The sequence below is a fragment of the Heterocephalus glaber genome, unplaced genomic scaffold (genome assembly GCF_053883595.1).
Source record: "Heterocephalus glaber isolate CG9 unplaced genomic scaffold, H.glaber_assembly_v1.0 deba00001452, whole genome shotgun sequence".
In the NCBI taxonomy this organism is placed as follows: domain Eukaryota; kingdom Metazoa; phylum Chordata; class Mammalia; order Rodentia; family Bathyergidae; genus Heterocephalus; species Heterocephalus glaber.
The window spans coordinates 15,960,206-16,239,430 of NW_028258302.1; the positions used below are offsets into that span (position 1 = coordinate 15,960,206).

At 47.0% G+C, this 279,225-nt stretch overlaps 13 protein-coding genes, 1 long non-coding RNA gene and 1 pseudogene across 51 annotated transcripts in view; 7 read left to right on the plus strand and 8 right to left on the minus strand.

The window, feature by feature from the left end:
* The first annotated feature begins 4,361 nt into the window (after positions 1 to 4,361).
* Positions 4,362 to 33,791, plus strand: Ubxn11 (UBX domain protein 11). Of its 20 annotated transcripts, none has more exons than XM_087215522.1 (15): positions 4,362 to 4,947; positions 8,076 to 8,180; positions 9,043 to 9,071; positions 9,680 to 9,823; positions 12,591 to 12,691; positions 13,134 to 13,188; positions 13,577 to 13,653; positions 16,983 to 17,109; positions 23,351 to 23,565; positions 23,772 to 23,849; positions 24,808 to 24,928; positions 25,053 to 25,150; positions 26,241 to 26,314; positions 26,390 to 26,530; positions 26,661 to 26,816. In XM_087215522.1, the coding sequence occupies exons 2-15, from the start codon at positions 8,110 to 8,112 to the stop codon at positions 26,671 to 26,673; spliced, it is 1,344 nt and encodes a 447-aa protein (XP_087071648.1). In that variant the 5' UTR covers positions 4,362 to 4,947; positions 8,076 to 8,109; the 3' UTR covers positions 26,674 to 26,816. The 20 variants fall into 20 exon arrangements, 18 of the variants coding, with proteins under 18 accessions (XP_087071648.1, XP_087071650.1, XP_087071651.1 ...); XM_087215510.1 differs by having other exon boundaries at positions 4,380 to 4,947; positions 16,986 to 17,109; positions 26,611 to 26,816; XM_013074428.3 differs by having other exon boundaries at positions 4,384 to 4,947; positions 26,611 to 26,816.
* On the minus strand, positions 27,499 to 29,016 carry Sh3bgrl3 (SH3 domain binding glutamate rich protein like 3). The gene is made up of 3 exons (XM_004850643.4): positions 28,835 to 29,016; positions 28,082 to 28,249; positions 27,499 to 27,968 (listed from the first exon to the last, which is right to left on the minus strand). The coding sequence occupies exons 1-3, from the start codon at positions 28,880 to 28,882 to the stop codon at positions 27,903 to 27,905; spliced, it is 282 nt and encodes a 93-aa protein (XP_004850700.1). The 5' UTR covers positions 28,883 to 29,016; the 3' UTR covers positions 27,499 to 27,902.
* Positions 30,065 to 62,863, minus strand: Cep85 (centrosomal protein 85). 4 transcript variants are annotated; one of them, XM_004850641.3, is made up of 14 exons: positions 62,712 to 62,863; positions 54,486 to 54,557; positions 53,469 to 53,621; positions 48,534 to 49,231; positions 46,861 to 46,994; positions 46,024 to 46,141; positions 44,519 to 44,704; positions 40,396 to 40,548; positions 40,019 to 40,173; positions 38,765 to 38,858; positions 37,206 to 37,256; positions 33,791 to 33,898; positions 32,160 to 32,385; positions 30,065 to 31,769 (listed from the first exon to the last, which is right to left on the minus strand). In XM_004850641.3, the coding sequence occupies exons 2-14, from the start codon at positions 54,538 to 54,540 to the stop codon at positions 31,606 to 31,608; spliced, it is 2,295 nt and encodes a 764-aa protein (XP_004850698.1). In that variant the 5' UTR covers positions 54,541 to 54,557; positions 62,712 to 62,863; the 3' UTR covers positions 30,065 to 31,605. The 4 variants fall into 4 exon arrangements, with proteins under 4 accessions (XP_004850698.1, XP_087071633.1, XP_087071635.1 ...); XM_087215507.1 differs by lacking the exon at positions 44,519 to 44,704; XM_087215509.1 differs by lacking the exon at positions 32,160 to 32,385.
* Positions 62,864 to 87,828: 24,965 nt separating this feature from the next.
* On the minus strand, positions 87,829 to 99,194 carry Cnksr1 (connector enhancer of kinase suppressor of Ras 1). 5 transcript variants are annotated; one of them, XM_087215528.1, is made up of 21 exons: positions 99,018 to 99,166; positions 96,272 to 96,429; positions 95,979 to 96,160; positions 95,147 to 95,231; positions 94,693 to 94,734; positions 94,497 to 94,601; positions 93,252 to 93,311; positions 93,110 to 93,151; positions 92,622 to 92,723; positions 92,482 to 92,543; positions 92,335 to 92,408; positions 92,097 to 92,188; positions 91,988 to 92,018; positions 91,473 to 91,645; positions 89,872 to 89,945; positions 89,654 to 89,725; positions 89,292 to 89,365; positions 89,145 to 89,206; positions 88,954 to 89,053; positions 88,691 to 88,872; positions 87,829 to 88,405 (listed from the first exon to the last, which is right to left on the minus strand). In XM_087215528.1, exons 1-21 carry the CDS (start codon positions 99,067 to 99,069, stop codon positions 88,142 to 88,144), a joined length of 2,088 nt encoding a protein of 695 aa, XP_087071654.1. In that variant the 5' UTR covers positions 99,070 to 99,166; the 3' UTR covers positions 87,829 to 88,141. The 5 variants fall into 5 exon arrangements, 4 of the variants coding, with proteins under 4 accessions (XP_087071654.1, XP_087071653.1, XP_087071652.1 ...); XM_087215527.1 differs by having other exon boundaries at positions 93,083 to 93,151; XM_087215526.1 differs by having other exon boundaries at positions 93,083 to 93,151; positions 95,147 to 95,227; positions 95,975 to 96,160.
* An 8,678-nt stretch (positions 99,195 to 107,872) lies between these two features.
* On the plus strand, positions 107,873 to 108,340 carry Znf593os (ZNF593 opposite strand). The gene is made up of 2 exons (XM_087215763.1): positions 107,873 to 107,917; positions 108,194 to 108,340. The coding sequence occupies exons 1-2, from the start codon at positions 107,873 to 107,875 to the stop codon at positions 108,338 to 108,340; spliced, it is 192 nt and encodes a 63-aa protein (XP_087071889.1).
* Positions 108,341 to 108,650: 310 nt separating this feature from the next.
* Znf593 (zinc finger protein 593) lies at positions 108,651 to 109,589 on the minus strand. Its single transcript, XM_004850639.3, has 3 exons — positions 109,296 to 109,589; positions 109,035 to 109,097; positions 108,651 to 108,946 (listed from the first exon to the last, which is right to left on the minus strand). The coding sequence occupies exons 1-3, from the start codon at positions 109,493 to 109,495 to the stop codon at positions 108,805 to 108,807; spliced, it is 405 nt and encodes a 134-aa protein (XP_004850696.1). The 5' UTR covers positions 109,496 to 109,589; the 3' UTR covers positions 108,651 to 108,804.
* Positions 109,590 to 110,929: 1,340 nt separating this feature from the next.
* Positions 110,930 to 114,995, plus strand: CUNH1orf232 (chromosome unknown C1orf232 homolog). Its single transcript, XM_087215531.1, has 4 exons — positions 110,930 to 111,050; positions 112,748 to 112,831; positions 112,946 to 113,043; positions 114,637 to 114,995. Exons 1-4 carry the CDS (start codon positions 110,967 to 110,969, stop codon positions 114,929 to 114,931), a joined length of 561 nt encoding a protein of 186 aa, XP_087071657.1. The 5' UTR covers positions 110,930 to 110,966; the 3' UTR covers positions 114,932 to 114,995.
* Positions 114,996 to 115,811: 816 nt separating this feature from the next.
* Positions 115,812 to 150,431, minus strand: Fam110d (family with sequence similarity 110 member D). Of its 2 annotated transcripts, none has more exons than XM_021263103.2 (2): positions 150,257 to 150,431; positions 115,812 to 117,244 (listed from the first exon to the last, which is right to left on the minus strand). In XM_021263103.2, the coding sequence occupies exon 2, from the start codon at positions 117,162 to 117,164 to the stop codon at positions 116,364 to 116,366; it is 801 nt and encodes a 266-aa protein (XP_021118762.1). In that variant the 5' UTR covers positions 117,165 to 117,244; positions 150,257 to 150,431; the 3' UTR covers positions 115,812 to 116,363. The 2 variants fall into 2 exon arrangements, with proteins under 2 accessions (XP_021118762.1, XP_004850694.1); XM_004850637.3 differs by lacking the exon at positions 150,257 to 150,431 and adding an exon at positions 118,991 to 119,114.
* On the minus strand, positions 140,953 to 153,859 carry Pdik1l (PDLIM1 interacting kinase 1 like). 5 transcript variants are annotated; one of them, XM_004850636.4, is made up of 3 exons: positions 153,417 to 153,859; positions 150,257 to 150,558; positions 140,953 to 145,083 (listed from the first exon to the last, which is right to left on the minus strand). In XM_004850636.4, exons 1-3 carry the CDS (start codon positions 153,490 to 153,492, stop codon positions 144,343 to 144,345), a joined length of 1,119 nt encoding a protein of 372 aa, XP_004850693.1. In that variant the 5' UTR covers positions 153,493 to 153,859; the 3' UTR covers positions 140,953 to 144,342. The 5 variants fall into 5 exon arrangements, with proteins under 5 accessions (XP_004850693.1, XP_004850692.2, XP_004850691.1 ...); XM_004850635.4 differs by having other exon boundaries at positions 153,249 to 153,859; XM_004850634.4 differs by lacking the exon at positions 153,417 to 153,859 and adding an exon at positions 152,778 to 152,941.
* On the plus strand, positions 151,728 to 175,656 carry LOC110350375 (uncharacterized). Of its 2 annotated transcripts, XR_015452776.1 has the most exons (4): positions 151,728 to 151,877; positions 152,152 to 152,314; positions 170,003 to 170,230; positions 170,444 to 175,656. It is a non-coding gene; the product is annotated as an uncharacterized LOC110350375 (long non-coding RNA). The 2 variants fall into 2 exon arrangements; XR_015452775.1 differs by having other exon boundaries at positions 170,003 to 175,656.
* LOC101706029 (WW domain-containing adapter protein with coiled-coil-like) lies at positions 165,496 to 167,288 on the minus strand (annotated as a pseudogene).
* A 15,496-nt stretch (positions 175,657 to 191,152) lies between the features above and the next one.
* On the plus strand, positions 191,153 to 204,639 carry Trim63 (tripartite motif containing 63). The gene is made up of 9 exons (XM_004850632.4): positions 191,153 to 191,455; positions 192,288 to 192,460; positions 195,693 to 195,861; positions 196,641 to 196,736; positions 197,818 to 198,051; positions 198,764 to 198,786; positions 199,080 to 199,204; positions 202,070 to 202,144; positions 204,085 to 204,639. The coding sequence occupies exons 1-9, from the start codon at positions 191,297 to 191,299 to the stop codon at positions 204,093 to 204,095; spliced, it is 1,065 nt and encodes a 354-aa protein (XP_004850689.1). The 5' UTR covers positions 191,153 to 191,296; the 3' UTR covers positions 204,096 to 204,639.
* A 6,347-nt stretch (positions 204,640 to 210,986) lies between these two features.
* Positions 210,987 to 219,033, plus strand: Slc30a2 (solute carrier family 30 member 2). 2 transcript variants are annotated; one of them, XM_087215534.1, is made up of 8 exons: positions 210,987 to 211,124; positions 212,282 to 212,475; positions 213,371 to 213,517; positions 214,224 to 214,377; positions 214,934 to 215,111; positions 215,816 to 215,921; positions 217,011 to 217,145; positions 217,777 to 219,033. In XM_087215534.1, the coding sequence occupies exons 2-8, from the start codon at positions 212,457 to 212,459 to the stop codon at positions 217,920 to 217,922; spliced, it is 885 nt and encodes a 294-aa protein (XP_087071660.1). In that variant the 5' UTR covers positions 210,987 to 211,124; positions 212,282 to 212,456; the 3' UTR covers positions 217,923 to 219,033. The 2 variants fall into 2 exon arrangements, with proteins under 2 accessions (XP_087071660.1, XP_004850684.1); XM_004850627.3 differs by lacking the exon at positions 210,987 to 211,124 and adding an exon at positions 211,433 to 211,621.
* Positions 219,034 to 219,487: 454 nt separating this feature from the next.
* Positions 219,488 to 234,904, minus strand: Extl1 (exostosin like glycosyltransferase 1). 4 transcript variants are annotated; one of them, XM_021263095.2, is made up of 11 exons: positions 233,019 to 234,884; positions 227,202 to 227,315; positions 226,795 to 226,876; positions 226,370 to 226,489; positions 225,663 to 225,795; positions 225,362 to 225,468; positions 224,707 to 224,796; positions 223,977 to 224,063; positions 223,245 to 223,405; positions 222,200 to 222,368; positions 219,488 to 222,046 (listed from the first exon to the last, which is right to left on the minus strand). In XM_021263095.2, exons 1-11 carry the CDS (start codon positions 233,792 to 233,794, stop codon positions 221,864 to 221,866), a joined length of 2,022 nt encoding a protein of 673 aa, XP_021118754.1. In that variant the 5' UTR covers positions 233,795 to 234,884; the 3' UTR covers positions 219,488 to 221,863. The 4 variants fall into 4 exon arrangements, with proteins under 4 accessions (XP_021118754.1, XP_004850688.1, XP_087071659.1 ...); XM_004850631.4 differs by having other exon boundaries at positions 226,795 to 226,902; positions 227,202 to 227,292; positions 233,019 to 234,880; XM_087215533.1 differs by lacking the exons at positions 225,362 to 225,468; positions 225,663 to 225,795 and having other exon boundaries at positions 226,795 to 226,902; positions 227,202 to 227,292; positions 233,019 to 234,886.
* A 19,155-nt stretch (positions 234,905 to 254,059) lies between these two features.
* Positions 254,060 to 279,225, plus strand: part of Pafah2 (platelet activating factor acetylhydrolase 2) — a 31,388-nt gene continuing 6,222 nt past the window's right edge. The window contains exons 1-10 of one of the 2 annotated variants that reach the window (XM_004850624.4): positions 254,060 to 254,120; positions 261,824 to 261,961; positions 262,855 to 263,008; positions 263,968 to 264,064; positions 266,242 to 266,310; positions 266,899 to 267,040; positions 268,109 to 268,222; positions 273,473 to 273,564; positions 275,229 to 275,399; positions 277,474 to 277,628. In XM_004850624.4, coding sequence (XP_004850681.1) covers positions 261,872 to 261,961; positions 262,855 to 263,008; positions 263,968 to 264,064; positions 266,242 to 266,310; positions 266,899 to 267,040; positions 268,109 to 268,222; positions 273,473 to 273,564; positions 275,229 to 275,399; positions 277,474 to 277,628 — 1,084 coding nt within the window. In that variant the 5' untranslated portion in view covers positions 254,060 to 254,120; positions 261,824 to 261,871. Of the gene's footprint in view, positions 254,121 to 261,549; positions 261,659 to 261,823; positions 261,962 to 262,854; positions 263,009 to 263,967; positions 264,065 to 266,241; positions 266,311 to 266,898; positions 267,041 to 268,108; positions 268,223 to 273,472; positions 273,565 to 275,228; positions 275,400 to 277,473; positions 277,629 to 279,225 lie in introns of those variants that run through there. The other variant, XM_087215536.1, reaches the window with a different exon arrangement.

Genomic DNA, 279,225 nt, shown 5'->3' on the forward strand with positions numbered 1-279,225 from the left:
ACTCAAGTCTTAGATGAGCCTCAGAAAGCTTTGCAGACCCCTCAGGTGAGGGATAGAGAAATGTGTACAGGTTGGAAAATAACTATTAGATGAGCTTAGACCCTTGCGTTCCTACTTTTTTTTTTTGGTACCAGGGATCGAACTTGGGACTTGCACTTGTGAGTTAGGCGGCAGAACCACTGAGCTAAATCCCTGGCCCCGCTTTCCTATTTTTTTTTCCTAAATTCTTTTATTGGTACATTTTAGGTATACAATACGTTTACATTTATCACTGGGTGCTTGTACCTGTACATGATGTATCTTGGTTCTTATTTTTTCCCCATTACCTGCGCGCTCTTCACCCCTCCACCCTTCCCTATTTACATAGACTTCATTTCCATTTTTTTTTTCTTTTCTCATAATTTTTCCTTTCCATTCTTTCCTTTCCCATCTCCTCCCACCACCCCTACCCCTTTGGACCTTTTCCTATTTCAAAGTATCAATTTTTAGTTATTAATCCTTTTAATCCTTATTTATACTCTCAGTTTCTCACACTAGAGAAACTATTTGGTATTTACACACGTGTGTCCTATTTATTTCACTTAAGAGGATGGCCTCAATATGCATCCATTTAGCTATAAATAACTCTAGTTTCTCGTTCTTTATGGCTGAGTAGTACTCCATTTTATAAAAAAACCACATCTTCTTTATCCAGTTTCCAGTTGATGGCCAATTGGGCTGTTTCCAAGTTTTCTGCTTTCCTATTTTTGAGAAACCTTTAAAAAATAACCAATAATGTGGCAATATTATGGAAAACTTAAGGTGCAGAATAATCCTATGAGGTAGGTTCTATTTGTATCTGTTTTATATATATATATATATATATATATATATATATATATATATATATATATAAAGTTAGCCAGGCATGGTCGCACACATGTAATCCCAGCACTTGGGAGGCTGAGGCAGGAGGATCACCACAAGTTCAACTCCAGCCTGGGCGACATAGCTCAAGGCCAGCCTCAACTATATAGTGAGACCCTGTCTCAAAAAACACAAATGAAAAAAAGAAACTCTGGTTAGAGAAGTGAAGTAGTTGAGTAGCAACAGCCAGCTAGCAAGTGACAGGGCCCAACCAGCCTCATGGAGTTGTTAAATTATGCTGGTCCACAGTACAATACACCCTCAATAAATGCTGGCTATTAGTACTTTCCAAGTTTCTCTAGTGAGAATGTATATTTTTATTGTCTGTATGTGATACTGGGTATTGAACCCAGGGCCTTAGCACTGAGCTATATCCCCAGTCCTTTTATTATTTTGTATTTTGAGAGGGTCTTGCTAAGTTGCCCAGGCTAGGTTCCACCACACTTGGTTGAGAATGCATACTTTTATAAGTTTCTGCCTTCCCTCCACTGAATACTACTTTTTAAAAACTCAAACTGGCCTGCCATGTTGGTGGGCTCTGATTTCTCTTCCAGGAACTACCTGCAGATGTTCTCTGAGCGTCTGGCTACTGCAGGCCCTGAGTGCAAGGGCGGCAGAGGTGAATTCTGATGCCTGGGCAAACACTCCTCATGTTTCCCAGTCTTCCTGAGGCTCTAGTGTCCCATGGTCTCCCTGACCAAGGCTCCTCCACAGCTCCAAAAAGCACTCTATCCCAGCATGACCTCCAAATTCCTTATCCTGCTATACCCAAAGCCTCAGAAAACTGGGCGTGGTGGTACATGCCTGTAATTCCAGCTACTCAGGAGGCTGAGGCAGGAGGACTCTGCCTCAAAATAAAAACTAAAAAGGGCCAAAGGTGTAGCTCAGTGATACAATCTCTGCCTACATGCACAAGGATGTGGGCTCAATCCTCAGTACCACCAAAAAAGAAAAACAAAACAAACTGTTACTGGCTGGTGGGTTCTTCTCTCAACCCAGAATTACAAGGTAGAGCCAAAAAAGGACTGAGCAAAAGTATTTATTGCAGAGCGAAAGCAGAAAGAAGAATTTATTGTAATGTGGAAGCAAAAAGCTCCTGGGCAAATGAACCTGGGAAGGAGTCTGAGAAGGGTCACCAAGGAGACTCTCTTGTCTAGGGATTTTTTATACACAAAATGACTATATCTCAGCTAAGTTGAGATTATCCTATCTTGTAGGGTTACAATTAGTAAAGTCTGATGCAGAAATGGGCCTATAGGAGCTCAGGGTATGTAGCAGACATACTCTTTTAATCCCTGCCCCAGGCATATTCTTGCAAGTACCATTAATTGTAATTTTTTTTTAAAGCAAAAACCTTTATTGGTAAATTTTAGATATACATAATAACATTTATCATAGGGAATTCGTACCTGTACATGATACATCTTGGTTCTTTTTTTCCCGTTCCCCCCCTCCCTTAGACCCCTTAATTGTGACTTTAAGCAGCCAATCAACCCTAATGAGGCCTTTGTTTACTGAACCTCCAGGTGACTTGGCCTTGGTCACCAAGTCTTTCTGACTCTCTCTTTGGCTCGGCCTCCTCCAGGTGCCCCAGCTGCCTGTCCCATCTGCTGACCTCCCTCCCTTTGCCAGAGCACCTCCCACACTCCCCTCCCTTCATGGGCCAGTGTCACTCTGAGAAATATCATCTCCCACTGGGCCCTGTCCTCAACAATTACTGTTGGGAGCCTCAAGTTAGGAAAATGACACCCAAACCTTAGAAAATTGCACCTAAGCCCAACTACACCAGCAGAGAGTGCTTGTGGTTCCTGCTCTTCAAGTCTCTTATCTCCCTGCTACGAAACAAACAACAACCAAAAAGGAGAGAGAGAGAGAGATAGAAGAAGAGCCAGAGAGAGAGAAAGAAGGGTAAGCTTCCGGGGAGCACCTATGCATACTTCTCCTCTGGTCACATTTTCCAAACCCCTCCTTTGGCAGTGGGCCTGGACCATCAACATGCTTGACTTATCCTTGACTTCTGTTGTAGCACAGTGGGAGTTTCTATAAAGACCATGGATTCTAGAGGCAGATGGTTCTGTATCTGAAGCTTTTATTGCTTCCTACCTGTATAGTCTTTTTGTGTTTTGTTTTGTTTTTTGAGGCAGGGTCTTCCTTTGTAGTTCAGGCTGGCCCTGAACTCACTCTGTAGCCCAGACTGGCCTCGAATTCTCAGTAATCCTCCTGCTTCAACCTCCCGAGTGCTGGGATCACAGGCGTGCGCCACCACACCAGGCTCTACCTGTATAGTCTTGAGCAGGTCACTTCTTTTCTCTGCACTTCCTTTCTCTGATCTGGTGTTTTCTTGTTCGTAAACCTCACAATGTTGGCCTGTGGCACTTGGAAGGGATGCAGTAATTGGCAGTGGCCTTCAGCTTCCTATTGGTTCCTAGAGAATTCGAGAGTAATGCCCCATTCCCACACAGTGCGTCAGACAGTTGAAAGAGTGGAGAGCTGTAGCTCAGTGGTAGAGCACCTGCTCAGCATGCCAGAGGCTCTGGGTTCCACCTCCAACACACCCACCAAAAAGAAAAACAAGTCCAGCGGAAAATAATTTACTAAAGAGGGCGGTCTGAGGCGTTTGGAGTTTGGTGATTGAACCTGGGCAAAAGGACGTGAGTGTCTGAGATTAAAAGTGAGATCACGGGGCTGCGGATATAGCTCAGTGGCAACTCGCCTGCCTGGCAAGTATAAGGTCTTAAATTCAATCCCCAGTATGGTGGTGGTGGTGGTGGTGGTGGGAGGAGTGAGATCATTACAGCTGGAAGTCTTGAGATGATGGTTAATAGGAAATTTTTTGAAAATATAGTTTACACAGGTGTTTTAAGTGGTACTTTGCATTGTCTCACCTAATCCTCACAGCAGTCCTGTGAGTCCCATGTGTGTTTTTTGTTTTTTGTTTTTTGGTACTGGGGATCGAACTCGGGAATTTGTGCTTGTGAGGCAGGCACCAGAACCATGAGCTAAATCCCCAGCCCAGTCCCATGTGTGTTGAGGGACACATAGACTCCTGACCCCGAAGTTCGTGCTCTTAACTGTCTCTTGTTGCTCTGTTGACTAGTCTAGTCCAACATCTTCGTTTTACAGAAGGGACTCAGGGAGGGGAAATTTTATATCAAGGTTTGTAGCGGGGTACCTTATCCAAGTCTTCCACAAAGCAACTAGAATTTGATCTTCGTTCAGGGCATTATCTGGTCAAGAAGTTAGCAGAAAGCTGGGTGTGGTGATGCACACCTTAATCCCAGCACTCTGGAAGGCTAAGGTAGGAGAATCCCAAATCTGGGCCCAACCTGGGCAATTTAGCAATTTAGCAAGACCCTGCCTAAAGATTTTAAAAAGTTTAAAAGGCTGAGGGCCGGCCATCGTGGAGCATGCCTATAATCCCAGCACTCAGGAGGCTGAGGTCATGTGTTCTAGGCTGGCCTGTGTTACCCAGTGAGTTCAAGGCCAGACTGGAATACGTAGCAAGACCCTTTCTCAAAAAAATAGATCGATGGATCATAGATAGATAGATAGATAAAATAAAAAGGCTGGGAATGTGTGAAGGCCTTGGTTCAATCTCCAGTACCGAAAAAAGAAGCAGAGAAATTCAGAAATATTTATCAAGTACCGGCATCATTTCAGTTAATCACAAAACTATCCCCACGAAGTAGTTTTCCCCAAGATCAATTTAGCACAGTAGTGGCAATGTCAGAGTCACACGTTCATGTGCAAGTGCTTCCAGCAATTTCACCAACCTAATTCCAGAGTGTCCTCGGAGCTTCTGGACAGTAGTGTGAGGAAGACCTCCCAACCCTCCCACCTGGAGTCAGCTCAGAGCAGTGGATTCTGGGATTTGCAGTATCCCAAAATGAGCCTGGACCCCGCCGGCCAGTACCCGCCTCTGCCGCCTGTTGGTTGCTCGGGTCCTCGAATTAGCCAATGAGAAGTACACAGGTCCTGGTCGCCTGGGAAACCGCGTGACAACAAGATGGCGGTGCCGGGACAGCTAGCTGTCCCTGTGTGGTGAGTCCCTGGCCCAAGGCCTTTCAATGCTCCCCTCAGGGAGAGCTCTCGCCCCGGGGGTCCCCAGGGTCCCCAGGGCCTGCGACTTCCTGGGCCAGGCTGCCCTAATGGCGATTTGAGTCCCAAGAGCGTGTTCGGTCTCCGCTCATCATGACGACATACGGAGGCGGAGGGGGCGACTTGGCTTGGGGTGGTCAGGTCGTGATCAGGTCGTGATCAGGTCGTGGTAGTTGTCCAGGTGGGAATTAGGGAGACAAGGCATGCAACACGCAGCCCTGTTGGCTATGGGGCCTGGAGTTAGGAATAGGCTGAGGAGTTGTGTTGAAGGATGTTGTAGTCAAGCACATGTGGTACTGTTTGGTCCCAAAGAGCAGAAGCATAAGACTCAGAGCCCTGGTCTGGAGAGAGATAGCCCTACCTTTAGGAGTTTTCGACCTGAAGGGGAAGACTCTATCCTTCCCTGGAAGCTCCCTGTAGTGAAGAGGGTATATTAGAGTCTGTCCTCAGAGTCCGCCAGGGTGAGGAAGGAGGAGACACAATCCTGCCCTCTCCAGACTGATGGGGAGACAGTCTTTGTCTGGAGGGGTCTCCTAAAATCCACGGGAAAACAGATCTGGAGACATCATGTCGAAGTGGACGAGAATGAGACTGGAAGCAGGGCAGTTAGTGAGGGACCACTGTGACAGCCCCATAGAAAGTCCAGCGAGTGTCACATCAGAGGGGTCAACAGTGAGCACTGAAAGGAGACATCACAGTTTTACCTACAGGGTTTGGTAACTGATGTATTAAGAGGGAAGCAGAGGAAATTTTTGCGGTTGGATAATGGGGTTCCATTAAGAAGGGGGAAGAAGATGTTGGGTTTGGTTTGGGAGCCAGCTTTAATTTTTTACCTTTATTGATACATAATTCACCTAATACTGCAGCACTTTAAAGGGTAAATTTCAATCAGCATTAGTAAACACTCCCTGTATATGAAATGTCCATAATGGGCAAATCTGTAGAGACAGAAAGTAGATTAGTGACTGCTTCAGGCTGGCTAGGGAAAGGGCAGTAAATGCGGTATGGGTGACTGCTAAAAGATACTGGTCTTTTAGGCTGATGAACATGTTCTCAAATTGTAGTGATGGTTTACACATCTCTGAATATATTGAAAACTTAACTGTGTGCTTTAAAAGGGTGAAGCATATTAATAAAATGACAATAATGTATTTCTAAAAAAGATTATATACTATATGATTCCATTTATATAATGTTCCTAAAGTAAGAAAATTATAGAGATGGAAAAAAAAGAGTAATGATTACCAGGGATTAGGGCCGAGGAGGAAGGAGAATGGGTGTGGCTATAAGAAGCAGCAGGAGGAAGACCTCTGTGGGGGCAGAATAGGTCTGCATTTTTTTTTTTTGTATCGGGGATTGAACTCGGGTCCTTGCGCTTAGGTCTGCATTTTGATTGCTGTGGTGGTTAATCTGCATGTACCCACGTGAACAGGTGGCACAGGCCTGTACACACAGACTGTACAAAAATAGTCAATTTCCTGTTCTTGATATTGCACTGTAGTTCGATCAAATGTAAGAGCTGGGGATTTAGCTCAGTGGTGCCGCCGCCTGCCTCGATCAAGTGTAATAATTGAGGGATATTAGGTGAAGAATACCAGGGCCTCTCTCCTTAATTTCCTGTGAATCTATAATAATTTTAAAATAAAAAAGCTAAATTGTGACTAAACCTAGCCAAGGGAAGGGTGTGGATAAGATCTGGGAGACCATTCTGAAAGCTTTCCTGGCAGATGGAGCCGCATATGCGTTTGAGGCATTGCCAGCAGCTCACTGGCCCAAGTGTAGGGGATGGATGAGGAGAAGATGAAATGAGGAGACATAGAAAAGGACCAGATCACCTATATTAAGGACTTTGGAATTTTTTTGTGTGTGAATAAGAAGGAGCCATGGAGGGGGGGGGCATTGTACAGGAGCCTGACATGTGAGTTTGGTGTTTTGAGATCTCTGGCAGAGAGTAGAGACTGATGGAGGATCCACAAGGGGCTCTCATGCTTAGCCACTTAAACCATGAGGGTGTCCAGATCACACAGGGCAGGACAAAGACAGGGTCAGGGTGGCAGACTGGATGTGGGGGTAAGGACACTGGCCTGGTCCTGGGGGAGAGCTCCTCCTGAGGAAGGGGCAGGGCATGAGTCTCATACCTAGAATGGAGGCCTGGGACTGCTCTTACTGGGCAGCTTCAGGGTTAGGTGGGAGACCAATAACACACATTTCCAAGATGGAAATTCTTGGGTTTATACTAAAAAGACTTGGTTCAGACCCTTCCTGATGAAGGCTCTAGGATTTCTAGGTATTAGCCATTTAACATGCACTGAATAGAATAGGGGCCTTTAATTATGTCCCAAATGTGCATTCCTCCCTCCAGAAGGAAGAGGGAAGGGAGGGAAACCAGCATTTATGAGTGCCTAGTTCTGCATGGCAGTAAAATGACCCACACGGCCACATACATGTTTGTAAGTGCTTCCTTTGAGCATGGCATTGGACTAAATGCTTGCCGCTATCTCTAAATTCCTCAGTAAACTGCCTGGCCAGTATTGTTACTGTCTTACATCAGAGGAACGGAGGCGCCAGGTGCACTATGGGCAGCAAAACCAGCTCCTAATCTCCACATCACATGGCCTGTGTCTTCCTCAGGTCCTGCCTGAGGTCTTCCCCCTCTGATGTTGGAGATGGGGGTGGCACCTGGATTCTGGTAGAGAAGGAAGATACACCTGGGCTTTATGTCAACCAGCACACTGATGGATAAACAAAAGCCCAGGCCTCACGGGTAGTCTTGGGTCCAGGTTCTAGGTTTGAGGAAGCCCCAGGCCTCTGACCCATCTCTGCACTTTGCCCCCTTGCATAGCCCTTTCCCAGGTACCAGCAGGCCTCTGTTAGAGCAGAGCCTGGTACCCAGAGGACCAGGTGGATGTCGAAACCTCTGCCAGGCACTGGAGAAGTGAGGGCTGCTGCTCCCTGAGCAGTGCACCTTCTTAGGAAAAGGACACAGGGAGAAAACGCTTCAGGCCACTCCCTGGACCTGAACTCCTAAGTTCCCTCTGTTCTCAAGGGCTGACTTCTCTCTTTCCTCTCAGGGTGTTCCTGATAGGTAGCATCTAGACTAGAACTATGAGCTCACCTCTGGCCTCCCTTAGCAAGACCCGGAAAGTGCCCCTGCAGTCGGAGCCTGTGAACCCTGGGTAAGGAGCTGGCCTCGAGGGGTCCTTGTCCCCCAGCCTGTCTCCTCCTTGACCCTCCCATGGACATAGAAGAATGTCTTTTACTGCAGTCATTAGGGAATACAAAGAAGAGTCACATAACTTCCCTTGATCTCGCTCTCTGTCTCTCTATCTCTCTGTCTCTGTGTCTTTCTCTCTGTCCCTGTCTCTGTCTGTTTGTCCGTTTTTCTCTCCCCAGTACTGGTGATTGAACCCACGGCCTTCGCATTGAGCTGTATTTTCCATGCCCCCTGGTTTATATTTTGAGACAGGATCCCATTAAGTTTACCTAGGATCTCATTAAGTTATTCAGTTGCCTCAACCTCCCTCAGTGCTGGGATCACAGTGTGTGGCACCATGCCCAGCGCTAGCCCTTTTTAAATTTTTTAAAATTGTTATTTAGGGTTCCAGGCGGTGGAACCACTGAGCTAAATCCCGGCCCAACACTTTCATCTTTGCAAAGGATCTTTTGCCTCTTGTTTCCTTCTCGCTTTTTTGAACACTGCTTGGAGTCATTCTAGGGCCAATGCCATCCAGAGAGGTTAAGCAACAGGCCTAGGGTCCCACAGCCGATGCTGAGCAGAGTAAGGGCCCTGCTGTGGTCTTTGCCATCCGGGCCTGTGCTTCAGTGCATCCCTGTTCTCTCTGCTGGGAGGAGCTGGGCCTTGGGAAGCAGGCGCCTTGACTCACAGGGCTGGGGCTGGACGTGGGAGAAGTCCTCGGGTGGAGCCCTGCCTCCATCTCTTCTTCCCTTGGCCTGCGCCTGGGGCTGGGGTCTTCCCCCGGTGGCACCCAGGGGTCTTAACTTGTGTTTCTTCCTTCTCCTTCCTGCCTGGATTCCCAGGAGGCGAGGGATAAGAATCTATGGAGATGGTAAGTGCAGCTCGACCCTCACCTCCCACCTGCCTGGACCTCCTTACAGCAGGGTGGATGGGGAAGGAAAGCAGAGGAAGGGTCCTTCAGCAGAAACCGCTGGCCAGCTGCCAGTCCCTCTCCACGCGGCCCTGATCCCCCTGACCCACTGTGGGACTTGCCGTGGGTGAGGTGTGGGCCCCAGCCTCCTTCCCCACAGCCCCGAAGGTCCCTGTCCTCACAATCCTTCCTTGGCTCCTGTGGGCTCAGCTTTTGAATCCCAGCACCACTTTTTTTTTTTGGTATTTGGGATCGAACTCCGGACCTTGTGCTTTTGAGGCAGGTGGTGGCACCACTGAGGTAAATCCCTGGCCCCCCAGTGCCACTTCTGCCCTACCACAGTACTGCCATTGGGCATTCAGTTCCCCTGGAGCTGGGGAGCTGGGCGGGAAGAACTCTTGGAAGAGGCCCATTTTGGATGGACCCCTTCTCCTCCTGCCTCTGGAGTTTTCTGTCCTCATAGTCATGGGGCACAGTGTGCAGGCTGCTTCACCCTGGCTGGGGCCCAGGACCTGAGCTCCCTCTGGGCCTTGGCCCCAGAGTGGTGACCTGGGCATCCCTGTCTGCAGAAGATGAGGTGGACATGTTGAATGATGGACATGGCTCTGAAGAAAGGATCGCTGTCCCTTCCTGCTATGGTGGTGTAGCTGCCTCTGTGAGGAGCCAAGGTGAGAGCAGCCTGGATCTCAGCTACAGGAGGGCCCCAGAGAAGGGTGAGTCCCTGACAGCCACAGCTTCTCTGTGCACCTGCTGGGTCTGAGGCAGCTGCTCCTACTCCTGGCTGACCACTGCCCCGGACCTTGTTTGGCATGAAGCCACTCCCCTGCCCAGCTTAGTCCAGCCAAGCTAGGCTGTAGGAGAGGGTCTGGAGGCCCCGTCAAGTGTGATGTCAGTGGGTCCAGAATTCAGGGTCAGAGAGGCCAAAGGGCCTGAGCAGGAAGCTCAGCCTCTGGCCACTTGCTTCTTGTGTCTTAGGGTCCAGACAGGCCTGGAGTTCCACCTGGCCCATGGCATCTGCGAACATGGGATAGGGATGATCAGGCAGCTTCCCAGAGGAGGGAGGGAGGGTGGAGCAGGTCTTGGGAAATGGGACCCTGGGCAGTTGTGGATGGGCTGCGTGGAGCAATGGGTGGAATCACAGTCTGAGCTGGGAGTCAGGCAGCTGGGGATGGGGTCAGAACTGTCCACCAGCTGTGCTATCTCCACTGAGAACTTGACCTCTCCCCATGTGAAGTGGGAGTGGGAGCACCTAGGCCAGAGTGTTGGCCAGGACTTGATGAGGTGCCACTTGACAGGGCCCCGAGTCAGTGGTGGCCGCACAGGGTGCTCAGTATGGTGGCTGAGTATAAGGAGGTCAGCAATAGGAAGGGGCTTGGCGATCCTTGACCAAACCCCTGCATGTGACAGAGAGACAGGACAAGCCTCGCCCAAATCCCACAGCCATTTAATCACAAAGCCAGGGTCTCCTACACCCAGCAGGGATGGCTTTAACAGCAGCCACAGCAACCAGCTCCTCCTCTTGAAGATGTCCTCCGCTTCTCCTGTCATTCACTCTTTTCCTCATTCCCAGCCAGTGTCTGTCCCTACCAAGGTCTTAAATAGGAACTGCCGTCCTATTGCACTTCTCTGCTGAGCAGCATCCAACCCATCCCTGTTCTCTCCTTAGAGCACCCTTGACTCTGGCTGCCATGTTGCAGCCTCCGCTTGTCTGCTGCTGCCCCCATCTTCCCTCCTAACTCTCTTTGCCAGCTCCTCCTTTTCCCTGCAACTTTTCAGTATGGATGTTCCTGCCTGGACTCTTCGATCTCTCCACGCTGCCTCAGTGAGCTCATCCACATTCTGTGTGCTGACAGCTCCCAAAAGCTGTCTCTCAGGATGCTCTCTTTTTTTTTTTTTCCTGGTTCTGGGGATCAAACTCAGGACCTTGTGCTTCCGAGGCAGGCACAACGATGCTGAGCTAAATCCCCCGCCCTGGATGCTTTTTTTTTTTTCTGGATGCTTTTAACTACAAGTCAAGGAGGACCCTCACTCAACTGGCATGAGCAGCAGGGAGATTTGTTATCCTGAGTGCTGAGAAGCCCTGATGGGGCAGCTCCAGGGCTGCTACCTCAGTGACTCAAAGACGTCACCCAGAGTTCCACTCCTCTGTCTTTCCCTGAACCCACCTCCAGTCCTGCATAGTCATACAACAATGGCTGTGGTGCCTGCTTCTCACCTGATGACAATGTCTAGGACAATGATAATGACAAGAATGGCTGTTTATTCCCATCTCTCTCTCTCTCTTTTTTTTTTTTTTTGATACAGGGTCTCACTATATAGTCCAGGCTGTCCTTGAACTCTCACTATGGAGTCCAGGCTGTCCTTGAACTTGTACTCCTATTGCCTCAGCCTCCTGATTACAGGCGTGCACCACCATGTCCAGCTCTGCCAAACTTTTTATTTTGGAAAATGTCCAGTATATAGAAAAGCTGAAATAACAGCACAGTGAATATTGATGTGTCTCCCACTTTGGTAACAACTGATGGCATGTCACCACACTCTCTTCTCTCCATCACACATATATATGAATGTAAATTTTTTTTTTTTGGTACCAGGGATTGAACTCGGGGGGACCTTGCACTTGTGAGGAAGGCGCTGGAACAACTGAGCTAAACCCCTGGCCCTCTGTAAATGTATTTTTTGATAAACAGTTTAGGAGTAAATTGCAGAGGTTGTGACATTTCATCTCTACTTTGATATGCATTTCCTAAGAATAAGGGGAAAATAACCACAATATTATCACACCTAATAGTGTGAATATTCATATCATGCTAAACTTTCTCTTCCACATTTAAGTCTCCTTAGTGTTTTAAAATACCTCTTAGAACAAATTTCCTTCCCCATCTAGTACCTGAGAGTCATGACGCCCACTTATACCTCTTTAGAACAATCTCCTGCCTTTTATTTTTTAGGTACTGGAGATCGAACTTGGACCTTGCGCTTTTGAGGCAGGCAGTGGAACCACTGAGCTAAATCCCCGGCCCTCTCCTGCCTTTTAAAACAATGATTCCCAGGCACTCATCCTGCAGAATGCCCCGTACTGGGGCCTTGTCTGCCAGTTTGCGCATGGTGGTGTATGCCTGGCTCCCTTATCCACTGCACTGCCTGCAAACTGGAGATTAGATCTTGAGGTTAGATTGGATTAGGATAACCTTTCTGACAAGACTTCAAGGTGATACGGTGCATGATTTGTACCTCTCACTTATACACATTGGACAGATTACTTAATGCAACCCAGTTTGCCAAAATGGCTCATTTGCCTCATGAGCACGTTGCACGAATGATATGAGGTGATCTATGTAGTTTCAAGCAGTCCCTATCATGTGAGTTAGCTGCTGTTAGTATATTCATTTCTGCTTTGGGGACCCTCTCCCTCTCCCTGGGACTCCCCACCTCAGCCTCCGCTCCAGGCCTGGGCCCTAGAGACTATCTGCTCTGCAGGCCCTGCCTTCCCGGACCCGGAGCTGTTGGTCTCCATGAGGAGGAAGCTGCAGGAGCTGGAGCAGCAGGTGCAGGCCCAGACTGATGAGATGCTGTCCAAGGTAGGACCCCAGTGGAAGGCCCTGGGAGGTGAGTGCTGGACCTGGCCAGGTGAGTTCTAGGGCCATCTCACCTACCTAGCTGCCTGGTTTGCTGGCTTGGGTGGGCTGGGATTGATCTGGGTCCCTGTGACCTCGGCAGAGAGGCTGAGGTCTTCAGCGCAGCTGAGCAGGGGCCAGTAGGCCTGGAGCCAGGTGGAGTAGCAGGCTGCTGAGCCAAGCTGGTACCCACAGCCATTGGGCCCCCTTGAGTGGGCTGCACCTTTCCCTGCCTCTGAGGGACCACAAGGGTCATCTCAGGCTCAGTAGCAGTGGCAGGGCCAAAGATGAGCAGGGGCTCTATGCTCCCTAGTTGCCCCATGTAGGCAAAAATTCTGAATCTTGGCACTGGAAGGCTGAAGGGACCCACCAAGCTTCGTGTTCACCCTGTGCCTCACTGCTGCAGGACCAGAAGATCCTGGCCCTGGAAGAGTTGGTAAAGACCCTCCAGCAGCACCAGGGTAAGAAACCCCCCGGGCTCAGGCACCTCCCCTGGGCCTGTGGGTTCTGGAAGCTAGGACAGTGACTCTGGGCATTGTAACTCAGGAGCATCAAGCCAACTCCTTGGTGGGATCTGGACAGCTTGGCCTGCAGAGGGGCAGTGACAGCTCCAGGATAGTGCTGCAGCCACCCAGTGCCCACCTATGTGGGACAGTCCCCTGCAACAGGGCACCTCATCCAAAACATAAGAGATGCACTCCAAGGGGATTGGTGGCCCCCTGAGAGTCAGGGTGCTGCCCAGGATGAGAGAAGGGGATGAGGGGACAACAGTTCTCAGGGACATCTTATGGCAGAGCACTTGGCAGGCTCCGGTTTGGGGCAGCTGAACTACCCCCATCTTCCTTGAAGGTGAAGAGACCATGAAGCGGCAGGAGGAGCTGGAGACCTTGTGCGTGCAGCTGCAGCGGCAGGTCGGGGAGATGGAGGTGAGCGGACCCTGGTGGTGGTGACCAGCCGGCTTTCTGAGCCTGGCTGTCTGCCCCTCAGGAACAGCGTCAGAGCCTCCTTCCCTGCACCTTTCCTCACCAAGCATCCTGCCCAGGCCCCTGCCCCATTTCCCTCTCCAGGGCTGACCTAAGTTTGAAGAGCAGGGTAGAAAACCAGGTGTGGTGTTGTATGCCTATAATCCTAGCACTTGGGAGGCTGAGGCAGGAAGACTGTGAGTTCAAGGCCAGCCTGAGCTACATAGCAAGACCTTGTCTCAAAAAAGTGAAGTGTAGTCCCAGGAGACCCCTCCTGTCAGGCTAATCACACGCTGAACATGCCCCTCCCCTGCATGATAGACCTCACAGCTCCCAGTTGGGCTCAGTTCCAAGGTCCTTGCTGTGCCTCTAGGACAGTCCCTGCCTGATGTTCTACTCTGATTTTTTTTTTTTTTGAGATGGGGTCTTGCTGTGTAGCCCAGGCTGGCCTCAAACTCATGGTGATCCTCCTGCCTCAGCCTCCCGAGTGCTGGGACTACAGGTGTGTGCCACCACGCCTGGCTTCCACTCTCATCTCAAGCCATGCTCCCTTCCAGCCCCAGGGCCTGTTATCTGGTTTTTTGACCAGTAGAGCTCTTTCCCACCACCCAACCCTGGCCCATGCTATTGTTCTCTCTGCCTGAAATGTTTTTCCCACCTTCCTCAGTCATTTTCACTCATCCTTAGTCATTTTCTCAGGGACCCTCCTGGCCTCTGACTTCCCTGTCCTCTGCTGTCTTTTTTGTACTAGTGATAGAACCCAGGGCCTTCACACTGAGCACTTCCCCATCCCCCTTTCTTTCTTCTTTCATTCATTCATTAATTTTTTGATTTTTTGAGACAGGATCTCACTATGTAGTTCAGGCTGACCTTGAACTCACTGTGTAGCTCAGGCTGGCCTCAAATTGCAGCAGTCCTCCTGCCTCAGCCTCCCGAGTGCTGGGATTACAATTGTGCACCACCAATCCCCACTATGTGCTCCATTTTCTCAGTGCCTCATCTCTCTTCCTCATGGGTTATGAATTCCACTAGGGAGGGACCACCCAGGACCTAGTGCTGGGTCATCTGCCTCTCGATGTGACCTGTCACTCACCCAATGACTTGGTGACCTCAGGTGCTTTCTTGCTCCTACTGCACACCTAGTCAAGCAGCAGGGCTGGAACTGGAGGGCACTGGATGTAAGGAAGGGTGCCACGTGCCAGCCTCAGTAGCCTGCCCCTCCGCTCGCCCTGTCCTGAGTCCCTCCTGGGATCCGGCCTCTCCCTCTACAGAGTGGGGTTCTAAAGCTTCGACCTCATTTAAGGCCACAGAAGCACCACCCCAGCTGTGGCCTAGAGCCATGTGTACTGTGGACCTGTTCATACCTGGGGCCAGGGTGACACAGCTGTCCCTGAGCTGCCTGCTGGGAATGAAGGGCCATGGGGCCTCTCTGAGCAGCTGCCCTTGGGCAAGAGCACTGTGCCCCAGAGCTGCAGAGGGAACCACTGGCTCACACATGAATCCTGTGTGTGTTTATTGCTTCGTTAATTTAACAGGCTCAAAGTATCTACCGTGTGTCAGGCATGCTGCCAGGCACTGGGTACAGAGAGTCACAGTCCCCAGTCCCCAGCAGGAGGGAAAGATAATCAAGTATATAGAGAGGACACAGAGGGTGGGGAGTAATTAAGTCGGTAACACCATAGAGACAAGTTGGGGACGGGCCACTATGGAGGGGACATCTGGCATGAGATCTGGTGCATGAGGAGAGGATGGGGGAGACGATCCAGACTGAAGAGGTGAAAGGTCCGACCTCCGGCCATGCAAAGGTGGCTGTGGTCAGTGGCCATGGCAGCCAGAGGAACATGAGAGATAGGCCAAAGGGGCCACAGCCTGGGGCTTAGCCCAGGATTCTAGTGGGATGGAATGGAACCAACTGGGAGGGTTCAGTAGAGGAGAGTAGGACAGAAGGACACTGTGCTGTGTGTGTGTGTGTGTGTATGGGGGGGTAGCGGGAGGCAGTGGAAGTGGCCCTGTGTCCAGGAGAGCAGCCCCGCAGCTCGGGCAAGGGAGCAGCAGTGACATGGACAGTTCAAGCTGCTTTAGAGGTGGCACCTGCGGACCTTGAAGCTTGTCACAGTCCTATGGCAGAGAGCAGAATGGGTCATGGATGATGCCTAGGTGAGGGGTGCTGCTTTTTGAGATGGAGGAACCAGAGGGAAGAGGTCTGGGAGGTGGATGCAGGGAGTCAGGACAGTGGGAGTTTGCTGGGACTTGAGCTCAGAGGCGGGATCTGCACTGAGTATGAATTTGGGTTCTCCGTATATATTTGGAAGTGGACAAGAACCGTAGAGGAGAGTAAAGATGGGGCTGGGCCCTGGGGACTCTCATAGGCCAATGTGGTAGAAATGGGGAACCAAGCTGGGTATAGTGACACACACCTGTGATCTCAGCTACTTGGGAGGCTGAGGCAGGGGGACCCTAAGTTCAAAGCCAACCTGGGTAATTTGGCAAAACCCTGTCTCAAAATAAAAAGTAAAAAGGCTTGGAGATGTAACTCAGTAGGAGGCTCTGGATCCAATCCTCAGCACCACCGAAAACAAAGAGGGAACCAGCAAAGGAAAGGGTGGAGGGGCAGCCCATGAGGTAGACCCAGCAGGTGTGGAAAGAGATGAAGATGGAAGTGCACCCACTGGGTCTGGCCACGGGCAGGTTGTTGGTGTCTGCACCACGTGCAGGTCAGCGAGTTGTGGAGCTGGAGCTGGTGGAGGAGAGAAGGGGAGATAAGGAAGCAGCAGCAGGAAGTGTGGACCATTTGGAAGTTTTCCTGTGGCAGAGGGGATGAGGCCCTGAGCTGCTGGCCTGGCGGTGGTCACATCCTCTTGGTCCTGTGGACCAGGGTGTCCCTTCACCTCATGTCAGATGAGACCTACATGGCTACCCACAGCCATGGTGGGCAATTTTTTTTTTTTTGGTACCGGGGATTGAACTAGGGTCCTTGCACTTGTGAGGCAGGCGGCAGAACCACTGAGCTAAATCCCCGGCCATGGTGGGCAATTTTAATGAGTTCTTCCTTGTGCCAGGCCCTGTGCTGTGTCCTCCCCACAAGCTTATGGGGCAGGGGCTGTCACCTCCATCTTATAGAAGAGGAGCTTGCGGTTCTAGGAGGTCACAGCTGGGAAGTGTCCAGGGTCCCCTGTCCCATCCCCTTTGCTGGCTCTGGGCTGAAGACTGAGCCTGGAATTTGAGCCAATGCTGCTTTTCCCTGGGAAGGGGCTGAGCTAATGGTGCCCTGGGGCTCCCCCTTCTCCCCACAGCAGTTCCTCAGTGACTATGGCCTGCAGTGGGTAGGAGAGCCCATGGACCAGGAGAACTCGGAGGACAAGACAGTCTCAGAGGATGATGCGAGGGACTGGATGACAGCCAAGAAGTTCTGGAAGCCAGGTAGAATAGAGGGAGCACCTGAGCCTTCCGAGGGCTCTCCAGTAGTGTCCTGTTGGCCTGCCGCTCTCTAGAGGCCCCTCGTTCATGCCTGGCCTCCCAGCAGCCGGGGCCCAGAGGGAACCCAGGCTTTGCTCCAGACCCAGGAAAGAGAAGGCCAAGGCCTCCGGCACTACCTGCCCACCCTGCTGGCCATTGTCTTCCCTGGTCTTGCCTCAGTCTCTGCTTGCTCACCCGTCAAAAGCTCCAGAGGGGGTAAAAAAAAGCTCCAGAGACCCAGGGATGCCAGATGTAACAAGACACACTTGCCTCACGCTCCATAGTTTACAAAATGTCACCCCTCCAAAAGCTGTTGCTTACCAAAACAATCTGTCAGTCAGGTGTGGTGGTCCAAGCCTATAATCCCAGGATTCTGGGGTCTGAGGCAGGAAGACCCCAGCCTGGGCAACTTAGCAAGACCCTGTCTCAAAAGGAAAAGGATTGGGAATGTAGCTTAGTGTGAAGGCTATGGGTTCAATCCCCAGTGCCACAAACATAAGTAAAATAAAATAGGTCTAGAGATGTTGCTCAGTGGTAGAATGCTTGACTTTTGTATTCCAGACCTTGGGTTCAATCCTCAGTGCTGAAAGGGGGATGTGGATTGGTGAATAGGGCCAGAGCAAAGAGACTGAGGAGTGGGTCATGCCTCGGTGATTGTGCACAGAGAGGAGAGGAGGATTCAGGGCTGGCCAGCAAGCATGGCTGTGGGAAGATGACTCCTCCATGTGGGACAGAGCAAGCTGGGGAGCTGTGTACCCCAAGAGGTGCCAGGGGCAGAGTTAGTCAGGGACCTTGGGGTCCCTGGTTGATGGCTATATGTGCTTTAAGAATATCCTGGGTCTAGGACCATGTGCTCCTCCCATTTGTTGGAAAGCCTCCTTCTTCCAGGCCACCGGAGACTTCCAGGCTCCTTTGGGGGTGGGGGGCAGCTCAAGTGGATGGCTGATTTCTGGTTCTGCCTTGCTGAATTATTCGTCTTCCCCCAAAAAGAGCAGCCTCCACCCTGCTTTTCTTTGTTGTCGGGGCTTTGAGCAAGGCTGGCTCTGAAGCCAAGAGCTTCCCATCTAAAACAATCTGTAGAAACCACCTCTAGTCCACCTTGGAGCTCCCCGGCTGCAGGGACTTCTGCATCCTCACCCTTCTTTTCTTTTTCTTTTGAAACAGAGTCTGGCTATGTAGCCCGAGCTGGCCTCAAACTTGAGGCAGTTCTCCTGCCTTAGCCTCCTGAGTGCTGGGATTGTGGGAGTGTGCTACAATGCTTAACTTGCTTTTCAACATAAGAAGGGCCTTGATTTAGCTCGCCTGCTAGATAAAGATGTGTTTTCCATTTCCAGCAGCTTCGTCTTTTGGGGCCTCCTGCCAGCCTCCTCCTGCCCCGAGGGCCCTCTGTTCCCAGCCCTGGCCTTTGCTGGCCTGAGGCTCTAGCTGGTTCCTGGTTCCCCTCTATTGGATACCACTCTCCATGCATTCTGGGGCAGTGGGTGATGAATGTGCATCATGTTTGCTGGAAGAAGTGATTAGAATGTGCTAGAGCCTGAGGTTCTTGCCCCGGGAAAAAAAGTCAGTGCCACTTAGGAAAGGGCACTGCAGAGAGGAAGTCTGGTCCCTCCTCAGCTTCCAGGATGCTGAGCATCATGTAGGTTGCTATGGCAGGTGCTTCAGGGTATGTGGAGACACGAAAGGGACAGTCCTGCTCTGGGAACAGCACCGTGGGCCAGTGTCAGGCTAGAGCTCCCAGTAGCCCTGAGAGAGCCACTCATCTGTCCTTCCTGTGCTCCTGTCCCCCTCCACTTCTCCCACCTCTCCTGCCAGCTGCCCTGTGCACCTCGAGCCTTCCTCCCAGGTCCCACCCTGAGTGAGCGGTACCTGCTTCAAACCTCTAGCTGGGGAGGTCAAACTGACCTTGGGGATGGCGGCCCTCTCTCCCACTCTTGGAAGCTCAGCCCAAATCTGGCCTCCTCCATCAAGTCTGTGCTGCATGCTGCCTACACTGCGCCACGCCCTGGCTGCTATGTAGCTGTGCCAGAACCTCATGGGAAGGGGACCAGGCTGGGGGCCTGGCCCCAGAGGGACCCCGAGCCTCCTCTGGGAGGGAGAATAGTGTTGATTGGCCCCTAGGGCTGCTGAGCACTTGGAATGAGAGAGTGCCCACCTGTGGGGTGCTTATGGCAGATGTGCTAATGACTGTGACCATCAATCAGCCCAGGTTACTTAGCTCTTCTTATGCCCCAGTGCACCGGGTACAGAGCTTGCTTGGCACATAGGCCAGGGCATGTGTGCCTGTGTGAGATTGGCTGTGGTGCCCAGTATGCCCAGGTCTGAACTATCAGAGCACAGTGTGGACAACCCACAGGATGAAGTGGGGACAAGGGTAGCGCAGGTGGGATCCTGCAGACCTGAGGTCAAACTCTGCTGTGGCACAGGCTGGCTTTTTCCTCTGTGGGTCTCTCAGATCCTCTTCTCTGCACTGGCTCCTCCAAGGAGCAGTGTGAAAAGTTCCCAGAGTGGGTGTGGCTTGCAGGTGTGGCTTGCAGGTGTGGCTTGCAGGTGTGTGGTAATAGCGGGTCCATTTCCTGTTGCAGGTCTTTGTAGGAGGTGGTAGGGCTGGAGGGGCAGAGCACCTGAGAGAGGCAGGAGCACCTTGGCACTACAGCAGCAGGGGTCCTCTCAGAGAACTGGCGGGGCCTCCACCCACCCGACAGTCGCAGGGTCTGGCCCTGTTCTGGGCTTCACAGTACCCACAGTGACACTCACACCACATGCTACTGTCACTGTTTGCCACCCTGTCTCCTTCACAGAGTATGAGCCTGAGGAGAGGAGGACTCTGGGTATGGGTGCTGCCGTGATTTGCAGGCCCAGCTGACCATGGGTGTTCCCAACATAATGGACTTATGAACTGACAGATGGACAGAGGGATCAGCATGTGTCTCTAAGCACTCACTGCCGACCAGGGCACAGCCCTCTAGCCTGTGTTTAAGGAGCGTCCAGTGTGGTTGAAAGCAAAGAAACAAGCACAAAGTAACAACAGCACGGGACAGGACCAAGGGTGTGGGGCCCTCGGAAACCCAGCCCCAAGGAGGAGGGGCACAGCCAAGCTTTCAGAGGAGGTGAGGGTGGGTGAGCTGGCCTGAGCCAGTGATAAGAGGTGTTAGTGACAACAGCCACCATCTGCCGGGCACTTCCAGCCTCACAGCAGCCCTGTAAGCCAAGGACTGTTATTATCCTTATTTTGCAGAAGACGAAGCTGAGGCTCAGAGAGGCCTATCTACCCAAGGTCACAGAGCCTGGCAGTGTGGGGGTCGAGGAAGCTCTCTGAGGGAGGCTGGGCCGAGGGCCTTTCTACACTGTGATAAGTAGTCATGGGCGCTCAAAGTTACATAAGGCTTGGAGATGTAACCCTCCCTAAAAAGGAACCCCCAGTGGGCGGTTGTCCTAAGGGCCAATGCTGAGCAGCAGCCTGCAGGGTCACTGAGCGCAGAGGCTGAGTCACTTGGGCCCTGTAAGCTGCATGACCCAGGGCATGACCCATGTCGAGGCCTCATGTCCTTATCTGGAGAGGGAACCGTAATGCCTACCACTGGGTGGCTGGCACAGAATCATCATTTCCAGGCAGGTTATTGCGTGGATCTTGTGACAGGACAGGGCTCCCATCCACCCATATCACAGAGGAAATGCTGCCTCACCACAGGCCTACCACCTCGCAGGCAGAGCTGGAACTTCCTGTGTGCGTCCCACTGTACCTCTCTCGTGGCGCTAGAGCTCTGCTGCACACCCTTGGTATCGGGGCTCACTGGCTTCATGACTGCATGTGATTTTCCTTCCCTCCTTTTTCTAGAAAGGTCTCTACCACTGACTATACCCCCAGCTCCCAGGACCCTTTTTGGCATCCTCCCCAGGGCTTTTGCCTGACCCCTTCCCCTGCAGACCACCCCATGTCCATTGGCTCCCTGAAGCCCTGGCCCCAGGAGGGCACTTGGGGTGATGGCAGGAGCACTGGGTTAGGAGTCAGTGTGTCTGGGTGCTACTCCTGGCTCTGCTCTGTTGACTGGACCAAGCCCCTGAGTTTTCTAGGCCTCACTTTCCCTGGCTGTAGGAAAAGTGGGACTGGCCTAACATGAATGACATTTTAAAGAAAGTTTTATCAATTTATTTTCTCTCTCTCTCTTTTTTCTCTTTTTCCTTCCTTCCTTCCTTCCTTCCTTCCTTCCTTCCTTCTTTTTCTTTCCTTTCTGGTACTGGGATTGAACCCCGGACATTCCCAATGAACTACATCTCCAGTCTTTGGCAAATTGCCCAGGCTGGGCTGGAACTTGAAATACTCCTGACTCAGCTTTCCTGAGTGGTGGAGTACAGGTATGGGCCACCATGTCCAGCTTCCTGCTAATTTCTTCTTAAAGTAGTTAATTGTTAAAGGAAAATGATGTTTTGTTTGTTTGTTTTTGGTACTGGGGATCGAACTCGGGACCTTGCGTTTTCAAGGCAGGTGGCAGAACTACTGAGCTAAATCCCCAGCCCCGGAAAATGGTGTTTTGATATCATTTGGAATCATACAAGGGGTGACTAGGACATTCTGTTATTCCTGGAATCGCAGGGACTCTGGGGGACTCCAGGAAGAAGGGGCCAGGTGTAGCCTCTCCAATAATAGCAGATTCTGGGAGAGGAGAAGTCTGGCTCAGTCTGGCATTTTGGCAGCACAAAGGCAATGGGAAACACAGCCACCTGCATCTGTACTCCCTGGTACAGCCGCTGCCGAACCACTGTGGGGAAAGGAATTGGGTTCCCAGGGCCCTGACCACATCCTGTTGCAGCCTGGCTGTCCTGGTGATCAACAGCTTCCAAGAAGGGCCGGGGATTTAGCTCAGTGGTTTCACTGCCTGGTGCGCAAGCACAAGGACCGGAGTTCTATCCCAGGTACCAAAAAAACCCCCTAAAACAAAAAACAACAGCTTCCAAGAAGGTCCATAGAGTCATTTATGCAGGGGAAGGTTACACCCTAAAGACTGCGGAACAGGCAGGCCCTGGCCTGTCCCCAGCCAGTATGTCTCCTGCCAGGCATCCTTTCTTTCTTGCTTGCTTGCTTTTTTTTTTTGCCAGGCACCCTTTCTGCTCTGACATCTGTCCCAGCAGTCCCTACCATCCCATCTGCACACCCTAAAGCTTATGCCCAGCTGTACGGGTACCAGTTTTTAGGAGACTGGAGTTTCGGCAGCTGCAGAAAGGGATTTGTTGCGCAGAAATACTTGCATTCTGCCCCACATCTGTTCTGTCCAGCAGCTGCCCCAACACCCCTAAACTGCTATCTGTCTACCTTTGACCTCCCTCTCCTGATGGTGCACATGGGTGGGAAAACCAGACTCTAACTCAAGTCCCAAGTTGTCCTCTGACCTGCCAAATGGGCTGGGGGAAGTCAATTTTCATCTCTTTCCCTGGGTCCTCATTAATAAAATCAAGATAAGTAGCCCCTGCCTCATAGCCTTGGGGTTGCCTAGGGACCATTTGTGCCAGGCAGAGCTGGTAGCAATCTAATGAGGACAGAGTGGCCCTTATACAGTCATCTTCCTGGAGCCTTCCAGCCACCCTGGGGGGAAGACACTATTGTCATTCCATTCTAGAAGAGAATGTTCTATTCTCTGGAAATCTAGAAATGACCTCCCTAAAGTCACATGGGTAGAAGTGGAGGAAGGAGCTGGGACTTGAACCCTGAAAGCACTCATCCAGAGGTGGGAGCTCTGCCCTTTGTTTTTCAGTGCCAACCTAGTGCCTGACACACATTAGGGATCAAATCTTTTTTTTTTTTTGGTACTGAGGATCGAACTCGGGTCCTTGGGCCTGCACAGAAGGCGGCGAAATCACTGAGTTAAATCCCCGGCCCTAGGGATCAAATCTTGCTTCTGGCACTTATTGCTGTGCATTGTTAGGCAAACCATTTAATTCCTTCTAAACTTCAGTTTCCCTATCTGAAAAATGGATTAGAATCCTTCCGGTATAGAGTTGTTAGGAGGGATGGATGGTATTAAATCCCTGGCACAAAGAAAGTGCTCAGTGACAGAAAGACAGCTGTTACTTTCTAGTGTTAGTTACCCTTCCTTTTCCTTCGGTGGCCACTTTAAGGACACAGGCCAGTGCTCAGCTCCAGGGAAGGCTGCAGAAGCTGCTAGGGGACATGGCAACCATGAAGCTCATGGGTGTCTATTCTCTTTGCCAGGGGATTCGTTAGTGCCTCCTGAAGTGGACTTTGACAGGCTGCTGGCCAGCCTGAAGGATCTCAGTGAGCTGGTGGTAGAGGGTGACACACAGGTGATACCAGTTCCTGGAGGGGCACGGCTCCATGCCCTTGAGCCCATCCCGCTAAAGCTCTACCGGAATGGCATCATGATGTTCGATGGGCCCTTCCGGCCCTTCCACAACCCTGCCACACAGGTAGGAGCTGGGGGTGGAGCTCTTGGGCCCCTGCTGCCCACCATTAATTGGAGATGGTGGAGCCAGCTCATGCCAGACCCAGCTTGCCCTCCAGCCTGGGTGCCCCAACCAAGTCCCAAGGCTCTGAATACTTCCAGAGTGTGAGGTCCTAGGCTGGGGGCATTGCCCAGGTCCAGCTGGCATTGCCCTTCCATTCCCTGCTGCAGTGCTGCCTCCGGGACATACTGGATGGCTTCTTCCCTTCAGAACTCCAGCGACTGTACCCCAGTGGAGTCCCCTTTAAGGTGATGGGCTGCTCCTTAACCTGACCCTTCCCCAAGTGGAGTTTTGGAGATAATGGGGATAAATGGGCATCATTCCCTTCCTTGGGCATCAGCCATTCTGAAGGGAGCCACTGCCCCAGCTCAGGGGACCCCAGGGGGGTGATGAAGTCCAGGAGGAGGGTGAGCCTAAAGAGGGCTGGGAAGGGAGAGGTGGCCATGGCCACAGCACTGAAATTCCCCAGGCTGAGCAGCAGGCAGCGCCCTCTGCTGACACACTGAAGGCACACCCTTGGCCTGGAGACCACTGCCCTCCTACTCCCCAGCATGCAGGACACCTTTACAGCCTGGGGCTTCTGAGGGGTCTATGAGCAACTGCCCGGCTTCCTCCAGAGGCTCCCGAAACCATCTGGTTGGGGTGGCAGTGCTGTGAGCCACAAATGCTGAGCAGGGGGGGCAAGTGCTGGGCCTTGAGGCCATAACAGTAGCCAGTCTCTGGCCGGTGGTGTGAGACTAATGTGTTGCCATGGGGTCCATGAGGCAGAAGGTTGTAAGGGAGGTGGCTTTATGTGCACAGCAAGGGCTTGTGAGGGAGTGTATGCCACAGCTCAGAAAACAGTGAATCACAACTGGGGGTGTCTGAAGGGTCCTGCCAAAATGGGGCCTCAGAGCTGTGCCTTGATGACACAACTGAGGTGATATATGCTGTGACAGGGTCTGTGCTGCAGGGCCTTTGCCTTCTGCTGACAGATCCAAGGAGGGGCCTCTGTGGAGAGAGTCAGTACTGTGGCTTCAGCTGGCATGGGTGAGGGCGTGCTTGAAGCATGAACTTCAGCTCTCCTGTTCTCTCCCAGGGCCTCAGTTTCTTTATCTGTAAAAATGGGGATTAGGCTTGTTCTTGGGGCCTCTGGGCAGGTAGGATGGGGGTGGGAACCACAGCTGAAGGCCAGGGCTTGTTGCTGTCACCCTTCCTTCCTGACAGGTAAGCGACCTGCGCGATCAGGCCTACCCAGAGGATGGGCTGGGCCCATTCCCAGGCGAAGGCTGTGTGGTGGGCTGGCAAAGGATGCTCAAGGCCTCGGACAGGGTGCCGGAGCACCCAGGTAAGCTGGGTCCCAAGGCTGGGGTGGGTGGCCAGGAGGCTGTGCACAAAAGCTCAAGATGGCCTCCTCCAACATCCCTCACAGTCCCTGCCTGGGCCAAGGTTCCCAAATGCCCTTCCTGCAGGGATGACTGCTGAGAAATTTCTGAACAGACTCCCTAAATTTGTGATCCGACAAGGCGAGGTGATTGACATCCGGGGCCCCATCAGGGATGCCTTGCAGGTGAGGCCAGCTCTAATTCCCCAGTCCTCTTGGGGGCTTTCCCACCGACCCTGGCCCAGGGTGGCAGAGCAGTATCTTGTGTGGAGGCTGAGGTTTCTGGGCCGCAGTGAGGAGGAAATGGAAAGCTGGAGAGCTGGTGAGGGTGCTGTGGCAGCCCCAGAGGGCACCTGGGTTGGCTCTAAGTGGGGTAAAATCAGAGTCCATGCTGAGGTGTCAGCCCAGGCCCAAGCCATGTTCAATGACAGTGCAGTCCTGAGTGCCCTGCAGGCCCTCACTACCTATCCTGCTGATCTTCCCAGGTCATCACCTGAGAAAGGTGCCAAACCTCAGTTTCTCAGGATTCCTCTGCCACCTTCAGCCCCATGTTGCTAAGTCCTGCCTGTCCTGGCTCTCCCCAGAACTGCTCCCAAGCCCATCTCTTCTCTCATTCCCACCACCCACCACCTAATCTAGGCTCCAGTGTGTCTCCCAGGCAACCTCTTTGTGCCAGCCTCCCTTCTCCACTCCTGCCCCTGCCAGCCATCTTCCGACAGCCCCCTTTATTCTTGGATAAAATCCATGTCCTTATCCTGGAATGCAAGGCCTATCCTGCATCCCTGGGCCCTTATGACCTCTCTAACCTTTCCTTTCTTCCATTCCAAGCCGAGTTGCAGCTTCAGCTGTGAACTGCTGGCAGTTTCCCAAATATATCACTTCCTCCAGGACACTTTCCCTGACCTCAGGATATGATGTTCCCTGCTGTTGGGACTATCTTTGTCCACATCCCACTTTTAAGGGCTCTTACCTATCCTTCAGTCTCAGCTCCAGTGTCATTTCCCCAGGGAAGCTCTCTGGGTAGGCATCTAGCGAGGTCATCATCTGTGTGGGCTCCTGTCTCTGGCACGAGATGGGGGAGGATTCTTGGGGAAATGATGGGGCTGCTTCCGAGGGCATCCTTCCATTTCCTCTCCTTGGGCCTCAGTTTACACAGAACATACCACCCCCTTGGTTTACTGGTCTCCATCTGTTCCTGCTCAAGGATGAGTCAAGGGTTGGGGGGCTACTCAGGTGGGGTCCAGGGCTCTGTCCACGCTCCATGGATGCCTTCCAGAACTACTGCCCATTGCCTATCCCGATCCAGGAGATCATAGTGGAGACACCTGCCTTGGCTGCTGAGCAACAGAGGTATGGGCAGGCAGAGAAGTGAGGGCCTGGGGTGGGGGTTGGCCACTGGGACACTGAAGGCCTCTAGGCCTACAGGAGCCAGGAATCACCCAACACACCAGCACCCCCACTCTGCATGCTGCGCGTCAAGTCTGAGAATGGGGAGCAGGCCTTCCTTCTGATGATGCGGCCTGAGGACACTGTTGGCACCGTGCGTGCCCTGCTAGCACAGGCCAGGTAGGGACAGGGCAGGGCTGGGGGCTGTAGGGAGGCTCTGGCCCTGTAGCCCAGCATGATCTACTCTGCTGGGCCCCCAGGGCTGTGGATGCTCCCACCTTTGAGATCTTCAGCACATTCCCACCCACAGTCTACCAGGATGATGCACTCACGCTCCAGGACACAGGCCTGATGCCCAGTGCAATGCTGCTAATGCGGGCATGCAGGGCCCAGCTGCCCAACCCTGGCTTTGGCCCGAGCTTGGGCTCTGGCCCCAGCCCTGAATAAAGTGCTGCCCCTGACACAATCAGTTCTACAAGGCTCTCTTGGCAGGGCTCTCTCCAGGGGAAGGGGTAGGCCCAGTTGGGCCAAGGAAGGGTCGGTGCTGACCCTCCCCTTAGTAACTTGAGCCCCAGCTGGTTGGCTTGGTGCTGGGTCTTTGTACTCAAGCTTCCTCTTTCTCCCAGGCAGGGCTAAGGGGAGCCTGTGAAGGGAGGGATCCTGAGAAGGGAGTGGCCAGGCCTTGCTGGGTTTACATTCTCAGACTCAGCTGGAGGCAGGAGAGCCTCATTGTACATGTGTGCATCGATGCACACAGATCCACAAGCTTGCAGGGACACTTCCTCAGCACTGCATAAAGCCACTGCCACTACACCCATGGCCTTAAACTTACAGAACTGCAGCTGTGCACCCACATCCACAACATACCCACACTTAGCAATCTACTCCAACACAGGCAGGCAGCCACTCACTGACAGGCATACTGAGGGACACCAGCACATGCATATGAACTGGAGGTGGCCCATCCACTGTCTCCAGAAACTACTGGTCCATACAAGCACGTATGTACCAGACAGAGATCCAAACACACACACTGACACAACACACACAAAAGTGAAAGACACATGAGCACAGCTTCAACACAATCACAACTACCAACTTTACCAGGACAGGGACTCAGGATGCCTAGGCCACAACCAAACAGACAGTGCCAATGGAATGGGCATTTAATTGTCTCTAAGGTATTCCCAGGAGGGGGACTGCGGGGCCTTTGGCAGAGCTCTGGCTAATGGAACTAATAGAAGTGCCCAACAGCCAGCTCCAGGCAGGTTGGCAGCCCCAAGGCCTGGCTGAGGACAGCCAGCATTGGGGCTGTTTTAAGACAATTTCTGAGACAAGTAGATAAGGAATGTTGCCTTTGAATGGAGAAAAGGGAACTACAGAGAGGGAGGAAAAGGGGTATAGGTTAGGGTGAGGGACTCCAAGGTAAGAAAGTTAGGAACAACAAGGAGTTGGTCACAACAAGGAGTTGGTCACAGGGTCCTTCACGGCTGGGTGAGATCTGTGGGAGATTGTGGTGCTGAGTCCAGTGGGAACAGTGGGCTGGCTCGGTTCAGGCCAGCTTCAGGAATTCCTGCAGTGTGTTCTGTTCCACAGCCTCCACGAAGAGCTCATAGTCCTGGGGGAGAAGGATGGGGTGGTCAGCTGAGTGTTGGAGGCCCAAGTGCTTTGGTATGACCCTGACTGGAGTCCACTTACAACACTCCCCCAGCCCCATCCCCAGGGCCATACCCCACAGTACTGGTCCCCATTGACAATCTGGGGTGGGGTGGCCTTGGGGTTGCCTGCCAAGGCTCGCATCTCATCCCGCAGGGCGTTGTCCTGGGAGATGTCCACCAGCTGGTACTGGATGCGCTTCCCGTCCAGGATGCGGGTCACCTCACTCTGCTGGGACTTGATCTGGGGGCAGAGGGTGGATAGGGTGAGTGAGCAGGGTGGATTTATGGGGCAGACTCTGGGCAGATGTGACTAGGAGTTTTTGTCCCCTTGTCTCTTGCCCACTCTAGAGGAGGCTGTGGCCACTGGGAGTTGGGAGAGTCAGGCTCCAGGTGGCACAGAATGAAGGACCACTACCACGGGGTGGGGATCAGAAAGTAGTGGAGTCGGATGAAGTTCAAGACAGGGAAAAGAGGAACTGAGCGGGGTAAGGCAGGGCAGGCCTGGCTGGTGGCTTACCCACTCCGCCTTCGCATGGTGGGGGAGATGGGTAGGATAAGGACGCGCTAGGGAGTGCAGAGAATGGGGGGGGGGTGTCCCAGGGATGGGGGATGGGCGTGGGCAGTTCATGCCAGGGCTGCCGAGGACCCAGGATACCCAGTGAAGGGCTCAGGATGGGGTCGCGGTCCCCAGACCCAGGAGACCGGGTCAGCACCTCAAGGCTCCCCACCCTGCTCTGGCTCCGTGGTGGGGGCAGCTCCGGGGCGCCTGGGTCGGGAGCCCTGGGAAAGGCCGAGCTCTTCTCAGGGCCAGCCGGCGCGCACTTACTTCTCGGGAGCCGGTGACCGACGTGCTGTAAACGCGCAGACCGCTCATGCTGCAGGCGGACGAAGGTATGGACAAACGGAGGAACGGTGATAGTGGCAGCTGCACTGCTGGGAGACGACGCTGCCGTGCTTGGGAGCGGTTTCCTTCCTGCTCCGCCCGCAAGTCACTGTTCTTGGGACCAATGGGTGACGCAGGCAGGCAGGGCGGGGCATGCGAGACACCGCCCCATGCGGGGGAGATACCCTCCCTTCCCCCAGGGTTGGCCTGCCCGCTGGCAGTCTTCGTGAGGACCCAGTCCTCTGCAGCTGCGCTGTCCACACCACACCGTCAGCCCTTCCCAGACCTGAGGCGCAGAGTGAGGCTGCGGAGGGACCAGATGGCAAAAAGGCCCGCAAGGTGGGGCCGAGGGCTTAGCAAAGTTCTCCCAGATTCTGGTATACCCAGCTACCCACCCTCCAGTACCAAGCGTGGTCTCCATCATAGTATAGCTCTGCTTGGAACTTTGAGAGGCTTGTGTTGTTTCCAAACCTAAAGTTACTGGAGGAGGTAAACCAAAACAGGGCGGCTCCTGCCACATTTTCCCTACAGCTCCTAAATCCAGACAGGTTTAGACAAGGACTGTGGCCTGAAGCAGGGACCACACCCTCCAGGAACCAGGAGACCTAGAGGCTAATAGCGCTGGCAAAGGTTAATGCCTGGGGTCCCCAGTCTTGGCTCAGGCTGGCCCCCAACTCCACCTTGCAGTGGTACTGCACGGCCATTACTATTTCCAACAATAATTCAGAGTTCCGAGGCAGCACACCAGAAGCAACTAGCCCCGATTTGGAGACTAGTCTATCTGTGTGACTGGACATAAAGACCCTTAGGGTTCAGACAGGCCACAGCCCCTGAAGACAGCCCTACCTCTCTGAGGCACACAGTGCCTGCTTTGCTGAGAAACCACTTCCTCGCAGAAACCCAGAGGTCACTGACTTCCTGAGAAGCCTGCTGAAACTTTCCAATGTCAGCCAGCTCTATGACTCAGGGGAGCTATGCCAAACAAAAAGTAGTGTGGGCAGAATGACAAAGAACCAGAAGTGGTAAAGATATGGACATAAAGCTGGACCTATCAAAAGTCCCTCCTTGCTTCTGCCTGGGGAACTCCAATACCCAGCTTTTGGCTTTGAAAAACCAAAGTGAGGGGTGAGGCAGGAGGATACTAGGTGGTGATGGAACACTAGAAAACCAAGCATCTGTTAAATATTTTATTCTGTAATCAAAATAGGCAATACAAACCAGTTGGCATAACAAATATTCATATAAATAACTGCTTATAAACTTTACAAAGAAAAATACCCCTGAGCGTGGTGGCTGGGCTCCCAACACAGGGTGGAGACCAACCAGGCAGCTCTGCTTTAAGAGGCAGGAGCCCAGAGGCTGAGGGGGTAGCCAACCAGGCGGAGCTGCTCTGAATGGAAGGGATAAGTCACTCCACAAATAAAACACAAACTTGTAAAAACACTTAAGGAGGAGGCTCATTCAGGCCTGAGTGAGGTCCGGGATGCTGCCAACAGCCCAAAGTCTTTTGGCTGTCTCTAGGCCCCAGAACTGCTTTGCTCCTCATATCCACACATGGCCCCGGCTTGGCCTGGCTCCAGAGTTAGAGGAGATCTGGGGCTGGCCCAACAACCAAATGCTAACAACTGTGAAGATGCTCCCTAAACCAGAAAGCAGAGGGTCCAAAGCCTCCAGAATAAACAAAAATACTTTCAGGAAACACTGAAAGCGGTATCTTAAAAGGTGACCCACACTGGGTACTCTGAACTCTTCATAGAGACGAGAGGAAATGAGGGAAAGAGCTCCCCCAAACAGGCACAAATCAAGGGGGACCTGGCCTGGGGGAAGGGGTGAGCAGCTTGACAGTTACTCTGTGGTCTTTGGGGGGAAAATCCTACCCAAGCCTAGAACTACAGAGAATTTGCACTCAAAGCCCAAGAAAGGGGTACCTGGAAGGCCTGAAACAAAGAATGAGGACGCTATGCTGACCACATGGCCAGGACTCCAAGGAGATAGGGCAGCTGAGGAGGTGATCTCCAGTAAAGATGCCACAGCATAAAAAAAAAAAAAAGGATGGCATGGCAGATTAAGGAGCCCGAACTGTAACCTAGTCTAGGCACCTAATCCTAGTGGCTTCTTTGCTAACAAGCAGATCACCCTGAGGCTTCTGTGAGGACAACAGCCCTGAGGAAGAAACAGTGGGCCTCGGATAAAAAAAATCCAAAAAGCCAGCCCAGTTCCCAGAAAGGGTGGCACATGAGGCCTGAGAAGTCTCAAATGGTCATTGCTACTTATCTCAGCCTTTCCAGGCCTCTCTAATGAGTTTTAGGATCAGCAAGACCAAGATATGGAGTAGGAATGGATGTGGACCCATCCTGGAGGATGGAGAAGGGACCTAAGCAGCTTCTCTGCCTTCAATGTCACCCCAGAGCTGGGAACAGTGAAGACTTATCAGGTGAACCTGCAAAAGTTAATAACTCACCCTCAAAAGGTAAATTAGGATAAGAGGACAAACAGCCAAATAAGGCAAAGCCAGTGTAGGGCAGGGCAGGTACACTTCCTCTCAACAGTCCTTGGTCCCCAGATGCAGGCTCTTCCCCCTCCACCCCTCAATCTCCTCTCTGGGAATAGCAGCAGACAGGCTGCAAGACTGGCAAGGCTGCAACTTGCTGGCCAGGCTACTAGCAGCTCAGGTCCTCCTAAGGGAAATACAGCCTGTCCACTCCCAGCACTCTTCACTGTGTGGCACAGTTTTCTCCCATGTCCTGGGCATATCTGTCTGACATGGTGGTTCTTAAGTCCTCAATGTCCTGACGCAGCTGTTGAACCTCTTCTAGTTTCCTCCTGATCACATCTGGCTTCTGCAAATCTGGCTGAGTCCCTCCTGGGTGCTGTGGGGCTGAAGAGGAGAGCATTTCATGTCAGTCATCTGGTAGACACTTTCTTGAATGTGGTGCTGAGGCTGCAACCCAGGGCTTCAACTAATGCATGCTAGGTCAAGTGCTCTACTGCTGAGCTATATCCCCAGCCCTAGGGCCATTTTCTTTTAAAAAAAAACACTGGGGATAACTTGCTACTGAAGACCCATTTTGGGTTTGTACTTCGTGCAAATACCCTTATAAGGATGCCTGTTTGCAAAACACTGAAGGCCTACTTTGTAAAACATAAATTTTCAGAGGGCAGTGACTAGGCATATGTACCTGTTTACTCACATTACCATTAGGAAAGTTAAATGCCTTGAGAATAAAAGCCCCTCTCTCAAGGGTCCCAGACTGGCCTGAGGACTCACAGTGAATGCCCAGGAGCAGGGACAGATTGGGGTCATGGCCCTGGGCTCTCTGGGTCACAATGCTGCAGACGGCCTGCAGATCTTGAAGGCAATTGGCCAACTCCTGATGCAGCTCAAATGTCAGCTGGGTTGTGTCTGATGAAGATGGGGACCTTTGTTGAGCCAGGCGCAGGTGTTCCTGCAGTGTCAGATTCTTCTCAATCAGGTCCTGGTTCTGCACTGAGAGCTGAGCAGATAAAGGGGTAAGCATACTAACCCAGGCCCAGGGAGCAGTATCTGTATATGTGTATTGTTGGGGGTGGGTTGCAAAATGTGTATGGAGAGGGGGTGTGAATCACACGCAATGCCCTCCCTCCCCAACAGGCTTAGCACCCCGGCCTCCCCACCACTAGGCCTGCTTCCTCCTGAAGATAGGATGGGACCACAGGGATCCAGCAGTGAAGAGGAAGCTGCTCTTCACCAGGCTCTGAGTATCTGCCTCCAGGTTTCTGTCCAGGAACCAGAGATGTCCCCGCCCGTAGGAACTCTATCTGAAGCCAGTCCCTCAGCCAACTGTTAGCCAGGCTATTAGAGATGGCCTAATGTGAACAGTGAAATCTGAGGAGACACTGGTTTCAATCTCTCCCTGCCACCCTGATCAAAGTGGCCACCAGCCAGCCTGATCACAGGCTGTCAGAAGAATAAAGGGGTCAAGAAAGACAATGATAGTGGCTGCTGGGTATGGGGCTAGGGAAGGTGGAGACCTGGAGGACACAGGGCCTAAACATGTCCTGCTTTTTCAAACCTTCATCTAAATGGAGTTAGGGTTTTTGTATGTCTGTGTCACTTTCCCTTTTCCTGACAGCTCAATCAACTCTCCTTTCCTCTATTCTGTTTTTTTCTTTTGGTAGTACTGGGGATTGAACCTAGAAAGTACTGAGCCAGTGTCCCTCCATCTCACTAAATTGCTCAGAGTGGGCTCAAACTTGTGATCCTCTTGGCTCAGCATTGTTCGAGTAGCTAGGATCACAGGGATGCACCACTACACTGGGCTTCCATTCTGTTGTTTGTTTTTTGGGTTTTTTTTGAGACAGGCTCTCACTATGTAGCCCAGGCTGGCCTTGGACTCACAGCAATCCTGCCTCAGCCTCGCAAGTGCCGAGTGTGGGGATTACAGGCGTGCGCCACCACACCTGGCCCATTCTGTTTTAAGAACTCTCAGAGTTCCTCCTTCAGTCTCAGCCCTCCACCCAGACTGGGCCATGTGGCAATTCTAGCTCTGGAGACTTCTTCCTAGGCACTCACCAGTGAACCTGGTGGCACCCTGCTGACAGTTCTGTTTACTACCTGAAGATAACTATATTCTCAGTCTTCTTGAACCCTTCTGCCCAAACCCTATAAAACTGTGGTTACACTGAGACAAAAGGAAGAGAATAACTTCCCACATCTAGAAAGCACTGCTTGGTAATTATGGTCACTCTAAAGGGGCCTCTAACATAAAGGATGATGCCATGTTATCTTTCCTCTCATCTGTTCAAAAAGCTCAGCAGGGACCTCTGCCACACTGGGGCTCTTAGGGAAGGGAGGAGAGAGGGCACACAAAAATCAGGTTTGTGGAGTCTGTACTAAGAGGCCTGGCCAATGTTGCTCACCTCCTTCACAGCTGTACGAAGCTGCTGCAGAGCCATCTCCCTCCGCTGGGCCTCTTCTCTCAGAGCCTGGCTTGTTCCTTCTTCTTGAGCCATTTCCTGCTCTAGGCTCTGAATTCCACAGCAAGATGTTGTGGAGAACACATCAACAGTAATAAGTCTGGTTCAGACCATATCGCTTCTGGCCTAGACTATACAGTATACTGAAGCCCAACCCACACACCACTGCTGAGAAATTATTTTAGAACAGTTGTGTTGACTTATGGCATGTGTGCTGCAGCCAGCTGGCTGTTATCACTGAAAGCTCTAAAAGATTTGCCATCACTATTTTAGAAGATCCCTGATCTATATATGACTTCTCATTTAAACTCTTTGATAGCCTCTGGCCACATACCAAATTGAGGCCAGCTTCTCAACAGGGGATTGGGAGCCATTCAACTCCTGTTTACCTTCCTATCCCTATCTCTTTTCACCTTCCAAACAGCCTCTGCCCCAGCCACACTGAATCACTGGTCTTCATCCCCCAAAGCTTCAGCTCCGAAGTCTTTGCTTGCTCTTCTTTCCCTTTGTTCAGATAGCTCTTGTGCTCTGCCTCTTCTGCTCTGACTCTAGGAAGGTCCAAGGCCCACCTGACCCTTCTTCAATCTGCAAGTCAGATCCAGGTAATCCTAATCCCATCTGTCATTCACACTCTACCTCAGCTCATGAGTCTATGTGCTTAATATTTGGTGGGCTATACACAGGCCTTTCTTCTCCATTTAAACACAACTTTCTTGAAAGCAGAGAATGAGCCATTCAGCTGAGTTCAATATTTTGTTAGCACCTCCTATGATAGGTACTGTAGATAGTGAAAAGAACACCAAATAGTCCCTGTCTGTCAGGAGCTAAGAGCCTGATAGATACTGTGTATGAAATTTTTTTTTTGGTATTGGTGATCAAACTTGGGACCTTGTGCTTTCGAGGCAGGTGGTGGAACCACTGAGCTAAATCCCTGGCCTTGAAATGTTTTTTTGGGGGGTACTGGGGACTGAACTCAGGATCTTGCGCTTGCGAGGCAGGCACCAGAACCACGGAGCTAGATCCCCAGCCATGAAATGTTTTGATAGATGGAAAGGAGAAGGGCACACTCACAGGCATCTCATCGTGTGTGTGTGTGTGTGTGTGTGTGTGTGTGTGTGTGTGTGTGTGTTTGTGTGTGTTGGTCAAAGTCACAGGGAGGGAAATACTTTAAAGTTTTTTATCTTACCTCTCTTTCTATTATTCCAACACTCTCCCAATTATAAAACTTATTTGAACAAATAATGTATAAAATTTTTTACAGTTTCCCATTCTATGTTAATAAAAAATGTAACTGTCAGGGCTGGGGATTTAGCTCAGTGGTTCTGCCGCCTGCTTCAAAAGAGCAAGGTCCCAAGTTCGATCCCCAGTACCAAAAAAACCCAAAAACAAAAACAAAAAAACCCCCCAAAAAACCAAAACAAAACAAAAATGTAACTGTCAAGGAAAATACCTCATGACCATGAAATACCCAAGGTGACCATGATCAATCCACCTTACTCTCAGAAATTCATGTGACATTTTAAATTGCCTGAATAGTCTCATCATGGGTAAGTGTAAAATTTAAAATGTTAGGCTTAGGACTAAAGATGTATAGTAGTTGACCATGTGCTTGGCATGTGAGTCTCTGGGTTCAATCTCCCACACCAAAAAATAATAAAATAATAAAGGGTGGGCTTTTCCAACTTTCATCAAACTTTAGGGTTCCTGGAAATTTACTTTGAGATCCATTAAAAACTCTACTAAAGACCTGACGTTAAAATTATCTATCTATCCATCCACCCATCTACCTATTTATTTTTGCAGTACTGGGAATCAAACTCAGGGCTTTTATACTGAGCTACATCCCCGGGCCTTTTAAAAAAAATTTAATTTTGAGACGGATCTCATTAAATTGCCCAGGCTGGGCTCAAATGTGGCCCCCTCCTTCCTCAAGCTCCCAGAGTGCTGGGATCACAGGTGTGTGCTGCCACACTCCGCTTTTATTTTGAGACCAAGTCTCACTGTGTAGTCCAGGATGGCCTAGGGTTCACTATGTAGCCCAGGCTGGTCTTGAACTTGCAATCTTCCTCCCTCGGTCTCCCCCAAAACCTGACATCTTAAATTAATACATAATTTGATACTGGGCTTGACTATCTCCTTACAGGACTTGAAAGAAGTGAACTAAAGAAAACAGAGCCTAATCCATACAATGGCCAAGGCAGGACTACAGCTGCCAGTTCTCCCTCAGAGTGAGTGCATTTCATGTATTTTAGCACCCAAAGAGAACTTGAGTGAACCAGCTTCACTCAAAATTTCTTGAAGAACCCAATTAAAGATATGGCCCCTCTGACCTAAAATAGAAGCCAGGAGCAGTCTTTGGTTCTTCTCTATTCTTCAACTCCTTACATCCTATCAGTCTCCAATTCCTCCTAAAAGTCACTACTTCAATCTGTCTCTTCACATCTTCTTCCTGCAACACTCTGTTCCCTCATCACCTCATTCTGAATTCTGTAAGACTTTTACACTTGATCTTAGCCAAAAGGCCGAGAAGCGATGAACTCTGTAAGACTTTTGGTGGTGCCTCTCTCCAGGTTGCTGCCACTCTGCCACACTCAAGCTTGAGTTGCAAACTTGACCATATCGTGCCCCAACTAAATGCTCTAAGAGATCTCATCACATACCTGAAGATTAAACACCAACACAGTCAGATAGAAAATAGAAGGCCCCTTTCCATAGGTCAGATCCCCCAGCTCTCCACTGATTGCCTTAAACAATAGCCATGCACTGCATAATGCTGTTTTGATCCATGGACTACATATGTGAATGTGGTCTCATAAGATACTGTCCAGTGATGCTTAGTCTACGAAAGTACATTCTATAATATTTGTACAATGATGGAATCAACTAACATCATTTTTCAAAAAAAAAAAAAAAAAAGAAAGGGATCCTGGTCATTAAGTGGTAGATGACACTATTTCAACAATATCAACCTCTTTCAAGTCCACGTTCAAACCATGCTGTTTCATGCCTCCATGTTCTTCCTATTGGAATTCCAGTGCCATCCTTCCCAGCTCCTCTTTTTTGCCTGGCTAACTCCTCACCCTTCAAGGCTCAGGAACTCCAGAACCCTTTCCTTGCTGGCCTTCCCTCACTGATTCTTCTGTGCTCACCCCCAGGGTGAGGTGAGCACTGCTCTCAAAGCACCATGGTGAAGTTCCCCTCATATCTGTCCTACCCACAAGACTGCAGACTCTAAAGGACTGAGCGAGTTACATTCTTCTTGAATCCCTAATGCCAAGCAAGCTGCACAGCAGAGAACAGAATGAAGGGTTTCCATCATTATGTCCTACCCTCCAAAGCCCAATGACTCATAGCTCACCTGAACTTGTAAGCGCAACTGATCCATCTTCTGCTGCTGCTTCTCCAAAATCTGAAAGGCAAAATTATCAAAGAAGGCTCCACATACAAGGCTGATGTTGTGGTCAGAGAACAAGGGTTACACCAAGATCTGTGGTTTGGGCATCAGGTCTTCTAGCTACAGCCCATTAATTGGGAGAACAAGACTAGTTAGCTCTGCCTAGAGAAATTTTACTCAGATACCTGATCTTGACTATCCAGCTTCACACTTGTATGACTCCTATGCTCCAGTCACCCAGAGGTTTACACAAGAATGCAGTGTCGACCCATGACCACTACTAGAAGTAGGAGGAACCCTCACCCTAATGACTGCAAGCCTCCAGGTTGGTTAGAACTATGGTCACACTGACCATCCAAGGAGAGACCCTGAATAGCCCCCACTTCCATAGGTGTTCTCTGAACCATTTTTGGGTCTTCTTTGATGATCTACACAGTCTCACCAGCAAGCCACAGACTGGCCCTTCTCTGATAACTGAGAAATCAGGCCACTTTGCTGATTAGAACTCTGCCTAATGCAAGTATGGACCTGAGCCCTGACTGAAGTGTACCAAGCTTTGGTATACCACTTTGGGTCTTCTAGTCTCGATGTTGAGAGGTATGTTCTCCTAAATTGTTTTGGTGGTGGTACATTAAGTAGTACATTAAGTCCCCAACTTATGAACGAATTCCAGGAGAATTGTTTGTAATCAAATTCATTTGTAAGCCAACAAAGTGAGTCTTATACAGTACATCTGTGAAAGTTTACAACTTGAATGTTTGTAAGTTGGGGGCTTACTGTACTGAATTGAACCCATGGCCTTTGACTGAGCTACATCCCAAGCCATTTTTTAATTTTTATTTTGAGACAACGTCTCACTAAATCACTAAGTTGCCCAGGCAAGGCTTCAAATTGCAATCCTCCTGCCTCAGCCTCTTGTGCTAGGCTTTCAAGGATACACCAACATGATCAGCTCCTTCCTAACTTTGGCCTAAATTTCTGATAAGTACAGTTTGCCTATCATAGGTTGAATATCTAAAGTGCAAGCTTAGGGCCAGAGATTTAACTCAGTGGCACCGCGCCTGCCTTACAAGCACAAGATCCTGAGTTTGATCCCCAGTACTGGGAAAAAAAATAAATAAATAAAATAAAATAAAATAAAACAAAACACAAGGCAGGGGGAAATTTAGAAAACAGAGAAAGGCTATTGTTAGCAGATCCTTGGTAGCCTAAGGCCAAGAATTCATGGTTCCTTTTAAGTACCAAATTCTCTCATTCATTCATTCAGTACTAGAGATTGAACCTGGAGCCTTGTGCATGCTAGACAAGCACTTTGCTATTAAGCTACACTCCCAGACCCTTTAAAATTTTATTTTGAGACAGTCTCACCAAGTTGCCCAGGCTGTCCTTGAACTTGTAATCTTTCTGGCTCAGCCTTCCAAGTTACTGGGATTACTGATGTGTGTCACCAATGCCCATATCTGGCTCCACAATCTTCTCTTTCCTCTCAGACTAAACCTCATAGTTTAGACACCCTTAGTCACCTTTCGGAGGGAACCACATTCCTTCTGCAGGGACTCCATTTCCACTTTGGGATCTTCTCCACCAGCTTCTCCCACAGACTGCTTATCTTGCAGGCTGAAAGACAATAGCCTGTTCAAGAACTCTGAAGTCAAAAATAACATGGCTTTGAGTCCTGGTTCTACTATTTATTGCATGTCTGAGATAAGACACTTACTTAGGCCCCTCTAGGTTGTAGATGAGGATGATGTCTTAAGTCTTTTTTTTTTTTTTGGTACCGGAACCACTGAGCTAAATCCCCGGCCCTAAGTCTTTTGTACTGTAGGGTGGGCTGTAAGAAGATACTCAGCATGTTGGTTGTCTGTCCTATGAGAAGAATCTACCAATGTGGCATCAATTCTCTACTTGCCAAAGGCTGTTTTGTTTTGATATATAAAAAATAATCATTCATCACATATATCTAGACTATAAAAGTCATACATGTACATTGTAGGAATTTTGGAAAATACAAAAGAATTCTTTTTCTTAGCATGTATAGTCTAGGTCAGAGCCAACCTTGTCCCCTAACTCTGCTTCTGATTCCAATCAATGGCCTCCTCCATTGGGTTCCTCACAATCACTTCCATCATGGCTTATATGCTAAGATAAACAACAGGGTCACTGTGGTTGAATATGGGATGGGAAATCCATCCATCCATTAGGAACTACATTTAGTCCAAGAGGCTGTTGAAACACAGCCATCATTTTCAGAAGCTGCTATTAATATGAAGGAACTCCCAAGACACTCTGAGAGCACATTATAGCATGTTGTTTTTTTTCTCAGAAACTGTCCTGAAATTGACAGCAATTCTGGGGCTGAGAACAAACAGATGCTACTGACAGCCTATAGCATAAAAGGTTTGAAATGTGGATAACCCCAGACTTCAGTACCAGGATCTATTTTTGAAAATATACAGATACCCTGTTTCCTAGTTTATGAAGTGTTTTCATTCATCCAATATATAGTACTCAAGGATTATTATATGCCAGGCACTGAGTTGGATCCTCCCAAAAGACACTGGTAAGCACCCACTAAACCACCACACATACATTCTACTCTATCCCATAGTTCTTGCCCATCATTAGCTTTTTTATCATTCACAATCCAAAGAAAATGAAGCTCAGAGATGTAAGCAAATGCGTACAACCACTTAAAGTCATACAGGTAAGTAAGTGGGGGTAGTGAGGACCAGAACTGAGCTCTCCCCTCCTTCCCTCAATCCCACAGGAGTATTTACTTATGTCTAGTGGAGGAGAATTCTGCTTCTCTCTGTCTTAGGCTTTCCAGCTGAATCTCCTTCTCTCTGCAGGTTGCCCGGGTCTCCTCCAGCAAACTCTCCAACTCAGTCACTCTCTCTTGGAGCTCTGTGGTCTTCAACTCAGAATCCTTAAGCTAAGAGAGAAGATCTCATGCTTAGATCAATAAGAAACAGAAGACTGAATGGATACCTCAAAACATTTTCAGTCCAGTTTTGCAGATGTGAATCTAGACGTGACTCTTTCAAGATTTTCCTTTAGGAAGTAGCCTTTTAGGATGTGCACAGAAAATAACGAGAAAGTCCTTCTGCCCAGCCACTCCTGCTCTGCCCCACGTATGCCCAGACATTGCTACTACCTGCTGGCTCTGCTTCTGATGGTCTTCTAGTGTAGGCAGGTCAGCCAGGTAACGCTCCAAGGTCTCAATATGCTGCTGCTTCTCACGGTTCTGCTCTGATTCCTTCTGACATTTCTTTTTCAAATTATTGATATGCTTATCACGACCTTTGACCTAGGGAAAGAAATGTTAAAGAGTCTGTCTCTATTCACTCCTCTAGGACCCTGAACATCAATTTTTTTCAAAGTGACCATTGTCTCTGTCCTCAAGACAATTTGTTGTGCTGCAATGAAGGCAGGAAGTTCCAACAAATTCTGCCATTTGAGATTAAGGCATAAACTGCAGAGTTAACACACCTAAGTTTTCCTGTCAAGGGCAGGGATGAAGGGCTCCAAAGGCAGTTCTAAAAATTGGTAGTACTGGGCCGGGGATTTAGCTCAGTGGTTCCGCTGCCTGCCCCACAAGCGCAAGGACCCGAGTTTGATCCCCAGTACCCGCTCCCCACAAAATTTGGTAGTACTGGGCTGGGAATTTATCTGAGTGGCACTGTGCCTGCCTCTCAAGCACAAAGTCCTAAGTTCAATCCTCGCTCCGTACCAAGAAAAAAAAACCAAACTGGTAGTACTTCTGTTTTATAATAAATAATCTGTTCTGTAGGTTCTAGAGGTGACCTCTAAGCCATTGGAATTTTCTGAATAGGACAGTGTCTTTGTTATGCATAAAGGACCAGAGTCTATCACTGAGTGAATTTATCCTAATGGAGCACTCAAGAATGGGGTTGGTCATCAGTAAAGATAAACTTGTATGAGTAAATCTCTTGCAGGAACAGGAGAAGCAGGACAGGGCCTAAATAATGAAACTCCAATAAAAACTCTAGACACTTAAGCTTGGTGGGCTTCCTAGAGAATAAACATATGGATATGCTGGGAGGGTCCACACATCCTCATTCCCCATGAAGATGGAGCTGCTTTTAGGAGCCTCCCAGACCTCAGCCTGTATCTCTCTTGATCTGGGCATTCCTGAACTGTATCCTTTATACTAAGACTGTAAACAGACTGGGTAGCTGAGTGGGGAGTATTACTTGAGTGGAGGGGTTTGATTCTAGCCTAGGAAACAATCTCAGATCCCCAGCTCAAAAACAACAAATAAGCAAATTATAATCGTAAGTATAGTGTTTTCTGGAGTTCTGAAAATTGGTCTAGAGAATTATTGAAAGGGTCACAGGAATCCCTGGATTTGTAAGTTGGTCAGTACAGGTGGCCTGGGGACCTCAGAACTTGCAGTTGTCATCTGAAGTAAGTGTATCTTGTTGGAGACAGTGCCCTTAAACTTGTGTGGAGTCCAGTGTTAATCCAGGTGGTCTGCCTCAGAATTGAATTTCAGTAGTATACACAACTTCCCTACAGACATACAGGAAAGTTCAGGTGCGTTAACTCTGGATGTTCTGTTGAGAAAGGTAATAAACTCTTGCCTACAAACCACACATAATATAAAGCTGAGCAATCATGTGAAAGGGCTTATGAGACTATAAACTCTGACAGGAAGGGCTAGATCCATTTTGCTAAATATCATAAAACATAGTATGATGCTTAGCAAAGAGCAGGCACTCAATTCAAGCTCAGCCTGGGCAACTTAGCAAGACTGTCTCAAAATAAAAAAATAAGAGGGCCGGGGCTTTAGCTCAGTGATTCTGCTACCTGCCTCAAAAGCGCAAGGACCTGAGTTTGATCCCCGGTACCAAAAAAAGAAAAAAAATTAAAAATTAAAAAAAAATAAAAAGGGCTAGAGATGTAATTCAGTGCACAGGCTCTGGGTTTAATCGCAGGTAACACACACACATATGCACACATGTACACAAACACAAAGAGTTGGAGATTTCTTTCACTTATGAACAGGAAAGTTGGAGGAGCAAAAGAAAACAAAAAAAAATGAGGCTGATAACTGATATCGAAGAGTACAGGCTTACTCCCATACAAAGACATGCAGTATTAAAAATGATCTTTGAAATTCAGCCCAAAAGCTTTATCCCATTTCTTTTTTGGTTTTTTTTTTTGGTACTGGGGATCGAATTCAGGACCTTGCACTTGCGAGGCAGGCGGTGGAACCACTGAGCTAAATCCCCGGCCCTAGTTTTATCCCATTTCTAATCTGTACCCTTCAAGCTCCAAACCTGTGATTCTGACATTCAATATGTATCAGAATCACCTGGGAAGGTTACTGAAAATGCTGAAAACCCATTTTTGATTTAAAAAAAGTAAAACTGACCACCACAGATGTTTCTCTTCAAAAATGTATCTACCAAATGACAGGAAGGAAATAAAATATTAATCTAAAAAAAAAAAAGCAGAAGAGACAAAAGTGTGTAAGACATTTTTTTTTTTTGGAGACAGGTCTCACTATGTAGTTCAGGCTAGCCTTGAACTCACTATGTAGCTCAAGCTCAAACTCATGATCCTCCTGCCTCAGTACCCTGAGTCCCAGGATTACAGGCATGTGCCATCATACCTGGCTTGAGTTTTTAACATGTTTTCAAAAGATGAAAAGTATTGGGTACTTCTGAACTTTAATCCTGAGTTTTCATTAAACGAAAATTTGCTTTCATTGTTTTCTTTCTTAATTCAGCCTCCCTAGTAGCTGGGATTACAGGCATGTGCCACTGCATCTGGCCCAAATGATACTTCTCCTCACCCTACCACTCTGGATACTTGGGGACCGAACCCAGGCCTTTTTATTTTGAAACAGGGTCTTGCTAAGGTACTAAACTGCCCAAGTTAGATTCGAACTTGTAATCCTCCTATCTCAGTCTCCTGAGGAGCTGGAATTACAAGTATATGGCACCATGCCTAACCCAAGTAATTCTTTTTTTTTTTTTTTTGGTACTAGGGATTGAACTCGGGTCCTTGCGCTTGTGCAGCAGTCGGCGAAACCACTGAGCTAAATCCCTGGCCCAAAAGAAATTTTTTTTTTGGTACCGGGGATCAAACTCAGGTCCTTGCACTTGCAAGGCAGACAATGGAACCACTGAACTAAATCCCTGGCCAAGTAATTCTTTTTTTTGGTGCTGGGGATTGAATGCAGGACCTTGTGCTTGGGAGGTAGCCGTGCACCACTAAGCTAAATTCCCTGCCCTAACCCAAGTAATTCTTTTTTTTTTTTTTTTTTTTTTGGTGCCGGGGATCAAACTCAGGACCTTGGGCTTGTGAAGCAGGTGCTGGAACCACTGAGCTAAATCCCCAGGCCCCAAGTAATTCTTAAACACACTGAAGTGTGAGAAGTCAGGCTGTGTGGCACATATCTGTAGTCTCAGCTATTCCAAAGATTGAGGCATGAAGATCGCTAAGGCCAAGAGTCTGAGACTAGCCTAAGAAACATGGCAAGACTATGTCTTTTAAAAAAAAAAAATTGGGCTGGGGATTTAGCTCAGTGGTTCTGGAGCCTGCCTCGTAAGCACGAGGTCCAGAGTTCGATCCCCAGTACCAAAAAAACCCAACAACAACAAAAAATTGAGAAACACTATTCTAGTTGATTTTGATACAAATGTTCCAGAGTTAAACACTGCTAAAGCCCAAGAAGATGGGCTTTAGAGGAAGCTCTATGGAAATTCTTTTTTTTTTGGTACTGGAGATTGAACTTGGGACCTTGTGCTTTTGAGGCAGGCGGCAGAACCACTGAGCTAAATCCCTGGCCCTGGAAATTCTAACATTGGGAGAAATAAACTTCCAAAGTAGCATGCATATGGAATTTTTAGATAGGGTGAGATCCTTTAGATACTTTTTTAGATAGAATGAGATGAAAGCAGACTGGGTGGAATAAATTTACCATAGGTATTCAAACATCTTCCAACAGTGACACCTGGTATGATAGCACAGGCTGGTTTTCCACCTAGGACAGCTGGCAGCACCTTACAACCTGGGACAGTGAGGGATTATACAACTTTCCCTGACTAGGGTATTTTTGTGAAGATGAGGAAGAAATGAGGGGTTTCATTTCCAGTAAATAGGTCCTGCATGAAGCCAATGAAGGGTCTCACCTAACTGGCTTCCCCTGGTTCCAAGAGTGGGGCAGAAACGGCTTAGGCTGTTGGCAGAGAGGGCTGACTGCCAACACCCTTGTAGATTAGAGAGCCATCAACTCCTCAGCTCACCCTTTCTTCCTGTTTCTTCTCTTCCTCTGAATGCTTATGCAGTGTAACTTTAAGAGACTCTCTGATGAGCTGGACTTCAACTTCTGAAGCAGAAAGTTTCTTTTCAAGCTCAATCTTTTCTTTGCTCAAGGTGTCTGTCTTCTGTGCAAATTGTGCACGTAAGAAAGTGTTCTCTCGCTGCAATTCCTGCCAGAAAGATACTTAAGATGTTAACTGTTTCCTACCCTTACAACCCCGTATACTGTACTTTACTTATTCTCAGCACACTTCATGGTCAAGTATCATCTTTCTCCAAGCAATGCTTCTCAAAATATGGTACAAGGACAAATAGTATCACCTGATGCTAGAATTTGTTTAGAAAAGCAAATTTTAGATCTTTAGTCATAGGCCCCCTGAATCAGAAACTCTGGGGATGGATCATTATAATCTGTGTTGTAGTAAATTCTCCAGATGATTTTGATGCACACTGCTGTTTGAGAACCACTGCTTTAAAGCAACATCTGAGGAACTGTAGTAGATAGTGGAAGGAATGCAGGACAAGACATCAGAAGACCTGGGTTTGGGGCCTGACACTTCCTTCATTTATTTTCTATCTGATCTTATTAGGCAAGTACTTCCTCCTTCCTGGACTTCAATATTTGTCATCAGTAAATCAGAGGTCTAAACCAGATTTCTGCCTAAAGGCCCTTCCCACTCTAACATCCTGATTCTGTAAGATGGAATATTGCCTTAACAGGCCCACTATGTGGCAAAGATAGTACTAGAGCCTATCTAATACTCTCACTCAAAAGCCCAAGGTATGAAAACTCAGTCAATAAGCAGGCCTTACCAGGTGTGGTGGTGCACGCCTGTAATCCCAGTACTCTGGAGGTTGAGGCAGGAGGACTGCCTTGAGTTCGAGGCCAGCCTGGACTACACATTGAGACTGTCTCAAAACAACCAAACACACACATACACACGCTTCTTTTCAAGAACTCAAACCCCATACACATTGACCTCCATAAGAATATGCTTGCTGGGTCGGGGATTTAGCTCAGTGGTTTTGCTGCCTGCTGCGCAAGCGCAAGGACCCGAGTTCAATACCCGGTACCAAAAAAAAAAGAAAAAAGAATATGGTTGTTTTCAATTGCTTCTTCTAGCATGGAAGAATAAAAATGAAAATCACTCTAAATCTCCCTGGCCTCTGTCTCTCCCTCTGTTTGGGCCAGGGCTCACAGATTAAGACTTCTCATAATATCACCCAATACTAGGAAATTACCATCTATCTCGTTCTGCTTTCCTTTCCTTCCAAGTATGTCCTGACACCAAGGCATCCAGACTTTCGCCTGATCCTCCCTTCAGGCCTTTTCCAACCTCACAAGGGCACAACAAAGGGTGCTTTATAATATGTTTACTCTTTGATCCCTTTTGCATCTCTTATCTAAGAGATCTAAGAGATGGTGCCAAGCACAGGGAAAACACAAAGTTGTGACAAGCAAAATGCCACCCTGGCTGCTAATGCTTACCTGCAGCCTCAGCAAGCAGACATCCCCAAAGGGGGCAGGGTGACCCAAAAGAGCACTGTGGACTTGTAGTTCGCTCTCTCGAACTTTCTGCTCCAGCTGAGAGATGTGTTTCCTCTGCCTGCAAAAGCCAGTAGAGGGCCAGGGGTTTAGCTCAGTGGCACAGTGCGTGCCTCACAAGCGCAAGGTCCTGAGTTTGATCCTCGGTACAAAAAAAAAAAAAAGCCAGTACAAACATCTTTGGATACTAATACTAAGCCCCTTATAATACAAGTCCCTACTTTCCTCAGATAGACGACTAATGATCCCTACTATATAAGCAAAAACTTTGATTTTGAACATTAAACTCTGCTGAAGAAAAACAAATGAGAAATACGACTACCTAAGTACAGAGGCACATTCCCATAATCTCAGCACTTTGGGAAGCTGAAGCAGGAGGATCATAAGTTCAAGTCTTACCTAGGTAACTTAGTGAGATCTTGTCTCAAAATAAAATAAATTAATTATTTTTAAAAGGTGGGTTGGGATATAGCTCAGTGGCAGAGCAGCCTCCAGTACCACCAGTACCACCCCTCCTATGGACACACACACAAAGGAGAAAAATGACTGAGGGAAAATGAGAAAAGATCAGCGGCAAGAAATCAGCTAACCCCTGGAGAAATACACAACTTGTGTTTCACAGATACACGAACAGGCAATTTATCAACCTACCTCTACTGTAAGGCAAGGTGTGGGCGTGAACACGAAGGAGTGTACTGCCCTTGGGAGGACCTCATTAGGTGTCCTCAGAGGGACCTGGGAGAGCAGAGGCTGGCCTTGCAGCACCCCTTGCCATCTTACTTGTCAATGAGAAGTTCCTTTTCCTTCAGAAGGTGTTCATTACTGTTCAAAATGCTGATCCACTGTGCTGGTTCTAGGGTGGGAAGTAAAGGAGCAAAAGCAGCAGGATGATGGCAGATGGCTCCATTCTGAAGCTGGAAGACAAACAGGACAGAGGGGCTTGATTTTGACTATAAGCACCTAAAAACACCTGAATAGTACTAGCTGGGTCTGGAGTCAAGGCCCAGTTTGGCTCAGCCTGGTAAGGCCAATGTTTACGAAATAATTTTAGCTCTGATGTATGACTGGAAAGAACCTGCCAGAGAGGTTTCTGCCAACTAAACACTCCTTGTTCAGAGTCTAGTTTCTAAGGTCAGTTATCTTTTATTATCTGGCAATAGAGGCAAACTAGGAGCTAAGATATCCTCACCAACCAGGGAAGGTAAATATGTCCTGCTTCCTTCCTTTCCACTCTGTAGCTGCTTGAGGACATGAAAAGAAATACAAAAGGGGTATAATGAAAAGAACACATGGGATCAAAGGGGATTTTTTTTTTTTGGTACTGGGGATCGAACTCGGGATCTTGTGCTTGTGAGGTAGTTGCCAGAACCTCTGAGCTAAATTCCCAGCCCTCAAAGGTGATTTTTAAAACTTAGCTCTGCTACTTATCAGCTTTGTCACCCTGGACAGATTATTCTAAGGACCTGGTAAATTCCTACCTTTACCTCATTAGAGCTAGGAGAACTAAACCAAATTCTCTACATGAAGTACCGAGTCTAGTGACTGTTATATATATACAGTCATATCTTGGTAAGTGATTGCACTGAAAATTGTTGGATTTGGTATTCAGTACATTCTAGCATGAAAATTTAGTCCTGGTCTTGTTGTTTGGTCTTGACATGCAAGCTGGAACTAGTGTTGACTGCCTCATGACTTGCTACCCTTTTCAGCTAAAACAATCTATTTGGTACTTGTTTTTGTTACTCTAAGCCTCCTGGAACCAAGTAACAACGAGTACCAAGGTACCACTGTAGGTAAATATGCAATTAATGTTCGTCTCCTACCTTTTTGGGTTTTCCCTTGTAATTTTACTTTGATGAGCCTATCTGGTGTTTGATTAGACCATCAACAGATTCAATGGCCCAGAGCTTACAAGCTTTCATTTCCTATCTACCAATATCTTATTTCTTAATAGTCGTTCTCTTTAGAGTTAAAATTTATAGGGTAGAGATGGATGTGGCGGTACATGCCTGTAACCCCAGAACTCTGGAGGTTGAGGCAGGAGGACTGCCATGAGTTTGAGGCCAGCCCTGGCTACATAGTAAGTTCAAGGCCAGCCTGAACTACATATAGATACCCTGTCTCAAAAAATAAACAAACAGGGTCAGGGATTTAGTTCAGTGGTGCAGTGCCTGCCTCATAAGCGCAAGGTCCTGAGTTTGATCCCCGGTACTAATAAATAAACAAATAAATGAAACAAAAAATTTATAGGGTAAGCTGGGTGTGGTGGTGCTCACCTATAATCCTAGCACTTTGGCAGGCTAAGGCAGAAGGACTGCAAGTTTGACGTTACCTGGGCAATTTAGTGAGAACCTTTCTCAAAATTAAAAAAAAAAAAGCCTTATAGGGTAAAGGTTATACAGCTCTAATAACCATGTACAATCTACAAATTCCAAGGAAAGAAAGGTTTCTACCTGCATTTGCTCCATCTGTAAACGGATTAACTCCAGCTGCTGTCGACAAGTACTGAGTTCACAAGATTGCTCTCGGGGATGCCAAGGGTCAGGACTTGGTTGCCACATTTGAGAGGACAGAGGCTTGGAAAGCCCAGGAGCAGGCTGGAGTCCCAAAGGGAGCACTCCACTGCTGCTAGAGTGTGGTCCATTCCTCTCAAATACTGCCCCACTGCCTGGTGCCTTCTTGGCCTCAGGTAATACTTTATACAACTCCTTGTTTGGATCAGTTCTTGGATTGTGGAAGTGGACCCGGTAGTGGGGATCTGAATAAAGTGTATCCATAATGACGGATTGATTGACGGTAGGTTCCATACTAGGAACATCGAACTTCCTCATCTCTTCCTCTCTTTCATGGCCCACTGCTGGAAACCAGTGAGACTGCTCAATCCCATTTTCCCGTGTAGCACCACAGAGATACATGAGATCTCTAGACAGGCCTGGAGAACGTTTCACTGCACCAAATTCTCCATTTCTTGTCATCTCCACACTTTCAGCCAACCCTGACAAAGGGAGTTTGGAGGAAGAAGATCCAGCAGGTGTAGAATTTGGCTTGGCAGGAGAGGTCCCCAAAGTAGAAGGCATCACATGGGCTGTTGGAATGGTTATGTGACTTTTAATAGGCTGGAAAGAAGGGCTGCCACTTGAGCTGCAAAAATCTGTGGAGAGAATAGTCTTCTGTAAGTCAAAATTGAAGCAGCAAATTTTCTTGAGTTTGGCTGTTATGCCAGATGTTCTCTGCCTGTCCTTCCACTGGGCAGAAAGGGTACTAATATTAGAAGTACAAGGCAGAAAGACACAGCAGCCTACCTGGTAGATGTGTGTTCTAGGATTTCAAATGCAATACACAAGTTAAATCAACAAAAGGTAACAATAGCTTCATTTTTAAATTTATACTCTTTTATACTTGATTTTAAAATCTTGCAGTCAATAAGCAAAGCTGGAAAGTGAACTTAAAAAAAAAATCACTTACTTTAAGTGAAATGAATTAGGTCCTGCTCTTCTGAAAGCTGGAAAACTCCAGAAACTACAATCCAATCTAAAAATATCCTTTCCAAGGGGGTACCAGAATCAGCTGTAGCTTTCAAAAGCTTCAGATTGAAAGTGAGCAATGAAACTGGATTATTCAAAGAATAAGGTGAACCAGACAGTCCTGCTTAGTATCCAAGCAGGGAGCACAGCATCTGAGTCAGGATTCTGTTCTCTCTCCCATACCCCAGACCTGACTGCCCGGATATGGAAGTTATTCTTAGCAACGCTCAGGTTTCACTCTAGCACAGTGAACATTCTCAAGTGAGTACACACTGAAATCCTCTATTTTATAGTTTGTCTTTTACTTCCCCCTTGTTTGTTTTAAGTTTTTCCTTCAGACTACATTTGTAATTCCTATGGCTTCTGTCTGGTCTTGGGAAACAACTCTGACCAGCCTGGCTGCAGAAGGTTCACATTTCTACCTATCTCCAACTTTCAAGTATACTTTGAGGAAGATTACAAGGTCACAAAATGGATGTACTAGGCCAGTGGGTTACAGATAAGATGAGACTGTAAGGTCACATATCTGCTATTAGGTTTTTTTTTAGTACCCGGTATTGAACTCGGGTCCCTGTGCTTGTGAGGCAGGCGGCAGAACCACTGAGCTAAATCCCCAGCCCGTATCTGCTATTACTTTTTTTTTTGGTTCCGGGGATCAAACTCGGGTCCTTGCGAGCCAGGCGGTGGTGGAACCACTGAGCTAAATCCCCAGCCCTGCTATTACTTTTAACAGGTAGAAAACTGAATAAAGGGGCTGGGGATTTAGCTCAGTGGTTTCACCGCTTGCTGCACAAGTACAAAGACCCGAGTTCGATTCCCAGTACCAAAAAAAGAAAAAAAAAAGAAAACTGAATAAAGAATCTGGGGTGGTGGCACATACCTGTAATCCCAAAACTTGGGAGACTGAGGCAGGAGGATTGCCACAAGTTCAAGACCAGCCTGGACTACAGAGTGAGCTCAAACCCAGCCAGAACTGCATAGTGAGATCCTGGCTCAAAAACAAAACACACACACACACACACACACACACACAATCTGTTTAACAATGTGAATTAAATATAGCCAATCAATTTACCGGGGGAAACATCCAGACCAATGTTTGATTTTTTGTTTGTTTGTCTGTTTGATTTTTTAAAATACCTATTGGTCAAAATGAAAAGGTCCCATGACTGCACATGTAGAGAAAAATCTTAAGTCAAAATTAAACAAATACAGTTGGGTGTGGTGGCACACACCAATAATCCCAGCATTCAAGAGGCTGAGGCAGGAGGACTGCTGAGAATTTGAGGTCAGCCTAGACCACATGGTGAGACCCTATCTCAAAAAACAAAACAAAACAAAACAAGTAACAACATCCTTAATTATAGAACTGATAGAAGGAATATTACAGTCAAGGCTAGCAGTGTAGCTCAGTGGTAAAGCACCTGCCTCCTCAGTACAAGAAAAACAAAAACCTTACGGTCATGAGATCAGAATCTAATAACCAGCTGAGGGACCTTAAGCAAGCTGTTTAACCCCTAAGGGAATTTCTGTTATTCACTAGCAACAAGGAGTTAGAATGATTTAAAATCCTGTCTACTTCAAAATCTGTAACTCAATTTTACACAACATTTGCTAAGCACAGTTCACATATACACTCAGTTATCAAACTATTAAAATTAGTGATAGGTGTCTAGGAGTTAGTATTAGATGTAGGGTTTTTTCCCTCTTTCCCTTTTCATTCCTTTATCTTTTCCAAACATTTCTATTCTTTTTTATTTTGTTTTGTTTTTCCGTTTTTTGAGACAGGGTCTCACTATATAGTTCACTCTGGCCTTGAACTCACTATGTAGCCCGGGCTGGCCTCAAACTTGTGGCAATCCTCCTGCCTCAGCTGCCCCAGTGCTAGGATTACAAGTATGCACCACCACACCCAGCTATTCTTTTTCTGCCATGCTAGAGATCAAACACATGCTAGGCAAGCACTCTACCACTGAGCTATACCCCCAGCCCCACTCTTTTCTTAAATAACTTTGAGATGTAACTCATACACTGTAAACTCACCCACCTAAAGTACATAATTCAACAGTTTTTAGCATATTTATAGAGCTGTGTAACTATCACTATGATAAGCTTTTATATTTTAATAACTCCAGGGCCAGGGATTTAGCTCAGTGGTGTCCCCACCTGTCTCAAAAGCACAAGGTTCTGAGTTCAATCTCCGGTACCAAAAAAACCCCAAATAAATATATTTTCATAACTCCAGAAAGAAACCTCTTACTCTTTAACAGTAGATGCTCCATTTCCCCTAAATTTCCCAGGGCATTCACCTATTTGTGGACATTTCATCTAAATGACCATGCAATATGTGGCCTTGTGTTCCTGGCTTTTTAAATAATTAGCATAATGGGCTGGAGGTTTAGCTCAGTGCGCCAGCACCTGCCTGGCAAGTGCAAGGTCCTGAGTTCGATCCTCAGTTGCACAAAAAAAAAAAAAAAAAAAAATTAGCATAATGTTAAAGTCTGTCCAACTGGCACCATCCGAGTACTTCATCTGTTTTTATTACCAAATAATATTCTATTGTATTGTAGGGATATACTACTCATCTGTTCATCAGTTGTGAACATGTAGGTTGTTTCTATGTTTTAATTGTTATGATAAGGCTACTATGAGCATCTGTGTATAAGTTTTTGTGTGGATTTATGTTTTCATTTGTGTGGATTTATGTCATTCATTGCAAGGCAGGCACGGTGCCACTGAGTTAAATCCCCGGCCCCACATTAAAAGTATTAAAATGACCAGCTTTGTGGTTGTAACCAACTCATTCAGTCATTTGAAATTCAGCTTTTTCATCTGTAAAATGGAAAAAGTACGCCACCTGCCTCCCAAGTGCAAGGACCCGAGTTTGATCCCCGGTGCCAAAAAAAAAAAAAGGAAACAGTAAAATATTTCATAAAGTTCTTAAGAGTATTAATGAGCAAATGTAGAAAAATTTAGCATAGTACTTATCACAAAGTATGTAACAGTGATTACTATTAGATCTTCTGCCCTCTAGGAACTCAGCATCTAAATAGAAATGCCCTTGTAAAGTACTGTCTGGCAGTTTGTACTTAATTTAAATAAAAAAATACAGCCAAGCATGGTGACATAGGCCTGTCATCCCAGCATTTTGGGAGGCTGAGGCAGGGCATATTCTAGTCCAGTCCGGGCAATTTAGTGACTTAGTGAGACCCTGTCTCAAATTCTTAAAAATTTTTTCAAGTGCAAGAACCCAAGTTCGATCCCCGGTACAAAAAAAAAAAAAAAAAAAATTTTTTTTCAAAGGGCTGGCGATGTAGTTCTATATGAAGGTCCTGTATTTATTCCCAAGTACCAAAGGGGGAAAAAAATGGCAGAGATAATAGATCTAAGAACGTAAAAAGGAAGATCAGCTAGGCATGGTGGCACATGCCTACAATCCCTGCACTCTGGGAGGCTGAAGCAGAAAGACAGCAAGTTCAAGGCCAGCCTAGACAATCCAGCAACTTAGTGGGAGCCTGTCTCAAAGTAAAAAATAAAAAGGGCTGGGGATGTACCTCAGTGCAAAGGGCCTGAGGTTCAATCCCTAGCACTGTTTAAAAAAAAAAAGTTATTTCAGGGGCTAGGGATGTAGCTCAGTGATACAGTGCTTGCCACTATTCTTGAGGCCCTTGGTTTGATCCCAGCACATCAAGAAAAACCACAGAAGAGGTGTGAGAAGTATCAGTTAAGAAGATTCAAGCAGCCAAGCATGGTGGTTACAGGCAGGAGGATTACTGCAAGTTCAAGGCCAGTCCAGGCTACATAGTCAGTTCAAGGCCAGCCTGAACTGTATAGTGAGACCCTGTATCAAAAAACTAACCTTACCTTCTGCAATGTCTGAGCATGATGTGCCAATGGCCGTGTCCCCACTGTCAGCTACACTTGAACAGCGGCTGAAGCGGCTCCGAAAGGCCTCTGAGAGAACTGGGGTCTGCCATTCAGTCCCCAGGGAACTTCCTTTTTGAATCACATTGGAACCTGAAACAAGAGGCATTTTCCACCTTTTGTGTGAACTAGCTGAGATCATTTTTAAAAAATCAAGTAAAGCTATGAGAAAATAGCCACACCCCACCCTTTTCTCTCTTCTGTGCCTACTGCACAGATATTAAGTGAAAATATTAAGTGAAAATAGCATGAGATGTGAGAATAATCAAAGACAGAAATAAGACCTATCAAGGGGGTCGGGGATTTAGCTCAGCGGTTTCGCACCTGCTGCATAAGCGCAAGGACCTGAGTTCGATCCCCAGTACCAAAAAAAACCCCCAATAAAAACCAAAAAAATTTTATTAGTACATGTTTGCAATATATAATAATTATATTCACTGTGGGAAGTTGGTATTTATAACATATCTTAATTCTTTCTACTTCCCCTTCTCTCTTCTCTCCATTTTTTGTTTCCCTTCCTCAAAATATTCTTAATCTATGCTAGAGATAAATTCTCCAGTCTCCTATGCCAGCACAAGAACTGCTGGCACCCAAGAATTCCAATGTTGTGTGGGCTAGCAGATGACTGAACAACCCAGAGGACTACAAAGACAACACAGAAGACAGTAATTTATACTGTGTTTTTCTAATTTGAAATGGAACTATGTTACAAAGTTATTCTGTTTCAATTCTTTATGTGTTCTCCCCTCCCAACAATCACATGGTCTTGTTGGAAGCTATGTAGGACCAGAGATAAATAATCATTCTTTCAGAGAGACCCATTTTTATATTCAATGAGCCTCATGTTATCTGTATTGAGTGCCAGCATTTCAATGAATACTTATGTCCTCAGTACCCTTAAGGAACATGAAATATAAGAAAAGTTAGAAATTAATCCAGAAAACTTTGATTACTCACCTGGTGAAGTAGCATGAGACGTCCTCTCATTTGGGTATTTCTCTTGCATGGCCATGTAAAATTAAGGAATAACTGTAAAATTAAAGAATAACCCATTAGATCTCTCTAGTACTTTAATTTCCTGTAACTCAGTTCCCATTCAGCTGAAACTGTCAAACTCATTCTGAGGCTATATGAATTAACAAACTCAGTTTGTTCATACTACAGCTTACTAGTTCTTACAACATGCTTCTAACACTAGACTGGGGGTGGGGGATGTTTCCCTCACACATCACACAAGCAATTTTGCAGAGGACACGAGCCGTTATCTTTTTCTTTTTTCTTTTTAATAACAAAACACTTATTGGTACACTGTAGGTATACTTAATGACATCATTCATCATAGGGAATTTGCATCTGTAATGATACATCCCACCTCTTTTTCCCATTCATGCCCCTATCCTCAAGCCCCCTCCCCTATATACAAAAGCTTTGTTTCTATTTTTTCCTTCTATTTCCTCTCTCTTTTTTTCTCTTGTCTCTTGCTTCCTTTCTTCCCAGCTGGTTATCTTCTAAATTCACTCAATTATGACACTATCTATCTGGAGATAGTGTCAGATCCAACAGTCTGGGGATTCAGTCCCACAAGACCATCCCACCTCAAATACCAACTGTGGGGCCGGGCATTTAGCTTAGTGGTTTTGCTGCCTGCTGTGAAAGCACAAGGACCGGAGTTCAATCCCCAGTACCAAAAAACACCCAAACAAACAAATACCAACTGTGATCCCCCTCCCAGTTGTTTTACCTGTGCTTCTGGCCAACTAGTTATAAATCAAGGTTCCTAGCCAAGCATATGCCTGTAAGTCAGCACTTTGGGAGACTGAGGCAGTAGATAACAAATATGAGCCCAGCCTGGGCAACTTAATGAGATTTTGTCTCAAAAAGGCGGGTGGGGGATTAGGGTGCAGCTTAGTGTGAAGGCCCTGCGTTTAATCTCCAGTACTGCAAAAACGAAAAACTTCCCATGACCCCCTCCCTCTCTGGATTCCACTGATTTGCTAGAGCAGCTCAGGGAACTCAAGGAAACACTTTAAATGTACTGGTTTATTGTAAAGGATATTATAAAGGACACAGATAGATACACAGGGCAAGGCATGTAGGAGATGGTATAGAGCTTCCATACCCTCTTGGCTATGCCATCCTCTAAGAAGCTCCACATGTTTAATTTTTCAGAAGCTCTCCCAAGCCTGTCCTCTTGGATTTTTAGGGGGGCTTCTGACCAACTAGCTATATTATTACTTGGGCAATTCTGATTAAATCACTATGCAACTTAACCTTTGGCCACTACTGTCCCCAGAAGTTGGGGCTGCAAGCCTCAACCTTCTCATTCTGTCTTGGTCTTTCTAGTGACCAGCCCCTATCCTGAAGCTACGCAAAAGAGGTCAGCCAACAGTCAACTTATTAGCATATAACGATTTTATGTGTATGCCAGGAAAAAAGGCGAAGAACAATCACAACCATATAGAATATTCAAGTATACTTCCACTTTTACTCCTCAGAGTATTTTAAAAAGGAAACAGCAAGGCATGCTGGCACACACCTGTAATCCCAGCCTTTGGGAGGCTGAGGTAGGAGGATCACTGGAAGTTCGAGGCCAGCCTGAACAGCATGGCAAGATGGTCTCAGAGGAGCAGGGGGAGAGGGGAGAGGGGAGAGGGGAGAGGGGAGAGGGGAGAGGGGAGGGTAAACTAAGAGCTGGCTTGTATCCTACTTCTCTTCCTAAAGCAAGCAGTGGAAACCTAGAACCAGATTCCCAATATGGATCCCAGAACCCTTCCAATTGTTACAACATCACAAAATAGTATTACTTTTTTTTTTGGTACCAGGGATCGAACTCAGGTCCTTGTGCTTGCACAACAGGTGGTGAAACTACTGAGCTAAATCCCTGGCCCAATAGTATTACTTTTAACTAATCTTTGCCATGGAACTTCTTAGCCATGGGGTACCTGATGGGAGGGGTAGGAAGCAAAAGGAACTAAAGAAACAAACCAACAGTAAAATATTATACCCACAATTAATTATATTATGATTAATATAAAACAAACTCCCAGGTTCGTGTTACACATATATCTTGATCATAAACACAACTCCAATGCTTAGCTGGGAACACATGGTTTTCTTCCCATTTCCCCATCTCAAAATATTTAAGTTTAAGGGTAGAGGCTGATAAATCAGCAGAGACTAATTACTATATGTGTAAATAAAAGCTTTACTTATAACTTGCAATGACAAACAGTATATCTGCATACTTCAGAGGCTACACGGTGAAGTTCAGAGCCCTGACTCAGATCTGACTGATTTGAAGCTGGAACAAATAAGCCTGAGCACACTAAACTTCCAGTTAGCAATTTATTAGCTGTGTAACCTTGTGTAAAGTTTTTAATATATCTGTGCCTCAGCTTCTTCATATGAAAATGATGAGTAGCTGGGATCACAGGATTATAGGTTGTACACCACCATGCTGAGCTAAAAGATATGAATTTAGAAACTTTGAATTAATAAGCACTCCAAAAGAATTTGGGACAATCCACAGAACAATTTTTAGAGGGGAAATTCAACTTTGAAAAAAATTTTTAGAAAGAGTAAATAGTACTAATTCTCTAATGTACTTTACTGACCTCTACAGTTGTATCTTAGTAACAACAACCCTAGTGGTCACTAATTCACTGCTTCTGTAACAGATTTCTATACATACATACCAGGTGAAACAAACTTTGCTCAGTAGTCAAAACTTCAACTTATGGCTAGTATCATTTATGGCTAGACAATTTATAGCTAAGCTAATGATAACACAAGATGATTACCTATCTACTAGTGATTACTTTCCTGATACCAAAATCCTTTCCTTGCTAGGCTTGATGAAGTAAGCCTCAAATCCCAGCTACTTGGGAAGCTGAGACAGGAGGATCTCCAGTTGGAAGCCAGCAACTAAGTGAGATCCTGTTTTAAAAAAAGAGTGGTGTACTCATGTAATGGTACAAGATCCCAATGATGAATGTAACTGTATTTTATACCTAAAATGTACCAATAAAGTTAATGGGGAAAAAAAAAAAGATGATGACTGAAAACTTTTGATGTGTCCAAAACACAGAGTACTTCATTAAACTCTATACTTAAAAAAAAAAAAAAAGAGTGGTGGGGTGGGATTTGGTGGTATCCACTTGTAATCCCAGCACTCTGGGAAGCTGAGGCAGAAGACTGCAAGTCCAGCCTGGATGACTTAGCAAGATTCTATCTCAAAAAGGGGGAGGGGTAGCTGGTGCTGGAGCTCACTGTGAAGGTCCTGGGATCAATCCCCAGTACCACAAAACAACAAAACAAAAAACTGGGAGGGTGAGGCAGGAGGATCACAAGTTCAAACTCATCCTGGGAACTTAAAAGATGCAGGGAGACTGTCTCAAAGACAAAAAAAAAAAAAAAAGAAAAATAACCTGGAGACATAGCTCATTGCAAAGGTCCTGGGTTCAATCCCCAGTACTACAAAACAAACAAACACAATTTCTTTACCTCTTTCTTTAAAGGTTAACAAAACAGCTGGGGATGTAGCTCAGTGGCCCTGCACCTGCCTACCAAGTGCAAGATCCTGAGTTCAATTCCTGGTACCAAAAAAAAAAGGTAGGCCCAACAGATTCAGACTTTTCCAAATTCAGATGAGTTAGGAATAAGGTGACAAAAGAACTCCTAGTTAAGCAGTTACCCTACGACTCACTAATTCTATTCTTAGGTACACCATGATCCATCTGTATCCAGAGGATTGGCTCTAGGAACTCTCACAGATACCAAAATCCATAGATGCTCAAGATGCCTGACACAAAATGGCACAATTGCATATAATACCTATTTACCTTTTAAGTCATCTCTAGAGGCTAGGTAACGTGCTGCAGGCATGTAAGTCCCAGCTACTTGGGAGGCCAAGGCAGGAAGATCACTTGAGCAAAGAGGCTGAGGACAGCCTGGGCAATACAGTGAAAGACCCAGCCTCATCTCAAACAACAACACATTATAATATCTACATTACTTATAATACCTAATACAATATAAATGCTATGTAAATACTGCTTTACTATACTGTTTAGGGAATGATGAAAAAAAGTATGTACATGTTCAGTACATATGCAATCCCTCCCGAGTATATTTTCAATCCACAGGCGGTTCAATCTACAGATGTAGAACTCAGATACAGATATAGAGACATAACTGTGTATTCATGAGAAATGAACAGTATGTTCACACAAAAACATGTAGGTGAATGTGAATAGCAGCGTTTACAATAGACAAAAAGTAGAAGCTGGGCATGGTTGCACAGGCCTGTAATCCCAGCATTCTGGGAGGCCGAGGCAGAAGGGCACAAGTTCAAGCCCAGCCTGGGCAATTTAGGAAGATCCTGACTCAATATTTTAAAGAAGGGCTTGGGAGCTGGGCATGATGGTGCACACCTGTAAGGAATTGGGAGGCTGAGGCAGGTGAATCGCCATGAATTTGAGGCCAGCCTAGGCTACACAGTGAGTTCAAGGGCAGTGTGGAATACAAAGTGAGATCCTGTCTCATAAAACCAAAAAAACCCTGGGTAGGTTTTTTAAAACCCCTGGTAGCTCAGTGGTCTTGCCGCCTGCTGTGCAAGCGCAAGGACCCAAGTTCAATCCCCAGTACCAAAAAAAAAAAAAAAATCTGGGGAACTGGGGGTGAAGTTCAGTGCAAATGTCCTGCGTTCAATCCTCAGTACAAAAAAAAGAAAGGGCCGGGGATTTAGCTCAGTGGTACCGCCCCACCTGCATCACAAGTGCAAGGTCCTGAGTTCAATCCCCGGTTAAAAAAAAAAAAAAAAAAAGAAACAACCAAAATGTACATAAACTGATAAAAGGATAAATAAAACGTGGTATATACTCATATAATGGAATATTACTTGCTAATAAAAGGAGTGAAGTACTGATATATGCTACAACATGGATAAACATTAAAAACATGCCAAATAAAAAAAAAACATGCTTGGGCTGGGGATTTAGCTCAGTGGTTTTGCTGCCTGCTGTGCAAGCGCAAGGACCTGAGTTCGATTCCTGGTACCAAAAACAAAATTTTTTTTAAACCATGCTAAATGAAATAAGTCAAACACTGAAGGCCATATACTCTATGATCCTATTTATATAAAACGTCTAGAAAAGCTAAATCTACAGAGACAGCAGATTACTGCTCACCAAGAAATGAGAGGAAGGGGGTGAGGGAAACAGAGACTGGTGGTTTCTTTTCAGGGTGATCAAAATATTTTGGAATTAGATGGTGGTAATAGTTGAACAACTTGGAGAATATACTAAAAACTACTAAATTATACACATATAAAATGGAATTTTATGGTATATGAATTATATGTTATTTTAAAAAGTACTCCCAAAATAATATAGACTAAGTCATTCTTGACTTTTTCCTACTAAGTTCAGAATTAAATGAGCAACTAGCAGAGATTTTTAGGACCTACTAAAGGACACAGAGATGTCCTAGGGTAAAACTGAGAGAAATGAATGGAAGCAGACAAGGAAAAAAAAAGTACCCAACATGTTTTATTTCTATATTCAAAGCCCTTTATACTACCAAAATATCCATTTATTCAAAAAAGTTAACAATTTATGATTGATCAAGCACAATGTTACATGCTTTACAGGTATTGTAGCTCACATTTAATACAACAATCTACAAGGCAGTTACTATATATTTTTGTTGTTATTGCTGTTTGTTTTTGGTTTTGTTTTTTGAGACAGGGTCTCACTACATAATTCAGGCTGGCCTTGAACACACAATAATCCTCCAGCCTCAGCCTCCCCAGAGCTGGGATTACAGGTGTACACCATACCTAGAAAGGCAATTACTAGGATGGCCTCATTTTATGGATAAGAAAATAAAGGTTTAGACAGGTGAAGACCATACAATTAGGAAGAGGCTTCAAAGCCAGAACTGTGATATAATGCTTTAAGTGTTTAGCCAGTATTCTTTCTGTGTATGACAAAACAAAAAGAGAAATGAAGGAAGTTACTAAGGCACCACTGAGTCAGAGTTTCTGCCTCAGACAGCCAGAGTTGCAAACCTCAAAGTTAGGAGCAGGGACAGTCATATAATTCTCATTTCACCCCTGTTCATCACCCAGGCTCTATTTCCTAAATTGCTAACCAACAGTTGGATTTTGCCTGTTAGAAATATTTCTCCTCTTGAAGAATTACAATCTTAGGGTTGCATGTCACACATAGCAGCTGTTGAGAGAACCACATCAAGTCAGGAGCGGATTTGAAAAGATACACAGGCAGCTGACAGATACATTAAGAATCTCACACCAAGCTGGGCGTGGTGCCGCACACTTGTAATCCCAGCACTGAGGGAAGAGACTGGGGAGAAGAACTGCCAAATTCAAGCTCATCCTGGGCATGTAGCAAGCCCTGGTCTCAAAACAAAAAAAAATTTAAAAAGGGGTAGGGGGCCGGGGATTTAGCTCAGTGGTTCTACCGCCTGCCTCACAAGCACAAGGTCCTGAGTTTGATCCCAGGTACCAAAAAAAGGGGGGGGGGCCTAGGGACACAGCTCAGTGGAACAGAGCCCCTGAGTTCAATCCCTAGTACTGAGAAAAATCTCATACCATCACATTATATTCATGGCCTTCATTGCTCATTAAACAGACTTAGTGTAAAAGAACATAATTCCTTGCCAAGAAGCTGTCTTTACAAAGAATAAGACTGCGATTTTTTTTTTTTTGATACCGGGGATCGAACTTGGGACCTTGCACTTGTGAGGCAGGTAGCGAAACCACTGAGCTAAATCCCTGGCCCTAGACTGGGATTTTCTGCTTCAGCCTTCTTAGTGCTGGGGTTATGGGGTCACAGGAATGCGCCACCACACCAGGCTCAAGGTCAAGGTACAGTTACCCTAATCATCCTTAACCTAGCACACTGTATTCAATTCATTAACCAAAATTTACTGAGTACCTATTTGCCTGGCCATTTATGCCACAAGCAGGAAATGTACCTGTGTAAAAGAAAGACATGGTCCTGCTCCTCCTGGTTTACTGGGGTGAAGTGCAGAATATGCTGTTAGACAATATACCTGAACACATTAAACTTCCAGTTCATCCAAAGCACAAGCTCCTTTTTGCTATGGCAATGCTCCTCAACTTCAGCACTACTGACACTTTGGCTCCGCTAATTCCTGGAAGGAGAGAGGCTGTCCTGCACACTGCCAGATGCTTAGCAGCATCCTGGCTCCTTCCTACTAGGTATCAGCAGCCATCTCCGACTTGTGACGATTAAAGATGTCTCCAAACACTGTCAGGTATTCCAAGAAGCAAAATCATCCTGGCTCATAAGCACCGATCTAGGGCCTTCCCAAATACTGCCTGTGGCCCAGTCTTTTATTTTTTTCCTTTGTGGTACCAAAGATTCAACACAGGGTACACTGAGCTACATCCTCGGCCCTTTTAATTTTATGTTGACGTTGTAGTCTCAAATTGCCCAGGCTGGCCTCGAACCTGCTATGCTCCTACCTCGGACTACGGAGTGGAGTAGATGAGATAATAGGAGTGGACTGCCGGTCCCCCAACCAATCTACTCTACACATCCTTCCAATCTCAGTTCATACTCCCAAGGCCCCAGGGGACGGCTCCTAAACCGCCCTGGCATGAGCCTAGGGACTTCCCAAGTATTGCCTGTCCCCCAATCTTTTTTTCCCCCTGTATTGACCTCTCTGACGAGAACAGTCCTCCGCCCCGTACTGGGGATCGAACCCAGGGCCTCATGTACGCTAGGCAAGCAATCTACCATCCCCAGCCCCTTAGATCCGTGCTTTGTTTTGTGTTCTTTATAAAATCTCTCTACCCTGCACTTATTGAGTGCTACCTGAGTAACATTCGCTTAACGTATTGCTCTTGGGACTGTGTGTTCCCACGGCGCAAGGAAGGCGCTATTCAAAGGCTGTGGAGGGAATGACAAGGACAAAGCAAGATAACGGAGGAGAAGAGACCGGGCTACTAGGGGTCGAGGGGAGGGCAGTACTTTAGGAGGCTGAGGCTGAGAGACCAGACCGGGGATGGGGGTGGGGGTGGAGTGGCGGGTTACAGCTTAGTCACTCTGCGCATGCGCGCTCCGCTGTCCCGCGTCCCCCACGGAGGCCGGTCGCTCCGCCTGAGCTACTCCGATGGGGGTCCTGAGAACTTACCCGGGCCTGAAAACTGGCTGCAAAATCTCTCACTCAGGGATACTGTCTGCGGCCACCACGTCTGCCTCGGGCGGCGGTTGCGTTCCTCAGCTTGACTAACGGCCGTTACACGCGCGCCAGGTCGCACAACAAGAGCGCGCGCCCCCCCCAGCCCCGCCTCTTTCTGCCTACCTCTGACCAATCAGAAGTCAAGCCGCGTGAATCTCCCGCCCCTTTTTGCCCACCTCGGACAAATCCAGAGTGCAGCCCTGCCGGTGTCCCGCCTCTGCACGTTGTCCTCGGCGCCTGCCAGCCAGATCGCTCTGCGCATGACCCCGCCGCCCCAGAGCGGTCTACTCCGCCCTGTGGAGTCCTCCCGGGAGGCGGAGGCGGGCTCTTGGAGTTGCGGAAGGGCCTGCTAGGACGGGGAAAGGCGCGAAGCTGGCAGCCAGGGCACTTGGGAGTCCCACCTTCTTCCCTCCTACTGTCACCTATCTGTCCGCCCTCCTGAAGCGAGGGCTCAGGTTGTGACCAGGATTTAGGATGGAGCCTGGGTCACTGGGCTTAGTCTGGGCCCGGGCTACCACCGTGGATGGATAATGAACCCGGCTGTGACAGAATGAATGAATTTAGGGGATAGTCTCTGAAATGAGGGCCTGTTGCCAGGCGTGGTGTCGCATGCCTGTGATCCCAGCACTCGGGAGGCTGAGACAGGAGGATCGCCGTGAGTTCCAGGCCAGCCTGGACTCCATAGTGAGTTCAAAGCCAGCCTGAACTATGTGGCGAGAACCTGTCTTGAAAAGAAAAAACTTGTTAATAACTGCTAAGCTTAGCTGTTTGAAGGATTTTACTAGCCACTTTCAGACCCTTGTAAATTCTTATGTCTCTTGCTCCCCCCCCACACACACACCGAGGAAGTGGCTGAAAGTTGAGTGTCCCTAGTTGATGGCTTCTATTTCTTTTGTGAGGCCGTAGGAAACAGAGACATGTGGAAGACTTAAGAAAAATGGGGAAGATTTAAAGAGATGCAGAGACAAAAACCTGACTGGAGACAGTGGAAAAGTTGATTTAAATTTACAAATGGCTGCCAAGAGTCGTTATGTACTCCTGTGATCGAAATTTAATGGGGTGGCTGAGGCAGAAGGCTCCAAAGTTCTTCAGAGCCAGCCTAGGCAACTTAGTGAGCCCTTGCCTCAAAATAAATAAATAAATAACTCTGGGGATGTAAATCGGTGGTAGAGCACTCCCCTCCAGGCCCTGAGTTAAATCCCCAGTTAAAAAAAAAAGTACATTTGTGTAGTTTTCTTCAGTGGTTATCTGTAGTATAAAAGTAACTCCGTTATCTACTACTAATTTTCAAATATGAATGAATCCTCCTCCTCATATTTTAATAGACTTTTGGCTCTAATTTTAGAGAATATTCACAATCAATTTTTAGGTATTCTTAAATCTTCAGTTATTTTTGAAGGACTTGCTGCATATTTAATAAAATATATCAGTAAAACTATACCACCGACATGACTGAAAGAAAAGGACTGGATTTGGTCAGATATGTCTACCCTGATTTAAATTAAGTGCAAATTAATTATGATTAGACCTACTGCTTTCATAAGCAACATGTTGCCTGATAGATTTTTTTTTTTGAGTACTGGGGATCAAACTCAGGACCTTGCACTTTCAAGGCAGGTGCAGAACCGCTGAGCTAAATCCCCACCCCACCTGATAGATTATTGTATGGTTGCAAGATTTAAGAGACAGGATGGGCCAAGGATTTAGCTCTGTGGTGTTGCCGCCGGCCTCAAAAGTGCAAGAACCTGAGTTCGATTCACAGTACCAAAAAAAAAAAAAAAAGATTTAAGAGACAGGACAGACCATTGGGAAACAGAAGAATTTTATTCTAGGTTTAGGTGAACACTGGCCCAACAGACTAATGTCCAAAGGAAGAGCCTTGAACAAAGAAAAGTTCCAGTTTTCATACATTTGGTCAAAGTGGGGTGGTCTTCCTAGCAAACGAGTTTACATGAAACAAGACAAGGGCAGACATTTTTTAATTTAGCCTTGAAAGAAGACAGAGCCTTGTGAATCTTGTGAGAACAACATGACATAAACTTTGTTTATAAGTCATAGTTACCAATTTTATCTGTATCAGAACAAGGAGTTACAGCTACAGGCAGTGTGTGTGGGGGTAACCTAAGGAGTGGAGGGACTACCCAAAGAAGGAAAAACTTGTTTTTAAGTCCTGCTTCAGTATAAGCATCTGTTATTACACAATACCAAGTCTTCTTGAGCATGGTCAACTAAGTTTAAGCTTAGTAGCTTCCTTGTTCACTTAATTTTTATTTTATTTTTTTGTTTCTTTGAGACAGAGTTTCACTCTGTAGGCTAGGCTGGCTTTAAATTCACTATGTAGCCCAGGCTGGCTTCAGACTTAAAGTGATTTTTCCTGCCTCAGCCTCCTGAGTGCTGGAATTACAGGCATGCATCACAACACCTGGCTCAATTTCATTTTATTCTATTTTCTTTTTTAGATATTAAAGCATAGTATAATCAACATTTTGCCCTTATCCTTCAGGATGTCTTTTTTTTTTTTTTTGGTACTGGGGATCGAACTCAGGACCTTGTGCTTTTGAGGCAGGCGCCGGGACCACTAAGCTAAATCCCTGGGCCCTTCAGGGTGTCTTCTAAATTTAAAATAAAGGCAAGGATTAAGGTCTTCACTAGAAGGGCTTTTTGTTCTTTTCCCTAAGATGGTGTAAGATACCCAACACCCACAATTTAAAGGAAGGAGAGGTTTAATTTGATTCATAGTTTTGTAGGATTCAGTCCAGGGCTGGCTGGCTCCAAGGCAGAAAGAGCATGGTGGAAGGGCATGACAAAAGAAAGCTATCAACCTATGGCAGCCAGAAAGCAGAGAGAGAAGAGAGGAGCCAGGGACAAGACCTACACCCTATCAAATAAGGTCCCCAGTGGCCAGCCCCCTCCTATGAGGCCTAATTCCAAGTACATGAGATTTATAGGGAACATTTTAGATATAAACTATAACATTAAAGCATTAAATAACAAAATGCTCCTTCACATGAAATGGTAAGATTGTTAAATTTGCAGATTGGTGGTGTATTTCAGGGATAAAGCTCTTCCCCAGCATGTTTCAAGGCCCTGGGTTCAATCATGAGCCCCGAAAAAAAAAAAAAAACTATTAAATTTAACTTTCATCATGTTGCTGGTACCAACATTTTTCCACTGAAAAATTTATTTTAACATAATCATGTAGGCCAGGCACTGTGATGCACACCTATAATCCCAAAACTTGGGAGCCTGAGGCAGGAGGATCACTGTGAGTTCGAGGCCAGCCTGGGCTACATAGTGAGTTCAGGGCCAGCCTGAACTACGAAGCAATACCCTGTCTCACAAAAACAAAAACAAAACCCATAATCATGTATATCAAAAATGGTATTTTAAAAATTAAACAACAAAAAAGAAAGAAAAACAAAAAGCAAAGGGCCTTCCTGTGATTTTGTGAAATTGTACCTCATGGGTAGGTCTCAATTCTGCCAACTTATAAAGTCTGTCCTGATTTCTGGCCCACAGTACCTCTTCTCTATAAGGTCAAACCCTGGGTCTTGTGTACTTTTGGGTCCCTAGGGCCTAAAATAGGAACAGCTATGTAATAGATTCTATTTTTGAATGAATTAATGATAGTAGCACAACACTGGTGCCTATATCCATCCTCTCCTATGAAGGGGGAACTAATAAGATCAGAAATAATGAAGGGGTCAGAGGAAGAGATCTGGGCAATACCACAGGAAATGTTTAACCCTCATTCTGGAATTGCATAGTTCTTCCCCGTTTGCAGAAGAAAGGGAACTTAGAGCCAGCTGGACATGGACCAGGAACTTCCCCTGGAATAAGACAAAGTTCCCATGGTGAAGCAGAGATCACCTGGTCAAAAAACTTTCATTTTAAGTACAGGGAAACTGAAGACTTGTAGAGAATAAAGTGATTTCTCCCCCTGCCCCCAAGTTTTATGGTCAGATTAGACCATAGTCATGGAATTCCTTGCTGCTTAATGGCCATACCTTCCCCACCTGCCCTGATTATGGGGAGCAACATAATCCCCCCCCCCATAAAGAATTCCAGAGATGGAAAGAAGAGGCAGGGTGAGGAAGGACACTCCAATACTCAACAGGCCTATTCCTTACCAGATAGTTATTGGGTCCCACACCAGTCCAGTCTCCAACCTCTGGTCACTACAAGAGGACAGGCTACTTGCCTCTCTACCCTTGCTTCAGGCAAGTGAAGTAGAACCCAAGGGAGAGTGTTGGAGGTGTCTGGGCATGAATTTTATCAGAACTTCCTTCATTGTAGTGATTCCTTTGGACCAACTTGCTGCCCTCTAGCGACTGGAGGCTTTGAACTCTGAATCCATGTAAAAGCAAAGATTGAATTTAAGGCGTCACCCTCAAAGGCCAAGGCCAGCACTCTACCATGATTTCATCAGGATTGAGCACAGACTGATGCTTTTTGGAAGCTGGGATTCTGAAGGGCGGGATGAGGTGTCCAGTAAGAATAGATTTACTATGATGGCCTTTCCCCAGACGGTTGAAGCTTTGGAGGACTGTTACAGAGTAGAAAGAAATGTTCCAGGCTAGCGAAATTGACCCAAGAAAAGGCTGGTGTGAGAGACATCCTGGGAGAAGAGTGACCTGCTCTCCCATTGTGCAGACAATGGGAGAGAGAGGAAAACATGGCTCAGACCTGAGGTGCAAAGAGTGAGAACAGGACCCAGTGCCTCTCTGGGACAGAGGGAGAGGCAGGGCAGATGGAGGCCTGGGGAGGAGACTGGGTTTGGAGAGAAGTATGAAGGCGTGAAGATGGGAAGGAGTCAATGAAAGGTCGGTCTCAGCTGCACTACATTGTCCCCTCTGTAAGGTTGAAGACCGGCTGGGCGGGAAGCTCCAGAAGGTGAGTTGGGGAGGGCCCACAGCTGCACCTTCCAGCTGCCACCCTGCCCCCAGGCCTCACTGCTAGGATCTGACCAGGTTGGGACTTCACTGGAGACCCCTAGATACCCCCCCTTCCAAGTGGGGTCACCTGTCTTCAAGGTCTGGGTCTTCAAACTACGCCCTTTAGAGGCTGGGGGTTTAGCTCAGTGGTTCTGCCACCTGCCTCTCAAGCAAAAGGTCTCGACTTCGATCTCCGGTACCAAAAGAAAAAAAAAAGAATTTTCAAACTACACCCTTTAAACCTTTCTACCAACCCAAGCCTTCCCCCTGAAGGACAGGGCAATCCTGAGCATCACAACCCTCCAGGCCCTGCCTCGTCCCCGCCCCCACAGTGTGAGCCTTAGTAGGAGTCCTGTGGTCAGCTCTCCTTTTTCCCCTGTTTGGGGCACCAGCTCAGTGGCAGAGCTCTTTCCTAGCAGGCTTGAAGCCTTGGGTTTATTCCCAGCAAGGTGGGCACAGGAAGAGGTGGGGAATTAGGTTGAATTCAGCAATGGACTCTTTCAGGACCTGAACTGGAGCATAAGCAGTCCTTAGTGAAGCTCCTTGAGCCCTGTAGTTCTCCCATCTGTAAAGTGGGGAAAACAATATTTCATGTGGTTGTTTTTGTTGTTTTTTGGTTTTCGGTACCGGGGATCGAACTTAGGACCTTGTGCTTGGAAGGCAGGCACAGTGCCACTGAGGTAAATCCTCGGCTTGTTTTTGTTTTTTGAGAAAGGGTCCTGCTATGTAGTCCAAGCTGGCTTTGAACTCACAGCAATCCTCCTTACTCAGTCTCCAAAGCACTGGGATTACAGGCATGTACCACCATGTGCAATCCATCCATATGGTTGTTTGGAAGAATAAATGCTACAACAAACGATTCATTGTGCACTGTAAAATCTTAGCTTTTTAAAAAATTTATTTTTACTATTACATGTATGTAGTACACAATGATTATGTTCATCGTGGGGAGTTGTTATATGTGTATAACACATCTTAATTCTTATTTCCCCTTCCCCTGCCCTCTCTCCCCGTCTTGGTCCCTTTCCTATTTGCTCCCTCTTTGCTATTATCTTTTATTTTGTTCTTTAATTTATTTATACTTTGGGTTTTTTATGTATACAACATGCAGTATTTAAGCTTGTGTGTCTAATTTATTTCACTTAACATGGTTTCAAGGTGCATCCATTTTCCTATGACTCAGATTTATCCTTCTTCTTTTTTTTTTTTTTTTTGGTACCGGGGATCGAACTTGAGTCCTTGCGCTTGCTCAGCAGGCGGTGAAACCACTGAGCTAAATCCCCAGCCCAATATTTTATTTTTCTTTTATTTTATTTTTTTGGTACCGGGGATTGAACTTGGGACCTTTCGCTTTCGAGGCAGGCGGCCGAACCCCTGAGGTAAATCCCCGGCCCTAGATTTATCCTTCTTTATAGCAGAATAAGTAGTAAGTACTCCATTGTACCACATTTTCTTTACCCATTCATCTGTTGATGGGCATCTAGGCTGCTTCCAAGATTTAGCTGTTATGAGTTGGTGTCTTGCTGCTTGAACATGGTGTCTTTAACTCTTTCAGGAACATACCCGGAAGGAGAATAGCTGGGTGAATGGAATTTCTAGTTTTAGTTTTTTGAGGATTCTCCATACTGATTTCCATTGTGTTTGTACTAGTTTACACTCTCACTGACAATATAGAAGGGTTCCTTTTTCCTCGACTTGCCAGTATTTATTATTATTTGATTTCTTTGTTATGGCCATTCTTTCTGGGGTAAGATGGAATCTCAGTGAGGTTTTTTTATCAGCTTTTTTTCCCTTTTATCAGCTCAATGTTGCTTTAATTTGCATTTCTCTAATGGCCAGAGATATTGAACATTTTTTGATGTATTTATTGGCCATTTGTACTTCTTGTTCTGAGAAATGTCTGTTCATTTCAGTTCCCCATTTTTTGATTGGGTTTTTTATTTTGAGAAGTCTAGTTCTTTTGAGTTCTTTATATATTCTAGATATTTTGCTCCTCTTTGATGAGTAGCTGGCAAACACTTTTTCCCCATTCTGTAGATTCTCTCTTCTCTCTGTTGGTTGTTTCCTTTGGTATGCAGAAGCTTTTTAATTTGATGTGATCCCATTTGCTGAACTCTTTCTGTTATTTCTTGTGCCATTGAGGTTCTGTTCAGAAAGTCCATGCCTATGTGTATGTCTTCAAGAGTTTTGCCTATTTATCTTCCACCGGATTATTTATTTTAATATTTAGATCTTTGATCCACTTGGATTTTACTTTAGTACATGGTGAGAGATATGAGTCTAGATTCAATCTTATGCTTCCATATATTCCATTTTCCCAGCAGATTTATGTTAATATTAATCAAAAGTAGCCTAGGAATCAGGAGACCTAGCTTTTTTCCTAGACTGTTGAGTGTAAGAACTTGGCCTTCTGCATTCCCAACACTTAACAAAGTCTACCATTTATCACTTGTGTGAATTGAGCCTTAATTTCTCCATGTATAACTGGGAATGAAAATATAACTATCCTGTAAGAATGTGTTATGAGGCTTGAATGAATTATATATGCACAATGATTTAAACTGGATGGTATGGGGCAAATACCAGTATTAGTTATCATTACTATTAAATCCAGTGCCTGTCCAATATATAACATGGTATATAACACTCTGAAATGTTAGTGTTATTTTTCTTATCTTTTTTTTTGTACCAGGGATTGAACTTGGGACGTTGTGCTTGCAAGGCAGGCACTGGAACCACTGAGCTAAATCCCCAGCCCTATTTTTCTTATCTTGTCATTGGAAGTCCTCAATAATTAATTGAGGGAAGAAAAAAGAAATGTCATTTATTGGCTGTGAAATCTTGAGGTTTTAATCTCTCTGAGCCTTCATTTACTCATCTGCAAAATGGGAATGATAATGACACAGATGAGAAGCATCTGACTTTCTCCTTTTCCTGTCTGGCTAGAGGGGGGATAAGGTTTGGCTAAGAGCTGTCATGCTCCTCTCCCTTCTCACATCTCTTCAGTCCCCCTTGCTCCTCTCCCACAAAGTACTGGGACAACTTGCTTCAGCGTCCTCCCTGGTTATTTGGCAATACTCTCCTCCAGAGCTCTGACAGAATGCAGCTGGGCTCTAAGCCAGGATGCCACCCTCTCTTTGAAGAAGTGGGGAAGGAAACCACCCTGACATAGCTAAGATCAAGGGCAGAGGGATCCAGGCCCATTACTAACACCCCAATCTCCCCAAACCCCAGTTAGCTGTGATGAACGTAGCAGAGCTGCACTTTACCAATTTATGGTTTCTATCAGAATTGAGCAAAAGAACCCTCAGCTGCTTGGCAACAATAATACATTCATTCAACAATCATTCATTCACCCAGTACTTTTTTCTCCCTGAGATACAGAGAAAAGTGACAATATTTGTGCTCCTGGGTACAAAAACACCCAGAACAAGCCACAGCCTGAAGCTGGTCTGGTACTGGCAGATTATTGGGGTCTGATACATTACTTACCTCTCATTCACAGAATGGTGAGTGTAGAATTCTTGAAGACATGGGCATAGGAAAAGACTTTATGAACAAAACCTCAATTGTATGGGAAGTAGCAAAGAGAAGCAAAAACTGAGATATCATCTTATTAAAAAGATTCTGCACAGCAAGAGAAACCACCAACAGGGTGAAAAGACAACCCACAATGTGGGAAAAAATTTTTACCAGCTGTTCCTTAGACAAAGGTCTACTATCTGGAATATATAAAGAACTTTAAAAAATCAGACCCCCAAATTTAAAGATCCAATCCAAAAATGGACATCTGAAATGAACAGACATTTCTCAGATGAAGAAGTAGAAGCAGCAAATAAACATTTGAAAAAATGTTCAACATCACAGGTCATTTGAGAGATGCAAGTGAAAACAACATTGAGATTCCACCTCATTCCAGAAAGAATGGCTGCTATTAAGAAACCAACCAAAGGGCCGAGGATTTAGCTCAGTGGTGCTGCCACCTGCCTCTCAAGCTGAAGGTGTCGAGTTTGATCCATGGTACCAAAAAAAAAAAAATACATTAAACAAAAAGTATTAAAAAAAAAAAAAAAAGAAATCAACCAGCTGGGGATTTTGCTCAGTGGCACTGTGCCTGCCTCGCAAGTGCAAGGTCCTGAGTTCGATCCCCAGTACCAAAAAAAGAGAAGAAAATCAACCAATAACACACACTGGCGGGGCTGTGGGGAGAAAGGAACCCTTCTCCACTGTTGGTGGGAATGTGGACTAGTGCAACTACTGTGGAAATCTGTGTAGAGATTCCTCAAAAAACTAGGTTCCATATGACTAGAAAAAAACTAGAAGTTCCATTTGACTAGAAAAAACTAGAAGTTCCATTTGACCCAGCTATTCCCCTGCTGGGTATCTTCCCAAAAGAATTAGAAGCATCATCCCACAGTGATATATGCACAACCAAGTTTATAGCACCACAGTTTGTAATAGCTAAATCTTGGAAACAGCCCAAATGCCCATCAACTGGTGACTGAATAAAGATGTGGTTTGGGGGGGGGCTGGGGGGGGCTGTTGTTTGTTTTTTGTTTTGTTTTATTTTTTTTTGGTTCTTTTGTTTTGTTTCATTTTGTTTACAAAATGGAGTACTACTCAGCCACAAATAATGATAAACTAGAGACATTATAGCTAAATGGATGCACCTTGAGGCCATACTTTTAAGTGAAATAAATAGGACACACATGTAAATGCCAAATTGTTCCTCTGGTGTGAGAATGAATGTGTAAATGAGGACCAAAATATGTGAAATAGAAACCAAAGGTTCAGAGGGGAAGGGGAACTAGGAGGGGTAGTTGGCGGGGGGAGGAAAGAAGGGAAAGAAAAATATGCGAAAAGAAGGAAACAACAGAAACAAAGCTTTTGTAAATAGAGAGAGGTGGAGGGGTGAAAGGAGGGAAGGGGAATGAGAAAAAACAAGAACCAAGATATAACATGTACAGGTACAAATTCCTAATGATGAATGTGATCATAATGTATACCTAAAATATACCAATAAACTTAATGAATAATAATAAAAAAAGAATGGTGAGTGGTCTTAACAGATGTTGGTACTGGTAAAGAACTCACGGACCACTGGAACGAATTGATTGGAATCATTGCTTGTGGCCTTGAAGATCACACAGAGTGGCATGCTAAGGGGGGCTTTTCTGTTCTTGAGTGGAGTTGAGAGCTGAGGATCTGTGAAAATGTTCAGCAATGATGATGGTGTTCCCAGTCCTTGGAATGTGGATGGTGCTGTATCCAGAGAGGGGCAAGAATGAGACCCTCACTGTGAAACTTCAAAGGGAAGGACACCCACTCACCTGCCTCTCATCCAAAGTCATTGAGTACTGGTAGCCATGGAGAATAAGGGAAGGGGAGCACCACCTAACAGTGAGGTATCACCTTATAGATCCCTAGATCCATGGTCCTTGAAGCCATCACCCTGCAGAATTTACATAAGCAACCTATAATGCATTGCTACGAAGAAGCATCTTCTCCCTCTAAAGCTTTGAGTTTCCATCCAAGAGATGCCTATCTATGCCTGATGAATGGGCGTAACAGGCCAATGTTTTGAGAGTGTTGACTCTTTTGCCTGGATTAGAGGTACAAGTGTGAACTTAGAAGTCTCCCAGAGCCCAGCCAGACCGGAGGCTGACAGGGCAACACTCCGGGAGAGTCTACCTGGTAGGGGAGTGCCTAGCTGATGTTTACCACCAGTGGGTACTGCAGCTGAAGTTGAGCATTTGTTATTGTTGGAGCCAGGGAGGACCTGCATAAGCTGCACCTCCAGAGTATAGGCTTGGTTTAGAAAAGACAGGGGCTGGGTGTGGTGGCTCATGCCTGTAATCCCAGCATTTGTAAGGCTGAGGCAGGAGGATTACCGAGAGTTTGAAGCCAGTCTGGGCTACATAACAAGTTCAAAACCAGCCTGAAATACATAGCAAGACCCTGTCTCAAAAAAAAAAAAGACAGGGAAGTAACCATTTCCCTTTAATCTCTATCCTCATTGGCTGCAAGTGTTTATTTAAATAAATGTGATGAAGATCGCTTTTTTTTTTTTGGTACTGGGGATCAAACTCGGGACCTTGCACTTTCGAGGCAGGAGTCAGAACCACTGAGCTAAATCCCAGGCCCTTAAATAAATGTAATAGCTAAAGTTCACTGACTTTGTTTTGTTGCTAGAAATAAAGCAGTTTATTAAAAAGGACACAAAAAGAGGGTTCTAGGGACATAACTGTGGATTTTGCTGTTTCATGTTGAAACTGTCAACTGTATTTATAACCTAAGCAAGAGACCCCACAAATTCCTAGGTGGCAAAACTAGAGATAGTAGCAGACAAGTAGGAGGAATAAAATTTCTCTCTCTCTCTCTCTCTCTCTCTCTCTCTCTCTCTCTCTCTCTCTCTCTCTCTCTCTCTCTCTCGTGGTGCTAGGGATTAAACCTAGGGCTTTACACATACTAGACATGCACTCTACCACTGAGTTATATCTTTGACCCTTTTCATTTTTATTTTGAGATAGGGTCTTGCTAAATTGCCCAAGCTGATGTAAAACTTGCTGTCCTCTTGCCTCAGCCCCAGTAGCTGGAATTACGGGCAAGTACCATCATCTCTGGCTTTGCTGTGATCTCTTTAGGACAAAAATGTTTTCAACTGAGCCCAGAGAACCTCACAGTTTCCTTGTAGGGGTATGAAAGGCACTATTTGTTGGGAGAAAGCGACCAAGCAGGGTATTCCTCTTCCCACAGACAGACTGGCTCTGTTTGTTCCTTTGTTCACTCGTTTGCTCACTCATTTGCTCTTTGGTTTTGCTATGTAGTCCAAGTTGATCTTGAACTCATTATGTAGCTCAGCCTAGCCTTGAACTCATGATTTTCTTGCCTCAGCCTCACAAGTGCTGTGATGACAGGCATGTGCCACCACACCTGGCTCCCTATTAGCTATACTCTTATTCGTGTTTTTCTTTTCTTATTTCAAAAAATAATTCAGGCCCATTATAGAATGATTGGAAGAAAAATACAGGCAAAAAAAAAAATCACACCTGCTGAGGTACCCACTATTATTGCCTTGTAAATTTCTCGTAAAATATTTTCTCAAAATATGATAACCCCAGGATCCCAATGATGAATGTAACTGTATTTTATACCGAAAATGTACCAGTAAAGTTAATGGGGAAAAAAAATATGATACCCCCCCCCACCCCAGGTCAGTTGAAAACATTTTTTGCCCTAAAGAGATGACAGCATATATTCCATTTATACTTCTAGTATAGAGCACTCTGTACCTAGCTCTATCCTAGGAAATTCATGTAGATTTTTCTCTCCTAATCTCACAACAATCCATTGCATAGCTGATATATTGTAATCCCCAATTTACTGATGAGGAAACTGAATCTCAGAAGAGCAATGAAGCAGCCTACCTAAGATCACATGACTAGTGTGGTGGAGCAAGGATTCCACAGGACGGAGCAATTTTCTACAGAGTCTGTGATTCTTTTACATCCTAATGGATCATGCCAGGCAGGAGGGGGCCTGGTAGCCTGGGGCACTCACTGGAAGTTGCTGTAGATGTCCAGTCATCCATCCTTTGTGATGCAGATGAAGAGGGTGTTCAAGGTGACACCTTGAAATGTTTGAGGATGAATGTACCAAAGAGTGTGAGCCCAAACACCAAAAACACCTGCCAGAGAGACCAATGGCCTGCCCTAACTTCACCCAGAGGCTTTGGAGACAGGATATACACATGAACGAAAATGGATGCAAATAAATGCTACCAAAGGAACTACAGGGATTTAGACCCATAAGCCTCTCTTGTCTGCACTCCTCTCTCCCTCAGAGACCCAGGGCCCTGTTCAGGGAAGGGGAATGGCTAGGGTGGGGAGAGGCATTGACAGTATGAAAAAGAATGAACGCCCTGATATTGCCCTGTCTAGCACAGGATGATACTGTTGATCCTGTCCAGGAGTTCTACCCCTATGCACATAACAACCAGCCCTGTGGCAGAGACTCTCAGGGGTGCCCCTTGACCTTGCCCAGGCCCCTCCTTCCTCACTGCCCCCCACAAAGTACCCAGAGATGCAGATCCGAGCCTCAGCTGGTAACAACTCCCTTCTCATTCCTGGCCTCCAGACAGGTTGCTCTCTTTTCTCCAGACCTCCCAGCTCACCCAAGAGTGTAGGTAATACAGATGATACTGACTTCTTTTTTTTTTTTTTTTGGTACTAGGGATAGAACTCAGGTCCTTGCACTTGTGGGGCAGGCGGTGGAACCACTGAGCTAAATCCGCGGCCCGATACTGACTTCTTTAATGAAGAACACCAAAAGCAACCCCCAAAATTGAGAATGTTCCATCTGTCCTGGGAGGAAGGTTGGGCCAGTCCCAGGGGGTCTGTCAGGCCCAGCCCATGGGAGCATTTTGTGTTCACCTCCTCACACCCCAAGATTAGGGGGTCAGTGTCCTTTTCAGAGCAGGGCTCGTCAGCCATCACCACAGCTGTCACCCTATCATCCCCAAATGTTCCACAAAACACGTGTGCGCTCATGGTCCCATACATGTGTCAACAGCCAACTGCAATCTCAGAGACTCACAGTGAAGGTCCTCCTTTATATACACAGTTAGTACACCTTGGCTAGTGGACTGCAGAAAATTTCCTTGTAGGCCAGGTATGGTGGCACACACTAGTAATCCCAGCACTTGGGAGACTGAGGCAGAAGGATTGCCATGAGTTCAAAGCCAACCTGTACTACATGTTGAGACCCTGTCTGAAAGAAAGAAAGGAAAGAAAGAAGAAAGAAAGAAAGAAAGAAAGAAAGAAAGAAAGAAAGAAAGAAAGAAAGAAAGAGAAAAAGAAAGAAAGAAAAGACAGGAGCTAGTAAGTTACAGAAGCAAAAGGAAAGTGCAGAATAGCATTTATAGTATGCTACTGTCAGGAAAGGGAGGACTAAAAATATATATCTGTTTGCAAAAATAGCTACCAGGAGGATAAACAAGTGACTATAAATATAAGATTATCTAGAGAAGGCAAGCAGGGGGAAAGAGGGTGAGGGGATTGGAATGAAAGCAAGAATTCCATGTTAACCTTTCAATATAGTTTTTTTTTTTTCATGATTATGATCATATTTCTTTGTTTTGTTTTTTCTCTTAAATTCTTTTATTGGTACATTTTAGGTATACAATACATTTACATTTATCATTGGGAAATTGTACCTTTACATGATGTATCTTGGTTCTTATTTTTTTCCCATTCCCCTACCCTCCCTTCAACCCCTCCCGCCTCTTTCAATATAGTTTTGAGCAACAGGTATCTGTATGAAATATTCCAAAAGAAAACATTATATATAGGGTTGTTTGGTTTTTTTTACTGGGGATCGAACTCAGGACTTTGTGCTTATAAGGCAGGAGGCAGCACCACTGAGCTACATCCCTGGCCCAAGAAAACTATATTTTAATGGAAAAAATGTTCTTAAATTTTGGGGGCAGCTCAATAAATACAAGTCATCCTGGCCTCTTACACTCAGTCTGAGCCTATTCATACACAAAGAAGCACCAGTCTGGCTGTCTGCAGATCCATCCCTGTTATCCATTCAGTATTAAGCTCCTACTGTATGCTGTACCTGGAACCATTTCCTGAGGATGTGAGGGATCGGCACTGCCATGCTCATAGACTATGTTGAGAGGGATGGAGAGACAGTACATTTTAACCCAGTATCTAAGTACACAGTATCGCAGAGCAATACCTCGCCTGGCCTGGGAAAGATGGGAAGAGACCTCCTGGAAAGAAGACATCCAATGATCTGCAGGTAGGGGTAAAGTAAGGGGAGAGCGCTTTATGAAATATGAAAATTATAGGAAATTCAAAGTTCAGTGCTCATGCAGAAAGTTTTACTGGACTAAAGTATGTCACACAGAAAAGTTAGGTTTTCTTAAAATTGGAAAGCAGAGGAAGGTGCCTGTAATCTTTAACAATGCATTGTAATGGAGGTAATAGCCAGTACAGTTAAGAAAAAGCAGTTGGATACATGAAGGAAAAATCAAGTGTATCAACCAAAAGTACAATAAATAAAACTTTGGGAATTGATTTTTTTTTTGGTACCAGGGATCGAACTCTGGACCTTGGTGCTTGCAAGGCAGGCGGCGGCACCAATGAGCTAAATCCCCAGCCCAAGAATTAATAAAACTTTGGTAACATGGGCTGGGGATTTAGCTCAGTGGTTTCGCTGCCTGCTGCGCAAGTGCAAGGACCCAAGTTCGATCCCCGGTACAAAAAAAAAAACAAAACCTTTGGTAACAAAAAGCAGCCTGTATCTAAGATAGCTTTTAGTAAATATTGAAACACATTATAATGCCTCTAATTATGGTGTTGGCAGATGAATTAAAAGGCCAGAATAGACAATGCACATGGAGGTTTTAGAGTATGATAAATGACTCTTCGAAAACAGTAGAGGGGGGCCAGGGATTTAGCTCAGTGGTGCCGTCACCTACCTCGGAAGCACAAGGTCCTGAGTTCGATCCCTGGTACCCCCCAAAAAAAAAAAAAAAGTAGAGGAAAGATAAGGGTTTTTTTTTGGTTTTGGTACCAGGTATCGAACTCTGGAACTTGTGCTTGCGAGGCAGGCGCCAGAACCACTGTGCTAAATCCCCAGCCCCAAGGAAAGATAAGTTTTAATGAGACTGACATAATTAAAAATAGCCACATAAGCGCAAGGACCCAAGTTCGATCCCCGGTACAAAAAAAAAAAAAAAAATAGCCACGTAGATACATTTTGTAAGCATCAAAATGTCTAAATGTAAAAATGAAAGCATCCAAGTACTAAAAAAAAATGGAATTTCACTGCAACCAAAGATTGGGGGAAATTAGACTTTGTGACTTGAAATCTAAAAGGAATAAAACTAAATCTTCATTAAGAAAGAAAGAAAGATTCAGTGGTTTCGCTGCCTGCTGCGCAAGCGCAAGGACCCGAGTTCGATCCCACCGCCCCCCCCACCCCGTCCAAAAAAAAAAAGGTAAGCAAGTTTTACTGGACTAAAGCCAGACACAGTGGTGCGTCCCAGCTACTCTGCAGACTAAGGCAGGAGAATCACTTAGGCCCCGATGTTCAGGGCCAGCCTGGGCAACACAGTGAAATGTCATCTTGAAAAGTCCCCACTCTCCTCTGGAAAAAGCTGCACGGGAGTGTAGGCACGTTCGATCATGTGTGTGCTGTGTGGCTGTTTTTGTGCTCCCTGGAGAGGTGAGTAGTTGCATCAGAGACTGTAGAGCCTGTGAAGCTTAAAATATTTGCTATCTGGGGCCAATGTGCACAGAAAAAGCTTTCTGACTGTTGCTCCTGAACCCTATAAATCTCATTTCTCAAATGCAGACATCAAGCTTAGCCTGACTGCAGAGCTTGGGAGGCTGGAACAGGAACTGGAATTAGAATTGAAACCCAAGGAGGCCACACTTCCAGTACAAGTTATGTTTTGCCACATCACAGATATCTCACAGTCACTCTCTCCATCTCTGTCTGTTTCTCCCTGTCTCTTTCTACACACACACACACACACACACACACACACATACAAATGAAAAGCTCTTTTCCCCTAGCCATTCCTTTATGCCTTTATCTCCACTCCTTGCCAACTGCAAACAATAGATCCGCCTCGAATTAATCAAAAAGCCTCAAATTGTCCTGCTGCCAGGCCCAGGATTTAGCTCAGTGGTTCCAGCGCCTAACTCGAAAGCGCAAGGTCCCAAGTTTGATCCCAGGTACCAAAAAAAAAATTGTCCTGCTGCCTTACCAAATCACAAGCATCCATACCTAAATCAGAGTTGCCCTCCCTCCCCACAAGCCTCCTATGGCTTCCACAGCCTGCAGGACAAAGTTCAAAAGCAATCCTGGTATTCACAGGTCTTCAGGATCTGACCTTCATCAACAAATATCTTATACCAGGATTTCAGCATTTCTGACTGGGGCCCATAAGAAAAAATATATTTTATATCATAACTCTTCCTCCTTCTCTCCTTATCATTCTCTCCTTTTTTATCCCCCAACTCTACTTTTTTCTATACCAAAATCCTGGGGCATCCAGGCATGGTGGTATATACCTGTGATCCTAGCACTTGGGAGGCTGAGACAGGAGGATCCCAAGTTTGAGGACAGTCTGAACTATGCAGTGAAACCCTGTCTCAACAAAATAAAACAAAATGCTGGCATGTGCACTCTGAATTGACTTCACGATCCATTAATGGCCTGTGATCTGTGCTCCTCTCTCCTCACTCTGCAATTCTGCTTCCATCACATAAAGCAGACTCCAGTTGCAGGTCAGGAGAATGAACTCAGGGGATGTTTCCTAGTCCTTGTGCCAATCTCACCACCTCTGGCCCGGTTGCCTGACCTCTTAGTATCTCCTGGGATGTCTCAACATCACTGGCCACACTTCCTCGGTCTCCTTTTTCACTTTCGCTTTCATTCTTGTCTTTTATTTGGAGACTTTCCTTGGTATCTGCCTTGGCCTTCTCCTCCTCATCAACACCCGGAGGCTATGGTGTCTGCTCCTCAGCCTTGGCGCCCTCTCTGCCAGCTCTGAGGCTGACAACTCTCGTGTGTCCCTCTCCAGCCCAGCACCTCCGGCAGCCTTTCAGATGTGGCTTTCAGCTCCTCTCAAAACAACTCTGTGTGGACACTGCAAGGGCACCTCAGGCACCGCAGATGTCCCACTGACCTCTACGTCCTCTGCAAAACTGCTTTGCTCCATGTCCCCACATCCCAACACAAAATGCCAGCCCCCATGCGGTTGCTCAAGCCAGAAACTTAACTTCCTGCTACTCCTTTGTTTACGTGCATGAGATGACGACATGTTTCAACACAAGGTAGCACAGTACGTGCTCACTAAATGTGAGCTATCCTGTGATGGATCAGGAAGGCTACTGATTCAACTCCTGGAAACCTCCAAGTGCATCTACCCTTTTCTCACCCACTGCCACTGTCCTGGCCCGAGTCCCAGCATCTTTCACCCACACCTCTGCAACGGGGACCTCCTGGCCCATCTCCCCCGAATCTTGGCCTCCTCCCTTCAATGGTCCACACTGTGGCAACCGCTGCAAATTTTCTAAAACATCTGGCTGGTCATTTCACTTTAGTGTTTTAAATCCTCTCTGGCTTTCCACTGACAAAAGGTAAAGCCATCTTCCTTGACATAACATAAAGACCTGTGTGATCCGGCCACTGACCACCTCTCTGAACTCACCTGCCACCCCTGCACTGGACATATTTCATTTTGTGAATCAAAGATGGAGCCTTGTGCATGCAGGCAAGGACTCTTTTACTGAGCTACATCCCCAGCCTGACACACTGTTAAATAACACAATACATATATGTGTATCCTTTGTAAGAAATTAAAACATTAGTGAGACTAAAGTATGTTGGACTTTGGACAAACAAAACTGTCTCACATGCTCTTTCTTTTGTCCTGTTCCGCATTTCTCTTTGCCTAGCCAACTCCTACTTTTTTTTCTTTTTTTTTTGAGGCAAGGTCTTACTATGTAGCCCAGGCTGCTGGAATTTATGATCCTTTTGCCTCCGCCTCCTGAATGCTGGAATTACAAGCATATGCCATCACACCTGAATTCCTCATTCTTTTTTTTTTTTTTTGGTACCGGGAATTGAACTTGGGACCTTGCACTTTCGAGGCAGGCGGTGGAACTACTGAGCTAAATCCCCTGGATTCCTCATTATTTACTCTGACCTTAAATGTCACCTTCCCCAGGAAGCCTTCCCTGACCTCCCAGCTGAGGTTTAATTGCTGTGTTTGAGCTCCCATGTGCTCTGATACTCAGGCCCTTTTTTTTTTTTTTTTTTTGGTGGTATCGAGGATTGAATCCAGAGCTGTTGCACTAAGCTACATCTCTAGTCCTTAAAAAACTTTTTTAAAATTTTGAGACAGGGTTTTGCTAAGTCATTGAGTTTTGTAGGCTGGGCTCAAACTTGTAATCTTCCTTCCTCAACCTCTTACAGTGCAAGGTTTACAGGTGTGTACCACTATGCCCAGCTATACTCAGGCAATTTTTTAAAGAAAGGGTCTCACTGTGCAGTTTAGGCCGGCCTTGAACTTGCAGCAGTCCCCCTGCCTTAGCCTCCTCAGTGCTGGGATTACAGGCATGTGCTACCACATCCAGCTTACTCAGGCATTTATAATGGTGTGCTTGTGTCTGTCTGAGGTAGGAACAGGATTTGTTGTACTTATACCTGGAATCTTGGCACTGAACAGAGTGATTCTCTCTTAGGGACTGTTATTAAGATGGTGGAGGGCCGGGGATTTAGCTCAGTGGTCCCACTGGCTGCCTCACAAGTGCAAGGTCCTGAGTTCAATCCCTGGTACCAAAAAAAAAGATTGGTACCACTCTCCAGGAGCTGCCCATTGCTCACACCATTCTGCCCTTCTACAAATCCAGTGCATTCTTTGTGCTCGCTTCAGCAACACAAATACAAATCCAGTACATTCATCAAAGCTGGGCTCCAAAGCTCCCTCCACCATGAAGTCTTCCTTGATCTTCTGATTCCTGGAAGTTCAGACCTGAGAGATTCTTGGAGTGCATCCAACCAACCATACAGACAGACAGGAGCCAAGAGAGAAGTGTCTTGCCTCAGATCCCCATCAGACCCAGTGGGGCAGAGGTCAGGCTGGCATCCCATGTGCTTAGGGAAGGTGTTGGAGCGCAATGGTGATGGCACTGGTCGCCAGCATCCAGGCCAGTGTCACCTGGAAGGCTGGATGCTACAGCAGCATCTTTTTTTTTTAATTGGAAATTTGCACCTTTACATAATCTCTCTTGGTTCTTATTTTTTCCCCATTCCCCTGCCCTCTCTTCAACCCCTCCATTCCTCCCTATTTACAAAGACTGTTTCCATTTTTACCTTTTCTTATATTGATTCCATTCCCTTCTTTCCTTTCCCCTACCCCTCTTACTTCCCCTTCCCCTTTGGCCCTTTTCTTCCTATTTCACATTATCTATCATACCTTTTAGTCCTTAATTACACTTTCAATTTCTCACACTAGAGAAACCATTTAGTATTACATGTGTGCATCCTGTTTATTTCACTTAAGAGTATCACCTCAATGTGCATCCATTTAACAATAAATGTTTCTAATTTCTCATTTTTTATGTCTGAGTAGTACTCCATTTTATATTTTAAAAACCCCACATTTTCTTTATCCAGTCTCCAGTTGATGGACAATTGGGCTGCTTCCAAGTTTTAGCTATTACAAACTGTGCTGCTATGAACATGGGTGCACATATATCACTGTGGTATGATTCTTTTAATTCTTTGGGGAAGATCCCCAGCAGGGGAATAGCAGGGTCAAATGGGACTTCCAGTCCTAGTTCTTTGAGGTATCTCCATACTGATTTCCACAGTGGTTGCACCAGTCTACACTCCCACCAGCAGTGGAGCAGTGTTCCTCTTTCCCCATAGCCCTGCCAGCATTTGTCATTCGTTGATTTCATGATAGCAGACATTCTTTCTGGGGTGAGGTGGAATCTCAGCATTGTTTTCATTTGCATCTCTTGAATGACCATATTGAACATTTTTTCATATGTTTATTTGTTATTTCTACTTCTGTGTTTGAGAAATGTCTGTTCGTTTCAGATGCCCATTTTTGGATTGGGTCTTTAAATGTGGGAGGTCTGATTTTTTTTAAAGTTCTTTATAGATTTTAGATAGTAGACCTTTGTCTGAGGAACAGCTGGTGAAATTTTTTTCCCACATTGTGGGTTGTCTCTTCAAACTGTTCGTGGTCTCTCTTGCTGTGCAGAAGCTTTTTAATAGGAAGAGATCCCACTTGATTGTTTATGCTAGTTCATGGGCAACTGAGGTTTCATTCATAAAATCTTTTCCTACACCAGTGTTTTCAAGGGTTCTACCTAAACTCTGTTCCAGCTGGTTCAGTGTTTCTGTTTTAATATTTAGATCTTTCATCCATTTTGATTTTAGTTTAGTGCATGGTGAGAGATATAGGTCTAGTTTTAATCTTTGGCAAGTTGAAACCCAATTTTTCCAGCACCATTTATTAAAGAGGCCATCTTTGGGCTGGGGATTTAGCTCAGTGGTTTCACCGCCTGCTGCACAAGCTCAAGGACCTGAGTTCGATCCCCAGTACCAAAAAAAAAAAAAAAAGAGGCCATCTTTCCTCCAGTGAGAATGTTTTGCTCCTTTGCTGAAGATGAGGTGGCTCAGTGTGTCTGGGGTTGTTTCTGCATCTTTTAATCTTTTCCACTGGTCCTTAGATATATTTCTTTGCCAGTACCATGCTATTTTTATCACAGGGGCTTTGTAATATAGTTTCAAGTTGGGGATTGTGATACTCCCTGCCATGTCTCTGTTGCCTAGAATTGCTTTCGCTATTCTGGGTCTCTTCTTGTTCCAAATGAATTTTTGGATTGTTTTCTCAAGGTCTGTGAAATATGCTGCTGGAATTTCAATTGGGATTGCATTGAATCTATATAGCAGTTTTGGAAGTATAGCCATTTTCACTATGTTGATTCTTCCTACCCAGGACCAAGGGATGTCTTTCCATTTCCTGATATCATCTTCAATCTCTCTTTTCAGAGTGCTACAGTTTTCAGAGAAGAGGTCTTTGATTTCTTTTGTTAGGTTGATTCCTAGGTATTTCAGTTTTTTGGATGCTATTGTAAAAGGAATTGTTTGCCCTATTTCTCTCTCAGTGAGTCTGTTGTTCTTGTAGAGGAAAGCTATTGATTTTTGTGTGTTGACCTTGTATCCAGCTACTTGACTGAATTTGGTTATTAAGTCTAGAAGACTTTTGGTGGAGTTCTTGGGATCATCTATATAAAGTATCATATTATCTGCAAATAATGACAATTTGACTTCTTCATTTCCTATCTTTATTCCTTTTATTTCTTTCTCTTGTCTAATTGCTGTGGCTAATGTTTCCAAAGCTACATTGAACAGGAGTGGTGATAGTGGACATCCTTGTCTTGTTCCTGATTTTAGTGTGAAGGATTTCAGTTTTTGACCATTTAGTATGGTATTGGCTGTTGGTTTTTCATAGATGGCTTTTATCAGATTGAGGCAGAGACCATCTATTCCAATTTTTTGTAGGGTTTTTATCATAAATGCACGTTGGATTTTGTCAAATGCTTTTTCTGCATCTATTGAGATGATCATATGGTTTTTGTCCTTGGTTCTATTGATATAGTGTATTACATTTATTGATTTGTGTATGTTGAACCATCCCTGCATCCCTGGGCTGAATCCCACTTGGTCAGAGTGTGTGATCTTCTTGATGATCTTCTGCATTCTATTTGCCAGTATCTTATTAAGGATTTTTGCATCTATGTTCATTAGTGAGATTGGCCTAAAGCTATTTTTTCGGTTGGGTCTTTCTCTGCTTTGGGGGTCAAGGTGATGCTTGCTTCCAGGAATGAATTCGGGGCTATTGCTTCCCTTTCAATTTCGCTGAAGAGTTTAAACAGTACTGGGAGTACTTCCTCTCTAAATGTCTTGTAGAATTCAGCAGTGAAGCCATCAGGACCCAGGATTTTCTTAGTTGGTAAGTTTTTAATTACATTTTCAATTTCATTGATTGATATTGGGTTGTTTAGAGTTTTTAGGTCTTCTTCATTCAACTTTGGTAATTTATACCTATCTAGGAATCTGTCCATTTCTTCTGTGTTTTCCACCTTATTGGCGTATAGGTTCTTGAAGTAGGTATTGATGATCCTCTGGATTTCTGCTGGGTCTATTGTAATTTCATCCTTTTCATTCCTAATTGCATGGATTTGGGCCTTTTCTTTCCTTTTTCTGATAAGGTTGGCTAAGGGTTTGTCAATTTTGTTTATTCTTTCGAAGAACCAACTCTTGGCTTCATTGATTTTTTGTATTGTTCTCATAGTCTCCATTACATTGATTTCTGCTCTGATCTTTATAGTTTCCTCCCTTGTATGAGCTTTGGGTTTGTCTTGCTCTTCTTTTTCTAGAAGCTTGAGGTTCAGCATCAGGTTGTTTAATAGGGCTCATTCTATTTTCCTAATATGAGTATTCACTGCTATGAATTTGTCTCATAAGACTGCTTTCATTGTGTTCCATAGATTCTGATATGTTGTATTGTCATTGTCATTTAATTGTAGGAACTGTCTGATTTCTTCTTTAATTTCCTCTGTGACCCATTGGTTATTCAGAAGTGTGTTATTCAATTTCCATGTGTTTATGAATTCTTGTGGTTTCTTTTGCTATTGATCTCCAATTTCATCGCACTATGGTCTGATAATATGCAGAGGATAATTTCAATTCCTTTGCACTTACTTAAACGTATTCTATGAGCGAGTATGTGGTCTATTTTGGAGAATGACCAGTGTGCAGCTGAAAAGAATGTGTATTCTGATTTTGTAGGGTGGAACACTCTGTGAACATCTGTTAAGTTCATTTGTTCAAGAGTTTGATTGAGTTCTAATATTTTGTTGCTTATTTTTTGTCTAGTTAATCTATCTGTGACAGTGGGGCATTGAGGTCCCCCACTACTATTGTATTAGTGCTTATTTGATTTTTAATGTCCATTAATATTTGTTCTATATAGTTGGGCACACTAGTGTTTGGTGCATATATATTTATGATGGTCATCTCTTCCTCTTGGATTGTTCCCTTTAAAAGGAAGTAGTGTCCTTCTTTGTCTCTCTTAATCAGTGTTGATTTGAAATCCACTTGATCTGCAAAGGAGATAGCTACTCCTGCTTTTTTTCGGGTTACTGTCACATGGAGTATTGTTTTCTACCCTTTATCTTTCAGTCTATGAATTTCTTTTAGAATTAAGTTTCTTTTTTTTTTTTTTTAAGTGTGTTTCTTGTATGCAACATATTGTTGAATCTTGCTTCTTGACCCATTCCTTTTTTTTTTTTTTTTGGTACCGGGGGTGAAACTTGGGACCTTGTGCTTGCAAGGCAGGCAGTGGAACCGCTGAGCTAAATCCCCGGCCCAGCAGCATCTCGATGTACATGTGAGTGATGAACTGGAGTGTCCCAGGATTCCTGGGAGAGGGAGGAAACTTCCTTCGGCCAAGTGTTTCCATGAGTGGCCTCTGCCTGGGCATTTACTCTCAGTGAATGGGTGGATCTCTGTGGTCAGCTGCTGGAGATCCTGGAATATGGGCATCAATGTAGAGGGTTGCTGCTGGCTGCACAGCCCTCATGTCCTTACCTTTCTTCTTCTAATGTCCTGGTGGCTGATGAGCATTTGCTTCTCTGGCCGATGAAGGGCTGGTATGTGGTTCTCTGCAGGAAAGAGGAGCCCACGCTCAGTGTGGCTGCTGTCTCTGTCCACCCCAGAGGACCACCTTAGTGGGGGAGCCAGGCAGGGGCCACCTACCAGGATGGTGAAATGTTTGATATCATCTGTGTCTGTCCTTTGCTGCTACCAGTTATTGCTGCTCTCTCCCCTCCCCTTCCTCAAAGCAACTTTGCTCCAGGCAGTTTCGGCCCACAGAGGCGGCTGTGACCTCCAGCTTTCCGCATTCTATCAAGGCTGTCCAGCTGGAGGAACCCCTCCCATTGCCCCCTCTGAAACCCACAGAGGAAGCCAGGGGTCACCTGCCAGCAAGGAGCTATGGGGCTGGGCTGGGCTCAGAGCCAGAGGCTGATGGGAATAGGCTAAGTGTCCCGAGTGGCCTGGATGGAGTCAGGGGACATGGTCCTACTCTGGATGGAGAAGCTGGAGGTGAGGCTGAACTAAGGAGAGGAGATGCTCTATGCCAGCACCTTTCTTCCCCATGGCAGCCCCCTACTGGTACCCTCCCCTGCCCTTTATCTACCTGTCCCACCACCCGGCTGGAGGCTGCCCCCCTTGTCCTTGTTTCTCCATCTGCCAAATGAAAGTTTTCCACTTGTCCTCACTGGAGATGGGGTAGGGGGCACCTCTGGCCTCGCAGGGGCTGGGAGGGGTAGATGTGAATTAGGAACCCTCTCTAGCCGAGGACACAGCCCTTCACTCCAGCAGGCAGGAGCTTCAGGTGCAGCTATGGGTGTGCAGGGGACTTGTCACCCACCCTGGGGGAGAAAGCCTTCGGCCCAGCCCTATAGCCGTTCCTTCCAGTCCTCTCTGGGAAGCAGGTTTCTGGTTCTAAAGTAGAGGCACACAGATTCAGTTCAGAGAAATCGACTTTATTTGCTGAAAAAGTGCGTCTCATGTAAAATAAACACCAGTCCAGAACTGGTTTGAGGGAATGAGCAGTACTGAGGGACAGTGAGGGTCAGGCTGTGTGCCTCAGATCTGAGGGCAGGGTGGGGGTGTGTTTCTCAGGAAGGAGGGTGGCAAAAACTCACTTCATCCCACTCCAGGGGAGACAGGAGCAGAAATGGTGTTGGCACTATTTCCAGCCCTGAACAGAACCTAGGGACAAGCTACCCTGGGTATGTCAGAGGCTGGGGATGAGGTGGTTCTCAGGGTCTGGGCTCAGGAGGTTGGAGGTTGTTCTTTGGGGTCAAGGGGGCAAAGATGGGAGGGCTCCTCAGGGTCAGAGGGCAGGGGCTGCGGGGACTGTTCTCTGGAGCCAGACATCAGGGCTTGGGAGCTGTCTTCTGCCTGCACCCCTCCCCAGACCCCCAGGCCCTCTGAGTACAGCTCCTGGTTCTGCTCCTTCCACCTGCGAAACTTCTCTGCAGTCAGCTCAGAGTCACCTAGCACTTCGTCCAGGGCCTGCAACTCCTGCATCTTTGCCTGCAAAGGGGACAGGAGGCAAGAAGCTATGATCACCCAAGGAGGGGGCACAGCCTGAGCCCAGAGTTAATTCCAGAATCCTACAGCTAGAACCCAGCACCTGGCCAGCCTGGCACAAGGAGCCTGGATGAGACTTCAGATCCTAGCTCAGAACCTAGAACTTGGCTCCACAGCTGAGCTCAGAGCAGAGCCTGTAGTCTGGAGCCCAGGGAAGAGCCGAGAGCCAGTCACTGAAGCTTGAAACCCAGAGCTGGGTCCCTTGCCACGTGGGTGTCCCCAGCTGACCTTGAGTGTACTCTGTAGTGCCCGCACGCGGTGCACGCACTCATTGAGGTGGGGGTCTCGATTGCGCCGCATGAAAGAACTCCGCCACTGCTCCTGGGTCAGGGGCTGTGGCCGGCCCAGGAGCGACACGCCGCCCTGCCTCAGGCCCCGAACCATTCCTTCCAGTGCCCCTTCACTGCTGTCTGTGGGAGGAGGGAGCAGAATGAGGCTGTGCCCACTGCAGCCCCCAGCCCAGTGCCTTGCTCCCAGCTCCAGCTTGGCACCTGCTGGGGCATTGAAGGAGGTCCTCGGGCTGCGCTTCATCGGGGAGGCTGAGGGTGAGGTGTCTTCGTGGAGTGGACTCCAAGACTGCACTGGGTTGGGCTGAAAGAGGGGAGGAGAGGAGGGCACCAGCCTGAATCCCTCATGCTGCTATTTACCCCCACCTCCCACCCCAGAGCGGTCCCCTACTTACTGAGGCTGAGCGGGACCCAGCTTCATCATCGTGGTCTTCTGCTTCTGTTTCACTGTAGCAGTCTGGAGTGAGGAGCAGCAGTTGGCGAACCCAGCAGAATCTCTAATGAGATCCAATTTCCTCTTCCCACTCCCGTGAGATACCTACCTTCTTCTGGAGCTGACGGGGTCCGGCCTGGGGACTGGTACTTGGAAATGCAGGTAATGAGGTGGCGTACCCACCTGTGGAGGTGTGAACAGGGGATCACACATGTTAGGCTCATGCTCTGCCATGACACTACATCCCCCGGCCTTTTCATTTTTTTGAGACAGAGAATCCCTAAGTTGGTCAGGCTGTACTTGAATTTGAGATCCTCCTGCCTCAGCCTCTTCAGTAGCTGAGATTACAAGCATGCACCATCATGCCCAGCTCATCTTCTTTTTCATCAGAGGCCTGGAATTTGGTCCTAGCTCCCAAGCACTCAGAAGCTGGGACCTTTGTGGCAATAGGGCAGGGGCAGTGGCACTCACATGCTCAGATCAGAGAGGGTATCAGCCGCAAAAACAAAGGGTTTGTACACCTCATGGGTGAGCTGGAACACACTGCCAGGGAGCAAAAGGGCATCACTTAGCCTCCTCCTGGCTGTGCGCATCCAGAGTCCCAGGTATCCCACCATCTGCCACGCACCCACCCCACCAACCACTCTTTCTTGCCCCATCCCCCAGCCCATCACACTCCAGGACTTAACTATTTCTTCTTCTGATCATGTCCACTTTCCAGACTATAGTTGGAGACATTGATGAGGCCCTGGGCCTTTTCGTCCTGAGGGGTCACAGCATAGGGTCAGCTTGGAGGGCAGGTACCCTCCTGGCCTGGTCAGCTCCTTAGTTACCTCTCGGGCTCCCAAGGGAGGTGGAGGGGAGAAGGGTTTCCAGGGCTTTTACCACAGCTCTCTGTTTCTGAGGCTCACAACAGGAGGTACCTCTGAGCCAAGAAAGGGAAACAAAGACATCCAGAGAAACACCAATGGCTGGGGATGCAGCTCAGTGGCAGAACACTTGCCCAGCGTGTGCTAGGCCCTGGGTTCAATCCTCAGCAAAGAAAGAAAGGAAGAGTGGAAGGGAAGAAAGAGGAGGAAGGGAGAGAGGAGAGAAAAAGGGAGGGTCAGGCAAGAAAGGGGATCCTGCTTATGCATTAGTTCCTTTGTAGAGACCCAAGAAGCTGCTTGAGACCAATGAGCTGTGCAAATGCTTTTTCTCTTCCTGGTTTTCTTTCCTCTTTCATCTAACTAACTTCTAGGTATTGCTTTCTCAGAGAAGCTTCTGGAAGCTGGAAGGGACACCTCTGCTGGGCTCACACACATCAGCTTTTCCTTTATCTTAATACATGTCCCCCACTTTGTCCTTGAGAATGTATCTATCCCTCTCCCCTGCCAGTCTCTAAATTCTGGAGAGACAGAAACTGTCTATTTCCTGTGTCCTCGATGTCTAGTCCAGAGCTGGGTTTATGTTGAATGAAAAAAATGATCAAATGGTTCATCACTAGGATGGACAGAATATCACAAGAAGGGGTCAGATGAATAGAATAAAAGTGATTTTTTTCTATATTTCCTATACCTTCTCCAAACTTCCTTTTTTTGGGGTGGTATTGGGAAATGAAACCTAGAGCTACAACTTCAGCTCCTGCACACCTCCCAGAAGTCAGGAGGCTGAGGCAGGAGGACTACCATGAGTTTGAGGCCAGCCTTGGCTACATAGTGAGTTCAAGGCCAGCCTGGACTACATAGCAAGACCCTGTCTCAAAAATAAATAAATGAGGCCAGGGATTTAGCTCATTGGTTTCATTGCCTGCTGCACAAGTGCAAGGACCCCGAGTTCGATCCCCGGTACCAAAAAAATTAAATAAATAAATAAATAAATAAATAAATAAAACCTAGAGCCCTGTGTATACTAAGCACACAGCATATTGCTGAGCTATGACCTCAGCTCCTCCAAAGTTTTTTGTTTTGTTTTGACACTGTCTAGAGTGTCACTTTGTAGTCCAGGCTGGCCTCAAACTTGTTATGTAGCCCAGACTGGCCTTGAACTTGTGATCTTCCTATCTTAGCTTCTTGTGTGTTGGAACTACAGGCATTCACCACTATGCCCAACTGTCCCTAAACTTCTTTTTCACACATATCAAGTCATTTCTTTCTGAAGAGCCATCCTCACTTATAGATGGGAACACTGAGGCCTTGGAAGGTCTGGGGCCATCACTGATGACAGATGGGAGTAAATGGTAGAATAGAGACAAGAATCAAATCTCTGAAGCAACTCACTTGCTACCCATGTGAGTGGGGGGGGGTCTCACCTGTGGCTGGTGGTACCAGTACAACATGTGCCCCTTGAGCACGAACCAGCAGCGGCGCCAGCGTGGACCCATGAAGCCACCAGGTGTCTTGCGCAGCAAGAGCCAGCCATCACAGTCTGGCCGGCCCAGCTCGCGGCAAGATACCCGCCGTCGGCTCAGCTTTGTTGCCATCCCTGCAAGAGCATAGCGCAGCTGGGCTGGTGAGAGTTGGTGAGGCAGCCCCGCTCCCCAGACCTCCTGAGCATCCCCAACTGAGATGTCTGAAGCCACACTCTGAGCTCAGAATGTCACACATGTCATCTCTGAGGCAGTGAGGACTCTGTTTCAGAAATGAGTCAACTGAAGATCAGGGGACCAGGCATTTGGTTAAAATCACAGAGCTGGTAAAGGTCAGATCTGCTTGACCCCAGAAACAGAGGCTATGTGGGAAGTGGGTGGGGGCGTCGTCCCAACACAGAAAGATTTCTGAGAGGTCCTCATATGGGCGGACCTCCACCCATTCAGGGCACTCATACCTTTGGATTTCTTCCGACCAAGGACAGGACTCTGAAAGGAACATGCAGGGGTTAGAGAAAGTCTGGGTCCACAGCCCACACCGCTCCTTGCTGATCCTCCTGAGCTTACCTTGTCAGGGTGTCCTGGGCACCCAGGTGTCTCTGCTATTCCTGCTGAGAATGTGGCTGGAGATGCAGGTGTGATGGGCAGGGGCTCGGGGTCTGTCAGGGAGGGAAGTGGGGGAAGGTCCATGAACCCAGTCCCAGGCTCGGGGACTGAGGTGATGGTGTCAGCATCGAAGGCCAGAGTCAGGTGCTCAGATGCCTTGCTGGGGAGAATCTATCACCTGCTGGGGCTTTAACACTACCTGTCCAAGCAGGGCCGGGCCCAGGATATGAGTCTGAAGTCAGGTTGAAGGCAAAGACTTCTTCAGATGAGACCCTGGGAAGAGCACGGAGAGATGAGATGAACCCATGGTCCCCCACCAAGGGACCTCCAGGGCAGAGTCTCTTACCTGGGAGACAGTGGGGCCACAGCCAGTGACTGGCTTCTCAGGTGTAGGGAGTCCAAGGGGGTCTGGGGAATCATCAGAATCAGGATAATGGAGCTGAGGAGTGTGAAAGCAGGTAGGGGTGGGATGGGGGGGGTGGTTACCTGTGGAGGGGTCTCTGGCACTGGGATCTTTTTCAGCACTATGCTGGCCCCGGCAGGCTCCTGAAGCAGCTCCCTCACCACGTTCTTATGAGACCAGCCCACCTGGGGGACAAGAGAATTGGACAAAGTAGAGACACTAGGCTGGCATCAAGCTGGGTAGCAGGCTCTGAAGCAACCCACCAACTCTTGACCTTGCACTTGGAGCTCTCCCTGAGCCTCCTGCTGCTTTACCTACACCGCCTCCAAGGAGCCTCCATAAGCCCCCTCGCTGTGGCTCTGAGGAGGAAGGTGAGAGGGCCTTGGGATGTGCAGCTGGCAAGGACATGGGGGTCTCACCTGGGAGCCAGTTCTGAACTTCCTGGCAGGCAGCATCCACAGCCCTGTTCTTGGTGAGGGGCAGAGCCCTGGGCTGCCTTCCCCACCTACTAGCCAGGGCTCCACTCTGTCCCCACCCCACTCACCACCACCTGCTCATTGATCTGGACAACCTCATCTCCAGGCAGGATCTGCAGCTGGGAGTCAGTGGAGACCTGGTATGGGGGAGTGGGACCCAGAAAGTGGGCTCTCTGGGGCCTGGAGCTGGTGAGTGGGCTTTAAGGCTGGGTGGCGGAGAAGGGTATGGGCTCTCACCTGGGTGTTCACTCGGGACACAAAGTGCAGGCAGTTGCTTGTGGTTTGGATTTCCAGGTCCTGCAAAGGCAGGGGCTACAGTCACTGAGGGTTTGGGGGCAGCAGGGCCACTGGGCACCAGAGCTCTATGGTGGGTGGAAATGGGGGTGGGGATAGAGCTGGCCCCATGTTGGCACTGCCCCAACTTGCTGCGTGACTTTGGGCTCCTCTCTGGACCTCTGCCCCCTCCTCTGAAAGGGCCAGAGTGAACCCAGGGTCACTGATTTCTGAGATACTAGATTCACAGACTTTCTTGAATGGAGAGGGACAGGGCAAGACAGAGGCAGGGTTGGGGGCTCTGGGTTTCCTAACTAAAGATTAAAGCAGAAAAGCTCATATCCTTTCTTCTCTCTCCCAACCTATCCCTGAGACCCTGCTAGACCTGTGTCACAAAGTTGGAATGTGCAACCTGAGACCATACTGGCACAGCCCCTAAAGACTTGGGAAGACACTACAGGTAGGTCCTCTGGGTCCCATATTTTTTTCTGGAACTAGGGGTTGAACCCAGAACCTTGTGCATGATGGGAAAACACTCTACCACTGAGCTATACCCCCAGCCCTTTTTAAAGTTTTCTGTTTGTTTTGCTTTTTTGAGATAGAATCTTGCTATGTAGTCTAGGCTGGCCTTGAACTTGGAACCCTCCTGCCTCCGCTGCCCAAATGCTAGGATTACATACATGCACTACTACATCTGGCAAAATGTGACATGAGTCCCTAAGCTTTTTAAAAATCTGAGACAGGGTCTCATTATGTTGCCCTGGTTGGCTTTGGATTTGTGCTCCTCTTGCCTCAGCCTTCTGAGTAACTAGGATTACAGCTGTGCACTACTGTGCCCAGCTGGACCTCCATTTTAACACCTGTGCATAATAGGCTTCCAGTCAGCCGTGAAGGATACTGGAGACCCTAGACCAATGATGGCAAACCTTTTAGAGACCAAGTGTCCAAATTGCAACCCCAAACCCAATTGTTTATTGCAACATGTCAACACTGAAATTAAACCTGAACACTGAGGTTTTAGTTTAGAAAAAACAACTGTTATCCAATGCTCAGCTGCTGGGGCAACGTGGCTTACATGCCAACAGAGAGGGTGCTGCGTGCCTGCTGCAGCATGCGTGCTATAAGCTTGGACCACTGCCCTAGACCATATTTCAGGGCCCAGACAAGGCTGCCAAGGGGATAGGAGTGAGGTGACAGGTCAGGTCTCACCGAAGGATTGTCCAGCTGCACCTGCTCTAGAACAGCCCTCTGCTCGAGCAGCTCCTCTGGGGTGTGGCTCAGGATGTTGTGACAGATTCCAGACACGTGGCTGCACTGGGGCAGGGGGCAGGTTGATTGGCTAAACCTGATTCCACTCCCCCATCCCCACACCCCCACACCCCACTCCCCCTCTGCCCCCACTCACGATCCTCAGGACTTTGCTCTCCTTCACAGCCTCTGGGCAGTCCTAGAAGCAGAATGAAAAGCAGGAGCCCCTCCTGAGTAAGGTTGAGGGAGGGTGGCCTTTTCCTAAGAGCATGGGAGGGCTGTCCCCTCTGTCCTTCCCAGCTTCCCTATAGGACTTCAGAATTTCAACCCCAAGTTCTTATCCCCCTGCCACCAGGCCTCCAGGAGTCACCACACATGCATGCCCTCCCCTGTCACCCCCTCCTATTTGGCAAATTTCCTGAGGTCCTCTGCCAGGGAAGAGACCCCATACCCCATCGCCCTATACCCAGCAGCAGGGCCTCTTCTCCTCCTGTGCTCACTCCCTTGCCCCAGCCCTCACACCTGACCCTGGTCTGATTCACAGGTTATAAAAAGCTCCTGCCTGGTCTGGCCTCCTGGGCATGGGCCAAGCCTGGCCCCTGTCCTCCTACCTCCTGCAAAGCCTGGCTCAGCTCCCCACACAACGCCCCGATCTCCTGGCAGGCTGAGAAGTCGTTTAACTGGGAGAAGAGGTACCTGGCAGGAGAAGCATGGCATTATGGTTCAGGGAATGGGCTTTGGCACTCTGAGCCCATCTCTCATCTGAGACTGCCCTAACGGGTTTTGATTTGGAGTAAAGGAGATGACAAAGCTTAGCACAGGACTTGATTTTTCACACCCCTGCTATGTGCAGGCTCTTGTCTAGGCACTAGGAGACAGATGCTGAACAACAGATGATTATATCAACAATTTAGCTTCAGCTGTCATGAGTATTGTGAAACGTAGAACGCTGACCGTGGATAACAGGGGAGGCTTCCCTGAGGAGACAACATTTCAAGTAGAACTCACAGCGCAAGCAGCAGCCAGTGAGGAGACAGGGAAGCTCTCTAATAGCTGTTGGTAAGACTGTGATGATAACAAACCAGAGGTGGAGTGGGAAGCCAGGTAGCCAGCCCAGTGCCTCTGTAGACTAACTTCTTTCACCTGCTCTGCCAAATCTCTGACCTTTTTTTTTTGGTACTGGGGATTGAACGTAGGACCTTGCCCTTTTAAGGCAGGCGCTGGAACCACTGAGCTAAATCCCCTAAAGGATAACTTTATTTTTTTTTGGTACAGGGGATCGAACTTGGGATCTTGTGTTTGTGAGGCAGGCGACAGCACCACTGAGCTAAATCCCCAACTGCTCTGCCAAATCTCAACAAAAACCAAACTCTATTTTTCTCCCAGGCCCTAGAGGAGGCCAAGACAAGAAGGGTCCTCTCACCAGTCACCCCAACCAGGTACCTGTTGAGCCAGAAGAGAAGAGCACGGGCTGCATGCACTAGCTTCACAGCTGCACTGAGAACTTCGGCAGGGATCTCAGGAGAGTCCCCCAGGCGTCCCTGGACTAAGCTCTGGAAGGCCTGGGTCCCCTCCAGCAGCCCCTCTGCCAGGCTCTGCAGGTTCTCTGTTTGTAGCCCAGTGCTCTGTGCCAGAATGGGACAGGTTACTGCTCTGCCAGCAGCCAGCCCCCTATGGGGACCCTCAGCCAGGTTGGTGGATGCTGCAGCCAGCCAGTGTGGCCAGTCCTCACTCACCAGGGCCCGGAGCTGTTCCACCCCATCCAGAATGAGCTCCTGGTGGCCCAGAGGCCACACTGTCAGAGCCTCCAGGCTGCGGGGGCACAGCTGGAGCAAGTACTTGCCAGGCAGCTCCCAGTCCTCAAAGGGATAGTCCTGCAGGGAATCGTCCAGACCTGGAGGGACAACAGGGGTCAGTGTGGGTGTGTGTGTGGGATGACAGGAAGTGTGACTTTTCAGGCCAGTGCTTTACTCTTTTTTTTTTTTTTTTTTTGGTACCGGGGATCGAACTTGGGTCCTTGCGCTTTGCGCAGCAGGCGGCAAAACCACTGAGCTAAATCCCCGGCCCCAGTGCCTTACTCTTGCAGAGCCCTTTTCCCTTCCATCTGTTCCTAATGACAGCTGGAATCCAGGCGTAGTCTATCCATTTCACACCTGAGGTCACTTAGTTGAAGACCATATGGAGCAGTGGCTTTTGGTCCTCAGGGCAGCAGCAACAGCCACTTCCCTGGGGAACTTGTTAAAAATGCAAAATTCCCAGGCTTTGCCCCTTAACCACTGAAGCAGAAACTCAGGGGGGAGGCCCAGCATTGTGTTTTAAGAAATCCTTCAGGTTTCTCTGATGTTCTCTTAAATCTGAGAGCAGGGCCTTTGGAGTCAGGTAGATCTGAGAGCTAACACTTAAGCAAGTTACATAATTGCTCTGTGCCTCAATTTCTTCACCTGTAAAATGAGAACAATAAAAGAAGCACTTGTTCCATGTTTGGGCTCATGGTAGACAGGTAATAAATAATAGCCACCGTATTGTTACTGCCAACTCTACCATGACTACAAGGCCCTGTGTGATGGGTCTCCCGCCCTTCAAGGGCTTTCCCATTTCCCAGCACAGCCCCTTCAGCTCAACACTTCAGATCCAGAGGACCAAGCCCTTGCAGCTCCTGGAACTCATTTTTTTTTTTTTTGGTACCAGAGATCGAACTCCGGTCCTTGCGCCTGCACAGCAGGCGGTCAAACCACTGAGCTAAATCCCCAGCCTGAAAATAGGGAAGTTGTTTTCTTTTTCTTTTTTTTTTTTTTTGGTACTGGGGATCAAACTCGGGTCCTTGTGCTTGCAAGGCAAGTGGTGGAACCACTGAGCTAAATCCCTGGCCCCTAGTTCCTGGAACTCTTGCCTCAGGTTCCCCTCATGTGCTGTTCCTTCTGTCTGGACTGATATTCTGGCTCCTTCATGCCCTTTTTCATCTAACTCCCCACAGGAAGCTTCTGGAACTCCCTAGGTTGGGTTGGGGAGCCTTTCCTGAGGTTCCACTGTCCCTTGAGGCTCCATACATTCCAGCACTTGATCAGTCTCTCTCACTTCATAACAGCCTCTTAAAAGATCAGGTCTTAGGGCTGGGGATTTAGCTCAGTGGTTCCACCGCCTGCCTTGCAAGTGCCAGGTCCCAAGTTTGATCCCTGATACCAAAAAAAAATCAGGCCTTAAATAACCATTTGCCTCTAGCTTCTAGCCTGTGCCTGACACAAGGCAGACATTCAAAAGTAATGTATTGAGTGCTTACTTGTGCTGGGTCAGGTTTTGTTTTTGTTTTTTCTCTTGCAGTACTGGGGACTGAACCCAAAGGCTTTCAAATAGGCTACATCTCTGGTCCTTTTTATTTTTATTTTTTAATTTTGATAGGGTCTCACTAAGCTGCTAAATTTCAAGGGCTTTTCACATATTGACACGAGGTCTTTGCTGCATTTCTAGATGGGAACTACTCTCATCACCATTAAACAAACACGAAAACAGACATGAATGGAGATTTGGTAGCTGGTAAGGTCATGGAAGGAATTCTTCCCATTCTGAAGCAGGCATTGTTGTTGGTGGTGGTGGTGCTGGTGGTAGTGTGTGTGTGTGTGTGTGTATGTGTGTGTGTGTGTGTGTGTTCAATAGCTCTCCCTCATTACTTGTGGCATTAAGAACACTGGATTGGGAGTTCATGAACCTACTGCTCCCTGGCTCTGGCCCCTTGAGGAGCTTCCTTCCCAAGTTCAAAGAGTGGCTGCCTCTTTCCCAGTAGACCCCAACACCGTACTACACATCCGGGCACACCATGACTGCCTCATCTCGTCCACTTCATGGACACAGAAACTGATGCCTGTGGTCACAAAGCTAGAGTCTGCAGTTCATGTCTCCGGGCTGTTTCTGTTTCGGCTCACAGGCCCTAGGAGTGCCTCTCTCCCTGGGGCTTTATCACCCTCTTCAGTCTGGCTGGGGCTTCTGCTTGTCTCTCTAGGGTGAGAGGGGAAATTCCCCTCTCGGAGGAGAGGGGAAAATGACACCAGAGCAGGCCCTTTTCCAAGACTGAGCAAATCACTTCCAGGCTCTGTGTATTTTCTGCTCTGAAAAATGGGCTTAACAACAGCCCATTTTCCAACAACCCAGGACAACTGGGTCCTGGGGCATCGGGAAGATGAAGGAAATAAAGGAGGCATGGGACAGAAAGGATTCCCTTCTGTTTTCATGTCCCAACTCTCCTTCGATACCCTGTGGCCTCTTAGGATGTAGGGCGATGGGGGAACCCATCTGGGTCCTCCCTTCTGGGTCCCTGGGCTCTCCAGGGTCAGCCGGTCTATCTGCCCAGGACAGTACCTGGTACACGCCAGACGCCCTGTAAATACCTGTTGACTAACAGACTCCGCAGACTCGTTTTCCTTTCCCGACTTCTGCCGCGGGACACCACACACGCTCTCTTCACCCCATCTCTGCCCCTGCCGCACCTACCTCTCAGCCAGGCTGCCACCTTCCTGGGAGTCCAGATCTCCACAGGATCCATGGCGAGCTCCACCCGCAGCGTCCCTCTGGTGCAGGAATTTCCGCTCCCAGAGCCCGGGGCAGGGCGAGGCTGGGCCGGGGCGGGGCCGACGCATACCTGGGCCCGGTAGTCGCCCAGGTGAGGCACTGCGACGGCCATTGGCCCACCACCTGTCCACCTCCTGCTCCTCCCTCACGCATTTTAATAAGGCTTTGGCAGCTGGGCACCCGGCCAGGCCCGCAGCACCATGGGGTGTGGCCCGAGGACCTCAGAGCTGGCCTGAGATCCCGCCCCAAACTGCCCTCATAGCCCAGAGTGGGCCCTGACCCTGGGGCTCCTCCAAAAGGAGCCACAAGGTGAGCAGTAAGCACAGTGGCAAACCACTGGCAAAGCAAGGGTCAAAGGGACAGGCCCATGACAGGTCTTGTTAGTGTGACCCGGCTCAGAACCCAGCTTCTGTGCCTCTAATTCTGTAAAACAGACATAAAGACCTACCTCAGAGGGCATTTGCAGAGTGAGTGGTTTTAAAACCTTTACAAATGGGGGTTTTAGCCCTTTTTTTTTTTTGGTACTAGGGATCAAACTTGGGACCTTGTGCTTGTGAGGGAGTTGGCAGAACCACTGAGCTAAATCCCCAGCCTTTAGCCCTTTTTTTTTTTTTGGTACTGGGGATCGAACTCGGGTGTTTGTGCTTTCGAGGCAGGCGGCGGAACCACTGAGATAAATCCCCGGCCCAGCCCTTTCTTTTATTTCACACTCTTTGGCAGTCTGGCAAAGCTTATGGACCCCTTCTCAGAATTACATCTTTTTTTTTAATTTAAATTTTTTTGAGATGGGATCTCACTATGTTGCCTAGGCTGGCCTCAGATTCCTGGGTTCAAGTGATCCTTCCACTTCAGCCTCCCAGGTAGCAGGGACTACAGATACAATACCCTTCCCAGCTAGAATAACACTTCTAAAAGTAGTATCATAGTAAGAGACCCCCCAACCATAGTTCTCTAATGAAAATATGTACTTTAGTATAACAGTAGCTGGCTGTATGTCTCAGTAGCTGTGCTGGGGAAATGCAAGAAGCAATCCTTTGTGTTCACCCACTCAGTATGACGAAGGGCAAGGTGTATCCACATGCTTCAAAGTGTAAATGGGTGAGTTTTACCCACATTATGCACCACGTTATATTTTTGTGTATTTATAATTTGTTTTATTGTTTTCTTTTGATTTTTTCATGTAGAATTAGCCCAATTCAGTAAAATATTGCATAAAAATCTGCTCTTACAACTTTGGGAGGAGGCTGAAAGTCATCAGGTGACTTGGCTATCAATGACAACTTGGATCATGTAAGCCAAAGAAGTTAGCAAGATATGACAGACAGAGAAGTACAGAATGAAGACCTTGATTCAGATGAGGGAGAAAACAGTAATGTAAATAAATATTTGACCAGTCAAAATGCTACAAAATGGTCTTGTATACCTGAATGATCCAACATTAGAACTAGGCCGGAAAATGTTATTAGGTTCTTGCCAGGGATGAAACCTATTGGATGGAATGCCAACATTGTGATTCAGTGCTGAAAATGGTTTGTAATGGACAACATGCTACAAGATATTTTGAAATACACTAACAATGAAATACAAAACATTCTATATGCATCAATAGTAATACTCAAAAATATATTTATCATGACACCTATCTGAATTAAAAGCCTAATAGCAAGACTTTATCATTCTAATCATCAGAATCTAAATAACTTACGGAGAAGTGATAGATGAGATTTTTAGAACAATATTGACACTCAAGAGATTTGGTTTCTTTCAAAATTGTCCATATTTTGATGACAAAAAGACCTGGTAAGAAACAAATCCAACAGTTTGGTTGCTATTTGCTCATTTTTTGAAAACTTTGTTTCAAACTGTCAAGCAATTTATACACCATCTGAATACATGACAATTGATGACCAACTTACATCATTTCATGGTTGAAGGATTCAGCAATACATACCTTCATATGTATATATGCCAAATATGGTATAAAAATATATGTGTTGGTAGATGGGAATACATTTTACACTTTGAATTTAGAAATTTATCCTGGAATTCAGCCACCAGGTCTTTATTTATACAGTAATAAACCATATGATGTTGTGAACAGACTTGTTGCACCTATTTCAAAAAGTAAGGGCCGGAGATTTAGCTCAGTGGTTCCGCCGCCTACCTTGCAAGTGCAAGGACCCAAGTTCAATCCCCGGTACCAAAAACAAAAAACAAAATGTAGCCCAGGAGGCAGGGATTTAGCTCAGTGGTTCTGGTGCCTGCCTCACAAGTGAAAGGTTCTGAGTTCAATCTCCAGTACCAAAAAAAAAGTAACCCAAATGTCACATTTGACAATTAGTTCACTAGTTACCCATTGAGGTTATATTGGCTAAAAAACACCAGGTGACCAACATAGGAGCTATTTGCAAGAATAAAGAGGAGATTCCTGAAAAAATGTTACAAATTCATAATAGAGAAATGCATAGGACAATCTTTGGATTTCAGAAAGACATAATATTGGCTTCCTATTTGGTGAAGAAAAACAAAGTATTGATACTGTCAACATTACATCATGATAAAAAAATTGATAGTGAACCCAGGCATGGTGGTGCATGCCTGTAATCCCAGCACTTAGGAGGCTGAGGCAGGAGGATCCTGTGAGTTCAGGGTCAGCCTGTGCTACATAGAGAATTCAAGGCTAGCCTGGACTACAATAGAGACCCTGTCTCAAAACAAAAAAGACTAATAGTGAATCCTTAACATAAATGAAGCCACAACAAAATGCAGCAACTATGATGTCACTCAAAACACAAAGTGTTGGGCCAGGGATTTAGCTCAGTGGTTTCACCACCTGCTGGCAAGTGCAAGGACCCGAGTTCGATCCCCAGTACTAAAAAAACCCCCAAACACAAAGTTTTGTTGCCCAATGGTTGTATTTTACTCAATCCTAAACATGTCAGGCATAAATAGTTTTATACTTTACAAAGAAAATAACAAGCACAAAATATCATGGAGAGCCAGAGATTCAGCTCAGTGATTCTGCCACCTGCCTTGCAAGCAGAAGGACCCGAGTTTGATCCCCGGTACCAAAAAAAAAAAAAAAAAAAAAAAAAAAAAAAAAAATATATATATATATATATATATATATATCTCTATCTATCTATCATGGAGAAATTTTCTTAGAGAATTGGGACTGGAATTGATAAATAATACAACAGAGGAAGAACAATATGTATCTGCCCAAAGAACTTTGCAAAAGAATTCTGGAGTGGACCAGTGAATAGACAGATGAACATCGCAAGAACCTCTTAAGAAAACAGAAAGACTAGAAAGATGTCAAGTACAGTGGACCTTCAAGATACGACTAGCCTGACACACGAACAACTTGAGTTAATTAGGTTAATGGAAGATTTATCTGCCACTTGTTATCTATAGTGTGTACCCAGGTAAACATCAAGATCTCAGCTGTATTGACTCACAACCAACTTGAGTTACAACCAGCCCTTGGGAACCTATTGAGTTTGTAAGTCAAAGGTCCACTGTACATCCTACCAAAGAAGACAGGAAAACAAAACATATGTGCTATCAGTGTGAGACTTGTGTATGGAACATGCTATTGTGATGTGTGAAGATGGCCTCAGGTAGGATAATTGAACCAATGATTATTTCTGTGGTACAGCTTTGTGTTTTCATTGTAGTTCACATAGGAATTTACTTCTGCTGTTATTTTTTAGATCTTGTAAGCAAGTAAAAGTTGATGTTGAAAATTTTGATGTTTATTCTTTTTTTTTTTTTTCCAGTACCAAGGATCAAACTTAGGACTTTGCTCTTGCCAGGCAGGCAAGGCACCACTGAGCTATGTCCCCAGCCTTGATGTTTATTCTAAACACTCATTATATATTTGATATTTTATTTTCCTGCTAAGTGGACATTGTATAATAGGAAGCTCCTGACAAAAGAAGAAGATGAGAGAAGTGACAAAGGCCAGGGATGTGGCTCAGCGGCACAGCACCTGCTTGGCAATCACGAGGCCCTGAGTTTGGTCATGTGTGAGGACGGTCTTAGGTGTGATAACTTAAGCAAAGATTATTTCTGTGGGAGAGTTTTATATGTATTTTCATTGTAGTTCACATAGGAATTTATTTCTGCTGTTATTTTTAGATCTTGTTAAGCAAGTAAACAGTTCATGTTGAAAAAACTTTTTCTTTCCGGTACTGGGGATTGAACTCAAGCCCTTGGCCTTGCGAGGTAGGCGCAGTGCCACTGAGCTAAATACCTAGCCCAAAAATGTTGATGTTTATACTAAACACTCATTAAATATTAGAAATTTTATTTTATTATTTTATTTTCCTGTTAAGTACAACATTGTTTAATAAAACTCATAGAATTAAAATTAGTAATTCATCAACAGAAGTAATCTTAAAAAATAAATATGGGCATTATACATCCTCCCATAATGTGCCTTTCAACAATTTACCATGATGGCCTTATTAAGAGCATAAAAAGCCAGATGTGGTGGTGGTGTATGCCCATAATTCCAGAACTTGGAAGGCTGAGGCAGAAGGATCACTATGAGTTCAAAATCAGCCTGAACTACACAGTGAGATCCTGTCTCAAAAAACAACAGGCCCGAGGATTTAGCTCAGTGGTTCTGCTGCCTGCCTCGAAAGTGCAAGGTCCCGAGTTCAAGCCCCAGAACCAAAACCAACAACAACAAATAACAAAAAAAGAAAGTATAAAACAGAATACTTAGGATTACAAGAACAATTATTATCAAAACATGTAAAAGCTGGATGTGGTGGTAGCCTACACCTGTAATCCCAGAACTTGGGAGGCTGAGGCAGGACGACTGCAAATTCAAGCCCAGTCTGGGCAACTTAGTGACTTAGCAAGACCCTATCTCAAAGTGACAAATAAAAGATGTCTGAGGATGGTGCTCAGAATGAAGGGCCTGAGTTCATCCCTACTTATCAGAAAAAAAAAAAAGTTTGAGACCACCTTGGACTACATAGCAAGACCCTGTGTCAAAAAACCAGAACAGGCCCGGGGGTTTAGTTCAGTGGCGCTGCCGCCTGCCTTGCAAGCACAAGGTCCCAAGTTCAATCCCTGGTACCAAAAATGACAACAACAGAACAAAACCAGAACAAACAACAAAACAAAACAGAAGGCATATTTGTGATTTAGTGATGGGTTTAGTGTTAATAATGATATTAGGACACTGTTGCTCAGCTTGAATAACATTAAGCTCATATGGTAGTCTCTGACTCACCTTCTCTCACAAACAACTAATAGGGAATGCAGAGACCTGGGTCAGCCAGAGTTTGAACAGACAGAGTCATCATTTGGTCACTGAGCCTCCAGGCAGAGGTCCTGCATCACAGGAGGGTCTGAAATGCAGTGCCATTAGGGTTGGTTCAGCAGTGGCTTCATAGCTGCCACAATTTTGAAAGTTATGAACATAAATATTTCAATACTTGCAATAACTACATTTGATATGAAATATCTATAACTGCTGTTTGTATGTGTGTAGTACTAGGAATTGAACTCACGGGGGTAACAAGCTACAAGCTATATCCCAGCCCTCCTCTTTTTACAAAATCAAAGGCTTGCTAAATTTCCCACGGTGGGATTGAGCTTGAAATCCTGCCTCAGCTTCCTGAGTGGCTGGGATTAGAGCCATGTGCCACCCTACCTGGCAATATCTGTGATTTCTATTGGCAACAAAGCCAAAGATAATGCTACTATTTCAACCCACATAGAAGGAAATGGTAAATTTTAGTTAGGAGTTAGTGAAAAGAAAGATGACTTGTGGCTTGTGTCTAAATGTCCCCCCAAAGCCTCATGCAGTCTTTTTTGGAAGTGGGTGAAACTAGAGTGTGATGCTAGGATTAAGGGTGTGTGATTAATAAACCACTACATGTGAGTGATTGGTTTGGCACCGCCCTAATCCCAGTGATCTGAATAAGATAAAAGGAGCAGAAAGACACTGTTAAGGTCCCCTGTTGCCTTTGCTATCTTCCATCGCTGCCATTAACTGTTCCTCCTCTTCCAGTCTTGTCTTAGAGCCAGCCAATTATGAACTGAAACCTCTATGAACTGTAAGCCAAATAAACCTTCCCTCCTTTAACTCTGGGTGCCAGGTATTTTGTCACAGCAAAAAGAAAAGTAACTAACATAGACTTTCCTCATTTAAGTTTACTCATCCCTTGAATTTTGAATCCCAGGTTAAAAGCCTTCATTTTAGAGAAACGTCTGGCACCTATGAAGTATTCATCATCATCATCTCAGGCCAGTGGACCCCAGGTCTTTGGAATCAGATGGAGTTCTACAGTCAGTTGCACTGTGACTGAACCCAACTTTTACACCTGAGAACCTAGCTTCTTTCAAAAGGTGCTATCTAGACCATAGAGCTTGAGGACTTCTAAGTATTCTGAATCTGGGACATGGGGTAGACCTGAGTTATTATTGCTTTAAATCTGTGGGGAGAGACGTGGGAGGGCTTCCCAGAACCTGGCCCTCTGTGTCACCTACTTGAGAATCTTTGTGTCCCAACACCTAACCTTCAAAGCCACTCACTATCTTACCTATAACTGAGACTCACAGTCTGAATTTGAATGGACTCACAAACAGCTCATATAGTATGTTTGTTAGTTGTCATCATTTAATAATTTCATATACAAATTGAGATCTCCAAGGTCGGGACTGGTTGTGCACACCCGTAACCCTAGCACATGGGAGGCAGAGGCAGGAGGATCATGAGTGTGAGGCCAGACTGGCCAGCCTGAACTGTATAGCAAGACCTTGTCTCTAAATAAATAAAATTTTTAAAAAGAGAACTCCAGCTTCTCTGGAACTTCAGCTGTCTCTGATGGCCCCATCCCACCCTCATGCTTGGCATCAAACAACAAGAGGGGATTGGAGGCTGCTTCCTTCAAGAGGAGACTACAGATCTCCAGGCCCCGCAGACCTTGCCTCTTCACTTGTGAATTAGTAGACTTCAAATCTTCAACACACCCCTCATGTCTCTGGCTTTGTCCTTTGTCTAGTTTCTTTCTACTCTGTCCTGTGTCCTTCCAACAACCCTGCAGCATCCTCCTTTAACATTTTTGCCTCCTCCTATAATAGCCTTGCCGGGACACTCTGGGAAGGCCCCGTCAGCTCTAACAGAGCCTTTACCAGAGTGTTTGATGGGCACAGGTTTGTCTCCACCATCCTGATGTCATCAAATGGCACAGATGCAGACAGGAGAATCCAGCCCTCCCTGCCTCACAAGCCTATGGAGGAGGAACAAGAACTCCCCACCACTCACTCCCCCGGAAGGCCTGGAGGCCCAGCAACCACAACAGTACCTTTACTCTGTGCCCTAGCACCTCAGAGGGCCAGACAGTTGAGGGCAAAAAAGGTTGTATGAACATAAAAGTTCTGTGTATTTGCTGCAAAAATTTCAAAGGCTATGGCCAGGGATTTAGCTCAGTGGTTCTGGTGGCTGCCTCGCAAGCGCAAGGTCCTGAGTTCGATCTCCAGTACCAAAAAAAAAAATTCAAAGGCCACAATAGGTTATGAAGTGAAAGGAAGATGTGTTACTTTCCCAGCACGTTTTTATCTTGTCCCCTAGTGGGGGCCACTACTAAGTTTTCTGTGTATTCTTCCATTCTCCATAGATGCAGATATTATTCTGAAAATTGTACCTTTTTTTCATCTTATGATAATCTCATGAAATATATTCAGAATGATGATCAGCACAGTTTGATTTTTTTAAACATATAAAGGGGGCCAGGGATTTAGTTCAGTGCTGCTGCCTGCCTTGAAAGCACAGGGTCTGGAGTTCGATCCCCGGTACAAAAAAAAAAAAATTAAGGGCAGCTTAATTGGTATTTAGATACCCTTTTATTATTGTCCCCAAACTGAGGATAAGAAAGCCCTTGCAGGAACCCCATTTTCAGAAAAGAGGTGAAATGTGTCCTCCCTCAAAGTAGAAGTGATTGAGAGCCGGGCACTGTGGTACATGGCTGTAATCCCAGCACTCAAGAGGCTGAGGCAGGAGGATCGCCAAGGCCAGCCTGGGCTACATAGTGTTTTTCTTGTGACAGGGTCTCATTATGTAGTTCAGGCTGGCCTTGAACTCCTGGAGATCCTGTCTCAGTCTCTCAAGTGCTGGGACTGTGCCGCCACACCTGGCCCTGGGCTACATAGTGAATTCAAGGCCAGTCTGAAGTGCATATTGAGATCCTATCTCAAAAAAAGTACAAGTGGCCAATCTTATAGAAACCAAGTGGAAAAAGTATACTACTGTTGAGAGAGGCTACTGAAGTATCCTGTCCCTCCTCTGCTGAATGCTGATTGGTGGCATCCAATCATCTGAGCTAGGATAGGGTCTGGACCAGGGTTGAGGGAGGTCCACCCAGTACCTAGTCCATGCCTGGGACTCATGAGGGCTGCCAGCCAAGGCCTCTTCTGCCTACCAGGCCTGGTCTCCCTGGTAGACGGGGAGGTGCTGCTGGGACCTGATGCTGATCTCTCCTGACAGCTGCTCCTAAGGCTGGCAGGTCAGCCGGCAGGCAGCTGGGGGGGGGGGCACAGACACCACACACGCAGACTAGATTTGAAGATTCAGTGCCCCGCCCCTTGCCAGACCTGGGCAGGCCTGCAAGGGTGAGCATCCTCTGAGGACATGACTGTCATGCATACAAGAGGCCAGGGACCCCTGTATCCTCCATTTCTTGGTACCAGGAACACCACTGGTCTTTGTATCTGCTTCTATCCCACAGGCCGTCTGTGACACTAGTGCCCCAACCATGCAATTTAGACACCTGACTCCTGGCTACTTCCGGGTACTACAGGTAAGTACTCCTAACTGGGATAGCTTCTAGCATCACTGACCTGTTCCTGCCTCTACCATGGCTGGACTGATACCCTCAACAGCCAGGCTGTCACATTTACTGCCGCCTGACTAGCCAGGGCCCAGATGGGCAGTGAAGCGAGAGGGATTGGGGTGGAATCTCCCTGGGGAAGCAATGGCGTCCCTGTCTCCTTTACCCAGCTGCACCTTCTTAGCACCTGCCTCCCTAAAAGTCTCAACTAGCCTCTCAGATTCGTCCTCGGTGCACCCCCACTAGATACAGGTAGCTGGGAAGCTGAAGGAAGAGGCCCAGAGTCCACTGGCCGGGGTTGTGGCTACACTCCTGGCTGTCCTGGGACTGGGCAGCTCCTGCTATGCTGTGTGGAAGATGGTGGGGCAGCAGCCACCATCACAGGCCCCATGACGAAGCACAGGCTCTCCTGTGGGCTCTGGAGGTAGGTGACTCAGGAGAGGGGACTGCAATCTCAGAACTCCACTTTTTTCCCGGAGATCAGTCCCTGCCCTTATTTGAGGCAGGGCAGAATAAACCCAATCCTACTTCTCCACTTCACACTGCACCTGGGCTCCAGCTCAGGTGCTAAGACCCAGGAAAGAAGGCAAGAATGCAGGTTCCAAAGGTGGGTCAAGTAGGGAGTAGATATCCTGGACCCTGTACACTGAAAGCAGCAGGATTTTGTGGCAGAGGTCTGGAAGTTAAAGTCAGAGGTAAGCCCTCTTTTCCAGTTCCTTTATTGGGCGGAGGGCACCCAGGAGAGGCCATCTACTCAGTAAACCCAGGGCTCCAAATGGTTTGGTACCCTCTCTCCCAGCCTAGCCCTTGCACCACTGTCCATGGGCAGCTCCTCTGCCCTGCATACTTGGGTCATGTCAGGTAGAGGTGCCCATCTCAGGAACCTCAGTAGATACTTCCGTGGGCAATGCCAGACGCTGGGGGGGCACATAGGAGCCCATGCCCGCTGCCCTCTCGGCCTCTTCCTGACTGTAGGGCTCGACGGTCAGCTGCTTCAGCCTGGGAGAAAGAACAGGAGTTGAGAGCTGACCAAGTGCAAGCCCTGACTGCCCAGCACCCATCCATCAATCCTCTCCTTACTCCATACCTTTTCTTGTGGTCTTTGGATCGGAAGTGAGTTTTCAGATTGGCAGAATCGATGAAGTACCTCCTGCAGGGATGGAGGTGTGAGAAGAGAAGACGTGATGCCTCTCAGGTACACCTAGCTCCCTGATCCTAGCTCGTTCCCCAGCCTCCCAGCCTGAAGGGATGGGAGGCGGGCTGACCCCTGGGTCCCAAGAGTGGAGACCTCACAGCTTCCGCTGTGCAGACTCTCCTCTGCCCGGGGCTGGGCTCGGCCGGGACTCACGTGCAGGCCAGACAGCGATGCAGGCCACCTCCTGGCAAGTCAGGGTCGGGCACGGTGTCCTGGTCGGGCCTGGGCCGTGTGGGACCCTGAGGCCGCAGCTCCCTGTGAATCTCATCCAGGTCTGGCCGTCGCCGCTTGGCCTTCATTTGGCGGGCTAAGGAGTGCGCTCGGTGCGCGCCTGTACGGCGGGAGCGACCCATAGCCACGAGAGTGACAGCAAGGCCAAAGGGCTGGGAGCTGAGAGAGGACACACGTGTTTAGTCCTTCCGGACCGCTCAACGACGTCACGAGGCGCTCAGAGGGCGGAGCAGAATCGACCAGACCGCCTCTGATGACGTCACCAGAACTGCCCGCCGCTTGCGCGCCCCCAGGCGGCCATGGACGTTAGTGACGGGGTTACGGGCGCAGCTGGACGAAGTTTGCTCACAGTTGGCGCGAAGCCCTACGTTGCCAAAGCGGGACCGGTTGTAGGGTGTGCCTAAGCTTGGGGCTGGTTGTGCCCGCCCCAGGGTGGCCCTGTTACTCCTTCCTGGTTTCCACACCTTAAGACTCTGTGGTGGGGATGAGATGGTGTAAGCACAAATAATGTCTGTGACTTGAATAAATTAATAAATGATTAGAGTAAGTTTGTGATCCTGGCCCCAGCAGAGCTTTGCGAGATACCTCCAGCCCCTGACAAAGCTTTTACCATTTCTCATGGCTTCCGTTATTCATTCTCTTGGGTCTCTTTCTTCCATCTCTCCCCTAAATCCATGGGGAGGGAGTTTCCTTCCCAGAGATCTCAGCATTCTGTCAGGCAGAAGGGCTCAACTTCTTTAGTAAGAAGCAATGCTCTAAAGCCGGGAGTTTTGGCGCACACCTGTAATCCCAGTACTCAGGAGGCCGAGGCAGGGCCATCTCAGCAAGTTGAAAGCCAGCCTGAACGTCACTGTGGGACCCTGTCTCAAAGACAAGACAGAAGTACCCTAGAAGCACAGCCTCATTTTTGCTTCCTTTCTCTGAGCCTGGTCTCCTAGAGGAGGGCTGGCAGCAACAGTGTAGAGAGGGCCAGAGTCAGTTCCACTGGACCGGGCCAGAAAAGCTCAGCAATAATTCAAAGGCCCCAGCTCTTTGGAACCTGTTGCCAGGAAACAGGGAGACAGGCACATGCATCCCTGGGGAGAGGACTAAGTTTCTAGGGCAGACAAAGCAGTGAAATGTAAACCCAGGGTGCTGACCAGGGACTGGGGACTTTCCCACTCCAGTTCGTGGATTCTGAGTGGGGACAAAGGGTGGGACATGGGTGCAGTGGCTACAGTCACAGAGGCACCAGTTTGGGTCCTAACGCAAGGACTTAGTGAATGCAAGATTTCTCTAGAGTCATTCTAAGTGTTAACAAACTCAAGTATTCCTAGGCCCAGGAAAGTAGCCTCTTCAGAGAGATGTCTTCGTTATTCTTGGCCAATATGGGTCAAGACAAGGGTTGAAGGCAGCAGAAGCCTGCCCCCACCTCAGGCTCTTTTGGATCAGGTTCACCAACTAGGCACTGTGCTAGCTGGGAAAGTTGGTGCATCTTTAATGAACTCACCTGATACCTTGGACAAGCTTTTGGTTCCACCAAGTTCCTGAAGCCAGATCTATTGGAGCCACTGACTTCCGTGCCTGAGTACCAGGCCTCCCTCTCCTGCAACCATGAGCCAGGCCTTCTGGAAAACCTACAAGTCCAAAGTGCTACAGACCCTGAGTGGGGAATCCGAGGAAGACTTGGCAGAGGAGGTGGGTAACCTCCATGCCTGCCAGGTGGGCATGGGCAGAGGGAGAGCAGGAGAGAGATACAAAGAGGGGTGGCCAGGGATAGCTCTGAGAGAGGAAGAGGCACATTGTGGAGAAGCTCTGGGCACACTCAAGGAGTGCAAATAGCAGGATGTAGTATCTGAGAGCCAGGACATTTGAGAAAACTGAGGAAAAGAGTGACCACTGAGAGGCCCTAAGAGAAGTGACCAGTGTCTTTGTGGACCTCAAAGACTGCTGCATGGAACGGATTCATTTTTTTTTTTTTTTTGGTACCAGGGATCGAAATCAGGACCTTGCACTTTCGACGCAGGTGCCAGAACCACTGAGCTAAATCCCTGGCCCAGAACAGATTCTTTTAGGACCAGTGGGCAGTAGGCATAGGGTACACTTAGCTAGACCCAATTTTCTTTCTTTTTTTTTGAGACAAGGTCTCACTATGTAGCTTAGGCTGGACTCTTAACTCACAGAAATCCTCCTGCCTCAGCCTCCCGAGTGCTGGGATTACAGGGGTGTACCACCACACTGAGCACTGAGCACCACCTTTCTAATGGCAGAGCTGAGCCAACTGGGATGGCCTGCCTTGAGAGGTAGTGAGCTCCCTGTTTCTGGGGGTAGAGAAGGGGCACTTTGTACACTGAGAGTCATTTTAGCAGCCTCAGCCTCGTGTGAGGCTATGCTTAGACCATGCTTCACTTTACTTTTAAACAATTAAAAACAAAATGAAACAAACCAGGAGTAGTGGCATGTCCCTGTGGTCCCAGCTACTTGGGAGATTGAGGCAGAAGGGTTGCTTAAGCCCAGAGATTTCAAGAGCAGTCTGGATAATATAGTGAGACCCCATCCAAAAAAAGAAATCAAAAAGGCTCTGAAACTAGGAATTGTCTTATGTCTAGAGGCTGTGATAAATGGCATTCGTGCAATTAGATGTGGCAGGGACAAGAACTACTCCATGTGGGTGTATATGAATTGTGTGTCTAAACAGGTTGGTGTTCAAAGCCGGGGTGGTGCAGAAGTGTTTGTGGGTGAGTGCTGGGGTTGGCATCTGTGTGGAATCCTCAGAGAAGGTAAATGTGCAGGTGTGAGCTGAATCTAGGCATTTTCAGGTGTGTACATATTTCTGCAGGAATCTGTGCCTGTATGCTCTGGGCTGGCATTTGCAGGCATCATTGTATAGCGTGTGTGTTTGTGTGTCTGTAAATGGGTTGAGAGGTTTTGTGTGCCATGGATGAGCCTCTGTGAAGCTATGTGCAGTTGTGTAAGTGCATAGGTGTGAATGGGGTAACTGCATGTGTGTCCTTGTATAGGGGTTCACTGCACATACATCTATGCACAGGTGAAGAGCTGTGGCCTTGTGGAGGGTGCTCATGTACAAGTGTGTGTCTGTATCAGTGTGCAGCCCTTGTCCATGTTTTTGGATGTGTCTGTGGGTAGGCAGGTTTGGGTGCCCTAGGGGTGTGCAGGGATTTCCTCCACACCTCTGGGTATGTGATGTACACCTTTGTGTAGAGGCACATCTGTGTGCATTTCCATGTGCCTTGTGGAAATGTGAGATGTACGGGTGTGTGCTTATTCTATGGGACTTGGGGTGCCTGGTCTGTTTGTATCCAGTTAGCAGTAGGGGAGGGAGGTCTCACTTCTCTGGGGCTTCTCTCATTTGGGATGGGGGTTTTGTGTCCCAGAGGGAGAACCCAGAGTTAGTGGCATCTGAGACGGCAGAACCGACTGAAGAGGCCTTCAGTCCCATGTCACAGCTGGCCCGCAGGGTGAGTTCCTTTCCCTTTTCCCACCCCAAGCCTGGGAAAACCAGCAAAAGCTGGTGCGAAGCCCCAGCAGGCTGGGCTGGGGCCCTTCCCTGACTCCCAGCCCATCCCTCCCAGGTCCAGGGGGTTGGGGTGAAAGGCTGGCTGACCATGTCATCTCTGTTTAACAAAGAAGATGAGGACAAGCTGCTGCCACCGGAGCCCTGTGCTGACCAGTATGTGTGTCTATTTAGGGGGTGGTTGTGGATGGTGCCTGGGGTCCCTCTTTGGTCATGCCTGTTCTTTCAGGTCTATTGGTCTGTCTTTCTAACCATGGAGGTTTGGGGAGGGCCAGCCCATCCATTTCTCTCAGTGGGGCTAAAGCCACATTGGTATCTGGGAAATTAAGTTAGATCTCCCAAGGAATTTACCAGCTGTTGGGATTTAGGTGCTGGAAGGTGTTTATGGGCTATCCCGCCCACCACTGGGGAGGACCATGTTCCCAGACTCCAGACACAGAGGAGGGCCTTCAAGTATTTGAAAATTCCTGGACCCTCCTTCAGAGATTGGAATTCACTAGTGTAGACAGAGGCTTGGGGATCCCAGAAGACCCACTGTTTTATTTAAATTTATTTATTTATTTGTTTTTTTGAGCCATGGTCTCACTATGTAGTTCAAGCTGTCCTTAAAAATAGTCCTCGCAAGGACCCAAGTTCGATCCCTGGTACAAAAAATAAACAAACAAACAAACAAACAAATAAATAAATAAATAAATGTAGTCCAGGGCTGGGGATTTAGCTCAATGGTTTCGCCACCTGCTTCGCAAGTGCAAGGACCAGAGTTCTATCCCCGGTACCAAAAAAAAAAAAAAGAATGTTAAAAAAAAAAAATAGTCCAGGCTGGTCTTGAACTCCAGGTGATCCTTAGATCTTTAATGCTGAGGGTTATGGGGTGGGCCTCAGTCCACACCCTGGATTTACCTTAGGTACACACTTCATCTCTACCCTTTCTTCCAGCCCAGTCATAACCCCCTCACCATTCCTTTCTGCCAAAGGTCCCCCACCCCCACCCATTCGTCTCTCCTGACCTCAGATTTTTCTCCATCTCCATATTCCTCTCTTTTCCCTCCCAGTTCTCCCTCACCCCTTTGGTACTGGGAGTCGAACTCAGGATCTTGAGCTTACCATGGGCAGGCGCAGCACCACTGAGCTATATCCCTGGCCCTTCCCTCCTAAGAAGGCTCCCCAGACCTGAGGCTCGTGCGTCAAGCCTCCTACCCCTCCTTGACTGCCTTTCCTTTCCATCTCCCACCTACCACCCCAAGTCCCGCTTTCTCCAGCTTCTGGTCTAGGATTTTCTCTTTCTTTAGAGTCGCTCCAGTGGTTTTTCTCCCATGTCCCTAGTCCATCCTTCCCTCTATCCAGGGGCTCGACCCCTTCCCAGCCTCACCTCTTCCTTCCAGAAGGATCCAAAGGAGTCCACCCAACTGGTCCCAGGGTCCCACTCCTTCCCGCCCGAATCTTCGGCCCCGCCCCTCTCAGGGCTCCGCCCCCTCCATTGGCCTCGCCAGTCTCTCTGGAGATCCCTTCTGTAAACCCCTGACCTTCTTCTCTCCCCCAGGATCCGGGTCCCCTCACCCCAGGCTGGTCACCATTTGACCCCGTCCCACCCCTCCCCTCTTTCCCAGAGCCTCTGAACCCTCCCTTAGCCTCCAGGCTCTGACCTCTCCCTGACTCTCCCGGCCCCAGGGCTAGTCCCCTGTCCCCGCCTCCTGTCCTTTGTCCCTTTCCGGGACTCCCCAGGCCGCTGACCCCGCCTCTCTCCCTCAGCCCGCTGGCGGCGAGGCCCCCCTCGCAGGCTGCCGCGGAGGCGGAACCGCGTGGCCCGGGCTTCTGGGACGCATTCGCCAGCAGATGGCAGCAGCAGCAAGCGGCGGCGGCGTCCATGCTGCGCGGCGCCGAGCCCAGCAGGGAACCAGACCCCGAACCCCGGGATGAGGCCGCCGAGGAGGCCGTCGAGCACCGGGAGCCTGGGGAAGTGGACTCCGCGGCCGGCTTCAAGTGGGGCTTCCTCACCCACAAACTGGCCGAGATGAGGGTGAAGGCCGCGCCCAAGGGCGACTAGCCGGCCCGCTGAACTGGGCCCCTGCCCTTCCCCACCCCTTATAAAAAGCACCCCTAGCCCAATACCTCCTGTGACCTCGTGGTATTATCCTGACAACGGCAAAAGCAACTTTGGGGTGGGCTCCCCAGCGCGACCTATCTGGAGGGTTTCCACCTTATTCCCCAACAAACGAGCAGAGAGGGACAATGGCCAGAGACAGCACGGGTATCAGGATGGATGCTGTTGGGTTTACGGAATAGCTTTCTAGAAAGCAAGGGGAACCTACGGGACAGCCTTCAACGTCTTGTCCCGCCTTGTTTAGTTGAACAAACGTTTCAGGTGGCCCTACCATCTGCATGGTTCCTGTATTATGGACAGGTCACAGCCAAACGAGAGAACTCGGCATTAGCGGATGCCACAGAAGGTGACAAAATGAGACACAGAAATAGGGCTGCTCATGGTAAGTCAGGAGGTGAGGTGGGCTGGGATTTCGGGAAGGCTTCCCGAAGAGTATATGATCTTAGAAGGGTGAGTGGAGAGAAAGGGGAAGGGAACCTAGGCCGAAAGAGGACAGGAGCGGACTTGTGAGGAAAACGGGCGATTTTATGTATCCTTGAAGGAAAAGGAAACTAGCAAGATGTGAGGTTTCCTGCTGGAAAAATCCCGGGCTCTTTTTAGCGACCTCAATTTCAGATCCTCCACGTCTCAGTCCTTCCTACTACCGACCACAAGGGGGCAGCAAAGCTCCGGGAGTAGGAGCCATTTAGGGGTCGGTGGAGCCCAGATCTCTGGGGGAGACCCTTCCCCAGGTGCCCCCCGCATGCTCTATTTCCAGTTTTCGGCTCCAGTTTGGATCGACCTGATGGTCAGTGTCAGAAAAGATCACAGTAGTTAGTACTAATTCCGTGGTAGTCAAAGCAGCCATTCTTTATTGAGCACTCTGTATTCCAGGCATATTGCCACGTGCGTTACAATTATTTCAAAACATTGTAATTATCTACTACCCTGTCCCCTCTTTAATAACCGGGGCGTGCAGGTTTGGTCCAGAGAGGTTGAGTACTTGTCCAGGGTCACACAGTCAGCCTGAAACCCACACTCCGAAGCCACACGCTTAACTGAGCAAACCTGTTCGCCCCCTTCCTCAACATCTGCCCCCTAATCCAAACTCACGACCCATTTAAATAACGATTTAGCTTTATTCAGTAGGTTTGCGCATCTCTCACTGTCACCAGCGTTCCCCAGACCCGGTCTCCTTAGGGGTCACGAGGCCACTGCGTCCCTCTCCGCCGCCAGCGCTGAGAGGGACCTCGGGCTCATTTTGTCCCACCTTCCCGAGGTTCGGATAGGAAAACGGAGATCCTGAGGAAGGAAGGGCTCGCCCCTGAGCCGTGAGAGTGGTCCAGCCCGCGCTCTCAGCGGCCCGACCCGGGGCCGCCTCCCGAGCGAGGGGCGGTCACACCTCGGACTCGCGCGGCGGGCCCTGGGCCCGCTGGCAGCCGTACAGCCACTGGATGACGCGCGCGTTGCGCTCCACCACCGACACCGAGGGCCGCCCGTCCCGCGCCGAGCCAGCGGCCTCCGAGCCGCCGCCGCCGGCCGCACAGTCTGGGCCGTCCCCGCCCCCCTCGCTGGATGTCCAGTCGCTGGTGTCCCCGGAGCCAGGCGGCGGCGAAGTTCCGGTCTTGGGGGTGGCGTCGGCGCCCCAGCTCTGCGGAGAAAAGCGCTCGGCGCCCAGCACCTCCACCAGCGCGCGCTCCAGGCCGCAGTAGTTGAAGAAGCGCTCCTTCTCCGACAGGGGCAGGGAGCACGTGGGGCACAGAGGCTGCTTCCCGGCCGCCTCCGGGAAGCAAACCCCAGGAGCTGCAGGTCGCTCGGTCGGGCCGGGGCTGCTCGGGGCAGCGTCCCGGGCGGCGCCTAGGAAGAGGCGGCGCACCAGCCCCTGGCCCTTGGCGTTCTCTTTGTTCACCGAAGCCTTGCAGTCCCGCTTCTGGCGGTAGAAGATGAGGGAGTCTGGCCTTGGTTGCCGTCTGCCGCTGCCCCGGCGGGAGGGTCCGGGTGTCCTGGGCGATGCAGGGGGACCCAGCTCATTACACACGTGCGGGGTGAGCGGCCCCGGGGTCCCGCGCAGAGCAGGTTCCTGGCGCCGCACTATCACCTGGTGCGTCTTGACATACTTGGCCTTGTCGGCCTCCAGCCTCTCCACTGCGCTGGGGGTCCGTCCCCTGGATGAGCTGGAGGGAGAGGCCAGGAGCATCTTAGCAGAGCACAGCAAAACAGTGCCCCATAAGCCGCTGGAGGTGCACAGTTAGGGAGTTTGCTGAGACTCCCTGAGACCTGCAAAGAGAGAGGAATGGTCCGAAGATGCCCCTGCCTCTGGCTAGCAGGCATTCCCAGGTATAGTATGAGCTAGCCACCCAGCCCCCATCCAGTCAGCCAGGTCCAGGTCCAGGGAGGAGAGGCTCAGGCCATGCCCTCTCCTATCCTTGAGAGGCATTGGATGGGGTCTCTTTGGCTCCTAAGAAACATATACCCCTTTGTGGGTGCCGCAGTCTAGCCACAGAGCCATGCCAGGAGGTGTTCACAAGCAGGACACTTGGAAAAGAAAGTAGGGCTTGTTCCAGGCCAATTCCCAAAAGTAGTCTTAACCGGAAAAAATACCTCTTCCCAACCCAGCAGCTTTAAGCCCAAGACTATGAAGCTCCCCAGTCACAGGCGAGTCCAGCAGGGCCCACCCTTCCTGCCCCAAGTACGAGGTCAGGGCTATAACCACAGGGTAGGAACCTCTAGTAATTGCAGGCAACTATCCTGCCCAGGCCTAGCAGGGTCATCCAGGAAGGAGCGGGAGGTGGATCCCAGGTTGGTCTTCCAGTTACTGCCAGCTACTCTGTGCCCCAGCCAAGGAGCTTCCAGAAAAGCAAGCTGTAAACATCACCTTGTCCAGTCCCTGCGTTTTCCATGTCATAGGCTAGAAACTGGCCTACAGACAAAGGGACTTGCTGGGGCCCTGCTGAGAAGTAGGAACTGGGACTGGAACCCAGGTCTTTTCAGAACTAGCTCAGAATGGATCCCTCACTCGCCTACAGGAACTCCCCTTTGGTATTTTCCTTCTGTTCCTGCTACTGTAAGGCCAAGTAATTACTGTTAGAGAGATGAGCCTCCAAGTCCCTCTCACAGATTGTCCCAGTAACCTGCAAGCCCAGAAATCTGCCCTCAGGCTCCCTGCTCCCTTTTCTTCCAGAGACCTCTGACCCTTCTCCTTCTATTCCACCTCCCTGGTGCTGGGGAAAGGGGCAAAGAGGGGCTGTAAATCAAGAGCTGACAGTTTCCTTGGCAGTTAAAAGAATGGGCCACCCACGAGGCTCAGTACATCCCACCCCACCCTATCCCTGTTCCCCCACTTCTCCATTGCCCAGCAGCTAAGAGGGTCACATTAGTGCTAAGGTCCGAGGAAAACTTGGATCTGGAGGCAACAAAGGAATCGATTAGCCAGAGATGAGGGGCAGATGTGTTATGTGTGTCCCCCCTCCCAGGCCTTGGGGCAGACACCCTGCCAACTCCTGACTCCAACCTGTTTGGATTTTCTCAACCCCCAGTACCCTCCCCCATCTAGTTCATGGTAAGTCTGCTCCTAGGCGGTTGGTGACTGGAGCCCAGACAGCAAGGCCAGCCTGGCAGTGTCCCCCTTCTCTTCTCCCAGGGACTGTACTAGGCAGTGGGTCAGATTCCAAGGTCCCAGGAGGGAACTGTGCTTGTCTGACCTCATGGGGACTCTGCCCCCTCCTTCTTTCCCCAGCCCTGAGTAGGGAGGCTATAAAAAGTCCCTAAACACAGGGACCAAAATAATTTACTGTCTCCTGCCTCTTCCTTGTCCCTGGGCAGACTTTGATCCTAGGCCACAGACAGGCACACCCTAGAAGCCTGGTGGCAGTCCCTGTCCCCTCCGTTCCTTTTCCTATTCCTCTCCCAGTCCTGGTCCCAACCCTTGAGTTCTGGACATGGGCTGGCTTCTAGGTCAGTGGCTTGGGGCCAGTAGGGCTCTGGTGTCCTCTCACCCCAGCACTGGGCCCAGGATGCACTCACCTCTGGGTGGGGAGGCTGAATTGCAGGGGTCCCTGGGCAGGTCCAGACTGAGGGCTGGAGGGACAGCAGGAACTAGAAGTAACTTTGGTGGCAGCCAAACCTCACTCTCCACAGGAAAAGCTGAGAGAGCCTCCACCCCCTGCCCCCTAGATTAACCCTTCCTGACCCAGAGCTGGGCCTCAGTTAACTCCTTCTTGATCACAGCTCAGGGAGGGGGCCTGGGAACTGGGTTGAGCGCCTGTATTTTACAGATGGTTAAACAGGCCCTGCCTGCCTAAATGGTTTGCTACAGAGGAACCGTGAATCTGGGAGCAGAGTAGGGCTCCAAGCAAGGTCTCCTGGTCCCCAGGCCCCTTCCAGAGGCCTGGGGGTGGGGGAGGCTCTGCTGGGCCTTGACAGATGCTCTGACATTGAATTGGAAGCCTGAGAACAGAGCAGGGTTCTAGCCCATTTGCTTTTTCCCTCTGTGGCAGGTTTAGGCCTGGCCTGGCCTGGCCTGGCTGTTGGGTGGCAGCAAGCCTGCTCTCCAGTCCAGGCATCTGCAGCCCAAGGATGAGGGTGAGCCTGTCCCACAAAACCAAGCACATTGGAGGTGCCCCTGCGCAAGGTCCCCTCATGGCGAGTGGGGCTGGCTAGGAAGAGGGTGATGAGAGGAGGTTTCTGGGGCCAAACCTCTATCCTTTGGCCTCCTTCCTCCTCTCACCCCACTCGGGCACTCTTAGGACTGGGACAGTCTCTTCTCAGAGGACTTTTATCTCAAGGAGAAGCCTTACTCCACAGCAGAGCTCCCCTACCTCCCCAGCAGTTGAAGGGCTCCACCTACCCAGGGGTCCCTGCCCCCTCTAGCTGGTCACTTAGCACAAGTCCTCTCCCTCCCTTCTAGCATTTTTTGATGTTTGCACAGCATGTTCACTGCTGTGCTCTCAGATTTCCTTCAACCTCCTGCATGGACTCTAGACCAGGGCCCAGACCCACTTAATGAGTAAGTAAATGAACAGAGGTGGAGTGCCCAGAGCCCACGTCCAAATCTGCTCTTTCCACTGCACCCTTTGCCTGTCGGCAAGGTAATGAGTGTGACAACCCACGAGCCATCTGCTAAGAGACTACTGTATCTAGTTAAAGGGAGAGTGTTTGTTTTGGGGGTTTTTTGGCTTTTTTTTTTTGGTCTGTGACAGTTCTATATTGTATTGTTCCAGCATTTTACAAAATATTTTCAGGTAAGTTGTCACAATTAATCCTGAGGGCAATCTTTGTCCTGAAGAGGCTTGGACTTACCCAAGCTCACACAAGGAGGAATAACAGCTAACTTTATCTAGAGGTTAATATGTCCTAAGGTCTCTGCACAATGGGTAGCATATTTAACCCTTAGAACAATCCAGTGAGATGGTTCTTTCATACTCCTAACATTACAGACATAGGTGGGGCTGCAGGCCAGCAGGTCTGAGGTCTGGGCTGGAAGGGGTTAAGCTGGGGCAGGCTGGGCAGGGCCCAGCTGTGATGCTGTCAATGGCAGGAAACCTGGCCTGCCAGGGCGGAGGATGGGGCCATGATGTCTGACTGAGGCAACCCCCAATCCTTTGGTCTTAAAGGATCATCCGGGCTGGGCGGAAGGATGGGGCTTCACAGCTCTGTTCTGGAATCAAGGACATGCTAGACCTCGAAAAGAGGGGAGTTCCAGAGGGCAGTGCAGGTGCGGCCCTGAGGGGTGACTCGGCCTCAGCCTGTCAGAAGTGACCCTGGCTTCCCTCACATTGCTCACTCCCCACTCTGGGAGCCCAGTCAGCCCAGCCAGCCTGGCCCTCAGGGGTCCCCCCGCCGGGGGGGAAAGGAAGGGTTCCAGAGCCTTTTGCCCCCAGCACTCCTGTCTGAGGGTGACGTACCTCTGTACCTGTCCCAGGATGCCATGGACAGTCTGGGGAGACAGACACAGACACAGACACTAGACCACACAGGCAGAGCCCGGCCTAGGGAGAGAGGAGAGAGCGCGAACAGGAGTGGCTTTCTGGGTGAAGGGCGCTGAAAGAGCCAGAGGGTTGGCAGAGCAGGGCTGAGGATGAGGGGATGAGGGAGGCTGTGCCTGCCTGGCCTGCCTGATCTCTTGGCCACACTTGCCAGGAACCCGATCATCTCTTTCTGGACAGGGGTCCCCAGGGAGATCCTTAAAGTGGCTCCTTCCTGCCCTAGAGCCAGGACCTTGGGGACTAGGGAGTCTGAGGGATGTTTCCTTCCTACTTCCGACCTCATTCCTGGTCACTTTGACCAGTCGGGAATGGGCCTGAGTCAGAACCGGCTCCTTTCAAGAGAAAGTGATGGGAGGAAGGGGAGTGGGACGGCTCTGGTCACTGTTGGGAAAAAGGGGCCCGGCAGGGAGGCGCTTCAGATCTGGCCCAAGACCTCACATCCACAGTCACAGGGGTGACCTGTGTCCCCTCAACCACGCCACAGCTTGATCCTGCCTTTGATTCTGATCCTGGCCTCCAACTCACTGGCTGTGTGGCCTCCATCAAGAAGGCTACCTCTCTGAGTGTCCTTCCATGTCAAATGGGAGTGAGGAGACCTTGCTCAGGGGTGGCCGGAGGATACCAAGACATGGGACCTGAGAAAGCATCCGCATCTCAGGGTGCTCTGGAAATGCTGGATGAATCTGACTCTTCAGCTTTCTCCTTCCACCAATACCTTCCAGACCCCTCTGTGCTAAATGTTTTTCCCAGCCCTCAGCTGCTTGTGATACATCATTTGGAACACCTGTGCTGCGGGAGGGGCCAGCAGATGGGTAGGAGGTGGCTGGGGCTCAGGAGCTCAGCCTGGGGGTGTGGCAGCAGCGTGAAGGACCAGAGACAGTGGAGAAGACTGCGGCAGAAAGATGAACAAAGCAGACGACACGGGGAGGATGGGAGTGTGTGATTTGTTCTGCTAGGGTGGGAAGTTCCACAGAGCAAGGAAACTCAGTGGGGCCTGGCCGGGATCTGGGACTGGGCGCTGACGGTGGGGCCACGAGAGCCCCGGGCCAAGAAGACAGAGGGATGGGGGGTCAGGGTCTCAGGGAGGGCAAGAGGCTCCAGCGGGGTTGCCTAGGGTAAGCTTGGGAGGGCTCTGCGAGAGACGGGCTGCAGAGAGGGGAGGGCTCGGGAGAGGAGCGCTGGCTGGACGGGCCTCCTGGGAGCCCCGCAGAGATTCAGGCTCTTTCCGTTTTCGGGAAGAGCCTCAGCCACAACAATAGCCTGGCTCCAGCGCCGGCCCCCTCCGAGGGGTGTGGCTGTGGGTAGAGCCAGGCGCCAGGGCTGCAGCCTGGTGCTCCCTGCGGGAGGAGAGCAGCGCGGGCGCGGAAGGTACCAATAAACCTTTGTTTTCGAGCACCTACGTGTTGCTAGCGAACAAAGTGAATAAACAAATAGGATTTCTGCTTTCACAGAGCTTATCAACACTAGGTGTGGTTACCACCAAAATTTTTTTTCTTTTTGAGATGGGGCCTCATTAAATTACCCAGGTTAGCTTTGAACTTGCTATGTACTCCAGCCTCAGTCTCCCTGAGTGCTGGAAGTATAGACATGTGCTACCATGTCTTTCTTTTCTCTCTCTCCCTTTCTTCCTTCTTTCCTTTCTTCCTTCCTTCCTTCCTTCCTTCCTTCCTTCCTTCCTTCCTTCCTTTCTTCTTTCCTTCCTGTACTGGGGATTGAACCCAGGGCCTCCTTCACACTGACCTATATCTGCATCTCTTTTTACAATTTATTTTGGCCGGGGGAGGCTGAGGCAGGAGGATCGAAGTAAGTTTGAGGCCAGCCTGAACTGCATAGCTAGACCCTGTCTCAAAAAAACCAAAAAACATTTTTTTTATTCTGTAAAATTTTGAGACAGGGTCTGTCTAAAAATAAATTGGTCAGGGCTGGGGATTTAGCTCAGTGGTTCCGCTGCCTGTCTTGCAAGCACAAGGTCCCGAGTTCGATTGCCGGTACCAAAAAAAAAAGACATTAAATTGGTCAAACTTTCAATCCTCTTGCCTCAGCCTTTAGAATGTTGGGATTACAACAAGGTCAGCACCACCAAGCCCAATTAGCTTTCTTTGCTTAAAAATTTAAAGTAGATCTGGATACTTGTAATCCCAGCACTCTGAAAGGCTAAAACAGGAGAATCACAAGTTCTAGCCTGGCCTAGATGGCTTTATGACTTAGTGAGACTCTGATTCAAAATAAAAAAAGGCTAGGGGTGGGGATTTAGCTCAGTGGTTCCAGTGCCTGCCTTGCAAGCACAAGGTCCTGAGTTCGATCCCCAGTGCCAAAAAAAAAAAAAAAAGGGCTAGGGATGTAGCTCAGTGTGAATGCCCTGGGTTCCATCCTTCATACTGCAAAAAAGACAAAAAAGAAAGAAAGAAAGAAAGAAAGAAAGAAAGAAAGAAAGAAAGAAAGACAGACAGACATCAAAGATGGCTGAATTTAATTATTATTGGCCACGAATGGGTGTTTTGTTAAGAGGACAGCAATGTTGGAAGAATTAGAAAATGAAACTGTATACTTCATAAATTATTGTATCTTTATCCATAAAGCTATTTTTCTTGACCAGCAAAATTACTAATTGTGTTGCTAATATCAAAAGCTTCATGTAGTTTGTACTATACTGACAGTAATACCTACACAATCTCTCCTATGTCTGTTTTTGTCTTTAAAAAAAAATTCAAGAGTTCAATCCTTGGTACCAAAAAAAAAAAAAAATTCAGGGGGCCAGGGATTTAGCTCAGTGGTTCCACTGCCTGCCTCAAAAGCACAAGGTCCTGAGTTTGATCCCCGGTACCAAAAAAAAAAAATTCAATTACAGGGCTCAGTGGCAGAGTACTTGCTTAGCATGTGCGAAGCCCTGGGTTCCATCTCAGTGAGCATGGGGTGGGGGGATCACTTGGACAAATTTTGCTCTGCAGAAGTAGTAGTAATTAGAATTGAAAGGTTTCTGGTACTGGAAATTGAATCTAGGGCTTTCACACTGAGCTATACTCCCCTTTTTTTGGGGGGGGACCAGGGATCAAACTCCAGTCCTTGCGCTTTTGAGGCAGGTGGCAGAACCACTGACGTAAATCCCCGGCCCTCCCTCCCTTTTTTTGAGACCTAATCTTGCTATGGAATTCAGGCTGGCCTTGAACTCACTATTGTATATTGTAGCCCAGGCTGGCCTTGAAATCATGGAGATTCTCCTGCCTCAGCCTCCCAAGTGCTGGGATTACAGGCATGTGCCACTTAATTTTAGAGATAGACAATGAGTTTTACATAACATGTTCAAGCATTAAAGTGGAGTCTCTAATGATCATTGATAACAGGATATATTACCAGATATTTGAATGTCATTATATACATTCCCATTGATACAGGGGGAATAGATGTAGCTCTCAAACCTTCTAGATACCCAAAACTCAAGTTCGTGTTCTCTAAAATGGAAGGATGAATTCTAGGAACAATGGAGTTTAAGAGTAGAAAAATTTATTGAAAGATAGCTTCTGTCTAAGAGAGACCAAAAGGGGACTGGAAGTGGGTTACCCACCCACCCTGCTTTTCAAAGGTGTTTTATACAGCAAAGCCATGAGGTGAGGTGGGTACAGAGTGGGACAAAACTATAAGACTCTGGAAATTTACAAGGTGGGCATGAGGTGGGACAAAACCACAACCAACCATTAAGATTACAAGTACAGTCACCCAGGTAATATTAATTAAATGGGGATCAAATGGGAAAACAAGTCATATACAAGGAATTTCCCGTTTAGAATATCAATCACTGCTATCTATCTCTAGGGAAAGTAGTGCCTCTTCTTTTTATAATGCTAACCCGTGAATGTACCTCAATTGTTCTCCTTGTTGGCTCCTTGCTGTGTTGGCTCCTGGAGGGGTGGCACTTTGAGGACTGAGGCCTTGAGGGCAGCCCTGTCTAACTGCCTACCAGGTATCTAATTAACTTACCTATCTACAACACCATCTCATATCACAATTTCTACTATCTCATAAAGCAAGATCACCTCCATACAGTAAAGAACTGGCCCTGTGCTTCCCATACATCATGCCTAGCCTTCATTTACAGATATATGGGTAAGCCAGGCATGGTGGTGCATGCCTGTAATCACAGCGCTCCTGAGGCTGAGGCAGAAGGATCGCCATGAGTTTGAGGCCAGCCTGGGCTACATAGTAAGACCCTGTCTCAAAAAAACCCCAAAAAACCAGGGCTGAGGATTTAGCTCAGTGGTTCTGCCTCCTGCCTCACAAGTGCAAGGTCCCAAGTTCGATCCCTGGTACCAAAAAACCCCCCAAAAACCAAATACATGGGTAAATGCATTGCTTGATATTGCCAATTGTTCCTCAGCTGGCTGAGAGCTCAGTGGTAGAGGGCTTGCTTAGATGTGCAAGGCTCTGGGTTCCATCCCCAGGAATGAAAAAAAAAAATCCTTGGCCATCTTTTGCTGTTATTGCAAGCACCACACTCCACATTGGAACAAGAAATGACGCAAGGAAATGGACACCTTGGTACTACCGGAAACAACACTTCCTTCTGTGGAATCCGCAGCACTTCAGCTCTCTGGGAGGGAAGACTTAGCTGGCTACTCCATTTGTCTGCTCTCTTGCCTCAGTGCCTTCACCACCCAGACTTGCTTGCCCTGTGAACAGCGTGTCTCCCCCATCACTGGTGCACCCTGTGAGCTTTCATGGCATTGAGATACAGCTGTTTCTGTGGAGAAGTGTTTGTTTCCCTGGGACTGAAGGGTGAGGCATGAGAGCAGATGTTGAAGGTGACACTTTATACTATGCAGTGCTGAGCATTGGTCCCGAATGATAGATGCCTATGGTTTAGGTTTTTTTTGTTGTTGTTGTTGTTGTTGTGTGGGAGATTGAACCCAGGGCCTCTGGTAAGCTAGGCAGGGGTCACCACTGAGCCATACCCTTGGTCTTGGAATCTTTAACAAATAGCCTTTTGGGTATTTTTTTTGTGGGGTATTTTTGATATATGAGGTGTTTTAAAGGGCAGGGGCAACTTCGGTGAGTTCTGAGGGGGGTACTAGCTATGGTCAGGAAAGTGTTATGTCACACTGAACTTACTTAGTCATGGGGACCTATCCTTTTATTATTTATTATTATTATTTTTTTGGACCTATCCTTTTATATCTGAGGAGGGCAACTTCTAGAGAAGGTGGAGGTTGAGAGCTGGGTAGATACTTCCAAAAATGGGCATTATAACCACATTCCTAGTAAGAGAACTAATGCCTCAATATAGGGCTTGGTGTGTAGCTTAGTGTTAAGGCATCTGTTTAGCATGCACAAGGCCCTGGGTTCAATCCCCAGCACCAATAAATGAATAAGTAAGTGTTTCACTGGGTTATACTTTTCACTTTCGCCACTGTCATCCTCAACGTCCTTGTTTTTCCTAGTGCCATGGACATGTGAGGGTTTTGCCGTTCAGCAATTACCCATCTTTCTCCAGCACTTAGGCTCTGATTGTGGCCATCTTTCTCCACTCAGTCTCTGTGCTCCCAGAGCGGGGTAACTTGACTCAGGGTGGGGCACCTGACCCAGGTGAGGGTCAAAACCTTATCGAATTTCTCCCGCTCCTCTTTCCTGCAAAGTTTGGCCTTGTAGGGCTGGGGATTTAGCTCAGTGGCACCGCACCTGTCTCAAAATTGCAAGGTCCTGAGTTCCATCCCTGGTACCAAAAACTAAAAAGTTTGGGCTTGTAACTCAATTTTAGCCAATGAGACTTTGTCTAGGAGCACTGAGACCAAGGTTGTCTCATCTATGGTGTGAACATACCTGGGAATACAGCCCTGGGGGCACAGGCTGCCCCAGGATAGAGGCCCCCAGAGAAGAAACAGCATGTTTGAAGCCAGTGAAAAGCAATCTTGATTACAGCCTCTGCACCAGGGTCAGGTCTGAAGCAAATACAGTCTTTATAGTTGGACAAGCCAACATATTTCCCTCCCTCCCTCCCTCCCTTCCTCTTTCAAGGTGCTTGAGGATCAAACTCAGGGCCTTTACCTGCTAGGCAAGTGCTGTATCTCTGAGCTATACCCCGGCCCTCCATACATTTTCTTTTGTCTTAATCTTGTGCTGATTTTTCAGTCACTTAACAACCAAAATAACCCTGAAGAAAACACATCATTCTCTCCCAGACTACAATCACCTTCATGGTGCCTGTAACATGGAACATGGGCAGCTGCAGTTTGCTTACTATTCTGACACACCTCCACAGTAATTTCTCCAGTGTGTGACCAACTACCTACCTCCAGGTTTATTATAAGGCTGGATTGGAAGAGCAGATATACCTAAGGGGTCAGGAGACCAAGCTAAGGTCTTGATTTTGCCATTTACTCACTTTTGGTATGGAACAAGTCACTTTCCTTTTTGAGTCTCAGGTTTCGGGACTGATAAAAGGAGAGAAGTGGATTAGACCAGTGGTTCCTAAATGTTGTTCCTTGGGTGGATTCCAGTTAACTACATAAGATTTTCCTGGGAACTAGTTAACAAGACGGGTACTAGGCTTCCCACCTCAGAGGACCCACTTTAGTAGATCTGGGGTTGAGTCAGAGAGGAATGAGATGACACTGGGTGAAGCTGGAGTCACTGGTATGAGCAACCTTATTAGATATTCTAGATTTAATGCACTACCTCTTGCAGCTGAATGTAATTTTAAGAGTTTACCTGTTTGGTTGACTGAAATTAGTATTCTACATGACCTGTATCAGTGAAATTGAGAAACCAGCATTTCTCTCGCTAAAGTCCTCAGGTCTAAGAAGACAGGAACGTTGAGATTTATCATATCAAATTGCACACACCTGCTAATCCCAGCAAGTGCCAAGAGGGCCCAGAGGATATGTTTGTCACCTAGATATTGAGAAAACATTTAAGAGAGCAGCACCAGGATTTTTATAAATTTTATGGTGAATATCCTCTGTAGCTTGGATATATTGAAGAAGACTACCACTGAAATGGGTTCCCTGATTTCATGGGAGCTGAGGGTTCCCACAAGGGCAGAGGACAAGGACAGGGCTGAACTGCCAGAGCCCAGGGAGATCTATCCATAACATGGATCCGGATAAAGTGGTAAAGAGAAGTCATGACATGCAAAGGTCTTTGATCAGTGTCCCTGGGAATGAAATAGATGAGCAGTTTATTAAACATTATTGAGTTGTGCAACACAGAAAACCCCCATGTCTTATGGTCAGAAGCCTAACTTGATCATTATCATAAAGGAATGTCTTAGTCTCTCAGCTGATTTCCAGATTTGAGATAGTTCAGAAGCCTGATCTTTGGTTGAACAGGAGGCCAGGTTGCCTGAGGAAAGACCCACCAGCACATTCTGTGATCTGTCTCCAAGGAAGAGGAAAGGGAAAAAGCCGAACCTTTTAGGAATTACTAGACATTGGCTTTGAATTAATGCTTATAGCCTATGACCTAAGAGACATATGTTCAAAACTAAACTCCTAGCAGGGTGTGGTAGTGCATGGCTGTTGTCCCAGCTACGAGTGGCTGAGGCAGGAGGATTGAGGCCAGGAGTTAGAGCCAGTCTGGGCAACATAGCAAGATCTCAAAGAAACAAAAACAAAAACAAACAAACAACCCTCCAACTCCTAATCTACCCCCCCTAACCATTCTATGCTGCCACTGCCTTCCTCATCTCAGCATCAACTCAGCATCCTTCCAGTGCTCAGGCTGTGACTTTGGGGATAATCTTTGATGCTCTTCTTTCTCACCTATTCCACATCTAATCTCTAAGCAACAGACACTGGCTCTGTCTTTAGAAGATATCCAGATTTACATCACTTTATGCTCTACTCCAACCGTACTGGGCCAAGACACTATCTTTTGCCTGAGTTACTGTGATAGTCTTGTCTTGTCTTGTCTTGTCTTGTCTTGTCTTGTCTTGTCTTGTCTTGTCTTTTCCTTTCCTTTCCTTTCCTTCTCTTTCCTTTCTTTCTTTCCTTCTCTTTCCTTTCTTTCTTTCCTTCTCTTTCCTTTCTTTCTTTCTTTTCTTCTTTCTTTCTCTTTCTTTTCTTCCTTCCTCCCCCCACCCCCAAGATAGAGTCTCAGTTTGTAGTTCAGGCTGGCCCTGAACTCACTATGTAGCCCAGGCTGGGCTCAAACTCTCGGTGATCCTCCTGCCTCAGCCTCCCAAGTGCTGGGATTACAAGAATGCACCACTACACCCTTTTTTTATGCTAAGATAGCCCTTTTTATTTTCATTATTTTAGACAGGGTCTTGCTGAATTTCTCAGGGTGGCCTTGAACTTTTCATTCTACTGCCTCAGCCTCCCAAGCAGCTGGGATTACAGATGTGTATACCACTCCTAAGTCTTCCTTCTTATAAACTCAGCCTCCTAGAGTGTGTTCTCAACACAATAGCTACATTAATTCTTTAAAAATATAAGTTAAGAGCCAGGCATGGTGGTGTACACCTGCCCTTTTTACCTCCTCCTTTCAACATTCATTCTACAAACAATAAAGCTCCTATGAGTTCCAGAGCTTTCCCTTCAGGAAAAAGCCAAGGATAAATCATTGTGCCATAAATGAGCTAGACCCTGAGTTTTCCTGCTCCCCTTTGTACCCCTGAGACTTAAGGTAGAGAGAGACGACCATTGCCATCCCAGCTGGTCTGAAAGAGGACTGGTCATCAAGAGGTGGGCACCACCTCCACGTCATCAGCTCATAGCAATTTCTTTTTCCAGTAACAGAAATCAAACTCAGGATCTTGCACTTGCCAGGCAGGTGTAGCGCCACTGAGCTAAATCCCTGGCTCACCCCATAGCAATTTGACCAACAGTAAATTGCTCACTCTTGAATGACTGCCCCTAACAAGAAAGACACAGCCCACAGTGACGATTTTGTTCCAAAGTTATCCCACCCTGCAGGATCCCTGGGAAGCAAGTTCCTAGAGCTGGGGAGCTGTAAACACTCGCTGGGGAGAGATTTACCCCAGGGCACCCAGAAAGCACACAGTTGTCCAGCTTATCCACCAGAGGGCAGGCAGCACCCATTGAGAAACCCTCCTGATTCCTAGTCTTCAGTTCCTCTTTCCTGTGCCCCATATCTCTAGAGGCAATGCTGCTCCTGGCCCCGGACATCTCTGGCCTCCTGTTCTACCTGGCAACCACCCGGATGGTTCTTTGCCTTCCTATGTGGTGCTTTGTAATATCAGTTAACCAGCAAGAACAGTCAGTCATTCCTGAATTTTTACTGTTCCTTGTACTTCATGAAACATTCCCACATATATTATTCTAATTTGGTTTCCAATACAACCTGGAAAAATAATTTGTGTTTATGGCCATTTTTCAGAAGAAGTAACCTTGCAGAGGTTAAGTGGCCGGGCCAAAGTCACATAGTAAATTACCACTGCGGCTGCCATTACTGGCATTTATAAAGTGCTTGTATGTGCCAAGGGTGATGTTAAGAGCTTTTTTTTTTTTTTCCCAGTACCAGAGATCGAACTCAGGACCTTGCGCTTGCAAGGCAGGCACCGAAACCACTGAGCTAAATCCCCGGCCCAAGGCTAACTTATTTTATTCTACAGTGAAGTAGGATTGAAGACAGTGAAGTACTGTATTCAGGTGGGGTAGAGAGCAGGAGACCGGAACATGATAGAGTTTATTCATTGTTTGGTTCCAATCTCCTATGACCTTACTGAATTTTTGTTTACTTGTTCTATTAATTACAGTGGACTCTTGAGTTATGACTGCCTGACATACAAACAACTTGGGTTACGACCAGAATTTTATTTTAAAATTATGACTAAAGTCTTGAGTTATGACTGAATGCTGGCTGCTTGTGCTTCCAGATGGTCTCAGATACAGATTTAACCCTTAAAGAGTTCTGGAAGGAACATTATGACATCCTTTCCTGTGTGGGGTTGAGAAATCCTGGGCCAATGTCTCTCTAAGTACACTGAGATCTGCCTGTGTACCGAAGAGAGACTTTGAAGGCTGTGTAGAGGAGCCTGAGCCTTCAATTGACCAACCTAAGTTACAACCAGCCCTTGGGAATGAATTGAGTTCATAAGTCAAGGGTCCACTGTAGTAAGAGAGGTGTGTTAAAATATGCCACTGTGGGAGATTTATCAATTTCTCTCAGTAGCATTGTGAGGTGATAATATTAGATATATACCATTTTAGAAATGCTAACTCTTTTAACTCAAAGAGGAGATCAACAACAGGGTTAAAAAGAATTTTAAAAACTTATACAACATTTTAATTTCTTTCATCAAGAGATCACTCAGGTATCTAATTGACCATATTGTTGGGAAAAATTTTATTTCATTTTTTAAAATAAATTTTATTTTATTTTATCCCATTCCTCCCCTTGGGAAAAATGTTAAAAACATGCATTTTGTTATCATAACTCACATTTATTTATAACATTTGTATATTTTGCACAATTTTAATGTTATAAATTTTATATAGTTAGTATGACTTGGCTATGATTTATAGTGATAATGTATCCACTTTACAACTAAACCAGAGGGGTAGGTTCTATTATCCCTCCATTACAGATACAGCGACATAGGCTCTGAGGTTTAAGAGTGTAGCTATAGGGCTAAACAGAGCGACTCTTCTATTGATACACACACTCCAAGGTTCTCCACCTTGGAGGATGTGGCTGGGAACCTGAAAAAAATCCTAAGCTGTCTCCCCAGAACAAGTACATTGATACACACTAAAATTCCAGGGGTTCAGAGCTCTCTGGGCTCTATCCGGGATCTTACAATAAGAACACTTGTGTGGTATAGTGTGGACAGGTTGAACAAAAAGACATTATTTTTTAGTTAAAGCACAAACTCAGATTCCTCCCCTTGTCTTGAAGACCCTTTATTCATCCAACCTTTTTTCCTGAGATGCCTGCCCAGTAGTAGTCTACCCAAGACATTCCTCAGTTCTGGGCTGGCTCCTGTCTGTGTGGTGTAGAATTGTTACTAAGTTCGTGGGCTGCAAGGCCAAGACTGCCTGGGTTCGGATCCTGGCTCTGAGGCTTTCTAGCTTACACCTGGGTGGGTAACCACTTCTCTGCTGCTTTACTGGTAAAAGGGTGATTAGCACATTGTTATAGGGATGGCAAAAGTCAACACAGGCGAAGTACATGAAGCAGTCACAGAAGAGTCGCTTGCCATGTCTCTACTATTAACTTGTCTCTCCTATAGTGTCACTGTTTCCTAGACTGCACCCATAAAGTCAGAGAAGATTCTTGCAAGTAAGATAGCTTTAAGAACTAGGTAACAAAGTACCTGGTGCCTATTAGGTCTTATTTTCTTGAGAGGCAATTTCCCTTTTGTCATTTCAAGAAGAAAATAGTACTGGGTTTCGCTGCCTGCTGGGCAAGTGCAAGGTCCCGAGTGCGATCCCAGATACCAAAAGAAAAAAAAAAAGAAAATAGTACTGGGGACCCAGGGCTTCTCAGGTGTCAGGAGCAGTGAAATGGTTTAGTGCTGAGGCAGAGGTGTGCTGGCTCTATCCACCTCAACAAAGGTGATTATCTCCTGGAATTGGAGAAAGTAGACAGGAACATGGCCGATTTGATGAGAACTCACATCAGCAAGACCTCTGATAAGATGGAATATGTTTCATAGGGCACAAAGAGGGCTCCATGAATGGGAAACACTAGACCATGTGGACCAGGTCAGTATCTCTGTGGACAGATGATACCAGTGGTCTTTCTCTTATTCTTACAGATGACTTTGGAGAGGGGTGAGACCTGCCTAAAATATGATTGAAGCTCTCCTTCACCTTGCCTATTTGAGAAGGATATTTCTTACCTTGGTGTCTTAGAGAAAATTTACGTTAGCCTTCCTCCCTTCCTCTCCTTCCTTCCTTCCTTCCCTCTTTTGTGGTACTAGGGATTGAAGTCAGTGCCTTCCTGCTGAGCTATACCCCTCCTCCCTTTTTTAGTTTTTACCTATATATTTATTTATTTTAGGATAGAAAAATTTATTTAGAGAGAGAGCTCCTGAGAGACAAGAGGGGACCCAAAAGTGGGTTGCCTCTACTTTTTATTTTTATTTTTTTGGTACCGGGTTTCCAACTCAAGGCAGGACCTTTCACTTGCAAGGCAGGCTCGGAGCCACTGAGCTAAATCCCCAACCCCTCCAGTTTTTATTTTTGAGATAGGATCTTGCTAAATTGCAAAGTTGTCCAGGTTGGGCTTAAACTTCGGATCCTCCTGCCTTAGCCTCCCACAGTGCTAGAATTAAAGGCACTAGACTTTTCTTTTTAACTGTGACTTGTGCATGTTATCTTCACAACTGAGGGCAAGAGCTGTGTGCCATTGTTTTGTAACTCTCATTAGTAATTTTCCAAGAACGGGTAGAATCATTGAAACTTTGAGTTGAACATGTTCTTAGAAATTATACCTACTTAGTGCTGACAATGACTAATTATTATGAAGATCTTTTGAACTCTTTTGTCCCATGTCCTTAAGGGAAATTCTGAGGTCAGGAAGTTTCTCCTCTAAGGACTGAGCCAAGGTGAAAAGGTCAGCTTAGATAAATACATAATTTAGCTCCAAAGAATTCATTCCTTTCCACAGCTCACTGTGGCCACAGGCACAACTCCCCTTTGGGAAGGACAAGAAGAGCCAGTGTCCACCCCCATCCACATGTGTGAGATGATTAGAGCCGAGGGGTGGAGGCCCCTCCAGATCTCTCAGCTTCAGGAAATCCTGCCCACTTACCTGGAAAAGGCAGGGCTAGGTCAAGACACTAGAGTGGGCTGGTTAGTCTGGAAGCCAGCTGGAGAAAGCCGGGCCCTGGCAGCATGAGTAGCTGTATTCTGAGTAGATCCAGATGAGAATAGTCACTTCCCAAGAGACGGCCAATCAACTCCAGACTGCTGCAGGCCAACCTGTGACTGAGCCTTCCAAACCCTTTAGTTTCCCTTCTCTCCACTCACCCCTGCACCCAGTACGTGTGTAATGTTTCCTTGTGCCGCTCCAACGGTGCTTCTTAGGCCTTTGGACCTCTTTACAAATCCACTGACAGTTATGGGCCCTCTCCATGGAAAAACTCATGCGCTCCTTAACTTCAGTTGCAGTTTTAGTGGGCCTGCTGACAGACCAGACCTGGAGTCCCTCCTTGGACACCAGCTTGAGGAGTCCTGCCTCAGAGCCAAATACCAAGAATGCTCTATTGTGTCTCTTTTCTTTGCTGTTTCCCAGAGGCACAGGGAAGTCCTACCTGGACAGGGAAAGTGATGGACAGTGGAGAAGCGGCTGCACTGGGACTTGTGGTGCACTTTGTAGGAATGAAGTGATTCTAAAGATGATACCTTTTGACCTTTTCTACCTGTCCCACAGGCTGTTATTTCACCCTTTGTTTACATTAGAATTACTAATACTGGGGCTGGGGACTTAGCTTAGTGGTTTTGCCGCCTGCTGTGCAAGCACAAGGACCCGAGTTCGATCCCTGCTACCAAAAAAAAAAAAGAATTACTAATACTGTATTTAAAAAAAACACTAATGCAAGGGCTCCACCTACTGAAATTCTCATTTAATTGATGTGAGATGGAACCTCATTATCAGGTTTTAAATTTTAAAAACTTTATTAAAGAAGTATAATCAAGGTTGGGGATTTAGCTGAGTGGCACCGCCCCTGCCTGGTAATTGCAAGGTCCTGAGTTCAATTCCCTGTATCAAAAAAAAAAAAGTATAATCGGCCTAGCACTTGAGAGGCTGAGGCAGGACAATTGCTGTGAGTTTGAGGTCAACCTGGGCTACATAGTTCAAGGCCCATCTGAACTACATAGTGAGACCTTGTCTCAAAAAACAAAACAAAAGGGCCGGGATTTAGCTCAGTGGTTCCGCTGCCTGCTTCGAAAGTTCAAGGACCCGAGTTCAGATCCCTGGTACCAAAACAAAAAAACAAAAAAAATAAAGAACTACCTCACAAGCGCAAGGACCTGAGTTCAATCCCTGGTACCAAAAACCAAAACAAAGCAAAAGTAAAGAAGTATATTCAATATAAATAAAATGCACATATTTAAAATATACAGTTTGGTAAATTCTGATAGTAGGAAATCAGTTGACATATCTACACCCTCCAAAATGTTCCTCATCCCATTTTGGAATTATCCTATGCCACTCCATGCCCAGACAACCACTGATCTGTCTGATCTAGAGCAAGATTCTGTAAGAATGTAACCATATACTGTGCACTCTTTATGGGAAAGGGTCCTAGCTCTTTTATAATATGATTCAGCATTCACCCACATATACATTTATTGATGGTTTGTTCCTTTTTATTGTTGACTAGTTATAAGGGAGTTTAAGCAAGTGGCACAGTCTGGGGGAACGGTCCCTACCAGGCTTCCTTGTCTTCAGAAGGTCACAAGTGCAGGCATCCCTAGGGTCACCCTCTCTTAGGCATTTATATGATGAGCCTCAGGTTCTATCACATGCTAGAATGACTCACAGAGCTCAAGAAAGTGCTACTACAGTTGTATTGTGGCAATTTATGATAAATTTTTTTTTGAGACAAGGTCTCACTATATAGTTCAGGCTGGCCTTGAACTCACAGTGATCCTCAGTGATCCTCTTGCCTCAGCTTCTGAAGTCCTGGGATTACAGGTGTGCACCACCACACCCAGTTTATGGTAATAAAAAACCCAGCCATCCACCGCCTGCCTCAAAAGTGCAAGGTCCCGAGTTCAATCCCCAGTACCAAAAAAAAAAAAAAAAAAAAAAGCCCAGCCAAGGGAAGAAACACCCAGGGCACAGTCTAGGGAGTTCTAAATGCTAGGCTCCTGTCACCTCAGAAATGTTACTCTCCTGGCATTAAAGTGTGTTGTACTCAGAGCACTGCCAACCATGGAAACTCACCTGAGACCTTGGTATCCAGAGTTTTTAACCGGGGCAATCACATACATGGTCGACCTTAAGTCTGCAGTTCATACCCATATGTTATTCACAGGTTGGTACCCATACGCACATTCAAAGCCTCTATCATAAATCACATTGTAAAACTGGGTGTGGTGGTACAGGCCTGTAATCCCAGCATTCTAGGTTGAGGCAAGAGGATTGTGAGTTCAAGTCCAGCCTGGGCAGTTTAAGGACTTAAGAGAGATGGTATCTCAAAATAAAAAATAAAATGTAATGGGGATGCAGCTCAGTGTGAAAGCCCTGGGTTCAATCCCCAGTTCTGCAAAAATCAATCACTCAAGCACATTGTAAGACTACCATGTTACTGTGTGTCTCTTCTCTCTCCTGTTTTTTGTTTGTTTGTTTTTGAGACAGGGTTTCACTTTGTAATGCAGGCTGGCCTTGAACTCCCTGTATAGCTCAAGCTGGCCTCCAACTCTTGGTGATCCTCCTGCCTTAGCCTCCCAAGTGCTGGGATTGCAGGTGTGCACCACCCCTTGAAGACTTCTTTAAACTTCTTCCCCCTGAAGATTCCTTGCTGTTCTGGGTGCCAGTGATGAATTCTTCCAGTTTTGCAGCTTCTAAGTGCTGGATTAGAGGTGTGTGCCACCATGGCCAGCCTGCATATAAAATTTAAAATCAGTTTTGTCAACATTTCCAGAATAACTTGCTGGGACTTTTCCAGTTTTTTTGCGGGGGGTGGGGATCAGGACTCAAACTCAGGACCTTGCGCTTGCCAGGCAGCCGTGGCTCCACTGAGCTAAATCCCCCACCCAGTATTTTATATTTTTAGGTGTTTGTGTAGATTATAATGTTTTTTATTTTTTTGTAATGTTTTTTAAATTTTAAATTTCACTTATTTCTGTTAATTAGGAAAGTGTTAGACTTTTGCACAATGTCATCTGCAAACGAGGACTCCCTTTCCAGTATGCATACCTTTTACTTTCTTGTGTGATGTTTGATTGCAATAGCTAGGACTTCTAATTAAAAAGCAGCGCAGGTGACATCCTAGCCTTGTTCCTGATCTCAGTGGGAAACCATCAAATGGTTTTATGCCTTTTAGTTTGATGTTGGCTGTAAGCTTTTGGTGGATTTTTTGTGTGTGCATGTGCAATAGAGGGGATTTACCCAGGACTTTGCCCATGCTAGGCAAGCCCTATGCCACTGAGCTACATCCTCAGTCGTTTTTAATTTTTAAAATTTGATACAGAGTCTTTCTAAATTACCTAGGCTGGTATTTAACTTGTGATGCTTCTGACTCAGCCTCCCAAATGCTGGGATCACCGGTGTGCACTACCACACTGGCTTTCATTTCTCTCTTGCTGTCATTGATATTCTGTCCTGTGAATTCCACCTGACTTGGCCTCCCTGAACTCTGTCTCCTGGACTTCTGAAGACTGTTGGACTCTGTTTAGTACTCCTCTGCACAGCCTGAAGATTCCCTCCCGGAAGCCCCTAAGGAAATCACAGGGCTCTCACCTCACTTGATTCCCTTTCTCCAGAGATCACTGTCTTCCACTGCCAGTTGTCCAGGGTCTAGCATTTTAGTTGTTTATGACAAGAAGAGAAATCGAGGCCCTGTTAGTCCATAATGGCCAGAAGCAGAAGTCGTCTTTTTTTTGTCTTAATCTTTCCCAACAGAGATGAGAACCACTGTAATCTAGGTCTAGTTATCAGAGTTCAGCCATCATTGCACGTTGTCATCTCTCTTGTGAAGCTGTGCTTCTACTGTCACCTCTCAAATCACACTATCCTTGCCTTTACCCGAAGCGAGGAGAAACAGGACATCGTTCTAATATTTGGTACTTACTAGGATTCTCCCAATTCCCAGGCATGGGGATCTGTCAGAGGCAGCACACATTCTGAGTTACTGTCAACCGTGAGAACAGCAAACACAAAGAAGAAAGACAACCGGGCTAAGAACATTGTTATTTGAGAATTGTACCTGTGGAGGGCTGTAAGGCAAGGAGACAGGCAGGACATTATAGTAATGAAATATAAAATGGTTCTCTAATTGTGGCAAAAATATAAGCTACATTTAACAAAAAACAAATAAACCTGCTACCTATCAGCAGTGAAGATTGGCAGTAAAGGCAGCTCTGAGTCATTTCCTGCCCATCCTCAGGGAATGGGGAACAATGACATTTGCTGAATATGTCATGCTGCATTTCTGCTGCATTTCTACACGCACCAGCTCCTTGCAGAACATCTTCATAATGCTCTGAACTAGGGGCCATTGCTATTTAACATGTGAGAATCCATGGATCTGAGAAGTTAGGGAACTCATAAAGGCACATAGCTAGGAGAAAGGTGAAAGGCCTGATATTTTTTTTCTTTTTCTTTTTTCCTCCCTCCCTCCCTCCCTCCTTCCTTTCCTTCCTTCTTTTGTGGTACTGTTGATTGAACCCAGGGCATTCACACTAAGCTATACCCTTAAGCTTTTTTCAAATTTTGAGGCAGGGTCTTGCTAAGTCACTAAGTTGCTCAGGCTGAGCTTGAACTTGTCTCAGCCCTTGCCTCAGCCTCCCAGATGCTGGAATTACAGGCAAGGGCCACCCTGCCCAGTTAAGTGTCTGATTTCAAAGTCTGTGCTCTTTCCTTCTGCCTCTGGCAACACCTTTCACCATAGTCTTGAGCCTCAATGTACATTTATTTTTTGTTGTTTTTTTTTTGCAGAGCTGGGATGGAACCCAGGGCCTTGTCCATTCTGGGCAAAGTGCTCTACCACTGAATTATACCCCTACTCCCATATTTAAATCTTTCGTTTTTTGTTTTTTGAGACAGGGTCTCACTATGTAGTTCAGGATGGCCTTGAACTCACTAGGTAGCCCAGGCTGGCCTCGAACTCATGGCGATCCTCCTGCCTCAGCCTCCTGAGTGCTGGAATTACAGGCATGTGCCACTATACTGGACATATTTAATTCTGTAAATAAAATTTTTATTGAAGTATATAATATACCTAGAGAAAAGTATAAACATTTTATTTTCTTTTTTTGGTACTGTGGATCGAACTTGGGACCTTGCGCTTGTGAGGCAGGCACGGGAACCACTGCACTAAATCCCAGGCCCAAGTATAAACATTTTAAGTGTCTGGCTGAGGATGTAGCTCAGTAGTAGAGCCCTTGCTTAGCATGCACAAGACCATGGGTTCCACCCCAGCCAAGCATGCACGTGTGTGTGCATGTGCACACAAACACACACACACACACAGTGCAGCTTGATAAATTTGCATAAAATAACATACCTATTTAAGCAACACTAAATTAAAAAATAAAACAATATAGGTTCTCTAGAATCTCCTCACATATAGCCTCTTTTAACTTAAGAGCCCTAGCATAGAGGTACTAGAAAAGCCTAAAGCTCAGAGTCCTTGAACTTTGGGGTATATGTGGGCTTCTGAGATCCACAAAACCCCTGGAATGGTAAACATTTTCCTGAGAGGAGTTAGTGCCTTCATCAGGTTCTCCCACAGTGGAGGAGAATCAAAGCTACAACTGAAGACTGGATAATGAGGAATCCATTCATTCATATCATCAAAACCAGAATACAGCAACTGTTGCCAACATATTTGACAATTTAATGTTCCAGGCGCTATGCTAGGCACTTCCCTGTACTATCTCTGATCCTTCCAAAAACTGAAATGTAAACATCATCTTTTCTATTTTGTAGATATGGGAACTGAGGCTCGGAGTGCAGTGACTTACCTGATGACACACATTACTTATATATTTGCAAAAGCTTGTATTCACATCAGATCTGCTACACCAAAGGCTCTTGCCACTAGGCTATGATGTCTGCTGTAATATCAAGTTGCTCAACTTTTGCTCCAAACAAGCTAAGCTTGAAATAACAGACTGATCAGGAAATGAAAGTGAAGTCCAAAGCCTAGGCTTTTTTTTAAAAAAAAAAACAATTCTCTTCTAACCAATGAAAACTCATTGTAAAATGCACTTTAGGGCCAGGGATTTAGCTCAGTGGTGCCACCCCCTCCTTCAAAGCACAAGGTATTGAGTTCGATCCCCGTACCAAAAAAAAAAAAAAAAAAAAAAAAAAAGATGCACTTTACCTTGGAAGTGTGGCCTTCTTGTAGGTTTTCTCAAGTAAGAGTTACTATCTAACCACAAACGTCTGTCATTACGCTGCAATTTAGAGGATGTCTCTGATTGGCTGACCAAGAGAGCAACATTTGAGTTTAAAAATGAAATCAAAACAACCAAGGGTTACTTCAGTGAGAAAGATAAAGCTTTGCTGTCAGAGAAAACTCCAACTGGAGTCAGAGATTAGGCACTAAAACCCTGTCCTTGGACAAAACCATTATCCTCACCTCAGTAATTGGTATTACTATTGCCTTATGAAGAAACCAGTCCCTATTTTAAGTAAAAGATATATGAAAAGATGTAAAGCTGTGTGAAGCTGGTTTATAAACTGCAAAGGATTGCCAAAAAAAAAAAAAGTTAGTAACTACAAATATTTAGTTTAAAAGATTTAATCTCTAAATAGAAAGCAAAATTTGCCTGCCCACAAAAGCTATACCAGGAGCCGGTGGCAGTGACAGAAGGAGCCACAACTCCTGCTGCCTACTTTCCTAATCATTGGATCCCATACAGGGATTCCTGTCTCACAGTATTTTCCTGCTGTCCAATGGAACCACTAAGTAGACTGTACCCTCACGCACACATTAACAAAATCTATAATGGAAAAGACTAGCAGGCCACATAGATTACTTCATTCTAGAAGAAACCATGGCCTCACATTATCAATTAAAACACTGCATCCACTTAGTATATTTAATATACTTCATTGAGTCTGGAATGTATACTCAGATGAAGTAGGATAAATGAAAAATAATTTAACTCAAGCAATATGTTTTTCTTATATAGAATAAGCAAGATAGAATTAAAATTTTAGAGAACTTGAAATATTGCAACTCCTATAATTCAATCTTTTCCTCAGCAGTAGCTTCTATTTCACAGTATCATTTAATAGATAAGCCTGAAAAATACACTATTTCAAGTTTCATACCCTCTTTTTTATGCTCATGAAATAAGGCATTACAGTACCACTCACAGAGCCACCAAAGCAGCAAAGTAAAATTTTCAAGATTTTTTGTTGAAACTCACTTTATTTAAAAAAAAAAAAACAAACTGTCATGAACAATAAATTACAATCATTTCCCCCTTTTATAAATTCTTCATAAAATATATTTGACAATTTTAAAAGAAAATTTCAAAAGTTGCTTTCATTTCTGAAGTGCTGATGACTTATTTTTTTGACCATTTTGTCATGCTGGTGAATTATTTTGTAGCTGCTACAATAGTTTGGTAACATTTTACAATTAAAAACAACAAGAAAGAAAAAAAAAACCAGACCAGCAGAAAGAACTATTCTGTGTGCTATTTATCTGACACTTAACATTTACTTCATCATAATGACAAAGTATCCCATAGCACCACAAATCTACAGGAACCCCATCTTTTTAAATGACAACTAGTGCAAAGTAACATTCTAGGAACTAACTGTACAAACCCTATATTTCAACTGGACACAGCTGCCTATAAGCTTATTTGAATATTTGGTCTTTTTCAATTAAGACAAATTTCATAAAACACTATATAAACCATGGCAAGAGACTATGAGGAATAATTGTTTATTGAGTACCTATTATGGGCAAGGCACTGTGCATAAATTCTCCATTTCATTTTTCCTCTAGCAAGTATCTGGGAATTTCCAAGTATCACCAATCATCTTTTATTTTTTATTCTTGGCTGGGAAAGACTTGTGGCTAAATGCCATTTAAAACTTAACATTTTTATCAATTAATCTTTAGTGCTGACCACACAGTAGGTACTTAATAAATACCTCTGACTGAAAGAACAAAGGAAAACAACGAATTTATCATTTTGTTTGGATATTTTAGAATACAAGGACTTGAGAAAATTCCAGAAGAAACTTCCTGATCACCTCATACCTTTATCCCCAATGAAAGAAAATTCTACTTCACAAGTAAAATCTTTCAAAATAAACTATAATCAGGGCTGGGGATGTAGCTCAGTGGTAAAGCATCTGTGTAGTATGTACGAGACCAAGCACCAGAAAAAACAAAACGAAATAAATTATAATCATTAACTATTTTAAATGAGGCAGGACCAAAAACCAAGTGCTTAGGAAACTGTGGCTCCAAGTACAGATACATAAAGAGCGAATGAAGTGCTAGCAAGGTTATTACCCACCTATCTGCTGTGAGGTGCTGCATTATTCGTAAGACATTGTAACTTGCTTTTTCTTACTTCCAGCAACTCAATCCCCTTGGTCAGATCTGTTAAAACTAATTTGGTGGATTAGTCAATAACCATGAAATTCCAGTGTAGTGCCACTTTTACTTTCCAAAAGAATTCTATTTAATAGCTTGAAATGATGTTAGATGTATATGACTTTTTTTCACTTTAAGGTTTTATTTATTTATTTTTTGGTACCAGGGATTGAACTCCGGTCCTTGCGCTCGTGCAGTAGGCAGCAAAACCACTAAGCTAAATCCCTGGCCCTAAGGTTTTAACCTTTCAGTCCAAATTTTGAACTTCCAGATTAAGTAATACACTGTCTAGAAATTTTACATACTCCAATTTTTTTGTGATGTTTTACCTTCAATTATCTGAACACATTTTAAATGGGAGATAAATGATAGTAATATTCTAAAAGTTGTAGAAGTTAAAAAAAACCCAAGGACACTATGGAAACTATCAATAATTTCAAAATTCTAGTACTATTTTGACTTTTTGAACTCTAGTGTTTTAGAAAGATTCTGGTGCTTTAGAAAGATCAATCTAGATACAATGTAAAGTCTATTTAACCTCAAAGGCTAATGTTCTCTTTCAGAAAAGCATTCTTTCCTTAGATTTTAACCATCTGTACTTACAGAAAAACTGGAGAGAACCATACAGTTAAAATTAAACTAACTTCAAGAGGAATGATAGTCTCTTGGTTTCTGTCATAGATCGTACCATACCAAGTGATGGTATAAAATCAGTAACTTTTCTATTGGAAAAGTAGTTGATGCCACAGTATTTTATCCACTTACCAAGCTGTATATGTATCATCTTCCACTTTTAAAGAAAGGTGATAATAGTTAAGACAACTATTATTACTATCATTAGTATCTCAAAGGGACAGGAGAAAACAGCATCAGTGCCAAAATGAAAGGAACTCCAGTGATTCAACAAGAGACAGTATAAGGGCAGGAAACATGGCAGCAGAATTCATTTGGTTTCTTCAACTTTATGCTGAGGCTTAGACAAAGTCTTAAAATAAAAAAATTAATATATCAAGTATTACGGTTCATTAATAGCAAAATTTTCACCTCTTTTTTTTTTTTTTGGTACCCGGGATCGAACTCGGGTCCTTGTGCTTGCTCAGCAGGCGGCGAAACCACTGAGCTAAATCCCCAGCCCTATAGCAAAAAATTTTCAGAAACAGAAGAATCCTGTGTTCAGATTTGTATCAGATTACCAATGCTCAAGTAGACATGTCAGCCGGGCGTGGTGGTGCATGCCTATAATCCTAGCACTCTGCAGACTGAGGCAGGAGGATTGCCATGAGTTGGAATCCAGCCTGGACTACCCTGTCTCAGGAAAAAAAAAAAAAATACAGACATGTCCCAATGCAGTGGTTTAATTAGTTAAACAAATGCTCAGTTACTTAAAGGTGTGACTGAATTATCAGTGTCCTTGCCAATCCACTATATATGATTGCATAATTAACTCTTAACAGCTATAGGGCACTGGAGAGCTCAAACACACTTCAGCAGCTTTGGATTGCTTAATTTCAATTACTTTTACTCATAATTTTAGCCCCTCCAAAATGATGGTTTCAAAAAACCCCAAAAAACTATATACTATTACCCCCCCAAAAATCTTAGTATTTTTCACTAGAGGGAGGGAGAAGGAGGGAGATGAGGGGAGGTTTATTTATTTTTTCATCACTGATTTCATCAGCAAATCTCAAAAACTCAAACCTATAACAAATAATTTAAACAGAAGTGGCATTTTCTTCATATGGAATGCAAAATACACACATTCACATACTTACATATACATAAATATATACATATATGTCTCCTTTACAAAGCTTCAAAGGTTGCATTACCAGCATGCAAACCTCTTCTTCCATGGAAATGCCTAATACTGACAAGGAATGTCTAAAATACTTAAGAGACATTTTCAGAAAACTGGACTCTTTTCTTGGCTCTTAAGAGAATTTTCCTGCCAAACTTCTACCAATGGTCATTAAAAAAAAAATGTTTACACTTACATTGGTAATACACATTTAAAACATACTAATAAAATGGCTGGCTTGAATTCAGAAAAATAAAGAAAAAGAAACATCCCACAATAAAATCTAAACCCTTAGAATGTGGAGTTAGTTTTTTGTATTTTCAGCCACATAATGTTGCATCACTGTTAAATCAGAAGCAGCATATCATCCAAGATATTTGCAAATAATATGTCACGTTTCCCAGCTGCTATCTTTAAATGCAATTTGTACTAATCTGAGTTCTAATTCAAAAGCATCTGGGCGATCCTGAGGGTTTGCAGCCAGCATTTCCTTAATCAGTTGTTTCATTCGCCCATTCATAGACTTTTTTTTCACAGGAATGAGAAGTTCCATTTTGGGATTTTCCAAAAGTGCCTCCCCAACAGGCACAATCTCAGTTCCTTGTTTTACATAACTCCCTAAGAGTTCCTTCTTTGTCTCTGTGTCTATGAATGTGATCCTTTCCAGCATTGCCCAGATGATGATCCCCAGAGCAAAGATGTCAGCTTTTGCTGTGTAGTGTCCTTCCCACACTTCAGGAGCCATGTAGAAATCAGTTCCACATGCAGTGGAAAGGAAACATTTGTTTACACTGACAGGTTCTTCTGGGTTCTGCCCAGAGGCTGAACAAACTTTACTTAGGCCAAAATCAGCCACTTTCAAGGTGGGTTCCAAGTCACTTGTATCCAACCTGCTTTGAGAAATCAGGATGTTATCAGGCTTCAGATCTCGGTGGATGATCTGGTTTTTATGCAAGAAAGCCAGGGCACTGCTCAGTTGAAGCATGAAGCTGGTGTTAGTTTTACGATTGGGTTTTCGGGACAACAGATATTCATTCATATCTCCTCCGTCACAAAAATCCATCACAAACCACAAATAATAGGCGCTTCTGGGATCAAAGGCAATTTCTCCTTTTAATGAAGTCTCTACAAGCTATAAGGGGAAAAAAAACCATTACAATCATCTGCACAGGTTATACAATTCAGTTACAGAAAAATAACTGACTTGAGCCGGGGATTTAGCTCAGTGCCGCCAACGCCTGCTTTACAAGCACAAGGTCCCAAGTTCGATCCCTGGTACCAAAAAATAAAAAATAAAAAAATAACTGACTCAAAGGTTAAAGTCAGTCTTCAGTTTTGTTTTGGTAATGCTGCGGACAGAACCAAGGTCCCTGCACATGCTAGGCAAGTGCTCTACCACTAAGTATAACCCTAGCCCTAAATCTCTAATTTTAAGTGGAAATGCTCTGAATATTTTATTTGGTCAGTATTTTCATATGTGCTTTTTTTGTTTTGCTTTTTTGAGACACGGTCTCAGTATATAGTTCAGGCTGGTCTTGAATTCCCAAGTGCTGGGATTACAGCCCACCATATGTGCATTTTAAACTTTAGTACTTTAAACTGGCATTTTGTTCCTAATGAATATATACCCAATCTCTTAGCTAAGAGGTAAAACTTTTAAAAAGAGACTTTAAAAAAATGTCTAGCCAAGTGTGGTGGTACATGCCTGTAATCCCAGCACTCAAGAGCCTGAGGTAGGAGGATCACTGCAAGTTCAAGGGCAGCCTGAACTACACAGTGAGACCCTGTCTCAAAAACTAAAATTTAAAAAAAAAAAAAAAATACATAAAATGTCCAACTTGCCTACATCTTCTGCATCTGTCAATCAGCTGAACTCTACCCATCATGTTTCTTAAAGACTAAAATATAGTGCATAGTACTTTAAAAACATTTTTTGTATGAAGTACTTTTCAGATTTAGGGGTTGAACAGAGAAAATCAAAGTGTTGTCAAAGAGTGAGTGAATTGATTACATTTAATTTACTTGTACTTCCCTTTTGTCATTTTCAGAGGCAGAAGCAAAGAATACCCCTCATCCCATTTCCCCTCATGGCAAACCACAGCAATTGCAGTGACCTGCAGATGTTTCTTTTGTATGTGTTTTCCTTGTTGCATAGGTGGTGCAAGTGAAAAGAGAGAAAAATAAAAGAATAGAAAGGTACAGCTCACACAAATATTTACCATTGCACTGTTATTAATCATGCTTTACCTTCAAAAGCAAATTTCCTAAATATCTTTGAGCAAACTCAAATCAATATTTAAATCATGTTTTAGAGAAAGGCCAGACAAATATTTTAGGCTTGACAAGCCACATAAGGTTTCAATTTTCTTTCTTTCCTTTAAAAAAAAATCTTGCTGGGCATGGTGAAACAAGCCTATAGTCACAGCACTTGGGAGCCTGAGGCAGGAGGATCCCAAGTTGGAGGCCAGCCTGGGGTATATAGTTGAGTTCAGGGCTAGCCTGGATTATATAGCAAGACTTTGAGTCAAAAACAAAAGTAAAAACTATTTTTAGTATCCAGACCACATGAAAGTAACCATGGGTCTCTAGTTTAGAGCTACAGAAATACAGCGTCCAATTTCCTTGTTTTTGTTATGTAGGGAACATTAGCTATGGATATTAGCTAGATATAGTCCAAGCTCTTTAATATGGGCTATGGGACCTTGTGAACCAAGATTCCTATGGACCCTCCTAACCTCATCTAAAACAGCTTTTTCTGTAAACTGCTACCTTACTATTCTTTTAATTCTTAAAATGCTTTTTTTTGCTTTAAGATCTTTCTGCCTGCCAGTCACTTATCTAGCTAATGCCTGTTGAGTTAAAGTTTTAAACAGCTCATAATTCCTCAACTCCAAGATTATGTCAGATTCCCTGACATACGCTCCTGTGTATATGCTCCTGTACCATCCTGTAATTCTCACCCATGACCCTTATCACAAGTATACAGATTGGAAACTAAGTTCCAACACATGGATTATGTCCTCTCTTAATTATTTGTTTGACCTTGAATCCTAAGGGAGGTTTTTAGCTATCAGGAAAGGATTCAGTGATTCCCACTGAGAATAAAGAAAAATATATCTGGAAAAACACAGAAAATTACAAATTTTATAAAGAGAATGGAGAAGACCATGCATAGGGACTCTGGTGCCACTACACATTTGTTTTTATGAGATATAAATATTGGCTGTCTTTATTAAAATAGAAGAATTTAGAAAAGGCACTTGCTAAATATGTTTATGAAATGTCTGGTCAATGAATTCACAGAAAAGGCCATTTTAATACAAGTACTTATTAATGAGTACATCCTATGTGCTCCAAGTATTGTTTCTGCCTCATCTCTAATTTTCACAATTTCCATGGATACTAGAAATTATTACCCATAATTTGCCTATGATGAAACAGATCCTGGGGAAAGTTGGGTTATTCATCAAGGTCTTCCAATAACAAAGAGTGCCAGTAGTCCAATACAGGTCTATCAGGCTTTATAAGATGAAAAGGTTTACTGAACAAAAAGGCAATTTAGGAAAAAATCACTGAATCAGAATGTTGGGCATGGTGGGCATGCCTGTCACCCTAGTGCTCTGGAGGCTGAGGCAGGAGGATCACCAATTTGAGGCCAGACTGGGCTATAAAGAGGGATCCTGTATCCAAAAAACAAAAACCAAACCAAACAAAAAAAATCACTGAATCAAGTCAGTAGTACTTTACATCTTAAAACTGTGAAAAGCTAGGCACATTGGCAAACACTTATAATTCCAGCACTCTGGGAGGCCAAGGCAGGAAGATCTCAAGTTCAAACCTAGCCTAGGCTGATCTGGAATTCTGCCATCTTCCTGCGTCAGCCTATGGAGCAGCTGCTGGTTCCTCTACTTTTAAGAGGGAGTATGGAGCCAGATGCAGTGGCGAATGCCTATAATCCTAGCACTTGGGGGGCTGAAGCAGGAGGGTCATAAGTTGGAGCCCTGCCTGGGCAACTGAGCATGACCCTGTTTTTCAAGGTAATAAATAAAAAGGACCAGGGATGTAGCCCAGTGTGAAGGCCTTGGGTTCAATTCTCAGTAACGTGCGAGCGCGCGCGCGCGCACACACACACACACACACACACACACACACAAATAAAACTTGAGCTGGGTATGGTGGCACATGCCTGTAACCCTAGCTACTTAGGAGGCTGAAGCAGGATTACAAATTTGAGATCACCCTGGAAAATTTAGGAAGACCCTGTCCCCAAATAAAGAAAATAAAAAGGGCTGGTAATATACCTCAGTGCTCCCTGATACCACACACACACACAAACACACACACACACACACACACACACACAAAGTGAGTGAGAACTTCAGTGCATATGGTGCTAAACTGCAAAACAAATTAAAGTCTCTCATCGTACAATGTCAAGCCCAGTTTCTAATTATGCAGATCAATCTGTTTTTCTTTGTTATTCCTAGTCCAAAAGCTTTATTATTTTAGTTACATTTTTTTCTTTCCAGTACTGGGAATTGAACTCAGGACCTTGCACTTATCAGGCTGGCGCAGCACTGCTGAGCCACATTCCTGGCTCTATTTAGGGTTTTTTAGGGTCTTGCTATGTAGCCCAGGTTGGCTTCGAACTGGCAGTCCTCCTGCTTCAGCCTCCTGGCATGTGCCATCATGTCCTGCAGGTGTGCGTGGGTTTTTTTGGTTTTTTGGTACCGGGGATCAAACTCAGGTCTTTGCACTTGTGCAGCAGGCAGCGAAACCACTGAGCTAAATCCCTGGCCAAGTGTGCATGTTTTAAAAAAATGATGGCAAACCTTTTAGAGCTTTCAATGACAACAAACAGCCTGCTGAGGCATGTGTGCCCTAAGTTTACCACCACTGTTTTAAACAGTCTTTTAAATGGTAAAAGCCTGAAAGTTTGAGGGTAAATTCTGAATTTTGATACACTCAAGGAGGCTGCGTGTGTTGGCACACATCTGTAATTCCAGCACTTGGGAGGCCCAGGTAGGATTGCCTCTAATTTGAGGTCAGCTTGGGCTACATGGTGAGTTCAAGGACAGCCTGAACTACATAGCGAGACCCTGTTTCAAAAAGAAAACAAAACACCACTCAAGGAAAGCCATTACCTTTTCCAAGAATGACTGGCCTTAAATTCGGCTCTGGCCTTTCACTAGCTATGTCTGAAGTATCTTTTTTTTACTGTGCGAACAGCTGTAGAGATTTTGATTAAAGGCAGAAGCCAACCTTTAAAAAATACTTACTCAAGCCAGGTATGGTGGCACATACCTGTAATCCCTGTACTTGGGAGGCTGAGGCAGGAGGGTCACTGTAAATTCAAGGCCAGCTTGAACTACACAGAGAGACCCTGTCTCAACAAACAAACAACCCAACTTTCCCAATTCTACAAAAAAGTAATTTGTAAAGGAGGATAACCTTTAGCTGTCAGATGGTCTTAGGTTTGGCTCCCAATCTGCCACTTGCTAGATAGGTGACTTTGGATAAATTCATTATTCTAAGTCTCAGTTTCTTCATCTGTAATTGAGACAATAATAGTATTTTCCTCTTAGGACTGTTTTGAGTTTGTTTGTTTGTTTGTTTTGGTACCGGGGATCGAACTCAGGTCTTTGCACTTGCACAACAGGCGGCGAAACCACTGAGCTAGCTAAATCCCTGGCCCCCTTTAGGACTGTTTTGAGCAACTGCCTCTAAAGCACTCAGCACAGAGCATGGAATCAAGTAGGAAACCAAATGTTAGCTACTGGCAACGTTAATAACATTCAGGTACTAAACTACATGCTTTGTGAAAATTAACTGAAACTGAATGACTAGGTAAGAAACCACATAACCCTCCAAAACAGCAAAGGCTTATGTTTAAACCAGTGATTTATAAAAAAGATGTCCAATTATCTATAGGTGCTACTATTTGTTGTGGTTTTTCCTTTTCTTCTGTCTTTAGTTCCAAAAACAGTGATTTCAAAGAAGTGAACTTCTTAGACTCTAGTCTCAAGCACGTTAGAGCTCCTCTCTTGCCCCATTCCTATGCAGACTGGCAAGTACCATGGAGTAACAGGTGGCTTATGATATTTTTAGGTATGTGCATCACAAGTTTAAATAAAACCTTGTTTTAAAACAAACATCTATTCTATACCTGGCAGGCCTATCTACCCTTATCCATAAAATATCAGCATTTAAAGGGAGAAGTTCATCTGACCCTTTCATTCCTCTTTGTTGCAGACAAATGTTATGACAAATCATTTCTACTGTATTTCATATCCAGTGACACATACCTGTAAGTAAAGGGAAGAATTAGAGCCGTGGGACATCTTTTGCACCATCCCATCTTTCTGTAGGATGCATTCTTCCAAGTGAATCACATTTGGATGCTGGCTCTTGATACTGCTTAGTGCCCAGAACTCACGAAGGGCTAGCTCAACATTTTCAGGTGCGTGGCATCGAATTTTCTTCACTGCAACCCGTGCAGAAGTCTTTCTGATGACGGCTTCATACACAACACCGTAACTGCCTCGGCCTACCTCCCGTATTAGATCGTACTTTGGCTGGCTACTCACCATCTTCAAGGTCAAGGTTTCTAGAAAAATCAACAAAGTGCTCTGTTAAAATTAGGTATATCTACTGGCTTGTATTCTCCTTTTCTTTCTTTTTTTTTTGGTACCGTAGATCGAACTTGGGTCCTTGTGCTTGCACAGCAGGTGGTGAAACCACTGAGCTAAATCTCTGGTCCTGCTTGTATTTTTCTTTATGTATAATTTAGTTACCATCTGTTTCACTCTGCAGTGCTTGAAAGATATTTGATATATCTTGGACAAATCTAATTCTCATAATAACAAAGATTAACAGGTAGTACATATGTATCAGGAATTATTTCAAGCACTTTATAATATTAATTTAATCCTCACAATAGTCTTTTATATACACACACACACACACACATATAGTAGCGGGCTGGGGATTTAGCTCAGTGGTTTCGCTGCCTGCTGCACAAGTGCAAGGACCTGAGTTCGATCCCTGGTATCAAAAAAAACCCAAAAAACAAAAAACCAAAACTATATATATATAGTAGCTTTATTCATAATAACCAAAATTCCTCACAATAGTCTTACGAGGTAGGTATTATTATAATCATTTTAGAGATATGGAAATTAAAGCACAGAGAGATTAAGTAAAATACCTAAGTCAAATAGCTAGTACCTGATGAACCTGGGATTTGAAACCAGGCCATCTGGCTCAGATAGCCAAGACTCCAATCACCAAACTATACTGCTTCAAAATGTCACTGTTAAAAATAAATCCCCAAATTCAGCATTTTTATTTATTAATCATGAATAAACAAGCAAGGAAGTGACCAGCTTCTCTTTAAGCTTGACAGTTATAAAAACAGCAAAAACAAAAAATCCTCACTGAAACACAAACACCTGGCTTATGCTTAAAGACTGAAAATGAACCAGATCACTTATAGAATTGAAAACATGTAGTTGTTTTTATTACTTAAAAGTAAACAGCCAACCCAGTATGTTCATATTTTAATTGTTATTTTCTTATTTCTTGCAAAATAGCTTTGTAGAATGTAACTACTGTACCTTTTTGTTGTTTAACGATAGCTATTTAGTTCTAGGTCATTTTTGCCAGGAAAAACCATCCTACAGATCAAGGGGCAGTCCGACAAAAGTTATCTGGAATTCACCTTGCTAAATCAAAGGCAAGAGCAAAGGTCTTACACAGAAACGCTCACGTGTTGAATGGAGAAAGTCTAAAGTGTGCCTCCCTACTGCCCAAATTCTCATTTGTAGATTGGCACCATAGGCAAGAAAAATAACCTGGGATGCCGGAGATTTAGCTCGGTGGCACCGCGCCTGCCTCGCAAGCTCAAGTTCCTGAGTTCGATCCCCGGTAACTGCCCCAACCGAAAAACAAAACCTGGAATTGTGCAATATTTATACTGTGGAACTGGGGAGATAAAATGCGAGTGGTTCTAGACTGTGAGAGATTAGGAACTGCTAACTTTAAGTCTAAAAGACAGATTTAATTAAAAAAAGACTGCTTTTGAGAATGCTTTAAATCCCATTTCCTCTAATTGGCCATCTACCTTTCAAATTCCTGTTGTATTTCCTAGTGTCTGATTTCCTGTCAAAGAAGTAAAGGCGGGCACTCTCTCTTGTCCTAGGTGGACTGCCAGATACTATGCATTTCCAAGTGGATCCCTTCCCTGAAGCAGCCCCATCTCGTCTTTGGTCAGGTATAATCCCTATCCGAGAGTGCATCTTCCGGAATAAGGCAGAAAGAAGGGGCTCTGAAATCCTTGGGATCCTGGATCAAAAAACATCACGGTGAGCCACCCTGAGTGAACTAAGTGACTTAACGCTGGCATTTCCCGGGCCCTCGGATCTGCCGCGCTCACCCAGCACAGGGCGCGGGTCGGCCGGGCCACACACATGCCGGTGGCCGGCCAGAGCCAGTCAGGGCCGGAGGTGCTGCCCGGCGCTGGGCTCAGGCCGCGCTCAATGCCCGGCCGGAGGTGCAGCGAAAAGGCGCAGAGATTCTGCCGCGGCCTTCATCTCAGGAGCCGGCCCTCAGCGGTTCAACTCTGGGCTGCAGGCGGAGGGCTGGGGCCCGGGGAGGGGCCCGGCGAGAGCAGAGGCCGCAGCGGGGACCCGTGTGGCCTGAGCGCGAGGCCTTCCTCGGGACGGCTCCGCTGACAGGTCCGTGACAGGCCCGCTGGGGAGGGAGGCACATGCAGGGCCGTCGGCTCTGCGGCAAGGCTTTGGCGCCACGCCGAGGGGCCGCATTTACCTCAGGGTAGCTGCCGCCGCTTCTCCCTCTCACGGGCCCTGCAGGCCGCCATTATCGTGCAGCTCGCGCCTCTGCCGCCGCGGCCTCCAGTCAGAGGCCGGCGCGCGGCCCCGTGGAGCGCGCGGACACACCCCCTCACGCCGGCGGCCCCGCCCCCCTCCGGCTTTCCGTAGCGTCGCGCCACCGTGCGTCGCCTCCCGCGCGCCCCCGACGTCTGGCTGGACGCTCCCCTCCCCAGAGCGGTGCGGATCCCGGGCTGCGAGAGGTGTGCGCGCTCCGGAGCGCACCACTGCCGCCGCGCCTTGCAGGGGTGGTCGGCCGGGAACAGGGACGTCACTTCACGCCTGGGCTCGGTCATCCTGCAGCCTCAGTGGGCGTGCACGGCTCTGGGGAGCGTCTGCGACGGCAGACCCGGGCCTAGGGGTGCATGGGCCGGACCGCAGCCTCCCCTGCACCCCCCTTCTAACCTACCGAGACGCGGGCTGCCATGCGGGGGTCTCTGGTTCGGGACGCTTGGTGCATTTTGGTCCGCGAGGGGCTGGGGTGACTGCGGGACGCGGAGCTCTGCGGCGGCCCGGCGGGCAGGCGCGGTCCCAGCTGGGAGGTTTGATGTGCGCCCTGCCGGCAGGCAGGCATTACCTTTTGTCCTCAGGCGGCCCGGTTGCCGAGGCGGCGGTGGCACGGGGCTGGGTGCGATCATCTGGGAGGACGCCATCCCCTGCCTCGCCGGCTCGGTGGTATCTCCCTTAAAGAAGCGGGCGCTCCATTGTTCCCAGGCCGTGGCCGCGGGCGTGGGGGGCTTGGAAAGGAGAGTGAGGCGGCGTCCGAACCTGGTCCGCCCCTGACGCCCAGAACGAGGGTCAGGATCCTGCCAGCGAGGTGCGAGGGAAGTCGCCCCGGTCCAAGCCCGGCGGGGCGGGGATTGACAGCCATGACTGCGGTTCTGGGGACCTCAGCCTCCGGAGTCCTTTGGCTGCCCCATGGCTGGTGATCAAATATCCCCTCTCTCCGCAGCTGTCGGCCCGACAGCCAGCTCCAGGCTGACAGTCACTCAAACTAGGACCAATCATCCATCCAGTTACATAGATCTGTAAGCATCGTCCCAAAATGTCCATTCTTTCCCAGGTTATGCCGCACCTACAATTTTTGTTAGTAAGGTGGTCGTTCCTGCACCTGGTGCTAAGGCTTGATGAGCAAAGAAACTCCAATACTGCCAAGATCAACCATTTTACTTTCTGACTTCCATTTATGAGCCTTCTTCCGAATCTGGGACTGGTTTAGGTCTTTATATAAATGAGCTCACTTGATCCTAACCAAACCACAGCAGGGAGGCCTTATTACCGGTCCGCTTTTACAAGGGAGGAAGCCGACCTCTGCCTCATTTGACCAAAAGTATAGACTGTGAATACCCTTTCCCCTAAGAGGGTAACAGCCCTCCAAACTGCTGCAGTTCGTTGAGATTTTTGTCCTGAGTGCCATCCATATACCATTCTTTACCTGATTTTCTGGAATACTGGTGTCGTTTCTTGCCCTGGCAAGTAGAAGAAAAATATGGAAGGCTCTGTATAGACAGCTAACTACCAGTGTGGCTTATTGGGGAGGGAGTCAGGAGAGGGATATTTCTTTGGCTCTTTCTTTTCACCTTTGTAATTAAGTATTGTAGGAGTCCCTCCTCTCAAGCCGGTTGCAGAACTGAGATTTGAAATCCACACCCCAAGCGAGTCTGTGAAGTGAATTTAAGTCCTGTGGCCCTGAAATTGAATAATTTGAGATGTTCTCTAGGAAAAAGGTTACAGAATGGCCCTGTACACACTGGGGCCGTTAGAAAGGGTCCTGCAAGGGAGGACTCTGAAGCTTAAGCTTCATTAGCTTCAGGGTAAATCTATGTAGGTCCTGTCATTTTGTTTGTTGTTTACGTTCTGCTAGACAGTTCCTGGGGACAGGAACCTTGCCTGTGATTCACCTCTGCAACCTTCTCAACTGTATCAAAACTCACCTAAGGCTAGCATCTACATTGCTGGTGGGAAAGCAAAATGATGTAATTTATCAAGATAGAGCTACATTACATATGCATTTACCATTTGACCCAGTAGCCCTAGGTTAAATCCTAGACTTCTAGGAACCTATGCCAGTAATATATTGGCAAAAATGTAGAAATACTGTGTCCACCATGTTCTTCATTATGGCATTAATGAATGGCAAAAGATTAAAAACTACCCACACATCTAAAAAATTGGTTGAATAACTTTTAATATACGGAATGGATATGCAGCCATAAAAAGATATTGGGAAGAGTAATTCTAGCACTCTTGGAGGATAGGCAGTAAGATTGCAAGTTCAGGTTCCACTTGGGCAACTTAGACTCCACCTCAAAACAAAAGTGGGGTGTGGTGGCGCATCCCTGTAATCCCAGAACTCAACTCAGGAGGCTGAGGTAGGAGGATCACCTTGAGTTCAAGCCCAACCTGGGCTACATAGTTCAAGGCCAGCTTGAATTACTGAGTGAGACCCTGTCTCAAGAGGAACCAAAAAACCACCAAAAGGCTGGAAGTGTAGCTCAGTGTGAAGATCCTGAGTTCAATCCCCAGTACTAGAAAAAGAAAAGATATGGGAAGAGTTTATATAGATACTAAAAAAATTAATATGGGCCTGGGGGTGTAGCTCATTGTCTTTGCCTGCCTGGTAAGCACAAGGTCCTGAGTTCCATCCGCAGTACGGCAAAAAAACCCCACCAAAACTCCATTAATATGGCAAGATCTCTGTCTCTCTAGAGAGAGTCCACCAAAAAACTGTACATACTATAGCAGTTTGCCGTACTAAATGTCTGGAAGCTAATGGCCACCACTTTGAGCACTTCTTGTAATTGTAGAGGCTAGTGTTAAGTGAAATAAGGTGCATAGTAGTGTTTGTAGTGGGCTAACTTCGGTATGTGTAATGGAGAGATATACCTATGAACTAATTGCTTACATTTGAAAGATAAAACAATGGAAGGACAAATGCCAAACTTCTCAAAATGCTTGCCTGTGTTTGAAGGATAGCATAGAGTTGGAAATGAGACTTCTTGAATGCACCTTATTACATAGTTATTCTTTTGGAAACTTGTAAACATTTTGCACATTTATAAAATACTTCAATAAAAAGAATAAAGCATTCTATAAAAGTGAAATGGAAACGAACAAATGAACCATCTGTGTCAGATGATGGCATAAGTACACAGAGAAAATCATTTCAAGTGGCTTTAGTATTTTGACTACTGCTGTGAGATACAGTACAAGGACACCTAAAATTGCATAGAAATACAAAGTATATCATGAGTCTTATTTTTGGGGGGGCAGGGGGTACCGGGGATCGAAATCGGGACCTTGCACTTGCAGGACAGGCAGTGGAACCACTGAGCTAAATCCCCGGCCCATGAGTTTTATTCTTAGGAAAAATATTGCAATTTTGAAACTGATGTAAAATAAAGCAAATAAGCAATGGCATTAGGAACCAAGATTTTTCAGGATATGGGAGAAAGTTACAAGCATAAAAGAAGTTTAGGATTAACTTAGATCTGAATTACATAGTAGTATAAAGAATGCATTTTTCTCTTAAAAAATGTATTTTCCAGCTCTCTGCTGAAAAGGCCTAGAAACAACGATGAATTCAGTAGTAATGAGCAGCCCTATGCACATATTTGGTCTTTACATAGCATTTTTTTTTTTTTTTTTGGTACCGGGGATCGAACTTGGGTCCTTGTGCTTGTGCAGCAGATGAGGAAACCACTGAGCTAAATCCCCAGCCCCTTACATAGCATTTTTAAGTTTAAAAAATTAAAAATAGGGCCAAAGGGCCCGGGATTTAGCTCAGTGGTTTTGCCGCCTGCTGTGCAAGCACAAGGACCCGAGTTCGATCCCTGGTACCAAAACTAAATAAATAAATAAATAAATAAATAAATAAATAAATCAAAATAGGGCCAGGGATTTAGCTCAGTGGTTCTGCTGCCTGCCTCGAAAGCACAAGGACCCGAGTTCAATCCCTGGTACCAAAAACAAACATCAAAAATTAAAAATAAACAAAACAAAAAATCAAGGTTCCTCTGATGGCTGATTCCAGATCTGGAGCTGGAAAGATGAACTAGGTCGCCTTGTGCCTGGAAGCCAGGAATCTATGAAACTGATGGGATCATATAAAAATGACAAGGAACCGATCCAAAAGGGCCTCACTGGTCAAAGGTGGAACAATTTGAGCATTAAGAGAAAAATAATTGCTTCAGAAGATTACAACACATAAAATTTGTAAAAATCCACTACTTCATGATTGCACTTAAGGAAAAAAATCTCATTATCAGCAGCATAAAGGGAAATAAACATTTTTCTGGTCTTTAGAAGATTATTTTCTGTGGAGGAATTCCAGCTAATAAATGCGGTAGAAATGATAGGATTACAAAAGCAGTTTTTAGTTGGGCCTGGTGGTGCACACCTGTAATCCCTATGCTTGGGAAGCTGAGGCAGGAGGATCACCAGGAGTTTAAGGCCAGCTTGGACTATATAGTGAGATCCTGTCTCAAAAAACAGACAAAACCTAGGGGCCAGGGATTTAGCTCAGTGGTTCTGCTGCCTGCCTCACAAGCGCAAGGACTCGAGTTCAATTTCCCGGTACCAAAAAAACAAAAAACAGACAAAACCAAAACAAAGCAAACTTAAAAAGCACAGTTTTTCAAACCCTAATGAAACAGTCCAGGGAATGTTCATAGAGTGGTGCTAAATTAATTTGGTGAAAAGTTTTGGGAAATTTTGTAATGAGTTTAACACCGCTCGAACACACTGACCAATCTTAAAATCACTGAGAGGAGGCTATAGTACATTCCATGAAATATTCTTGCCTAAAAAAAGAAAGAGCCCAATCAAACCAAGATCTAACTATGATGGGGAATGGGCAAAATCACAATCAGCCAAATTCAAAATGTAGCACATCCTACAGACAGGTATCCTGGTTTTTCCAACACATTCATGGTGTGAAAGTTAAAAAGAGAAGCATAAAGATCAAGAGCTTGTTTTGTCGCCTGCTGCGCAAGTGCAAGGACTCGAGTTCGATCCCTGGTACCAAAAAAAAAAAAAAAAAGATCAAGAGATTGACTAAATACAATAAAGTCATTTGGATACCGATTCATATGAGCCAGCTGTCAAAAAGACTTATTTGGGTTTTTTTAAAGCAGGGTCTCACTATGTAGTCCAGGCTGGCCTTGAACTCACTATGTAAACCCAGGCTGGCCGCAAACACAGCAATGCTCCTGCCTCAGCCTTGCAAGTGCTGGGATCACAGGGATGTGCCACCACCCCTAGAAAGACATCTTTGGTAGGATCAGGGAAATTTGAATATGAATGGAAAGATCAGGTATTCTTTTTACTTAGGTGCAATGATGAAAGTGTTTGTGAAGGTAAAAGTCTTTTTCAGTTTTTTCAATTGGAACAGTATGCCTGTGTACTTTGGATGAAATGAAGTCTGAGATATTTTAAAATACTCTAAAAGTTGCACAACAAACAGGAAGATTGGCAAAATATTCATAGCTGTTGAAACTTAGTGGCAGGCACATGATCCATTATGCTGTTTTACTGTCTTGTATGTTTAATTTCTTTCAAAATGGAAAGTTAGACTATCAGCTGGGCGTGGTGGTACATAACTAATCCCAGCACTTTGGGAGACTGAGGCAGGAGGATCTCAAGTTCAAGCTCAGTCTTGGCAACTTAGTGAGACCCTGTCTCCAAATAAAAAATAAAAACTTGGGTGTGTAGCTCAGTGCAGAGGCCCTGGATTCAATCCTCAGCACAGAAGGAGAGGGAGAGGAAAGAGCAGAGACAAAAATTTTTTTTAAAAGGGCAGGTGGGAACTTGGATGTAGCAATCCTGCCTCCTAGTGTCAGGTTTTATTAATGCAGCTGGTGTCTGCCTAAAGCAGGTCTAAATTCCCAGACCTGAATGCCAGACGTGCCCAGGGTGATATCCATTATTGGCCCTAGCATACCATTTTATAACTGAAGAAATGGAGACTCAGTTTCCTAATAATTGGAAATGAAGATGCCTGTAGTTCGGATACGTCCACAGGAAGCAATTTCATCTATAAACTATAGGTGAATAAGTATAGCTAGTAATATAAATTAAATAAGAGGTAATATTCACATGACTTACTGTGCCAGGCATGGTGCAAAGTGCCATCTAGATATGATTTCAGTTAATCTGCACAGTTAGCCCAAGAGACTTTGGCACTACTCTCCTTTTGCAACTGAGGAAACCCCGATTTTAATGAGAGATGATTTGTCCAGTCACACTGCTAGAAAATGTCAAAACTGGGACTTGAGGGCCAGGGATTTAGCTCAGTGGTGCCGCCGCCTGCCTCACAAGCACAAGGTTGATCCCCGGTACAAAAACAAACAAATAAAAACCCTGGGACTTGAACTCAAGTGTACTACATGCTTATATGATACAGGTTTTGTATTGTTTTGTTTTGTTCTTTCTCTACTGGGGCTTGAACAAAATTGAGTGGAAATTGCAGAGTTCCTATACATCCCATATTCCCAAGTCAATGCTAGATAAATGCTCTAGCACCGAGCTGTACCCCCAGTCCTTTTTGTCTTCTGCTTGTTTAGTGGCACTGGAGATTGAGCCCGGGGCCTTCACACTGAACTATGTCCCCAGCCCCTTTGGTGAGACAAGATCTTGGTAAGTCACTAAGTCATCCAGGCTGGGCTTGAATTTGTTATCATACTGCATCAGCCGCCTCTGAGTGCTGGGACTACAGGTGTGTGCAACCACACCTGGACCCCAGTCCTCTTTTTTTTTTTTTTTGAGGCAAGATCTCACTAAGTTGTCTAGGCTGGCCTCGAATTTGCAATCCTCGTGCCTCCCAGAGTGCTGAGATTATAGGCATGCACTGTCATGCTCAGTTACCTATGAATCATTTTACCAACCAGTCCTGCTTCTGAAATAAAATGTGACGTTTAATGTAGTTTATTGAAAGAATGAGAAATTAAAAGCAAAATGTGTGCCAACATGCAGTCAGCTCTCTGCATCTGGGGTTCCACATGTGTGGCTTTGACCAACTGCAGACTGAAAATGTTCCAAAGAGCAAAATTTGAATTTGCTGCTCTCCAAGCACCATGCTGCACTTGTGTGAATGAAGCGCTGTGGCTCCCACCATTTCTCAGACTGCAGTCTCTCCCCAGACTCACTGCTGGAGCGTGCAGGCCTCCCCTTGAGGTTGTGTGCATAGTTAGGCCTGCAGTGGTGGTGTCTGTACTGCAAATGGACACACTTTTTTCTTGTCATTATTCCCTAAGCAATGCACAGCATTTATAATGTATTAGAATTTTTTTGTTTCTGGTTTTGGTTTTTTTTGTACCAGGGATTGAACTCGGGTCCTTGCGCTTGCGCAGCAGTCGGTAAAACCACTGTGTTTCTGTTTTTTGAGACAGAGTCTCACATCATAGTTCAGGCTAGCCTTGAACTCATGGTGACCCTCCAGCCTCAGCCTCCTGAGGGCTGGGATTACGGGTGTGCACCACCACACCTGGCTATTAGCTATTTTAAGTAATCTAGGGATGGTTAAAGAATACAGGAGGATCTATGTAGGTTACATGCAAATACTATGCATTTTATAGAAGGAACTTGGTAGATTTCTGTAACCTCAGGGGTTTGGGAACCAATCCCCCATGGACACGGAAGAATGATCATATACACATAGGTTGAAATATTCTTCAGTCATTAAAAACAAGCCTGGTGGTACTGAGGACTGAACCCACAGACTTTGTACTAAGCTACATCCCTAACCCCCCCCCCCCCCCCCGTAACTCCCATTGTTTTGAGACAGGGTCTTGGTGAATTTCTACATAGCCCAGGTTGGGCTCAAACTTGTGATTTTTCTCCCTCAGCTTCCCAAAGTGGGATTACAAGCTCGTACCACCACCTCACCTGGCAGCGGCTTCTTCTTCCTTCTTCCTTCTTCTTTCTTTCTTCTTTCTTCTTTTTTTAAATTTGAGGCAGGGTCTTGCTAGGTAGCCCAGGCCGCAGCTTCCTGAGTGCTGGGGTACAGGTGTGAGCCGTCACAACTGGCAAAGGATGCTTTCTCACAGGAGCAGATTTGGTTCTTTAAACCCTCCCCCTCAATATTTAGAATTTGTCCTAAAACCACTGAAGTAAAAAACGAGATAAACTCATTTTGGCAAATTTATGTATGTTAATGAAAAGCCAGAAGGTTACCTGGGGGAAGGGATTTCTGAGGTGAAGAAACTTTTTGGAGCAGTGCAAATGGTCTGTGTTTTGATCTGAGTGGCACTAACATGGGTGATCATGTATATAAAAATTCACCAAGCTGCCCACACCCGGTTTGTACACTCCATTACAGGTGAATTAGATGTCAGCAAGAGGAGAAAGGGCTTTGTCTGCTCTGCTCCCTGCTGTGTACCAAAGCCTGGGTTTGGAACAGACCTCTGCAGCCTGTAGACCCTTGCAATAAAAGCCTACTGATGATGACAGAAAATACTTCAGATAAAATCCTGAATGTAAACAAAAAAATCCCAATGTCATACAACTTTGAAGCTGTACTAGAATTCCAGCATTTAACTGGGCATGGTGAATGCCTGTAATCCCAGCATGAAGGAGGCTGAGGCAGGAGGATAACAGTGAGTTTGAGCCAGCTTGAGAGGCCTGGGATTTAGCTCAGTGGTTCTGCCACCTGCCTCGAAAGTGGAAGGTCCCAAGTTTGCTGCCCAGCACCAGAAAAAAAAAAAAAAAAAAAAAAAAAGACCCAGCTTGGGCTATATAGTGAGTTTAAGACCAGCTTGAGCTACATGGTGAGCCCTTGTCTCAAAAAAACCCAAAAAGCAACAAAAAACTTCTTTGATGAATATTTTCCTTCCACCCTGTCCATGATTGTTTATACAACTTCATTTGGACAGACCAACTAACACTGGTTGAGTACTTATTCTGTGCCAGGCTATACGCTAACAGAAATGCACACTTTGCATTATTTTTTTTTTTTGGTACCAGGGATTGAAATCGGGTCCCTGCGCTTGCGTAACAGGCGGCGAAATCACTGAGCTAAATCCCCGGCCCACACACTTTGCATTGATAAACTTAGTTAATTTTCACAATACTATGCAGTAGATGTTTCTCCTATGAAATGAAGTTCTCTGCAGAAGCTGTGTCTATATTGAAGCACCTGCCAAACTGACCTTGGCTGCTTAGAGCATCTCGATTATGGAGAGATGGAATGTTACCGACAAAGACCCAGTGTTATTTTGGGCTATCTTGGGTCCTTTTAGAAAAACAGCCATTTACTTTTAATCATTTTATCTATCCTAATGTTCTCCTGACTACTAGGTAAACCTCTCAGAATGTTTGTTTTGTTTTTATGTTTGGGTTTTTCTTTAAAGGAGGAAATATTTATTTATTTATTTTTATTGGTACATTTTAGATATACTTAAGGGCAACATTCATCTTAGGGAATTTGCACCTGTACATGATACATCTTGCTTCTTCTTTTCACTTCAACTGGGCTTCCCCTCCTTATTTACAAAAACTTTGTTTCCATTTTTTCCTTCTGTTCTATTATTTTCTTGTCCCTTCTTTCCTTTCCCTCTGCCCCCTCCCTTGTTCCCCTTCTCATTTGAACATTTTCTTCTCATTTCCGAATATCTATTATACGTTTTGGACTTTATTTACCCTTTCAGTTTCTCATACCAGAGAAACAATGCGGTATTTAAACATGTGTGTCTGATTTATTTCACTTAAGAGTATGGTCTCAAGGTGCATCCATTTAGCTAGAAATGTCTCAAGCTTATCCTTTTTTTTTTGGTACCAGGGATCGAACTCATGACCTTGCACTTGCGAGGCAGGCGGTAGAATCAAGCTTATCCTTTTTATGGCAGAATAGTACTCCATTGTATAAAAAAACCCACTTCTTCTTTATCCATTCATCCGTTGATGGACATTTGGGCTATTTCCGAGATTTAGCTATTACATACTGTGCCATTATAAACATGGGTGTACGTATAAAGCTGTGGTATGATGCTTTTAATTCTTTTGGGAAAATACCAAGAAGAGAAATAGTTGGGTAGAATGGAACTTCTAGTTTTGGTTCTTCTTTTTTTTTTTTTTTGGTACGAGGGATCGAACTCGGGTCCTTGTGCTTGTGCAGCAGGCGGCGAAACCACTGAGCTAAATCCCTGGCCCATCTGGTTTTAGTTCTTTGAGGAATCTCCACATTGATTTCCACAGTGGTTGCACAAGTCTACACTCCCAGTAACAGTGGAGAAGAATTCCTTTTTCCCCACAACCCTGCCAGCATTTGTTATTGGTTAATTTCTTGATAATAGGCATTCTTTCTGGAATGAGATGGAAGCAATACTCCCAAATTCATTTCTGGAAGCAAGCATTAACCTGATACCAAAATTAAGAGAAGGATCCAACCAAAAAAGAGAACTACAGGCTAATCTCCCTAATGAATATAGATGCAAAAATCCTCAATAAGATTCTGTCAAGGGCCAGGATTTGGCTCAGTGGTGTGGGCACTTGCCTTGCAAGCTCAAGGTCCTGAGTTCAATCCCCAGTACCAAAAAAAAAAAAAAGATTCTGGCAAACAGAATGCAGCAAATCATCAAGAAGATTATACACCATGACCAAGTAGGATTCATCCTAGGGATGGAGGTTCAATATATACAAATATATGGTTCAATATATACAAATCAATAAATGTAATACACTATATTAACAGAGACAAGGACAAAACCATATGACCCTCTCAATTAGTGCAGAAAAAGTGTTTGACAAAGTCCAACGGCCATTCATGATAAAAACCCTACAGAAAATTGGAACAGATGACCTTTATCTCAATCTGATAAAAGCCATCTATGACACACCAACAGCCAACATCATACTAAATGGACAAAAACCAAAATCTTTCACTCTAAAATCAGGAATAAGACAAGGATGCCCACTGTCACCACTCATTCAATATAGGTCTGGAAACATTAGCCAGAAGAATTAGACAGGAGACAGAAAGAAAAGGAGTAAGGATAGGAAAGGAAGAAATTAAATTATCATTATTTGCAGATGACATGAATCTCTACATAGAAGACCCTAAGAACTCCACCAAAAGACTTCTAGATTTAATAACTAAATTCAGTAGCATAGCTGTTTTTATGTCTTTTTGTTTTATTTATTTATTTATTTTAGTAGCAATAGTTTCTTTTTTATTTTAATATATTTTAGGAAACAATATACAAAGCTGAGCTTTCCCACCATTTCCAGATAACAGTGGGAAGCTCCAAAGACACAAATTTAGCATTTTGTGATGGCTAAGAACAGCAGTCAGCACCAGACTTGAACAGTTAGCTACAACACAAACATCTTTCAAAAATGAAACATCCTAATAGCAAGACAGGTGAACAGGGGTTTAACAAATGACAACCACTTGGGAAGTGACTTAATCATTCTTGTTGAATTTCATTTTCATTAAATATTTTATACACAATTTCCTGTTAATGTGTTTTAAACAAAATGTTCCTTTAAGAATTACTTCCATTAAGTACAAATATTCAACAAGAATAGTTCTGGTAAAGAATCCCCAGGTAGTTCAAATTCTAATGTGCACTGACCGAAGGAAAAGAAAAATAACAATTTTTTGTTTGTTTTAACATATTTATTACAACGGATACAATTCACATCTGACTAGCTTTGTTTCCTCTTCCCCCTCCCACAAGCATGTTCACTGGGCCATTTTCTTACAATTGAGAGATCTGTGTACTCTCAGCACACAGGCTCAGCAGTACTTTTAAGTCCATTCTTACAGGTTGCAAATGGATTTTCAATAATTTATACAAACAAGTGGGTTATGCTCAATCACTGCAATTTTAAGCTACTGTACACAGGAATGAAAAGGGTATAGAAAAGTGCCATAGCAACAGTGCCTTAAGAAAGGAGGAAAAGAGGAGACTTAAAAAATGGGTAAATCAGGGCCAGGGATTTAGCTCAGTGGTTTTGCCGCCTGCTGCACAAGCGAAAGGACCCGAGTTCGATCCCTAGTACCAAAAAAAGAAAAGGATAAATCAGATCAAGGATTTAAGAGGGAAATGGAACACATTTCTCTGCAAAACAAATAGAGAAGCACTGCTCTTGATCAGGTGCAGGTGTGGAAACAGCTGTTTTGTGATATTTTGTACACTGTCCATATGGTTCAAAATCTCATCCTTAGACAGACATCAATCACCTGGCGCTTCCACTGAATTTTTGAAAATGCAAGATTTCTGAATGATAAATTAACCCCCCCCAATTTTTTTTTTTAAAAAGCTAATTTTTCAGACAGGTTTACATGTAAAAGGCTAGGTACTTAGCCACCTCAGCACCGATTAGTTTTGTGGGTTTTTTTTTTTTTTTTTGGTACCAGGGATCGAACTCGGGACTTTGTGGTTGCTCGGCAGGTGCCAGAACCACTGAGCTAAATCCCCAGCCCAGCACTGATTAGTTTTGGATGTCTAAGCTCTGTTACACATGGCTTCCCATGGCTTCACTCTACAAAACATATTTACAATGTGAAGAATACATCTACAAGAAATCTACATTTCAAGGGTTTTACAAATCAATCTGTATCTTTCCCCTGAATTGACTCTCACAGACCGTATCATCCCTTGTCATTTTCTCTGCCCAGCTTAACGGTCCAATGTCTACTTAAATGCAGCTCAAAAATGTTAAGATTGGGCAACAGATTTGTAGTTTCTGTACTCAAAACCATGTGAAATTATTCACATCTTCACACCATAAAGGAATTCTGATTTTTTAGCTTTTCAAGTTCCTTAATTTGTTGTCTCAGAAACAGTATCCTTTGCTCTCGCAAAGTTGCTTGAATTTCACATACTCGGACTAGAGATCTTAGGTTTTTTAATTCAGAACAAATTTCTGACATGTGAACGCTTCCCATGTGATGGGCTTCTTCACGCAATCTCGATGCCCGTTTCTCCGCATGGTCTGCAGGCCAGCCCTGAACGTGCTTTATGAGACTCACTCAAGTGTGCTGCCAGTGTAGGTGTTAAGGAACACGTGGGGCGGGTGATGAGTTCTGTGGGACAACTGCTGCATTTGATGCGTTACTGTTCGAAGTATGATTTGGACCAGGTGATGGGCTTCTCTGGCTACTGGAGCGCTGAAGACTTCGAGGAGAGACGGGTTCATGAACCTGCTGTTTGTCAGCAGTTATGGGCTGCTGTGTGGCCGATTGTGACACTGGTCCTTGCTTAACTACTGGAGTACTAACCTTTGGCTGTGGTGAAACAGGAAGAGTACTAATCAAAGGTTTGATAGGGACTGTGTTAGCCTGAGGTGTGCTTATCCTTGGAGACACATAAGATCTTGGGGATGAGGCATCAGATGTTAAAGACATGGGAGACTGATTTGATGGCTGGGCTTGTTTAGAGAGCTGAGCAGCTTGAGAAATTAGAGATGTGATGTTGAAAGCAGATGGTCCAGCAGTAAGAAACTTATGAATTATAGACTGCAGTGAAGCTTGTGTCACAGCTGCTGTAAGAACTTCATTTATTTTGGATATGTCCATGTTAGAATTATTGAGCTGCAGCATGGTTTGCAAAGCAGGAAGCAACTGTCTAAGAAGATTTGGGTCCTGAAGTAGTGGAGGTATTGGTGACTGTGGGACAGGAGAAACAGGGACTGCAGAAGCAGATATTGGAGGTGCAGATGTGAGATTCAGTCCAGAGGCAGAAGACGCAGAAGGAGTTGTGCAAGAATGTGATACTGATTTGTCTCCTGCTGTAGATTTTCCACTGGCAAACCCACTAGCAGCTGTTGCTTGCATCACCTCTCTTCTGTAATCCCTATCTTTTTTTTTTTTTGGTACCCAGGATTGAACTCGGGTCCTTGTGCTTGCGTGGCAGGCGGCGAAACCACTGAGCTAAATCCTCGGCCCTGTAATCCCTATCTTTTGGGAAGCTATTAACTGCCACTTTATTTGCTTCTTTTTGTCTCTGTTCTCTTTCAAGGCACTCTTTTGGTTTTTTCCACTGTGAAACTTCTGTTTGGCAATTGTAGTAATATTTTTTCCCAGAAGAGCTAATGTGCTCAGACCAGTCATCTGCAGAATCATAAGGTGCATCTGAAGTCTTGCTTGGATTATTGCTTGGATTAGAAGAGTGTGAATTTGAACTATGAAGGGCACTGTGGTTGTGTGACTTTTCTTGTGGAGAGTAACTGGTCCCACCTTCCCTCTCTCTAACTCTATAAGTATGCACATTTTTGGCCTTATTGTGACCTGTGCTGTCACTGTACTTGTTTTCAGGACTATCAGATCTCCGCAACATTTTATTTGGGAGTGAAGGATCTGCGGCGTCTCGCATCTTTTCATGTCTGTGATCACCGCTACTGGGGTGACTCTTCGATGAATACTTTAGTGCCTGGTAAGGCTGCGAGTCCCCCTCCGGTCGTGACAGCCATCACTGAGTCTCCGCTGTTTCCTCGCATACATTACCATCAATGACCGCCGCGGAGCGTGGCCAGGAGGGGGAGCGGCAGCAGCGGGAGGCGTGCAGGCGGTAGCCTTGGCCCGGAGCGCCCTCGGGCGACACCGCCCCGTTACTGGAGCCGGCACTCCCGGGCCATCTCCCTCCGTCCACACCATGCTCATGCTCGGCCGGGGCAGCGGCGCCAACTACTTTATGTCTTTTTAGACAGGGTCCTACTATGGAGTTCAGGCTGGCCTTGAACTCACTGTGATCCTCCTGCCTTATCCTCCCAGGTGCTGGGATTACAGGCGTGTGGCACCGTGTCTGGTTTAGAATGTATTAAAAGTTTAACTGACCTTGCCTTCACCCTAACCCTAAAACTAGAATGCAATAACATCTGAATCTTATAGAAGAGATCTACTGCCTGCCTGCCTGATTCTCCCACTTGTGTATTTTGTAAATGCATTGATTTGTGACTCTAAAAAGCTCACATAACCCCTTCCAGTATGGAACGTGTCTTTCAAGGTAACTTGAATCCATGTCCTTGGGGCCATGATCACTCATACTTAGTTTAGAATAAACCATTTAATTATTTTCTTTGGAGTTACTTTACGTTGACATTCCCTGGTTTAGAGATGGGGAAACTGAGGCCCAGAGAGGCAAGGGACCCTGCTCCAGGTCCCACAGTATTAAGTGGCAGACCTGGGAGGGTGGTGGCCCAGCAGCAGTCTGGTTCCAGGGGCTGCAGGTTTAACTATGTCACACTGCCATAGTGAATGTCACAATGTCACAGTGCCAAAGTGAATGTCAAAAGCTCAGATTTGGGACCTTGGTGACTATGAGGCCCGAGACAAATGGGCCTCTCTGCTCTTCTCTCCCCGTGAGTGCCAGTCCCTCCTGGGAGACGTGGGACAGTGCAGTGCCTCAAAGGAGGCAGCGAGGTGTGGGATCCAGGACCTGGAAGAGAGATGGGGCAGAGAGGTACAAGGGCCCTGTCTGCTACTAGCAAAGTTGTGTTCCCTGGGCAGGGACAGATGTTCCTGTCACCTGATCTCCCACTCCAGAAGCCTGGGCAGGGGCCCTCTCCGAGGCTGGCCCTGTCTCTGCCCCCTGTGGCTGTCACAAGGCATGAGCCAACAGGCCCGGTCCTGCTGTCCACCCATGAGAAAGGCAGCTTCCCGGAAGCTTATCCTCCCTCCGCTGCCCCAGTACACTCAGTTCCTGGAAGTTGGGGGAGCTGGGCCATGATGTCTACTGTGCGGCACCTAAGCAGGACACCTTTCCTTGGCTTTCACCTCTCCCAGGAGAGGAGAGGACAAGGGGTTGTGGCTGCTGGCAGATAGGAGCTGTCAACCTGCTGCTCACTTGCTTTGACCTGGGCAAGTTACTTGACCTCTCAGAAGGCTCAGTTTCCCCAAATATGAAATCGAGATGCTAACGTTAATTTCATATGGGACAGCCGGAGGACTGGCCGCAACAGTGTGGGAGTGCATTTGGCATTGAGGCCTGGAACCCTAAAGCACTCAAAACAGAGTAGCTATGGTGACAATTGTCCTGCCACCCTAATTCTCTGTGGGCCCTCTGGGCGATGGCATTCACATGTCTTGGCTATGGCAGAGGTGGGAGGGGCGCCCTTCTTATCAGTACAGACAAACCGGCTGCATGCCAGCTTCAGGATTCCGTAGACCTAGACCGGCACCGAGAAGGGGAGGGTGGGCTAAGCATGTGGCCGTGGCCGGGCAAGAGGAAGAGCCACCGAGCTCCCTCTGGGAGGGGAGGTAGCAATCCTTCCTGGCCTAGCAGGCAGTGCTTGGTTCCTTCTTGCCAGACACCCTCTACCTGCAATCCAGGGCTGGGAAGGTGTGAAATTCCTGTATGAAGTCAGGCTCCAGGCAGGCTCTTCTTCATTCTGAAAGGCACAGCTCTGTGCTTCCAGGGATTCATCACCCAAGAAAGCAGGCCACCTGGAAGAACCAAATCCATCCATGGAACTGTGGCCTGACAGAGTTAGAAGGGGCTTAGAAAGCCCATGATGGTTTGAAGCCCAGCCTGTGGACTTGGATACCACCTGCACTCTCCAGCCTCAGTTTCTCTGGGAACAATGGGCTTGAGCACTCTCACATCATATGAATGTTTTCCTTTGGCCGTTGACAGAGCAAATGGAATCATGTATATAAAGCACAGGAATTAGTAGTGTGGAATGAGTGTCTAGTAAGTAATGGATGCTTGTAATCCATCCTCTCTTTCCACATGTGAGCGGTGGCAGAACTCAAGGAACAAAACTTTCCAGGAATTTCCCACCCCTCCACATGAGGTAATCAACACTAGACAATGCTTCTTTAGTTTGGAGGTGTCAGGGATTGAACCCAGGTCTCACACATGGTAGGCAAGTACTCTACCACTGAGCCATAGCCCTAGCCCTTTTTAAAAATTTGAGACAAAGTCTTGTCAAATTGCCCAGGCTGGCCTCAAACCTTTTTTTTTTCTTGTTTTTTTTTTTTTTTTTTTTGGTACCGAGGATCAAACTTGGGTCCTTACACTTGCAAGACAGGCAGCAGAACCACTGAGCTACATCCCCAGCCCTGGCCTCAAACTTTTGATCTTTCTGCCTCAGCCTCTCAAGTAGCTGGGATTATAGGCATGTGCCACTGCACCTAGCTGCTTGTTTTCTTATATTGATTTTTAAAATTAATAGCCTTTATTTTTTACTAATTATTACTTTTTTTTTTCTTTTTTCGTGTAGGGGATCGAACTCGGGACCTTGTGCTTGCGAGGCCGGCGCTGGAACCACTGAGCTAAATCCCCGGGCCCTCATTTTTACTTTTAACTAGCATTGAACAGCATCATGAAAAGCACATCTTGTGTGCATCATCTTGAATTCACATAGTTTGCATGACATAAGCAATTATCATTCTGCTTTACATGGAGAAAAACAAGCCCTAGAGAGAAAAAATTTGTCCAAAGACTCCTGGTAAGAACACATGGGTATCAAGGAGTTCTGGGTTTCTGTGGTTGCATCACAAGCCATTGCTGTGCCATAAACTGTTTTGTTCACAAATTCTCCATGAAGCAGGCCTTCATGGGGAAGCCTCATGGGTTCGTCTCTAGTCCTCTTGGTATTAGCCGGGCAGCTTGGTGGCCAAGGTCTGGAGTCACCTCAGAGCTCCTTCCTTCTTGTGACCAGCAGGTGATGTTGCTGTTGCCTGGAACCCCCTGGAGTTATCAGCTGGGACATCTCCATGTGGCCTCTGTGTGTGACCACCAGGCTGGTGCTTAGATGGTTTGCATTGCTGTCCGCATCCTCCAGTCTTCTTCTTCTTCTTCTTTTTTCTTTTTTGGTACCAGGGATCGAACTCGGATCCTTGTGCTTGCAAGGCAGGAGGTGGAACCACTGAGCAAAATCCGCGGCCCCTTCAGTCTTCTTTTGTTTGTTGATGTATGTTTCACTGTCGGGAGCATTTCTACATAAATTTTTGGGAAAAATCATTTCATAATTAAAGTATGACTATAGCTGTCTGAAGCTCAATGCCCCTTGCCCCTGAGCCGGCTGTGGCATGCGGAAACAACTCCGTTTTGCCTCCCGTCACAGGTGAGGCCTCGATGGTTCTGTGACACTGTGGTGCTCAATGGCAAGATAACAGCAATTGAAGACAGCCTGGTTCTTTGTTTCTTTCTTTTTTTTTTTTTTTTGGTACCAGGGATCGAACTCTGGATCTTGCGCTTGCAAGGCAGGCGCTGGAAAGCCTGGTTCTTTGAGAACCCAGTAGTAAAACAAAAGAGAAAGGTCCACCTGGGGAGGGACTAATTCCTTGTCAAACTTAAGTCATCCTACCCACTATTGTGAGAATGTTCTCCTTCCAGTCCTCCTCAAAGAACCTCTTCATCAGCTCCTCATTGTCCTAGGATCACCGCTGCCCCCTAGTCTAGGTCACCTGATGATTCCCCCAGTTATTGTGTGCACCCAATAAATGATGGCTAGCTCAGAGAGTCTTTGTCCTTGCCCACTCTGAGGCACTGACCTCCTATATACTTTGAAATTACACAAGTCTCTATTGTCTTTTTTCTCTTTAGCCCTTGCTGTCACCCTTTCTAGGTAGTTGGAGGATTGAGTACCCTCTGATATTCACATACAATGTTTTGTGATAATGTCCAGGTGTTTAGTGGTACCTATTCCATGGCCTATTTTAGGGAACAATCAGACTGTATTGAGATCATTGTTCCTACTACCAGGGAGTGAGGTTCTTTCTTTCTTTCTTTTTTTTTTGAGACAGGGTCTCACTATGCAGTTCAGGCTGTCCTTGAACTCACTATGTAGCTCAGGCTGGCCTTGAATTTGCCGAAATCCTCCCAAGTGCTGGGATTATAGGCACCACCAGGCCTGGTGAGCTTCTTAAGGGCAGAGGTCAAGTGTCTTTGGATTCCCTGTGGCTGGGACAGTTCTGGAGGCTGGGAAGTCCACTATCAAGACATTGGCATCTAGGGCCAGGGATTTAGCTCAGTGGTTCTGACACCTGCCTCACAAGCACAAGGTCCCGAGTTCAATCCCTGGTACCAAAAAAAAAAAGATATCAGCATCTGATGAGGGCCTTCTTGCTGTGTCATCCCATGCTGAAGGTGAGAGAATAAGATAGCCAGAGCAATAGCCTGTGTGTGTCCGCCTGTAAGTATGTGTGGTACTGGAGAGTGAACCCAGAGCTGTATCCTCAGCCCCTTTTTTATTTTTTATTTTGAGACAGGGTCTTGCTAAGTCACTAAATTGCCCAGGCTGGGACAACAGGCTTGTGCCACCATGCCTTGTTTGCCATAACATTTTTTTTTTTTTTAACCAGGGATGGAACTCCGGACCTTGTGCTTGTGAGGCAGGTGGCAGAAACACTGAGCTAAATCCCCAACCCATGCAATAACATTTTTTTTTTTTTTTTTGCACTGGGGATCGAACTCAGGACCTTGTGCTTGCAAGGCAGCGCCGCAACCACTGAGCTAAATCCCCGACCCATGCAATAACATTTTTTAAAAGAATAGTTTTAGGTTCATGGCGACACTTGTTGCCAGAACACTTGCAGCGCCTCCCTCATTATTGACATCCCACAGTGGGTTAAAATTGGTGAGTCTACATTGACCCATCATTATCCCCCAAACCCAAGTGTACATTAGCACTCACTCTTGGTATACATTCGTTGGGTTTGAACAAATGTGTCCACTTTGAAGGTGTCCTATACAATAGTTTCACTGCTCTAACAATCCTCTATGCTCTGCCTAGTCTTCCCTTCCTCTCCCTGGAAGCCACTAATCTTTTTACTGTCTCCATAGTTTTCCTTTCTGCAGAATCATACAGTATGTAGCCTTTTCAAATTGGCTTCTCTCACTTAATACTATATGCTTAAAACTCTTCCACGTCTTTTCATGGCTTGTAGCTCATTTTGTTTCAGCGCTGAACAGCAAACCATTGTCTGAATGAATCAGAGTTTGTCTGTTCTACAGCTGAAGGGTGTCTTAGTTGCTTCCAAGTTTTGGCACTTAGGACAAATGCTACTAGAAAGATTCCTGTGTGGGTTTTTGTGAGCATCTTTCCATATGCTTATTTGCCACCTATATATCCTGTTTGGTGAGGTGTCTGTTCAGATCTTTTGCCCAGGTTTTAATTGAATTGTTCATTTCTTTATTGTTAAATTTTAAGAGTTCTTGGTATAGTCGGGTCCTTTATTGGATACATCTTTTTTTTTTTTTGGTGCCGGTTATTGAACTCGGGATCTTGTGCTTGCGAGGCAGGCAGCGGCACCACTGAGCTAAATCCCCAGCCCTGGGATACATCTTTTGCAAATATTTTCACCCAGTCTGTCTTGTCATGATCTTGATTGATTTTTATTAATGGTTCAAATGTCTCTCTCTCTAGCTCTCTCTCTCTCTAAACAAAATAAGCATTCTCTTAAACATTCGTTACATGAAAAGCTGTCTTTGTTTTGTTTTGGTACCGGGGATCAAACTCAGGTCCTTGCAGCGAAACCACTGAGCTAAATCCCCTGCCATATGAAAAGCTGTCTTAACCTCACCAGCGCGCTTGTCTTCTGGCAGGTGTAGCTGGCAGTGTGGGATCCTCTGTGTGCCCAGAGAGGGCTTGGGCTTGCACAGTGTCCTCACCTAAATGATGCGTCCATCTGACGTGCAAAGCCTTCATGGTATCCGGAGAACTGGCTGTTTTGGTTTGTGTGAGACTCCTGGAATGTTTATTCTCTCTCCCTCTCCCCTCCCCTCCCCCTCCCCCTCTGTTGTTTTCTCTCTTCTGAGTTCCCCCTACTTTTCCATCTGCCTACTGGCTGACCTCCCAGAGTGGTCAACAGAAAGACATGTGCTTTTCCCAAACAGGCCTTTCTCCCATTCCCTTCTGGGTCTTTGCACTCAGCCCTCATTGTTTCCTACCCCTTCTCTTCTTGCTGACCCTTCTATGCCCCCTTCCTGGACTGGAGGCAGCCAGGGGCTGTGGGGCGACAGGACCATTCACAGCAGGCCTTTGGAGGGGCTCAGACGGAGGTTTGGATCCCGGCTCTGCGGTTCAGTTACTGTCATGGGAATGGGTGTAGCTCCCGATAGAGAGGTAGTCATGCCTTGTGGGTGGCTGGAGAGTCAAAAGGGGTGATGACGTAAGTGACAGAGCTGGCACACAGTAGGTATTTGATATATGACAGCACAATATTTTCAGGGACTGTCTTCTTGTCTTCATAGCTTGGCTGTTTATATTTGTGAAGCAGAGAGATGGGTAGAGTTCTGGAGTAACCACCAGCTCCTTAAGTAGCTCTCTGAAGGAACACAAATCCTCCAACTATCCCTGTTTTGAAGACTTTTAAACAGAGAGCTTAACTTATAACAATCTTGCTCATTAACCGAGAGTTTACTACATGCTAGGCTCCACGCTAAGCACTTCCTGTATGTTTTCATCTCTTCTCATGACCAGCCTGTGGAGGATGTTCCATTATTATCCCCATTTTATAGTTCAGAAAACCAAGGCCCAGAAAAGTGAATTGACTGGGTTCAAGGCACACAGCTAGTTAAGGGATGAAACTGAGACAAGAGTCCACATTTTTCTGGCACCCCAAGCCTGTGTGACCAATCACAGACCACGCCACGTCCAGCTAACCTGGCACAGGCAGGGAGAGACAACTGGTTTCATTTCCAGTATGACTGGAACCCCTGAGAGCTGAGTAGGCTTCTCAGGTGTTAGACAGGACACTGAGCCAGGCCCCAAACCTGCCCAGGCAGAGAATGTGGGAGGTCTGAGACTTTGGGGTGGCCCAGACCCTCCTTGGAGCTGGAGGCCTCCCCGGAGCAACAGGACCATAAACACCAGCCGCGCTTTCAATACCACACGGAGTCTGAGTCAGGAAGTATTTATAGCCGGCCTGCTCTCCTCTCCTCCTGCTCTGCCAGAACTTATCCGGTTCACTTGGGGCTCGGAGGGTGACAACCTGTTTATCATCCAAGGTGCCCAAGCACACTGTTGAGACACCCTCCAAGAATGAGCTTTGGAGGCCGGCCCACGTTCAGGCCTGACCTGACCTCTGCCCCACCCTGATGCAGTCAACTGTCTCTGTCCCCGTTGCCTCAGCTTCTCTGGCACGCCCAGTAGCCCCCCCCACCCCCGTCTTTGTTAAACAAGACACAGTGCTGCTTTTTCCAGGAAGCCACCCTGGCTTGTTCTGGGAGAGTTACAAACTTTTCCTGGCCCCACTGCTCTTAGTGAATGAAACGTCTCATCCGACAGATAATTAAATCAATCTTAATAATTGCAAGGGCTTTCTATGTGCCAGACACTATGCTAAGAGTTTGAATATTATCCCCCCACCCCTTTTGGTACTGGGGATGGAATTCGGGTCCTTGAGCTTGTGAGGCAGGCATCGGAACCATTGAGCTAAATCCCCGGCCGCATTACCCTTTTTAATACAATAATTTTATAAGTTGGATATTAATTTAATATCATCTGTAGAGATGAGGAAATTGAAATTCAGTGAGGTTAAATAACTTGTCCAAGACTACAAAGGTACCAGGGCCAAGTTCAAAAGCTGAGTCTCCCTGGGTTCCAGAGTTCAAGTTGTAGGTGAGCTAGGGCAGGTTACTGCCCCTTGAGCATCAGTTTCTTTACCTGTAAAATGGAGACACTGCTACCTACCTCTCCCAGGTGTAAGGACTGAGTAAACCTGGCACACAGGAAGGTCCCAGCCAGTAACTGCTGTCCCCCACCCCTTTGACAATCAGTGGTTTGTTCCAAGCTACTTAGAATAATCTACGGCATCTGGCTTGAACTTCTAGGACTTGAACCCAGGAGCCTAGCTGTTCCAGGGCCCACTGCCCCCTGTCCTCACTCTTTGCTACTCTCCAGTATCCAGGCTGAAGTCCCGACAGACTCAGAACCCAGGGGCTGGGGTGCGTAGCTGAGGAAGGAGGGGGGGTGAGGAGGAGCATGAGCTGGGGGGGGGGTGCATCATGCAGAGGCAAGCAGGCTGACCCAGCTCTACCTACCGGGCTGTACCTAACCGCAGGATTTATTCTGGAAGGGGCTGGCCTCCAGGCTGCTGGGAGCTGGAACCCAAGGTGTCAACGCCAAATTCACAAAACAGCCCCTGGGGCCAGATTTAGTGGTTGCGCTCTGACCCCAGATGGTGGTGTGGCTGCAGGTTCTGGGCCACAGCTGCCTTTGATTCCTGCATGTCTATCCTACATACCATTTTCTGCGTCTTCACTGCCCCTCCCCAGGCAAGTATGGGTGTCCTGTGGCCTCCTGCCTTCTCCCACTGCTGGGGCCATGAAGTCCAGACTAGTGGGCTAGCGCTCCTGTCCTTGCAGGGGCTTTGCTCCCCCAACCCAGGCCTTGTCCTGGCCCCAGGCCTTCTGGCCACTCTGATGCTGAGGGCCCAGGGTCTAGTCCTGCTCTGTGCCCACTTTCTCCCTGGGGTTCATTAAAGCCTGGTTAAGCACTTCGGGCTTTTTGGGCTCTGATCCATAAGAACAATGACTTTTTAACAGTTTGGGGATTTCTTTCCAGTACCGGGGATTGAACTCGGGACCTGTGCTTGTGAGGCAGGTGCAGTGCCACTGAGCTAAATCCCTGGCCCTGGGAATTTCTTTCCAACTATTTTTTATGGCTCTATGACATTTTTTTCCCATTAAGTTTATTGGTACATTTTAGGTATACAATACAGTTACATTCATCATTGGGATCTTGTACCTTTACATGAGTATCTTGGTTCTTATTTTTTTCCCCTTCCCCTGCCCTCCCTTCACCCACCCACCCTTCCCTATTTGCAAGGACTGTTTCCATTTTTTTTCCTTTTCTCATATTTTTTCTTTTGCCTTCTTTCCTTTCCCCTACACCTCCAACTTCCCCTACTCCTTTAGACCTTTTCTTCCAATTACACAGTATCAATTATACATTTTTAAAATTACAATATCAAGATCTAGAAGACATTGCCACAGATTTTACAGAATTTAAAAGGATATAGAAAGCATATTACAAAAATCTGTTTTGAAATAAATTGGACAACTTCTAAGAAGTACCTTGGAGGACAAATTAATGAAACTGACTCTGGAGGAAATATAAAATTTGAATAGCACCTATTAAAGAAAGTATATTCCTAGCTTGAAAACCTACCTATATGACAACAACAGGCTCATATACATTTTAACTGATAAATTATATCAAACATTTAAAGCAGGAAGAAAAAGCCATATGATCCTGTCAGTAGTTGGAGAAAAAGTATTGGATTAAATTCCACAGCTGTTCATGGTAAAAGCTATCAGGAGACTAGAAGTAGAACAGAACCTTCTCAACAGATAAGACATGTACTCCATACTTCTAGGAAAAATGCCTTATATGAATGGAGAAGATACAATGCTTTCTCCCTAAGGTGGGGAACAAGGGCAAATATGCCTACTCTTAAGAATCTGTCCATTAAACTTTGTTTTTTGTTTTTTGGTACCGGGGATTGAACTCGGGTCCTTGCACTTGCGGAGCAGGCGGTGGCACCACTGAACTAAATTCCCGGCCCTGTCCATTAAACATTGAAACATAGGCCTAAACCAAAATAGTCTGGCAATAAAATGACACAATTAGGATAGGATTGGCAAGGTAGAAGTAAAATCTTTATATGTAGATGAAATGATCATCTACAGAGAAAAATACTAAGAAATCTCAAGGAGCCCCTAGAACTTATATTTGAATTTAGCAGGGTTGGAAAACACAAGGTGTATATAAAAATTCAGGTCTATGTTTACTTGCTATAAATGAGGAATTGGATATTGAAATTTAAAAGTTATGTAGGAGTACAAAGGACCTAGAAAAGTAAAAAGAAAAAGAAAACAGTGTTGGAAGACATTTATTACCTAATTTTAAGACTTCTTCTAAAGCTACAGTAATCAAGGCAGTGTTCATGTAAGGAAAGACATATAGATAGTTGGAATAAAACAGAGAATCTAGAAACAGAACCACACATATATGGTCCACTGAGTTTTGAAAGATTATTTAACATTAACATTTTATAGAACATAAACTCAATTCAAGAGCAGAGGAAAAGATAGTGTTTTCAGCAAATGGCACTAGAACACCTGGTTTCTGTATATAAAAAATTAACCTCAACCCTTTATTTCCATACATAAAAATAACTTGAAAGGATCTATGAACCTAAATATGAAAGACATGAATTTAGGATAGGCAAGAATTTTCTAGGACATAAAAAACATGATGTATAAAAGAAAAAAATTGATAAATGAGATTTCATCAAAATTTAGAACTTTAAATGACATCATTAAGAAAATGAAAAGTAGTCCTTAAAGAGACCATATTTATAATGCATATAACCTATGACCAGAATATATAAAGAACTCTTACAGCTCATTAATAGACAACCCAATTAAAAAGTAGACACAAGAAGATGATAAATAGCCAGTAAGCACAAGGAAAGGTGTGCAACACTAGAATCAGAAAAATACTAATCAGTACAATAACAAGATTGAATTATACACTCATGACTGGGGATTTAGCTCAGTGGTTCTGTTGAATCATACACGCATTAGGGAGAATAAGTTCATGACTTTTTCTTTTTGTTGGATTCTCCCCCTTTACATTTAATTTCTTGTCGCGCCTGATGGATTCATTCTGCTGTGCTTCCTGGGGTTGTGATCTTCATTGTCTGTTCCTAGGATATTATCTAAAATCTTTTGGAGTGCTGGTTTGGTATTCATGAAGTTCCTAAGGAGCTCTTTGTCATGAAAGTATCTTATTTCTCCATCAATTTTGAAAGATAGTTTTGCAGGGTACATCAGTCTGGGTTGGAGGCTGTTTTCCTTTAGGGCTTGGAATACATCACTCCAAGCTCTTCTTGCTTTGAGGGTTTGCGTTGAGAAGTCTGCTGTGATTCTGATGGGCTTTCCTTTGTATGTGATTTGTTTCTTTTCTCTAACTGCTTGTAGAACTTTGTTCTTCTGTTGTGTTTCTGGAATCTTAACAATTATATGCCTATGTGTAGATTTTTTTTGATCAAGGCTATTTGGAGTCCTATATGGCCCACTTATCTGTATGTCAAGTTCTTTTCCCCTGCTTGGGAAGTTTTCTGCCATCACTTCTGTGAACAGTTTTTTTATGTCATCTGCACCCTCTCCTGTTTCTTTGTTGACTCCAGTCAGTCTCATGTTATTCTTCTTTGCATCATCTAGCAGCTGCTGGATTGATTTCTCGTGATCCCTTACAATTTTGAAGCAATTTTTCTTTTCCCGGTCACTAATTGCAATCTTATCTTCTATATCTGAAATTCTGTCCTCACATTGGTTCATTCTACTGTGTAGACTTTCCATGGAATTTTTAATCTCCTGGAAATCTGTCTGTATCTGTTTTATGGATTCCATTTGTTTCCTATGTTGGGATTCCATTGTCTTCCTCAGCTCCTCTATTTTTTTATCTGTGTCCTCTCTAGATTTATTAATCGTGTCTTGTACTATGGGTACAATCTCTGCTGTTATCAGAGAAATTATTTCTGATTTCACTTTTTCCAGATCCTCTTTTGTTGCCAATTCAGGGAGTCCAGGTGGTTGAGTATCAGTGTTCCATCTCATTTCCCTTTGGGGTTGCTGTAGGTGATCTGGAAGTCTGGTTTTGAGACTTATTTATGTGTCTTCTCATTTTGACAAGTCGGGGTGAGGGGGTGTGCTGTTGACACCTGCGCGGCTCACCTCCTCTGGGCTGGGAATGGTGGAACGGCCCTTTTTTATATATTTTTTGGTACCAGGGATCGAACTTGGGACCTTGTGCTTGCAAGGCAGGCGCCAGAACCCCTTAGCTAAATCCCCGGCCCCTCTATGACATTTTTTATCTATCTACTTATTTACATACCTACACATAATCTTTTTTTTTTAATAGAATAGAATCTCCTTCCATATAATTGATGTGTATCTTTCTGTTTGTGCCTAACAATATATACTGACATCTTTTATATTGGTATGAAAAACTCCGTGTCAGCCAGGTGTGATGACACATGCCTGTAATCCCAGCACTCAGGAGGCTGAGGCAGGACGATCGCCTTGAGTTTGAGGCCAACCTGGGCTACATAATGGATTTAGGGCCAGCCTGAATTACAAAGCCAGACCCGGAAAAAAAAAACCTAACTCCATGTCATTTTTAAAATTGGAGGAATGAATGTATTTATATATTTCTGCACATACAGTTTGAATGTTTTTTGGGGTATGCTTTTGTGTTATGTTTTACTAAACTTTTTTCTTTTTCGGGGGTCAGTTTGACACAGAGACTCACTATGTAGCTCAGGCTGCCCTCAAGTTTGCTATATAGTCCAGGCTAGCCTCAAACTGTCAGTCCTCTTGCCTCAGCCTCCCAAATGGGCTTGTGCTAACTTTTTTTTTTTTTTTGGTGCCAGGGATGGAACTCAGGAGCTTGCATTTTCAATGCAGGTGGCAGAACCACTGAGCTAAATTCCTAACTGTGCTAATTTTTTCTTAAGTATATTTCCTAACTGGATAGTTCAAGGCATTCTCCCAAGGTAAGCATGCCTGGGTAACCCACACCTGCATCAAGATGTGGATCATGAGCGGCACTGCCAGCCAAGGGTCATCTCTGTGCTGACTTCTAGCAGCTCAAGTGAGTTGGCCTTTTTTGAACATTGTAGAAACAGGATTTTACAAGAGGTACTCTGGCTTAACATACTATATGAGAGAGTCCTCCATAGTGTTACATGCAGAATCTGTTTACTCTTAATTCTGTATAGTTTTCCACTATGTGACCATAAAACAATGTATTTGTCCATTGATGGGAACTTTCTTTTAAGGTTATGCTATTATAAACAATATTGCAAAAAAGTACTTGTGTGTCTGAATATCTCTATCATCAGCCCAGGCATGGTGGTATATGCCTGTAATCGAGGCCGAGGGAGAAGGATTGCTGCGAGTTTGAGGCCAACATGAGCTACATAGTGAGTTCAAAGCCAGCCTGAACTGCATGGTGAGAACCTGTCTCAAAAAAAAAAAAAAGAATAAAAATAAATAAAAATTTTGAAAAATAAATATATCATCAATCAATTCATCTATCCATTTCTTTCTGTCATCTTTCTAGGTTAATATGCTAGATTCCTCAGAATACAATTTTTGAGTCATGCATATGAATATTTTACATTTTGGTTTTATTAAATTGTACACTACTCTGAAATATTTGAAGAAATCTATTTAGTCTCTTTAACACAATGTCTCATTGAAATTTTAATTTTTAGAGAATTTATGAATCACGGTTTAAAGAATCAGATCAGAATGACAATGAAGCCTTTATTAAGCCACTACATTAAAAGTATATATTGTTGGGCCGGGGATTTAGCTCAGTGGTTTTGCCACCTGCTGCGCAAATGCAAGGACCAGAGTTCGATCCCCGGTACCAAAAGAAAAAAATATATATATATTGCTTTACTGCCTTCAGTACCAGTATTACATAAATGCATGTGTCAGAAACGTCACAAAAATTACATGACAGCTCTTATAACTGAGAAAGTAATTCTGAAGTGTACGTTTGTCTTGCCTTTTTAAATTTATAAACCTGCCCTAAAAGAAGATGCATATCTGGGAAAATCTGAACTGTCTTTTTGCAGTTTATCCTTCATGTACATAAAATATACCATTAATTTTATTGGGGGAGACACTCTGTCCAAAAATGTTGCCTACAGCTATGAGTTAAGAGTGTCTGGGCCGGGGCCAGGGATTTAGCTCAGTGGTTCCAGCGCCTGCCTTGCAAGCAGAAGGAACCGAGTACCAAAAAAAAAAAAAAAGTGTCTGTACAGTGTGTAACTTTTATTTTCTAAAATCACACATAGGGCATGTATATGAATTATAAATATATAAATAAAAGTTTGTATCAAAAGTATTGTAGTTTATGGCAAAACCTGGTTCTGCAGTAGGCTAATAAGTACAGTTCCCGTGGAAAGAATGTTCGTGGCTCATCTCAGTGTGTGGCTGCATAGACAATTTGAAGTTTTTGATATATTTGTGGTATTTATCTAACTTGAGCACTGCAATCTCACCTCCTCAAGGGAATTCAATAGGAATGTTTATTGTGACTTTTTCTCTGTTGCATTTTAAAGTTATTTCCTGTAATTTATTTTCAGTACATAATTACATTTTTGATATATATATATATGTGTGTGTGTGTGTGTGTGTAAAATTTTACCCCCAGGATCAAGAAGAGTGGCAGTGCCCACATCCCTACCCTTCCCCAAACTTGGAAATTATTAATCTCTAATCTGCCAATCTAATAAAAGAAAAATCAGATTTCATTGTGCTTTTATGTACTTTTTTTGTTTTTGTTTTTTGGTACCAGGGATCGAACTTGGGTCCTTGCGCTTTCGAGGAAGGCAGTGGAACCACTGAGCTAAATCCCCAGCCCTTATGTACATTTTTTTAATTAATGAAGACAAGCATCTTTTGTTTTTGTTGGGAGGACACTGACATTTATTCTTTTATCAATTGCCTTTTTGTATCCTCTGTTTATTCTTAAAACTTGATGTACCAAGGACATTGACACTTGGCCTTTACACGTGTTTCTCATGTTTTTTCCTAGCCAGTTACTTGTCTTTTAACTTTGTTTATGGAGCAACTGCCGGTTTAAATATAGTCTGTTTTTCCTCCTGCCCAGTGTTTACGATCTGGATAGTCCCCCAGGGTGTGTGTGGCAAGACCCAGGTTCAAATTGGTGGGGCTGGGGGGCAGCAAGGGCTGGACCCCAAGACTGTCTTCTCTGGGATACAAACAAAGGCACATCAGGGTCAGCAGCAAGACCCTGGCCTGGACTCTGCCTGGATGCTTCCTCCAACCTTGTCATCAGCTCCTTCTGTCATCTGAGAGTCCCTGCCAGGCCTGAGGCCAGGGCAGTGTGGTGGGGAGGGAGAGGGGGAAAAAATTAAGAGCAAGTGGTAGGCAGCCCAGCTCTTTGAGGTCAAGTCCTGAACCACTTAATGCTTGTATCTGTCTGCTCAGCTGCCATAACAAAATACCACAGATTAGGTGAATTCAACAACAGAAATTTATTTCTCACAGTTCTTGAGGCTGTGAAATTAAACCCCAGGGTCCCCAGCAAGGGGGACTTCATTCTGAGGCCTCTTCTCTTGGCTTTAGGAAGCTGCCATCTGGCTATGTACCACCCTTATGCATGAACGGAGGGGGAAAGGGCAGGCTGTCCCATGTTCCTTATAAGGACACTATTCTCTTTGGACCAGGGTCCTATGGTCATGATCTCACTAATCTTAATTACCTCCCAGAGGTCTCATCTCTACACAGCGTCACTTTGGGGGTTGGAGCTTTCATATATGAATTTGGGGGAACACAAGCATTCAGCCCATAGCCATGCCCCAGACCATTTCCTGGAAGTGTAACCTGGATGAGTTACCTAATCTCTGTGACAGTTTCCTCATCTCTAAAATGGGAACGATTATGATACAGGCCTCGGGGCCCGGGGATTTAGCTCAGTGGTTCCTCTGCCTGCCTTGAAAGCTCAAGGTCCCGAGTTTGATTGCTGGTACCAGAAAAACCCAAAAAACAAAAAAAACAAAAAAAAAGATACAGGCCTCAAGGGCTGGGGATTTATCTCAATGGTTTCGCCCCCTGCCTTAAAAGCCCAAGGTCCAGAGTTCGATCCCCTGTACTAAAAAAAAACCGTACAGGCCTCATAAATTAATAAATTATTTACTACCATCAAATACTTTGAGCAGACTGATCTCCAGACCCTAAGCAGGTCCACCATAATTCTTACCTCCTGGTACTTACGCCCTTTCATAAACACATTGTATCATGGTTGGTCTGTGATAGTAGAAAAGGAGAATACAGTTGAAATGACAGTGTATGATTTCTGGATTAGGTCTTAAAAGACATTGCCATTCCATCTGGCTCCTTTGGGTCACTTGTGTGAGGAAAGCCTGGTACCTGTTATGGGGATGCTCAAGTAGCCCTGTGGAGAGGTACATGGCTGACCATGTGGGTGGGCCATCTTGGAAGTGGATTCTCCAGCTCCAGCTAAGCCCCAGCCAACATCTTGACCACGACTCCTTGAGACATCCTAAGCCAGAAGCACACAGCTCAGCTGTTTTGAGTTCCTGACCCACAGAAACTGTTGATTATTGTTTAAGATGCTAAGTTTTGGGATAATTTGTTATGCAGCAACAGACAATCCACAAATGCAGGTGTACAGGTGTAGTGGCAGGTCCCTGTCATCCCAGCTACTTGGTTGAAGCAGGAGGATCACTTGAGCCCAGGAGTTCAAGACCAGCCTGGTCAACAGAGTGAGTCTCTGTCAAAAACAAAACAAAATAACCACACACACACACACACACACACACACACACACACACACACACACACACAAAAGAAAGAAAAATAAAGATAGTCCACACACCATGAAGTTATCCACAGTAACTGTCCAGGCAACAACAGCCAGCGTCATTCCTGACCTTGATAATAGTAAGAACAGTTTGTTGAGAGTCTGTCCTGTACTGGACACGTGCCCAGACAAGTGGGCGTCCACCTCTGAGCTATCAGTTTTCAGCATGAGACAGAGCGCTGGGGGAGGACAGTCACCCAGAGCCCTCAACTCTCAGGAGTAGAGAAGCCCAGAGAGCTCATTACTCTACCTAGCTCATTTCAAAGATAAGCAGGTGGACGTGCAGAGAGGTTAAGGAACTTGACCAAGGTGACAGACACACTGATTCATGGAGGAAACTAAACTGACTTCAGAACCATTGGTCCTCAAGCAGCCTCTTTGCTCTTGGGGTCTTGGTTAAGGGGTTATTGCATCTCACTGTTCACAGAGCATTTTCACTACTTAATGTCAGAACAACCAGTGCAGAGCCCCCTCCAGACCCTGGGGCAGGCCCTTTCTCTGAGGACCATCCCCTCCCCACAGTTCTCATAACCAACCACAAGTGTTGTCTCTACCTGGGGACAGAGGCAGAGGCCTTGGGGCCCTGGCCCAGGCTTGAGTGCTGAGGTCCAGAACACTCTGCTCCCTGCTGTGGTGCACGGGCCAGGCCTAGTGGCCTCTGCCCTGACACCTGGCCACTGAATCATGTCCCAGACCCCATGGACCTGCCTCTGCCAAACAACTCCAGCTTCAGCCACTGGATCAAATGACCATTGGTTTGATCCTGTGATTTAGGACGATTCTTCAATGAGGACATCAAAGCACATGACAGAGATCTCAAAGCCTAAGGAAAACAGTCCCTGAGCCACCCAGCCCCTCTATGAGGGTGTTGTAGGCACACAGAGACTGGGGGAACCCAGAGCAGGGGCCTGGCCAGCCCCACCCCCAGGGAGGGAAGGCGGTGAGAGAGGCACCCACAGGGAAGATCTGCCCTGTGATGGACCAAGGAGGCATTCATTTAAGCAAGCCAGAACCGTGGCGGTGTGAAAGGGAGCCTGGGAGTGATTTCTTCTCCAGCATGACCACTCTGGGGTTTCATCATCACCGGCCCCAAGACCCAGGTGCTGGGGACATGGCAGGACCTTGTGGGTCATCTCCATGAAGACACTAGGGGTGGGTGTTGTTTTTGAGTCTCAGGCAGAGATGGCAGTGGAGCCCAGATGTCCCAGCCCCCAGCCAGGGTTCTGTCCCCTGAGCCAAGATCTCAAAATCTCAGGTTTCTGAAAAGCCCCCTTTCTAGTGACAATCGATTTAGGAGTTCAGTGGACCATTTCAGTTTTGCCTACACTAGCTGTGGGACATGTGGTGACTTCATACCTTGTTCTGTGCCTCAGTTTCCTCATCTCTAAAATGGAAATAATAAGCATGACCTGTACCATTGAAAACTGTTTAAGAGAGTAGTTTTTTTTTTTTTTTTTAGTACCAGGAATCAAACTCAAGACCTTGCGGTTGCACGGCAGGCGCCGGAACCACTAAGCTAAATCCCCGGCCCTAAGAGAGTAGATTTTAAGTGTTCTTGCCACAGTAAGATGTGAGGGAATGGCACAGTTAAACAGGTTGATTTAGCCACCCTCAGTGTGTACATATATCAAAACATCATGCTGTATGCCATGAATTTATACAATTTTTATTTTTCAATTTAAAAATTCTGTATTTTTAAGAGCATTACCTTTTTGGTTGTTGTAAGGACTAAATGAAATGGTGCCACAAGACTCTGTTGATTCCCAGCCACTTGCAAGCACTGAATCTATCAAAAATAGTGTTACATGCTTGCCTGGCATGTGTGAGGCCCCAAGTTCAATCCCCAGCACTGCAAAAAAAAAAAAAAAAGAGTATTGCAACTACTATTGCCTTCCAGCTCCCCCTGTCCTTGTCAAGCCTAGATCATGCTCTTTTTCTTGTCAAGACCCAGACAAGCTGACACCCTCTGAGGCATTACTGCTCCTCCCTGCAGTAACAGACTTTGGGGACAGTGCCTAATTCAAGGCCTATCTCTTAGCTGAGTGACTTTCTGCAAGTTATTTCTCTTCCTTGAACTTTACTTCCTGACAGGTACAAATGAAAATTATAATACCCAGAATCATTCTCCCAGAAATCAATGACACAGCAGTGCATAGTGGTGCAGACCTGTAATCCAGCACTCAGAGGTTGAAGCAGGAAGATTGCCTAGAGTTTGAGGGTAGCCTGGGCTACATAGTAAGTTCAAGTCCAGCTTGAACTGGATTATGAGACCTTGTCTAAAAAAAAAATCCATGGCACAAAAGAAAGGGAGGAAAGGGCCGGGGATTTAGCTCAGTGGTTCTGCCACCTGCCTCAAAAGCGCAAGGTCCCGAGTTCGATCCCAGGTACCAAAAAAAAAAAAAAAAAAGAAAAGAATGGGAGGAAAAACAATTGTTATACATTAAAAGAGATTCGTGAGATGATGATAGCAAAAATGCCATATGTAAGACTTTATTTGGATCTGACTTGGACAAAAAACTGTAAAAAGGCATTTGAGACAAATAGGGACCTATAAAAATGGTCTGAGAAATAGATTATATTAAGATATCATTGCAGGCTGGGGATGCAGCTCAGCGGTAGAGTGCTTACCTAGCATGTGAAAGGTTCTGGGTTCAATCCCCAGCACTGTAAAAAAAAAGAAAGAAAAGGAAATTATCATCATTTTTGTTAGGTATTATAATGGTATGATAATAACATAAAAAATTGTTATCAACTAGAAGTACTTACTGAAGTATTTATGGTAACTAAGTTTGTTTTAAATTTTTTTTTTTTTAGTACCCGGGATCAAACTCAGGACCTTGTGCTTGCAAGCCAAGCAGCTCTGCCACTGAGCTAAATCCCTGGCCCATTTAAAAATATTTTTAAAAAGAAGCATGTTGGGCCGGGGATTTAGCTCAGTGGTTTCGCCACCTGCTGCATAAGTGCAAGGACCCGAGTTCGATCTCCAGTACCAAAATATAAAATAAAATAAAAAGAAGCATCTTGGGGTAGAGATGAGGTAAGATTGGGGAAACGCTGAAAGAATTGAAGCTGGGTTTGACTGTGTGAGTTCATTATGGTATTTTCTCTACTTTTATATGTTTGAAATTTTCATTGATAAACAGTAAAAATAAAGGAAGTGATTCAGAGATGGCGGCAGTAGAATGCAGTGGTTAAGAGTTCTGGACCCAGAGGTGCCAGTGATATTCCACAGCTTTAAGGTATGTTCTAGTAAGTGGTCATGATACTGATGCTGGCTGTGTCACTCACTGCTGGTAGATCCTGGCCAAGTGACTTAACTTCCCCGAGCCTCTGCACCTGAGCTACAGAACAGGAGGAATCATGATCTCTGGCTCACTGAGTTTATTTGGAGGACTGAATGACAGGAAAAGGGAAGGACTTAGCAGAATGCCCAGCACATAATAAGCACTCAATAAATGCTTCAGTGGCGTAGCAAAGGTTTGGGAATCAGGCTACCTTGGACATGAACCCTGGCTTGGCTCTGCCACTTGTGCCTGTGTGACTTCAGCCAAGCCAATTAACTCTCTGAACCTCATTTCCTCCTGGGACAGAAAGGAAGATCATAATACCTCCCCCACAGGCCTGTTGGGAGGATTAAATGACAAGACATGTTTTCATGCCCAGCACAGCCCACATGGGAATTTCCCTTCCTCCCCCTTGACTTTCAGCAGCGCTGGCCCTGCTAACCCTAGGCTGGAACCCAGCCCACTGTCCATTTCCTTGGCCTCTGCCCCTGGGCTCTGAGAGTGGCTGGAGAAAGTCAACAGGTCCCCTCGAAGGGCTCTTCATGGAGGACAAGTCTGTGCTGGGAGCCATCTCCTGGGCCCTTCTGCTCCCAGACAGTCCCTCCTTCCCTCTGGCCCCTGGCCTCTCTCCTGTGTCCATGCAGCCCTCAAACCCTCTCCACCACCACCCACTCTGCCAGCCTCCCTGCTGCCGCAGCCTCAGAGGTTGGCCTTGGCTCTCTCTCGAGTTCATGAAACAGAGGCACTTTTTCCCTCTCTTTCCTCCTCTCTTCTCCCCATCCCTCACCTCCAAAGCTGAACTGTCCCTCTTCTCCCCAGGCCTGTAGGGTTTACTCCACCACCACCACCCACTGCCCTTGCCTCAGCTCTAGAACCTTCTCTCCTCCGTTGCCCATACCATCTTACCCAAAAAAGGCTCACTCAAGTATCTTAATTTCTCCCAAATCTGACCTCGACCTAGATACTCCTTTATTTATCTCACTCACTCATTCACCCATTCACATAAGAACCATTTGAGCTGGGTGTGATGGCACATGCCTGTAATCCTAGTACTCTGGAAGGCTGAGGCAGGAAGATTACAAGTTCCAGCCCAGTTTGGGCAATTTAGCAATTTAGTAAGACCTTGTCTCAAAGGAGAAAATAAGAAAGGGTGCAGGATATAGCTCAGTGCAAAAGCCCTGGGTTCAATCCTCAGTTTGGGGCGGAGATGGGGGGCGGGATTTGTTGAATACCATGTGCCAGACACTGGGATACAGAGATAAATAGGGACAGGCTCTGCCCTAAAAGTTTTCATAGTCCAATGGGGCAGCTGAACTCACAGACAAAGGCAGCATGACAAATGAGATGCAGAGACTGGCTGAGGGCGCAATGGAGGGAGGGGGACCCTAGGGGACTTTCAGCTTTGTGGTTGTCCATGGTTGGTACAGGTGGGCGGTTGGTAGTGCTGTTCCCTGACGCATGAGACAAGAAAAGTGGAAAGAGTAAGGTATGGGGAAGCTAGTGTGCTCTCTTTAGGGTAGGGTGAGTTTGAAGTACTATTGGAGCAGCTCAGTAGGAATTGCCAATAAATCTTCAGTTTAGGTGAAAGAAAACTCTGGCCTAGAATTCGATATTTGAAAATCATTGGCATGCAGGAGTTGGAAGCATGAACCTTTATAGAGTGCTTTCTGCCACATGCAACGAGTAATTACACTTTTTGACATTTGTTATCTCATGGCCTAAGTAGTCAAGAATTGGGCAGTTCCAGGGTTGGATAAATTGAAGCACAATAACAGCATCAGTAACCAGGGATTTTTTTAGTTCCCCTCTGCCATCCTCAGAGTGTTGACTTCTTCCTCAGACTTGTTCCCTCATGGTTGCACACTGGCTGCCTGCCCTCTCACACCCCATTACAAGGCAAGAATGAAGCTTTCTTCTTACACTTTAATTTTTATCATGGAGGAAATCCTTTATCTCTATCCAGTAGACTTGCCCTGGTCTCATTAGCCATAAGTACATCATTAGGCAAAAAGACATGTGGACTGGGGATTTAGCTCAGTGGTGCTGCTGCCTGCCTCGAAAGTGCAAGATCCTGAGTTCGATCCCATGTACTGAAAAAAAAAAAAAAGACATGGGATTACCACTATGGGTTTAACCCTTTTGTGGTTTATCTCCCAGGGTCTGGGGATGGCCACCTTCCCTGGGGCACAATACTGTCAAGATCTGAACAAACCTGAGTCCTGTAAGCCAGAAAGAAGGGAGGACTTTTTCTCAGTCCTCATCCCCCTCTGCCCCTGGCTGGACTGATGGTATCAACTTTTCCTCAAACCATTCAGTAGGGACAGGAGGCACTTGGTCCCTGAGTCGAGCCTATCTAGGTTCCCGTCTCTTGCTGTGCGACCCCACAGAGGTTACTTTACCTCTCTGGCCCTGAGTTTTCTCACCTGTGAAATGAGGATATAATGGTTCTTGCATGAGAACTTGCTGAGATGATAAAATGAAATAATGTATGCAAAATGCTTAATACAGTGCCTGGTAAGCACTCAGCAAAAACTAGCCATTAGCATCCTGGGGGAAATGGATCAACCTCTCTTCTGAATCTTCCTGTCTTTGTTTTTAAGGCCTCCTCTTCTTTCTGTGTCTGGTTCTTCTTCTGGTGGCCCCTTTAGGCCTTCTTTCTTGAGGCTGGGCCCTCTGCCCTTGTGATTGGTTAGGTCTGGTTTCAGGGCTTGGCTCTCCTCTTTTTTTTGAGACAAGATCTTGCTATGTAGTTCAGGTTGGCCTTGCACTCACTATGTAGCCCAGGCTGGCCTCTACTCACTGTGATCCTCCTGTCTCAGCCTCCTGAATGCTGGGATTACAGGTGTGTGCCACCACACCTGCTCTGATGACCAAAGTCCCTGCTCTGATGACTTCTTCCTGCCAAAATGAAAGATGTCCTAAAAAGTATGGAGGAAATTTGTGCAGAGAGCCGAAGGGAGCTTCTAGCTAACTCCTGAGTGTCAGGGCTGGGTTTTAAGGTGCTACGTGAGTTATTCCTGTCTGTCTCTCTTCCTGGGCTGTGAGCATCTCAGGGCAGGGACACTGATCACTCATCTGTCACCTTGGTGCCCGATATATAGTTAGTACACAGTAAAATGCCCAATGTGTGAATAAGTGGCTTTGCCCCTTCCTTTCTAAATGACTTTGCACAAGATCCTTTTTTCCAGACCCATTTAAAAATCTACCAGATGAAGGACCTCAATATTTCTCAAGGGGCGGAGATGGGCTGCCCAGAGCAGAGTCTTGGGTGAGGGGGAGGGCTCTGGTAAATGCTGTCCTCTTATCTGAGGCAGGGGGGTGGGCTGAGAGAGGGGTGCCCTGACTCATATGAGGAGCTGTCTGAGGCTCCAGTCAGGGGCGTTGGCTATTAACCCCTGCAACCCCAGCAGCCCCCTCTCTGTGTCCCTTCCCCAGGCTCGACAGCTAGGCCAAGAGGACGCGGATTTCTGCAGGAGACCCTGGGTACCAGTCTTGTTCTGAGGGCTTCAGACAGGTTGTTCTTGTTTATGACCCCCCACCCCTGTCCCAGGGGAACAGGATTGCTCATCCTTGCATGTGATTTGAGAGGGCTGAGTCTTTGGGCCCTGGAAGGAACTCAAGCCCCGACAGCCACTTGGCAATGGAATGCTCAGCTGGTCCCTTCCCGGGCTCATGTGACCGAGGCTCAGCTATAAATATCAAAGGGGCCTCAGAGCAAGACAGAATTCGGGTGCCAAGAGGAGACAGCAAAGAGGATCGAGGATCAAGCTGGTGTTCTGTGCCCTAGGGGAGACCCTCAGGCCAGTTTAGTGCTAGGCAGGTGGAGGCAGAAGCTGCACCTCCCGACAGTATGGATTATAAATCCAGCCTGATCCAGGATGGGAATCCCATGGAGAACCTGGAGAAGCAGTTGATCTGTCCCATCTGCCTGGAGATGTTTACCAAGCCAGTGGTCATCTTACCATGCCAGCACAACCTCTGCCGGAAGTGTGCCAATGACATCTTCCAGGTCAGTGGGGGACGTGGCCTACTCTCAGGGTCCCAGGTACTCATTCGACTTCCCTTTCCTCTCAGCCTGAGACCCCTGCAACCAGGCCTGGGTCTTTCCCTCCTGAGAGGATCCCAGCAGAGGCCGCTGGGGTGGGCTGGGGGGTGGGGAGGCAGCTCTGGCTGTCTCAGTCCTGATCCATGACTCATGTCCCCTCCCCACAGTGTCCACACTCCCAGGCGCTGCCCCTACTCGCTGTTGACTCCCTAGTCAAGAGTCAAATGCCTCAAGTGATAAGTGGGGGAGGCAGGCAGAGAGGAGAGAGAAACCAGACCCCTGGGCCAGAGCCAGCTCCATGGTGGCAGGGGGCCCAGAGCTTCGGGAGGGAGTAACAGGGAGGTGCTGGGCAGTAGAGGCATCTTCCCTTTGGGGCTGTCTGCTCCAGTCTGGGAGCAGGAGGGCTCCACCTCCCTGAGAAAGGGGGAAGGATTCAAAGTCCTCAGGGGCACAACACACAATGTTCTTTCACTGCCCAGCTCTAAAGTTGCAGCTCCAGCTTGCTCTCCTTACACGGCCCATTTCATGAGTAGATAAACTGAGGCATAGAGAGATAAAGTTGGTTGCTCAGAGTCACTCGTAGAATGAATGTGACTTGAACTCAAGGTCTGCTGCCCTCCAGCGGGCCCATTGCTTGACCCTATGTATAGATGGCTTGGTTCCGAATCAAGACGGGGAGCTCAGGGCCTTTGATCTGACAGCGGTGGTTTGGGTAAGCAGGGCAAGGAGGATAGGACTGGGAAGGGAATGGACTGAGGAGGGAGCACAGGCCTCACTCTGCCTTGGCCACTTGCAGGCTGCAAATCCTTACTGGACCAACCGGGGCAGCTCGGTGTCCATGTCCGGAGGGCGCTTCCGCTGTCCCTCGTGCCGCCACGAGGTGATCATGGATCGTCACGGGGTATACGGTCTGCAGAGGAACCTGCTGGTGGAGAATATCATTGACATCTACAAGCAGGAGTGTTCCAGGTCAGTTTGCAGGTGCAGGAGCCCCTCCACCACCCCAGCCACACTCCCGGGCCCCTTCTGCCTCCTGTCTGCCCAGGACCCATCCCTGCCTGGAAAGCCATGCTGGCCAGCTCTAAGAGCCACTGCCCTCCTCTTCTGATGGGGCCAGCGACCCGGAGGCCCCAGCCCAGCTCTCAGCATCCCTCAGTACTAGGGAAGGGACCCAGAAGTCAGGCTACCCTCTGAGAGACACTGACACAGAGGCCGGGGGAAAGGTGGATTGGAGAGGGAGAGAGTCTGGGGTGAATGAAGTGGCCCTGGTTGGCAGAGGCTGTGTCCAGTGGAAATGCAGCCGGGTTGTCTCCAAGGATGGTCAGTGCCCTGTGTATGGGCAACACCATGAGGGGCCTGAGGGATGCTGCATCTTGGGGCTTCACAGCAGCCCTGTGGATCAGGCAAGACTTTTATTATCCCAGTTCAGGGACATGGAGGTACTGGGAGTTGATCAGGTCTATCTCAATCTAGGTCTCCCTGTTAGTAAAAAAGCAGAATTTGTGAGTGGTGGGGATTGTGCTGTGTTGGGTTTCAAACTGGAGAGAAACAGGGAAAGATCTTTACAGAAAAGAACATCAAGGTTGAGGATACCGCTCAGCGGGAGAGCATGTGCATAGCATGCACGAGGCCCTAGGCTTGGGGGATAGCAGCACAAAAACCAACAAAGATCAGGCTCCTGGGCTGCTGACTTAGTGGCTTTTATGGTCTGAAGCACCTGGCTTCCCCAGGCACCTGGCTACAGGCAGTGGCCAGCCCCAGGGAGGGTGAGCCACCCACGAGGCCCTCAGAGATAAAGCCCTGGGCTGGGGAACAGTGTTGGATATTCTGCCTCTGTTACTGAGGCACTGGAGGCTCTTGGGTGAGCCTCTGGGGATTGCTGCAAAAGGGGACAGACAGTAAGATCTGTTTTTGTAACTGTCAAATAAGATATTGATAAGAAACATTAAAAATATCACATACAGAATTCACTGAGCACCTACTGTGTGCCACACTGTACCCAGTACTTTTCATGCATTTTCCCTATCCAATCCTCACAGTAGCTATAAACATTCTACCTTACTGTGAGGAAATGGAGGCTTGGAGAGGGCCAGAGGTTTGTCCAAGGCCACCCAGCTAACAAGTGTTGAGGGAGGGAGGGAGGGAGGGAGGGAGGGAGAGAGAGAGGGAGGCCATGGTGAATATTTGTATCTGCTGTGCTAGTTTGCTTCACACATTGATCATTACAATAATAACACAATCCATACAGCACCAAACATTGACCTACCCAGTGTTGACCTTGGAAGAGCATGTTGTGTTTGAACACTTCCAGGCCTTTCCACATAGCTGGATGACAATGATAGCTGCCTTTTATTGTGCCAGGTGGGTCGTATTCTGCTGAACAAGGGGCAGAACAGTTGGGTTTGAACCCAGATGCTGAATTGTGACTTTAGGAGGGTGGGCACCTGGGAGGGAAGTGGGCACAGGCTGTGGACCCTTGGGATCTTGCCTCACCTCTGCATGCTGCCATCCCAGGCCTCCCTTCCCAGGGTGTGGAGCATGGGGACACTGGGCTCAAAGATGCAAAAGGAGCAGCCTAGAAAGGGGCTCATTTCGGAACCGGAGGGGAACGCAGCTGGAATATGATCAGTCTGTTGGGAGCTGAGGGACTGACGCCAAAGGGGCCTAGTCACTGACATTTATGAGATGTCTGTGATGTTAGGGGCTGGGGATAGAGGTGGTGTTGATATAGGGGGAAAATGTAACTCCCAATCTGGTGGAGGTCAGATATGCCAAGTTCATGCTCCCTGAAGTCGAAGAATAAATTCTAAGAAACACCAGAGGTTAAGAGTAGGAAAATTTACTGGGGAATAGGAATAGCTCCTGAGAGGTTGCCAAAGAGCAACCTCTCCGAGAAGGTTTTATAGAGCAAACTCACGAGATGGGTATAATGTGGGTCAAAACTATAATCAACCAATAAGATTACAAGTTTAGCCACTTGGCTAATATTGATCCAGTAGTGGCAAAGGCATATGGATTACATCATTAACCTTGGTCAATAATCGATAGCCTCAGTAGTCTTTGTCTTAGTGGGTGGGAGAGGATGACCTACCCTACTGAGATAGTGGTTCATTTATATGGGAGATCTCAAAAGAGTGGTACTAACAATCTCAAGTTTCTCTTTATTCCTTAGGGAAGTACATAATGTGGCCATTGTGACTTTAATCTTCAGATGTGCCTCCAGCCACGGTTTTGATGTGTTCTCATCTTGTGCACTGGCAAGGAAGGGCCTGGCCTTGTCTGACTGCCTCTAATATTTCTACCTAACTTATCTGTCTATAATAGTGTAGCCTGAATAAGTAGTTGTCTCGCTGGAGTTCCAGAAATCCATGTAGGTTGGGAAACGACCATTGCCCTGAAAAGCTCACAGAATGTGCTGGATTCCAGAAGTGGAGAAAGCCGTAGAGAAGAAGGAGAGAGAAGGAGTGTGCACCATGCAGAAAATCTGGGTGTGGAGTTAAGGCTTGTCTTGTGTTGTTGGACAACCCTGGGCCATCCACTTGTAGTTGTGTCATTCGGGGCACTGACACTACCTCCTTTGAGCCTCAGAGACACCCTGGGGCATGTTCAACTGATTTATTTTTCCTGCCTTACTTAATTACCACCTCCTCCTTGTAGACACTGTACACTGTAGACCCAGGGGTGAAGAAAATAGGTAACTTTCCCTGCCTAGATGGAAGGATACAGTCTGGTAGATTAAATATAGAATTCAGTGAGGCCATCAGTATAAATTGCTTAGCTCAGAGCCCGGCCCGCACCAACTAAGAGCTATGGGGACTATAATTAGAGTGAAGGACTGCTAGCCTCGCCTGTTCTGGCTCACTGCGTGACCTTGGGCAAGTCAGTTCACTTTCCTGAGGCCCCATTTCCTGTTCTCTAAAATATCTCCAGGTCTGGTGTTCTATCCTCTTTCTCAAGTCCTTTGTGCTGACAGAGGCTCTGGCTAACTCCAGCCCTGGGGTTTGGGTCCCAGGATGTAGGGACAGGTTTGGTAGGTGTCACTGGTTTCCATGGTGCTGGGTCCCCAGAAGATGAGAAGTTTGGGGGCAGCCAGTCACTGAGGGCTCAGGGAGTGCACCTGGGGTGGCCTCCTGTGATGAGAGCCTGGGGAGGAGATAGGGACTCCAGAACCACCCCCAACTTGTGACTGTCCTCCCCCTAGTCGGCCCCTGCAGAAGGGCAGCCACCCGATGTGCAAGGAGCATGAAGACGAGAAGATCAACATCTACTGCCTCACATGCGAGGTGCCCACGTGCTCCATGTGCAAGGTGTTTGGGGCTCACCAGGCCTGTGAGGTAGCCCCGCTACAGAGCGTCTTCCAGGGACAGAAGGTACAGGCCCCGGCCCCTGCTTTCCCTACTGATCCAGGAGTAGATTTGATCCCCTGCGATCTGCTGAGCCGGCCTTTCAGGAATAGTCCCTCTGGAGGGACTTCCTAGGCCACGGGACAGCAGCCCTTGCCTCCTTGGGGGAAGATGGCTGAGCTCATGGGTTATACTTAGAGCCACTTGAGAGTACCTGGGTGTGGCCACGGGGGAGAGGTCCGACCCCAGGGCCAGGCCACCAGGCCTTCCCAGGCCACAGCTTCTCCATCCTGAGTATTTGGGCCCTAGATACATCTTGAGCCTTTCATCTCTCCCAGACTCCAAATTCCCCTGCAGTGGGAAACAGCTTAGAGTGACTCTCCCTGGGCTGCTGGCAGCCCCACCAGCCTGTGCAGGCAGAAAGCTGTGGTCCCTCTTTCTGTATTCTTCCCCAACTCCCTTCTCCTGGTCTCTCTCTTCTAGAACTCTCCAGCTCTATTTCTTTTTTTTTTTTTTTTTTTGGTGGTACCAGGGATTGAACTCAGGACCTTGTACTTGCAAGGCAGGCACTGCACCACTGAGCTAAATCTCCGGCCCCAACTCTATTTCTTTTCTCCAGCACTAGCCTGTCCTCTGTTAGTACCTTGCTGTGTATTTTGGGCAGCTTGGTTTCCCTCTCTGGGCTTCATCTGTAAAATAAAGGATACAGAGCTGGGTGTAGTGGATGCCATGTTTATGCCATGTCGGAGCAGGCTGGTCCTGATGCTATTTCTGTCTCTCTTCTTCTACCTCCTCCCTCCATCTAGACTGAGCTGAGTAACTGTATCTCCATGCTGGTGGCGGGGAATGACCGCATGCAGACCATCATCACCCAGCTGGAGGACTCCAGTCGAGTGACCACGGTGAGGGGACAGAATGGCACTGGGTGGGGGTTTGAAGACCCCCAGTGTAGCTGGTCTTTGGGGAAGCCTCCCCATGTGTTGAATAAAGGTTGGGACAATGGACTGGGGTGGCCAGTGGGGTGGCAGGGAGGGACTAATCCACCATCCTCTCACTCAACAAGTGCTTTTTGAGCATAGCTGTCAGGCCCTGCTGGAGAACTGGGATGAGGCATAACCAAGACAGACCTGGCCGCTGACCTCAGAGTGTCTCGCCCCACCAGTCATTCTCAGTATTTATTCAGCATGAATGGTTTTCAGATCACTGCTCTCCAGGTGCTGCAGGCCAAGGGCTTCTGAGACTTTAAAAGGACTTACGTCATCCTGGATCTTGTGAAAACTCAGGTTCCGGTTCAGTAGATTTGGAACGAAGTATGTGATCCTGCATTTCTAGCACGTGCCCAGCCCGGAGGTTGCCCTGGATGTTGAGGTCACAGACTCCACTTGGAGTAGCAAGACTGCAGAGGGCAGAAGGGAACTTTTTCATCCCTGGTACAGCATCCAGGATTCTGGTCTCCCTTGAGGAAGGGTGCTGGAGAGATGGGGAAGGGGCATCAAAATCGCTAGTGGATGAAGAGTGATGGGAAGGGTAGGTTCAAAGGAAGGTAGGCGTGGTGATCGCCCCAGAGTGGCCCCTGGTCTGAGAGGGCCCACTGTCATACCCATTTTACAGAGAAGGCAGCTAAGATACAAAATCAGTGTGGGACAGGAGGGAGCTTTGGCTAGACAGGCTGCAGGGGCTGCTAACTTCCCACCTCCCCGAGGACCAAATGACGCTGACTTTCCTGAGTCCAGCCTCAGCCTTAGCATTGAGGGAAGCATGTGACTTGGGGCTTTGGAAGGGGTCACGCCATGCGACCCATGTTCTCCATGACACCAACCTCCAAGTGTCAGAGCAGCTGTGAGACCTTCCAGGCGCTCTCCTCCCGAGGGCTTTCCTTTTGCCTTCTGTAAGAGGGGCTTTAGCTTGCTGGCTCCTGGGTACCCCTGTCCTGGGAAGGGAGCAAGGGCTCCCCAGGATGTGACTAGAGGACTTCTCTTCCAGGAGAATAGTCACCAGGTGAAGGAAGAGCTGAGCCAGAAGTTTGACACCCTTTATGCCATTCTGGACGAGAAGAAGAGTGAGCTGCTGCAGAGGATCACGCAAGAGCAAGAGGAGAAGCTGAGCTTCATCGAGGCCCTTATCCAGCAGTACCGGGAGCAGCTCGACAAGTCCACCAAGCTGGTGGAGACAGCTATCCAGTCTCTGGACGAGCCTGGTGGGGCCACCTTCCTCTTGGTGAGCTGGACTTGGAGGTCTGGGCAGGCTCCCGTTGTGCTCCCCCACTGACCACCCATGGGTCCTCAGACAAGTTGTTTAAATCCCAGAGCCTAAGTTTTCTCATCTGTAAAGAGGGCAGCAACAATCCCTGCCTTCCTCTTACCGATTTTATGAAATTCAAACAAGAGGATGTTTATGAAGCTGTAGAAGCTACAAAATTCAATGTCCTACACTAAGACTGTTAGTTGAGCACCTACTGTGGCCAGAAATAAGGGGGAGACACAGAGATGAACCAAACACAGCCTTGACCTAGAAGAGCTTATTGGGGATGACAGAAGAGGCTCTAAGACTTCAAAGTTCAGTTCATTAAAAAATTCCTCAGCTCCTCCCATGGGCCAGAATTTGGGCTGAACCTTAGGTCTGAAATGGTGACTAGGCAGATGCTCATTGGCAGACTTCCGTGCTCAGGCACATTTAAAGAGATAACCTTGAGAATCTGGCTTCCTGCTAGGACAGTTGGAATGTCCTGGGTGCTGACCATGCAGACTATAGACAGAGGGAAAAAAAAAATCCAAGTTCTGTTCAGAGTGGGGCAGGGAGTGGGTCACAGTTGGGCCAGGAATTGACATCCAGTTGCAGTGCCATCTGCAAGGCTCAGCAGCTGGTTTTGCACATTTCCTGGGCTCACCCCTCCTGTAGTCCTGACTGTCTCTTCTCTCTCTTCCCACAGAGTGCCAAGCAACTCATCCAAAGGTCAGTGTCTTCTCTGGGGCTCTGAGCCAGGTTCCAAGTTCTCCCGGGGCCTCTGGTGAATGCCTAGTGAGACCTATGCAGGTCTGGGGGGCTCCCCTGGGCTGGCTTCCCTGGCCTTTGCAGCCCTGAATGGTCCATCCATTCTGCTTGAGACTGAACAGGAAACACTCCACCAGGGTGGGCAGGCTCTCGTTGCAAGGCCGGCCATGAGCCTGGCATGGGCTGGAGGAGCTGGACTAACCCCCCTCCCTGCACCGAGCCCCAACCTCACCGTGCCTCTCTCTCTCCCACAGCATCGTGGAGGCTTCCAAGGGCTGCCAGCTGGGGAAGACAGAGCAGGGCTTTGAAAACATGGACTACTTTACTTTGGATTTAGAGCACATAGCCGACACCCTGAGGGCCATCAACTTTGGGATAGGTAAAGGAGGTGGTGCTACCATTTGTCTGTTTACTTGTTGACCCCTGAATGCCAGCCTCCCTCCCCGAAGAGAAACAGATGCACTAACAAAGACCCCAGCTATCCAGCCAAATATACACAGCCAACTTCTAGATGAGCCCAGACCCCGGCACAGTGCCTCATGTGGAACTGTCACTCAGTAAATTATGCATGGATCTAAAGCTCATGGGATATGGAATCAGACAGCTCTGAGTTCAAATTCTGATTCCGGCATCTCTGTGGTCTTTAGCAAACTCCTCTCTGCCTCCCTAAACTTAATTTTCTAATTTTAAAACTTAGGTTGAAAGTGAGCCTTCTAATGATGAGTCTTTCTGGTGCTATGGCAACAGATCAGATATTGGCGTGGAAGGGTATTATGGGGGTACTGGACATAGTATGGCAGTTATTGTCTAAGGCCAGTGTTAGCTTCAGTCCCTTAATGCTATCACCTATGATATTCAGGCATATTAATTACCTATATTATATCCTCTTTCTGTTTATAATTATTCTTCCATAGAGGGTCTTTGACCACTGTAACCATAGCAATAAGTAGGGAAAATGAGAAAACTGGATGAGAAGCAAAGATATTAACTTGTTGAAGTTCACACAGCTGAAAAGTAACCATTTAGCAATGTGGAAAGAGGCCTGAATTTTTTTTTTAAGACAAGTTCTCACTATGTAGTCCAGGCTGGCCCTGAACTCATGGGAATCCTCCTGCCTCAGCCTCCTGGGTGCTGGGATTACAGGCATGCATCACCATGCCCAGTTCGGGAAGGCTGAATGTTGCACTGGTCTAAGAGGCACTGCTGTGATGTCCAGTGGAGTGGGAGGGAGAGAGAGGAGGTACAGGCATGAGGAAGAACTGTAAATGCACTGGTGTGGGAAGAAACTTCTTAGCTCCCCCCCTCCCCATGCATACCCCCCCCCCGTATACCTTCAGGATCTTGTATTTGATCTATTCTCAGACCCAGGTGTAGTGCTAGATGCCTGTAATCCCAGCACTCTAGGAGGCTGGGGCAGGAGGATCACAAGTTTGAGTCCAGCCTGGGCAATTTAGTGACTTAGGAAGACCCTGTCTCAAAATAAAAAATAAAAAGGGCTGGGGAATGTAGCTCAATGCAATGATCCTCTGTCCAATTTCCAGTACATACATACATACATACATCCCTAGTATGGAAAAAAAATCTATTCTCAGAGGCCCAGATTTATCTCATTCATGAATAGGGACAAAATATGTCCCAAAGCTGAGACACCGATAGCCTCGGGTCCATACCTTGCTGACGATGATCTGCTCCATGACTACTGTCTTAGCTACTTTTCTCTTTGCTGAGACAAAATACCCAACACCCAAAGTTAAAGAAGGAAAGGTTTATTTAGCTCACAGTTTGTAGAGGTTTCAGTCCATAGCCAGCTGGCTCCAAGGCAGGGAGCATCGCAGAGAGAAACAGTCCATTGTAGGCAGAAGACAGCAAAAGCAAGCAAACAAACAGTGACAAGCCTCTTTCTGCTTCATATTTTATGCAAGCTACCCACCCTTAGGGTGAGTAGCACTCACAACCTTAGCCCTAACGCCCTTAATCCTAGCATTGCACCAGGAATCAATCCCAGCATCACATATTGTAGATCCAGCCACCTCTGAAAAAGCCCCACCTATGACCACATGAGGCTTTTTGAAAACAGCTAGACACAAGCCTTAACAGCTACCCCTAGGCTAAGATATTCAATGGTGGGCCCTACTGTGTGACTATTGAAGTGAAGAACTGCACTGCCCTTCATGACCAGCCTGAGCCTCAGTTTCCTCAGAGGTAAAATGGGCAACCATTTTATCGCGTTCATTTATTGGAGTTTCCATGTCCTGGGCACTAACCCTTAACATAAGTTCTATCATTTAATACAGCTTTATGAGATAGGTTGTTATTAAAGCCACACAGCTATTAGGCAGCCTACATAGATCTCACTGAGAGCCACTGGACTCATAAGATTCATGAGCTTATATGAGACCATATGTACAAGGTGCTTAGCACAACACTGACCACGTAGTAAGTCCCCAGAGAATGCTACCATGAATAGGAATTGTGAATGATTAAACAACCACGATAAAACTCCTTGGGTTATGTATGGATCACAGGTACTTGGCTGGAATTTTGGCTGCCATCCCAGAGGCATTTTTGGAGACACTCCTGACAAATTCTCTGACTGTGCGATTCCGAGGGCCCCAGAGGATTAGGAGGTGGTATGGGAGAAGGTGCAGGGGGAGTGATGAGTTTCCTGTTAGGAGAGCTAGAAGGTGACATCCCAGGAGGGGCAATTGAAGACACAGGTTGCAGCTCAGTCACTGTCCCTCCAGTGCTCAGCTTCAGAGAGGTCCGGAGCAGAGGTGGCCTTGAACTGCCCCCAAGGCCATTCCCTCCTGTCTGTGGAATAATAAGGGGACAAGTGCTGAGCACACAGGTTTCCGAGGCTGAGCATCTCCCTTCTAGACAGGGACTCTCATCCCTGAGAACGAGCAGCCTTTGTCCTGTTCTCCCCGAGGGACACCTGCCTGTCTGTCTGTCTGTCTGTCTGAGGTGTGCTGAATGCTCAGCAGGCTTCCTCCCGGCTCCTGGGCAACAGGCAGAGCGGTAATAAAAGCCACTGCTGTATTGAAGCAAAGGACTCCTGGAGGGAAGAGCCAGAGGGACCACAGTGGGCTTCTGTGCCCCCTGGCACCTCTTGGATCTCTGCCTTCTCTAGTTGCCTGTTTGAGCCAACTGTGCGTGGGGACAAATGCTCCCTCAGCCTGGCTCCTCTTCCAGTAGCTGCCCTGAGAAGCCAGCCCCACCCTAACACAATTGGTCTTCGTTATAGAGGAGGATGAGGAAGAGTTCATTGAAGAGGAAGAAGCTCAGGAAGAGGAGGTGTCCACGGAAGAGAAGGAGGAAGGTGAGAAATCCATCTACCTGCATTCGTCTTCCCCCCTCCCTCCCTTTCTTCCTTTTTCTCTTCCTTCTTTCCTTTCTTCTGTAACATGAAGCACTTACTGTGGGCAAAGTGCTGCGCTAGGCAATGGTGCTGACGCCTGGTCCTATTCCCAGTGTGTGCTTTAAACCTGTTAAAGGTAGAGTCCTGTTATCTTTTACCCTTAAATAAAACGACCGAGACATTCATGCTAAAAGGTCTCATTTTCCCTCTATTGACCCTCCTAAATGATAAGTAATACAGCACAAAGAGGGAAAAGACAGCAGCCTCAGACGCCAGGCTGGACCCACTGATTAATTGCTAACATTTTAAAAATTAGGAAATTATTTTTTAAGGATAAAAAAAGGGAGATTTCTTTTTTTTTTTTTTTTTTTAAGGGATATTTCAGTGCTAGGAATCTGGATTTCCACTTCTGGTAGAAATTTGGAAAATGCAAACAATGCTGGGCTTGAACTTCCCCTCAGTCCCAGAGAGGCAGCTCTGGGTAGGACTGTCCCCTTGTAGGGAACAGGGAAAGGGGACATTACTAGGACCTCTGCAGTAAGTCCTAGTCTCCTGTGAGCCACAGCAGCATAAGGTGAATTAATTTACTATACAGGAAAGAGAAAAAAATGAGACTGAGAAGAAGCTGAGCTTTGGGCCTGATCAGTGCTGCTCTGGGCAGCAAAGACGAAAGCCCCCAGCTTACTACACCTTTTATTCAGTACATCAGGAGAACCACATGTAACAAATGACTTGCAGAGAGTTTAGTACATCGGGATAAACAAAGTGTAACAATCCAAGAACAATGAGGAACTGAGTAGATGAAGATTTTGTTCCTCCCAGGATGTCTTCAGCTGGTGTAATCTTGTCCTGTAGCATCACAGCATCACTGGATCATTGAGGTCTCAGTTGTGACTGGAGGCCAAAATGGAATTATGTCTCAAAATGCCATAGCTGGCCTGTAGGCAGGAGAACTAGGCCTAATCAAATGGTTTTTCCCTAAAATTGTATAGCATTGCTCCCAACATCCCCTGTATATTTTTCTTTTCTTTTGTTTTTGAGACAGAGTCTCGCTTTGTAGTTTGGGCTGGCCCTGAACTCACTATGTAGCCCAGGCTGGTCTCGAACTTGCAGTGATCTTCCTTCCTTTGCCTCTCAAGTGCTGGCATCACAGGGGTGTGCCACCATGCCCAGGACTGTCCCCTTTAAATGGGATGTGTACTTGGGGGCTTGGCTGGCCTCACCACCTGCCACAGGCAAGCCTGTCTCATTCATGTTGTCTGCTGGTCCTGTGGGTATCTGACTTTGTCACCCTGGCAGAGTTTGGTTGAGAGCCTGCCTCCTGAGTCACAGCTCGACACCAGATGAGCTGTGTGATCCTGAGCAGTTCTTAACTTCTCTGAGTCTTGGGCTACTCATCTGCTCATGGGGGCAAAACAGTACTGACTGCATATACTTGTTAATTTTTGTGGTTATTTTTTGCAGTACTGGAGTTTAAGCTCAGGACACCACGCATGCTAGGCAAATGCTTCACCACTGAGCAACATCCCCAACATTTTTTTTTTTTTTTTTAGGTAGAGTCTCATTAAGTTGCCCAGGCTGGCCTTAAACTTGTGATCCTCCTGCCTCAGCCTCCTAATTAGCTGGAATTACAGGAGTGCATCACCATACACGGTTGCTAATGTTATTTTTCAATCCTAGTTTGTGGAACTAAGTGCCAACCCAGTGGAAAAATAGTTTTTGGAGTTTCATACAAGATGTGCAATCCATAGTGTTTGGGCAGCTAAATTCTATTTTGATTTAAAAAGGAAAAGACTAGGCAGGAAATGCAGTTTGACCTTCTGATTTGTCACTGTAGTTTGGTAAGCCCTGCACCCTCCCGAGTCCCTGTCTCACCGTGTGGCTCTGTCTTTTTATTTCAGGACACCAGTAAGGAGCTGGACGAGTGAGAGACCCTCTGGATGCAGAGGGACGGGGGGGATGGGCCCAGGGTGGGAGGGATGGGGCCCCTGGAGGGGCAATGGGGAATTGTGCCTTCTCTGCTCAGAGACCAGGGACTAGAATAGCAATCCCACCACTGTGTCCAGCAGTCACTGAACCAGAATTGGAAATGTGCTTGAGACAGTCACACAGGACACTTTTTTACGTTGGTGCAAAATGAACTATTTTGTACGTTTTTAAAATGTGATTTTTGTATATACTTGTATATGTATGCCAATTTGGTGCTTTTTGTAAAGGAACTTTTGTATGATGATGCTCGGTCACTATGGACTGGCCATTGTCTGCAGGAGGGAAAGGAAGCCAGTGGGTAGAGCAGCCCACTTACTTCTTCCTTGGTGGGAGGGCTGGGTCACACTCTCACAGGCCTAGAAAGAGATAATGTACTGTATTTCAGTGTCCATCCCTGATGTGAGGGAACTGAGTTTGTTATATGTTGTTTTAATAAATGCACAATGCTCTCTTCCTGTTATTACAAATGAGTGGAGGTTTCTTTCACCCTGTTTTTGGGAGGTTAAGAGTTGAGCATGGATGAGCAGGTCTGAAAGGTAAAGGACATGGGCAAGGCTGTGCTCAGCCCACCAAAGAAGGAGACCTTTCCACCAGCATTTCCAGTGCACTTGCCGTGGAAATCTGGCCCTGAGATGATCCTCACCAAACAGGTTCAATGCTTGCTGCTCTGGTTCTCCAGAAAACAGGCCTGAGGCAAAGTCTGAATGCTTTGGGAGCAGGACCAGTCAGGTGGGAGACAGCACAAAGGAATACAGAAGCAAGGCAGGCAAGGAGGGAAGTGGATGTATATAGGTGCTTCAATACTGAGCTGGCAGATGCTTCTAGCAGGCCATGACTCAAACTGTTCATGAGGGGAAGAAGGAAAATACATCTGTCTGCTGGCTCCTTCCTCCTCCTGTCTCTCCAAGTTGAAGTTTGCCTCCCAAGTGTTAATTCCCCCTGTATTTCCAGGTGGCATCACTTGGCCCCTTGCTGGGGCAGCTAGATGGCTCACCATTGCTCACATCCTGATGCTTCCCTTGAGTCTGGCAGTGGCAGGAGGAGTCAGAGCCTCCATGGTCCAGCTGGGTTGGAGCTGCTGCCTCCCCCATTGCATTGGACACAATGGAGGCTGCGCTGCTGTCCAGATTTATCCAGGAAAGGCCATCACAGCCAGCAGCATTAGGGGTGAGGTGATGGCAGAGGCCCCAGTAGCATCAGGCTTTCCAGGAACAAGGGGTCAAGGGCCTGGGAGAGGTGCAATGCATTAGTACTCCATGAACTTCTATCTCAAGGAGCTCAGCAGAGTCTGTCTCATCTCTTAGACACGTGGAACAAAGACAGCTGATGACTTCAGATCAGCACCATCATGTTTATGGTGCATGGAGCACTGCCTGACCCCTAAGCTCTCAACAATGTTTTTGGCAGGTTGAATATTTAACCCAGAAATTCTCAACGTATTTGCTCACATGACATCCCCCAGAACCACTAAACTATGGAACTCACTTTAGGGAAATACTTCAACCTTTCTACCTCTGCCCATCTTCACCTTTGGGAGGTTTTCTTAGGTTAACTCAGACCTTAAGTCTGAGTTTCAAGGAATCAGAATTTGCTCTCATTTCCAGTCCCTTTTCAATATTTTAATTTTTAAAAAATTGTGTAACACACACACACACACAAAACTAGTAGACTTTTAATAAACTATTGTAAGATGAAGCCCTGTGTCACTACTACTCAGGACAAGAGAAAGACTGCACCAGCCCCAAGAAAGCCCCTCCTCTGCTTTCAGGTAGCCCTGTCTCTCTCTTTTTTTTTTTTGGTACTGGGGATCGAACTTGGGACCCTGCGCCTTCGAGGCAGGTGGTGGAACCACTGAGCTAAATGCCCGGGCCAGCCCTGTCTCTTTTTGACAATCACACACTGCTTTTCTTTACAGTTTTTCTCTTTGAATTCAGAATGACAGAGGCTCTCACCCGCCTGATATCACAGGAATCAGTATCAGAACCTGTGCTCATACTCCTGCAGGTTACCGAGTGCATGGGAAGCAGGGATTTCAGTCCCATATCTCTTGTCACTTACCAGAAACAAGGAGTCAGAGCTCCATAGTCAGCTTATCTAAGTTCCAGGAGGATATCTGTTAACCTCCAATGAAGGGTTCCTCCTCTGCCACACAGAGGGCTCTTCCTAAGGCTGCTGTCAAGGATTGTTTTGTTTCATTTTTTGCTGTTGGGAATTGAGCCCCAGGCCTAAGGAATACTAGGCAAGTGCTCTACCCTGGAGCCACATACCCAGCCCATTGGAAAGGTACTTGATTAATAATCTCCCTTTAAGATCATGTTGTAAGAGAGGAAAACTGGCATTGAGGGAGTTCTTCCAAAGAATCTTGAATACAATTCACAGGCTGCTGCATCAGAATCACCAGGGAAGGTTTATTTTTCCCTAAGCCTTTAATTCTGGGATTTTTTTTTTTTTTTGTACCTGGGATTGAATTTGGAACCTTGCACTTGTGAGTCAAGTGGAGGAACCACTGAGCTAAATCCCCGGCCCAGAAATTTTTTAGATTCTGAAAAATAGAATATAATAACATCCCTCCATGGACCTATCACTCAGTTTCATTAGTTATTGTCAGACAGTACTTGTTTCTTTTACACCATTACCCACTTCCCTCACTGGGAGTATCTGAAGACAAGTCTTAGATATCATTTTATCCTTCTGTACTGTAGATAATGGATCTTTTAAAAAAAATCATAACCTTTAATTTAAAAACAATTTTAAATCATAACTTCTATACCACAAAAATGAGTAATTCTACAATAACATCAAAGGATCTTAAAATACAAATGTCCAGCCCCCGCCCCAGGCCTACTGAGCCAGACTTTGGTTGTGGAATGTCAGAATCTGTGTGAAGGTTTTTTTGTTTGTTTGTTTGTTTGTTTGTTTTTGAGACAGGATATCCCTGAGTTGCCTGAGTTGGCCTCAAACTTGCAATCCTCCTGCCTCAGCCTCCCTAGTACCTAGGATTACAGGCATGTACCACCACGCTTGGCAGAATCTATGACTTTTTTTTTTCAAGTTTATAAAAGCTTTTACTGATTTCAATCATCCCTGGTTCTGTTTTGTCTATTTTTTCTCCTGGCTATGCATCAGTTTTTTTCTTTTTTGCCTAGTTATTAGTGTGTGGTTATTGAATGTTCAAGTGTATGGATCCTTTTATCCTATAGTATTTGGTTTTGTTCTGCTGACTATCAATTTACTTGAAAGTCACCTTAATCTTTTTTTTTTAAACCTTAATCATTTTTAAGCTCGTTTTTATATTTTGGTAGTGCATGTCTAGAATATTGTGTTAGTCATTATTCTAAAACATGACATTTTGAAAATATCCACCGAATTTCCTGGTTGTTCAATGAGCTGTGTTTGAGACTGCAGGATTTTAAGTGTGTGAGCTGTTTGTAGTGTCCGTGTAGGTCTTCCTCATAAATGTTTCTCACCTTCACAGAGTCACCATTTGCAAATTTACATCAATATTTAGCCAGAGCTTTAAATGAGTCCCTTTATATATTTTGGATATATCTTTCTCTCTGTGATTACCTTCTCTAGGATAATTTGCCCAACAAACACTAACCAGCCCAGCTTTCCTCATCTCAGCAAGGTTTGCTTCAGGAATTCTTTCTTTAAATTTCAGTCTGGAAAGTTTCTCTACCAAGATGGCCATTAATCCTCCCCAATGGACTTCCCCTTGCATCACATGTGTTTGTCCTATTCTTCTTGACATTCTCTGAAGCCCAGAATCTATGATATTTTAATAAAATTCCACAAGTCCTTTTTTTTTATGGTAGTGGTGATCAAACTCATGACCTTGCGCTTTTGAGGCAGGTGCAATGCCACTGAGTTAAATCCCAGCCCTTCTCAAGTACTTTTGAGGTTTGGGAGCTTCTAGGTCATTCTGGATAGGACCTCCTGGGCATCTCTGAAGGAAACAGGTATATAGTACAGGTAGACCTGGTAGTTTTCAGTGTATCAAAGTTTCAATTAACGAACCTTTTTGTTAGGTGAACTCTTACAAATTGATTAAAATGTATTTTGAGAATACAGGGGAGAAAACCAACCTCAAACTCAGTTTTTCCTGTTACACTCTCACATCAGGCTTCTGATGCCAGGTGCGCGCACCGAGCAAGCAATTCTGTAGCAAACGCCAGCTGGATGCCCTCCAATTCAGTTCACCTCTGAACAGGAAAATGCTAATTTACATTCATTAGTTTATTATAAAAGATATTACAAAGGATATCTGGAGCCTCCGTGTGTTTGGCTATCTGTTCTTCTGAACTGTTATGGAGACTTCATTGCAAAAGCATGATTAAAGCATGGACAACCGTGTAGCAATGTGATTGGACACAAGAGCTGTGACCTAATGCAAACAGACTGGATGGGGAGACTCGGCAAGGCCTGTCTGTGCAGATTCCTCATGGCCCTTGGGTTGTAGGGTTTCTTCCTCCCCGGTGTGGGCAGGACCCCTCTGGAGTCAGGTGGGGTGTGACCTGCTATCAGACAAACAAGGTCAGAGAGTTTCTTTAGGGCCAGTTCTTACAGAGTAAAGTGAGGGAAGGTTAGAGTTTCCGTGACCTGCCTTAGGGAAGAGAAATTCTAGTTTTTATGGTTTGCCTTGAGGAAGGAGTTATGAGCCAGGAATGGTGGACAAAAATCAGAATATGAAATTGTGATATATGGTTGATAGTATTGATTTAAAGGAAATCTACTGTAAAAGTTTTTATAAAATGAATATATGCAGCAGGATCCAACTTGTAAATCTGCATTTATTAAGAATTTACAATGTGCTTTGCATTTAAGGGAACAGAGCTTTATAAGAACCCATTTTTTGACTTCAAATAGGTTATAAGACAGGAACCTGAACATAGGGCAGTTTGAAATGACAACCTCGCCAGGTATGGTGGCACACACCTGTAGTCCCAGCACTCAGGAGGTAAGGCAGGAAGATCACTCAGAGTTCAAGGCCAGCCTCAACAACATAGCAAGACGCTGTCTCAAAAAAAAAGAAACTACAACTTACATCTGCGATCGCCCAGCACAAACTGCCAGGAACAACACTTGCCTCACTGTCATCTGATTAAAGTAACCTACCCTATAGTCTTCTATTTATTTCAATCTAATTTAAAGCATTTAATTATGTGGCCTGCAAATGCTCCGAGCTAAGCTAAAATGTAACAAGTACCCAATTCACCCCTGCTGTCAGAGAAGAAGGATGACTACAAGTCTGAGATGACCTGCAAGAGTTCCCAGAGCTCCCCAGACTTTACTGTGCAGACCCCTCCCCTCAATCTTGGGACTATGCAGGTTCCATGTCCAGAGATCCAGATTTAGTTGGCTGGATGCAGGGACCTGTAACCTGCATTTTAGCACCTTCTCCAGGTAATACCAAGCTTGCTGGTCCGTAGCCTATACCCTAAGAAAGCTAGAAAGTCTTGGCTGGGGATGTAGCTCAGTGGTACAGTGCATGCTTAGCATGTGCAAGGCCTTGAGTTTGATACTCAACACCAAAAGAAAAAGAAAAAAAACAGGAAGTCTGAGATTTTCCACCTTCAGAGTCCAAAGGAAGTGGAAAGGCTCTGAGCAGGTACCTACAAGGCACAGATGCTCAGCCAGACCCAGTCCTTGCACTCTGTCCCTTACAAGATGACTCTTATAGGGGGATGGACTGAAAGAGCTCCTCCTTGTCCCCAGTGGTGTGAGCAAGAGGCCCAGACCCCACACTCTTTCTTCCTTTTTTTTTCTTCTCTGTCTCTCTTCTTGTGGTGCTGGGGAATGATCCCATAGCTGTATAGCTTGGCCACTGAGCTACACTTCCAGCACTAGACACTTGTTTCTGTGATGGGCCATACCTTCCAAGCTCTGGTCCTGGTGACCAAGGGCACTGGGGCTCATGGAGTGACGGCCCAGGGAAGGTCACTAGCCGAAGTTCTTTCTGAAGAAGCAAGATATATCACGTACAGGTACAAATTCCCTATGATGAACGTTATCATTGTGTATATCTAAATGTACCAATAAATGTTTTGCTTAAAACACACACACGCACACACACACGAGTTCTTTCTACACAGATGGCACCTGTTAGAGGCTGGTATGGAGGCCACAGGTCCCAAACCCCAGAGACTGGGCTGTGGGACACTCCTTCCGGTAGGTGGGGGACCAAGCTGGCATTTAGGCACAGGCCAGCTTCCATCCTTACCATCACACATGACACCATCGGTCTGCATCTCCCAGATGTTTGCCTGTCCAGCTTTCTGGGACCCCTTGAGCTGCTTCGAGGGATGGGATAAAGTATGGCGACGGTGGTGTCAGCTCTGGACAGTGATTCTTTTTTTTTGGTACTGGGGATCGAACTTGGAACCTTGCGCTTGCAAGGCAGGTGCCGGAACCACTGAGCTAAATCCCCAGCCCAACAGACGGTGATTCTTAATGAAGCACAACACTGTTCCTTATGGGGTGGAGATAAAGTTGGCCACTCCAGGCAGGCAAGGTGGCATATACCTCTAATCCCAGCACTCCATGAAACTGAGGCCAGAGGGTCACAGGTTGGACCCTAACCCGGGCAATTTAGTAACTTTTATTCTGTCTCAGAATAAAAAATAAAAAGAGGCTGGGGATCTAGCTTAGTGGAAAGGCTCTGGGTTCAATCACCAATTAAAAAAAAAAAGTTGGCCACTGCAGATTCTAGCTAAGAGCACACAGGACAGGAGGAACAGGCGCTGCTTCAGTGGCAAGGAGAGCACCGCCCCAGCTGAGGGGAGACATACTCCACCCCCAACCGGAGGGAAAAGCTCCAGCCGGTTCAGAAGTCGCCCAGCTGAGAGGGGGCAAACGATTCAGCCCAGAGCAGCCTCCGGTCTGAGGGGGGATGCCCGGCCCTGGCCGTAGGAGTCGCTATTCCGAGGCAAGGAACCACACTCCTGCCTTCAGGGTAACCAAAGTGGATTTCTAGAAATCAAGGTTCTGCAACTTTTCAGTGGGGCACGGCCTACCCTCGCGGGACAGAGTGGGCCCAGCAGTGACTCTGTGCCAACTTAGCACCCCACGGCCGCGCTGCACAAGGGCTGTTAGGATTTCCTTGCAGGCAGCTGGGCTCTTCGGGACCCCTCTCAGGGAACCAGTGAGCGGCGGGGGGCAGCACCGCGATGCCCTTTGCAGCCGGCCACCCTCCTCCCTCCCCGCGGGCTTTTGCACACGACGCGGGCAGGCAGCTTCACACGGGGTGGCGAGGGCCGGGATAAAGCAGGCTGGTGCGGGGCGCAGAGGCCGGGGCGCAAACGTGGAGCGCGGAGGCGCGGGGCTCCGGGGCGCGGAGCGGGAGAGGCTGGTGGTTGCGGGTCTAGGGCGTTTTCAGCGAGGCGGGGGCGCGCAGGGCGGCATGGAGGCCACAGAGAAGCAGCACCTGTTGGACCCCAGGCGTGGAGCCGGGTAAGGCGAGAGCCGGGTAAGGCGAGCACTGGGGCGGCATCCGACTCAGCCCATCTGGCTGTGGTTAGTTTTGGCTGCAGCCTGAACTGGGACCACGCCAGAGGGGCTGGGTGAGGCAGGGGGAAGGGGAAATTGGTCGCGGTCCCATGCTCCGGATACTATTTCTGCCTTTCTGCTGTGGAACAAGGGTCCTGACCCCAGTCTGAGGGAGCGGGGTCGGGACTACGTCTGGAGCCCCGCCCACACTCCAACCTTTGCCCCCGGGCTGCCCAGGGGAGGCCACGTGCCCCAAGTGAGCCGTAGGGGTCCTCTGCTCTTCACACTGAGCCAGAGCTCTGTTTTTTCTCCACGCTCCACTGGACAGCATGCCTCTTGGCCAGTGCCCAAGGTCTGTCCACCTCTAATTCTTGGAAGAGATGAGGGAAGAAAGAACAGCCCAAATCCAAGGCCCCAGGACTCCCATTTCTCCAGCATCGGTCCCCTCGGAACACGGGCTTCCCACCTTCTGGTCACTCCACCAGCCCCTGAGCTTGGAGTACTCTTAGCTCTTCTTTCCACTGGATACATAGCAACACCAAGGCCCCACCGAGAGACGGGACTGGAGTCGGCGCTCTGCCCCTGTCTCCCAGCTGAGTTCCCTCTCTCTTCCTCCCTGGGCAGGTCATATTTAGGATCTCTGTGGCCCCAGCCTGGCCTGGACTTCCAGGCTGTTGAGCTGGCTGCCCAGAGCAACCATTACTGCCATGCCCAGAAGGATCCAAGCAGTCACTGTGACCTGAAGAAGGAGCGGGCTCGTCGCCAGCTGTATGTGGCCTCTGCCATCTGCCTGGTGTTCATGATCGGGGAAGTTATTGGTAAGAAGTTTTGTGCTAATTAAATAAAGTTGGAACATGGAAAGCCTGGATGTTCCCAGAAATATGAATACCCACAGCCCCATTTATTAAACACTCATTATACTAACCCCTTCATACACATGCTATTTCATGCAGTTCTCACAGCCAGCTTATGCTGTCAACTGTTTTCCCCCCCTAGTACTGGGGGTTCAACCCAGAGCGTTCATACTGAGCTACATCCCTAGCCCTAGTATTTGTATTTTGAGAGAGGGTCTCACTGAGCTGCCCAGTCTGGGCTCGAATATTCAGTACTCCTGCCTCAGCCACTCAGGATGCTGGGATTATAGGCATGTACCACAGTGCCCAGCTTATTTGCCTTATTTTACAGATGGTGAAACTGAGACATGTTAAAGTTTTGGGGTTTTTTGTTTGTCTGTTTTGGTTTTGGTTTTTCATTTGTTTGTTTGTTTTTTCTACCGGGGATTGAACTCAGGACCTTGCGCTTGCAAAACAGGCACGGTGCCACTGAGCTAAATCTCCCGCTCCTGAGACATATTAAAGTTAAGTAACCTGCCAAACATCACACAGAGCCAGTAGGTAAGGGAAGTCCCAAATTTCTAGAAGGAAAGTACATTTACTGAGTACCTGTTATGTTTTCCAGCCTGTGTTTGAATTTGATTTTCACATTTACCCTCTAAGTAGATTTTGTTAACTCATTTCATAGAGAGTGGAAGTTGAGGCTCAAAGAAGGTAAGCCATTTACTTATGGTTGTACAGCTGATAGACTGAGAGATCTTGAACCCAGTGTGTCTTTTTGCAGAGCCTGTGGGCTCCCTGCTGCACATAGTCTGGGGAGTTGGCTCTCAGGGACTTGACAAGGACCCTCACTCTCCTGGCCCTGGCCCTGTCCCTGCAGGTGGGTACCTGGCGCACAGCCTGGCCATCATGACCGATGCAGCCCATCTGCTTGCTGACTTTGCCAGCATGATCATCAGCCTCTTCTCCCTCTGGATGTCCTCCCGACCGGCCACCAAGACCATGAACTTTGGCTGGCAGCGAGCTGGTGAGGACACCTGTTGGGCTAAAGATGGGCTTGAAAGAGAGAGGGTGGATCAGAAAAGAGGATGGATCTTAGAGTGGATCCTTGAGTGAGGCCAGGAGGGTGCCCAGGGTGGGGAAGAGGATGTTAGCCAAGGCCTTGGTCCTCTGGGAACTCAGTCTATGGGGCAGCCCTGGTCCCAGTCATCCAGGAGCTCTGATTGTGCAGATAAGCAAAGTTCACTTTCCTAAGAATGCAGTGGCTCAAGAACTTCAAGCACAAATGACAATGGCATTAGCACTGTACGTAACCCCGTGAATCAGCTCTGGGGGGAGGGAGAGGTCAGCAAAGGCTGCTGGAAGACACAGGCCTTAAACTCCATCAGTTCACTTTGGAGCTGCATTCATTTTCCTCTACTGGGAGATGGCCCGGCCTCCTTTCCTCAGATGCCTACTTGCCAGCTGATCAAAAGGTATATATTATAAGTCAGTTTTTTTCCATGTAAAACGAACAAGGTTGACCTGCATGACTTCTTCACTTCCTTCCAGCCCCGACATGCTCAGATGTCTGAGTGTTGGGGTAAGGTGTAACAATGCCAGCCACACCTTCAGTGGGACTCAAAGGGACCCAAGCCCTGATTTTGCAGGGAGGAGGAGAGACCATGAAGTGGGGAGGCCCCCAGCTGTAGGGTCCCAGCTCACTCTGGTGCTGGGGCTTGGTTCTTCCCCAGAGATCCTGGGAGCCCTGCTCTCTGTGCTGACCATCTGGGTTGTGACCGGGGTGCTGGTGTACCTGGCTGTGGAGCGACTGGTCTCTGGGGACTATGAGATCAAAGGGGGCACCATGCTTATCACATCGGGCTCTGCTGTGGCTGTGAACATCATGTAAGTGTGGCCTCGGTTCCCTCGGCATGCCCCCCTCCCCAGGCTCACTTTGCTGTCATTGGAAGGCCGTGCCACAGTCCAGCACAGGACAGGGACAAAATGTCCCTAATGCTCTGAGCTCTGGCACCTGGGATACCTGAGTCCTGCCTCAAGCTCAGGCCAAGTACATTGAGGGCTATAATCAGGGCTCACATCAACTCTACCCACTTCCCCAAACATGTTCAAATAACCTTAAAGCCCTCGTACCTGCAGTGGGGAGGGATGAGTAGACGTCCCGGGAGGCCTAATCCATATCCTTTTTCAAGCTGATGTGGCTGAAACTGGTCTTGGTGGGGGCAGTGATGTGTTGAGCATGGGTGTTTCATTTGGGCCTTTGTCTCGCTTGTGTAGTGGGCTCAGTTCCCACATCTGTGACATGACAGGGTGAACTAGATGACTTTCACACTGCCCTCCTGCCTGAGATTGTTGGTCAGCCCTATGAGTGGCTTCTGTCTTGCTGATTTGAAGCCTCTACTGCTACTCAGTAACCGCCTGGGCCCTGTCTCCACTTCTATAGAATGGGGTTGATCCTTTACCAGTCTGGCCACGGGCACAGCCATGGCAGTGGGCACAGCCATGAGGACACCAGCCAGCAGCAGGAGAACCCCAGCGTCAGAGCTGCTTTCATCCATGTGATTGGGGACTTGTTGCAGAGCTTGGGTGTCCTGGTGGCAGCCTATATTTTATACTTCAAGGTCAGAGCAGGGGACAGAGGGAGGAGGATGGGGCAGGGGAGTGCAGATCAACTGGGGCTCCTCTGTGCTTTGGGCACCTCCCAGATTCCAGCTCCCTCCCAGCTCTGGGCAAAAGGTTGAGGAGAGGGAAGGAATATTTATTGAATACCTACCAAGTACCAGCACTTCTGTTCTTCACAACTGCCCCCAAAAAGTAGGTAGCAGTGTTTTATGCAGCCCAGAAAGGCTTGAGGACTTGCACAGTGTCACACAACTGGCAAGCCAGATTCAAACCCAGGATTATGTATTGCTGGATCCTGGACACTGCCCATTACATAGAGTCAGTGAGCTGTTGTGGAGAGTCAGGCATTGGGTTTGAAGCCTGTATGATGAGAGTGAGTTGCCTGCTCACATTGAGCCTCAAATTCCTCATCTATAAAATGGGAATGTCAGGTCAAATGCTGTGTAAGGTTCCTTTTAGCTCTGCTCATGTCTCAGCCCCTCAAGCAAGGAAAGACAGTGAGGGCCTGGGCCACATCCTGAACTGTGATATGACCTGTCTGTTCTTCCAGAAGTGGAATAAAGAGTAGAAACTAGGAGGCAGGTTAGGGTGGGGCTTATGGCCACCCTGTAGAGAGAGCCCTGTGTCCCGATAGTGCTGGGGCGGAGAGGGAGCTGAGGTGTTGGCTGGTGAAGCCCAGGTCTGCCTTGCCCTTTTCCTGTAGCCGGAGTATAAGTATGTGGACCCCATCTGCACCTTCATCTTCTCCATCCTGGTCCTGGGGACAACCTTGACCATCCTCAGAGATGTGATCCTGGTGCTGATGGAAGGTAATCTGGGCTGTGGGCTTTGTGGGCTTCATTTTGGTTCTTGGATCTCAAACCATAATCTGCCTCAAATTGTGTGTGTGTGTGTGTGTGTGTGTTTGTGTGTGTGCAAATCCAAGCACATTGGTGGGGAGCCAGGTCCTGGAGCCAGCCTGAGCTGGAAACCTCCTGGGGCCCCCAGCTGACCTTGGCCTGGTGCTGAGCCCTCAGGTGTGTCACTTCCTGGAAAAGTCCTTGGCCTGTCACTGCCCTACCCTCTAGCCCCAAGGGTGGCTCCTCCTCTGCCAGGGGTGTGTCTTGCCTGCCTAATCAGGTGGCCTCTGGGTGGCATCTGTAGCACCTGGAGCTCCAGCCTGACCACATGTCCAGCCCCAGCCTCTGCTGCCTTCTCAAGAAAAGCAGATGAGATTGTGTTTCCCATGGCATGGGGAATGGCTGAGGCTCAGAAAAGGGCAGTCAGTCTGAGTCCACCCCTGCTCAGGCCTTTCCTGCAGCCTCTCAGGGTCCAAACCGTACCCTGGCTCAGGAGGAGGGGCTTCGGGCTGGTGGAGAATGGTCTGCCCTGACTACCACTCTCCTTCACTCAGGCTTTCTTATGCTTTAGGGTTTGGGGCTTAGGCTGAGGTCATGGGTCTCTACATGGTCAGGGTCAGTTTGGAGTGAAGTTGGTGCTGTTGGTCTAGGGTTGGCGGGAGCATTTGGCTGTGGGTCAGGGCTTTTTTCCAACAAGATGACTGACTTAGATAAAATCGATGATGATGCCTCAGGCGGGTGCTGGAACTCTCAGGTTCTGTTCCTTCTTTCTTCCTTCCATTAAAAATAAACACTTATTGGGTACCTTAGAGGCACACACTGTTCTAGGCACTGTGGATACAGTGGTGAATAAGACAAGAGCCCTGCTTTCATGGAGATTCTGTCCTAGAGGAGGAGACACATACACAGTCTAACAAGATGCTTTCAGATGGTGTTAACTGTGAAGAGAACATGCCAGGATGCATGGGGAGTTGGGGAAGTGGGGCAACATCAGATTTCCCAGAGGAGAAGGGTGGGAGGGCAGCAGCACCCTCTAGCCCCTGTCCCTGCTGTCTTCAGGGACTCCCAAGGGCGTGGACTTCACTGCAGTGCGGGATCTGCTGCTGTCAGTGGAGGGGGTGGAAGCCTTGCACAGCCTGCACATCTGGGCTCTGACCGTGGCCCAGCCCGTGCTGTCTGTCCACATTGCCATTGGTGAGTGATTGGGACACTTGGTCGGGGTGAGGGAGTGAGGCCACAGCACAGGCCTGAGGCCACACCCATGGGTCTTGGTGAGTCCCTGCACTCAGCCTGCACTTGGAACATATTGCTTCATTTGCTCCTCACGATCTTATTTACCCAAGAAGAAACTGAGGCTGGGGGTGGTAGCAGTCAAGTCCCTTGTCTGGGCTCTTGCAGCAAACAAGTGGAGAAGAAGCAGATTCTCTCAAGGCTGGTGCTTTTCCTGCTCTTTTAGGCCTGGGCCAGGTATGGGGTCTGAGGGTTTGCCTGATGCAAGAGAAGAGTCTGATGGCTTCTTCTTCATTTTCTTTTGTGGTACTGAGGGTCAAATCCAGGGTTGTTCTACCGCGGAGCTACATCCTCATCCCTTTTTTATTATGAGACAAGGTCTCACTAAGTTGCTTAGGCAGGACTCACACTTGAGTTCCTTCTGCCTCAGCTTCTCAAATGCTGGGATTACAGGAGCAGGCGATCATCCAGCTTCTGGGGCTTCTTCATGTTTGTGGTCCTGTACCCAGTTCTGCTGGGGGTAGGCAGGAGACTTCGGCCCCAAGCTTGAGTAAACAGGCCTTTGGTCCCCCCACCCCTGTGTCTCTTGCCTCAGCTCGGAATGCAGATGCCCAGGCTGTGCTGAAGGTGGCCAGCACCCACCTCCAGGGCAAGTTCCACTTCCACACTATGACCATCCAGATTGAGAACTACTCCGAGGACATGAAGGACTGTCAGGCATGCCAAGACCCCTCAGACTAGCAGCCTGGCCAGCCACCAACTGAGGCACGACCAGGACCTGCAGGTGGCCAGACCAAGGGTCCTGCAGCCAGGACTCTGCATACCCTCCACCGCTCTTTGCTCCAGGTTCAGTGTGGAGCTTTATCCCTTACAGGAGTGGGGTTCTTCCTGGCCTCCCCCATCTGCCCACAGCCAGCTCTGGGGTGAAGACTGGGCAGATGTCAAGCCAGCGTGACTCCTCTTCTCCACCTTGGGGTCAGCTCCCCATAGGGGTGTGTTTGGGTCTGGTCCCTAGCTGGTGTCACCCTGAGATCCACAGTGGGAGTCATTGAGGCATAGCCTGGGGTGACAAGGAGGAGACTGGCCTAAAAGTTCCCCCACTGGCCTGCATTTCCCACCTGATTGCTCTGGAATGGAGCCCCTCCCTCTGCCAATATGGTTTGAAGGGTCCCTGTACTCAACATGAGTTGCCCTGAGATGTGAAGCCGGGGCACCTGAGGTCTTCCTGTGGCTTAGTCACCTTGGCTGCGGGCCAAATGCTTCCATTTCCTGGAGGGGGAGACTTCTTACTAGGTGAGAACCTGGCTGGTTTCCTCAGTCCTTGTTACCACAGCCCAGGAAGCTGGGGCAACATACAGATACCTTTGACACAGTTTGGGGGGAAAGGTTGCAGCTGGGGTTCAGCCCAAACAACTTCACAGCCCCGGGGCCACATCTCTCACCCTGATAATGTCCAGGGGATTGCAGGGCCTGGAATCAGACATGATTGACCTGGCTTGATTGCCTACCTGGCCTGACTTAGTCAGAATCTGGGCACAGAGGCCATAGCCCAGGGGCTGACTAAGAGGGAAGAGCCTGGCTTCTGGGGTGAACACTGCTGATTTAGGGACTGGTTTGTGTTTATAAGAAGCAAGAGGGGAGAGCTGGCCCATCTCATGGAGGCAACATACCCAGTTATCAGAGAGCCTTGTGCCTAATGTCTGTCTCACCTAATGTCCATTCTGCTGTTATGAGCAAGTGTCCTTAGGACAGTTGGCCTCCCCATTCTTATCTGAAGACCAAGAATGGGCCACCTACCTCACAGGGCTGTTGTGAGGACAGAACCAAAGACCTGGTCACTTGGCCAAGCACCTGGTGTTTGCTGGAGAGTGGTTCCTTTCATTGTCATCCTGGAAAGAGGAGATCTCTGTGGCTTAAGGCTGTCAGGTGGGCTTCCAACCTGCCCAGGGCAGCACTGAGTCTGTCTTGACTCTGTCCTGGCTATGGCAGGAGGAGGAGAGCCTGGTCACTTCCCTCCTTCTTTGAGCCTCTTCCTAAATGATCTTTTGTCTTTCCAGCTCGGTCACTGGTTTGCCTGTGATCTAGAACAGGGGTCCTTTGGCCCCTCAAGGTTTGTGGGATGTCATTAGTGTTGGCCTGGAAGTGGCAGGGGCTAGGGAGGACAGCTGATGCTTGTGCACACCACCAGCCTCAGGGAATCGAATGTCTGCCTTGCAATCCCTGCAGGCCCCAGCAGCCTATATCTTGGGCTTCCCTATGTGCCAAGTCCTTACACCCTTCCCAGGAGACAGTCATTTGTTGTCCTCTTGTTCTTTTTTTTTTTTTTTTGGTACCAGGGATCGAACTTGGGTCCTTGCACTTCCTTGGCAGGCGGCGGAACCATTGAGCTAAATCCCTGGCACCACACCAATGTTCTTGACCCTGGGCCAGACTGCTTCCCTCCTACCTTCATTTTCAGTCCCTCTGCACCTCCAGCATTGGACAGCCCCCTGCCTCCCAAGGGACACCCACTCTGCCCAGCGGTGACAGTCTCCAGGGAGGACTGAGTCATCCAGGGGCCAGAGGTCAAGCTGGAGGTGGGGATGGGAGGTTTGCAGAGGCCTTAGGGACACCATGTTCCAGATGGCAACCTAGTCACGGGAGTTTCCAGAGCAGTGAAGGGTTCAAAGCAGGAAAACATCCGACACCCTAGATGGGCCTGGACCCTTCACCCCCACCCTCTAGTCACCCTGGCTCCTGGAGAGCCACGAGAGGGCCCCTCCCGGCCTGGTGGGTGCAGCTGCTGTAAGTGTATTTATAGCCTGAGCGTGAAGGGGCAAGAACACTCGTTTTATTTCGGAAGTGATAATTCCAGTTCCAGGTGTACGAACCCAGGGGAACCAGCACTCCTCCCCCATCCACCCTTGCCTACAGGGCACTGGGGACAGCCCTCCTCCTGCCCAGTCCTGGAAATGGTTCCTTTTTACTGAGCTCCAAGAGTGCAACCCCAAGGGGCGTGGCTGTTCTTTTTTTTTTCATTAAATTTATTGGTACATTTTAGGTATACAATACAGTTATGTTCATCATTGGGATCTTGTACTTTTACATGATGTATCTTGGTTCTGATTTGTTCCCCCTTCCCCTGCCCTCCCTTCAACCCCTCTACCCCTCCCTATTTACAAAGACTTTGTTTCCATTTTTTTTCCTTTTCTCATTTTTTCCTTTCCCTTCTTTCCTTTCCCCTACCCCTCCCACTTTCCCTACTCCTTTAGGCCTTTTCGTCCTATTACACAATATCAATTATACATTTATTTTTTATTTTTAGTACCGGGGATCGAACTCCTGGGGTCCCTTGCGCTTGCGCATCAGGTGGCGAAACCACTGAGCTAAATCCCCGGCCCTCAATTATACATTTTTTAAAAATTACAATATCAAGATTTAGAGGACATTACCACAGATTTTACAGAATTTAAAAGGATATAGAAAGCATTATTACAAAAATCTTTTAAAAAAGAAAATTTTGGTTTTTTTGGTACTCGGGATCGAACTCGGGTCCTTGCTCTTGCGCAGCAGGCGGCGAAACCACTGAGCCAAATCCCCGGCCCACAGAAATCATTTTCGAAATAAATTTGACAACTTTTATGAAGTACCTTGGAAGACAATGAAACTGACTCTGGAAGAAATATAAAATTTGAATAGCACCTTTTAAAGAAAGTATATTCCTGGCTTGAAAACCTACCTATATGACAACAACAGGCTCGTATATATTTTAACTGGTAAATTACATCAAACATTTAAAGCAGAAAAAAAGGAACACTTCTCCCCTCATTTTAGGAAACCAACATTGTCTTTTCAATTCCACGGGTGTTGCAGACCCCAGGCAGTGCACACTGTTGAGCCACCTCGACCCCTGTCCTCCCTCCCTCCCCACCAGGGGAAGTTTAAAACCCCATTCCCTTTGGTGGAGGGAGTGTGGTGCGGCGCTGACCCCTAGTGGTACAAATCGGTAATGCGGGGGAGGGTCCTGTTCGACAGGGATGCGTCACCTGCGTTCCTATCCCTTTTCCTCCCCAACCCTGGCTTCCCTGAATCTCTGCTCCTTCCCTGGGGCGCCTGACAACTCAGGCGTCTGCAGATGGCTGCCTTCTTCGCGAACTAGGGGTCCAGGGCGGGATGGATACACAGTGTCCACGCCGGCATATATTTAATGTCCCTTCTATCTATTCATCAAATGTTTGAGGCGCAAATGCCAGACCAGAGAGAAGACGCGACCTGCCCACCGGACTCTCCGGCCGGTCTTGGAGGTCAACGGTGTTCACGTTGCCAGCCAGCGTGAACAGTGCCCGAACCGCGAGAGCATCTCCGACACCTAGCCCCGTGAGTCGGGTATAAATGTCAGGCAAGGATCTGAAAGACAAGTAAAGTTAGCTGGGCGGAGGAGCAGAGAAAGTCATTCCAAAAAGCGGATCAGCCGCTGCGGAGCCACAGCAGCAGAGATAGGGCGCTGCCCACCCAGGGGTTGCCTTCGGCCGCCCAGCGGTGGAGAGGGGTGGGCCCGCCGCCCACCCCTCAGGCATCGTGGCCGTGATTGGACGGTCTGGAGTGACGTTTAGGCGACAGGCTGTCCTGATTGGTTCCAGGATGCCCCTGCAGGCAGGTGCTGCACCGCCCGGGAGCTGGGCTAGGATCTCCTTGGGTCTCTCCTAGGGCTTCTCCAGGCTGCGGTACTTCTTGCGCTGCACAGACACCGGGTCCTTGAACAGCACGGGGTCCAGACGCAGGCGAGAGGAGACCAGGGGCATGTGGCCGAACTCTGCCGCCATCTGGTTGATGCAGTCTTGGTCTGGGGGCTGAGGGTGAGGCCTGGAACCCGGAACCCCAGGAGCCTAACAGATGGAGGAGAAATGCCTTGATGGGGCTCTCTGTCCTTCTGAGGCTCCCTCATCTCCCGCCCCGGAGCAAGAAGGATTTGTATTAGACAGGAAGAGGGAGCCCCAGCCATGCTCTCCCAGTGCCGTCCCACGTCCGGCGGTCCTCACCAGTGGAGCCGCTTCCTGGTGCAGCTTGCCATAGGGCACTTTGATAGGGGGCAGCTTGGTGACTGCTGCTACTAGGAAGTTCATCAGGACGTCCGCGCAGGCGGGTCCCTCATCCGCCAGGGTCCTCAGGGCCTCGGGCAGGGAGTGGGTGAAGAGAGTGTGGTAATACCTGGGCGAGGGGGAGGACAGGGAGAGGCTGCAGCCAAGTCTCCCCCACCCCGCCCCCAGGCCCCATTCTCTTCCCTGCTGACCTCCCCTCAGCCTTCAACCCTGATCCTAGCCTCTTTCCAAAGCCCTTCTCCCGGCCCTGGCTGGCTCAGAGAGCTCCCACTGGCCCTGCTTGTCTGCCCTGCTCAGGCAGACCGAGACTTGTGGGGCCAGGCAGGGGGATCAAACATGACCAGCCAGATGCAAGCTTCAGGGAGACTGTGGAATAACCAGGTGAGGAGATGCTTGTGATACCCAACAGCGCAAGACAGGGTGCTCTACAGACATTAGGGATGTTCTTCACTTTACTGAAAATTCCCTGCAGAGTCCCTGGATGAATCTGCAAGGGGTTCCATGTTACACAGATTGGTTTAAACATGTTGAAGGAATTACTTTGAGGAGCCCCTCTGCAGTGCAATCCCTACCCTAAGAGTGAGGCACTTCAGGCAGCTTTGAGGTGGCCCCCAGCCCAGCAGACCCACATTTATAACGCACGAGAACCATTCTCTTGTTACCCCATCACCACCACCACCAAACCCCAACACTGTCCTTACCACTGAATACTGAACTTCTACGTAAAACAACACTAGCTATTTGTTGAACATGTGTGTGCCGGGGACTTGACTGGATGATCACACCAGCCCTGTGAGGTGAACACATCTCATTTTACAAAGACACTGAAACTCAAGAGAAGTAAGAGACTTGCCCAGAGTGATGTAAGTGGGAAGTGGCAGATCTGGGCCTTGACCTGGGTGCTCTGGGCTCTGGGCCACCCTATTCCTGGTTCAGGCAGGAAGTCTCTGGCCCTCCAATCCCTGCACCAGGCCAGCGTTCGTACCTATGGTAGAAGGCAGCTGCAGTGAGAACCATGGAGAACTCATTGGCCATCTCAGCAGTGTAGCCCCAGCCATCCTGGGACTCATCCCAGAAGTGGTTCCATGTTAGAAAGCCCACCATCCGCTCTGGGAAGCTCTGCCACACCACAAAGGCAAAGTCTACCTGGAAAGAGATTTAAATGAGCTGTGAGGAAGGACTTCCTGACCAACCAGAAACATCTTTGCATCTTATGGAGGCAGGGAGGAGAGGCTGGCCTGACTAGAGGGCCAGGACAGGGTTCAGGGGAGAGAGGATGGGAGCCATTACTTGGAGTTGAAGAGATGTGTAGCATGAATATTTCAGGGACATTTTGAGGGGGAACTTTCTCAGCTAGGAGCCACAAAAATAAAGTTCAAAAAAGTCTGAGAGGCCCAGTGTGGTGGCATATGCCTGTAATCCCAGCATTCAGGAGGCTGAAGCAGGAGGATCACCATGAGTTTGAGGCCAGTCTGGGCTACATAGTGAGTTCAAGGCCAGTCTGAACTACATAGTGAGACTCTGTGTCAAAAACAACCAAAATAAAAAAAGAAAGAAAGAGTCTGAGAACACCTCTGTTAGATTTCTAAAGAGGAAGCTGCCTGGCTTGCTATAGTGGTTCCTCAAGCAAGAGGCTGCATCTCATGACCTGTGGGCCTCCTGGCTCTGCCCTTGGGCTCTGTGCCCACCACACTGGACTCCTCTTGGGCCAGCTCACCTCACTTGTAGAAAGACTGCTGTGGGCATCGAGGCTGAGGATGGCATCAGTGCTGATGGCACTGTATGGAAAGAAGCGGTCACTGACCTGCAGTGGGAGAGGGCAAGGGTGACTGTCACAGGAAACCCACACATACAGTGAGACATGGTGTAGAGGAAGGGCTGTGAATACAGCGAGCCCCAGACTCATCCCACTCTCTGGGTTTCAGGGCCCCCTTTGGTTAAATGGAGCTGGTCTCCTGCCCTTCGGTTGTGACACCTCAGGTTTCCTCCAGTCATTTAGATCCTCACATCACCCTGGGAGGGTTTGTCAGACAGCTCTCATTTGAAGGAAACTGGTCTAGGGAGCTGAAGGGACTTGCCCAGAAGCACACAGCAGATAGGCGGTGCACACCACCGAGCTTCCCAGAAGCCACCCCTTCCTGCCCCCATTTGCTGCTTTCTGCCCACATTTCCCCAAGATCCTAGGTTTCTTTGTCCCTCGTCTGAGACACCCACACTCTCCTCTGCCTTTCCTCCTCACAGAAACCCTAGCATTCTGGAAGCATCATTCATGAGGGTCAGGGAGGAAAGAGAATCATTTCCATGAGGTCTGCAGCTGGAACCCAAGGAATGATTTCTTCAGGCCCATCTCCAATCCTGGCTTTGGCTGAGGCCCAAGCAAAAGGTGCTGGGTGCCTCCCCAGTTCCCAGCACAAGCCCACCCCTCCCAGCTCCCTCCCAGTGCTCACCTTCCTAGGCCCATCCATGATTGTCAAGGGCACTGCTGTCTCCGGCCACCTGAAAGGGAGTGGCCTCTCCCTGCTCCACAGAACCATGATCTAGGAGGGAAGGGGGTTCCTGAAGACTGCGGCCTGGGGCAGAAGGGGGTCCCAGGAGTGACTTTCTCCAGGGGACAGTACCACAGATGCATGTATGAGATGCTTCATTGGATCTGAGGTCTTTTCAGAGACCTGTCCTTGCCTTGGGGCTTACAGAAGGCAAGAAATCTGGTGTGGTTGTGGTAGCCCCCAGCCAGGACCCTGACTCCATGCCCCTCCCCATGTTTTCCTCTAAGTTTTATATTTCCTCTGGCTCCTTTTCATTCCCAGCCCAGCCCAAATGTCTCCCTGAGTAGCTGTTCCTGAGCTGCTTTATTCCTCTTTGAGGATCTACCTGGCTTCTCTGGAAATGTAATTTGACAGTCTGTGTGCCAGGACATGCCAACTGAATCTGAATCCTGGGGCAAAATCTTGTCTTGGTTTTTCTTTGCATGCTCAGTATCAACCCCAGGACCTGACCGAGAAAATAACTGCTAAGTGAGTGAATGAATGACTACTTTTCCAGCCTCCCTGTCCCTTACGCCCACCCTGGATCCCAGGACTCCAGCTGGTGGAGGGGGCAGACCTGGGCACAGTGCTGGGAGCCTGCCACCGCCTGGATGAGCTTCAAAGGGGGTTGGCTGGGGGTCCCCACCCAGATGAGGGCGCTGAATCTGCCTTCAGGGTGGGAGCCTTCAGAAAGGAGACACAGGCTATTAGGGTGGGAAGAGACAGAGCCCTCTGGAGAGATCCTGAGTAGGGGACCCCAAGAGCCAGTATCCATGGCGGAGGCATGGGGAGGGTCTCAGCAGGGCCCTGTGGGTGAGGCTAGGGTAGACTTGGGGACAGTTGAGGGGACTTCGTGTTGTCCTATGCCCAGAACATACTCTGCTGCAGGTGGTAGAAGGGGAAGTCCTGGGGGCTCCTGGAAAAAGTGGACAGGGCCAGGAGTGCCCCTGGAGGGCTGTTCCACAGCAGTGAGGGGTGGGCAGAGGTGCCCAAGATCCGGTCCTGAATAATCTGTGAAGCAAGAGAGGAGGGAGTGGCCAGTGTGGCCTCAAGACTGCAAGCCCTGAGGGGCTGAGGAAGTTAAGACTGGGCAGAACTTCCCATCTTCCCCTTCAGGTTCCGAGGAGGGGGAGGGTGGCAGCCATGGCACCAGACCCCTGGGAGCAGAAGAGTTGAGAAGCTGAAATCTGGAGGGGAAGCATCTGTGATTGCCTCCTACAAGTAACAGATGTGGCAGCCTTGCTGCCTTCCTTTCCTTCCTCACTCACAGCTGACATAACTAACAGATCATAACATTTTTTCAGGACCAAGAATCCTGAAAGATCCTGAGATTCTCCTCCCAACCAAGGCACTGCCATCAACTGGAACTAGCAAACCCTCTGAAATGCATTTCCTTCTTAGATAAGAAAACCGAGATCAAGACTGGAGAGAAAGGGGGCCAAGGTCTCACAGCCTGGACTCAGATACAGCCCACAGGCAAGTTCAAGGAGGAATCTCAAGACTGGTGTCCAGGGGGAGGAGTTTAGAGACCAGGCAGATGAAGGAGGAGTCCAAGGCCTAGGCCCCCACAGGTGAGAGCCCTCACCTCCAGAGTGGTATGGATGACTTTCTCTACGGAGGAGAAGTAGGCATCCCACAGAAACTGAGTCTGCTGTCGCAGGGCGAGGACCCGTGCAGGAGCCATCTCCTGGAGGGCGGCCAGGACCTGGGGCACAGAGGGAGAAAAGGCAGAGGCCTGGGACCTTGGCAGGCCCTGACTGACCTTGGGAGGGAGAAATCTGTGGCTTTCCGCAGCCATTTTTGGCCAGTTGAGTTCAGGGGTCACACAGAGATGGGTTTAAATGACACTTTAGTAACCATGGCAGCCCCAGAGAGAGGCCCAGGGAGGAGGAAATTTATCGATACATGTAGTGAGGGATAGGAATGAAGGCTAAAGCTGGGAGATCAGGATCTTGGGTCCCTCCCATGTCCTGGGCCCAGTCCTCACCAATGGGCAGGGCCCTGAAGTACCTGAAGTGGGAGCCTCTCATCAGCTACAATGGCCGCCTTGGTCCAGTCGATGACCTCAGAGAAGGGCAGCTCCCAGTGGGGGCTGAGAAGCACAGGGATGCAGCCAGCCTGGGGGGCAGGGTGGTCACCGGGCAGCCCAGTCCCACCCAGACAGATTCACCCCCTCCCAGGTCCAAGTCAGCACCAACTGCTGTTGGGGACAGGGGGCAAAGAGGAAAGGAAAGTGGGTTTGGGGCAGACAAGATGCTGTTCTGTAGAGGGCTCATGAACGTGGCCACGGGTACACCTGAGGCCCAGAGTGAAGAAGTGAAACGCTGACTACCCCTTGCCATGGGCCCGTGGCCACCTATCTACCAGCATGAGGAGAGGGGGGATGGACAACAGCGATGCGCAAGTTGGGGCTGTACCTGCAGGGCTTGGAGGAAACGAGAGGCTTCAGCACGTCGGCCAGGGATGAGGCAGAAGGTGGCGTTGGGCAGCTTTTCCCCAGGGTGGGTCCTAAGGAGGCACAGGACAGGTCCCTGCACACGTGAGCCTGAGACAATTGCCCCTTGCCCGGCTCCAACATTCCCAAATTCATAGTGTGAACCATCGTGTTCTCACGAGTTAACAAACATGCATGGCACATACAGCCACACACTGACACGTGCACAGCCATGCCCTAGGAGACAGGATTCCTGTCTGCCCTTGGTGACCTCAGACATCTCCCTTCCCTTCACTGGGCCTCAGTTTACTCATCTGCAAAATAGGAGGCAGTGGGACCTGATGTTTTCCAAGCCCCTTCCACTTCTACTCTGTCACATGCAGACTCTCAGGCACCTTCCACTCAAGTGGCCTCCCTGCCCGGTCCTCCCCCAACCCCTGGAGGAGTCCAGGCCCATGAAAGGCTTCTCTGTCAGGAGGTGGGCTGGGCCCCCAGCCTGGAACCACACAGGAAGCTCTTGCCTAGAGGCCCTATTACCCGCCCCAAGGACAGGCCACCTCTGTTCCTCCACCTCCTACCCCCAGCTCCAGGGCCACACTCAGGCTGGGGGGGGAGGGGAAGGAGTCACAGCCTCCTCAGAGCCACCTCCTTGGGTCTGCCAACCCAGGGAGCCATTGCCCATGACCCAGCTGGGAAGACAGAGGCTGGTGGGGGACCAGGATCCCTGGGCTGCCCAGACTGGGACTGAGGGCTGGGAGCCCAGAGGTTCCCAGGATCCTCCTCTGCTGCAGCCCGTCTGGTTGGCAGCCTGACCTTTAAGAAGCAGACCTGGGAATATCAGACAGCCCGGGGGCCAACCCCACTAAACAAGAGGGAGACTGAGTCCCAGAGGGGGACAGAGCGAGGCCTAGGACTGAGATGTGTCAACTCCTGACCCCAGTTGATGAATCACCCCAGAGGCACTGCTTAGGGGTCTCCAGGGGCCCTGGGTCTCCTTTCTACTCCACTTGATGCCCAGGTGTCCACTGGGCTCCCCCTGAAGAAGTCAAAGTTCAACTTTAGGACACCCTCTGTCACATTAAAAGCCGCACCACCAGCCAGGCAGGTAGAGTCCACTTCACCCCCCAGTACAGTAAACCAGGGGCTGAAAGCCCCTAGGTTTAGGCTTTGGGGAGCCCAAAGAGAGTTAAGGCCTGCTGACTAACCTGCACCCCTCAACCCTTTGTCTCCTTGTTCCCACCTCAGTGCCCCTGTGCACCTGCATCCTTTCCCCTCACCCCAAATGTCCCTCCCTGCCTCGTAGACCTAGGAATTCCTCCCACTCTGTATTAATGTCTGAGCTCACACACCACCTTCTCTGGGAAGCCCCCCTTAACTTCCAGGTAATGTTTGTGGGGCACCTATTTTCTCCAGACCCAGTTCTGTGTGCTTTACACACACTAACTCTATTCTCACAACAGCTATGAGATAGGAAGCATGTACTGGTATTATCTCATTTTACAAAGGAAACTGAGGCCCAAAGAGGTCATTTGGCTTTTATACAGAAGAGCCAGACAGGCGGATGTGCAGCCTCTCTCTGCTTAACAGTGTGTGTCAAGCCATGGACTTGTACATCTCTCCTACAGTGCTGAGCTACTGAAGCCAAGGGCTGTGCCTCCTCATCCTAGCACCCTAGGGCCTAGCAGGGCACAGGGTGAAGAATGGACACTCCGTGGATGGTAAATTGAAGAATGCCCAGTGTGGCACTAGAGGATAGATTCCAGATCCATGGGCCAGGGCCTGGGGCCAGTTTCAGCACAAAATCTAGTAATGGAGCTGGGGGTACAGACAGTCCTGGGAGGTAGTGGGTTTCCCATCAAGAGAGCTAAGTAAGCAGAGGCTCAATAAGCACCAGTATGGCATTTGGGGAGTGTGTTATAGAGGAAACTTGTGCACGTGTGTGGTGACCACCAATGAAGACGTAGCACTGTGTGACTCTGGGATGTTTGGCATAGATCCAGGGCCTCAGAGCCTATGGGCGATCAGTGTGGCCCTGCCCCTGCCCACAGGGGCCTACTTGGGTCTGGCCTCAGGCAAGGCCACAGGGTAACTTCTGTGTGCCTTAAGTACTTTGAACTTTGCAGCCAGTCCTGCTAGGAAAAAGTGTTAAAAATTATATTTGATAGGGCTGGGGATTTAGCTCAGTGGTTCCGCTGCCTGCCTCGCAAGTGCAAGGACATGAGTTCGATCCCCAGTACAAAAAAAATTATATTTGATAACTATGTTGGTATAAAACCAAACTATAGTTTTTTGGGACAGGGTCTCACTTTGTCATGCAAGCTGGCCTTGAACTTGCTATGTAACCCAAGCTGGCCTCAAACTCACAACAATCCCCCTACCTCAGCCTCGGGAGTGCTGGGATTCCAGGTGTGTGTCACAATGCCTGGCCCAAACAATATTATATGTTAGAATGTTTTTCTACCTAAATGGTCATTTTTTTCTTCTCATAGTACTTTTATGCACCTTAAAAAGTATTTTTGGCCTTACACATGGTACCTGTTATATCTGTTTTTTTAAATTAAATTTAATTTAATTTTTGGTACCGGAGACCGAATTCGGGACCTCGAGCTTTCGAGGCAGGCTCCGGAACCACTGAGCTAAATCACTGGCCCTGTTGTATCTAATAGATACAGACTGGGGGACTTGAAAAAAATCTATTGAATACACATTTAGGGTTGGGGATTTAGCTCAGTGGCACAGCACCTGCCTGGCAAATGTGAGGTATTGAGTTCGATTCCTGATACCACCCCCCCCCACATTTAAACATGGGGGACATCTGTGCACATCATGCCTGAACATACACACACACACACACACACACACACACACACACACACACACACACACACACAGAGCTTCTCAGAGCAGACACCTAAGAAACTGGAAACTGTGCTTGGCTCCAGAAGGGAAACTGGGTGGTCGGAAGACAGGAATGGAAGTGAGACTTTTACTGTGTACCCTGTTGTGTCTTTGGAATTTTGTACCCTGTGAATGAATTACCTATTCATAAAAATACACAAGTAACAATTTCAGTGGGTGGACCCTTATTCTGAAGCAACAGGGGACTGTTCAACCAAGGTGGAAAAACATAGGTGCTGGAGCCAGAAGTACAGGGTTTAATCCCAACTCCACCACTTCCAGGCGCCAGATCAGAAAAGTGAGGGGGCCTCGAGACAGAACTGTGTCACTGAAGGCCCTTGGTTCATTCACACCCCCTCTCTGAGCTCAGTTTCCTGTGCCCTGAAACGAGGATAGTAGTGGTTCCCTAGAAGAGTGCTTGAGAATTTTCAATGACAGGTAAAGTGCCTGGCACCAGCTGAGTGCATGTGGGACAGTGGCAGGACTGTGAAATGCCTGTTCCTGGCCAGCACTTGTTTATTCAGGCCACCTTCTGAGGGCTGGCCCTGTCTCTGTCGGCCCCCCTCTCTCTATCCCTGTACTGAATGTCTGGCCCAGGAAGCTGCCTGGAGCTTCAGAGAAAGTGAGGGTCCAGCTAACCCAGAGATGACAGACCCTGTCACCTGGCGGTAGGCTGAGGCCAAAGTTGAAGCTCCTTGTGGTTCAGAGGTCAATGAGAGGCTGCCAAGCTTCAGATTTTGGATATATCAAAAAATCTACCTTAGGCTGGGGATTTAGCTCAGTGGTTCCAGCGCCTGCCTCGCAAGCGCAAGGTCCCGAGTTCGATCCCTGGTACCAAAAAAAAAAAAAAATCTACCAAAGCCTGGAGTGGTGACACATACCTATAATCCAGCTACTTGGGAGGCTGAGGCAGGAAGTAACAGGTTCGAGGCCAGCCTGGGCAACTTAGCAAGACCCTGTCTCAAACTAAAACAATTAAAAGGGCTAAGGATGTATCCCTGGGTTTGATTCCTAGCACTGGAAAAAACAAACAAAAAACACAACCCTCTCCTATCCAGAGGGTGACCCATCCTAATTAGATAAACAAACTGACCAGTTCTGGCCCATTTTAGATCCACCAGTGAACAATTTGTGTGCACTCACCTACCTGCTGTGTGCAACTCCCTTAGTTTCTCAGAGTTCAGACTGAAATCGCTTTGCATTCACCAATAACCAACTGCACTTTGCAGTCACCCAAATCAGCCCAAAGTGGAACTTCTTACAAGCAAGAGTGGCTGAATACTGTGCATTCAGACGGAGAGAGGGCAGGACCAGGGAGCCTTGTCACCAAGGGTGAGCATCCATCTCTCCATCAAGGCTCTGCGCTCTGAGCCTGTGGGGCCTCAGGAGAGCTCGACTCCTTGCCTGGCTGCTGAGGACACTAGAGATGGGTCCCCGCAGAAGGGATGGCAGGATCACAGGGCAGTTCCCTTCTTATCCCTGGCCATGTGGCTCTCTGGAGGCCTCCAAATGCCTTCAGGAGGTAAATGGGTTCCAGTCCCACAAGAGCCTTCACGGAGAGAACCCCCAGGAGCCCCATGTGAGGTGACACTGGAGCTTGGCCAAGGGAAGAATTCCCAGGAGGGAAGCAGAGCTCAGAATAGTCATGTTCCAGCAGAGCACGAGAAGGAAGCCCAAGGGAGGAATCTCAGGAAGGAGGAGGGAGGGACAGTTTCCAACCCAGGGGTGCCAGAGGAGGACAGAGGTTGATGAGGGAGCCCTCTGCCACCCCCAAAGGAACTTCCATTCTTGCCTGCCCAGGCTTTAGGGGCTGCTGGCCTCCCGAAGAGAGAGAGGGGCTTCAGGAGCTTGGATGCTAACTCCCTTATCTCCTGAGGTGCATTGCCCCAGCCTGCCTGGGAGAAGGAGTTTCTGCAGGGCTCACCATGTCCCATAGGCCCCGGGGCCCTTATTTATATCCAGGCCCTCTCACTGGCTGGAAGTTCTTCTTTAGATCAGACCTATAACCAAAGGCTGTTTTCTTAAGAGCTTAATCCTCCAAGTTAGCTGGGAACATCTTCTAGCTGTGAGCAGTTACTAAGCTCCAGGGCCCCATGGAGGCATTTGACAGGGTCGACCACTGTACTCTTGCTTAAATTGCAGAACTCTCGAAGGAAATGCTTTAGAAATAGGTAGTTCTGGATTAAAATACTGGCTGTGCTCATTCTGGCTGTGTGACCTCAGATAAGTGACTTAATCACTCTGAGCAGGTACCACCTGATCCTAGTGTCTGGTATAAAACACTTAAATTAGTATTAGCAATTAGTATAAGTTTATTATGCATAATCATTATTTATAAAGGTGCTTATCACAGAGTAAGCACCATACAAGTGTATGTTACATAAAATATTAGGGTAGGGGGCTGGGGATTTAGCTCAGTGGTTCCATTGCCTGCCTCACAAGCGCAAGGTCCCAAGTTTGAATCCCGGTACCAAAAAAAAAATGTTAGGGTAGAAAGGATTGGAATACCAGAAAGAGAGTAAGTAGATGTGAGTCATGCTTTGTTTTTAAAGATTCTCGAGAGAGAGGCCAGGGATTTAGCTCAGTGGTTCCGCCACCTGTCTCAAAAGCACAAGGTTCCGAGTTTGATCCCTGGTACCAAAAACCAAACCAAAACAAAACAAAAAAAGATTCCCGAGAGAGAGCTCTCCAAAATCTGCCTTTGTCCCTTCTTGAGGCAGATCACTGTCTTGGTGGAAGTGCTCTCTGTTGCCTAACCTGACTCCCTCCTGCTGTAGCTGAGACCTAAGTTTGCCAAGACCAGCTGGTCCTCCATGCCAGTCCTGCCCCGCATCCTCATCTCTGGGCTTCTCCTTTCACAGCCCCCCTCCCATCCAGCCCCGCAAAGGGAAGGTTCACTTACTGCTTAGGTCCAAGGTCTTGCTCACAGCGCCCATCCCAGGGGCAGGTGGCAGAGTGAGTACTTGCTGTGTGCCACCTGCCCCCCTCCTCTCCCAGGGCTAGCAGGGCTGCGCTAGGGTGGGGGCTGTGCTGCCGCAGCTGGCCAGGAGCTCCACCTCGAAATGGGTGGGCTTCAGGGAGCAGCGGGAGTGCCACATCGAAGCCAGGCCGGAAGGTGTCCACCCTGGGGCTGGCCTCCGCCACCATGGCCTGTCCCAACTGGGAGGCTCGGGGACAGGAGTCTGGGTGGAGATTGATGACCAGGTGGTTTCTGCCTCCGTCCCAGTGGTGGGGTGCTGGGCCACACTGTCCAGCCGAGGTGCCCTGGCTGAGGAGGAGGAAGAGGCAGGCCTCTGTGAGGCTTCGAGCATGGTAGCGGGAGCCTTCCAGGGAAGCCAGGATCCTGCGATGCGTCTCAGAGGCTGTTCCAGCTGCTGGGTGTGCAAATACCTTGAGGCCGTCATCCCTGCACCTGGAGGTGTCAAAGCAGGTTCCCCAGCTGCATCTGGCACCATGGAGGGCTTGAGAAGGCTGAGGGACATCTTCTGGGGGCTCCTCAGGCTGGGAGAAACTCTGCAGGAGCGCTGCATCCAGCCAGTGGGGCCAGCCTTGGGGGGTGGCAGGTTGAGGTCTGGGGGACACTGCTAGGCGGAGAAGTGGGGAGGCCCCTAGGAGGATGAGGAGGAGCCAGGAAGCTGACAGTGCCAGCCAGAGGGACTTTCTTCTCCAGAACTGCATGTGGCCACCCACAACCAAGGCTGGGGAAAGCCAGGTGCCCCTGCAGGCACACAGAAAGAACAAGCAGAACCTGAGGGTGGAGACCTGGGCTGCGATCAGCTTTCTAGTCCAACACTGTCACTGCACAGATGGGAAAACTAAGACCCATGAGAACAAACTCCCTGCCTAAGGTCAAACAGCAAGTCACTGGCCACGCATGAGGAGCCAGGGAGGACCTAGCTTTCTGGATTTGCTTTCCTTGCTCAGGACTCTGTTTCCTCAGCCTCTGCACAACCAAGTCACCCTTTGCCCCACCGGCAGGGCCCCCTGGCCCTGGGCACTACTCAGACTGATGTAACCCTTGTCCGGACAGCAAAGCAATGTCCCTCTGCCCTCCTGGCTGCCCCCTCTGACCTTGGCCTTGACTGAGAGGAGGGCTGTCTGCCAGGCCATGGAGGACTGGTCAGGGCTCCCACAGGAAACAGCCTTGCTGGGGGGAAGGCTGGAAGGAAGTAGGGCTTGTCTCTCCCACTGCCCCACTGCCTGAACAATCCCTGTGGCTCTGGCTACCCCTGCACCTGCAGCCAGGCACTCCTGTGGCTGGAGCTAAAATTAAACTCTGTGCCCATGCGGGCCATCAGAGTCAGTTGAAGTTAGAGCCCTTTGCCTGGGGGACCGAGAAGACTCAAGGCTCTGGTCCTCTTACACTCTGCCGCTGTCCCCAGCTGGGGCAGCACCAACCCTCCCCAGCCTCACAGCCACCCTGGACCCTCAGGCTTGGAGCTCTCCCAGAACAGAGGCCAGGAGCAGAGGCCAGGTCTGCTGAGCTAAGCCCTGCCCCATGCCCCCCAAGCCCTGCCAGCGCCACTCTGTCTCCCGTCCCTTCCTTCGGGCTGCATCTGGCAGGTCTAGATCTCTTTCCTGGCAGCAGCCTGGCTCCTCCCCTGCCAGCCCTGATTTGTTCCTGGCTGGGAGGCAAGGTCTCCGCTTAACTCCTTCCAAACCAATTTCCTGGGTTGCTGACGACAATAACCAGCAGGTACCATGCCTCATGGTTGGCCACGCACTGTCACAGCTTGTCTCTGAATCTTACAACAATTCTCCAGAGCAGAGATTTCTCTGTCATTTTTTTACAGATAAGAAAAGTGAAGCTAAGACAGGGGATGGAATCCTCCTGAGATGACCTAGCTAAGAAGTCTCTGAGTGGAGATTTGAACCCCGAGCTCTTGACCATCGGTCACCCTGGTTGTGTGTTTGAGGGTGGGAAGTTGACAAATCAGCAGATGGGGAAGTCAACAGAGAAGTGAGGAGTTGGGGTTGTGGCAGGGGAGTTAGGTAAGGTATTCTGACCTGTCCCAGGGATTGGTCCCCTCTTCCTTTGGTGCCCCCATCCTCATCCAGGCCCAGCCTTTTGTCCTGTCAGTATGGGAAGTTCTTCCTGAACTTGGTGCTTCTTTAGTTCATGCTCCGTTGGGGGAACCCCCGGCAGTTCCTTGGTCTTGGTTCCTTCCTCTGTCAGGGGAGTCTGCAATGCACACTGCCACCCACTGAGGAACAGCAGAAGTGATGGGGAGACACAGGACCCCCAGGTTGGTGAGGATGGGCCCGGGTTGGTGCTTGGAAGTGGATTCTGCATCTCCCTGCCTCTAACCCCCCCACCTCTGTAATGGGGATAATAACATCCACCTTGAGATGGTTGCCAGGTTAGATCCAGCCTATCCTCCCAGTGGGGGTCCCTCAACAAGTGCCCTCCTTTTCCTTGCTTGTCTTCCCCTGATCTGAGTGCTGCTGATCTGAGTGCTGCTGATCTGATGGGGGAGATACCATGGGAACATTCTGTCCTACATGAGCAGCCCGTCTAGGGTGGGACATGGTCCATACAGCCAGGAGTGTCCTGAAGATGGCCAGTAAGGGAAGCAGGCCTTTTGCAGGTTGCTCTGTGGTGGCTGACCATTCCTGAACGTACCAAGTGCTCTCCTACTACCAGGGCAGGCATTTGTGCATGCTGCTAATGCCTCCTTGTCTTCCAGGAAGTGGCAAAGGCTCCCTTCTGACAAGAGGCCACCTCAACTGTCCTCGGGCTGGGTCAGGGCCCTCCTCCAGGGCCTCCCTCTGTCCCTGCACTCATCTGTTAATACACTCCTCCACCTGACCAAGAGTCGGGAGACCAGCTCGGGGGAGGTTCCACATGCGGTACTGAGGATGAAGCGCTGAACAGGGCAATGAGGCAGGAGGTAGACGGAGGAGGTCTCTGGAGCGGGTCTGAGAGGCAGAGGAGAAAAGAGGAAGCCAGCTCTCCAAAACCACAGAAAACACCTGCTTCTAACAATTAGGACACACCTGGTAAAAACAAGGGGGCACATTCGCTATAGGCTTCTGGGACAGCCCAAGATAGTTTTCCAAAGACCACAGACAGCATCCGGTTCTAACAACTAGACCACCCCTGATAAAAGCAAGGAGACTCGTGTACTAGGGACCATCTTCAGCACTCATAGGTAACCCCATATAATTATAATCTCATTTGCATTATAGTCTTGATCCTTCCCACCATGACCTTGAGCACCAAGACAGTCCCACAAAGGTCCAGACAAAAAAATCCCCCAAAACAAAAAACCTACAATAGAAAGGAAGAGACTTATTCTTAATTGTTCCTCAATCCAAAGAGCTGCCCCTTGCCTGAAAAAGAAAACCAACCAACCAAACAAACAAGCATAAAATACTCCATATAGCAACTGGTACCTGGTTTCTTTGGGGCTGTGAGCTCTCCTCACTGGCCTGCTCCCATCCTGAGGAATGTAGTTTCACTTTATTCCTTTTTTTTTTTTTTTGGTACTAGGGTATTGAACTTAGGACCTTGCACTTGCGAGGCAGGTGGCAGAACCATTGAGCTAAATCCCCGGCCCATGTAGTTTCACTTTAAATAAACCTGTGCTGCTTTTACTCTCTGTGTGATCTGTTCAATTCCTTGCTCAGGATAACAAGAATTGAGGACATCTTCCAGACCTCAAGCTCATCAAATCCTCTCCCCACTCTCTCTATAAGGGAGATACCATTCTCATCCCCATTTCATGGACAAAGAAACTGAGGCCCAGGGAGTTTAAATTACTTGCCTACGTTCCCACAGCTAGCTAGGGGTCCTAGGCCATCCATATCTTTAACCACGGCACCATTCTGCCTGCTGAGTGAGATGTATGCCCTCTTGTCCTCCTGAGCTCACTGTCCAGAGGAGAAAGAGGCTGGTAACCAGCAAGCACAGAATGGTGGTGGAGGGGACCTGGGAATACACAGGGGGCTGCCTAACCTAGGGGTTGAGACAGCTTCAGAGGAAGTGATGCCTACCCCAAGACCTGAAGGGTAGCAGTGTGGCATTTGGGGGTTTCTCTTGTTTGCAGTGCCAAGATCAAAGCCAGGGCTCCACGGCAGACAAGCAATCCACCATGTGCTTCATCCCCAGCCCACAGCGATGTACTTTCGAGAAAAGCATCATGGCTATGTGAGGATAGCCAGGAAATGGCAGATACAGAGGCAGCCATGGCTTTTGATTTCTGGTCTTGTTCCTGGTTTGGGCCAGGGGGCCTGACTCTGGGGTTCCTGACAGACCGGGTTCTACCATCTGCCGCCTGCCACCTTGAGAGCCCAGAGAAAGTGGTGGCAAATGAGAAAAGAATTTTATTTTCAGTGTGGCCACACTGGGAAGCAGGGGGGCCAGCATCCTCCACCCTGCCTTCAGGGTGCTGACAGGAGCTTTAGGGAAGGAAGAAAGGCTGGGGTGGGGGGAAGAAGTATGCCCAGTTGGTCAAGCTGTGATCTAGTTGACCACTGTCTCAGGTCTGGTTCTTTGAGGTCCTGCTGGTTTTAGGAGGGGCAGTTTGGTTTCTACCATGGGGTAATTGCCCCTTCTTAAGAGGGTAGTCCTACCATGGGGTGATCTGCCTGTAAGACTTGCTGTTCCTGGAATCTTGAAAATATCTCTTATCTTGGTATCTTTGGTCTTGAAGGTAGAAGAGAGAGGTTAGGTAAATTTAAGACTAATCATCCTTGTATTACCAGTTTTTAGACAGACACTCCTTAAATGATTATTGTCTCTACGTACAGAGTGGAGCAGGCTACTAGTTGGCTCGGCTCTCATACATCTTTCTTCCCACAAGCCCTGATAGAATAAACCTCCAGCAAAGGCCTGTTGAATGGTGAAGGAATGGATGAAGAGAGAAAGTCAGCAGCTGGGTAGGGGACTGAGGGACACCTGATCCTGCTCTGGCTGTGGGCTCCCCAACCAGCTTACATCGAACCCTGCATTTGTACAGTCAGATAAGCCCTCTCCTACCTGCATGCCTGCAGGAGAGGCTCTTAGGCCAGCTGGGCCTGGGCTTGTCTGGACTGAAATTTACATGCTTCCAAGCTTGGATGGGGGAAGAGAAGGCGGGGCATCTTGGCATGGAGGACTGAGTTGAGCTCATCCTAAAAATAGATCTCTGTGATCTGCCAGGGGCTCCCAGGCATTGAGAGAGCTCTTCAGTGCTCATCAAAGCCTCCAGGAGGCCCTCTCCTGTAGCAGGGCTCTGACCTATGGGACAGAAGCCAACACACTAGGGAGGAGGGAGCGGGCCAGGGCAGGAAGGAGAAGGCAGCAGTGAAGAGGAAGAGGACTGGCTTCCCACAAGAGGCTGGGCAGACCTGAAGCAGGCCTTTATGTAGATGTGAGGTCAAGGAGTGCTCTGGATGGCAGCCCAGAGCTCTGAGCACTGCAGTGCCTGTTCCGCAGCAGAAGTGACCCCACCCCCTCTCCTGGGGGCTCCCTGGGTAAGGGGTTGCTTCCTGCCACAGACTGCAGGTATCACACTGGTCACAGTGCCCCAGCCAGAGAACAGGGACTAACACCATCATTTTGATCTGAAATATTTTCCCTCTCTGCATCCTGCTTGGACTTCCCTCCCTCCATTCCTTCTCCCCAGGCTGGGCCTGAAATCTCCAGAAAGAAAGGCTGTAGTCTTCAGAGAAGAAAGGCCTGGAACACTAAAGGGCACTGTGGTGAAGAGTACAACCCAAGTGCTCTTACAAAGCTGTGTGTTCTTATATCGAGGACGCTGGCCACGGGTCTCAATCTCCTGCAAAGCAACCCAAGCAAGAGAGAACAAAAGAAAGACACAGAAATGAGACTTAAAGAGAAAGCAGGGATCTGGGATGGTCTAAGCTGCTCTGGGCAACAAAGACAAAAGGCACCCAAGACCTCCAGTATTGATTACAAGTGTGGGAAGAAGTAGGGCAGGGTATACGTGAGACACCTGGCGATAGTGTGTGAGGTATCCGATGATAGCAGTTATTGTTTATTGGTTATCCAAGGCAAGGCTGCAAAAGGGAGATGCTGCTTTCTTGCAGGAGAAAACAAATGAAAATCAGGACTGGGTCATAATTAACCAGCAACCCATCAGGCTAGTGAAGGAGGCCATAATTCAGGGAAAGGGATTTAGTTGGGGTCATACTGACCTCAGCTGGAAGTTAACTCAACAGGGCTCTGCCACATCACAGGCCAGAACTTAAATCTCCACAGCGGCCATTGGCAGAGAGGAGCTATGCTTACCCAGCTCTGCCATCTGACATGCTCACGTGAGTCATGTGGGCTTCTGTCAGACTCCTACTATAATACAGCTGAATTATGGGGATGTAAGAAGCTTGTGCCACTTATAGCCTGGTAGTAAACCAGGCAGAGGTGTCCACTACATTCCTCTGCAAGTTACTTCACCCCTCTGTGCTTCTGTTTCCTCCTACATAAAATGGGGATGCTCATGGTAGCTCCTCTTTAAAGGCTTGCTGGGAATAAGAGGGAGGTAAGGAGTACAGCATTTGGCACAGCATGCCCGGCATGGTATCCTCCATCCCCTCCTCAGACCCAAGGGAAGCCTAGCTGGGGTAGATCAGGACCTGAACTTGGGATTCCCTGTACTGAGCCCTGTTCTTGCTGCAGCTCCACCTCTGTGCAGAAAGGAAGAAGATGCTTGAACTAGAAATTCCATCTGCTGTTTTCATCTGCTGCTGTTCTTCTGGCTCTGGGCTGCCTGGGAGTTTCACTGAGGAATTAACAAATGCTGGGAGGCTGGAGATCTCAGCAGACTCTATGGTCTCCACTCTTACTTGCTTGGTCAGCGATGACCCCAAACTCTCAGGAATCTTCACAAGACTCTGCAGTATCCATCAACTCCAGCTCGAGTGAGGCTTCTCCCAGCCCCAGAAGGATGCAGAGCAGTGCCCACCGACATTGGGTCAAGGGAGATCTGGGCAGGGCCAAGGAAAAAGCCCAGGAGACCAGGGAGGGAGGGTGGGACAGCAGGTTCTGACCTCTGCTCCTCTCCCAGGCATGGCTGTGTGACTTTGGACAAATCACACTCTTTCTCTGGGTTTTTATTTTCCTACCACCAGCCTAAAGTGGTAGCAAGACTAGGCTTTCTCGACCAAAGTTTTTTCTCAGAAGTTGCCCTAAGAATGGAAGATTAATTCCTTCATTTCCTATCAACACCATATAAGGAAAATTATACAAACCTTGGAAGTGAGGCAATGAATGATGTTCATCATCCCACAGGGGTACTGTCTAATAAGCCCCCAAGCCTCATAACATTTCCTAAGGGAGGGTCACTTATTTGAATTTTTACTCCCTAGGCATTTGGGCCTAGACATTTCATGTCTTAAGACTTACAAGAATTAGGGTGCTAGATCCTGGCGTGGTGGCACATGCCTGTAATCCCAGCACCCGGGAGGCTGAGGCAGGAGGATCACTGCAACTTGGAGGCCAGCCTGTGCTACATAGTGAGTTCAAGACCAGCCTGAACTGCATACTGAGACCTTATCTCCAAAAAACAAACAAAAAATTAAGATGTTAATTCATAGAAAAATAAGATACAAATTATTTTTGTCCAGTAGAGATGGCTCCAACCATTACAGGCCATGCACTGTTGGGGAACTCATTAACAATCTTGTTCCAGTATTTTCTGTGCATCATAGACTATATTATCAACAAACTGAGCAAGCATTGTCAATTTGATCATTTCCTCGGCAAGGAATGAAATACAAATTTGTTTCATCCTGCTGTGCTGGGGATCCAATCCAGGCCTCTGTACACGTTCTGCCACTGAGCTACAACTCAGCCCCTGAAATAACTTCAACACATGCTCGCTAAGTATTTGTATGGTCATTTCCTTAATGTCTAGGGGATTATAATTTGGTAACTTGCTGGGCCTCATTTGCTTCTTCTGTAAAAATGGGGGATTCAAGGGAGACGTTGATGCTTGTACTCTCTCAGAGCCAGGCGCTGCTGAGCTCTTTAGATCCATGCTTTCAGTTAAGTCTCACAGCCTAAAACTGTGGGGCAGGTGGCTATTCTCCCCATTTTTCACGTGAGGTTAGTGAGGTTCAGAGAGATGAAGTGATTGCCCCAAGGCTACACAGTGAGGGAATAATGAAACTGGGGTCAATCATTGCACTAGACGGGGCTAATTCCCCCTTCACAGGTTTAGTGCGAGACTCTCACGTGAGAGTACATAGGAAAGTACTCGCCAAACTAGGTATACATGTGAATGATTTTAGATCACCCAAGTCTGCTCCTAAGCAGCCATACCTAGTCACAGCCCAAGTCTGGGTTCCGGTCCCCTGGGAGGTTGGTTTCTGTTATCCAGAGAGAGTCAGAGATCATCTAGGTGAACAGACGTCATACATGGGACGCTGTCTGTGCCTCAAAGTGCAGGCTGAGCTTTTAGTCCTGGCCACTCCTTTGGGGCCTGTATTCATGGGGCCAAGATTTGGTGAAGTAAATTTTACAACCTGACTCTGAAGTCATTTTGTTCTTTCTTCTAGAATGTTTCCCCTGAATTAAGCCCTCCCTGAAGGACCCAGAAGCTGTGTCAGCCTCCCTCAAGGTAGTTCCTGGCTCCTCCCAGAGCAGCCCATACCAGGACACCTCCACTTCTGCCCTGGTCATCAAGGGGTTAATCAGCAGAGGCTGCCTGCTTGGCGAGTGTTTACCTAGCTGGCAGGCTGCTGCAAACCCAGGTATTTAACAGTTTGCTTTCCAAAGCAGAGGCAGGAAGATTTGTTTTTCCTCTTCCCTCCCCAGGAATGCTGCTTGGCAACGCAAGCACTGCTTTCTGTGGGTTCTTTGAGGAGATGCCCTGCAGAGCAGGCCAGCTAGGGCAGAGATCAGCCCTGGAGGGAAGCAGGCCCAGAGGTGGCCCCAGAGGAGACAAAAGGGCTCTGTCTCTATCTCTGACTTGGAATGTATTTGTATCTGAGTCTTGGCTGCACCTCGGGAGCTGGGAGCCAGCCCCAGACTGGTTCTCCGTAATATGTGATAATTGCTGCTATAATGGACAGCTCCTGCAAGGGCTGGGCCAAGGCTGGCAGCCTGCCTTACACTGCCTCATTTAATTCTCACAATCACTGCAAAGGCTGGGAGCTCTTAGCTCTGCTTCCGAATTAGAGGAGGGAGAGAAGGAGAGGTAGCATCATTTGTGTCACCCAGCTAGCGGGTGGTAAAGCTGGCACTCAAACTGTGGTCTGTGTGATATCGGATCCGCAGGGCTTTCTACTTCTTTTCCTGATGGAAGAAAACGCAGTTGATTGGTTGAATGCCTGCTCTGTGCCTGGCACTATGTCAAACACTGTGTCTATCACGAACCCTAGAGGTATTATGTCCTAGAAGCCCTTTAGTAAGCTATAAACATCACAAATGTGAGGTAGTACAGTCCAGGGCCAGGGAGGAAGCACACATGGAAATCCCAGAAATAAGAGCCAAATGTGGTCAAGGTGCCTCTTGTAATCCAAATGGCATCCTCACTGGATTAATTTAATTTATTGTTAAATTTAATTTGTTATTGTTTTAGTATATTGTTTATTATATTAACTTATTTCATTATTAATTTAATTTATTTTTTGCCTTCACACTGAGCTATATCCCCAGCTCTGTTTTTTATTTTGAGACAGAATCTAGCTAAGTTGCCAAGTCTGGGCTCCAACTCGTGATCTCCTGCCCCAGCCTCCCAGAGAGGTGGGATTACAGGTGTGCACCACCACACCTGGCCTCACTGAATGCTCATCAGATCCTGTCATCACCACCTCTCAACTAACCCTGAAACCAGCATTGCTCCCCCACTCCCCCAACCCCAGGTCAGCTGCCATGGTGTGGCATTCAGATCATGGTATTGGCCTCTGGTCTCTGCGTTCCTCTGGTCTCACTAAAATACTTTCTCCTCACAACAGCTGAGGATCATGCTAAATATAAACTCCCTTCCCTCCTTGGCGTTAACTCTGTACTAACCATGTCTTTTTATTGTCCACATTTTGATGCTCTGACACCAGGGCATGGCCAATCAGGAAGGACTGTCTCTCCAAAGCTAGCTGATCCCTAGGAATGGTGAGCAGCTGGCCCTGGACTGGGTCTTCCAGAGCCAAACCAGCCCACCCAGAGCCTGTTTCCTCTGTCTTACACTCAGGGCCACTGTCCTCTGCTCTAGTCACCCCAGGACCAGGTACCACCACACATGTCCCCTGAGCCCCAGAGCCTGCTGAAATCATTCAAACTCCAGTCCTAACCTGCTTAACCTGCCTCACCTCTCCCTTCCCAGGGAGACCACAGTCAAATCTCCTGCCCATGCTCTCCCCTGCTCCTGCTGCCTCCTGACTGGCATGGCACTTCTTTGGGTGGCCCCCATCCCCTGCAGATGTGGCATTGACGTGTCCCCTCCTCTTGGGATCCATGAGTAAAACAAACCACCTTTTCCACGGCAGTGGTCTCCTGATCTGTGGCGCTGTCATCCTGAATGATAAAAGGCTGTATTTTGAAGGCAGCCCCCCTGGCTCCTATCAGACTTAGAATAAAATCCAGGCTTCTCTCCCTGCTGTGGAAGGTCCTCTGGGACCCAGGCCCTGCCCTGTCCCTGATCACAAGGCCAGTTCAGCCTCCCCACCCCACTCCACCGTTAGCTTTTCCCTCTGCCTGGACTGTTCTTCCCCCAGAGCCCAGCAGCTCCTCATCAACGTCCAGGGGTTAGTGGACATGACACTCTTTCAGTGAGGACTTCTGTGAATGTTCAGCATGGAGGAAGAGTAACAGCTTCCACTTCCTCTGTCTTCCACGTGCTGGACACCACTGTATGTCCCTGCCATACAGTCACTCTTTAGATCACCACAACAACCCTCTAAGGTGGGGCTCAGTACTATTTCCACTTTGCAGCTGAGGAAACTGAGGTGCAGAGAGGTTCACTGACACAAGCAAAGTCTCACAGCTAATAGGCAGAGGAGCTGGGACTCAAACAAGGCAGCCTATTAACAGAGCCCACTGCACCTTATTTCCTAGTGGGGAGTAAGTTCACAGTTGATATTAGCTATTATTATTGTTGGGTTTTTAAAATTATTGTTGCTATTTAATCAGAAACTGGATTCCAGCCATCCATTTTCTTTAAAATAGGATTTGACAGGGGAAAGGAAAGAAGGGAAAGGAAAAAATGATGAGAAATGGAAAAAATGGAAATAAAGTCTTTGTAAATAGGGAAGGGTGGAGGGCGTGGAGGGCTAGGAATGGGGAAAAAAATAAGATCCAAGATGCATTATATAAAGGTACAATTCCCAATGAGAAATGTAATTGTGTTGTATACCTACAATGTACCAATAAAAGAATTTAATACAAAAAAAAAAAGAAATAGGATTTGAATTCCTTTAACAATTCTTTCACTGTCCACTTTTCCACAGTCCCTCCTGCTCCCCATTGTATCACCCCGATTTACCTGATTCACTGGGAGCCTAAAAGCATTTGTGCTAGCACCTGCGCCGGTTGCCTCTTTCTCATCCACTCTGCCAGGCACTGTGCCAGGCCCTCAGAGGGGAATGAGAAGGCTGCCTGGCCCCCCGGCAGCCTGCAGTCTCGTGAGGAGGCAGGGTTCACACGGGTCGCTTCACTGCATTATTGTGCTTGCTGTCCTGGAGATGGTAGGAAGAGCACAGGGGCAGTCAGCTGAGGGGGGTTCCCAGACCAAGTGACATCTCTACAGGGTTGGAGACACTGGGCAGGAAGCAGCACAAAGGGAAAGAGCACAAGCAAAGGCAAAGACATGGCTGGGTGCATGTGCTTCTGGGACCAGCCAATCACGTCTGATGCAGAGGAGAAGGAATCCAGTTGGTAGGAGGAAGGTGATCCAGATCTTGGAGGGCTTCTGGTAGAAGCTGCAACTTTTTTTTGAGACAGGGTCTCACTCTGTAGTCCAGGCTGGCATCGAACTCGCAGCAATCCTCCTGCCTCAGTCTCCCAAGTAAAGCCTGCAACTTTGTTTTAGAGGCTGCAAGTGGGTCCCAGAAGGACACTAAGCAGAACTGATGCAGTATTGTTAGTCAAGTTTCCACCCCCGGCCCATTCCAGCTTCATCCCGTTTCCTCAACCCTGTGGAAAGTTTGGTAACCAGCTTTGCAGGCTGGCAAGACTTTACCAGGGATTGGATGGGGCTGGACGATAGTAAGACTGGAAGCTAGAGAGGACCAAGAGCAGAAATTGGGGCTTGCCTCACCCTCTGACATCTCTGAGCTGGCCCAGCCTCCACAAATCATTGTTGATGAGAGATTCTGGGAAGCAGGTCACTCCTGAGGCTAAGTAAACTCCCACAGGCCTGCAAGGAGCGAGAAAGCAGCAAGGACAATGCCCTCATCAGCTGCCCTCTGGTGGTAGTGGGGGGGGGGGCGGCGCCCTACCTCTTTCTTTGCAGAAAGTCCCCTCTGCCTGGGTTCCTTTCTCTGGGCTCCATAGTCCCTGCTCCTCCCAGCTATGGCTCTGGTAACTGCCTTGGGGGCCCTCTAGCTTCTAGAGTTAGGTCTGATAGAGGGAGAATGTGGGAGCAGCCTTCAAGACCCCAGTGTCTCTCCTTTCCCTCCAGGCCAACATATAGTTACAGCAGTAGAACAGGTAGATTGGAGTTTTCATCCTGGCTTTGCCAGTCATTAACCAAAAGACCTTGGACAAGCCACCGGGCTTCTGTGTACCTCAGCTCCCTGCATGCAAACCAGGGATGGTGCTACTGACCTTTCTGAATTATTGTGTCGATCAAATGAGACAAGGAATACCAAGCACTTGGCACCAATATGCTCCTTCCCAGCACTGGACTCCAGCGTTTGGAGTTCATCACAGGGAGGGTGGCAGGGATGGAGCGATGGTAGACACAGGTGGGTCACATTGTTTCAACACATATTCTGCAGAGGAGACAGTACTTGCAAAGGCATGGAGTGGGGTCAGGGTGAGACTGGAGAATGTTATGTCCCTGGAAGTTTGATGTGCCTGAAGTGAGCAGTGGCCAAGAATGAGGAAGTGAGACAAAATAAATCAGCTGGAGTCAGGATGGGAAGGGCCTTAAACCAGGCTCCATTTCCAGACCTCAGCTGTCACATGGCAGAGCAGTCACGACTATGGGAATGTGACCCTCGTGGACCCAGATTCAAATTCTAGCTCATCCACTTGGTCGGGTAGCCTTGGGCTCTTAAACTCTGCATTGGCTTAAGTTCCCTGAAAAGGAGATCCTGAGACTTGGGTGCTGGGATTATATTTGGGAGGCAGAAATGAGGGCAGGAGGAAGCCTGGCAAGGGAGGGAGGGAAGTAGTAAGGGACGCATCCAAGTGCAGTTGCTGGCCAGCTGGGAGCCTTGTGGAGAGACAGCATGCAGCAGACCTCAGAATCACCCCATCTGAGCATGGGGAGCCTGGTGTTACTGCATTAATCCCCTTGATGGTTGAAGGCTGTTCTTGGAGTGCATAACATCCCCCTTTTCTGGTTCACAGATATCTAAGAAAGTCCTCAGACAAGGAAGCTGAGGGAAAGGACCTTGAGTGGAGGGGCTCAGGCAAGGAAATCAGAAAAAGGAGGGATATGAGGCGGGGTCAACGGCATCTGCTGTTATTCCTTTTTTTGTTTGTTTGTTTGCTGTTCCTCCTTTGAACCTCTGTTGTTGTTTTTTTTTTTTTTTTTGGTACCAGGGATCAAATTTGGGTCCTTGTGCTTGCACAGCAGGCAGCGAAACCACTGAGCTAAATCCCTGGCCCTGAACCTCTGTTTTCTTGGCTGAAAAATAGGAACAATACTTTCTCATTTGAAAAGGGAAAGACCCTTCAGAGGATGATTAAATTAGGAAAATATCTGAAGGTACTAAAGACATGCGTGAGATATAGTAAGTTATCAGTAAGTGGTAGGCATGGCTGGCCTCTGTCCAAATACCTGCTCCTCAGACTCCTTCCCTGACCCTCCTATTGACAGTAGCTCACTGTCTTCATCCATCCAGGCATCCGGTTTCCTGTAGAGAACCTAATACAGTATGTAATTGTCTTGGTTATGTGTTGCTGTTTTTTATCTGTCTCTCCTCACTAGAATGAAAGCAAAATGCAAGAAAGGGACAAATCTCTCTTATTCATTGCTTTATATTCAGCCCTAAGCCGAGTGCCTGGGCTTTCTAAGTGCTCAATAAAAAATTTTTCAAGGGCCGGGGATTTAGCTCAGTGGTTCTGGAGCCTGCCTCACAAGCGCAAAGTCCCGAGTTTGATCCCTGGCACCAAAAAAAAAAAAAAAAAATTTCAAGACAAGGTCTTACCATGTAGTCCAGTCTGGCCTTGAACTACCTATAGGTGGCCTCAAACTCATGATGCTCCTGGCTCAGCCTCCTGAATGGGTTTACAGGTATGTGCCCTCATGCCCAGCTCAAGAAATATTTTTTTGAATGGGAGAAATTATTAAAGAAACAATAATGAAGAAGGATTGTTCCTGTTCTTGACCTTTATTAAGCACATATTCTGGCTGTTAACATCTTCTAGAGGACTCATCCAAATTCCAGCTGGGTCCCCAGTGCTAGAGACAGTAGGCGTGGCTCTGTTCAAAGTGACTCAAGTCAATTCTTCCAACCCTAGCTTGTTGCTAACTAACCTCTAGGCTAGTTAAGAAACTAGGCTAGGATAAGAAAGAGCAAAGGACAGTTGAGCAGGCTTCAGGTAAGGGCATGGGTCTTTGGGGAGCACTCGTGTGAAGGTAGTGAATGGAAAAGAATAAAGCTCTAGTATAATTTTGCCCCTCCTCATTGTCAGAGTGATCAAGAGGCATGAAGTTGAAGCTTCATCATCCTTCCTGAGGCCCTAGCAATGTGCTCATATGTTCATGCAATTTGCAAATTTAGTAAAAGATATTTCCATAGTCTTTTTTTGAAAGAGGGTTTTCTCAGAATTATATAAGCTTCAGCCTCACAAAAACCCAGATCCACCTCTGCCTCCATCAAGTCCAAGAAACTAAGGGATGGCCATGTGCGGTGGTGCACGCCTGTAATCCCAGCACTCAGGAGGCTGAGGCAGGAGGATCACTGTGAGTTTGAGGCCAGCCTGAGCTACATAATGCGTTCAAGGCCAGTCTGTACTACAAAGCAAGACCCTGTCTCAAAAAAAAAAAAAAGAAAAGAAACCAAGGCATGGATCCATGGACTAATCCCTTCCATACTTGCTAAAGGGTTAAAACTGAGTATAGGAAGATCTTCCCTGTCCATAACACAGTGCTGTGGCCTTGTTCTAAAGATTACCTGTTGGGGTGCCATGGCAGGACATCCTAACCTGACCTGAAGACAAACTCCTTGTGAGCCTGGCCAACTCCCAAGGACAGTCCTTACCTATCTAGAAGACACAGATGTTTGTGCCCTTGGGCGCTTGCCCAGTTCCTGGGGGCTACAAACTCCTCACTTCTGGTCACACACACAGTTGGAACATGGCCACTTTTGTCTCACATGCTATTTAAGGAGTCTCACTGGTAGGGGGACTTTGGAGTCTCATCCATGGAGAGGATCCTCTGTCCTGACCCTTCCCAGTTCCAACCCTGAAAGCCATGAACAGGACCCCCCCGCCCCCAATGCTGGAATTGGAATTTCAGGCATTGAAGCTCTTGCAATCTGGTGATGTAACTTTCTTTCTGTACTTTTTCTTCTGTGTAATCGTGCGTGCGTGTGTGTGTGTGTGTGTGTGTGTGTATTAACAGCTTATTAAACTTTGCTTCATTGCTTTTACCTTGGTGTAAGGGGCTTTCGTTGTTTGCAAAGCCAAACCTCTAAATTAACCAGCTGTGGCAGACTGGAGTCTCTTTGGGGCCACACTTGCAACAGTGGCATAATGTAAACACGACTGTCACTCGACTTACAGAGCAAGCAGTGGAGGCTCTGAGAACAGTGTCCTGGGTCTCACAGTAAGTGGTACAGCTGGGATTTGAACTCAGTTTCCAGGGAGGAGGGTGTAGCTCAGTTGTGTGCAAGGCCCTGGCTTCCAACCCCAACACTACCAAAAAAAACCTTTGGTCTCCTGTCTCCTGTCTCCAGAACACTGACCCTTAGTAATTCAAATCTTTTTTTTTTCTTTTCCTTTCTCCCTCTTTTGTTCTTTCCTCCTCCTCCTCCTCCTCGTCTTCTTCCTCTTTTTCTTCTCCTCCTTCTTTTTTTCAGTACTAGGGATTAAACCCAGGGAGCACCAGGCTACATCCTCAGCTTTTTATATTTTTATTTTGAGACAAGGCCTCACTAAGCTGCCCAGGCTGTCCTTGAACTTGGGATCCTCCTGCCTCAGCCTTGAGTAGCTGGGATTATGGGCATGCATTACCACACCCAGCTAAGAAAGTCACTTCTATTTACTTGAGTCTCAGCCTAGAGGAGACACCAATGAATGTTGGTAGGTAAGAAAGAGAAAAGCAGCCCTGAGCATCAGAAGTCTGCCTGGCACTCAGCTGGCTTTGGTGTTCCTGTTGGCTCCTGCTGAATATAAGCTTCACAGAACACTGACAGCAGATATGGTCATTCTGTGACCATGCGTGTAGAGAAACAGCACATACACAACCACTCTGTTATCGCAGCCAAGCATGGGCAAAACATGAACACTGTCCAAACTATGAAAAAGGCCCGACCATACCCATCCTTGCTAATATGAGACTGTTGCTTCTTATCTGTGGCAGTTTTAGCCTTGGCCGAGCCCTCCCTCTCTCCAGATAACCTTTTTGATGATGCCCAGGCATCAAACTGCCCCTGCTTCTTGACAGCATCCAACCCAAAGCACAGCCCTGTTTCCTTAAACTCTCCCCAAAATGACCTAACAAAAGCCCAGATTCTAAGGAGTCCTTTCCAATCCCTCCTCCAGAGATGGCCCGATGCTTCCCTCACAGCCTCTCCCTCACTGCACTGAGCAGAAGAGCAGCTGGTCCCGTGACAGGCATGTTCCTGGCCATCTTTGACTAGAAAGGCACTGACATGGGGACCCTCCATTGAGGGGTCATGGAGCACAAAATATCACAGTCAAAAGTTATACAGTGTTGCTCCCTCCAAAACTAGTTGATGAGAAAAGGGAAAATTCCCTTTATTGGTCAGGGGTGATTGGTTTTAGACAGAGAAGGTAATCTTTTAGGGTATTGAAATGGTCTACATTTTGAACAAGGTAGTAGTTACAACAAATGTTAAAAAAATTGTTGAGCCGTACACTTAAGGTTAGTGTGCTTTCATATTTTATCAAAAACTTATGCTATCTAATTTTAAAAGTGTCATCCACTGGGCTAGTGATGTAGCTCAGTGGTGCCATGCCTGCCCCGCGAGCACAAGGTCCTGAGTTCAATCCCCAGTTTTAAAAAGTATTTTAAAAGTGTTATGCACTAGGGCTGGGAATTTAGCTCAGTGGTTCTGCAGTGGTTCTCAGTGGTTTTGCAAGCGCAAGGACCCGAGTTTGATCCCTGGTACCAAAAAAAAAAAAAAAGTGTTATGCACTAACTTCCGAAGGTAGTGAGACAGGAGAGAAGGGCCTGATACTCCCCAAGAGCTACTTTTTATTTTTTCTTTTAAGGCTGCCCCAAATGCCTTCTGGCCAGTCTGGGTACATCAGGTGGCCCACAGCCAGTCAGTGAGACATTTGCTTTGGCTGCAGCAAGCTTTAGTCTCAGACAGATCCCAGATGACTCCTCCCTGCAGCCCCTGTGGATGCCACACCCCTCTGCAGCCCTTTTCAGTCAGGTTAGTGCGGAGCCCCCCCCCCCACCATCAAACAGGAACTCTGACACTGCGTGCGTGAACCCTCCTTTTCTCTATACAAGCAACCTCCCGTTACTCTTTGCAGGCTGGTCTGTGTACTGTTCCACCTTACACTGTAGCATAAGTTCTAATAAAATCTCTTTTGGACAGCATACTTTTGCCTATTCATGATTTCTAACTTGAGTAGAGCATACTGAACTACAGTAAGACCTGTGACCACTGAATGTGGCCAGCTGCCATCTTCAGGGGCCAGAAGAGATCCCAAGTCCTGCTGGTAGCTGCTGACTCTGAGCACTAAGGCAGGCCACTAACACTAAGAGCTGATAGTGGCTGGCATTCAAAGTTCAGGACTATGGACATTATAAGAGCTACACTTTGCCAACTCATATCCTCAATACAAACTGAGCAAAAGAACCCTCATCCAATTGTTAACTTACTGGTGCTCCATGTGGGCACCCTGGTCTTTCGAGGGCTCTGAACAAGAGGACAGACAGCAGTGATAGCCGTCAGCAGTGGAGAAGTAACTGAAGAATCAGCTTCTATCTGATTTCCATATTACATGCAGCTAAAGACTCACACTAGCTGGTGACAGCAGAAGAAAAAACAGGAAATCCAAAGCAGGTCACCCAAGTACCAACTCAAAATAGTTTAGCCACAAAGTAACACCAGGGTTGGGATAGCAGCTGACTTGAAGGAAACTGTGGGCTACTGGAAACCAAGATCTATGATTGAAAGACTGGAAAATCAATAACTTGTGGAAAATTTTAAAGCATTTGGGTTGTTCATCCCAGAAAAGCCTAGATGGCAAAGCAATGCAATTGAACTCAATCAGTTTATTCTGCAACAGAAAAGAGCCTGGTTGGACCCAGCGAAGATCTTCCTAACAGTGACAAATAAGGTAGACCAGGCTGTGGGATCCTGGTCCCTGGGAAATTTGAAACTCATCTGGCCAGCAAAGGCCCCAGCATGCCCTGGGCTGTGAGTAGGAAACTAGAATAAATGAACTCCAGCTGTCCCTCTTGTGACCAGAGACTCTGGTTTGACATGAGTGTTCTGGGTCAGCTGCACAGCCCCAGTTAATTATCCAAAGGGAGCCCTCTCTATCCATACTAAGCTTTTTATGTTCTCCGGCCATTGCCACCAACCACAGCTTTAATTAAATCCAAGGCTTAATTACATAGTGCAGTGCTTTCATCACTCCCCTCATGGCTTGGCTTCCAGAATGATGGTGGTGGGAACAGTGTTTCAGGAGGACAGATGAGCCTGAAGAAACCCAAAGCAGAGAATCTAGACATGGGGCACTTAGGGACACATGGAGAGAGCATATGTGGGACTCCTGTCCTAAATGAGCTCACAATGTGTTGGAGAGTTACAACCTCCAACCTGGTAGATGTCACAGGGCAGGCAGTGGTCCTTTGAGACTGAGGGGATCAGGGAAGCTGCATGGGAAGAAGGACTTAGAGAAACTTTAAAGGCAGAACAGGATCAGACAGATGACCAGGCAGGACAGAACATTTCATGGCACCAGAGTCCCTGGTGGAGGGAACGGCATGATTTCAAGCATAGAGATGTAACAGGGACTTAGAGGCTGGGTCTGCAGATGCTCAGTGGATAACCAAAAGCAGGGTGAAGGTTAGATCTCTGCATTCATTTTTTATCTTTCTCTTTATTACCTTAAAGTTCTAGGTCAGATCATAGCTCAGCTCTACACGTAGGGATGTTGATCTCCTAACAATCATCTAAAAAACTAGTATTACAAGGTACATTTTCTCTAAATTTAGCCTATATCATCCTGCTTCAAAGACTGAGGACACTAAGATCAGAGTACCTAAAATCATTTTCAGGATCTGCAGGACATCCTGCAAACTTTTACAGTATCCGGTTCTAGACCCTTGGAGGGATGCCTGGAGGTTCCCAGTCATTATCCTAAACCTGTAATACATAAATTCCAGGAATATCAGAGCCTTGCAGACCATCTCATGTTGACACAAGCAGAAGGTCAAGCAGAAGCAATGACCCCATGATAGGAACCAAGACTGTCTCCTCAGCAGGAGCCATCATCTCATGATGATGAGCTCCCCTCCAGGATGGTATCGCTCCCAGAACCTCACCATGCATAAGATAACGATCAACCAGACGGGCTCACCACTTGACCAGGATTACTTACCCTACTGGTGCACAGAGTCCCAACTTTGCCATTGTTGTCCCTTTCTATAAAATGCCAAGCTAAGCTGAAACCTCATTCAGTAGGTCCTAGAAAGCAGCTGAAAGTTTTTGAGCTCAGGAATGATCCAAATTACTTAAGGAAGTTTACAGGACTTTGGAGGGTGGGATCCCAGGTAATTTTCTCCCCATTCTTATCCAGCACATTCTGTGTTTTGCAAACACTAAATTACCATTCTTTACACTTCCTGTAGACCTGGCTAAGTTCCTTCTTTCGGGTCTCAATGTTATCATTTCTTTCTCTAGGAAGCCATGAGGTCACAGCTCCTTCTTCCTCAGTCCCCGGCAGGTGTCCCCCTTTAAGGCTCCCACACTCGCTGTTTGTTCCATTAGAGCACACAGCACTGTTTGTAATTATTCCTTTGTGTGAATTCTCTGCTAGTCTGGGAATTCTGTTGAGGCTAGAGACAGTATCTTTTCCACCAGAGTATCCCCTAAGAACTACCATAAGGGAGTAAAGTGCAAGATGAATGAAAGGACATATGTGAACCTGCTGACATCTCAGGTTACTCCCTAGATCGAAGCTAGTGAGAGAGACAAACAATGGAAAATCCCTGTTGTCAACAGCTGCAGGTTGGTAGGGTAAACACCTTTGACATGAATCATCAGTCTCATAGTCTCACAGGAAGCAAAGAGTAGGGGAACACAAAACAATCCATGACCTCCTCCTCTTTTTCCTGAGAATAAAAAAAAATCAGGGTTATTTCTAGGCATGCCTGGGAGCTATTTGAGGAATGGTGAGGCGGAGGGTTACTTACCGGAGCTATAAAGAATAATCCTCCGCTGAAACCTATCTTCGTGCCGGCTGCTCCCTAGACTACCACCAGGGGGAGGAATCGCACTGCATCCCCGGGTGTTTCGCGTGCGGAGAACTCTGGGGATTGTAGTTCTGGGGTTGCTAGGTGCGGTCTCTCGCGGTGCACCTCGGAAGTTATAGTTCTAGGCGGAGAGGCAGAACGTGCTTTTAAGCGTCCATATTGAGTCCTGGAAACTACAACTACCAAAGGGCCACGGCTCCTGGGCGGTTTCTCGTTTCCGTCTAGTGAAACATCTGAGGTTGCTTCTGAGGGATCACCTTGACTGGGTAAGTTTGATTGGAGAAAGCTGTTGTTCTGAACTGAGCTGCCTGGAGACTTTTTCATATTCCAGTCTGATTCATGGGCTCCTCGTCTCTCAACCTCAGGAACTGCACATTAACCTCTAATCTTCGTCCTTTCTGGGTCCCATTCAGACACCTCCAGTATCCACCCACACCCTAACCCCCCTTCTCTCACCTCTTGGTTCACTCTGGCACTCCTGGAATCCCTCTCGGAGACCTCGGTCCCAGCCTGACCCCACAGCCTCACCTACCCGAGATCAAGACTTCTTTATGTGTCCTCCGTACCTCGTGTGCTTCACTCTACGCTCACTGTCCTGTTTTTCATGCTGGTGGAAGAAGGGTCCCATTTCTTCTTAACGATGCTGGAAACTTGGAAGTGAGCCCACTGGGTACTAGTCCAGCTCTACGTCCCACTGTCCGTGACCTCGGACAAGTCGTACAACCTCTCTGGGACTCACTTTCTTCATCTATAAAATGGAGATGACCATCAGTCGAGGAAGAAGTTGTGTATTGGATCCAGTAAGCTAATGGGTGTGAAAGTGCTTTTAAACTGTAAGGCCTCCACAAGCGACAGAAGTTGTTTATTACATTTATTAGTAGCTTGGAACACCCCTATCAGGGCTGCGTTTCAAGTTCTGCCACCTTGTTACTTCAGCCTGTTCCTTGAACCTTGATGTCTCCATCTACGAGCAGGGTGGTATTTCCTCACTTCCTCCGGAGATTAAAGATCAGAGAAACCAATGAGCTTTTAGTCTCCAGGGAGCTTTGTCTGAAAGGAAGCACTAGAGAGGTGCTCATCTTGGACTCTGTGTTGAAAGAGCCAGTGATGAAAGGTCCACACGCTGGTAGTGGGCAGCAGGAGGACAGCTGCAGTGTTAAGCCCTGTCCATTCCCTTAGGGCTCTTCCGGGCCTGTTTTGTAGACTCTGGCTTTGGCAGGGATATCTCGGGCCTGGAAAGACTGAGAGGTAAGAGTCCATTTTGCCAATAGGTTTAATCCAGGAAAAATGAAAGAGACCTTAACTGAGTATGTTGAAAGAGAGACATAGCATTATTCCTGACATTTTATGAGTACTTAAAATGTACCAGGCCCTAGACAATGTCAATTTCCTTATTTAAATTTCACTTATGGGGGCCGGGGATTTAGCTCAGTGGTTCCGCTGCCTGCCTCGAAAGCGCAAGGTCCCGAGTTTGATCCCCGGTACCAAAAAATAAATAAATAAAATTTCACTTATGAAGTGTTCCCATTTTACATATAGAAAGCTTAGGTTCAGAGAAGTCATGTAGTTAAAGTTATAGCTACTTCATGGCTACAGTGCCTTTTATACAGCCAGTGCTTTACATACATTGTTTAATCCTTTTTGACATCCTGAGTAGTTGTTTCTATCAAGTGGATTCACTATCAGAGTTTTAGAGTTTAAAGAACTTTCTCAAGATCTCACAGCTAATAATTAGCAAGGGTGACTTTCAGAGTCATCAAAGTCTTTCCCCACTATACCCTGTAACCTTATTTTTAGATCAAAAAGATTCCATTCCTCAGAAATGGAGAGGATTTAAATCAAAACCAAAGGAAGGTACATTTATCAAGTCTCAATTATTTGGAAAGCCTGCGGATAGATGGTTTGACTTATAAAGAAGTCTAAAACACAGTCTTTACCCCTGGATTATATCTGAAGAGAAAGGCATAAATCTGTGTAAAATTGAATAGCATTCATTGGATAAATTAATTATTGAGACCAGCTGTATGTGGGGCATAAAATTAGGCCTAGCAACAGGCAGGAACATGCTTCTAGGTAGTCATGGAGACTATATCCAGTGAAATTGTCATCAAAACAGGAGGCCAAAACAGCATACAGTAAGTGTTGATTGTGTGCCCATCTCTGAATCAACTATATGGAACAGTTTTCAAGCCTTCCTCAGCAGAAACACCTAGGAAGCTTAAAAAACTACTGGAGGCTGGGGATATATATAGTTCAGTGGTAGAGTGCTTGGCTAGCATGTGCAAGGTTGTAGGTTCCATCTCAAAAAATCATTAATCTCTGGGAATGGAGCCCTAGAACACACATTTTTTTAAAGTTCCCCAGGAGAAACCAGGCGTGGTGGTGCACACCTATAATCCCAGCAGTAAAGGAGGCTGAAGCAGGAGGATCACAAGTCTGAGTCCTGCTTGGTCATTTTAGTGAGACTCTGTCTCAGAATAAAAAGGGCTCGGGTAAAGTGCCTCTGAGTTCAGTCCCCAGTACTGAGGGGAAAATAAAAAGTTTCCCGGGGGGTTAGACTATAGGTTCAGTAAGCTCTGATCTAGATTTCACATGAATCACTGTTGCAGACAAATCACTGATTGAAAACTTCTAGACTAGTTACTAATCCAAGAACAGCCCTACGGCAGCCTGTGATGGGTTTCCAGGTGATGGGGCCCATGCTTAGAGTGGAGAGGAGAAAAAGTTGGAGGCTTGGGAAAGCTCCCCCAAGAGGACATAGAGATCTCACTGGACCTTGATGAATGGAAAGGCTCTACTATGAATTTTTGCAACATCTGGACAGATTTCCTTGGAAAATTCCATGGCACTTCTTTATTAGAAGTGATTGTTCTGTGTAGATGTCATTTTGGCAAAATTTTAAATCAAATTGGGTTTTTCCATCTTATCATACTTGGGGATTAATCTGTGAGCCTAAGGAACACATTCATTTTAATGTTGGCCTCACTCTGGGCAATTATTTTTATTTCCAAGCAGAATTTAATTGATGACATTCTCAGAAATGATCTGCCTCTCCCTCACCCCTTGTGTGTGTATGTGTGAGTGTGTGTGTGTGTTTTAAGTCCACTTATTCTGATTCCTATTCCAAACACTGTTCTCAATGCTGGATGAGACAAGTCTCTTCCCTTAAGAAGCTAGTATCTTCCTGGTCACCAAATCCTGAAACCTGATTATATCTGGCTCTTCTCTCTCCATTGACTTTTCAAATCCATTCAGTTGCCAAATCCTCTTGTTTCTGCTTTTCACACAATCAACAAATATTTACTGGGTACTTGCTAAGACCCAGGTACTAAGCTAGGTGCTTTAAATGTTTTATTTCACTTTATTTCCATAGCAACCTCATGAGAATGGAGAGGATTCTTATGGTACAAACAAAATCAGGCTTGGAGAGGTCAGATAACTTGCCCAAGGGAGCAAACTAGGCAGCAGAGGAGCTGGAGTTTAAGTGTGCGTCTTTTGGGTGTAATTTATCTCCCACCCACCACTTCATTCCCAGAGCAGATTCCAGCTCCTTAGGCTGGCACTTGAGTCTCTGCTACCTTCTAGGTCTTGTCACAACTTTCCTTTCTCCCCTTGAGCCCATCACTAACGACTGTGGTTCTTGAGTGCTTTCTTAACACTCTGCCTTTGAACACTCTTCCACTTGAAAGTTAGCCCTCCCCATCTTCCTCTGCCCTCTGCTCCCAGGCTTAGGGAGCCTTCTCTCCTCAGAACTCTTCTGCTGTTTTATCTGACTCTTTTATGACAGTTGGAATTTGCCCCTGCTTCAGTGTCATGTGGGTGACACGTGTCCAGTGGCCCAGCTGTAGGTCATGTGTGGGTGCGCTCGCACATCCTCAGCGGCAAGAGGGGAAGAAGGGTCAGGTGCTGTGGCTGAGGAGCTCTCATCCTTTACTCTGGCTACATCAGGAGCTTAGCTGCTTCTTCTTTCTTTTATTCATCAAGTTTATTGGTACATTGTAGGTATACATTATGATCACATTCATTAGTGGGAATTTGTACCTGTACGTGAGATATCTTGGTTCTTATTTTTTTTTGCATTGTCCTGCCCTTCTTTCAATCCCTCCACCCCTCCCTATGTATATAAGCTTTGTTTCTGTTTTTTCCTTCTTTTTTCACTTTTTTCTCTCCCTTCTTTCCTCCTCCATTCTCCTTCTTCTTTGAACAGTTTATTCCTATTTCACAATATCTGTTATACACTTTGATCCTCATTTGCACTTTCAGTTTCTCACACCAGAGAAAGAATTCAGTATTTTTTTTTTTCTTACCAGGGATCGAACTTGGGTCCTTGCACTTTCGAGGCGGCACAACCACTGAGCTAAATCCCTGGCCCAGAAGATCACTTACTTACTTTCTTTCTTTCTTCTCTCTTTCTTTTCTCTGTCTCTCTCTTTCTTTCTGGTACCGGGGATCGAACTTGGGACCTAACAATTCAGTATTTACACGTGTGTCCTATTTATTTCACTTAAGAGTATAGCCTCAACATGCATCCATTTAGCTATAAGTGTCTCTAGTTTATCTTACTTTTTTTTTCTTTTTCTTTTTTGGTACTGGGGATCAAACTCAGGACCTTCTGCTTGCAAGGCAGGCGGCGGAATCACTGAGCTAAATCCCCAGCCCTAGTTTATCTTTCTTTATGGCTGAATAGTACTCCATTTTATTTTTAAAAAATCTTTATCCAATCACCAGTTGATGGACATTTGGGCTGCTTCCAAGATTTAGCTATTACAAACTGTGCCACTATAAACATGAGTGCACATGTATTGCTGTGGTCTGATGCTTTTAATTCTTTCAGGAACATACCAAGGAGGGGAATAGCTGGGATCCCTAATCCTAGTTTTTTGAGGAATCTTCACACTGATTTCCATAGTGGTTGCACCAGTCTACACACCCATCAACAGTGGAGAAGGGTTCCTTTTTCCCCACATCCCTGCCAGCATTTGTTATTAGTTGATTTCTTGATAGCAGTCATTCTTTCTGGAGTGAGATGGAATCTTAGCATTGTTTTCATTTGCCTCTCTCAAATGGCCAGTAATGTTGAATTTTTTTCATATGTTTATTTGCTGTTTCTACTTCTTCATCTGAGAAATGTCTATTCATTTCAGATGACCATTTTTGGATTGGGTCTTTAAATTTGAGGTTTCTAATTTTTTTTGAGTTCTTTATATATTCTAGATATTAGTCCTTTGTCTGAGGAACAGCTGGGAAAATTTTTTTCCCACATTGTGGGTTGTATCTTCACTCTATTGGTGGTTTCTTTTGCTATGCAAAAGCTTTTTAATAAGATTAGATCCCAGTTGTTGATTCTTTGTGCTAGTTCCTGTGCGACTGAGATTTTGTTCATAAAGTCTTTGCCTATGGCATTGTCTTCAAGAGTTTTACCTAACCTATCTTCCAGCAGGTTTAGTGTTTCTGTTTTTTTTTTTTTTTTTTTGCTACTGGGGATTGAACTCAGGACCTTGTGCTCGCGAGGCAGGCACGATGCCACTTAGCTATATCCCCGGCGTAATATTTAGATCTTTGATTCATTTTGATTTTAGTTTAATGCATGGTGAAAGATCTGGGTCTAGTTTAATCTTTGGCAAGCTGAAACCCAGTTTTTCCAGCACCATTAGCTTCCTTTTTTTAAGACAATTGAGTTTATTTTTTATTTTTTGAGACAGGGTCTTGCTATGTGGCCCACACTTTAGTCTTGAACTCGTGGGCTCATAAAATCATTTATTATCTTTTAATGTTAAATAGAGTGATGTTACGATTATTTGGGGCTTTCCATAAGGGGGAGTGATTTCCAGTGGACAGGACAATTGGGAGTTGGCAGTCAGCAGATCTGAGTAATAATGGCTCTGCCTGTGACCTTGACCAGCTCACATACTCTCCTGGGGCCTTGGTTTCTTTATCAGTAAAGTGTATACAGGTACTGGGCAGGGAGGGGGAGATGATTGTGAGGAGGATTAACAGAAATGATCTCTGGGGTCTCTTCTCACCCTGGCATGTTTTGACTTGAACTCTGAACCCTCCCAGAGCATGTTAAAGGAAGCAAAAGAATGTGATGATTAACACTATGAGCTGCTTTTATTGGATGTAAACAATAAAAGTCTAAATTCTGTTGGTTTATGTTTTTAGTTGTTCTATGTTTTTAGTTGTTTTGTGGTGCTGCATATCGAACCCAGGGCCTTGTTCATGCTAGGCAAGCATTCTGTACCCCCAGCCCCTGTTAATTCTGTTGGCTTAAACAAGAAAGAGAGTTTATAGATTCAGGTAATTGAAAGTCTAGGAGTGGGGCAAGTGTCAGATATGGTTCAATCCAGGGATTTTTATGTTTTCATGAATGCGGCTTATTTTCTGAGATTCTTCCAGCTCTGCCATCCATTGTGGGCAGCCTCATCCTCAAAGGTGGCAAACTGAGTGCAATAGTTCAAAGCCACTTGACAAGGGACATCTGTATATCACGCTGGTTCAAAACAGCAAAGAATGTTTTTCACCTCGGCCATCAAACCAAAGTCTTGAGCTTTATTCTGATTGGACCAATTTAATGTTATGTGTCCACTCTTTGTCCACATCTTCCCAGGGCCTAAAAAATACCTATTGGTTCTGGTCATTTTGGACCTGCCTCTTGAGGTTAGGGAGAGGTAAGCCCCACCTAAGGCACAGGCTGTGGATCCTGGGATGTTTGCACACATCTCCATTTTGTAGCCACACTGTCCATGATATGATTTTGGTTCTGCTAGCTGTGTGTTCTTGGGTAAGTTACCTAAATTCAGCAAGCATCAGTTTTCTCACCTGTAAAATGAGTTAATAATACATATATCAGAGGACTGTTTTAAGGATTAAATTAAATAATAGATGTAAGGCACTTGGCAGAGTTCCTGGCAGACTAAGTGTGATGATGATGATGGTGTTGAGAAATTGAAGGATAGGGAACAATGGCATTAGCTGCAGTTTAGAAAGCAGTGAAGTCACTGGGACCTAGTCAGAAGCCGGCATATCTGTCACCAGGAAGGCTCCCATTTGATCTGCCCATGCCATACTCCTGACCTCTTACCTTTTTGTGCTCTTCCATTATGTCTTGTCTAGAAATTTTTTCCTCCCATTGTCTGCCTCGCCAAACCTCCCCATCTTCCAAGGCCCCACACAAGTGCTGTGTTAGAATCAATAATTTAGGTCAGAATTTGAGTCACCCTGTAAATGGCACCAGTCATATTTTTTTTTCTTTTTTTGTGCCGGGGATCAAACTCGGGTCCTTACACTTGCGAAGCAGGTGGCAGAACCACTGAGCTAAATCCCCAGCCCGGCACCAGTCATATTTAAAAGCTCAGTGTCTAGATTTGCCTGACCTGCATTTGCCACCCTTATGCAGGGGAACTTGGGGAGTTAGTTATTCGACGTCCCTATGCTGTAGTTCCCTCTTCTATAAAACAGGTCTTAATACTACCTGTTTCAGAGAGTTGTTGAGAGAACAAAGTGAGATAATGTACATACAGTGCTTAGCATGGTGCTGAAAAGTAAATACTAGAACTTATTAGTAGCTTGATGAGGGCAAGGTCCCAGTTGTCTCTACAGCAGTTACTGCTATGCTGCTATAGTAGGTGCTGAGTAAGCACTTGGAGATCAGGGATCAAACTCAGGACCTTGTGCTTGAGAGGCAGGTGTGGTGCCACTGAGCTAAATCCCTGGCCTTGGAGGATTTTGAAGAGGATGGAAGTTCTTTCTCCTCTTCACCATCTTCTTACCCTACAAGGAAAAAAAAATCTTCCCCTAAACCCTGGTAAAGTCATTGTAGCAAAATAGATGATCTGTATGATATAATGAGTGACTGGCAGGGAGGATGGAATGATAAGGGCAGGAAGTAGATAGGGGTGGCATATGACTCATAAGGAACAAGAAGCTAAGAAGAAACCAGCAAGAGGCTGTTTTGTGTTTCACCTTCCAGCCATCAAGTTTAGCATCGCTCCAGTCGTTTGGTCCACCTGGTGATGAGATGGGGACCAGCCAGTCCATGTGCTTTCCACCTGTCTCCGGACCCCACCTTGTAGGCTGTGGGGATGTGATGGAGGGCCAGGGTCTCCAGGTAGGTGTCTCCAGCCTCACCCCTGTACATCTCCATGGCCTGCCTGCACTGTGACTTCATGAGCACAGGTCTGGGTATCCAGTTCCAGGTAGGGGAGTCCGACTTACAGCTGGCCTGGACTTGGTTTTAGCTGTGGGTCTGCCTTCCCTGGATGTTTTTCTTCTTCTTTCCAAGTACTATATTAGAAAACTTCCCAGTTGACAGAGACAATGGATTCTTTCTTCAGCTAGGAGGAAATGGGCCCTAGCTTCAGAGACAGCTCACAGATCCTCTTCCCTATCTGGAGAGCAGATGCCTAATTATGGAAAGGTTTTTTTATTTCATCCTAATGCAAATGTATAAGAAGAGCAGGGCTATGTGTCATTGCCCTTGACTCCTCTCATCTCCTCTCCTGCCATCATGTTTCCCTCCTGCTTCTTCTGGGCTTTCCTTCCACCATTGTCTAGATTTTTCTCTGCTGGCCCTTGGACTCCCCTCTTCCCTGTGAGAGGCACACACTTCCTCGTAGCCCTTCAGCTACTCCCATATAAAATTAGTGTCTACTGTACCTGAGAGCCAATCTCTAGCTCCCAGACATTTTCCAGCCTGAGCTCAGGGCTAGATTTAAATCTTTCAGTGCCCCAAGCACTCAAATATTTAGTGCCCTCCACCCAAGATGTAACTCAAAATAGTTGGCTATTTGAAATAATACAAGGCTTTCATGTGTGCTGAAAATAAAATTGCTTCTTTCTGGATTTCCTGAAAGTGAAGGCCAGGTATGGTAATGAAACCTAAGTGTCCCTGTGTTGGTGCCCTTCCTGGCTAGAGCCACAAACACCCGTAGTGTGTGTCTGCTGCAAAGTCTGCTGGTGCTTGGACTTTGCTCTGAGCTGCTGCTCTCTTCTTTTCTACAGGGGAGCTTCTTTCGACTCTTCTACCCCTGCCAAGCGGCAGCAGAGACCACGGAGCAACCACTGTGGATTCCCCGCTCCGAGTACTGCACTGGCCTGGCTGATTACCTGCAGTTTAATAAGCGCTGGGTGGGGTTGCTGCTCAGCCTGGCTGTGGGTAAGGCTGGGCTGGCCCTATGTGTTTTCTTTTTTTGGTACTGGGGTTGGAACTCGGGTCCTTGTACTTGCACAGCAGGCAGCGAAACCACTGAGCTAAATCCCCGGCCCAATAAAGGTGTTTTTTTTTTTTTGGTACTGGGGATCGAACTCAGGACCTTGCACTTTCAAGGCAAGCTGCAGCACCACTGAGCTAAATCCCTGGCCCCTGCTACGTGTTTTCTTTGTTGCCTGGTTATGTCCATAGGAGATCTCCAGGTTGACACCGTACCTTTTAGCTTGTAGAGTCTGCCCTTTTGTAATGGGTGGGATTGGACAAGTTACCTTATCTGAATTCCTGCCTTTGCAGGGTTGTATGGGATGTATATAAAGCCTCTAGTGCAGTGCTTAGGACATTGAATGGGTCCCATAAGTGGCAGCTGTGAGTTCTTTATGCAGCAGCTATTAATTCCCACTCTGCCAGCTGTTGTGTAAATTGGCCATTCTTAACTCTCAGGGAGCAGATAGCCTCCTGCAGCTCTCCCTCTAGCCCTCCCCTTTTCTAGGTGGGGTCTCTTGAATCATCCACTTCCTCCAAAAGGTCCCAAGCCCAGGAACTCTACTGCCTTGGCATCTCAAGGATTTGCCCCAGAATGTTGAGTATTGCCTTTTTTGTTTGCTTGGTTTGTTTTTTTGTTTTGGTGGTGCTGGGTGTGGAACCCAGGGCCTTGTGCATGAGCATGTGATCCGCCACTGTGCTTCACGCACCTGTTTGGATTTATCTTCCCATTTTTTGTGTTCACTCTTTCTAGAAAAGAAAAGAGGAAAAGAGTAGGTGATGATTGCCTTGGAGTGCTTAGGGGCAATTTGTGGTTCTCCAGAGTGGGAGAGACACAAATGCCTGCCACGCCTGTGCTTGGTCTGCCCTTGGGATTATAACTTCTGGGGAGCCAGAAATTCTATAGCCCATGTCTCTGCCAGGATCTTGTCGCCTGCCTGTCAGCTGGAATGGCCCCTTTAAGACAAAGGACTCTGGATACCCCTTGATCATTTTCTCCCATGGCCTAGGAGCTTTCAGGTAAGAATTTCTGAAACCCAGACCTTAACATATTCTTAGTAACAAGTGCTGAGTCTCAAGTTATCCTTACAGGGCAGAATCATGAATGTTTCCATGTGCCAGGTGGTGTCATCTGCCATCTGCTTCAAACCAAGCATTGTGTCCATCTTCTCTCAAAGGCCTCTCAAAAACCCCTTTATCCGATAGAGCCTCACACCCTTCACTTCTCATTACTAGCTTTTATGTAAGTGGGTACTTTCACTGTCTTCCAGTGCTATAGCCCAGAAGCTAAAACAATTACTTGCCACCCCTTGTCTACCTCTAGCTTTTGTCTGCGAGAGAAACCTTATTATGTTTAATCACTATTGTTGGGGAATTTTCTGTTAAATACAACTTGCCCAAATCCTAATTGATATAGGAAGATTGGGTTCTTAAGTTTCCTTTTAGCTTTTCCCACTTTTTTGGGGAAGGCAATAAACTGGACTTCAAAATCAAAGAAGCCTAGTGTTGTGGCACACACCTGCTATCCCAGCTACGCAGGTGGCTGAGATGGGAGAATTTTGAGTCCAAGACCAGCCTGGGCAACATAGTGAGACCCTGGTTAAAAAAAAAAAAAAAAAAAAAAAGAAGGCCAGGATTTAGCTCAGTGGTACTGTACCTGCCTTGCAAGTGCAAGGTCCTGAGTTTAATCCCTGGTACAAAAAAGAGAGAGAGAGAAGACAAGTTGACCTTCTTTTACTTAAAGGAACTGTGTTATTTCTTGCCTTGAGGTCTTTATCTGTACTGGTCATCTCTTCTGTTCTCCCTGTCATCTCTTGCCTGAATTCCAAATTACCTTTAAGGTCTAATTTGAATTTTATTTTCTTAGAAACACCCCCAGAAAGAGATGAGGTCTCACTAAATCACTAAATTGCCCAGACTAGGCTTGAGTTTATGATGCTCCTGCCTCAGCCTCCCAACGTGCTAGGATTACAGGTGTGCCACCACATCCAGCTATAATTATTTTTTATGTCTCTAAAATCCATGAAGGCAGAGATTGTCTGTCTTTTGTCACTCCCACTGCCTAGGATGGTGCTTGAAAAGTAATAATTTCAAAAAAATTAATCACATGAATGTAAGTGCTATGTGTTGCTGCATTTTCATTCATTCAGTAGACATCTGTTGAGCTTTGGGCATGAGAGGAAGGAGGGACATATGGAGACAAACAGTCCTCCTTTTTTCTCTTCCTTCCTTCCTTTCTTTCTCTCTCTCTCTCTTTCTTTCTTTCTTTCTTTTGTAATGGGAATTGAACCCAGGGATTTCATAGTGAGTTGTAACCAGCACACCCTCCCATTTATTTTGAGGCAGTCACCCGAGTTGGGTTGGGTTTGAATTTTCAGTCCTGCCCCAGCCTTCCAGAGTGCTGGATTACAGGTATGCACTATCATAGTACTCAGGAGGCTGAGGCAAGAGGATCACCACAAGTTGAAGGCCACCTTGGGTTACATAGTGAGTTCAAGGCCAGCCTGGACTACGTAGCCAGACCCTGTCTCAAAAAACAACAACAGCAACAAAAATACATAAAAATAAAATATATCTGCTAGAAAAATTTAAATTACTTTTAAATTTAGTACTGTATTTCTGTTGCACCATACTGGGCTACAACTTAACCACACAGACTAACCTGGCTTACAAGAGAGGCTGCAAAATACAGCGTTTTGACAGTGTTATCAAAAATCAGTTTCTATTATTGAGGAAGAAGGGAAAAACAGGCATTTGTAGTAGGTGCTCAGTGGTATTTGCCATGTTTCTCTTTTTTTTTTCGTGGAAAGTTTGAAGATAGACAAAAAATCTACATGCTAAATTGTGATTTGCATAGTAAAGAAATAGCCAGAGTCCCTGTTCTCAAGGAACATAACAACTGATTTGGAAGACATACAGTATATACACATTGAAATAGCCAAAGCACATTTAGGGGCTGGGGCTGGGCTGACTTAGTGGGGTTGGGTGGGTTGACCTGCAGGGACTTCCTGGAGGAGGACATGGAGACACTGGGAGAGGAGGGCTCTGCCGGCTGGAGTGAGCCCCTGCAGGAGCTACCCCAAACCAGGCTCCTCTGCTTAGTCCTTTGAGATGGCCACTAGCAGAGACGGTTGGAATGGGGGTGAAAGTGAGGCCATTCTTTTGATCCCTTTCTCTGTTGTTTTCTGAATCACTAGGACACTGTATTCAGCCTTCTGCATGGAGCTGGCCTCCCGTGGCTTTGTGGTGGTTGTGCCAGAGCACAGGTGAGGGATGATAGTCACAATGACCTGTCATGGAGTGGGTACCTGCACTGAGCTTGGGTACAGTCTAGTTCCCTATCAATGTATGATTTCTTTTTCTTTTCCTTTTTGAAAAAGATTTTGTTTTGTTTTATAGTGCTGGGGATCAAGCCCAGGGCCTTGAGTATGCTAGGCAAGTGCTCAACCACTGAGTTACACCCCCAGGCCCAATGTATCATTTCTAATTCTCCTAACAAGACACGGTGCTTTAGTTTAGGAGAAAACCAGAGTTCAAAGATACCTCGCAGAGGGGCCAGGGATTTAGCTCAGTGGTTTGGCCGCCTGCTGTGCAAGTGCAAGGACCCAAGTTCAATCCCCGGTACCAAAAAAAAAAAAAAGATAACTTGCAGAAACTGACACAGCTGAGTCAGGGTTCAAGCCCAGGTCTTCTTCAGAATTCGTATTTTTTTACTCTTCTTTGCTTGTCCCCAGATTTCCTTCAGCCAGCCAAAGGGGAGCCTAACTATCTTGGCTGGAAGGGAGGATTTGGTAAAGGAAAGAAGTAAGCTGATGAGTACGTCTGCTTTCTCTCTGATGCCATGTGTACTACAGGGACCAGTCAGCCGCTGCTACCTATTTCTGCAAGCAGGCCCCAGGGGAGAACCAGCCCTCCAATGAGTCACTAGAGGAGGAATGGATCCCTCATCGTCGAATTGAGGAAGGGGAAAAGGAATTCCATGTTCGGAATCCCCAGGTAGGCTTATGACAATTGGGCAGGGAGAGTTAATAACCCTGTTTTCTTTGTACTGTATCCGCTGAATTAATCAGCTTTCCATCACTATAATGAAATGCCTGAGCTAATTATAAGAGCAAAAGTTTATTTAGCTCACAGTTCTGAAGATTCTAGTCCAAGGTCAGGTGGACCCATTGCTTTGAGGCTCTGGGGATGCTAGATGGCAGTGGTTTGTGGGTGTGTGGTGGTGCCTTCACCTCATGAACCCAAAGCAGAAGAGACTAGGGTCCTCTAATTCCTTTGAGGGCATGTCCCCAGTGATCTGAGGACCTCCAACTAGGTCCCACCTCCTAAAGGTTTTATCACTTCCCTTAGCGCCACCTAGGGACCAAGGTTTTAATACATGAACCTTTGGGGAGGCCACTGGAACCAGCTTCAAATGCCATTAGGACTTGCCCTCAGAGAGAACTGGCTCAGCTCTGTCTCTCTGCCATTGGGTGAATCTGTAAACTGGCTTGCTTTCCAAGGTTTGAATCACAGCTCTTAACAAGTCTGAGCATGCATATGTTCAGCCTCATCATCAGAGGATAGAGCTATTTAGGGATTGTCCCCAGTCTCCCATACCTGCACCAAGCCAGAGTTTGAAAACTTCTGGAGAGAAATTCATAGCCTGGGGAGAAGTGCCAAAATGAAAGTTCCAAGCAGAAATACCTCATTAGATTTGGGGCAGGGATAATCCTCAAAAGGCGAGTTAACAGGAGAAGGGAGTTGGCTGGTAAGTGTTAGGCAGACAAAAGCAACAGATGTGCTATAAATGGGCAAGTAGAACCCAGCACTAGATTTCTAATAAGAGCATTCTTGATTCCTTTTGTTTTTAAAATGGCTTCATGTACATCATCTCACTGATCCCCCTGACAGAGTCTGAACAATAGAGCTGACCCCGTTATGCCATAGGTGGTGTTCTCGTGAGCTTCAAGGGTTGGCATGCTTGCTGAGCTATGTGGGCAGCTACCCTGCCCTTAGGGGAGTAAGGTTTGTGCTAGATGGTTGTGGGGTGTTTCAGCTCCCATCACCCTGTCTCTGTTCCAGGTACACCAGCGGGTAAAGGAGTGCATGCACGTGCTGAGGATCCTGCAGGAAGTCACTGCAGGGAGGACTGTCCTCAACATCTTGCCTGGTGGGTTGGATCTGATGACTTTGAAGGTATGGCAGCTACTGGTATGACTCAGATCCCAAATATTCATCTGAACTTTCTTGGTTACAAGTAACAAACCCACCTCACTAGCTTAACCCAAAAGAGAACTTACTGGTGCACACGACTAGCAAGAGCACAGGCAAACTTCAGGCCAGTGTCAGTAGATGCAGGGTTGCAGACATTGTGTGAAAGCTCTGGCATCCTTCCTTTCCTTGTGACTCAGTTTCTGTCTGTGTACGTGGGCTTCATTGTTATTAGACTTTCCTTTAGGCAAGAAAAATAGTTGCCAGCAACCCAGGCTTGTGTCTCAACTCATAGCTCCAGAATTAGAAAGAAAAGAGCGGGGTATGATGGTGCATGCCTGTAATTCCAGCACTCTGGGGGAGTGAGGTAGGAGGATCACAAGTTTGAGGCCAGCCTGAGCAACCTGGTAACTTATTAAGACCTTGTCTTAAAATTAAAAATTAAAAAGCGGCTGGATATATAGCTCAGTATGGAGGCCCTGGGAGATAATAGATAGATAGATACATAGATAGATAAGAAAAGAGACGAGACTCTCTTAGGTTCTAGGCTTTGGGCCAGTGTGAATCACATCCTCTCCACCATCCCCAGGTCAATCACTGTGCTAGAGGGAGAGAGTATTGTGATTGACCTACCTGGGCTACATCCACTTAGGGTCACAGGACTCTGAACTGTGAGATGGAGGTCCCCACCAGGGCCACATGGATAGAGGACAGATGGTTCATTCTCCAGGGAAGAGCTGTGGGGCAGCAAACAACCTGTGTCTGCCTACTACAGGCTAATTCCTTCCCCTTGAGGGAATCCTGGGACCTTCCCAGGAGGGTATGAAGCCACTCTTGCTGTGGGATTGAGTGCCTGTGAAGGTACAGTCTCCACCCCCACCCAGTCTTTTCCCAATTTCAAAGGTAGTTCAGGCTCTGTTCAGAGAACCAAAAAAATCACACAAAAGGATAAAGAAAAAAAACTTTCTTAAAAAAAATATTTTGATGTTTCTCTTTCTAGTTTTAAGATTCATTAACATGTGTATCTATCCATCTCTAGCTCTATCTATATATCTATCTATCTATATTTCTGCGTGTGTGTGTGTTTGTGTGTGTGTGCACACGTGCACACACATGCACAGTACTGGGGATTGAACCCAGGGCCCCTTGCTGAGCTACATCCGCTGCCAGCCCCTCAGTTGCCCAGGCCAGGATGGAACTTGGTAATTGTCTTAGCTACTTCTTTTATTGCTGAGACAAAATACCTGACATCCAAAGTTAAAGGGGGAAACTTTTATTTTGGCTTACAGTTTGTAGAGGTTTCAGTCCATAGCTGGCTATCTCCAAGGCAGGGTGGCATGGCAGGGGGACATCGCAGAGAAGAAACAGTTCATGGTGTGGCAGGGTAGGGAGAAGGCAGCAATAGCAAGTAGCAAGCAATGAGCAGCAAGCAGCAGGAGCAGCAGGCCTGCTTTTGTAGTTCTTCTAGGCTACTTGTCCCTTGGGTGGTGCCACCCACACCTAAGGTGGGACACCCTTAATTCCAACACCACACAGTTAATCCTAGCATCACATACTCTAGACTCCAAAAAGGCCCACCTATGACTGTGTGAGGGGGATATCTAGATACAAGCCATAACAGTGATCCTCCAGCCTCAGCCTCCCAAGTAGCTGGGATTATGGTTATATACCACCATGCCCAGTTTGTGTGTGTGTATATTTAAAACAATAATGTTATTTTTTAAAAAGCTGCTTTTAAAAAGCTGGCCTTTTTCTTCCCACTTAGCAAAACACTATGAGATTCTTCTCACACTAATGTTTTTCTATGGCATGATTTTCAGTAGCCATGTAATATTCCATTGCACGAGTAAGAATGTACTGCATTTTGAGTATTCACTGTTATCAGAATTCCTCACACAAACTTATAAAGTCAGTATTATTACCTCTCTACATTGAAAGAAACCAAGGATCAAAAGGCTAAGGACCTACCCAAAATCACTCAGCTAATGGTGGGAGTGTAGACTGGTGCAACTGTGGAAATCAGTATGACGATACTTCAGAGAACTAGGACTGGAAGTCCCGTTTGACCCCGCATTCCCCTGCTGGGTATCTTCCCCAAAGAATTAAAAGAATCATACCACAGTGATATATGTGCACCCATGTTCATAGCAGCACAATTTGTAATAGCTAAAACTTGGAAGTAGCCCAATTGTCCATCAACTGGAGACTGGATAAAGAAAATGTGGTTTTTTTAATAAAACTGAGTACTACTCATCCATAAAAAATGAGAAATTAGAGACATTTATAGCTAAATGGATGCACATTGAGGCGATACTCTTAAGTGAAATAAATAGGACATACATGTGTAAATACCGAATAGTTTCTCTAGTGTGAGAAACTGAAAGTGTAAATAAGGACTAAAAGGTATAATAGATAATGTGAAAAAGAAAGAAAAGGGGCAAAGGGGAACGCAAAGTGGGAGGGGTAGGAAAAAGGAAAGAAGGGAATGGAATTAATATGAGAAAATGAAAAAATGGAAACAAAGTCTTTGTAAATAGGGAGGGATGGAGGAGTTGAAGGGAGGGCAGGGGAAGGGGAAAAATAAGAACCAAGATGGATTATGTAAAGGTGCAAATTTCCAATGATAAATGTCATTATATTATATACCTAAAATGTACCAATAAAATAATATTAAAATAAAAAAATTACTCAACTAAGTAAGTGGTTGAGTCAAACCTTAAACTGAGGTTTTTTGATATCAAAACTTGTGCTCTGTGCCCCTAAAGGCTCTTAGAAAATCTCTTTTAAAGGCTCTATTGATGACCTCCAGAAAGAGGCATCTGCCTGGTGGAGTCTAGAGTGCTTTCCTAGCTATTTAGCATCATCAGTCCCCTGCAGAGAAGCAGGGGTCCTGAGCACTGAATTGTGGGTTCACATGCCTGGGAGCCTGAGACAAGCCTCAGGGAATAGCAGGCTGTAGTCCAGGTGGGTTATTTAAAGTGTAGCCTTTTGGAGGAAATACAGAATTTAAAAGCTAAGTAAATTTTCACCTATCAGATTGAATAAAATCCAAAAATTGATTATTCCCTCTGTTGACAAGCTGTAGGGAAATAAATATTCCCTATATTGGCAGTGAAAGTACAAATTGCCCCATGGAAGGCAGTTTGGCAAGAGCTGTCAACATTATGAAAGCACATATTCTTTGACCCAGCAGTTTCCAGTTCTGGGAACCTAACTTATAATACGTGCACACATGCAATGTTTTTGGTACCAGAGATTGAACTCGGGACCTTGCATTTGCGCGCCAGGCGCTGGAACCACTAAGCTAAATCCCTGGCCCCTGCACACATGCAATGTGATGTGTGTCTAAGGTTATTCATGCCAGTGTTCATAATAGAGATTGATAATAACCCAAATGTTCACCAGTCAGGAGACTGGCTAATAGATTATGGAGCAGTGTATGTATTATTTGAGCAATATACATTGGTATGGTACATAAACTTTAATATTTCAGTGGTTTAATAACAATGGAAATTTTTCTCTACATAATGTTGACAAGGCGTTCCTGTATAAGTGGTAATATAGGGATCCTGGCTCCTTTTATCTTAGGGCTCTACCCTCTTTGACTCACCAATCCACATTTGCTGTGTGTAAGCCAACAAAACAGGAAACAGTACAGCAGAGTTTTATGGACCAGATTTGGGAACAGATATATTATCTTTGGTCACATTCAATTGGCTAGAACTCCATCACAGGGCCATATGTTACCGGGTGAAATAGTCTAGCTGTGATGATGAGCTAGCTCTCCACCCAAGGTGAAGTCAAATGGAGCTGTAAGAAAGGATAAGGAGGGCTGAGGATGTAGCTCAGTGGCGCCACTCCTGCCTGGCAAGTGCAAGGTCCTGAATTCAATTCCCAGTACCAATACTAATATTGTTATACAAAAATGTTAGACAAAGAACCACTTGCAAAAAGAGAGGAGGGAATTTAGCTCAGTGGTGCTTCCTCCTACCTCACAAGCGCAAGATCCTGAGTTTGATCCCCGGTACTGCAAAAAAAAAAAAAAAAAAAATGCTGAATATAACATTTAACAAAAAAGGGGAAGAGTATATGGTCATGTTTACTTGTATATGTATAAGCAATCACTGCCAGAACACGTAAGAAACAGTTACCTGTTTGGGAGGAAGTAGCCACTATGAGGAAATGAAGCTGAGTAGGCAGCAGACTTTTCTATATACTTCTGATTTTGACAGTACATGAATATTTTCACTAATAAAAAAAAAGAAAGAAAAACTAAAGAGGCCATCTACCCAAGCTCCTGATCTTAAGGTAACTGCATGAAGGGGAGGATTTAGGTACAAAGCCTTGGGATAGAAACAATGGACAGCTGTGGGGGGCAAGGCTTCAGAGCAGACTGAGCCACAGAGCCTGGAGAGATTTCCAAGCCCCTTAGCAGGTGGCTGCAGTGGCTTTTTATATAACCATGCCCTGAAGGCTTCTGAGGATAACCAGAAATAGGTACTTGCAGAACAGTTAGGGCAAATAGACTTTTTCTTCCCCTGGGCTTTGGATAAAAATCAGGACAGATATCTAAAAAGGAGGTAGAACCTGAGCTGGTTCCTGCACAAGTGGTCCATGTTCCAGAACAAAGTGGAAGGGTGACAGGAGCTCCCCCCTCCTACCCTCAGCATGGTCCTTGTCACATCCCCCAGGACCAGTGCATGAGGCAAGGAATCTAGAGTGTGGAGATCACCTCTTATCTCAGCACCTCCTGCACTGATGCACCACTGTGGAACCTGACAGCTTCTGCTGTTCATTTATTCATAGATATCTGAATGTCTACCTTAGGCCAGGTACTGGTAGTTGGTAAGATTTACCAAGAAAAGGTAGAAAATCTGGTTCTCAGAATTCCTGCCTACAGAAGACCATTTATACTGATGATTGTCTTGTCTGTTCTTTTTTTTGTAGGGGGATTGAACTTGGGTGCGGTGGAACCACTGAGCTAAATCCCCGGCCCCTTGTCTGTTCTCTACTAAGCAAGAGGTTCATTTTTTTCCCCTTGTGCTGTGGATCAAAGCTAGGGTCATAGGCATGCTGGGCATGCTCTCCACGTCTAAGCTAGACCTAGAGGTCTAAAGAATGTCATGGATTCTCCCACTCATGTCCTCATCCCATTCCTTCACTAATTCTTCTTCTTGCCCTTGAGGGATTCCCTAAAAAATATTCCTGGCATGGCTGACTCTCTTCTTTCCTCAGGGTAGCATCGACATGAGCCGCGTGGCTATGATGGGACATTCATTTGGAGGGGCCACAGCTATTCTGGCTTTGGGCAAGGAGGCCCAGTTTCGGTGAGTTTCATGGTGATGGTATTGCTCTTAGCTCCACATACCATTCGCTCACCCAACAAGGACTTATTACACAACTATTATGTCCTAGGCACTCTTTAAGGGGCTGGGAAGTCAATGGTGAAGTCAGAAAAAAAGATCTAGCTGGGCATGGTGGCATACATCTGTAATCCTAGCTACTCAAGAGGCTGAAGCAGGAGGATCACAAGTTCAAGACCAGCATGGGCAACTTAGTGAGACCCTGTCTCAAAATAAAATTTAAAAAGATTGAACTGCTTCTCGGCCTTTTGGCTAAGATCAAGTGTAAAAAGGTTGAGGCCATAGTTCAGTGCTCCTTGGGTACAATCCCCTTTTACCAGGAAGAGAAAGAAAGGGAGAGAGGGAGGAAAGGAAAAAAGGAGGGAGGGGGGAAGAAGGAAAGAAGGAAAGAAAGATCTGATATATATCATGGAATTATGTTATTATGGGAGGAGATAGACCAGTAGAGAAGTTAACAGATAGTAAAATCCCCAGTGCCTAAGCGCAGTGAGGAAAATGAAACAGGCTGATACATTAGAAGGTCTGGAAAGGGATTTGAAAGGCAAAGAAGCCAGCTATGCAAGACCTAGGAGAAGATTATTCCAGCCAGCAGGAACAGCTAGTACAAAGGCCCTGAGGCGGCAAGATGGTGGCTGTCGGCGGGGGGGGGGGGGGGGGGGGGGGGGGCTAGTGAGAGACAGTGATTTTGAGACATGATCAGAGATTAGCAGGAGCCAGATCACAGGACTTTTTGGCCAGGATAAGGAAATTTAGATTTTATTCTAAGTATGACAGAGAATAATTGGATTTTAAGCAGAGAAAAATCAATCTTACTTACATTTACAAAGACCTTTCCGTCTACTATGAGGAGTAGATTGTGGCCAGACCAGACTGAAGACCAGTTGGAGGCAGGTTGAGCCAGCATTAAGCTGAAAGAAGATGGATTTGCATTAGGATAGGTAGAGAGAAGGAATGGAGTCAAGATGTGTTTTAGAGTTTTCAGGACTTAGTGATGCATGAGGTAAAGAAAAGGGCAAATTGAGGTTTTTCATTTGTATATCTATCATTTAAGTGGAATATGAAGATTTCTCATTGAGACAGAGAAGACAGGGGTCGAGAGGGAGTGCTAAATCTTAGGGCCACAGGTGACATAGTTTTGGCACCAAGGAGGCCCTTCCTGACCCCCCCAGCCACATGGACTCTGGGCTCATCCAGCACCTTGTGCAGTTAGGGTGGTAAGCTGTGTTGTTTTGAGACCTCATCAGTCTGCCTCCCCTGCTGGCATAGGAGCTCCTTGAGAGCAGGCACGCTGTCATATAGCTCTGTATCAGAAGCACAGGTTAAGTTCACTGTAGGCTCTCTGAATTGTTAAATGAATAAAGTGCCGTTCTGAGTCACCTGAATCAGCCATCTAAGATTAGGTTCAGGGAAGAGATCTGATTCTTGTTCTCAGGGAGTGTAAACTCTAGAAGGATCTTTGGCAACAGGTAAAAGTGATCTCCAGCCCAAGATTCTAACTGAAGGGAATGGGCCTTTGTGCCCTCTTCCTGGCTTTCTGGGTCTTTAGAACCACACCCCTCCCTCCACCACCCTAACTATTCTTGCCTGGGTTTCTGTGTGGCAACTCCAAATATCTGGTCCTGTTCCAGGTGTGCTGTGGCCCTGGATGCTTGGATGTTTCCTCTGGAACAAGACTTTTACCCCAAGGCCCAGGGCCCTGTGTTCTTTATCAATGCTGAGAAATTCCAGACAGTGGAGAGTGTCAACTTGATGAAGAAGATATGTGCCCAGCATGAACAGTCCAGGATCATAACTGTCCTGTGAGTGAGCCCCAAAGTCATGATTCCAGTGTCCTCCCCATTTTCCACTCAACTGTGCCTCCCTTTTCTTCTGGATCATCCAGAACTTTCTACCCATTAATTAACTATATGAGTACTTCCTGAATTGCTGTCTTAAGTTCTTCAAATTTCATATCTGCCCCTCTCTTGTACTTAACTCCACCTACAGTGATTTTCTTCAGTAGTTATATGGCTTTATGACAGGACTTACCTGGTAGTCTCTGGGATTGTGAGATGGCAAGGAAGGGATGTGGGTCTGGATGGTTCCAGAGATCTCCAGCCTCTTTGGGAATCTAATTGGGTCTTTTGAAGAGTGAGGATTCACCAGAACGTTTTTAGAACTTTCATGAATATCTAAATCCACACATATTACTCTAGAATTTATTTTCTCCCATAAACCATCTATATTCTGGTCAAGAGAAACTATATTCTCCTCACTAGCATTATTGGTTGATTTTCTTTTAGAGCCATTTTTCACAGAGCAAACAGTTTTTAGTGACTCTGGGACACTGACTATATAGGAAGTGGCTTGGAGCTACAGAGGCAGGGCTGCAGTCTCCCTGATTTGCTGCTGCCCTGTACTTGAGCCTAACAGCACACCTGTATCAGGGGTTCCAGGTCACATTTCAGGAACCTGTGGACCTCTGAAATCAGTCAGGTGGTTGAAAGCAGAAATCAAACCTCTGACTGAACACAAGTCTCTGACAGTCAGTGTCTTCTGCCCTTGCCTTCTTGCTTGGCTCAGCCTCTCCCCCTGGGACCAGCCCTTCTCCTTCCATTTTTTTTTTTTTTTGTACCAGGGATCAAACTCAAGTCCTTCCGCTTGCAAGGCAGGCAGCGGAACCACTGAGCTAAATCCCTGGCCCTCTCCTTCCATTTTGATTTCATGGCATTGGAGAATATAGGCCTGCTGAAACATTGCCCCAGCCGGTTAGACTTGGACAGTAGTGACCTGGAGGGAAGGGAGAAAACAGTTGGAATGGGGCTCACAACCAGGACTTAGCTACTGGCAGTGTGTATTTCTTTTTCTTTTTTTCTTTTCAGTGCTATGGGTTGAACCTAGGGCCTTATGTATGTTAGGCAAGGGCTCTACCACTGAGCTGCACCCCCAGCCTGGCAATGTATTATTTCTTAAACTGAGTGCTGAATGCTCGAGTATTCACTGTTCTATACATTGTGTGCCTTAAAGAATGCATTTTTTAAAATTACTTTTTCTGCATGGTATCAGATAGTTCGTTGTTGTTGTGGGGGTTTTTTGTTTTGTTTTGTTTTGTTTTTGAGTCAGGGTCTCACTGTGTGATTCAGGCTGACCTTAAACTCACTATGTTGCCCAGGCTGGCCTCGAACTCACAGTGATCCTCCTGCCTCATCCTCCCAAGTGCTGGGATTACAGGCATGGACCACTACACCTGGGAGCATGGCATCAGATTGTACAGCATTTAAATTTTCCATCCCTCACTGAATTGTGTAGTAAATTTAATTATGAGTAATTTATCTCAAAATTAACCCGGGTTCAATCCCGCAAAAAGTATTTAGAGCAAAAAGATTTAATCTAAAAACTCATTGCTACATGCCTTCACTTTTCTTATTATTTAAATAAAAGCAAGTAATTCCTTTTCTCTGTTTACGCCATGGTACAGCCTAACAAGGAGCTAATGCATTTTGTGAGTATTTGGAAGCCACTAAGTGAAAGCCATGACAAAACAGACTATAATAACGTCTAAGAATGGCAGGTGCTGGAGACCTAGCCTCCCTGCCTCTCTTCCGGCTCCATCAAGCTCAGCCTTTTCCCAGCATTGTCAGGCATTGTGGTCTAGGGATTGCGGCAGCTTTGAGGCTATGCACACCTGAGTTTAAATTCTAGCTTGTTCCCTGCTATCGGCATGACCTTGAGCAGACTGCTTACCTCCTCTGATTCTGTCAAAGGGGATGGTCCTTGACAAGGTTGGTGTGAAAATTACATGTGGTAATGTGTGGAAAGCACCTTGTGCACAGTGGATGCATATGCATATGCCCAACTCCCAGACTCCTACCAGTTGTTTTTCTTTTCCTCTAGTGGCTCTATTCATCGGAGTCAAACTGACTTTGCTTTTGCGACTGGCAACTTGCTTGGTAAATTCTTATCCGCTCAAACCCGTGGGAGCTTGGACCCCTACCAAGGTCAGGAGATTATGGTGCGGGCCATGTTGGCTTTCCTGCAGAAGCACCTTGGTAAGAAGTGAACTGGGGCCCGCGGGGCAGGGATGGGATCCCTCGAGTTTCTCCACAGCACAGTGGTCTATCCTGATAATGGTTGGGGCCTGAGTGAAGGAGAGTTACATAGAAGTATAGAAAAAACATTTACTTGAAAGTTTAGAGATCCTACCCTGACTCTTACTAGGCAAATGACCCAGGCCTCGTCATTTAACTGTCTCGGCTTGATTTCCTCACTGTAAACAGGCCATTGGCTTCTCTATACTCCACCATGTCTGTCCTAATCTAACCTTACCAGTCACCTTATAGGCATTGTAGGGAGGTTATAATGATAACTGGGCTAAATATATCGAAGTGGTTTAAAGAAACCAAGCATGGAAGGATTGTGACTAATGTCATAAATCACAGACCACCTAACTGGCAAGGCCTTTAGAGGTCGCTGGTCCAGCCTCCACCCAAAGGAAGTGTCCTCTTGCATCTACCTTGATGTACAATCAAGCCCTCTTCACCAAACAAACCTAAACAGTTTTGGGTTGAGATTCTAGGTAAGATTTTTTTTTATCTTTAAAGACTGGACGTTCACTAATTTACCTTGAGAAACACAGGAAGTTTGTTTAGGAGGGTATGGCTGGACGGGGGGTGGGGGGGCAGTGCAGAATTATAGAAGCTCAGGTCACCCGTGAGACTGACCTCTCATATAGTCTGTCTCACAGGCCCACTCTCAGTCCCTTCCTCTCATGACATCGCTCTCTTTTTTTTTGGTTGTTGTTTTGGTCCCAATCTACCTTTTTCTTTCTTTCTGCTCTGTGTTTTTCTCTTGCTGATAGCATCTATTCATTCAGTTTCTGCTGCCTTGTAACCCTACTTGGCTTCAACTGCTTGTGGCTTGTTCTGTCTGCCTTGTGGGTTTATTCCTTTCCTCTTTAGCTTTCACTGCTCATAGCCATATTTTTTGGATTTCTTACATCAGGTTCCCAAGAGAAACAAATTGACCTGTATCAGGTCATCTTTGCCGAACCACTGTGGGCCACTGTCCAACTTAGGCCTGGAGCTCTCGTGATCAGATGTCCCCTTCTGATGCAATCAAAGGAGGGGATACCATTTCCTTCATGAGGCTGAACCATCCTTGAAGTTGCTGGGAACAGGGCTCTTTCCATCAGGAGGGCCCAGGCTCTCCTGGACTGCTAAGCTTTGGCTTCTGATCTAATAGCAAGATATGATACTTTGTACCCAGCACTTCCCCTCTTTATCCCTCAAGAGCTGACCAGAGAAGCCTTAGCTGGCACATGGCAGTTCTTTGGATATGTGAAGTCACCTCAGATGCCCTCTCTGAGTTTTCTGTTCGTTAGGTTAAAATTCCCTGTTACCGCACCTTTTTCCTGTTCAGTCCCCCATGCTGACACTCATTGTCCCCTTCCTTTGGATGTGCTGTTTGTCAGTGCCCCTTTTAAAGGGTGATGCCTTGACTTGAACATGACCTGCTAGAGATGGTCAGACCAACACTGGAACAGCAGAACTGTCACCTCTCTGCTCCAGACACTGAACATCTAGTTAGATGACCTGGATGGATTTGCATTTCCCACCAGTGTGCAACAAACATATATGTCCTACTGGG

What these genes read in the sequence shown, in the direction of transcription:
- Ubxn11 (XM_013074428.3), top strand. Translation starts at nt 8,110, where the DNA reads ATGAGCTCACCTCTGGCCTCCCTTAGCAAGACCCGGAAAGTGCCCCTG. An exon ending in GGCAGGTCGGGGAGATGGAG is followed by an intron (nt 13,654 to 16,982) that starts GTGAGCGGACCC and finishes TTCTCCCCACAG; the next exon opens with CAGTTCCTCAGTGACTATGG. An exon ending in TTGGCTGCTGAGCAACAGAG is followed by an intron (nt 26,315 to 26,389) that starts GTATGGGCAGGC and finishes CTAGGCCTACAG; the next exon opens with GAGCCAGGAATCACCCAACA.
- Sh3bgrl3 (XM_004850643.4), bottom strand. Translation starts at nt 28,882, where the DNA reads ATGAGCGGTCTGCGCGTTTACAGCACGTCGGTCACCGGCTCCCGAGAA. An exon ending in CGGTCACCGGCTCCCGAGAA is followed by an intron (nt 28,250 to 28,834) that starts GTAAGTGCGCGC and finishes CTCTGCCCCCAG; the next exon opens with ATCAAGTCCCAGCAGAGTGA. An exon ending in ATGGGGACCAGTACTGTGGG is followed by an intron (nt 27,969 to 28,081) that starts GTATGGCCCTGG and finishes CTTCTCCCCCAG; the next exon opens with GACTATGAGCTCTTCGTGGA.
- Cep85 (XM_004850641.3), bottom strand. Translation starts at nt 54,540, where the DNA reads ATGGCCATGCAAGAGAAATACCCAAATGAGAGGACGTCTCATGCTACT. An exon ending in GTCTCATGCTACTTCACCAG is followed by an intron (nt 53,622 to 54,485) that starts GTGAGTAATCAA and finishes CTCTTGTTTCAG; the next exon opens with GTTCCAATGTGATTCAAAAA. An exon ending in ATCAGAAGCAGAGCCAGCAG is followed by an intron (nt 40,174 to 40,395) that starts GTAGTAGCAATG and finishes CTTCTCTCTTAG; the next exon opens with CTTAAGGATTCTGAGTTGAA.
- Cnksr1 (XM_087215527.1), bottom strand. Translation starts at nt 99,069, where the DNA reads ATGGATCCTGTGGAGATCTGGACTCCCAGGAAGGTGGCAGCCTGGCTG. An exon ending in GGTGGCAGCCTGGCTGAGAG is followed by an intron (nt 96,430 to 99,017) that starts GTAGGTGCGGCA and finishes TTGTCCCTCCAG; the next exon opens with GTCTGGACGATTCCCTGCAG. An exon ending in ACTGGTACCACCAGCCACAG is followed by an intron (nt 89,946 to 91,472) that starts GTGAGACCCCCC and finishes GTGACCCCTCAG; the next exon opens with GACGAAAAGGCCCAGGGCCT.
- Znf593os (XM_087215763.1), top strand. Translation starts at nt 107,873, where the DNA reads ATGCAATTTAGACACCTGACTCCTGGCTACTTCCGGGTACTACAG. An exon ending in GCTACTTCCGGGTACTACAG is followed by an intron (nt 107,918 to 108,193) that starts GTAAGTACTCCT and finishes CACCCCCACTAG; the next exon opens with ATACAGGTAGCTGGGAAGCT.
- Znf593 (XM_004850639.3), bottom strand. Translation starts at nt 109,495, where the DNA reads ATGGGTCGCTCCCGCCGTACAGGCGCGCACCGAGCGCACTCCTTAGCC. An exon ending in CATCGCTGTCTGGCCTGCAC is followed by an intron (nt 109,098 to 109,295) that starts GTGAGTCCCGGC and finishes CCATCCCTGCAG; the next exon opens with GAGGTACTTCATCGATTCTG. An exon ending in TCCAAAGACCACAAGAAAAG is followed by an intron (nt 108,947 to 109,034) that starts GTATGGAGTAAG and finishes TCTTTCTCCCAG; the next exon opens with GCTGAAGCAGCTGACCGTCG.
- CUNH1orf232 (XM_087215531.1), top strand. Translation starts at nt 110,967, where the DNA reads ATGAGCCAGGCCTTCTGGAAAACCTACAAGTCCAAAGTGCTACAGACC. An exon ending in AGGAAGACTTGGCAGAGGAG is followed by an intron (nt 111,051 to 112,747) that starts GTGGGTAACCTC and finishes TTTGTGTCCCAG; the next exon opens with AGGGAGAACCCAGAGTTAGT. An exon ending in CCGGAGCCCTGTGCTGACCA is followed by an intron (nt 113,044 to 114,636) that starts GTATGTGTGTCT and finishes TCTCTCCCTCAG; the next exon opens with CCCGCTGGCGGCGAGGCCCC.
- Fam110d (XM_021263103.2), bottom strand. Translation starts at nt 117,164, where the DNA reads ATGCTCCTGGCCTCTCCCTCCAGCTCATCCAGGGGACGGACCCCCAGC.
- Pdik1l (XM_004850635.4), bottom strand. Translation starts at nt 153,492, where the DNA reads ATGGCGTCCTCCCAGATGATCGCACCCAGCCCCGTGCCACCGCCGCCT. An exon ending in GCATGGCAGCCCGCGTCTCG is followed by an intron (nt 150,559 to 153,248) that starts GTAGGTTAGAAG and finishes TGATTTTTCTAG; the next exon opens with AAACCTTGACCTTGAAGATG. An exon ending in ATTCTTCCCTTTACTTACAG is followed by an intron (nt 145,084 to 150,256) that starts GTATGTGTCACT and finishes TTCCCCTTATAG; the next exon opens with CTTGTAGAGACTTCATTAAA.
- Trim63 (XM_004850632.4), top strand. Translation starts at nt 191,297, where the DNA reads ATGGATTATAAATCCAGCCTGATCCAGGATGGGAATCCCATGGAGAAC. An exon ending in GCGTCTTCCAGGGACAGAAG is followed by an intron (nt 195,862 to 196,640) that starts GTACAGGCCCCG and finishes CCCTCCATCTAG; the next exon opens with ACTGAGCTGAGTAACTGTAT. An exon ending in GTGGGGCCACCTTCCTCTTG is followed by an intron (nt 198,052 to 198,763) that starts GTGAGCTGGACT and finishes CTCTTCCCACAG; the next exon opens with AGTGCCAAGCAACTCATCCA.
- Slc30a2 (XM_004850627.3), top strand. Translation starts at nt 211,572, where the DNA reads ATGGAGGCCACAGAGAAGCAGCACCTGTTGGACCCCAGGCGTGGAGCC. An exon ending in CATGATCGGGGAAGTTATTG is followed by an intron (nt 212,476 to 213,370) that starts GTAAGAAGTTTT and finishes CTGTCCCTGCAG; the next exon opens with GTGGGTACCTGGCGCACAGC. An exon ending in CCTATATTTTATACTTCAAG is followed by an intron (nt 215,112 to 215,815) that starts GTCAGAGCAGGG and finishes CTTTTCCTGTAG; the next exon opens with CCGGAGTATAAGTATGTGGA.
- Extl1 (XM_004850631.4), bottom strand. Translation starts at nt 233,794, where the DNA reads ATGCAGTTCTGGAGAAGAAAGTCCCTCTGGCTGGCACTGTCAGCTTCC. An exon ending in TCATCCATACCACTCTGGAG is followed by an intron (nt 225,796 to 226,369) that starts GTGAGGGCTCTC and finishes CTTGCTTCACAG; the next exon opens with ATTATTCAGGACCGGATCTT. An exon ending in CTTCTACCACCTGCAGCAGA is followed by an intron (nt 225,469 to 225,662) that starts GTATGTTCTGGG and finishes TCCTTTCTGAAG; the next exon opens with GCTCCCACCCTGAAGGCAGA.